Source organism: Lepisma saccharinum, chromosome 5 (assembly GCF_977018435.1).
Source record: "Lepisma saccharinum chromosome 5, izLepSacc3.1, whole genome shotgun sequence".
NCBI classification, from domain to species: Eukaryota; Metazoa; Arthropoda; class Insecta; order Zygentoma; family Lepismatidae; genus Lepisma; species Lepisma saccharinum.
In genome coordinates this window covers 4,770,935-5,028,242 of record NC_139233.1, presented here as the reverse complement: position 1 = coordinate 5,028,242, position 257,308 = coordinate 4,770,935, and the positions used below count along the sequence as shown (strand labels likewise).

The following is a 257,308-nucleotide window of genomic DNA, read 5'->3' as shown; positions in this document are numbered from 1 at the left end:
AAAATATGCTAATTCTATTCCATACTATTATTATTGCTACACAATCCACCAGATAAGTGAATATCCAGTATAACTGTTTCCCATTTCATACAGTTAGTGTACTGAAATTTATTATTGTATTTTGTTATTAACCTTTACACACTTTGTTCAAGAGAAGACTTTTAACACTAGGGAAAAATTTTATTTGTGAAATTTATGTTGTGTTACATCACATGAAACTATTATTTTTGTAATTTTGGAAATTCTGGAACAATTATTCATCAGATTAAGTGAGAGAAGGTGAAAATATAGCCTCATTCTGTATTTTACACTATTTTGTTTCAATCTAATGCAGTTTTTACTTTGGTTATTCTATTCGAATACTAGCTAAATTAACTTTATTTCTGTAAGATTTCTGCTTTCTTTCACTTGAACAATGCCGGGGGGGGGGGGGGGTCGATTGACCCATTTGACCCAACCTCTCCCGACACCCATGATGACAAATATAAGTCATTGTTAGCCAAACATATCCACACCCTTAACAAAAATCAAGATTTTGCTCAACAGTGCAATCAATCATTAGAAAGTGTGAGTAAAGTGTATTATTGGAAACTGTCAGAAAAAAGAACTAATTATTCCATCTTTCATTTACAGACCTAATAATGCAAAGAAGTGGCCTTGCCCTCACCTGAACACAATGAACATGGAAGTGGGTGAAGATACAGAAGCAAAATTGGGAAGCGATGACATATTTGCAAATAGCAGTGGCGAAACTGTTGTGGAAGATATCAGCCGTACGCAGAATGTGATTGAGGATAGCAGTCAACAGAAAAGGCAAGAGAGAGAGTTGATCCCAATAACTATGGACTGGAATCCAACAGCAACTTGCTCAGGGCCAATGGCAGTCAAAACCGTTGCAGACGTCCATGTTGGAAATGAGGAGAGTAACACAAGCAACGTCAGTGAACTTGCTGCTCAGTGCGTTTCTGAAGTGTGTACCATTCAGCGTAGAATTTATTGCCCGTTCTGCCCTCTCAGTTACGCTTTTGACTTTGTTCTGCAGACCCACATAAGGGAGAATCACAGGAAGGAACTGAAAAGTTCTTCCAAAATTAAGGATAGGAACATAGACTCGCACCCGTGCATGTTCTGCAGTGCCACGTTTTACGTAAAAGACGTGCTGCTGAAACACGTTCTCTACATCCACCAGGATGCCATTTTAAATATGCTGAAGTGTCTCGATTTTGGCAGAGCTCCTGGCCAATTGAATTGCATTTTCTGTTCATATTCTTTACTGGAAAAGTACGCCAGATTACTGATTATTCACATTGAGAAGAAGCATTTGACAGAGTTTGAATTTTTCATTACAGCAAAAGCCAGTTCATTCACATACAGTCCAGATGCAGGTACCAGTAATGAACGTGTGAGCACTTTTAAGGCAGCCAATCCACCAACACCTGGTCTAAGCGACCTCGTAAGAAATCTATCGACCAAGGATGCAGGAAAGATGCAAGAGAAATACATGCAGAAAACTTCAAAAGAAAAGCGTGTTATAAAGGGTTCCCCAATTAAGAAAGTACAGAAAAGCAAAAATTCCGGTCGAGTAAGACGAGAACTAAGGTTTAACTTACCAGATATTGAATCCACGACAGGTAGAAATAAGGAAAATGTTATAGCATGCAGCACAAATTTAATATATACTGGTATGATTAATAAGCCACATATTAATGCAGAAAAAACAGAACCACCTAAATCAGTATGGTTTAAATGGGGCAGCAAAAGAAAAAAGCCCCAAACGGCAGAATATTCTAAACCCACAATTGTGACAAGCACTCCGAAACCCTGTGCTGCAAGTAACCAAAAAGGTGCAGGCTTTGTTACAAGTACACCTATTACTGCTACCGGTAATACAGGTGAAGATTTTCCATCTAGAGTTAGCCCAGGGAAATCATTCAAATGTGGCATGTGTTCGCAGTCATACAGCAACAATAGTGATTTGGTTGTGCATGTCAAAAAGAAACACAACAGCATATTGAACATTTTAAGACCAAATTACACCTGTGGCTACTGCGAAGCCAAATTCTACAGAAACAGTTTTTTAGTGAGACACTGCGAACATCATCACACTCCTAGATGTTTGAAAACAAAATTTTGTGGCTAGTCACTTCATAGTTAAGATATACTAATTTTGTTATATTATATAGGTTAGGTTCGTTATGTGCATGCCCAGTAACTATTAAAACCAAATAATGTAGATCTATGTTAATATATATGTATACGTACATATCATATGCACATGTGTTATTTTGTACTTGTCAGAAAAGTTTTTTAACTTTTGTTCATAATATTGTTTTCAATTGTAGCAAATGATTAATATTCATTCATGTGCATATATGCAAAATGTAATACTCAAATGTTAACTGCAACAGTTAAGAAATAGTTACCAAGTTGTATTGAATGCTCATCAAAGTAGTTGTTCTTGAAAATTGCTGCGGTCTAAGGTGCTGTGCTTTGGTCTCCGACTGCGGGACAACAAGGGTTCGCCTGGGTTCAGTCTCGGGGTTCTCAGCCTGTGTATAGGGCCGGTGGCAACCCACCATGGTGAGGAAATTGGGGAGCTACGAGTGAGTAGCGTAACCCGATCTCTGAAATCTATAATGACCGAGAGTTCAACATGCTGACCCCATGTCACCCCATTATTGGTTGAAGAACTCCGCACCTCTAGGTAGGTTTGTTGGAGGGAGACTTGCAGCCAGGTCAAGGCCTTTATGGGCTGTAGAGCCACGGTTTATTATGTTATAGTTAAAAATGAAAAAAACAAAAAAACAACATATGGTTGCTATGGTTACAGGGTGGGCAAAAGTCACAATCGGAAAATGATATTATTATTGTGATAGAAAGTGTGGTAATCAATGCAGAAGTTATTGAATTGAACAATGTACAGTAAAGGGGGAAATGTAATGCACAATGTGTCTTAACTGTAGTATTCAGATGGACCCTTATCGGAAAAGAGACAAATTTATTACAACACAACGTGAGGATAAACATTCCTCTCAACTTAAGACAACTTTTTACATCAATTTTGCTTGTGAATAATACATTATTGCACTATGGATAGTATCCGATCGTGACTTTTGGCACATGGTGTATTTTTACATAAATTTTGAAACAGTTTTGCATAGCCTATTTCAAAACAATTAGTTGATTCAAAAATGCTTTTAGTGTGTTGTCTAAAATTTTACATTGTATTCAAGATTTGGTCCTAAATTTTATTTATTTGGCTACCTTATTTTGGATCCTCTTTCTTTTTTAAATTATATGTACATATTGCAACAAGCCTTAAGCACATACAAATGTGTGGAAGTAGGGGTTCCATACATGTACCATTGTGGAGGTGATTTGATCAGTCTTTACCGCCCTTCCCCACACACATCAGGTATCCATTTTATAAGAGGCTGGGTGAACCCCATAACTACTATTATTTTTTTTTCCTAGACTTTTCAAATAGATCATGTATCTTTGAAATTGAACCTACTTGGCAGTCAGACACTGTGGCTCAGAATTATCCATAGAGTGGAATTCAAGGCATTGCTTTTCAAACAGGTCACTTGTGTTATTTTATGAGAAAATTCACACCAGATGTAATGGGTTATTTTGGATTGACAACTTAAATTGGACTTAAATATGATAAAATATTTGAGAACAGAACCATTTTTGACTAACAATGAAAGGATTTTTCTCACTAAGGGTCAAAATCTAGGCAGTTATTTCAGGGTACATAACCAAATTTGAGAATTACATCTACAATGTTTTGCTGTATTGTGATAACAGTACAAGATCATAATAAATATAAATACATTATAAATTTTAAATCTTACTTTAACAATTTTCACTGCACATTTGTCCTTTTTAAATACACATCACCTGTTACCTCCACACTTTGATCTAAAAAAAAAAAAAAGAAGATTTCCCTGCCTATTAACATTGGTGGCTATAATCTTGTTTACCTCATATTTATAATTTTATGTGTATATATTTAAACATAAAATCAAATCATTTTATATGTACCAAATTTTCATTGGTATGCTCAGCATCCAAGACATAGTAACTTTTTAGTATTATTTATTTATTAATGATAATTTTGGTAGAGTTGGTTAGTATATGTAATGTAAGGAGTTAATTTTTTATATATCATGTTATTTTTATTTATATTATGGGGAAACACCAGTGATATGTAATTGATTAATGTGCCATATTTATTTTGTAGGGCTGGGAAGTTTATTTTATTTATTTATAAAAGAAGTATCAGTTAGACATAGTGTTAAAGAAAATATAAGCTTCCGTACAGTTTTTTTTTTTAGTTTTTCGAGAATCATAGAAAATACATTGCTAAGTGTCTTATTATTTAACTTATTTTTCTGAAATCTACAACATGACCTCTTTCCACACATATACATATGTTACATTTTATATAAATTTACTCTCATTCATGAATTTTTTTCTGTAACATTTTTTTGAGAGTGAAAAAAATACTGTAATAAAAGTTACTGAAAACATATTTTCTATAGATAATATAGAAATAATAAATGTGATATCAAAAGCTGAATCCTTGTAAAGAAATTTCACAATGTGCTTATAAATTAACCAATGCTCTTGTCAAGAGTATAATATAAAGTGCTTTATCATCACTCGCAAACACACACACACACACACTTGACCATGGGTGCCCATATGGGGGCGGGGGTGCTTGAACTCCCCTTCCTGGCTAATGGAATTTAGTATGCTAAAATTACTTTTTATGTTGTTGACAGGATCCATTTCAGTACACCCTACATATGGAATCTTGAAGAGACCCCCCCTGAGAAAAATCCTATGGGCACCCATGCACTTGACCAATGTGTTTTCTTGAAATATTGAAAGAAATGGAACACTTATTTATTTACTTGTAATGAGTTATTTATGTGCACACCACCTGTGTTTCATACTAAGGGTAGTATTAGAAGTACGGACTTTTTCATTATATGAAAAACAAGGCCTATGTTGAACATCTCTAGTACACGCAAGAATACACAGATTCTAATTGTTTCTTTTTTATCGTGAAGGCAAATTAATTTCCTTTATTTTGATGTATAACACATGTATAGCAAGACCAAAAATAAATAGTTTCAGATTTTTGAAAATCACATAAAATGCCCGGGTTTCTGAGATGTTGTCAATTTAAAAAACCTGGGATTCAATGTGTTATCAAAGTATAATCTGTAAGGTATTTAAAAATGTATAATGTTATATTCTTGAGCTTAGTAACAATTTTTGTCAAAGATATTTAAAACTACTCAGCTTTACACCATAGCAAAACTGCATTTTGTTATTAATTTTCAATTTTCATGCATTCGCAGTATTCGCTTGTGTATTATTTGCAATACCTTATGTTCTTTTTGTTACTACTTTTTTACATGTTTTTAAAGAAATGTAAGCTATCTATTTAACCAGTTTTATCAAGATTTCCATTATAGTATGTATGTAACTATGTTTTTCAATTTTTTTTGTTTTTATTTCATATATAATCAACTTTGGATTATTGTTAATCTTATTATAGTGGAACTTTGATTTTTACTTTTTCTGTGGATCAAGGTGAAAAAAACATGGGGAAATTTTACTCCATGAAAATTTAATGTGTAATGCAGAAAAATAAACATAAAAATTGGGGTTCCTCTGAATTCTCTCTCTAGAGGAATATTAGAAAAAACAACTTATTTTGTTAAGTTAATGCATCAAATCAAAAGATCATGGGCATGCATTCATTTGAAGAGTGTGAAGCTACATTTGTAGTTAATTTTATAAATAAGCAAATACGCTACAAATTCTTTGCAATTGCATCACTAAATTTGTTAACATAATTGTGAAACAAATCATCTGAAATATGGAGAAATAAAAGTGTAGTTAATACAGAGAGGAAATTATAAAACCAGAATACAAAACCAGACAGTGATATTTTGAATGTTAAGAAACATTAAATTGTTTTGCTATACTTTTCATGGGTTCACCTGAACAACATACAACCAAAGTACAAATAAATTACAAGTCTGCTGGAGTACCTATATAATGTCATGTGACTTTTTTTTTTTAAATGTACATTTATGTGTATGTGTGTGCATTTATCGCTAGATTGATAATTAACAACACTTTCAAGATATGCAAAATCAGTGCTTTTTTTTCTGGAAATAATGGTTCTGGTACTCTTCAAGTTGGTTTGTTATTTTGTTCATTATAAGAACTTCTCAAAATTGTGTGGTACGTTCATAAATTATCTTGCATCCATGTAGTTACACATACACCCATACACACAATTTCTTTCGTTAAAATAAATGTCAGTAGTTAGTTATATTCTCGCATATAAAAAGATGCTTGTATGCTGTACCATTGCATACTGCCAGAAAAAAAACAATACTGATTTAAATATCTGATTGAAGCAGGGGGCAGCTCAAGATAAGATTTTCACCTGGACGAGGTGTATTTTTAGCACCCCTACTGTCCACCCTCCCCCCACCCTCTTTGAACTCTGATCCTCCTGCTTTCAACCCTCCAATAAAAATAATGACAATGTTATATATTTATGGTTTTAGTGACAAAAATAATAGCCTTATTTTTAAAATACTTCAAGTGTTACTGTTCAAGAACATGTTTATTGTAGGTATGTGTTTATTTAATACCTACATAAGGACATCAAATAACTACTTAAATTGCTATGTGATTTTGCAATATACTTATTGTGTTACGCAGTAGTAACTTCAATTAATTCTTGTCAACAATATATGAAGAAATGGAAATTGAAATTAAGTTAAAAGAGCGTGAGATAAAGAGTCCAACCATATTTTCTTCCATCTAGAATGTGTTTAGCCTTTTAGGTGAAAGTACAGTTGACAAGGGAAAGCCACCTGCTAGAATATTCCAGAACAACTTTCTAATAGTCTGGAGGGGAGTAATGTTTATGTATATATATCATCCTGTTTTGTACCTTGTTACATTTGTACTTGGTGCTAGAAGGTTGAAGCATTACGTTTAGTTTATGTTTTATAATAAAATAAATTTCTGCCTTGGTCAGCATATTGAGTTTTTCATACGTTTTAAACAGTAGGTCCAGTCCCAATTAACCTTTTTGTGCATAAAGTGGACTTAAAAATAAATAAAAATAAACCCAAACAAATAGCCACTATGTTATCAGAAATAAGGTTTTGACACTAATGAAAGGGGATACCGCCAGCCTTCCTTCCCTCCCAAGGGTTGTCATCCAGTTCTGAAGTCGGCCCTGGATTGAAGTGATGGATGGATTGAAATTACCCACAAGGAACCAAAACACAAATCATGGACTAAGTTATTCCACATACAGTTTTGTAATGGCAAAATTAACATTTTCATTGAATTATATTTTACACAGTATTTAAAATTATAGGTTTTTTTTTTTTTCCAAAGCATCTGTGGTTTCAAAGTTTGAAAGGATATATGTAAGCATAGATGAACATACATACACATCTATATGTAAATGGGAAAATATATTCTTTGTAATCAAATTTTGATCACTAGATCATGTATGTCTGTTGTATTTTCATTTGAATTTTTTCTTGTGTTTTTGCCTCTACCTACAGATGTCAGGGAAGACTACAATAATTGCTGTGTGTTGCACAAAGCTGCAAATTATTCTGGTAAGTACGTATGCATACATAATACTTTGCAGTTGGTGAATGCCATCAAACCTAATATTTTTTTTCAATTCTAATCTAATTTTAGGGGTTAAGCATGTTTTTTTTTTTTTTTGTTTCACAAGGTTGTTGCTGACAATGGGCAATTCAGAAAACATAAATTGGACTTCTGATAGCAGTAAAGAATCATGTTGTCTATTGTCTAGTTGTAGTACCACAACTCCTACTACAGTATGAACACACAGAACAGTATATCCTTTTAATTTATATATATAGGATAAATACTGTTCCTTCCTACAGTATTAGACTTTGTCTACCAACTTGCAACTAAACCCATGAACTACAATAGCAAAACAACACAAGTTTCAGTGTGCATGCATTATATTCTTTTTATATTGTTTAGCATATACCTATAATATATTTTTGAAACAATATCCAGTAGTATTAGTGTACAATTGACTGCAAAGAGAAATTGTCCATTGACATTTTTAGTTTTTTCTTAACTCTCCATTAGGTGCCCTATTTTCTGTAACATGCTTAGGCATGTGGGGTACACCTGTTTCTCAACACTATCTTTAAGGTATGAAATAAATCGTGAATTATACTGTGCATACATGATGACAATCCTTTCCTTCTCTCTCTCTCGTGCCTAGATACGTAACAACCGAAGCAGTGTCATTTTCACTTCCATCACTAAGGCATACCCACGTGTCCTCCCCTTCCTCCTTATAACATCTGAATTTGCTGTGTGCTTGGTCTTTCGATGCTCTGAAATTTTTCTTACTACTTATTTACCCACGTGGATGACAACTGTCCTCCAAGCATGCAACTGGACAAAGGAAGCGCATTCATCTACACAAAAGCACTTGTATGTAGTACAGTTCACAGTGTTGCAATCTCGCAATGAATATCGATGCGTGACACTGGTACCCTACATGCCTACTGAGGGTTAAGCATGAAACAAAGGTCATGAATACACATAAATGGTAGCATTGATAGCAATTATCATTCATCCATATTGTAGACAGATGTTTTAAGTTAATGGTTATTGTTCACAATTTATTGTTCAAACTACACCAATTACTACATCATGAACCCAACACCAGAAAGGTTAACTACAATTTGAATTTGAATTTAAAATTGTGGGTGCGTCAGCACTAAGGCTATTTTGCACCCATCACATTATACGGGGTCCAGCCCCTTATTGTTACAAACAACAACTCTAACGTTGCAGAACTAAAATCATAAAATATTAAAATCTTCTGACTTTCGTTAAAAGCTGAGGCTGTAAAGGGGCACTCAGCACAAATAAGGACAAAAGAACAGGACAATACAAAGAAAATTATACTGGCCACGGGGCCAGTCGCCAGAGCCTCGTTAGTCTTCAGTCCAGGGTGTACTAACGTGGAAGTGAGGTTGACATTTGGGTGTACTATGTGGAAGGTCACACCTTACACCCCGGTTAACTACAAGATATGGAAGATAAATTTTGGTGGTTTGATTAAAGTGGATGATAAATTATTACTATCCCATGTCAAATTTTGGATGCTGGCATTTCTGAGAACTCATGGTCAATCCAGAGTAATTTCTTTACTAGTTTCGACTAATAATAATGCACTTATTTTTTATTACACTTTTATTTTTTCTTTGTAAACCATGAATTAGCTTCGTATGCATGTCATAGGCTGGAATTTATAGTACAGTACAACTAGTTTTTTTCACAGTGAGACTGAAATGTTCACCTGTTTGTTACAGATGCTGTTTAATCAATGCATAAATCGATCTTCTCAAGAAACTTGGGTACCGTGACTCTGACTGACTGACTGACTGATTTAGTTTATTTTACTTCGCGTTTTGTGCCTCTTGGCTAATTTGCGAAGATGGGGATGAGTGATGAAATGATGAAATTGATGAATGGACATTCACAAACAACCAAGCCCGACCAGGATTCGAACCCGGGACCCTTGGCGTCGCAGCGCGATGTGCTAACCACTCGGCCACAGGGTCTGGCTGGGTACCGTGACTCGTGTAGCTGGTAGAACTGAGGTGAGTTTTATTTCTTTTCTCAAATTGTGGCACTCTTACGAAGTTTGTATGATTTATTATTGTTACTCCGAAAAACTAAGCTGTCTTTTGCTTACACCCATAAATTTAGGTCTCATGTAGGGGAGCATCATTTTACATGAAGTGTCTATAAAAAATTGTTCCCTTTCAGCTTTTGCAAGTCACTGTATGTAGTGTAACCTGGTCATGTAAACCTACAACAATGTCTGACCACATGTCATCCCATAACTGGTTGGATGATCGATCTCACCTGTGGTGGGTTGGGTTGGCCTGGCGCTCGTGGGCTGTTATGCCACAGGTTTAATCATATGGTAGTGTAACTCGTAAACAAAAATCTTGATTCCACATTCAGAGGGTATTACTTTGTATGACATCCTGTACAATTGCTACTAGTACTGCTCCACCACCAAAAATTGACATAAGTTAAAACATATGGAAATATCTTAGTACATTTTGCACTACATAGCTACGTAAAGAGAAATGCTACTTGTACATGATCAAAATTAGAATAAAAACAAAAGTTACCTGGGTTCCCTCAACTGCATATATAATGTTGATAAGTTGGTCTGTCCGTGCTTGTCTGCAAGTTAATACGAGAAATTACACTATGTTGGGTAAATAAGTAATCCTAAGAGCAGGCATAAACTTTCAATTTCCGTGATGGTTGCATTAAATTTGTGGCACATTGCCTGGCAGTCAGTCCATTTGGTACTGAAGGGTGTGATGGTTCTGCTTCTAGTATAAATGTAGGGTTCATCCATGGGCATAACTTGGAAGAGGGGGGGGGGGGGCAGAATCAAAGTAGCATCCAGGATTATTTTGCCAAATAACTGTTAAATTTGTGAAATCGTAAAAATGACTACAGGTCCGAGAAAATTAACAAAAGTAACATTAACTTGGAAATTTTTAATAAACATTCAAATATTGGGGGCAGGGGCATGTTCCCCCTTGCCCCCACCAAGTTATGCTTATTGCTTCATCGATGTGTACATTTTCTTACGGAATCATCCAGAAATTAAAAAGGCATCGAGAAATATCTATTTCATAGCTAGATTCATTGGTTTATTTTTACTTCACTTTTCTGCCACTTTTTGTCTAATCACAAACATTAGAATGATTGATGAAACTGAGAAGGGTCACTTACAAAGAATATCCATGCCCAGGTTCAGATTCTACCCTTGGACCGGTTTCCCGGCTAGAGAATCACCATTTATCACCCCCAAGTTTATTAGGAACATTTTAACACTTACCTTTTATATGAGGTACTAGAGCAGTTTTCTATAACCTTCATGTGGACATCCATTTTTATACTCTTACGACTCCAAGCAAAATATAATATACCAAATCTTACGACATTCTAAGGTGGGCAATTTGTATCTTAAGATATGTGTGGTTCATGAGCTATGCTTTAAATTAAATTTTCTCTTTAAAAGATACCAAAGTCCTCACTTTTTGTAACATTCCTTGCATTTTAATGTTTGTTCAAGATAATACCCCACTCTAAGATAAGAGGGTCATATTTTGAGCCTTGGCAACACTGATTGAAGTTAGGCGCGATTTGACGTTTGCACGGAATCGTCTGGCATTATTGACCATAACGTACTTCAAATGTTTTGTCAATAGCTTCATTTGTGTTCTTTATGTTGCAACAACAATAAAATGGAATTAACTCGTGAACATTTTCGTGCGATGATTTTTTACGATTTTCGACGTGGATTATAAAGACAAGAGTGCATCGATCAACTTAATTCCACATTTGGCGATGAAGCCCCATCCTTTGCCACTGTGAAACGCTGGTATAACGAATTTAATCGTGGCCGCCATTGGCTCACCGACGAGATTCGCGAAGCTCGTCCAAAATCAGTTGTTGTTGAAGAAAACATTGATGCTGTGCAAAACCTAATACTGCAAGATCGTCATGTGACATACTGTGAGATTGAGGCAACCATAGGCATTAGTTCCACCAGCATATATAAAATATTACATGATCATTTAGCTGTGAGAAAGGTATGTTCTCGTTGGATCCCACACAATTTGACAAAAACTCAAAAAGATGCTCGCGTCAATTGGTGCAAACAAATGCTCAATAAATACAATCGTGGTGCGTCAAAAGATGTATATAAGATTGTAACAGGTGACGAATCATGGATATATGCATATGAGCCGGAACGTAAACAGCAGTCGACTGTATGGGTGTTTCAAGATGAACCCAATCCAACAAAAGTTGTTCGTGCTCGAAGCACATCGAAACAAATTGTCGCCTGTTTTTTCGGGAAAACTGGTCATGTGGCAACTGTGCCTTTAGAGGAACGTAGAACGGTCAACTCTGAATGGTACACAACAATTTGTTTGCCAGAGGTCTTCGGTCAAATACGGAAAACAAACAAACGCCGTCGGATCATTCTTCATCAAGACAATGCCAGCTGTCACACATCTCGTCTAACGACCGACTTTATGAACAGTCAAAAAATCGAATTGATGGGTCATCTGCCGTACAGTCCTAATTTGGCACCCAATGAATTCTTCTTGTTCCCGAATGTCAAGAATAAATTGCGTGGACAACGATTTTCGTCGGCGGAAGATGCCGTTGATGCGTTCAAAAACCATATTATGGAGGTGACTTAAGAAGATTGGAAAAACTGCTTTGACAAATGGTTCGAACAAATGCAAAAGTGTATTGACCATAAAGGAGAATACTTCGAAAAACAATAAAGCAGTTTTCAATGCCAAATTCCTGTTTTTTCATTGTTAGGCTCAAAATATAAATAGTGACCCTCGTATTCTTGAAAATGAACTTGAAATATTCAGTTGTGAAAACATCTCATTATCTATGAAAAATTCTTGGTCAATAGATCTTAGTTATGCGGCCTTTCAATTAAAGATGTTTTCTTACTAACGAAATATGCTACATTGAACTTAATGAAATATATTGGATATAAATTAGGTTAAAATAAAAATACAAAGTTTGAATTATAACATTATTTTTTAAAAACCATGATATATTTACACATCAGTGAAAACATTCTGTACATGTCTTTCATACCATTTGATTTATATAATATTTTCTATGTACAAGTCCATGAAGCATCACAGGTATTTACTAGTGATATGAAAAACAACACATATTTTCATATACAGACAATTTGCAAGGTTTGTTCTAGTTTTGGTATGGTCAGATTTTTATAATACAAAATACCCATTCATATCCCATTTTCACACTCAAACATGTTCCTCTTTCTTTTTTTGTGTTATAGATTTTCAGTATGTTCCACTACTATTATATTTTCACAAGTGTATTGAATTCTCTGTTGATTGAAACACAAGGTAAAAATTTAAATTCGGAAATGAATTATTTTTTGAACAGATTTTCTTGGGTAGTGGAGTGAGTTCTGGAATGGTTTTGAGATTCCGAGAGCTAACGAAAATCTGTTCATAATTAGTCGCAAGGAAAGCTTCGAGACTTACTTCAAATTACTTTTAGTTTAATCCAAAATCCAAAATATGAACTCTTGCTATGTGTGTCTCAAATTCCAATATTGTGATAAATTACGTTATAATGTAAAGAACAGTTGGACTGTTAAGATAATTTTGCTTAATTTACATTTTGTTTCAAATAATATCATGTAATTAAGCATTGTTTTGTTTCTAAGAATTTAAACATTTGGTAGACATTTTTATGTGCAGCATGACAGAGAAAGATAGATTGTTATGTATTTTATGAACTAAATTTATTTCTAATAATTTAAAGCTAATGTCATATTTTATTGTAATTATGTATGAACATGTGTTTTGTTTTTATTTGTGGCAGTTTCTTCTTTACACAATTTTAACACTGTACCAAACTGTTGTCAATAAAAACATATGTGCTGAACATATAAATAAAACATATATGTCTCCGTATATTATTACAATAAAGTTTCTTTCTCCCATGTTGCTCTTATTCATTATACATTCATAACTAAGTATCTTCCAGACAATAGAAAATAAAACTAACATCTAGACATTTACTAAACTTGTTAGTGAAACAGGACAGAAAAATAATCTTTAGAAATCTATGACTAATTTATATTCACTACAGCAGCATATATTTAATGTTAAATTATTTCAAAGAAAACTTCAAACTACTGAAGTAGGTTCCTACATGCATGCAAATAACCAAAACGTTTGAATAATAGAATAATTTTTAAACTAAGTATTCATTTTTTTCTATTTATTTATTTTTTTGCAGAATATTGGCTTCCTAGAGGATAAGACCACAATTCAGGTTTTTCACCTGTTTTCTATCCAAAAAATAATGCATGGACACGTTATGGCTCCCAAGTAATGAATCTGACATAAAGCCATCTGGTTTAATAAGATTTGTTAAATTAGCCACCAGTTTACTAATGCATAATTATCCTTTTGTTCTTACAGGATTATACCTGCCATTTCATCAAAGGTCGTTCAACATTGAGATCATTATCATCATCGTGATGAATGAAATCTTCAATACTGGAGTTCTAAGAATTTTTTAATGGGAAAAAAAAATCCGTTGGAAACAGGCATAGATAATGAAATTTGGTTTAGATGTGCTTCATGAATGGAAGAAGATTTTCACCAGAAGACTTGTGACCATGTAATTTGTATTCCTGGAAATTAGTAACATTTTCTATGCATGATCAGGTATTTCTTGCTTTTTATTGGTTTTATTTTAATGTGATATGGTGCAAAAATAAACATGTTGAATTCGAACGTAATTTGTAATTTTTTAAAAAAAATTAATATTTCAAGAAAACTGTTTTTCTCAAGAGAAAGTACTCTAGTTCAAGTCTGCGTAAGTGTTTTTTGCAATTTGTGTATCTCTATTGCACAGCCAGCTATGAGTAATTATCCGTAGGTGTGCACAATTCCCCTATGATCCCCTTAGGGAGATTTCACACCAAAGCAACAGGCGACATGTGTCACTTGAGGATCTTGATAATCCAACGCAGGGTTGTGTTGCTTGTCATGTCACTATGGTGTGAAATGTTGCTGCTCATTGCCTCGTTCCCAAGTAACATGTGTAGCATGTCGCTACGATCTCAAATCTCACTGAAAATGAGCATGTGAATCGTTTGTTCACACATATGAAGTGGTACTGCTATAAAATCTACAGATACCAATCCAATATAAAATTTCAAATGTTCCATAAAGACTTAATTTAACCTCTTCAGATTATGTAACCTGGAGAGTTCAATAGCTTTGACACTACAGGACTAGAAAATATAAATTGTGTGTTTATATTCATAAAAATAACAAAATGGCATAATTTTGCACTAAATTACATGCTATTTAGAGATGCATCATATCATTAAAATAATTACTGGCAATTTTACTGATAAACTATATCACCAAAAAAAAACACCTGCCCCATCCCTAATTTATAATGTTCAGAAACAATTTCCAGGGTATTTTGACTTCAGAAATGATGTGCGGCATTTTAAAGACTGCTCAAAAACATTTTAAAACTATCAACTGGCTTTGGTCCTAATATACCCATAATGTAATTCAGAGCAAGTTTTAATTGTCCATAGTGTGCAAAGAAGAAAATTCCCCACAAGTGCCAATTGGTAATATCATCATATCCTTGAAGCCAATTCTCCACAATTAAACTTTATAATTGACGAGATTTATTGTTAAGGCTTAGAAAAATACAATTACTATTGTCTTATTTGAAAATAATAGCTTCATAACAATTCAGTCACTAACATAGTGTTTATAAATTATTATTTTAAAAGCTACCAAACTGTTTGCAAATATAGAACATTTTCACTCCCCATTCATCCATAGCTCAAATATTTTTTTTCTAGTATGTACACAGTTTTCATAGATTTATTGTCAAAATGATATCCTTTATAATACAATCATACGTAGCCTTTAAATCTGTCTGATAGTAAAATAAGCACTTAAATGTTTGATTTGATTGATACATGACAATTATCTGATGAATATATCAACACTGGATAATAGTGTACATGTTAAGTTTCTTTGCAGTAAATAAAATACGAAAACTCACCTTGCCAATATCTTTAATGCTCTGAATTTTTCAAAGGAATTTAATGATAAAACTTATGTAACCAGAGGCTGATTTGATAGCATGTATGGTAGCATTGGCATGTAATACCAGAGCCCAAGATCTGATCCATGGCTAAGCAATAATTTCGCTGTGTCGATATGTTAATCATAAATAAATTTGAAGTAAGAATATGGGAAATTGGCAATGATTCTAGTGGTGTATTCTTCACATAACCACGTTTACCGATGTTAACGCTAGAACACTACCGTACGTAAAATTTACGTATGCTTTGCGCTCAAATCCCTCCCCTACCTCCCACCCACTCACTTCCCTGCCTAGCAGTGCCTCAAGTTGTCTGTCGGACATAAGGCAGCACTGTGGTAAGGAGGGTGCAAGCGCTGATCGTCTTGATTTGGTTTGTTATGTTGTGCACTGTACGTCAATTTTACGCAGCTGTAGTAAAACTAGAAAAATATTTCACGTAATTTTGGAATTTGTAAATTCAATTTGATACTTAGATTTTGAAAACGAAAGTTTTAGAAGCATGCACTATTTTCTTGGAAGACTTCAAAATTGCATTTGTTCCTTATTTACAGCATTATGAATATTATTATTGTTTGCTTTTGATTGTTCGAACTTTTTGCCTTCATTCTTAATGTATGAACGGGGTTGTCAAGCAAGACCTTCTCTTAAAATAATCTCTGTTTAATAAAACCATTTTAAAATGAAGAATAAAACTCCAATATAAGGAAAAATAAACAAGATAATGTTCACAATGAATAAAAATTCGTTTTCATGATGTAGAGGTTGTTTTAAAAATCGATGCCTTCATGTACGTAAAATTTACGTAGCAGCAGTTACACTGTAATATTGGAACACTAGTGTTCTAGGGTTAACCACTGGTAACTCAATTAAGCCTGGTTTCCATGACATAAAAAACACTACAGTCTATATTTCACTAAAAAAAAAGAAAACCTTAATGTGATGTTTCAACTTTCTATCAGGGTATTCCTCAGATTTGAAACCAAACAAAACAAAACAAAAAAAAAAAATCTGACAGAAGGGTGAAATGTCATGTTGTTAATTTTTTTCCCTTAGAATGTAGGCTGCCTTGGTCAGCATATGTAGTGTCTTTTCTGGTACACCACCTTTTTCCATATATTTATATACGTTTAGCTTAAATATATGTGTTAATTGCTCATTATATATAAACTATTAAAACAAACATCTAAACCAGAATTTAAGTAAATTATTTAAAGAACTTAAAGACTGGTTTATGTATGCCACTGATAGTTCTCCATCATACTATTGTGACGACCAGGTTTCCTCCCCAATTGTATGCAGGAAGGGCAAGGGAACCAAAGCGAGTGGCTATTAAAAAAACATGCAGCGTGGTGAGAGCCACAGTGCTCTAATTGGTAGGGAGTCTGACTGCCACGCAGGAGACCTGGGTTCGATTCCCAGGGTGGGAATTTTTCTGGCCTTGTCCTCGTGCTTATTCATGGGAGACTTTTGCACATGCACACCTGTATTTCGACAAGGTTGCCAACTGATATTTGTAATGGTCGGATTGACTATTACTGCTTTGTGGTATTGTATTAATTAATTGCTGGCCAGCTACAAGGTGTAGGGTTATTTAATATGTTTCCATGTGCACTTTTATATGTTATTGCTTGTAAGAACGTGTGCTTGTGCTTTTTACTGGAGATTACATTCCCGTTCTTAGCTTCCCAGTTGGCGAATCTTTCTTTCAAAAGACCGTTGCAGTGGAAAATTCCAGTGCTACGGGGTGGACGTCCACGGGCTCCCACCCCGACTATAAAAAAGGCCAGTTGGGCTTTAGGAAAAAAAAGTTTTTTACCGCCTTCGAAACAACGAGGAACCATTCCTCGAGTTTAGTCCACTTATGGTGGCTAGACTGATATAGGAATGTAGCATTTGGTGTAAGCCAACCCCTGTTTGCTGTCCCAAGTCACCTTTAGAAAAAGCTTTGCATATTCAGATATTTCTGAATTGAATAATAATGCCCAAAAGAAAAGCAGTAAAGGCGTAATGGAAACTCATTGAAATGATCGGAATATTATTTAACCTGAGAGTAGACCCGTAGAGATAGTTATGCTAACTCTGCGGTAAAGGAAGTGCCAATGGTGTAAGCCATAGGTGCGCAAATTGTTGATTTAGAGTTTTGTTGATTTGGTTAATGCATAACATGTGGAAACTGTATGTAAATATGTATATAACAAACCCATGTAATCCTCGAAGATAATGTTATGATTTGACTCCCAAGAACTAGAGTACTGATATTTAACCAGACGTTTATTCATTTTCTGTACTTGTTAAAGAACCTAAGGATGAAAAATATAAATTTTATGTGTAACCCCCCCTTTCTTAATTCCGGCGTTATAATATAATCTACTCGCGTGACACCCAGGGTAAGGTGCGGAAGGAGAGATTAGAAAGCATTAAATAAGGGAAGTATCAGAGGGCTAGATAAAAATCAGGGAAGCGGGGGACTGCTATCACATATTGGTAGATACTATGGGTGTGTTCCAAAAGTCGCACAAGTTTAATGTGTTAAACGAGTTATGGCAACTGGCTGTAAGTGCTTTCATGCGTTTCGTTATGCTGGTCCAAAAGAGAGAGAGAGAGAGAGAGAGAGAGAGACAGTTTACTTTCACATTTTAATATATCTCTGGTTAAATGTAACACAATTAGATAGCGGAGAGTGGAGATTGTGATGAGCCCCAGTTGACATTCAAAATTGAAACAACTGCCCCCGATATATAAAAATTCAAAACAATCTAAATCATTAATTAACAAAAAAGAAAATAGCAATTACCTACCCTTAAGCAATCACCCCCAGTTATAATATCTGAAATTAACAAACCTTCATAAAAGAACTGAAAAGGGACCCCATTCACTCGTGTACCAGATCCCCTAGATTATAGATATTTACCAAAAAACAAAAACTTTTCTAAATAATACAAGTATGAAATAGTTCCTATTACATTTTCCCTCTTGCTCACTTGCTACAAGATATTGGCAAGGTGCTGACCAAAATATCTAGAATAAATGTTAAAGAGTACATTATAATTTAGGCATGCTATATAGAGATATGTGATGCAGTGAAAGTTCAGGATCCAATTGCATTTTTATACCTATGCAGCCGTTGATGTCAATCAGGTGAAGTAAAACTAAAGATTAGAGAACAAGCGATTTATTACTTTAGTAACAAGCAGTGTTGCACGTAAAAAATATATTGCAGCTTTTAGGTGTTAGAGCGAGTAATATTTACAAAAATTAGTTCAAGGAATGCCAAAATTTGACTTTCTACAACACTATTTGTTCATCTACGCTGTAGCATAAAAATTAACACGTGAATGTGAACTAGTTTGCTTGAATGCCTGTCTAACAATATTACAATGAATAAAATTTCTCTACTGACTGTTTTTGATAGCCATTTTATTATTCTAGAATGTGTGGTCTCTTACTCAAAAATATAAGATAAAAGAAAAGATAGTATGGAATTAAGGTTAATAAATACTAATTCTTTGAGAATGTTGCAACATTTGTGTCGTGAAAACTTACAACCTTGTAGTAACAGACCCAAATAATTTGCCTCAGTTAAAATTAACTATTTTACTGTTTTATTATATGAAATATATCACCACAAGTAATTTTATGCCACTGCATACCATGTACTAACATGGCTGTTCTGATATTTGATTAACATACGTATATTTTGATATTTTTACCAGAAATCATGATAGTAACTTTATGTGTGAGAAATACACAGTTTCTGCATGCGTGTACAATTTGATTCTTTTTTTTTTTTTGTAGTGAATACCTTATAAAATGTATGAGGAATTTGCAAGATGGACACATGAAACTTATCACTGGCATGACAAGCACTGTTGTCATGTTTTGGGCTTGTGCAACAAATGAAATCAATGCAATTGGACCTAGATTTTCACAAGATATCACTTAATCACATTGCAACAAAGCTTTGGTTTGACAAGGAGTTGATGTTGCTTAAACAAACTATCACTGGTTTGTAATACAATTTACAAACACTAGATGACATTACAATTGTTCTTGTGCTCTGCACATACACTTTTTTACTAACATTTCATTCTACCTACTTACCACATTATCACAGCCTAGTAACTTCTGACTTATCAGATTTCCTTGCTAACGCTTTGTCAGTCTGAATAGCTTTGTCAGTTTGAACCTTGTGGCCAGAATTGGAAGTGCAAATGTTTGGATTTGAGGCACCAGATGGCCCAGGGCGCGGGAAGAAAATATTATCACTCGACTTCCTGGGGATCATGTGCGGTTTCTCGTTGACTGGCGAGGTAGCATCCAGACAATCACAGCTGAGACTCGAATCGGACAGCGTGGGATCGGAGTACTTCGGAAGTCCAAGTAAACTTTCTGTAGATTTTGGTGTTATCCTGCTCGGGTAACTGGAGACGTTGTGGGGGTTGTACAGCATGTGCGCTTGCTTCCTTATGCTCTCGCGGTAGTCGTAATGCTTCTGGGAAGAGCCCTTGTGACTTTTGTGGACGGATCTTCCTTTGGGTGTCGTAGTGTCCAGGTACCCATAACCAAATCCGTAACCTCCGAAAGCCTTCGTCGTCAAGTTGTCCCACGACTTCGGCTTGACGGAAGTGTAGCTAGAGGGAAGAGGCTGCTGGGACGTCATGTAGTGTCTCTCGGTCGATCCTTTCTGGTGCGACGATGGTGATCGCTTTGTGGATTTCGAGCGTTGCCTTCCGTGCGGAGGCCCCGTCCCGGTGTCGGAGAGAGCTGAAAAGTTCATACCACCTTCATTGTCCCAGTACAAGGTATCGGTACTGATAGAGGTAGTGTAAGAAGCGGTAGTATCTTCTAGACTACTGTCTCTACCTGCACTGAACTCGCTTGAGGTGCAAGAGTGAAGACTGCAGTGGCTAGCTGGTGCGCCAAAGTATCTACTACGATGATAGGAGGGCTGTGGAATGATCGGATGAACAGGACTTGTGGGGGGGATTCGGTACCCTTTCTCCTTCCAGGCTAAAAGAATCAAAACAGAAAAATTAATTGCAACTACAAGCATAGAAGGAAATTGCAAATTTAACCCCTTTACTAATTATTTTTGTAACATGCCCTACAAATTTGAATTATATGTATTGTTTTTTGGATAATATTTTGCAAAATTAACCAATAGGTTTTCAAAGCAATAAGCGACAAAATGTAAGGTTAACTAATAGTACATAAATGATTTTTTACAAGATTATAAAGCGTGATTCTCAGTTATATATATTTAATTTTGTTATTGTGATTACGCAAATTTCATTGTTTGCCTTATTATCTATGTAAATATTACATTCATATTTGAAACTAAAAATAAATTGCCAATAAAAAATAAATACATATCGATTGCACATTTATATTGGCAATAAGTCGGTAGTAATTGGAATCATAGAATATAGTACACGTCTTGCTATGAGAAAGTAATATGATACAATGACTTAAAAAAACTAGTTTTGATAGCTTATTGGATTGAAAAATACATTTTGGAAAAACTTGAAGAAGTAAATTTGCCTATTTTTGATGTTTGGTAGGTGTCTTGGATACCTTTATTCTTTCAGTTTGATTTAAATGAAGAAAAATTCTAATATTACATGTAGGTATTTCCCACAGGTTTTAGTCATGTTCTCTCTAATTTCAATGCCGAAAATAACATTAACCTAATGTCACATGCTTAAATTACCTTGTGCACAGTTTTAGTATTTAGTACATACACAGAGGTGAAGATGGTAAATCAAAGTTCTTCATGATTCTTCTCTAAAACTTGAGAGCGATTCACTGCATGTTCAAGTTCTTTAAAAGTTAGATGAACTTTTATTATATTTACATTAAAAAATAAACTGTATAAGAAACTAGCACAATGGAATTGATTGATTATTTTTTTTTAGTCCACTTTATCCCGTTGAAGGCTAATCGGGACTGAGTGTACAGTTTAAAGTGGAATCGAAACCACTATGTGCTCCCACCGGGAATCAAACCCAGGATCCCTTGATTACAAGCCACAATGGAATTAATTATATTGAAAAATTAATATATTCAAAAACATAATGCAATATTGTTACATAATTTATTGTTCCAAAGTTTAAAAAACACAAAATATAAGAAACGGTATTGAATTTTCATCCTGCATATGTCAAACTCAGAGTAACTGTCATAGTTATGTTTGTTTTTATGGTATTAATGCATTATATTTACATTATACTATAATTTATATTAAATTGCTAAATGTTAGATTGTGAATGTAGGCACATTTTAGACATATTAGGTCAGGGATCAAACTTTTATATATTTTATAGTTTAAAACCTAATGCAGTATTTATATATTTAAAATTGTTTACATTATGAATAATATATCGTTTTGACATTTTATATTTAATTTCAACTGTGCATACAAGGTATTTTGAACATGTCTCACCAATAAATATTAGTTTTCTAATTGTTAGCATATATCGAATGGTTTGATTTTAGTTTCTTCTTTACCTAGTGAAGGGGTTAAAAATCGAGTGAAGAAGCCAGCAAAAGCCAGGATGCCAAGCATTTCATTCAAAAGGGGGAAGGGGGGGCTGGGGAAGAAAAACTGATAAGGGATAATAATTTGTTGGTACTTATACAGAAGCATATGACAAAGCTACTTGAGAAGTAGAAGACAGTATAGAAGAAAATAAGCAAACAAACAATTACAGCACATTAATTAATACCACTGTCAGTATCTTGACTGGATCTGCTAAACATTCATTTTGTTCTTTAGCCGAGTAGATGATACAAATTTGAGATTTAGCACAGTGAGGTCTCATTTTACATAACATGAAGATGTGAAGAAACTATAAATGAAGATGTAGGTAAAGTAGTTTCTTTGTTTGAGTTTCTGTTTTAAGTCCACTTTATGCACGTATGGGCTAATCGTGATTGGGCCAGAAGTTTGGGATATGAACCACTATGTGCATCCGTTGGGTATCAGACCTGGGACCCCTTGATCACAAGGCACGATGCTAGGTAAAGTAGTATCCAAATGTGAAAATATCTGCCGAGTGACTTTTTTTGTGAAAGAAGTATTTACTCGATAGGCAAATAAAGACATTTTTTTCACAAAGTCACACAGAATTATAATACTTCAGGATGTTCTTTCATTTTGATCACTTAACATAATATTTTCTACCTCCCTGTGTTAATTGAAACAATGAGACTGAATGATAGGAGCTGGTGGAAGAGATGGTGGTACAAACAGTGACGTGTGAATGCTTTATAGAAGATTCAGAAACCAAGAATCCCTGGCGCCATATTACTTAATGCTAACCACTACATTACGGGGTTGTTCATTTGAGACTGTTGAGTTATTGTAAAGAAAAATTTTACAAAGTGCATCAGAATTGTTATTTATAGTAAAGTATGTATAAGATTTGAATTAGGTTATGTATATTTAGTATGTGTGTATAAAGTTGTTAATATTCCAAATCTTTCAACTTATTGTTCTTGTTTAAAATGTTTGTAAATTTGAAATAAGTTGGAGTGGTTATGGAGTCCTAAAAATGTATCAGGGAGGCCGCTCAAAAAAAATATTTAAAAAATGGCAATTTCTGCCAGAATGGAAACTATTAATAAAAATCCACTGTCTATATAAGGATATGTATCTTCATAGTCCTGCTATGTCATTTTTAGTTTGTACATTTTGTGAAAATGGGCTTCAATTTCTTTTAAGTTACAAATTCAGATCAAAATTAACATAACGATATGATTCATGTTCAGCAATAGATGAAAGTATTAGTTTTTAAAACTGAAATTAATATCATTATGACATCTCATACTAACAACATATTTACTGGTTGCATAGTTTTCATTACCCCTGGTAAGAATAATTATTACCTATTTGTTTGCAATTTCATAGTGCAATTAATTTCATTTATAAAAACTAATAATTGAATTTACAAGCAATGAATGCAATTTTGGAGAAGATAACTTCTAACCACATTTTGACTAGTAGTATATGATATTTTGGCATTTTCTTTTGTTTACATAGAAAAGTGCTTTCAATGTTGAAGCAACAGTTAACAGATCCAGTCATGCATGGCATTAGAAAGCATTCACTGGCTTGATAGCATACAGGTCTAAAGCAAGTATAGTGGTGTGTCTGTTTCCACTATAGCAATCAGTACTGGACTACATTTCAAATGCATTCTAAGATAATCTGTGAAGAAACTGAAAACATCTTACAAAATCTGGAACACATTCCAAATAACATCAGCTGTGAACATGGATAAAAGAGAGAGGAGAAAGGTTACTCATTATTAGAATGTGATGATTGTTTTGTCACTTGCTCAACATTGTTGTTTTTGATGCATTAAAAGTGCTTTCTTTTGAGCACAGGCATGGTTTGTCGTTACTTCACACTGATAAGAGACAAGGGCAGATTTAAGAGGAAGCTGTTGATCAATATTCAGAAAATCATGATCTTTGTGAACCCCTTTTCAACTAGAAATTTTCCTGTGCCACTGTTTAATACAAGGCTCATTCAATATATAACCAGAAATATGTTGTAACCAATATTTATTACAAGCACCAAATGAACTACAGTACTATGTTTCAACATAGTCCCCCCCCCCCCCTAGCTCAATACACCTAAGATAAGTGCACTGATTCCACAGGGAAAAATTATTTTGGACGCATGTGTAACCATTCATGCACAACTGACTGGACTTCGTCGTCATTCTGGAACCTTGATCCACTTAGTTCATCTTCCAGTCCGCCAAAGGTGTGGAAATTTGAAGGTGCAAGATCGGGTGAATATGGAGGGTGGGGTTAGCACTCAAACTTTAGGTCCTCGATGGGAGACAATGTGGCAGTGTGTGGTCTGAAATTGTCATGGAGCAAAAGCACACCAGTGGACACCAGACCAAGTCGTCTCTGCAGAATGGCTGCTTTCAGTTGTCATGACTGATATGGTGGGCTGATCCTACACTTATTTCCATCTGGGAAGCAATTTCACTGACAGTAATACACCGGTTCTCCCGTATCAAGTCCTCCACTTGAGCAATGTTGCTTTCCATGACTGCAATGACAGAGCGACCTGGATGCGGAGAATCTTCAACACTGATTATGCCCTTTTTGAACTTGTCAGCCCACTTGTACACTTGTGATCAACTCGTACAGTTGTAAACGTACTGAACTGTCATGCGGCGACGAATTTCTATCGGTTTCACACCTTCACTGCTGCTCCAGCTTGGAGCACTCCTGTAAGGGTGTAACTGTTTCCCAGCATCCCGTGCGAGAGGTTGGTGTGCCAGCCCCAGCTATGAATAGCTTACAGATGCCTTAACAAAATAAACATATAACAATCACAGTCATATTTTAGATTTGTTATGCTACTTTTCCGGTTATTTATTGAATGCACCTTGAATATTTCTGGAATTTATAAATGTTCAAGTAGAAAGATTGAAAAAACTTTATATATTTAGATTAAATTACCTGTTATGATAGAAAAATATCTAAAGGCTGGGGTAATAGAAATTCTTTAACGAATAAACATAACTTATAGCACAATGCAGTGGTTGTGTAATATTAGAAAAAAAGATCTTCACACAAATATTTGAAATAACTTGTGTACATTTACATTTCATCTCTCTCTCTCTCTCTCTCTCCCATACTTTTTCATTATTATATTTCACTGCTATAATTCCTGTTATCATAAATTGTTATGGCGCCTTGCACCGTGACCGTACATTTTAAGACTTGGGACTTGATCTAAGGGTCACATGCTGGTTTGAGTGTCCTTGGAGGTAGTGTAATAACTTTGTACTGAGATTTCAGTCAGTGTACCGGGTAGCTACAAATGAGTAACGTAACCCAGCCATGGAAAGCCCACAACAACTGGGGGTTTGTCGTACTGACCACACATCGGCCTGTAACTGGTTGGATGATCTTGCACAACCTCTGGTGAGAGAGGCTGGCAGTCTGTAGGTAGTCCTTGGCCCTCAAGGGCTGTTGCACAACAGGTTGTTATTATTAAATCATCATGATAAAACAATCATCCTGTTTTTAACATGTCAAGAATAAAAATCCACACATGCTAAGGAAATGTGGTTTCAAATTGGTCATTGGAATCAATAATTATTTGTTAGTTGTCGACAAGAACAGCGGGTGAACATGTAAATATTTCAAAAGATAGTACCTGTAATAATGCTTTCAGCTAAACATGGAACACAATGTAATTATTAGTATTTACATAGAATACAACAAAGGTATGATTCTGAAATAAAGAAAGCCAATCGTATTAATATGCAATCATATATAGCAAGAATTACTTCTATACTCTAAACAATAAATTAACATGTTCAGAAAATATAGGATGGAACCATTTTTATTCTGGAAAAAGAAATTGTGAAATCCTTCAACTGTTTTTCCGGCACCTGCTTTATTGGTGCTTCTTGTATGTGGCTGGTATTTTGTTTAAAAAATGCAAATGGAATGTATGATGTATAGTACTGTAAAAGATGGTTGTAGATATTGATTTTAAAAAGTTTGTAATTCACACCATGTGTTGTCAAGAGATGAAATCACATCACGTGATTATTTTGTTCTCCAAATTTTTGGAAAGCTTCAGTCTCTTCCTCAGGTAAAGTATAAAGGAGGGTTAAAATAGTTAAAGATTAAGAAATGTAAATCTTCAGGTTATGATCATCTCACTGCAGTGATCACAGCCATTCCTTCCAGCTATGACTGATCGCTGCAGTGAAATGATCAGATCAAGTTGTGTACTTTTTCATCCTTGTTAACTATTTTAACCTTTTCATGACTCAATCCATGATGAAGCATTGAGGCCAGTCCACATATTCGGAAGACAAAACAACTCACAGGTTTTGAATTTGTTTTGTTTTTAATATATAGAAATATTTTTTAGTTTTTCTTGTATGTACGCATTGCTTGCATTGTAGAATTATTTTCATGTAGTTTACGGTTATTACAAGCATAAGAAAACAGTTTTTCGTTGTGACGTTTCAGGAGAACACAAACACACGCTCCCTTCATCACTCGTGTGTTCTCCTGAAACGTCACAACGAAAAACTGTTTTCTTATGCTTGTAATAACCGTAAACTACAAGAAAATAAATATATAGAAGTAGATGTTCATATTTTTCTTTTTAATGAGAAAATGGGGTTTGTTGTGAAGATATAAAGACATTTTGTGTGGAGGAATAAATGATGTAGCAGAATATATCAGCTGGAAATCTTTTGGCTCCAATAGCCAATATGAGATTTTTAGATTCTGTGTTGGAATCGGAGAGTTGGAATGAACTGTGTACAATTGGAATCCGTTAGTTGAGTTAGAATTATTTCATGTAATTTTTCAGGAAATCAATACAGATCTACAATTGGATACAATTCACACAAATTGAAGTTGTGGTACAACTTCCAATCGAAACAAATTCACTCCAATCAATTTTTAATCAAGAGATTTTTATTTGAATTTAGTTCGGATCTATGCTTATTAAGATATAGGACATGAATCCACATGCTCACCCACAAATGGATAATTTGAAAAACAGTGTTGCAAGGAAAAGATGTAGAATCTAGGATCCACTACGATAAAGCAGAATACTCTAGACCAGAGTATCTTCATATATGAAGCTTGAATTCAAAGAACAATCACAATGGAAGTAAATTGAACAATATAAGATAGAATCAATAATTAAAAGGTATTATCATCCTAGAAAATACAGTTTTTAATTATAATAATTAATTCATGTCAAAATATGTGTCTAATGATATTCATTTAAACATTATATAATTTCTTAAACAATATGCACACATATTCTCATCCATCTATGATAGGATTTTAATAAACAAAGCATTAATAGTAAATGACATTTCATTCGATAATATATCTTCACCTCCAACACTTCCTGAAAGAAGAATATTTGAGATTAACAGTTCCTTAATGTGTCACATTTTATCGACTCGTCTTCCTAAGTAATTCACAATTTACAAATAGCAAAGGCATATTTTTAGAACATGCTTGAAAGTGATAGAAAAATTCTGTACACATTTAACTTCTAACACTTTCAAAATAAGGAAGAATATTTGTACACTGCTAGTTAAACATTATTACAAATATAAAATAGATAGTATTAAAGCCTGTGCATGAGGATTTCATGGATAACATTAATTGAATTTACCGAGGTTACACATTTAATATATACAATACATTCCATGTGCTCAAAACTTGAATCTGAATTTTTTTTAGGTTTGGTGTATGAAAATGGAGATGTGGAATGTAGATACAGTTTCAGAAGTAATTATCCAGGAATTTTTATGTAGAAGGGACAGTGATGGAATCATAAAAATGATGCAGGTTCAGTATTCTATTCTGGGGTTTCATAACCCTCTAAATAACATACAAAAATGCATACTTGGGCTGCAAGAACATTTTTTATCCTTGCTGGATGGGGAGAGGGGTCCAGAATAGAGCATTTGCCCCCTCTGGTGCAGTCACTGTGCTAGTTATACAACTTGTATGCTATTGCAATGGCGACATTTGAAATCTAATGAAAATCTATATTTTTTGCAAATATGACTCATTATATTGATATGCAGGGGTGGGGGAGATCCATTTATCACTGCTATTAATTTGCTGTCTGTCTCTAGGTAAATTTTGTTTTGCAACTAGTCATACAAGTTTGCCTACATGAAAATGTACGGTAACATATGAAGTTTTTGTGTGAATACATCATTGGTATGGTACATGGCAATAAAAGTAGAAGAAACGCTAATACTTTAAGAGTGTATAAGCAGACTAGGTGAATTAATCACTAAGTTATTTGAAAAAAATGTGTAAAATCTGGACTTCTAGATGAACTTAATCTGGTAATGTTCTCGCACAGGCTGTTCATTTTCTTAGTTCCTGGTTTGCTCTTGGGGAGATTTCAGACCGAAGCGGATATTTGCACCAAAGAAACAAGCAACACTGGTCCCTTCAGTCCATAAGCAAGCATGGGCCGTGCATGCGTGAACAACAGACAAGAGACTACACGATGCATGGTATTGAGAAAATGGCCCTGTCTGAGGGATACACAAGCAACAACCGACATGTGTAGCTTGTCTTGTCACTTTGGTTTGAAAGGTTGCATTGATTCCTGAGGGTTCGCTTCTAAGTGACTTATCACTTTTTGCTTCGGTCTGAAATCTTCCTTACATGTCCAATGCCCTGGACCCCACGTTGGATTGCAAAACTTACCTTTAGAATCATGATGAGAATTTGATTTGGATGATTTATGTTCTTTTGATTTGTGTTCACCGTGGCGAGATCTCCGCTTACTGGAAGGCACACATCTGGGATCACAGCAGGGGCTTGCTAGATCGTAAGCTTCTAGACTTGAACTGTCCTTGTTTTTCACGCACGGATTGCAGGAGTGCGTTTTATCATATTCTTGGTATTTGCTGGATTTCGTAGATACTGAGGAAGTGGCTGTTTGATAATAGCCCTTGACAACGCTGTGAATATCACAGGCTTTTCTGCGAGCGTGAGACCAATCAAAGTATTCAGCACCACTTGGCATGTACGCTCGATATCGTTGCTCGTGTTCGTAAGTTCGGGGCGGCCTTGCAACGTCCTCTGTTGAAAACGTCGATCTGCAGAGTTCTTGATTCCAAGCACTAACTTGCGAGTAATCTGTTGTGCTTTTCTTCCTTGCTGGCAAACTGTGGCTTTTCCATTTTCCTTGAAGTAGCTCCTGCTCTTTTCTGCACAGTCGTTCGAGTTCGTTCATCTTTCCCTGTAGCACTCTCTGCAGTTGGATGTACCTCATGTGAAGCTCCACCTAGAAAATTAACAGTTTTAAGAAACCAATTAAATATGGCTGGGCTGATACCACTTTCAACCAATGCTGCTACTCTTATCATTGATATTTGTTGATTGAACTGGCTTAATTTACATAATTTTTCTTTGGCTAAGTATGACGATGAGGATGAGTGATGAACTTGATGAAGGGATGCTCAGAAAGGACACCCATGCCCAGACCAGGATTTGAATCTGGATACCTGACATTGTAGTGTGCTGTGCTAACCACTCTGCCACGGAGATCTGTGTTTGAATATTGTAACAATTTAAAGTTGTTGAGAATGTTTCTATAGTCAACGCACTAGGTACGTTAACGACCGGCTGGCTTTGAAGTCTTCAACGGAGCGTGCCCACCAGCTGCAACAATCACATTCAACGCACAGTGTTGCCTCACATCTACTCTACGTCACCTTATTCCTCCATACACAACCACCTTCCCACGATCTCCATATTGAAGTTGCAAAGTATGGCAACAGCGTATCTGCAGTCATGTTACAGACTCCACGTGGAGTAGATGAGCAGAATGACAGCTGCGCCCATTGGCTGAAGGTTGAGTGTCATTGGACGAAAACAACTTGCCCGCTATTTATCCCCACTCACGTTTGTGGCGGCGGCTTTCTTTAGTTCTTCGACGTTAACGAAGTAAACGCATGGACTATACATTAATATGTAAGCTTTTCATTGCAATCATATCACAATCTAACCAGAGTTTTACTTTAAAATATTAAAAAAAATTACACATGTAATAATCAAAATATTAAATTAGCGATAGTTTGATTATAAAATCTACTTTTGTCACACAATATCAGTGCTAAATTAAATAAAATTAGGCATTTTTATAAATGACTGGATAATTAGACTGAAAAAAATGTTGAATGGCATTTTTGTACACCACATATGATGTCGGTGGAAAGAGGAGAGAGGTACGAGAAGAGGACAAGATTGGAACACCATGGAAAGAGAGGAACGGTGGAAGAAGACAAGAAAATGGAGAGGCTCGACTTCTATGCCGACCCAGCCAGAGGAAGGAAATTGCGAAGGATGATGATGATGATGATATGGTTTAAAGACAAAAAAAATATATGACCAGAATCAGATTTGAAATCACATGAAAGCCACAGTACGTACCTTTCTGACACAGTCTTCAAATAACACCACCATTCTCATTCTTGAATCACAATTTTTGATAAAATTGACTAGAGTTTTGTGATCTGCCTTTTCCATATCATGTCCATTGATAGACAAGATCACATCCCCTGAAATGTAAAAGGTAATATTAAGATAAGCTTATTATTTAAAACAAAATAATATTCAAGAGTAATTCAATTTACTTTATATTGATTTCAATTTTATAAATTACTGTATTACATCAAACATGCCATGAGAGCACGTACAAGTATATATTTATTTAATTAAAACAAATTTTGCACTTCATAAGGTTATATTTTCATGTATTATCTTATTTCTCTTCACATGCAGTAACGACACATGACAGGAGGGTCCACCTTTGAACAAATGAAAAGAAATATAAATAAATGCTATTTTATTCCAAACAGGCATTTTGGCGAGATATGTAAAATAGATTAAGTATGACTACTTCTCCAGAAAATACCCCTTCTCCCTCCCCACTCATTTTCCCCCAATAGTAATTTTATTCTCTTCACATTTTGCTTCATCCTACTTTTAAGATCTTTCTTCTTATCTAAAATCACCTCCCATTTTACCTTAAATTTCCAATATAGAATATGCATATCCAGTTGTCAACTTTTTGTATTTTATTTTCCTTATTTCTATATTTTCTTGGCACTACCAGTACATGTAAGTTCTTATAGGTTTCTAAATAATTACTGTATGGGTTAACTGCAACCTCATTACAGAGTTTCAACATAGGCATAACTTGGAAGGGGAAAGGAGGGCACTTGCCCCACTCCCAATTTTCAGATTATATGAAATTTACAAGTTAAGAGGATCTTTATTAACCTTCTGGGGCTTGAAAAATAAAAAGTTATTTTTATGCTTTCGCAAATGTAACAGTTATTTAGCAAAATGGTACTGGATTTTATTTTTATGTGATAGTAAACTATTCTTCCCCCCAAAAGTTAATCCCCAAATTCAATTCTACCCCCTTCCCCCAAAGTTAGGTCCAAGTTGTGCCCATGGGTTTCAACTTTATCTTAATGTTGGCAGATCAATTGAACAGCTATAACAATGAATCAAAAATATAAAATGAGATTATTTTTATTAATGCTGTGCGCAAAAAAGAAAAAGGTTAGATGTGTCTTTTCATCGTTTATATCAAAGTTATGCAGCGCTCCAATACCTTTCTCCAAGAAATATGCAACTTTACACTCAATGTGGCATACGTTTATAGGACAAAATATGTAATCATACCTTCCCTCATTCCAGCACGAAATGCAGGACCATCATAGTCTACATAATCGACATATGTTATCACTTCAATTTCCTGCTCCTTCTTATAGTGAATCCCATAACTCTGAAAGAATAAATTTACACACATTGCATACATTTCAGTAATTGATCATTAAAATAAAAAATAAATTGATACATAAACTGATGGATCATTCTACATTATTGTATAACACTGTGCCTCACCGATGGTGTAGTGTTAACATTGTTACCTTGTAATCAAGGGGGTCCCAGGTTCGATACATAGTGGTTCAGATTCCACTTTAAACTGTAAATTCACTCATTCAAAAATAGTTTTAAAAGTATTTTTCAGCTTGAATTACATAATTTGTCATTCAGATTTTGAATATTATGAGGAGGACAAGATTAATGTAAATTATATACATACATGCCCTGCCCGCCCACAAGTCATAACCTTGAAGCCAGGAATGTTGTTAAGGGGGTCGGCGGGGATTGCCTCTCTGATATGTCCACACTTTCTCCAAAGAAATTCTGTGGCTTGGAGGAAATTTTACTTGAATAATAACCTTCCAAACTATTCATTAAAAACAACTTTGCACTTAGATCACAAATCTGTTTCATATTTCTATTGTACTATTTCAGCTGTCTTACTTATTTTTTTAAAAAAACTACTATTATATTAAAAAAAATAATTTGACAAATTTTGTGTTTATTATAATGGATATTTCTTATGCACACACACACCTGTTCAAATTGGGCCACCCGGAATACATTAGTCTAGTTTTGTCTCTGCTTAAAAAATATAGACTGGGCAAAGGGGTGGAAAATGTTCAGGTGGAGTAGGGTCTTGACAGGGTCGAAATTTTCACAAATGGTATGTGAATAAATAGAAGGGATGCCAGGGATTTTCTCCCCCACTCTACAAATAGACCCAACAATCCCTGTCAATAGAGGTAAATCTTCATCCCAGTCAGGAACGATTTTACCAACCAACATCATCAAATGCGACGGCATCTGCCTATCGGCCATGAAGGAACCGGAATGGGAGGAAAAAAAAAACACGATCTTCTTTCGCAGTTGTAAGTTGCCTCTCATTGGACGACGCAGGCAGATATAAATAGTAAGGCAAGATTTCGCGTTCAAGTAGCTTAACAGTAGACGATCGATTTCAGCCGTTTCGTCGCTCCACCCCTTCTATAGCCGTTGGAGGGAGCCAAACATCATCTTTGGTGGCCGAAATTGTTGAGTGCAGTGGTGTGCCCAGGATTTTCGATGGGGACGGGGGAGTACGTATACTTTTCTCAGTCAGTAGCCAGTCCTCATTTTGCCACCTTATACTGCCTTTGAAGAATCTATTATTAGTATTATTTTTACGAATACTGAGCCAAATGGGGTTAAGACTTCGCCTTGGGCACGCCACTCGTTGAGTGCGCGACTCGTGATCTTGTCGGCCAAGAACCTGTGTCAGTGTCCGGAATACGATTACTTCGGGTGTGAAGAATTAAATTACCAAATACAAAGCTGCTCAAAATGTTTACGCAAGGGATACAATTCGTTTACTTCAGGACAGTGGTTCTCAAACTTCGTCAGCCCGTGGCCTGGTAAATTCTTTTTTTAAAAGTCGATGCCTCGATCCCAAATATTTTACTCGTAAATTTTAAAACTTTATACGTTAATTAACCCATTAGTGCCCAGCGTCCTTTTAAAAGGACGTTAGAATAAAACTGAAAATTTCTACACCGATTGTTATGTTGATTGTTTTTTGGTATGATTGCATTGTCAGAACAATGGTTTCTTTAGTCCATTGTTCGCTTTTGTTATTCATTCCAGTTTTTGTGTTTTACATGCAGTTGAAGTCTAGAATTCTGCAATATGGCAGCTATGGGGCGATATGGGTAAGTAATTTATGAATATTTAATAGTTTTAATTATTTTTCTAAAATATTTTTTACGTCTAATGACAGTAAAATGGATCATCTGTTAACTAAAATCATGAAAGTGAAAAAGTTTTTAACAGTGTCAATACAACAACAACAACAATTTAGGTGTCCCTTTAAAGGGACGCTGGGCATTGACCCAGTAAAAAAAACTTTATTTTCTCTTTTTGCAGATGAATAAAAGTGAGGGCAGAACATAGCCATAAATTCAATTCTGATTTAAATTATGACAGAAAAAGAACAATAATTTAAAGAGGCTTACTTAACAAAACGTTTAGTAGTAGCTACATATTTTGCGCATGCGCATATCTACATAATAGATGTACCTAATCTGTCAATATTTTTCTTTACTTTGTAGCTCAGTAGCAGAAATCCTGCAAATTCTGGAGGAAGAAGAACAGTGTGATGATGGTTTAGATATTTTCATGGAACCCCCAGAAGCGTCTGGTGGAGTGACAGATGCAGATTCCGATGATTCGAATGACGAGTGCAAGGAAAATCCCAACCACTTTGCTCGTCAAACACTTATTGCAAAATGTGAAGTGCGACCGATTCGTAAGGAATATTGTGACAGTGTGCAACCTGAGGAATGTGATACTGATAGTGTAAGAAATGATACTACACATAACGTATCAAAGAAAGGAAAATTTTTCCTCACCCCAAATGGATGAATTCAAAAGAGACAAATACCGGAAATAAATGTCAAAGAGTTGTCAACACCAAAGTTTTCTGAAAATCATATAAAAACTTCTGTTGAATACTTCCAGTTGCTTTTTGACAGTAAAATGATGGACCTGATTATTTCACAAACTAATTTATACTCCTCACAAAAAATGAGCAGCTGTCTGTAACAAACTTCTGTCAAAATCTATGAGGAGAAACAGATTTGACGATATAATCAAGAATTTTCATTTGGCTGATAATTGCACGCTAGATTCAAATGATCGTCTCTATAAGCTATGCCCATTCCTTACCATGCTGCAGGAACGGTTTCTGAGAAACAATACCCTGGATAAGAATATTTCTATTCACGAAAGTATGATACCATATTATGGTCGTCATTATGCTAAGCAGTTTATACGAGGAAAGCCAATAAATTTCGGACACAAGATTTGGGCTTTGTGTTCGTCAGATGGTAACATGTATGCAATTGATGTTTACATGAAGAAATCTGAAGATGCATCTCCGCAATTTGGTCTGGCAGGTGATGTTGTCTTAGGGTTGGTGGACCAAGCTTCAGTACCAAGTTATAATGGACATATATTATACTTCGATAATTACTTCACTTCGTACCACGTATTGGCACATCTTCAAGAGGGAGGATACCAAGCCATGGGAACAATACATGACAATGGGACTTCACTTTGTCCATTGACAAAGCAAGGAAAAACCAGAGGAAGCTATGAATGCATGTCCAGTGGAAGGGTGGTTATTGTCTGATGGCTAGACAATAATGTTCCTAATATAGCTGCTAACTTTGGAAAGGTAGAGGAAGGCACTGTGCCAAGGTGGTCACGTACTGAAAATAGCGCATTCAAATATCTCGCCCCAGCCCTTTCAAACTCTACAATAATGGCATGCGAGGTGTTGATCAAATGGATCAGCAAGTTGCAGCTTACAGAAAAAGACTCCGTTACAGGAAATGCCGGTGGCCAATTTTCGTGTATTTTTTTATGTAGCTGTGGTTAACTGCTGGTACCTAAAGAAGAAAGTAACTGGATCAAATGAAACTTTGTTCCAGTTTCGCCGAGAGCTGGCCTTTACTTTACTGAAACAGTATGGTTGTCCCTCTTGACAAGACAGGAGATCTGCAACACCTCAACAAAATGCTCGCTTTGATGGACTGAATCACTGGATCGTCAAAGGTGCAACTCAAAGAAGATGTCAACTGTGTGGGAAGAAATCGTACTATAAATGTGAAAATGTGATATTGGACTCCATGCTGAATGCTTCAAGAAGTATCATCACAAGTTATAAAAAAACACAAAGAAATCACAATAATCTTTGAAATGGAGTAAAATTTGATGTCATTATATAAGAATGATGAGAGTATAATTAGCCTATATCTATTCTGAGTAGCAAGGAGCAATGAAAAATACTGCATATGTCTTGTTTTTGAAAAAATGTTATTGGAAAAATGCCGAGAGTACTCTTAAAATAATTTCTTATATATAATGTATGTACGTGAATGCAGTACAAAAAGTTTTCACTTTTTTCTACATTGTGAATCTGCTTTCAAGTGTAACAAAAATACGTATGTTGATATGATATTCTGTTCAAATATATTTTATGAAAAGTTTTTATACATGTATAGAGTAGAAACAGCAGTCCATGTTGTATGTAAAACAATTATTGTGATGTTCCAAGTCTAGGAAAGAATCAAAAAATTGATGGAAAAAGGAATACAGACTTTCTTGAAAAACATGACAGTTATCTAAGGTGAGTGCCCAGCGTCCCTTTAAAGGGACGCATTATATATAGGCAATGATTGGCAACTTGGGATCAAATATCAGTTGTTGGGTCGATTTATACACAAACAAACACAAATTACTAAATAAGATTAAAATCTCATGAAAAAATCAACTTTGGGCACTAATGGGTTAATATGTGCCCTTGAAATTTAATATTAATAAATACATTATAGCATAATCAGAGAATATTAGTTCGATTGTGCCTAGGTTTGTTGACAAACAAAATTTGGTTTAAATTAGTTGACAACAACTGGATCTAATGGAATCTTTTAGTTTCATTTGGTCAATATAATTAGTGTTGCCCACGAGACGAGACTTTGGCCTGTCTCGTCCCGTGGAGTCTAGTGGAAATGCTGTCTCGTCTCGAAAATATTCGTTTGTCTTATGACACATGGTCAATCTAGTCTCGTCTCGAATTTTTAAAAGCCTGTCCCGTCTCGTCCCGTGGCAACACTAAATATAATTAAATTAATTTGGTAAGTGCTGATCTTCATTGGCATCTTCCATTTCGGACACCGATAAATTGCAATTAATCAGAACATTTCCAGTTCAATATATTTGTTAATGAAAATTTCTGCGCAAACTAATCAACCGTGGTGCCCGTCCGTCAATCTCCAATGTGGAGAAGAGAATCAAAGCGCTCCCAGTTAGATCGTTTGATCCATGACCGCCACTGTCGGAGAAAGCATTTTCTGTTATCGCAATGGAAACAGAAAGGCCCTCTTTGCAAGTGGTTGCAAGCTTGGGCTGCAATTCGCAAACTTCAAAAAACCTTTCGCGACCCGGTGGTTAAGACACACTGCTTTTGGATATTGGCTACATGGGTGCCCGCATGAATTTTGCTCAGGGGGGCAGAGTCATAGAAACTTTATTATTATTACTACTACTACTACTACTTCTTATGTTGTTTTTTTAAAGTGCATACATTTGTAATTTCCATATTCTGTATATCTATATACAATTTGCGTAATTGTATACTTAACATTAATTCATGTAGGACAGAAAGCTGTTTTCTATAGTTAGAAAGCTTAAATATAACCCTACTTCAAATAATAATAATATTTGCTGTAACTTACGGCCTGTATGTCACAGAAAACAATATTTTTTGTTATAAAATATCGCTACAATTTCACTATTCGAATTACATTAACCCGTTCCATAAATCTCCCTTGCTTATGTATGTGAAACGAAAACTTGGATGAAACGGGGATTCTATTCTATTACTGATGTAGAATGATGGATCAAAGTATCAGATATATAGTTTCAATTCCCAGGTCAAAATTTACACAGAGGAGGATCTTGTAATCAGAGAGGGCGAATACTCGTCTCCCCGGTTCAAATACAACTGGATTTATATCACGTTCACATCAACGGCAGATATTTGGTAGGGTGCGTCAATCACCATCCCTCTGAGGTGTTAGTTTTCTTTCACGGAAACAAATTTTGCGATATTTCTAAAAGTGATGTTCATACTTATAGAAATCTATAAGTTTTGTCTTCAATTGCCTTACTAGCTGACTACTACCTGTAAATGAATTGATTGATTTGGTTTATTTTACTTCGCTTTTCTGCCCTTTTTGGCTAATCACGAAGATTAGAATATATATGGATTTACATATTCATTATGTACATAGTATGTATAAAATAAATTACTAAATATTTTAAAATATATATTTAAAGGAATTAATTTTCTACTTTTATACAAAGCAGATAATTATAAAGTAGCAAACTAATTCGTTTATCAACTGGTTAAAATTGTCTGTAAATTTCCATATGGTTCAAATGTTTTTTTTTTTTAAATTATGTATCGGTTTTTGTTTTCTATTAACATGAAGCAATTGTATTTCATACTTATATTTGTTTTGTAAACTAGTTTTACTTTTATTGTACATGTAATTGTAATTGGGGTAGATCTGATAATGGTCTCTTGAAACGGAGAGAAAGTATGCAACACTCATAAACACAGAAACAAATATTATCCTTTGTTCTTTGTGTGAATTTACGATATTATCCTTGGTGAAGTATATATGAAGTCCAAGCTAATTGCTTATCTTTGTTTTTACAACAAAAAGTCTCCAACCAGGAAATTTTTGGTGGGAGGAATTTTTTACGACATTGTTGGAGGGGGGAATCCCCCCGTCTCTTCAGGATTTCGCAACCTGCTGAAGTAGATTAAATCACACTCAACAGCAGCTGTTATTAATCGCACGCATGCACTCTTCCGGTACACATTTTTCTTATCTATGCAAGCAAGGACAAACAGCAGGATTATCATGAGCTCAGAGCATCAACCGAAAAATATCTCTGATTTAACAACGCAAAAGACCAACAACACAGCAATAAAGAATAAATGTTTTATACGGTATTTCAGTCACAAAATATAGGCGGCTATTATTTGTTGGCATAAGTCGCTACGGTGCTAATCGTTACTGTCTATCTTTGGAGAGGGCGGACAATGTGATGAAGGTGGTGTGATCAGCACCACGCTCCGGCCATCTTTACCCCCAGGTACCCATTTAGTTGAGCCTGGGTGAGCCCCAGAGAAGTTTTATGCAAGGACAAGGCCGGAAAAGTTCCATCCTCAGATCAGCCAACCGGGAATCGAACTCTGGTCTCCAGCGTGGCAGTCAGACGCCCTGCCGACTAGACCGTCGCGGTAAGGCACCAACAAAATTTCTCAAGTGGAGTAGATATATAATCATTTAAGTCCAAATTCCCTCAACATTTATTTGAAATTGAAGCCACTGACGGTGCCTACATTACAGGTAAAGTGTAATGAAAGTGCAATCTTGAGACACAAATTGACCCTGCTAACACCTTCATCCATGTTTCTCTGTAGATACTTCTCTCGTTGTTTTCTTTCTCTTTCCAAATTTTATCTCTAGTCCTCTTTCTTTGTCTTACTATTTCTTTCTACCCCTATTCATGCTTCCTATCTTAATGGCTTTTTCCTTCTTATTCTAGTGCTTTCTAGCTTGAGCTCTCTCTCTTCCTCGGTTTATCTCCCTCACTTCCTTCCTTACTCCCGTCCTCAGTTTCTTGTTTGAGAACTATTGTCCACAAAATCTATTTAAGTAAATCATAAATAATGAATACAGGCTAAATTTGTTTTGTCTCTCTCAAACTAGTTTATGATTCTGGGGATGGGAATAATGAAGTGAGTGAAGAAGAAAGTGAGGACGTAATTCATGACTGAATTCAGGACGTAATTCAAGACTGTTTGATTTGCTCACTTTTAGATTTCAAATCAAAATTAGGAAAACACAGCGTTAAACAATTTAGTGAAAGGGGCAGTATCCCGTCACAAGAGGCGCCACTGTTCGTTTATTTCCGAAAAGGCGATCAACAATTCCCGTATCCCGTCCTGTCGCTGTACGTACACGAAGCTCGTCCGCACAGGAAGAGCTAAAGTTCCCAGGGGACAAGAAAGTTGTGGATGTACGCAAGAGGGCGAAGTTAGCTAAACGAAAGGATAGATTGCTAGGCGGGACAGGGAAGGGTTCAAATAGTACGTTTCAAAGTGCCATGTAGGTGGCAGACGCTTCGAGCCATTCAACTCTCGCACAAAGCTGATGAATAATTCAAAAACCCTCCACGTAGTAGCAGTCGATGAGGAAGGCAGTGCCGCCACCGGCGGTGCGAGGAAGTTGTTGCAAGATTGCATCCATAGGGAAGTGGTTGTGCAGCCCCCTTTTTTCTCAATTTCAGTAAATTTAAATAAATCACGTCTTCCTTTTAAGACGGATTCTCTGCCATTCGCTGGTAAAAAAAGAAACGATCGTCTGATGTTCTCTGCAGTCCCAATGGCGGCAGCACATGCGGGTTTTTAAAGGGAAGGTACTTGAGATGGGAATACTGTGTTCGCCAATATTTTGAAGTAAAGAGTTGCTTGTAATACAGTTATAAGTTACAACTCCTATTACTTGAAAAGCGTAACTGTAAGTAGTTCCTTTTTGAAACAAGTAACCTTATCTCAGTTTCTTTTTCAGGCAGCGAATATCGAAAGTAATTTAGTTACTTTTCTGCAAGTTTGAACAGTAAAGAACGAAAATCAGAATTTGCTAAATATAGAACTAAAATGTTAAACTTCATGTACAGTACATACATGTTACGTTATGTTTGAGCGTATTATTTTTATATGCAAATGTTTATAGAAGTATCATTATAATTTAATGAAAATTAATGTTAATTTTTGTATGACTGGGAGTAAAAAATGTGCGTTTGCAGTTCAAGCATTCAACAGATCTAAGAGTTTTAATTTATCTTGAACAAAACAACTGCAAAAGTAACAGTTGTGCGAGTTCTCTTTCAAAGTAATTAACTGTAAATGGGTTGCTTTTCGAGCAAAGTAACTAACTCCGTTACTTAAAGTAACTCTCCAAATATCGGAACTGACCGTTGTGTTCCATGATGGTGTGTTCAACACAATCAGCTTTGTGGTGAACCGATTGCGTCAAATTTATAACGTAGCCTTTACAAATGCCACAATATGCAAAATATATATAACCAGTCATATTAGTGTGCGAGAAAAGCTCTTCATGTGGAATAAATCTCTAAGTGTTTTGATTTGCTGTTTTCGAAAATTCATTCAGTCTTGTTTTACCCTACTGTGTCGGATTATTTACCAATATTGCAAAATGATCTTCTGACAATATGATATGAACATTTGCATTTAAACACAAGGGAAAACATTTGACAAGTTTACAGGTATAGAAATAAATAACAGAATGTTAGGAGAATTAAGTATTATAAAAGGAGGCAGATATTCAGAACTTATCTGTGTTTCATGAGAATGTGACTGACGACGTGGGTTTCCCTTTGTTGCATTTGAACTTATTTATACATGCAACTTTACGGCACACACACTCTCGGGAATCTGTGGAGAAAGGACGTGCATAACGTTAGAAGAAGGGAGAAAGCTACTGGGTGGGTAGCAAAGCAGGGCGCGCTGCTGCAAACTGCTGTAGTTCCCCTCTCGCGCGTTCAATGGTTCAGCCCTCTCGAGTCTCTACGTACGCAGAGACTTATTTTCGTTCGCTTGCTCCCGAGATTCCCGGGACAGTGCAGAAAAAATTAAACTTTCGCTACAACTGCACAGACTATTTTCGGTCTTTTCCTTCAGATGTAAAAAAAATATGAAGAAAATCAACTTTTTAGAGCAAGCAGCAAAGAAATAACAATAAATCCAGAAGATTTGCTTCACATTCGCAGAAAACGTTATTTTTCCCCTACATTTTTCTTTTAGTTCATGGTTATTTACTACAATCTTCAATTCTCAAATCGTTTTTAGAATCTTCGAATCGAAGCAACGGCAGCGAAGTAAGGCCTGAATAAAAGTGTCCCATCATTTTGGAGGATTCGGAATTTTCGTAATGTATTTTCTTCCTTCTTATCGGAACCGGGAAAACTCCTACGCCGAAAGAAAATCAATTTCCGCCTAGTTTGGCTTAAGATTTGCAAACTTGGCCCCGTCCTCCGTGGAAGAGGAAACGAACTGGAAGTTCTTTATTCGAAAAGAAGGAAGGAAAAAACTTTCTTGCCGATTAGCAGCACAGATAATAAATATATGACGGGGTAGCAACTTTCTGCATTCAATCTTATGATTCCAGGCAACAGATGGCACCTGTATTGAGAAGTGTTTTAAATCATGACGTGATAGCAAATATCTCGTCCGTGCATTTTTTTCTTCAGTATTGTCACTGTAGGTTAAAAGTCTGTCACTTTGAAACGCGTTGACCTATTTTTCCGAAACGCAATTACAGACCAGTCCTCAAGATTTTCTTCACAATAAGATTTAATTGTACGATAGTAGCGTGGTCAGAAGTTTGGCGTCGCCAGAAATTATTGTAAGGTGTCAGGCCATTGATAAAACTTGAATAATACAAATAATAGTATTGCTCATGGTTATGATGGTTATTATGCAATAATAACTATTCGAAACTAGTAGAAATAATCTATTTTATTCCAAATGTATGATATTATTATTACTTCCTTGTGAAGACTTGTACAGTGGGATCCATGAGAATTACCGTGCAAATTGTCCATGGCTATTTTCATTAATTTTTCTCTTACATCCTATATGTTTTTAAGCGATGGATTTTTTTGTATGTTGGTGCAGAAGTTGTCAACATCTTGTTTTGAGTTTTCGTTTAATTCTTGAAGCTCTTATTGGGACAAATAAAGTGCACGAACACGGTGGTGGACAATTTACACGGTAATACCCATTTTTTAAAAAAATCCATACAGTTGGTGTACTAAAATGTATGGTAATTCTATTTTGTTACTAACTTTGGCACACAAAAGTTACGAGAACATTTTAGCCATAAAGTTTATGTTGCGTGACCTCTCATATAAAACTAATTTTCAGAATTTTAAAAACTGAAACCATTTATTCTTTGGATTAAATGGTAGAATACGTATGAAAGCATAACCTGGTTCCTAAATATTTTCAACCTAAAGCAGTTTGTTACCATGGTTCTTGCATTCGAATGCAGTTTTTTTTTTTGTTTTTTTTTGTAACTTATGCCAATTTTGCGAGGGGTGGACCACCGCAATATTTTTATTTTCTTCCGGCGAATATTCTCACCGAAATTAACACTGGCTCTTATGGGACTTTGGCGTTTCAGGTGCCAATAATCATGGCGGACGGAGCTTCACTTTTCCTCAGCCGAGAGAGCGCTTCCGTCACTATGTATATTCTAACTCGTTGGATTGTACGGAGAAATGTAGAGATGGCAAATTGCGAGAAATGTTCTCAAAATCAAGATCGCTAAAAAATGCTCCTTCCTGGCGTAGATCGATTGATTGCTTCGGTTTTCCTTTACATCAACTTTAATGAATATTTCGCAGAAAACCCTGCCTTACGGCTACTGAATTTTCGAAGATGGTCCTCGTCAAGCTGCTCAATATTCCGTGCAGAGTTGAAGACTCAACTTTTCCGGAAAGCACTTCTCAAAGTTAACCCGTAACTTTGGCTCGTTATTATATGCTTGCAGCCCCGAAAATAAGTTCTGCACGCATTTGCAATACCAGATAAAGCGGCGGCGAAGAAAATATAAGAGTTCATTTCGGAGCCGAAACTCGAAACTGAAGGAACGTGTCTGCTGTCCACAATCGAAATTACCACCAATATTGGTGGGGACGACCTTTCGGAGATGTCCACCTGAAACACCGTAGTCGTAACTTGACGGGGGAAACTAGGGCATTTGCTCCCCAAAACATTTTCAGTTTTATTAAAATTAGCAAGTTAAGCATACTATTTTTAACTTGCTTGGCTTGAGGAGCAAAAAAGTAATAAAGAGAAATATTTATGATTTCGCAAATGTAACAGTTCTTAAGCTAATAATTCTGGACGCTATATTTATGGGATGGAAAACTTTTCGAGTCTCTCGCCCCACCAGAGTTAAGCCTTAACTTGGATTCTGCCCCCCCCCCCCTCTCCCCAATCAGGTCTCAGTTGCGCCTATGCGGGACACATCCTTGCCAGATCAATATCAGCGATACTTCTTGTTACAAACTACTATTTTCGTAAACAACCAATTATTTGATTTGATTTGGTGTTTTAAGTCCACTTTATGCACAGTAAGGCTAATGGGGACTGGACCTACAGTTTAAAGTGGGATCCAAACCACTATGTGGCTCCACCGGGTGTCGAACCCAGGACATAACAGAGTAATTAAACAAATAAGCACATTGGAAAACAATTATTCTCTCTTTTTTGATAAAAATTCTTAAATATCGCGTAATAAATACAAAATTCATTACATAAAATGTACTGTAAACATCTTTTGGTGGAACGTTTAATACATGTATCAGTTATATTCATCTATTTTTATGATTTATGGACGATGGCATCTACATTAGCTAATATGTCCAACTTGTCACTACAAGCTTGGAAATAAACTTGATGTTTGAAAAAAAAACGCTCTAATTAAAACGTTGGTGCATCAACTGGAATTCTAAACCAATTACTATTAGTAACTTCATAGCAAAATTATTTGAGCAAGTTGTGACACTGATGTTGGCAATTGGTTTTAAATCTTACATTCTTATTAGTCAACATCGTTTCATGTCTAAACGATCAACATCTTTGGGCATCCTTGAATTAGCACGTTCATATTTTGGTTTAATTCCAATAAGCGAAAGCCTTCGTAGATAAGACATTATTTTCTGACGTACGTGCTTTCGAGAAATAGGCTACACAGTTTCCAAGATCAAATGTTTCTGAGAAACTTCATTTTTATCATCTTGATGTGCCTTACGGACATGATCAGTGAACGACTTTATTTATATTTTGACTGAAATGCCTTGAAAGGAATGTACATATTTTCTAACAATGTACAATTGTGGTTCAATTTTTATTTTTATTATTTGATTCAATGGTTGGTTTGCTTTATTTTACTTCGCTTTTCTGCAACTTTTGGATAATCGTGAAGATGAAGTGGTGACACGATGAAATTGATGAAGGCGCACTCACAAAGAACAACCATGCCGGGATTCGAAACCAAGAACCCTGGCTTCGCTCCACCACGGAAGTCTGCTTATTACTTGTTTTGATTAGCAAAATAAGGTAAAATTTAGCTATATTTACGGTTATTATTATTTTATGGTTATCGTATTTTGACAAGGTGTTGCATTATCTGGCGGGCTCGCTGTTCTTGGTACAAAAACATTATTCTAATGTGCTCCTCATTTCCAAAGTTTGAGAGATGGGGAGGGGGACAAACACCCCCAACTGTCCACCTTGGTTACGCCCACGGATATAAGCGTGAAGAGATTATTAATCCGGGAACGACCCTGCTACCTGAAGTAACGTGATCGGTCGCGTGTATAGATTTTATGTAATGGACCTAATTTAAAACTGTTCCCTTGGTGCTTATTAACAGTTGGGCTGAAAAGTTCGTAGGCTAACATAGTAAAAAATATTTTTTGACAAAATTCGATTTTATTATTCAATATAGTTGATATCGAGGGCGATACAACGATTATAGCGGTCATACAATTTTTCGATGCCATTTTTATAGTACGATTTCTCTTTAGCCTCAAAATAGGCCTCAGTTTCGGCGATTACCTCTTCATCAGTGCTAAATTTCTTTCCAGCGAGCATTCTTTTAAGGTCTGCAAACAGGAAAAAGTCACTGGGGGCCAGATCTGGAGAATATGGTGGATGGGGAAGCAATTCGTAGTCTAATTCATATAATTTTTCCATCGTTTTCATTGATTTGTGACACGGTGCATTGTCGATTGTGAGCACGCGCGGCACCCATTTTGCACACAGCTTTCGCATGTTCAAATATTCATGCACAATATGTCCAACACGTTCCTTTGATATTTTAAAGTCTCAGCTATCTCGATCAACTTCACTTTACGATCATTTAAAATTATTTTGTGGACTTTTTTGATGTTTTCGTCGGTAACAGCCTCTTTGGGGCGTCCACTGCGTGCATCGTCTTCGATGCTCATTTCGCCTCGTTTAAATTTAGCAAACCACTTCTCAACGGTTGATTTTCCTGGTGCAGAGTCCGAATAATGTTTATCAAGCCAAGCCTTGGCTTCAACAGTATTTTTTTCGCCAAAAAGCAATGCTTTATTAACACACGAAATTCTTTTTTATCCATTTTTTCACAATAACAAAAGCTGCTTCACTCACAATGCTATATCTCACGAACTAATTATCCGGCAGCTGTGAAATTTATACACGTATCTTTTGAAGGTTAGTACTAAGTAAAAATCACATGGATTTAATTCTAGTAACGCCATCTATGAGTCAGCCTACGAACTTTTCAGCCCAACTGTTATTTCCATGGCTTTATGAAATCAAGGGATTCATTTTGTAAAAGCACCAGATGTGTCACACTGTTTGTCGCATCGATTTATAAACTAGGGACCTTCATTTTTCGGTGTTATTTTTCCCCAGAAGTGGTTATTTTTTACTTTTCTGTGTAATTTTCCCCAAAATTCGCGTTTTAATTTTAGCACACTTCTATGCAAGTATATTTAAAATTATATATATATATATATATATATATATATATAAAATTTAATTTGTAGGTCCTACGGCTGTTAGTGACACTTTCGCACATTGAAAACTACTTTTGAGGAATAATTTTCCATTGCGATTAATGTCGATGTTACGACTTCCGTATGGCGGTTGGTGCGCACTTTGTGTCCGATAAAAACCACGCCACTTTGCTCGGTGAAGGAAGACGTTCCGCTGGAAGGTGAAAAATCGTGGAAAACATGCATTTACAATTGTCTTCATGAAGCTGTAGAAATTATTCCATGTATAACACGCACAACTTCCTTTGGGTTAAAAGTTTGGAAAACGTGAACGTTATACTCGTATAAATATGGTACATTTTATTTTTAAGCCTAAAGCCGAAGAAATGTTGAAGTTTCGCGGTATTTTTAGTTTTTCAAGCTCAAAATGTGTTAAAATTCGAAAAAAGGGTGGCACTTCCCATTTTATGTCAAATTCGCGTCATTTGGCGATTTCAAATACATGAAAAATGTGTTTAGAACATGTCCCTACAATAAAACACATTTCTTTATTTTTTTCTTCAACAAGTGACATTCATTTACGAAAAATCATGGTCCCCAGCTAAAGAAGCATTTAGAAATATCTCAGGTCAGAATCAAAGTGTAATCAAAATGAACGACTAAGTTGTTTTTTTCTGGTTTCGGATCCCAATAACAAGTTGCAAAAGTGTCCACCAGAATTAGATAATGACAACCAGTATGAAGTTCGTAAACTTTCATTACAGCTTATCCAAGATGATAATGACCACTGCAAACTCGCCTCGTGCCACTTTAGACCCACAGGCGGCGCTGTCTATCGACTGAATGCTAGTGCTGGAAGAATTCAAATGAAGCTTCTGTTGTGTGTTCGAAAGTTGAGGAAGACTGAACACAAATGGTTGGGTTGGAGTTTTAAGTACGCTTTATGCAGATATAGGCTAACTGCGAATGGACCTTCAATTTGAAGTGGGATCAGGATCACTATGTGCTTTCACTGGGTCGAGTTTAGTCACCCTCAAATTGATTATCTACGACGCTTTTAGGAATTATGTAATATGTTCATCCGTCAGCTACCTCAGTTTTAAGGTGAAAGATACGATTATGCAGAGGAGTTTTCTAGAATGAGATCAGTTTGACAACAGTTTCAATACAGTGAAGTACGGAACGCTATCCTGTTCCGGGACAATAAGATATCTTCTCATATTTTAAGGAACATCTGGGAACCCTAATGATGGATCCACAGATAAGAGTATATACCCTTATCTGTGATAGAAGCTTGATTATATTCCACCGTGAGGGTGAACCTAAACTCAACGGGTAACATTTGCCAGAAGTAGGGCAACCAGCTGTTGTCGTTTTTCAACCTGAACGGGAGAAAGGGAAAAATTCGATCCAGCCCTCTCCACCCTGAATGGAAAATGTGTGTAATGTTCGTCCCGTAATGGGATAACGGCATTGAAGAATGCAACGCGCCAGACATTCAACCTGCACTTGCGAAACCGCTCGTGACAAGCTACAGCCCCACTCGCTTATCGATTTCACGGAGGGGGAGGTTTTTTACGATGCGTCGGGTGCATTCGTGACGTTACTGTGACGTAAGCGTTGTCAAAGTGCTGCCACCTGCATGGGAAATTATCGCCCACAAAAGGATTAAGGTTTGGTATATACAGGTGTCCCCGGTACGGTTAGCGAAGGGATATTGGTTGACGACAGATGATGTCAAGTATGTGGGGAAGGTGTAGGGTTGCGAAACGTGAGTAAAAAAAGCAAGAACGTAGTTGATTCTTAATGAAATTCGATACAGAGCTTTACATAAATAAAATCACGTTATGTCATGTAAGAAGGTGCATTTGTATAAGTCGTTCATCCTAAGACTTGTCGACATGGATCACGTTTTGTAAGCAGTCGGGTATTTCAATCAAGGCGTCCAAGTAACGAAATGACCTATTAGTGCATCCAGTCCGGCACTGATTAACATTTTAAATCAGTTTCATTCGCCGAACTGCGTGGCGTAGTAGTTATCTCAGCGTACTATGACGCCGGGAGTCCCAGATTCCAATCCCGGCCGGGTCATGAGTGTTCTTTGTCAGTGTCCCTTCATCAATTTCACTATACCATCACTCATCGTCGCGATTAGCCAAAAGTGGCAGAAAAGCGACGCTAAACAACACAAATTAAATCAAAATCAGTTTCATTCATTCTTGCTATCTAGGGCAGTTGCGTGCCGAAGGGGGGTTGGTGGGGGTCATAACTCCTTCTTCTGGCCCAGCATATAAAAAAACGTAAAAGGTAGGAAAAGATGGGAAAATGAGAGCCGTACTAAAAAAATATGTACGTACTCCCCTACCCCCGTTTGGAAAATCTTAGGCACACCACTGACCTAGGGGAATATGGATTCACGGGGAACACTGTAGATCTTACGTTATGGAGTAGTGAAGGGCAGGATTTCATAGTTATATTTACCATGGCCGTAGGCAAGAAAAATTTCGGGGGGGGGAGTTCACTGATAATTGTTTCCATGGCCGTTGCAAGAAATTTGAATAATAGGAATGATAATTATTAATTAATAATAATACTTAAAATTTCATAATAACTAATTGATTCCAAACGTATTATTATTCTTGCTGTCGTTATATCCTTGAGGAGACTTTTCTACTCAATCCATCAGAAGTGTGAATATGCAGCTCAACTATTTTTATTTGTTTATTTTTTTTACGTTTCATTCAGTGTGTACTGAAATGCAGAGCTATTCTATTTTATTATTAAATTTTAGACACCCCAAGAAAAAGCTTTAAAAGTAAGATAAATTTTAGTCAAAGTTTATGTTTGATCATTAACATAAAACTTAATTTTTGGAATTTTGGAAACTGTGGATCTAGTAATTCTTTGCATTAAATGGTAAAACATAACCTGGTGCTTGTATTGCAACGTCAATTTTTCGATCTAACGCCGTTTTTCTTTGGTAATTCTGTACGAATACTAACTAACTGGACTTATTTCCGTTATTAACAATAAAACTAACAAACGTTCTGCTACTTTGTAACTTGCAATAAAATATGCCAATTCGGGGGGGTTTCTATGAACCAATTCGATCCCACTTTCCGACGCTCATATTGTTCCTACCAAACAGAATTATATACAACCACTATGCACTATACAAGTATGTGCTTTATACGACCGCATATAGGTTAAATGTGTGTACTATATCGACCGCTGGGTGAAGGGTAGTGAATGTAATGCGCTACGAAGCTGGATATCCTAGGTTTGAACTCTTATAAAGAGGTATTTAAACTCTTATCGAACAGGGAATTTAAAAGTTGATACATGAATTTTGGGACAATCACAAGGGAATTTTCAATCTGATCCAGGAACAGGACTGAAAAGAAGACAACTGAAAAGAAGACAGCAGAAATGAAAATGAAGGGGTCGCGGGTGGGCTGTGAGATTCTGAGAATTAAACCAGTTTCGCTCAAATTTCAGAATTCAAAATGTTTGAAAATTCTAGCTCGATCATTTCAGAATTGTCTCCCTGTTGTATTTTTGTGAAACTTCGAATAATTTTTTGAAAATGTGTTACAAATTTTGGTTTATGAACTTTTATTAATCCAAATTGCCAGAAGTTTCGGGGAGGGGTTGAACCCTAACCCTCCTCCAGGGGCGCCGACTTGTCAAAATTATTGGGGGGGCTCTGATCACTGAAATAAATGAATGAATGACTCCCTCACTCCCTTTTTTTAAAAATAAAAATTACGTCCTCGTATAGCAGTTTTTAAACAGCTATTATATTCCTCATGCAAATGAAATGTAACAGGAAAAACATTTAGAAATGTTTCAAAGTCTCTTTATGTCTTTTGTGTCTGCTCATTTGTTTTTTAGATAACAATTAACATTTTTATTGAAAAGTATGTATTTACATTAAGAGACCAACCTAACAGTTTTATGCTGGCCTCGGTAGCCGAGCGTGTTGGGTGGTCGACTCAACTCGCTTTGATCCAGAGGTCTCGGGTTCGAGTCCCGGCGAGGGCATGGGTGTGTTTTAATGTCCGCAACAGACATGTGATGGGTTGCAAATAATGAATATTTAACAGTTTTATTTAATTATTTACATAAATGCTAACACAAATCGCAGGAAAATAGTTTTACTTGTTTGTTCTTGCTACAATATATTACTTTTTAAATTTAATTTTGCAATAATAAAAAAAATAGCATGTACACTAAGATATAAAGTGACATAAACAACAAAAACATATGAACATGATTTAAAAATAAAGCAAAAGTTGCTCTACGCAGTGGGTTATTTTTTATGAACTCATCAACGAGCGGTCTCAGGTCCAAATTATCAAGCACAGTTTGATGTATGTGGAGTACTCGTACCGCCAAGCTGCTTAGTCTCTTCTGCGTCATTGTAGATCTCAAATATGTCTTTAGTCGGCTAATAGCACTGAATGACCTTTCGGCTGTGGCTGTCGTCACTGGCACAGTGCGGAGGACCATCATGAATTTGGCTCCTGGAGGGTGGTATATTGCAAAAGAAACTTCCTTATGTCACGCATGATAGTTAGAACCACTTTCTTCTGTTTGGCGATAACACCAAGCATGGACATGTGTAAGGAGAGCCTATCGGCATCCAAATCTTGCCGAAAGAATTCTCGCGTTTGCTGAAAGTTTGTTGTGCAACTGTTCACAGATGAGATGCATTCTTTCTCTACGGCTGTTACTTTTTGTAGTCCTGTACATTCATGTCCTTGTTTAACACATGATTTTGCTGTGTCACACACGTCAGTGTATATTGATTTATAATGCTATTTTGGAGTGTAGAACTTGTGATGTTTGGCAGCATCAGGATTTTCAAGTCTCTTAGGGACGTGACGTTGCCGGGGCAATTCTGGCTCATCAACGAGGCTTGATTTGCCCTCTGTGCATTTCAGCCAGAACTGCTCAAAACCCATTCGCTTTTCTTGAAAGATGTCAGTCAAGTATTTTAGTTTTGATTCCACTTCTGTAGCACCAATGCGTGGAGACTGAATATTTCAGTTTACCTCTTCTATTGGACACATCACATGGCAGTAGAGGGAGAGAAAGAAAAATGTCTTGAAGTGAAGCATTGTCTCCAGGTATCCAGCACATTTTGATGCTGCGTCAGTAGAATCTTCTTCAGAAAATTTCTCAAGAACTTTGAGAAGGTTTTCATAGTTCTTTAAGATCTGTTGCATACTGGAGGCTCTCAACGTCCACCGACGAGGGCAAAGTGGACGCAGTCCAGTATGGCCAGCCTTCTCATTCACATCAATAATATTCGTAAATATTTGCATTCTTTTAGGGGATTCCCAAACAGTCTTTAACAAGTCGTTGGCTAAATTCATTATGTCTCTGATTAATATATGTAAAATAGTAAATAATAATTATATACTTAGTATATAGTAATTAAGTCATGTGTTTTGCTGTCTCCGGTCATAGCCCCCCCAAAGTTGATGGTTTAGCGGTCTCAGCCCCCCAAAGTTGATGGTCTAGAACATTTCAAATATGTATTTAAAGTTAAGTTCATGTGGCACAATTCAGAATAAACTTTACAAGAGAAGAAAAATAATACATTAGATCCTCTTATCAAAATTATTTGGGGGGCTCTGCCCTCACATCATTAACATTGGGGGGGCTTTGCCCAAACATAATTAACATTGGGGGGCTCGAGCCCCCCTAAGCCCCATGGAGTCGGCGCCTATGCCCTCCTCTAAATACGACCATGATATTTACAAGTTTGCTAATATTTCTGGTCTTTCATTTTGTACATACCTGGTTTTGACATGTTTTTTTAGTTTCTTAATATTATTAAGTTTAGTAGGATCTAAATATTATCCTGAGATGAAGCACAGATTCCTCTCTTGTCTTGTGAGTATGAGTTTTCAATGATGACCAGAGTTAGGATTTTTAGGTGCGCACCTTTTTTTCGTAGTGACAGTGAGACCTCTCTGGAAGGACTCAGTGTGTGAAACGTTGCCTCAACGTGAGAATGGAGCTAATTTTCCAGCACCTTTTTTCCCCTTCCCTCCCTTTTCTGGGACATTTATCTATTTTCCCCCTTTTTCGTGTTCTTAATCGCTTTTCCTCCCCTTTTTGTGTCCTTTTACTGGTGTTGTTAAATATATTTCCTCAGCAAATCATTGAATTTTTATTTTCTTTTTTCGCGACACTTATCTCTTTAAAATGTTTTCACATTGTTAACTGAAATTGAATGTATTTAAACTGTGCTTGATTGTTGCCTATTTGAAATCAACAATGGAAAGACGGCTACTGATATGCACCAGATCGCAGTTATTTTTTTAAGATAGAAGGAAGAAGGAAACGCAGTTTGGTCTTGGAAGCAGTGAAGCAACAATGTGTTTCTGAAGTGGTGGGTTTCACGTTTCATGCATGCGCAGTGGACAGATATTGTTTGTGGATGTAAGTACCGTACCTGCTTTTTCACTCTGTTAGATCCTGTTAGTGCATGTACTTTACCATGCCGATTTCTCAGTCTGGCTCAAGAATTTAAGCACGAGTTCATAGCAAGTGATGGAACTGTTATTCGATGCACGGTTTGTGATATGGGAATCACATTAGATGAAAAACACCAGAGAAATCGCATCCAGCAACTTATTTCCAGCTCTAAGCATCAAAAGAACAAGAATCTGCAAGGAAGTAAATCTCGGCAGCCTCTCTCACGCAATGCATTTGAGCAGTGTTCTTCCAAGAACCAAATTTAAGGAATTTAATGTTGACTTGTGTGCATCTTTTACACAGGCGGGGATTCCACTCAACAAGGTGAACCATCCAGCCTTGAAAGGGTTCCTTGAAAAGTACACACTGTTGTCAGTGCCCGATGAGAGTACGTTAAGGAAAAACTATATTGAACCTGTGTATGAAGAAACTGTTCGTAAAATTAAGGTGAAAGTGTCAGATTGCGATATAGGTGTCATTCTGGATGAGACGACAGACTCAATGCAACGATGTGTTTTGAACATTTTGATTTTTCCTCTGACAGGTGAGGACGTTAAGCCCATGTTAGTAAACATGTATGAGTTGCAGAAAACCAATGCCAGTACAGTGATGCAGTCATTTATGGATTTCTGTCAAAAACTGTGGCCCGGTGGAATTCAGTTCGAAAACGTTGTTGCTGTAGTTACTGACCAGGCTCCCTACATACTTTCGGCATTTAACCAATTGAAGCCATTGTTCCCTAAGTTAAAGCATGTAACCTGTTTGGCTCCTGCCCTTCACAGGGTTTCTGAATCTATTAGGAACGAATACAACATTGTAAATGAGTTCATATTTGACCTGAAGAAAATACTCCTTAAGGCCCCGAGTCGCATTCTTGCCTACAGAGAAACTACCTGCCTGCCCCTGCCACATTTCCCCATCATTACTCGCTGGGGATCATGGATTGAGTGTGCTGCATTTCTGTGTGAAAATTTTGAAAAAAAAATAAGGAGTTTGTGCTTTCCCTGGATTCAACCGACGCAGGTGCAATTTCCAAGGCACAGCAACTTCTCCTCCCAGACAAGATAGATGATTTACAAAAAGAACAATTTTGTGTACATTCCTACAAGTACCTGTCGAGAGCCATCAAAAGCTTACAAGAACAAGGCGTCGAAAAGGAAAAACAATGGGATATCTTTACTACTGTGAGGGGGCACTTAGATGGTTTTGCCAGAGACAAACTTGAGGCTAGTTTTGACAAGAATCCGGATGTTTTGGAATTTGCCACTTCCACAGAGTTGTCATTCCGAGTGAATACTAAGTTTGCCCCACTTGTTTCTGTGGATGTAGAGAGAAGCTTCAGCTTATATAAAGATATTTTATCTCCGAAAAGAAACAAACTCACATTTTAAATGTTTTTCCCCGACTCTGGTGAATAACTGTAACACAACATGTGTGTGTTATGTGTACACAGCTTTGAGTGAATAGCTTAGACTAATAAAATAGGAGGGAAAGTTTTAATAAGTACTATAATTATCAGCACCTTTTTTTGCCCCAATCAGCACCTTTTTTACCCCTTTTTGGGTCTTATTTTAGCACCTTTTCCCTTCCTTTTTCCCAATGAAATTTTCCCCTAAAAATCCTAACTCTGATGATGACCAATGTGCATAATTTTAACAGTTTGATGCCATTAATTCCCTACATATGAGTCCACACATGTTTGGACTATCATTGAAAATCTATAATTGGAAGAACTGACTGCAAAAAAAGTTTCTTCGTGCAAATTTCCGAGGCTCTTTCGAACTTGCATCACGAAGAAATTAGCCCAAATTATCAACCACAAAGAACCTGACGGATGCACCTCTAAAGATTCTACCTTACTCTTATATTTCTCTATTTGTCTCGCACATTTAAATATGCTAAAGTTTCCTGGTATTAAATCAAGTTACATAGAAGTTCGACATTAACGAATGCAGTCCCATTCGTATCCTTCAATAAATAAGAACCTAATTACTGCAGCTCTTTCCGTTAAAAAGCCCATGCAAATCTCTTTCTCTTCCTTCTTGTCGGAACCATTGAAATCTCCCAGAGAACTCTGGACAGTCAGAGACCTCTAGCAGCAGCGGAATTAAGTGATCGAATCCTTTTCCTTCCGTCGTTTCGGATTTACTTTTCTTAACTCGCATCGAGCTCTTCTAGCAGAGTTGCCAGGTCTCTGGACACAGGACGGAGTAGAAAGAGGGAAGCCTGCAATTAGGAACTGACGAACCGTGTGCTAAAGGGGGAGAGCAATTTACGTCACTGAAATTAAGTCTTAAGACTTTCGCATCAAAGGCAACGACAATCTTACTCAGTCGCCTAGGGACTTTCAGATACAAAAGGTAATTATATGAGCCTCTTTTTCTGTACTCATTACGTCACTGACATAGAACTTATAAAAGGGTAACGTAGACACAATTTTGACACTGATAAAGCAGTGTAGAAGCACTAAATGGGCAAAATACACCCAAGAAAATGGAAAAGAAGCTTCTCATTAGAAACCAACAAAGTACAGTCAACATTTTAGAAAAATAATGATATCCATACATGTACAAACTGAATCACCAAGGAAAAGATAGTAAGCAACTTGAAACAACTGACTATCGATATCCGGAGCTATAACAGATTACCAGAGCAATGAGTACTATCTCTAATTACTAGACGTGAATAATGTAAACTTGCTAGTCAAGTACTAAACGTCTTTATGCGTGAATCTAAACTAAATTGTTGGTGAGGATAAAGTTGCGAGTACACACAATGTCGAAATCACAACTCCAACTTGAGCTTCAGTATATCTACTGGATCGAAATTATTTTAATTGCAATAATACAGTATGGTAACAAAGTATTCATCAAGTATCGGGCGATGAAATTTCATTTTTTATCTTGCCTCGTTTTGTTGTAACTTTTGGTTAATTGTGATGATATTTTCGTCTTGACTTTCCATTCCATTCCTTGCCATTTGTCGTATTATACTTTTCTGCAAAGATTGTTATCTTCTTCACCAAGAACATTATGAACTACAGTTTCCTCGTTATGGTTGGATAACAAAGTTATTTCCATCGCATCCTTTCTGACTTCCTTCAGATATCGTTGGAAACTGGTATTGTTTTTCTCTTTGGAGTTTCCACTTCGGAGACAGAGAATTTTCAAAAAAAAATTCCTAGAACCAACGCGGCGGGTGTGCTCTTTCAACCGTTTAACCCCACGCTTCATAAATATCTATTCAAGTTCTTTCTCACTAGGAAATATCGATTGTTCATCCTTAAACATACGCTCTTGGTTGGTTGTATATTAAAACACAGTTGCAGAGACAATTTTCAAATGTATATTTCATTGTCGCTGCTATGGATGTGGTTTTGGTGTATATATGTTCAGAGCTTGGTAGAGATTTCCTGCTGACGATAGTGATAAGATTGAAATATCAACATTTTTTTAAACATCAGTTTAAAATGTCACCGCAGTAGGACGTTTCAGTTATTTGATTAGGGAAATTAAAATGAGTTTGTCGTCTCTAAGGTGATCCTTACGCATGTACACTTTGTAGAAAGAAAGAAAGAGGCGGACACGAAGAGAGAGAGATAGGGAGACAGATAATGGGAGAAAAAGATCGAGAAAGACGGAGACAGAAAGAGATCAAAGAAAATACAAAAAGATAGAAATAAGGAGGAGACACGATGAGGGATAAAGAAAGAGGAATAGAAAGAAAATCAAAAGAGAAATAAATTTAAAACAAAGAAGGGAATGAAAAGAGAAAAGAAATAAATGATAAAGAGAAAGAAATAATAAGAGAGAAGGAGAGAACAATGGAGCTCTGCATCCTAAGCCAAGCGTCATGTCAACTTTGCAACAGGTTTTCGCATATGTAGATCGAAACGTGCGCGCAGAATATAGTTCCACTGAGACGGGTTCTATTCCGACACAACTGCATACTTGCAAGAAAACAGTTATTTAATTTGTAAAATACAGACAAAATAATATATCCATTAGCAGGTATGTACTTGATCGCAGAAAGCACTTCTAAAATTTTATGTTTCAGGACACAAAAAGAAGCAGAAATACATTCCGCTTAACATGCATGCGGGTTTTGATGTGTTGTGCGGTTGGCAATACTGTGAATTTTCTCATTGTCTGCGATGTAAGCAGTTCGGCGGTTGAGGCAAGACTGGCACGGAAGATTCTGAGCTCAGTTCTCGCGCGGATTGATACACAAAACCTGCTGCAAACTTAGCTTGACGCATGGCTTAGTCAATTTTCCTTTCACATTCCCATCAAACATAACCTAAGCATTAGAATAAACGTTTTTAATTGACAAAGTAAGCATTCCGGTCGATGGCGGAGCACGTTAAGTGATCGGCTATCAATTTCGCCACCCAGGTTTCAGGGTTCGAATCTCGGCCTCCGCATGTCCATTCTTTGTAGATGTTCATTGCTTTTCCCGGGATCCGAACTTATGATCCCCGACTTCAAAGCCACTGCGTCACATTGTGGAGACAGTAGAGGAGACAAAATATATAAAAATAAAGAAAAAAGAGAATGACAAACAGAAAGGAGAATATCAAAGAAAATACAAAGAGGGAAGGACTGTCTTTCTTTCAATTTCTTCATGCTTTATTTCTTTCCCACTTTCTTTCTATTTTCTTTTTTCTATATACTTTCCATTCTCTTTTCGTCTCCGTTCTTCTTTGTTTTTATGTTATTTTCTTTCGATTTCTCTGGTTCCGTCAACGGAGCTGTAATCTTTTAACGATTCTCCCTCGCACATTTTCCTCTCCAAGAAACTTAGCGTTGTGGCCAAGCCTCCTCGATACGGTTTGACATCTTTGCAGCCTCCTTCCCCGCCCGTCGATCTCAATAAACTTCTCCGAAACTTCCCGCAGCATCCGTCGATCTGGAGCCCATTAGATCGTTCCCCCAGCCGCTCGATTCTCAAATTGCAGGGAGGATTCATGACACGACACCACCAACAACAACAAATCGCCACGAAGCGGAGCCAAAGAGTCCTCCAGAACGAGGACGGTTCCTTCTAGGAACAGTTTTATCCCGGATCGAGGAATCAGATTTACACGACTATTGAATTACTGTTAATAGTAGTACTTTCGTGTTGTGACTATGATCACACTGTTAGTGCAGTCATTATATGACAAATACTTGGAAAACCGTATGTGTTTGCCTGTAAGTATGCTATATATGTATAATCAGTGTGCGAATTAACTGGGGGATGACTGGTATCCTCCCCCAAACACCAAAAAAAAATCCTCGGCAAAAGAAAGTATTTTTATCCCTGTCAGGGATGTTTTTATTCACTTCAAAGAAAATTAGATTGAAGCCATGTAGTACACCATTCTTAATTGTGTAACGAACAAAATTGAAAAATCATTCTTGTCCATTAATGGTCCAGTCATCAAAGATTTCCCTGCTGAAAAGTAAGGAGCCTTGTGGATTAAATTACACCATTCTCCAACTGACCAACCTCACGAAGCCAGGTTGCTTTCCACTTGTTTTCATGGCATAGTGCTGGTAATTTACATGCTTTAAAGTGTTCACAAGAAATTTGTAGTTAGGTTAGATGGAAATTAATGTTGAACTTTGCAATAGAAATTTGGACGCATTGGATAGCTAGTTTTGTGTACGAGATTGGGTTTTCTTTGAATGCAAATATGATTTCTAAATTACGTGTAAATTGGTGAATGCTAGGTTAGAACCATAAGGCAATAGTTTGTATATGTTACAGTTAGTAAATTGAAGTTTCGTGCTCAAAAACTCTACCCCGGGAATGAAATCACAAATACGCCACTGGGTAGGCATACCCTCTAAAGCAAGAAGCCCAATTCGCACAGTGCTTAATAATTTCAATCTAAATTAAGCTACTTTATTATTGTGTCATACCCTTCGTTACGTTATCATGCCTTGTCATGACGGATTCACCAATTCATACTCAACGTCGCGATTATCCCAAGAGATAAAACTGCAACTTAGATTACAAAGTGCAAGTGATCAGTGGCAAAATTGAAAGTAGGAAAGAGTGTATTAACGCAGCCCGGAACTTATGCAACCCGAAATATACTAAAGCTTTGCGGGTTGCATAAGAGGAAGGATGCGAGGGATCGAGTCAAAATATCTTCGAGACGGCACCGAGAACGAAATATGAAAAAGTTATTACTTACATTACTCATTGTCATGTCACATTCTTTTCGAGGCATTTTTGTGACACTTCCTGTGCAATACGATAACCGTTATCACTACTAAAGTTGAAACATCAGACAAAAGTAGATCAGGATAATTCCAAGTGGTAAAAGTACCAACATCGAAATTTCAGACAATTCAGCCTACAGCAGCACACCCCCCTTTTTTAAACGGTTACTTGTTTGTTCTGGTAAAGTCTGACTTATTGGAAAATATCCAGTACAGCGCAGAAGGGACAACGGACCACAAATCCCGACGCTGTCTCAATAGAGCGCTGGCCACTTAGCCGAGCTACGGACAGATTCATTTCCGGAAGCAATAAAAGAGAAATATCTATCTAGCTGTGGCGGATGCCTTCGCCCATGGGGGACCAATTTGTGGCTTGCGGATCGACTGCTGAATGTTACCCACAATGGATTGCAAGACAGGAAATTGTTGGCCAATTGAAATCCTCTAACAGCGACCAGCCACTGAGAACGGGAAGGATGGGCGAGGGGGGGATGCTTCCTTCTTGTAACAAGAGAACCAAGTTTAGGAGGTCCAGCTATCAGTGGCGTACCCAAGGATGGGTTTGTGGGGTCCTAACTCGCTCTTTTGGCTTAGTATTCTTAAAAAAAACGACAAGTGAAGTAAAAGGTGGTAAAATATAGGTTGATTGATTTGGTTTATTTTAACTTTAGTTTTCTGCCACTTTTGGCTAATAGCAACGATGAGTGATGACGCAATTGACAAAGGGACACTCACAAAGATACCCATGCCCAGGGCGGGATTCGAACTCGGGATCCCGGTCGTCGTAGTGTGCTGTGCTAACCACATCGCCACTGAGGTCGACAGCACAGACAGGAAAACAATAGGCTAGTAATAACAGAAATGTTCCTTATTAATAATATTTTCATAATTATGAAGATATTGGTTCTACATCCAGTTCTAAAGCATATATTTTACGAATCGACTGCACGGCTGTTCACCGCATTGATACAGTAGTCCTATATTTGGATCACAGCGACTTACTAAGTGCGTGTGTACCCGCATTGTTATCATTCCAAAATACAGGGTGAGTCAAAAGTCCCTGACCACCCCTTATAAAATGAAAGGGAGTGTAGATTCCAGCAATTGGTCATGGATAGTAATATGTTAGGCCTAGGGGAAAACTTTTTGGTGCATGTCATTACAACGTCCGTCATCTTGGATCCAACTTCATTTCTTTAAATGGGAAGGGGGCATATGGGGTATGGTTTTGGGCTAGAATTTCACCAGGAATTCGGTGGTGAAGTCAGATTTATGAAAACTTTGCTGAACGAATCCAGATCATCAAGCTGGGCGGGGGGGCAGAAGTACCAGTGCTGTAGCTCGTGATTTCAACGAATGGAACTCTCAACGGAACCCAGTGTCGCACGTTACAGTGTCCCAATTGCTGACCAGGTTCGAAGAGAGCGGTACAGTCCAGGACAAGCCACATTCTGGTAGGCCCAGAACTGCCACTGACGAAGGAACAGCCGCGGCAGTGCTACTAGCATTGATTGCAAAGTCTCTGCAGCGCAGCACACATCGAACGTCTGTGCAATGTGGTGTCACCCAGAGTTTCATTTGCAGGGTGTTAAAGATGGTTAAGTGATACCCATACAAGCTGCAGATGCAGCACTATCTCTCTGAGGACGACCCAGATAGGAGAATGCAGTTTTGTGAGTGGCTGTGGAGCAAATTTGCCAGGACCCACACTTTGTACTGCATATTCTGCATTCTGATTAAGCAAATTTTTATGTGAATGGGGAAGTGAATAAACAGAACATGCGGTATTGGTCCTCCGAAAACCCATTGTGGAGAGATCCGAGCAATATTGTTGGTGCTGGGAAGGTTATGGTGTGGGCGGGGTCTGGGGGACACGTGTCATTGGCCTATCCTTCATTCATGACAATTTAAATGCACAGGGCTACTTTCAATTGTTACAAGAACATTTTAGTCAGTTTTGACGGAGAATGGCAGCTTCTCCTCATATTTTCAGCAGGATGGGGCACCACCTCATTATGGGTGACAAGTTAGTCACTATCTGGACCTCCAGTGGAATGGCCTCCACGATCACCAGATTTGATCCCCCACTCAATTTTTACCTGTGGGCTCATGTGAAGTCAATCGTGTATGCCGAAAATATTCGGGATGTGGGTCACTTGGAGCAACGGATACTGGATGCCTGTGCACAAATCACACCTGAGATATTTCTCCGTGTCCACAGAGCATGGGAGAACCGTCTCAACATGTGCATAGCACAAGAAGGACAGCATATTGAACACATTGTGTAACTTTCATTATGTAACTCTCATATGACCATAACTTCCTTATCATTAAAGTTTTCATAAATCTGACTTCACCACTGAATTCCTAGCGAAATTCTAGCCCAAAACCATACCCCACATGCCCCCTTCTCATTTAAAGAAATTAAGTTGGATCCAAGATGGCGGACGATGTCATGACATGCACCAAAAAGTTTCTCCCTAGGCCTAACATATTACTATCATGGCAAATTGCTGGAATCTACACTCTCTTTCATTTTATAAGATGTGGTCAGGGAGTTTTGACTCACCCTGTATTCATATGATCTGTCAACAAAATGTAGACAGAGAGCCACGGCGCCTCCGTTAACGACTCTGTCCCGGGAGTCTCTGCAGCAACGCCGATAATAACAGTAGAGAAGGGGAAAAAGCTAGTGGGCTGGTAAGTGCAGACAAGTTCCCAAACGTGCACTCACTTCTCTCACGCATTCAATAGTCGAGCCCTCACGAGAACTTGCTTTCGATCGCTTGCTCCGGAGACTACCGGGGCAAAGTATATCTAGCTAGAAGCCGACTGCCTTCTCACAGTAGTACCACCATACCTGCAGCGTGAAGCCGTAGGATCCATTCTTCTTCTCCACTATGATGGTCCTGCGTCTCCGATCTTCTTCTGGTTTAGTGACAATGACGCGGTCCGGCTTCACCCTCTCCAGGATCTGCGACTGGAAAGCAAAATACAACATCAGTAGAAGGGAATGTCTATGCTAAGATGTACACTGCACACATACACATATTTAATCTTTCAACTGTCTGACGTCTCAATATTAGAATAGTAAGATCAGGAAGACAGCCATATTACGGCTAGTTTTGGTAAACGTAATGGTAAGAGACTTGTAGGAAAACCAAGATGAATGTGGAAGGATAATCAAAACTTACCAAATAAACGTAATCATGATAGATCCAACTAATTTAAACCTAATTTTATACAAGCCTAGGCATAATAGGAGTATTACTCTTTATGACCACACCGTTATTTATTAATATTTAATTTCAATTGTACACATTAATTAATGTACAAGGCTTTCGTAAGAATTAGAAAGTATTTACTACTAAAATTGTTGCGATCAGGCATCAACATTTGAGGGAATTTATCGCGCCACGGTCTCACAAAGGTTGAAAAACACTAAACTGCAACATCTGGACTTATATTATTACATTTTCACCAGTAATGCAAATGAAAACTTAAGAGAATCGAATTAATGAGGTTGCAGATCAGAACATTCTGTACACTCCTGTTAAGATAAAGTGGCACATACTTCAACTGTTCAGTCTTATAAAATATGCCACTTTATGTGAACAGAAGTGTACAATGAACTATTAAAATAAACAGTAAAAGTTTAAGTTCACTTTATGCTAAAATAGGGTAATAGGGACTAGACCTACAGTTTAAAGTAGGATCCTAATCACTATGTGCCTCCACCGGGGATCGAACACGGGAACCCTTTGATTGCAAGCCGATGGCGTTAACAGTGTGTCATCGAGAGGCCCAACTAACTAATATAAAATGCTTATATCTCGACTTGTCCACTTGTTAATTATTTTCTATAGTTTTAACCAAATTAGTAAAAATAATTGTTTAAATTTTGCTTTCTTTGTTGAAGGTATTTGAACTATATTCATGATAGAGGTCGTAGTTTGTGCATTATAGATTGCATTTAGTTTTTTGCATTGTATATGCATTTTGTGAGCATAATAGACAAACAAATTAATTTGTAATTGCACATTAAAACAACTTTTCTCTACACTGCTGATATTATATTGTCAACACCTAGAAATAAATTATGTTCTGCTTCGTTAAATACAGACACTGATATTTGTAGATGGAAGTGTAACATAGAATATTGGTTTGAAGACAACTATTAATGAATAATAAACTGAGGTTATTGTCAGCCAATACACACCGATAGGTATTACACTGATGGCATATGTTAATGGATGTCTGGCGCCTGGGAGTATGGATAATGGGCATATGGAGCGTCGGTTTGGCATGAATATTTTATGAGCTATGTGCTACATGCGAGCATACGATATTGCTGGCAGACGCGATTCCCAATAGCTCTACCTCTTACTCTGTTGAGGAATATTCGAAAGGGAATCTTCCTCCTTTTTATAGGTAGATAGGTCACATATATTGTTTATAGTAATTGCAAAGTCAACTCCTTGATTGCTAATATGAATCCGTGCAGTGTGATTGCATACTTTCAGGATTCCGAGGGTTCGTACACTCTTATCTTGGGAATATGTAATTGCACGGCCGGGCGTAACGTTAGAGAAGGGGAGAAAGTGAGTGGCCGGACCAAAGCAGTGCGTTCTTCTGCAAACGACAGATAGCTGTAGCCGCGTTTTCCCCTCCATGCACTCATTTCCCCTATCAAACGTTCATTGCTATCGTTCGCTTGCTCCACAGACTCCCGGGAGAGAGTGTAGTACCGAAAAGAGGCTTCATTCACCTCATTTAATATCGCATTCCTGTCACTTTTGACTAATCGCGACGATGAGGATGAATGGTGATGGATGAAGGAACAATCACAAATATTTATGGACGACACAGTGCATGCCTCACGGAGGGAAAATTGCTTGAGAGTCCTAGCGCCAAAGCCTCGTTGCCCTGCAACATTGCAGGGGTGCGTCACCAGGGGAGGGGCAAGGTGGGCTCTAACTTGTGAAATAGTCTCTGCTCACGCAAATAACCTTACATGAGGAACTTTCACATTTGTTTGTAACAGAGCTACAGAGCATTCCCTGACATTCGCTACGAGACTCGGCGGCAAGCGGCCCGGCGTCAGAGATTGTCTTTCCCAGTGAACGGGTCCGCGACAGTCGCACGCTACAGTCTGTATTTTTTTGCTCTCCCTGCCTTCGCTCTTTTTCCCATTCTGTTGACGTTGCAGACTGACGCCATTATAATCCTCCCTCGGAAGTTGTGTTGTGTCGTGTCCGTGTGTTGAAGATTGTAGCTTAATATGGCACCACAAAAGTTTACATTACAACAAAGGATTTATCTTGTCGAGTGTTACTTTGGAAAGAGGAATTGCGACGACGTTTTGCAACGAAATTTCCTGGTGTTCCCGTTCCACATAGGACCACTATATTAAACCCGTAAGGAAGTTTAGAGTAACTGAGTCTGAATAAAAGTGGAAAGAAAAATGGGGAAATCTAAAAAATAAAGTGTACAAAGACAATCCGCACACCATCCGTGAGTTAAAAGAGTATTGTACGAGGAATCGGGAGAATTACGGTAGACGAACTTGCACGTGTAAATGCCAATTTCCTTCGGAAATGCCAGGAATGTGTTGCAGCAGAGGGAAATCATTTTCAACAGCTTCTGTAGTCAAGGATTAATACACAATATGAAAACTGTAATTTTAATAGCCGACTCTAGCGACTGTCGCGGACCCCGTTCACCGGGAAAGACAAGCGCTGACGCCGAGCCGCTTGCCGGCGAGTATCGTAGCGAATGTCAGAAAATGCTCTGTAGAATGTCGCACGCGCGCACATACAGACACAGAGAGAGAGAGAGAGAGAGAGAGAGAGAGAGAGAGAGAGAGAGAGAGAGAGAGAGAGAGAGAGGGAGAGAGAGAGAGAAAGGGGGAGGGAGAGAGGGGGAGAGGGGGAGGGGGAGGGAGAGAGGGAGAGGGAGGGGGAGGGAGAGAGGGAGAGGGAGGGAGAGGGAGGGAGAGAGGGAGGGAGGGAGGGGGAGGGAGGGAGAGAGAGAGGGACAGAGAGAGGGACAGAGAGAGGGAGAGAGAGAGGGACAGGGAGAGGGAGAGAGAGATGGGGAGAGAGATGGGGAGGGGGAGAGAGATGGGGAGAGAGATGGGGAGGGGAGAGAAGGAAAATATAAAGAGAATGAGAAAAGAGATGTGAAAAAGACAAGGCAGACAAATAAATTGAGAAGCAGAGTGAGAAAAGAAAAGAGAAGGAAATAAATATACAGGAAGAAAGAGAAAAGAGAATTAGCAAACATGAGCTCATAATATTTGTTGTTACAGCTTCCTTAACTTCAAGAACCCACTCTCGGCCATCCCAAAACCCGAAAATTGATACGAAGACCTTCTTACCTTTGGTAGCTTGACCATCCTTTCAGATTTCCTTCAGATCCATCTCAACATTGCTCAACTATCATTAATTTCCTTTTTTTTAAAAAAAAAAAAAAAGTTCTGATTTTCATTGTAATGTTGCATTTTGAACACACAAAAATTCCAATTGGTGAAAATGTTTCCACTACAGAATACTTGTTAATCAAAATTGCTGCGCAAACTAAATGGAATAATCCCAGAAGAATTTCTCGGGGCCCGGTGGTTGAGATACACTGCTGTAGTAGTGAAGGTGTTGAGTCTACGGTGTCCTGGGTTCGAATGCAGGTAACGTTTGGACATTTCACTGTGTTTGTTAGGTTTATTTCACTTCACTTTTTGGCCACGTTTGGCTAATCGCGAAGATGAGGATGAGTGATAATGGGACACTCACAAAGAACACTCTTGCCGGGATTCTAACACGGGACCCCTATTTCATTGCGTTTGTTTCCTCATGTATTATCACAGTCATTCATCCTCGCTGTACCGATTAAACTGAAGAGGTTAGAAAAGGAAAGTAAAGAGGCGAAATACAAAAAAATACAAACAACAACAACAACAACCCGTATGCAAAATGGAATTTCACTTACAAATGCAGAACGAGTATCATACGACAATCAAATCCAGCCCTTATTTCTCTAGCATCGTTACGTAATATACCAGCGTCACGGTACACACACTCACTCTCACTCTCTCTCTCTCTCTCTCTCTCTCTCTCTCTCTCTCTCTCGAAGTAAAACGTGGACAATTCGACCTTTTCGATTTCCTGTCGCGACAGCCATGAACGCATATCCAGGCCGGAGAGTTTAATCGTACCCGCATGCAATTTCACCATAATGGCCGTGTTACGGAAGCACACAGCTGCACACTGCCAGCCTGTGGGTTGCATATTTCGCGTCCCCTGCGACCATCTAACAATATATAATCGCATCATTATTATCATATGTAATACGTACTATAACTTATTGGAAAGAATAGGATTTCGCTCGAGTGCCAACTAGTACGCACCAAAGCCGCTAGATAACGTACAGAATTGAGAGGAGCTTCGCTTGAGCGAATGTTCGAACAGGCAAAACGAGCGGTATACACTCGAAGCCCAGAAGTCAATGGCAACAAATTTTCTTGCAGGCCATGTGTACCAGGGGTTGGGGGTTGGTAGAAAAGGAAAAAAATAGTTCTACATCAGTGGCTCTTAACCTTTTTCAGTCCGCGACCCACCTTGAAGGGTATAACACTTCATGGGACCCATAAGCATTGGCGCCGGTAGAATTACTTGTAGGGGTGTGCACCCACTTTATAATCATATTTTTGCTAACATCTAGTACATTAAGATGCCCTATTTTACCTTGCTTAAACAAATTACACATATTTCATTCTAGAAAAGTAAATATGTAACTTAAAAGACTAAATTTCTCTAGTCTAACATCTAACTAAACACACATGCTGAAATTCATTTTTTTAACTCGCCGAACTAACGTGACTAATGTGCAATGGTAGAGCCCGAATAACAGAATGTAGTTTAGACTATTGTACAACACGGGCTGAATTTAAATTGTTGAAACAATATATCTTAGTAATTTAAATGTAATAGGTAGGGACATTGAATTTTCGCGATGTGCGAAATCGCGAAATGTGAAAAACATATATGCAGTTTTGAACATTCCGAACGTAACTACACCCCCAATGATGAAATATGCATGAGTTTTATTCGCGAAGTAATGCGAAATGTGTGCTTTTCCACGAAATGAACGCTTTTTCGCGAAATAACCGTGAAATGCCATCAAATTAAGTAGAAAACACGCAAAAACCAGCAATCGACGTTGTGAGCGCAAACTGTCGATTTGTAACGAAACGTTTGCCTAAAGTTTCCTGCCACTTGCAGCTGAAGAACGTTTTATCTTGGATCACACCAGGAAGACGCTGCAAATTGGAATTTCCCATGCACATAATCTCAGTTCGAAAACTTTGCTCCCTGTCAAGCTGCATTCCTTTCTTCCCCCGAATGTCTACTCAACTTTCAGTTTCATTGAACTTGCTAGCTGTAACAGCGATAAGATTAGTCTGTTATTTTTTTTTTCCACCGCTGGTATATACCGCTCATGTAACATTTTATTTACCGCTCTCCTCAGTTTTTATTTACCATAAATTTGTCTCCCTAGTAATAGGTTTTTAAGACGCAGTAATACATTTTCGAGTCGGACTTCGCGACTCGCCAAAAGCCCCCACGGGAACCAGCAGTGGGTCGCGCCCCATAGGTTGAGAAACGATGTTCTGCATGCGTGTATTAGTCACAAAGCTACATTGACATTACAGACACACACAAAGTCATAGCAACTACAAAACGTGTTGTGCACGCTCTGGGAGGGACTACTTTGAGGGTTCGTAGGGCGCTTTATGCGCGCCTCCTTTGTTTTCGTACTGCCAGTGTAACCTTCTGACTAATACACGCATGCAGAACTATATCTTTATGATTTTTTGGCACTTCCCTACCAACCCCTGGTGCACATGAGCTGCATTGTTCAGTTCCATTCAGCGCCCTCTTCCATTCTCACGAAAAGAAAGAGTCGTTGCAATGGCTTCTGGGCTTCGAGTGTATACCGCTCGTTTTGCCTGTTCGAACCTTATTTGTTCAGGCGAAGCACCTGTCAATTCAGTACGCTAACTAGCGTTGTCAGTGAGAACTATTTGGTGCTTGAGCGATGCGCTCTTCGGGTATGCTCTTCGAAATTACCAGAGACAGACGGTAATAGACAACTTAGGGATGTTCAGCACTAATGGTTAGTGGTCTCTCCGCTAAGTGTTTGCTTCCATAACCTGACAACCCATTCTTCAGGATTTTGAGGCATGAAGGATAGCCTGGTGGGTGTTCTGCTGACCCGAGCATTGCAGCGCGACAAGAAAAAAAAATTGGGTTTTCGAGAGGGGAGATTTTCGGACATAAAAACCCTCCCAGGGAAGTAGGTCGCAGTCGGAAACCTTTCACACAAATCAACCAGCCGGGCTGGCTCCAAGACGGATTTATTGCTGAATTCATTTCCCCCCTCGATTGTTTTTTGTTTCCACGTTGGTGGGACGCCCATCCATCAGGCGTAATGTACATTCCTCCCATGCGAGAGAGAGAAGCGGCGGTAGAGATTGCCGATACGAGGAGGAGATGCAGTTGCAGAGATATTCCAGCGACGCGCAGCATCCCACAGGAGCACTGGAACATTCCTGCAGGCATCAACCGGGAGTCGAGTCTATTTAAAGGCCAAACAAGCTAGCGCCGGCAAAACCAATAACATGCTCTTAATACATGGCGTTCCGCACCAGTCCCTCCACCCTCCTCAACTCTTTCCCAAACTCCCGCCAGTGAGTGTTCGAGATGAGTCGACACAGAGATCATTTGTCACGTGGTAAACCCTTTGAGAGAGGGTTGAGGCGAGCTATTGGAAAAAAATGGCATGGGGATAATTCTATTGCAGTGTGGCCAACCACGTTTCTCGGTCTAACGTATATTGTTTCCTGGTTCAAACCTGCATGTTCGTTGAGGTCTCCGCATGGTGTACTGTCATGAAACATGAAGAACATTGGGTAGGCTGAACTCTTGGGACTTGTTTTATAATAAGTAGTTGCCCTTTTTGTTCCTTGGCGAGAAAATTAAAGCTTTTACATTTAAAAACAGTTTCAGGTTTATCTCGCAGGAATGTATCAATTTTAGCGTGGCTGTTTTTGCTTATTTTAGTCACAAGTGCCTATTTACGTCGCTTTTTTGCACCTTTGGCTAATCGTGAAGATGAGGAGGAAAAGTAATAAGATGAAATTGATGCAAGTCTAATCGCAAACACCCATGGTCAGGATAGGATTATAATGGCTAAGAATCCAGCCGCCAGAGCCTCGTTAGTCTGCAAGAATGTATTCCATGATGTACCAAGTGGATGGGAGGAAAACGTTTGGCTGCTAACGAGAAAGTCACCCATTACACTCCACGTAGTGGCGTGCCGAAGGGGAATTGGTGGGAAGCCACAACCCTTGAACTTTGGCCCAGTATATATACTTTTATATATAACAAAAAGGACGTCAAAGGCAGAATATGATGGCAAAATGAGTACTGACAAATAAAATAATACATACGTAACTATCCCTTTCACAAAACCTAGGTACGCCACTGAACCAAAGGCGCAACCACGAATTTTTGTCTGAGGGGGGCAAGTACCAGGACAAACGTACCAATAATAATATTAATTTCAATAATAATAATGTTATTATAACATTATTATTTATTATTGATTTGTTTTACTTTACTTCGTTTCTTGTTCCACTTTTGCCTAATTTGCGAAGATGGAAATGAGTGATGGCATGATGAATGGTTACTCGCAAACATCCATGTCCAATCCGGGATTCGAACCCAGGACAAACATTATTATTTCTATTAGTAATGTTTGATGAATGCATTCCAAATATATTTTTTTTTACATTAACATAACTTTCATGCACGATATACGTTTGACATATATGCAACGTGGAGTGACGTGGACACTAAATTGTGTACGTATTCAAAGTTTCTTTAATAAATATTATATACAGCATATTATTTAAATACATTACACAACCAATTCATCCTTCTCACAATTATCCAACAGCAAAAATGACAAATTGTCTCTCAAATGTGCACGCTCCCTTTCATCAAACAATTGTTCATGCAATTTTAACAAAATCAATTAAGACAAATCTTATTTCTCTGTCTCGTGATTCATTACAGCGAACGAATAGAAATTGCGAGCGAAGAGAGCAAGAAAATTTTTGGATCCAATTTGTTTGCAGGCTGAAATCAATATTGATCTAATAGGGGCAAATAATTTCACGGGACGCCAATGCATTCTCTCCTTTACAACTTTTGTGCCTCCCCGATGGTGTTGTAGTAACACCGTCGCCTTGTGATCAAGGGGTACCGGGTTCGATACCCGGTGGAGGCACATAGTGGTCCGGAACCCACTTTAAGCTATAGGCCCAGTCTCAATTAGCCGTTGTGTGCATAAAGTGGACTAAAAAAACACAAATCAGTTAATCAATTTTTCAACTTATTTTCATTTAGATCGTTCGGCGCCCAGGCCTGTCTCCCGCCGTCCCCTAGCTACGGTTCTGAACTTGATAGACTAAGTAAGAAAAGCAGGAGGGATTGCGAGCGAAGCGAGCAAGAAAATTTTACGAAAAGTATTTTATTTGCATAAAATTTGAAGCTCTGGGCGGCAATTGCCCCCTGCAGGTACACTTTGTCGTCAATGTTTGTCCCCCGTTGCTCATTTCAGACCAAGGTTGGGGGCAATGCCCCCTGCCCCCCTGTGGTTGCACCACTGCTGACTGAACACACGTAAGAACAGGATAGAGTGGTAAGCACATCGCGCTGCGACGCCAAGGGTCTCGGGTTCGAATCCCGCTCGGGCTTGGTTGTTTATGAACGTCCATCAATTTCATCATTTGATCACTCATCCCTATATTCGCAAATTAATCAAGAGGCACAAAACGCAAAGTAAAATAAACTAAATAAATCAATCCATCAATTAAGAACAGGATAGAAAAGTTTGCAGGGTCCCTGTTGGGAAACCTAGTGGTAAGATACCTACATAAAGGGCAAGGAAAATATGGACCTGAAGGAAATTGGTAAGGAGTTAAGACCATTGATATCTCTCAGGCTAGTACTTACGGAATGGAAACCTTCGGTTTAGTAATGCATTTTAAAAATATAAATCATTTTGAGTAATAACACACTACTTGGTTGCCACACTTCCAAAACAGCTCCAACGGAGCCTCAAAACGGCCCTGCCCACATTTAGCAACTTTCTTCAGAGTAGGAAACGCTTCTGTTACGCGTAAGTCTTCCACTGCCTGGGCCCATGGCCTCGCATCTGCTTCGAACAGGAAGGGCTTCGGGAAAGATTAAGTACTCTCTACTGCGGAGACTGGAGAGAGAAGCTCCGAAGACGATGTTGAAGAAAAGAAGGGATGAGAAAAAGGAAACAAATGACAAACGAAAGAAACGAGTCGGAAGAAAACAAGGAAATATTTTCGCGTCAAACTAAATGGATCCTTATCCAGGGAAGCTTACCGGGAAGACGACGTGGAGTGATGGCGCTTTCCATGTTAATTTCACGATGCTTGATATTTTGGAACATCAAAGAAGGGGGGGGTCTTCCCCTCCCCCTTGTCTCACGTGCTGCAGTGCTCACATTTCGGAATACTTTCTCGTTTTTATCCCAACCGCGTCTTCGGCACTAAAGCACTACGGCTAGATGAAAGTAACAAGTCAACAGAGATAAGAACATGGTTCCGTGGCTTTGGAAAATAGTTCTTGGTTCATAGTGAGAACAGACTACTCGAATAAGAACTCGCGCAAAATACGAACGAAAAGTACGCATACTAAATGCATATTCTACTTATCTATTACCCGATAAACCTACTCTCGAGATATCCACTTTAGAAGCTTAAGAGGTGCAACCACGAATTTTTGTCTGGTGGGGAGGCAAGTACCAGGATAAACGTACCAATATAAAATTAAAATAATAATAACTTTAATAAAATAATGTTAACAATAATGTGAATAATAATAATATTATAACTTATTATTGTTATTGTTGGTTTGATTTATTTTACTTCGCTTCTTGTGGCATTTTTGGCTAATTTGCGAAGATTGGGATGAGTGATCATATGATGAAATTGATGAAGATACACTCACAAACATCCATGTCCAAGCCGGGATTCAAACCCGGAACCAACATTATTATTAGTAGTAGTAGTAGTTGGTAGTAGTATCAAAAACGTTATTACCCTCGTAAATTATGCAAAAAAGGGGTAGAAGTTGGTGCTAAAGCATTTGTGTTCGAACAAACAATTTGAATTATTTTTTCAACACGTTCAATTTCACATTAATAATGGAAAATAAGCGCACAAACTGTTTTTCAAAGACAGAAAACGCTTGATAAATGCATTCCCAATATAATTCTTTTTACATTAACATGTATAACTTTCATGCACGATATATGTTTCACATATATGCAACATGGAGCGACGTGGACACTAAATTGTGTATGTATTCAATGTTTCCTTAATACATATTATATACAACATATATAATTTAAATACATTACACAACCAATTCATCCATCTCACAATAAACCAACAGCAAAAATTACATAAATTGTCTCAAATGTGCACGCTCCCTTTCCTCAAAATAATTGTTCATGCATTCAACATAAAATCAATTAAGACAAGTCTTATTTCTCTGTCTGGAAATTTACAATGCATTACAGAGAAGAATGAAATATTGCGAGCGAAGCGAGTAAGAACATTTTTGGATCCAATTTGTTTGCAGGCTGAAATCAATATTGATTTAATAGGGTGCAAATAATTTCACGGGACGACAATGCATTTTCTCTTTTACAACTTTTGTGCCTCCCTGATGGTGTAGTGGTAACATCGTCACCTTGTGATCAAGGGGTCCCGGGTTCGATACCTGATGGAGGCACATGGCACAGTGGTTCGGGTCCCACTCTAAACTGTTAGGTCCAGTCCCGATTAGCCTTTCTGTGCACAAAGTAGACTTAAAATCACAAATCAATCAATCAATCAATTGTACAACTTATTTTCATTTAGATCGTTCATCGCTCAGGGCCAATTGCAGCTGCCCCTAGCTACGGTTCTGAAGTTGATAAGACTAAGAAAAGTACGATGGATTGCGAGCGAAGCGAGCAAGAAAATTTTACGAAAATTATTTTTATTTGCATAAAATTTAAAGTTGTGGGCAGTAATTGGCTCCTGCAGGTACACTTGGCCGTCAATGTTTGCCCCACCTTGCCCCTCTAGAACTCATTTCCGTCCAAGGTTGGGGAGGGCAATGCCCCCTGCACCCCCTGTGGTTGCGCCGCTGAGCTTAACCAACATAAGAAAAGCCCCCGGCCAACTCACGAACTAAAGTGCTTTCCCTTAATTCGAGCCTTTCGAGAGTGCTGCGCAATTTGACAATTCAGGAACACGGGAGCAATGCAAACAGCTGATTGCATCACCCTCCGCTCGTTTACGGTTGAAAATTCGCATACAGCGTGTTACGAAAAGTGTTTGTTTTATGTTTCTTTTTTTGTGTTTTGTGTATAACTCTGTATGCTTGGGTTTCTTCCATGGTTCAGTGTAGTTTAAAAGAGCCAATAAGATTTGAACTTTCAGCCCTCCCCGTGCGACGAGGGAGGAAGTATAAATATGGCCTCTGACAGAGGACAGGACAGAGTGTGTTTATGAACCGGATAGCAGAAGGGAGAGCGATCTTCGGTCTCCAGTGGACTCCCATGAGAAAGAGCATCCCGAGGCGGTTCCTCAAGTTAGAGAAATGTAAATAATGTAAATTTGAGAATTATTGGAAGAATCCGAGCCTTGTTTTGTTGAATTGTAAATAAATGTATAAAGCCCATTTCTGCGAGTTTTCAGCAATCACCCTGCAACATTAATTTCAGTAAGTTCTTGCCTGTGATTGATTCTTTGGTTCTGAGCGCTCTGGTGAGGAACGGGATGGGAACCCAGGACTAACGAGCCTATTTAGTTGTTTATTTGGGTTTTTCCTGGCAGAGGATGCCCGATAAGGGTGGAGTGTTGCGGAACAAGCGCCACAGGAGCATTCGTATCTTGGCCAAGCTGTACACACACTCACGAAACTGTTAATAGCAGTACAAAGAAATCCTTCCCAAACATGCTAGTAAAATATACTGTCCTGGAACGAAATAAACAAGGCGAGAGAGGAAAAATAAAGAGGTAGAAAAGGAACAGCAAAGAAACAAACAAAACGCGATATACAAAATAATCCCGTTGTCTATTCAGTAGAAGAAACGGAACATAAGTAACCACGTAGCATTGACATGTCGCACCCATTAGTAAAACCTACAGTAACGCCATCTTCTAGCACCGGGGAATTGGGAAAATTATCTCAATTTCTGTTCTGTAACTCAAGCATAAATTACAACACTGGCCTCTTAACCACCAAAGCTCTTGAAAAGTTAAGTTTTCCCTTCACCTATCCCCCGTCCCCCTACTCAAAGAAAACGCCATTTTCCAAACAATTCCCCTAACACCGAGCCAGAAAGTTCAATTAGCAAGCTGTCACCTTTCCATTAGTGAGCTTAAGATTGGTTTTAAAAGGGAAAAAAGGAAAAGACTTTTCGATCCGATCTTGCTCTCGAGTCCCAACTTGAGGCGTCGCCAGCGGGTGGGTGGGGGGATGTACCTAGCCCTCTTGTAAATAGACAACCCACTCAGTCTACAGAAGAAATGTTGAGAACCATTTCGAGAAGAGCAAGAATTAGTCAAACACAGATGAAGAGACAGAGAGGAGACAAAGAAAGAGGGAAACAAAGACAAAGAAAGAGAGAAAGACAGAGAAAGGAGAGAGAGAGAAATGAGATACAAAGAGACAACGGAAGAGAGTAAATGACAAAGAAGAGAAAGAGACAGACACAAAGAAAGAGAAAGACAAAGAGGGAGAGACACAAAGAAGGAGAAAGAGGGAGGGACACAAAAAAAGAGGACAAAGAGGGCGAGATACAAAGAAAGAGACAAAGAGGGAGAGGTACAAAGAAAGAGACAAAGAGGGAGAGGTACAAAGGAAGACAAAGAGGGAGAGACAAGGAGAAATAGAAAGATAGAGGAAGAGACACAAAGAAAAAGACAAAGACAGGAAGAAAGAGAAAGGCAAAGAGGGGGAGACACGAAGAAAGAGAAAGACAAAGAGGGGGAGACACGAAGAAAGAAAGACAGAGAGGGAGACACAAAGAAAAAGAAAGCCAAAGAGGGAGACACAAAGAAAAAGAAAGCCAAAGAGGGAGACACACAGAGAGAAAGACAAAGAGGGAGAGACACAAAGAGAAAGACAAAGAGGGAGAGACACAAAGAGAAAGACAAAGACAGAAAAAGAGAAAGACAGACAAATAGATAGCGACACGAAAAAGAGGCAGAGAGAAATAAAAAGTAAGAGAAAGAGAATGACAAAGTAACAAAGAGAGGAAGTGATAGAGAAAAAGGAAGATAAAGAAACTATACAAAAGATATAGAGTGAGTCGAAGTGTATAAAATTTATATTTCTACGACATTCAACTAGTTGTGTGCTAATCGGAAGAGGTCGCTGTGGGTTTAACTCTCCGAGCCCAATTTCCTAAATAAAGTACCTACAACTGCCAACTAAAAAAATCTAAAAACTTTACGAAATTTCTGGGCACGTCACTATTTTCAGCAATTCAGAAATCTCTATACGTCTTGAATCACATGTAAAAAAAAATACCAAATGCATATATTTTTTTCACATATTTTGCACGTGGACGGCAAATGTACATTTTTGAAGTTTTTATTGCGCAGAAAGACTAAAGGGCAGGACTTAAGAACCACGCACTCTCATGGTAATCCCCTAACTTGGACACTACAAAAAACAACTCGTGCTTTTAATCAGAAGATTCTAATACTTTGTTGTGTAATGAGCCACGCGATAAAGATTTCAACACTAGTCGGGTTATCAGCAACTGTGACTGTCCTTCAAGTTAATGAACTTTCAAGTTGACTGTTTCGAAAGACAAAAGAACTACTCGCCGACAGATGTAACCTAACGTGGCAGAATTTCCTTAAGGTGTTGCTTTTCGCTGGAACATGAGAATCGCCATATGGGCGAGTTCGATATCTTATCTTCACGTACTACAACACAGCTGGTAAGCTTGCTTGATACGTGATACGCGGCCAATGTGTCTTCCGGAGTTTTGCTGGAACTTTCCACATTTGGGTTGTCGATAATTTTACACACTTCTAATTTCGTGAACATCTGGAATATCAGTCTCGTCACAAATGGCAAACGAGCGCTCTGGTTCGTTCATTTTTGAGATACTTCACTAGATTTTAATTCTTAATTCTTGCTAAGATTCTTTAATAATATATCAGGTGTGTACCGAAATAACAAATCCACAATTCTTGAATTTTTCATGATTTTTTTTTTTTTTTACCTTTCTCGTTTTTCTTAACTTTTATTTATTCGACCACGTCTTAGGTAAAGTGGGAAATTCGCAATTTAGAAAATATTATTTAGATAATGAAAAACCGCTACCAAAAAGCCAGTTAGGATTAAAATTGAAGCTGTATTCATCAAGAGGCTCTGGCGTCCGGATTCGCAGGCAGTATAATCGTATGTGGGGCTCATCTTCGCGATTAGCCAAAAGGGGCAGAAAAGTGAAATAAAACGAACAAAATCAATCAGCCATTGTGATTACGAAAGTTCTTGACCACAAGTATAATTTCTTGACCTCTTGTTGACTTCTTGACCTATTTATTGATAACACCATTAAGCCTTGTTTCCATGATATGAAAAACTCAATATGCTGACCAAGTTATTATAAAACAAAGTAAACTTAACGTTTCAACCTTCTGCTTGGTGCAGAGTCTGAAGAAGACCTTGCTAGAAGGTTGAAACGTTAAGTTTACTTTATGTTTTATAATAAAATACTGCCTTGGTCAGCATATTGAGTTTTTCTATTTATTTATTTATTTACTTTTCTGGACTTTCATGACTGGTAAACACCTATGTATTATTGCATTCATATAAGCTTCAACACATGATGGTTTCTATGCTGCCTATATCTATTTATACTTTGAGGTTCTAGTTTTTTTAATTGTTATTAATTGTCTTCGTCATGGATTCGATTGTAACAGAGCTATCCTCCTGCAAGAGATCTTTACACAAATCTGGGCTCGCTATTTATTGTAATTCTTTCTTCTTTCACACTTCAGTCTTTCATATCTTCCCTGATTAACCTAATCAAATCGTTCTTGCGGCATGCTTTTTATAATTCTGATACTATAGCTCAGCAGACGTGTTGACATCCTGAAGAAAATAGCAAAAATAACAATATGGAAATATTTTTCAGTTGCAGAAATTAATTTTATTAAGTATTATTAAGACAAAGTATTCTGGATATGTATATTTACTTCAATTTTTTCCCCCCAGTTGAGAGAGCTGACACGATTTCCGCCTGTTCAAATTTTAAAATCGTAAGACAATTCCAGAAGACTCGTCCAATGTACTTTACATTAATTTAAGTATACGTATAAGCATCGACGTCCGCAGGATTTTTTCCAGGGAGGGGCAAGGGAGGTATTTTTTTCCAGGGGGGGCCAACATGGCATATTTTCCCCAATAATAGTGTTCATCCCTCAAAAAACATTGCTTAAATTTGAATTTATCATGTTTCGTGCAATAATTAACACACATTATTGTGGCTGAAATTAAATTATATGTGTGAAATATGTATTTTTTTGTTGACTTTCATTTTCCAGGGGGGGGCCACAGCCCCCCCTTGCCCCCCCTTCCGGACGCCCATGCGTATAAGTGACAAAAGAAGATAACACCATGTTTACCGAAGTAAAGTTTCGTGAAAATGTCCATTTCGAGCCCTGCTTATAATCCCTTTCTGGCAACAATGTTTTTCAGTGTTACCACCCTTGCAAAAACTTAAGGTTCCTCATTATTAGTATTCCATGCTACTTTCAACAATAATTTTTTTTTTTTTTTTTTCGAGAGTTCGACTAGGTACAGAAGCAGCCATGCATATTTAAAGCAGCACAAAGAACGTACGCAGCTTAACGTTCCGGCAATATCCAACGGCCCGCATATGGGGAATGCTTCCGGTGTGGCGAATGGATTCACGCTCGAATGGCTAATGAGAAACCAAATAATGGGGGAAGGGGAGAGGGAGAGGAGGGAATAGACCCCACGTCGGACGCACAGCAGGCCAATTAAGTACAGCGTATGTTGCCTATGCACTCCATACGCATACAAATTAACGTGTCTTTTGCATTCGAATGGATTCGTTTGTACGGTCAAAAGCAAAAGTGTTGTGCGTTTTATTTTGGTGCAAAGGCACTGACCGCCTTTGAGGTGCGAAAGTGTGTTCCCAACTTCCCCTCCTAAAGATGGCTCGTGGTTCAACTCCATTGTGGCAGACAATTTTTTTTAAGACTGTAAGGAAACTTTTGAAAAAAAAATTGAAAGCGATTTCGGAAATTTTCTATGGAGGTTTCAACAAGTGCTTCCCAGATTGCATGGTGGTAACGTCGTCGATTAGCAATCAAAGGGTCTTGGGTTTGATACACGATGAAGGCACTTAAAGGTTCGGATCCCACTTTAAACTGCAGGTCCAGTATAGCACTTCCAAGCACTAGCGCACGCAGGATTTTTCTCGGGGAGAGGGGCTGGAAATGTAAGGATGAATATTATATAGCTGGGTTCTGGGGGCCGGTATAAAGAAATTATTTTTTTTTACCTTAGTTTTAAAATTTGTTCAGACAAAAATGCTGATATGGGGTCATATTAAAAGGGTTTTGCATTTACACTACATGACTTTTCCCGATTTCTTTACTGCATTTATTAGAAAATTTTGATTTTTTCTCAAAATCTCGGGAGGAGGCTGCAGCCTCATCAGCTTCCCCCTCCGTACGCCAGTGCTGCCAAGTGCTGCAATAGCAGTGAATCACAAAAAATTAAAGAAAACGTTCACAGCACTTTCAGATTTCAGCACCGCCAATTCGCTCTGCTACTAATGGAGAAAATCCCAAAATGAAACTCCTTTCATCCACAGGAGTTCTTTCTTCTTCTTTTATTATTGTTCCTCGCTGTCAATTATAGCATGTGGATTTATTATGCTTTGCTGCACGCAAACAGAAAATAGCTTCTTAGATCGATAATCCTGGAGCATATTGCGATTACAGCTTGTTTTTCAGTTTTGTGGCTTCGAACATAATAAATCTCCACGCCGAGTGAGAAAATAACACCCCATTATTTTCAATCTCGTCTACTTAAATCGGGTCCCCGTCGGTTAATCTCTCTTTGAGCTGCTTGATTTTCCATCGGCTGACGCGAGAGGTCTCTGCCAACCACGCCGGATGACGGGCAGCCGAGAGAACTCCAACAATTAAAATCGTTCATGCAGAACGCCGCTATTCAAATGCTGAAATCGCTCACGAAAAAAACAGCACAGAGTCGTAGAAAACGGGAAGTTGGCAGTAAAAATCGCCCTCGATTCGACCGTAATCTCGAACACAAAAGGTGAAAATCACAGTCTCGATTTACTTTGGTTTGGCTTCGGCACGACAGGATCTCGCGCCAGAACTCTGTTCTTTGTGTGCCCGGATCATTTCGGCACCTAATTTACGTCTTATCTGTTTGTTTTTTTCGTCCTATTGTTTCCCTCCTGCTGTGTGGTTTATTTCAGATAATACATCTGTCTGTGGCAGCTGTTACAATCACGTGCCCCCCTACAAGATTACTTCTGTATCTGCAGATAACTTACAAGGTCCTCGATGAATACAGTTGCTGTCAAAGTCAACTCGTGGGAATATACGAGTGTTGGACGACATATCATCCAGACGATATATCGTGATATTGAAAACATATCATCCAGGCGATATCAACTAGGCGATATATCGTCACAATATTTTGGCGATATATATATATATATATATATATATATATATATATATATATCGTGTTGGCGAAATATAGTCACAATATTTGGCGATACATATATCGTGTTGGCGATATATCGTCACGATATTTGGCGATACATATATCGTGTTGGCGATATATCGTCACGATATTTGGCGATACATATATCGTGTTGGCGATATATCGTCACGATATTTGGCGATACATATATCGTGTTGGCGATACATCTTCACGATATTTGGCAATACATATATGGTGTTGGCGATATATCGTCACGATAATTTAGCGATATATATCGTGTCAGCTATATATCGTCACGATATTTGGCGATATATATATCGTCACGATAATTTAGCAATATATATCTTGTAGGCGATAAATCGTCACGATATTTGGCGATATATATCATCAGCAATATATCGTCACGATATTTGGCGATATATATCGTGTCAGCTATATATCGTCACGATATTTGGCGATATATAGAACGTCACGATAATTTAGCGATATATATCGTGTCGGCGCTATAGCACGATGTTTGGCGATATATATCTTGTAGGCGATATATCGTCACGATATTTGGCGATATATATCATCAGCAATATATCATCACGATATTTGACGATATATATCGTGGAGACTATATATCACGGATATCACGATACGGGAAGAATATCATATCGTCTGTGACGATATTTTCTTGACGATATATCGCCATATCAAATTTTCGATATCGTCCATCCCTAATACACACACACACACACACACACACACACACACACACACACCATAGGAGGGGCAGGGGGCATTCTCCAATAAAATACATTATGTATCGGCAGTGGAGACCTTTCGGGCTCTGTGGACGGGCGGCGCTGAAATAAACCAGAAAACAGACATGCAAAGCTTCACTATTAATTTCTGGCAGTACATGAGGGTTCAATATGCGCTCAGTCAACGTGAATGACCCTTTGGAAGCGTAAGACAGTGCGATCAATGGTCTCACGAAACTTTTATCGGCCACACGAAACTGATGACCAGATTTCAGCGCCACATTTCCACCTGGTGGTGAAAATTTGAACTATTTTTTTTACGTCAGCATTCGCTTCCCAAGGTTTCCACAGCCTCTATACCAAGTTTCATCACAATCAGGGCTCCAGAGGCTCTGAGTATGGGGAACTTTATGACCACCCGGTGTATGTGCAATATTGTTGCATTATACGATTTATACACACCAATAATTGAAACATAACCATGCCTATAGTTTGTAACACACACACACACACACGAGTGAACCTTCTTTACCATACTTTGCTTCGAGCCAATCTCTAGCCCATGCTTTTTTTCTTAAACCTTTAAGTTTGGCAATTGTAAGGAGAACGGTAGCAGTAGCTATTCATACTCCTTTTAGCTTCTCTGCTCCGCGCAATGCCTTGTGGGAAAACATGTCTACCAACAAGCAGATTAGCCAGCAGCACGCAACTAGTTCAAGTCCAACTGGTAAGTCTAGCAGGAATTCTACCCTCGTGTGATTCAACCTTTACAGACTTGACAATAGAGATTTCTGCTAGCAACGTACACCTGAAAGATCAACTTTAAAAGCGATATCGTGTTACACGACACTTGTTTCCCTCTTTTTTTTCCGCGAACGTGAAACAGAGCAGTTGAGCAAAAGCTATCGATTCATTCCGCCAGCGAGGGTAACAAATGAAGCTCGTAATCGCGGAGAGCAGAATCAATTCAAGCCGTGCAATTAAGGCCAGTGTTCGCACTGCTTATGCCCAATTAAAAATGCAAACAACAATCTCCCTTTGATCCTGCCTTTCATGTTGGACTCTTGTGTGTCTCGCCGAGGTATCAATCTCTGTTTGTGCTATGAAACCTGAAGCTGTTACGAAAACAAGCGCACACGAGCGTATTGAAGTGGCCTTCGGAAAAGGCCCACATTTTAATTAAAAGGAACTCCCGTAATTCCATGTCAGTAGTGAGTGGGGGTTGTGGGACTCTGGCCCGCCGTGGTCTTAGTCCATTTCCCCTTGTTGCACACACGCACATATATTGAGAGAGGGAAAAAGAGAAATACGGGAAAAGAGGTAAGAAAGAGAGCGAAGAGCAATTGAAAAGATATAGAGAAAAAGGTAAGGAAACTAAATCGAGGAAGAGGGAAAGGGACAGATGAACCGGAAGAAACATAGACGTACGTGCGTGTGTGTGTGTGTGTGTGTGTGTGTGTGTATGAAAAAGAGAGAGAGAGAGATAGCTAGAAAGAGAGGAAACAAGGCAAGAAAGACAAAACCGAAAAGAGGAACACAGAAAACCGAAAAGGAAGAGATAAGATGGAGAAAAAGAGAAATAGAGAAAGATAAAAGAAAATCGAAAAGAGAAAGAGAAGAGAGGAAACCGAAAAAGAAGCTAGAGGAAGGGAGAAGTGAAAAGAAACCCGAAGAGAGAAACAGAGGAAAAGGAAAAGTAGAGAAAGATCGAAAAGGATAAAAAAGCAAAAAAGGGGAAAAGGAAGAGTGAAAACCGAGAAGGAAAAGAGAAATAGAGAAAAGAAAACCCGAAAAGGAAAAGATGTGAGAGGAAAAGGTAAATGAGAAAACCGAGAAAGAGGAAAGGGGAAAGAGAAAAGATAGAGAAAGAAGGAAAAGGTGAAAACCGAAAAGAAAGAAGAAATGAACAAAAATAACTGGAAATGTAAAGAAAGAGAGAAAGAAAGATAATGAGAGAAAAGGAGACAACGAGGGCTAGCAAAGCGAGTCGAAAAGAACGAGGAAAGATAGAATTGTAAATAAAGAGAGAGAAGTGAAATGGAGATAAAGAAAGGGACATACGCGTAAAGAAAGAAGAAAAGAGGAGAGATAGCAGAGGTCCACTTGAAATAGGATTTCCAGTCAGTGAGCGCGACAAGACTACATTTTCCGGCCACACCACCGATGCACTTCACCCATCGTTGGCGATTTCTATCCTGATTAATCGCATTTCCCGGGATCCCTTCATTATCGCAATAAAGCTGATGAAGAGATCCGCAGAAACCACGAAGGATGCGGTCGGCAGAAATATCGCGGCCGCTCTTCACGGAATAGCAACTTCGAAATTGGATTCGGGTCCACCGAAACACTGCACAAACTACACCCAATTACCCCCTCTGTTGATGGCGAGGTTTTTTGTTGCACGTGCGCTTCCGTGAATGGATTAGCAAGACTGGGTCGCTGCTGCAGTGTTATTGCTACGGTTAAAGTCTAATGGAAGAATGAACGAACGATATACAGGGTGATCAAAAATCATGTTAAGAGATTTCAAACTAAAATGTAGGGGATAGTCGTCCAAAATGGGAATGCTAACATATTTTGGCATACCAAAATCAAAGTTAACAATACTTTTCTCAGCAGGTCTGCAAAAAAGACAGACGAGGAAAGAAAAACATTTCTCTGGAAAATACGAGGCAACCGGTTCGGTAATAGGGGTGCTCATGCGAAACAATATAAATTCAAGGTCTAATGAAGAATTTTGTCAGCAAAACTTTTTTGAAAGAACAAAGGTTAACTTAAACATGATTTGATTAATTAACTTGGTTTATTTTACTTCGCTTCTGGCGAATCGCGAAGATGGAAACGAGTGATGAAACAACCATGAAAAAGACTAAGATTTTAAGACAGGAAGTAATTTTGTCATTTTGGTTCTTTCAAACATCTACACTAAAATATGATCATATTCAATTTATATACTTAATAAACAATCACAGATTTATCTGAGAATTAAAGCATGAGCCTAATAGGTAAAAAAAAAATATTTCAATATTGGTCGGTGGTATTCAAAAAGGGAACGACCCCGTTTTAGACGACATTGCCGGACGCTGTAGCACATAGCGTCTCTTTACACAGACGAAAAAAACAACCTATCGAGCAGTACGTCAAAATCTAACTTAAAACTGGGCCTCCCCGATGGCGCAGTGGTAGCGTCGTCGCCTTGTAATCAAGGGGTCCCGGGTTCGATACCCGGTGGAGGCACAAGTGGTTCGGATCCCACTTTGAACTGTAGGTCTAGTCCCGATTAGCCTTACTGTGCATAAAGTGGACTTAAAACCAATTCAACAACAATAATTCTAACTTAAAACTGGAAGAATAATAGCTGTACTTACCAAAATTGAAAGGAGGCTTGAAAAGACAACACAGTATAGAGGCAAAATTGAAAACGTTGTTTACGAAACTTGAAAACTCCATTCGATTCAGACTGGCATATACAGGGCCAGGAATGGTGGTAGCGTGTTGGGTCGCAGGTAACAGTATTAATCAGTGAGAAACCGAACGTCACCATTCGACCCGCCGTCTCAGTTTTGGACGAATCTCCCCTACAGTGTGTACCCCCTTCGAAACAAAGTTTTGCAGCGTGTAGGGCACAGCAAAAGAGACAATTTTCTTGGTAACATTTTCTCTTTGAAGCTTCGAATCGATGCTGAAATTTCCACGCAAAGAAAACTTTCATTAAGAAAAGTTGTTTGCCTTAATCATCTCCATGCGCTGTGAAGATTGTACGGTGGCATCCTATATATGTTTATATTTCGAGATGTAGCCGAAACTTGGCGGGGGCAAGGGGTCACTTGCCCCCCAAGTTTTCAGGTTCATTGAAATTTTCAAGTTGGTGGTACTTTTGTTAACCCCCTGGGTAATTAGTAATTTTTATTTCTCAAATGTAACAGTTACTTAGCAAGATATCCCTGTGCTTTATTTTTATGGAAAGGGATACATTTTTTGTTTTTTCCCCACCAAATTTAAGCCCCTTAGTCACGCTCTTGTTTCGAGATGAAAATGAAGCTGGTGTTTGTAAATCAAGACGAGAACGAGAGGGACATTTACAACTAGTTACCATCTCGTTACTCGGTCTCGTTCCGTTCTCACCTTGGAACGAGGGAAGACGAGAGAACATCGGTCCGTAAACCAAACCCAGCTGCATAATTTTCCTCCAAATGACCCCCTTCCTTAGGACGAAGCATTCCCCAGGATCCTCCCATAAACAGTCCCGAAAAGGGGTTCCTGAAGGAAGAAGGGAAAAGACCTGGGGGGGGGGGTGTTCCAACTCACCCTGGCGGAAAATCGCATCAACTTGCTCCCGAGATTTCCCATCTTGCAACGGTGCACATGGAGCCCTCTTTTGTTTTTCTCCTCTACTCCCCCCCCCCCTTCCTCGCCCTTCCATCCCCCAAATCATCGCGAAATTTTAGAATGTTCGCGCCAAGCATACGAAAGAGAAGGGCGAAGCAGCATCTGGACTCTCAGCCCTCTTAATCATGGGCCAGGAAGAAAGTGTTGAGATTAGAAAAGAAAAAAAATACCTAAAGGGTAAGAACACTTCTCGTCTCCTCTCCTCGATATCCAATCCTAATTACACATTTTTATTTGAAAATGACAGGATTGATTGACTGATTTTACATCACTTTACTGCCATTAGGGACGTCACTCACACAGAACACCCACGCCAGAACTATAACCCCTGGGACATTTCGGTGGGAGCTGAACTTCAACCCACGCCCTTCCAACTCCTGGCAAGCCCTTTGTTTATGCCTCCATTCTTTACAAGCCAGGCCCATATTTTGCCAACCTCATCGGTCACTAAAGGGGCATAAAATCATATTTAAGTAGCTTTTGTACGCACCTCTAGGTTAGTCACGAATAGATAGGGTTACCAGACGTCCGGATTTTCCCGGACATGTCCTACATTTTAGCCTAATGTCCGGCGTCCGGGAAGAATTTGAAAAATATCATAAATGTCCTACATTTTCAGCGTCACATAATATTAATTAGGAAAGTAGATAACAGAAAAAATCATGCAAGTTACAAATCTATGGACTGCGCTTCCAAACTCAATGGTGAAATTTATTTTGATTCAGTCATTGCCCAAAAGGAAAAAAGTTTGTCCTGCAATTAAAAATACGGAAAAACAGAAGCACTTAATGAACAAAGTTTTGGAACCACTTTCTGATAACGTAACTGTTCAATGCCTGAGCAGAATCTCTTGCCTTAGGGGTTTATACTAGGGATGGCCAAACGGATCCGGATCCGGGTCCGAAAGTTCCGGATCTGAATCCGGATCCGAGAGTTTCGTATCTCAATCCCATTATAATATTACCACACCTTAAAAGGTATTATGATCTTCGATTACAAATAAATTTTTCATTAGTTAGTCCTACAAGAATTTTTTTCAAGTGTTGTTCCTAAAATACTTTGCTACGCATCGGCTAACACACTCGTGCACAAAAATAATCTTACTTGTTTAAAATAAAATGTCAGAGGTGATTTTGTAAATGCCATTGAAACGAATATGTATTCATTCGAATGTATTGGAAATGGAAACACACATAAATGTGAGACATTCCATTCCAGGATGAAGCCCTTAACACATTTAACAAGATAGAAATGTTATACAAAAATTATACAATTGTTCTACAGTTACAGTTTTAAAAATTAAAATAAAACATTATAATATATGCAGTGTTATATAATTACAAAGTGTAAGACTAACAAGGGAGGTTATCTAAGTGACCCCCTCCGATTTCCATGAAACTTGGCAGGTGTATAGTGGGGTACAATGGAAGAAATACGTGTTCTTTTGTTTTAGCTAAAAAAACTGTTCTTGGGGGCAAAAGCTCCTCAAATGTCACGATGAGGACAAATTGAAGTGAGGATCTGAACCCTGTGTCCCCATCCGATTTCCATGATACTTGGCAGGTGTGTGTATAAACGGGCCCAAAGAAAAAAATACGTGTTTTTTTGTTTCAGCTAAAAAACTGTTTTAGGGAGCAAAACCCCCTCAAATGTCAAGATGAGGACAAATTGAAGTGAGGATATGACCCCTGTGTCCCTCCGATTTCCATGAAACTTGGCAGGTGTATAGTGGGGACCAATGGAAGAAATATTTTTTTTGTTTCAGCTAAAAAAACGGTTTTAGGGGGCAAAACCCCTCAAATGTCAAGATGAGGACAAATTGAAGTGAGGATCTGACCCCTGTGTCCCCCTCCGATTTCCATGATACTTGGCAGGTGTGTGTATAAACGGGCCCAAAGAAAGAAATACGTGTTTTTTTTGTTTCAGCTGAAAACTGTTTTAGGGAGCAAAACCTCCTCAAATGTCAAGATGACAAATTGAAGTGAGGATCTGACCCCTGTGTCCCTCCGATTTCCATGAAACTTGGCAGGTGTATAGTGGGGACCAATGGAAGAAATATCTTTTTTGTTTCAGCTAAAAAACTGTTTTAGGGGGCAAAACCCCTCAAATGTCAAGATGAGGACAAATTGAAGTGAGGATCTGACCCCTGTGTCCCTCCGATTTCCATGAAGCTTGGCAGGTGTATAGTGGGGACCAATGGAAGAAAGTCCCATTCAAGGCTTTTTAGAAGAACAACGAGTGAAAATGGTTAACTACATCAAAAATGTCCTAAAAGACGGAAGTCATCCAAGAGAAGACTACAAAGAATTATTACAACTCTCATTCCTGTACCTAGGAGGTTGGTCTCAAAACGACTTCAGTTTCAGGATCCCAGGGGCTTTGCATCAAGCAAGGTGGATGGCAAAGGCAATATATGAACTTAAAATTGTCCTCTTCACTAAACAGTTGAATATTCCTCAACGAGAATTGAAAGGAATGAAACGGGTTGCACATTTTGTCAGCCTCATATATGGTCGCTTTTGGCACGAGGCAATTGTAAGTCGATGGGCTCCACAGAATGATTTGGATATGATACAGCTTCTGAGCACTTACCCAGATGCAGACGTCAAAAAAAGTGCTCTCACAGTTGCTAAGAGACACCTTTGGTATCTGTCAGAAACAAACGTAGGATTGGCTTTTTTGGACGAACGTATTACTCAGACTGATAAGGAAAATATGACTAAAAATTTAGAAACCATACCTGCAAAGAAAAAGGAAATGAAACGATTAGAGGGTAAAAACCTAGTATATTAGCAGGTAACAATATGTTATAAGCACATTCTTAATTTCCAAAGAAGCGCATGTGGAATGGCAAGACGGATTCGGATCCGAAAATTCCGGATCCGGATCCAAAAGTACCGGATCCAGATCCGAAAGTTCTGGACCCGGATCCGAAAAAATTTAGGATCCGGATCCTTAGGATCCGGAACCAACCGGATCCTAATCTGGCCATCCCTAGTTTATACTGATGGAACAAGGTGTTGCCATCCTTATTCAATATAATTTGATTGTAAAGCAGGGGTATAGAGAACAAAGTTATTCAGGATGTCTACCAGTCAAGAAAGTCATGGAAGTCAAGAAAATTAAAGAAATCAACAAGTAGGTCAAGAAGTCAATAAAAAGGCAATAAATTATTCTCGTGGTCAAGAATTTTTGCTATCATAATGACCGATTGGTTGATTTAGTTTATTTTACTTAAATTTTTTCTGTCCCTTTGGTTAATCGCGAAAATGATAATGAATGGCGGTAAGGTAAGATGGATGAAGGGACAGTCACAAACTCATAAGGACAATCGACACAAGCCCCACATAAGATTATACTGGCTTGAGTCCAGACGCCAAAGCCTTGCTCGTCTGCCAAACACAGTTCAGGATGCATTAATACGAGAAAACAGATCTAATTCTCTTCTTAAATTCAGCTTCAGTTTTCATCTTAACTAGCCCTTTGATAGGGGTTTTCAATAAATAAATATTTATTTTCTTAATTACTAATTTCCAATTTTACCTAAGTAGGGGTCGGATAAATAAACTTTAAGAAAGACGGGAAAAAGGTCTAGAAAAAGTCAAGAATTCTCGATGTGTTATTTTGGTAGACACCCTGTTATTGAACTAAAGACTACCCAAGATGAAAGTTCTCGAACTTTAAACTTCTGGAATTTTAAATTACGGTAATTGCTGAATATTTGTTTAACATTACAGGTCATAATTAAAATGTTCAGAGGGTACTTTTATTACCATTACAGACTAACGAGATATATTATTTTTTCATAAAGTCTGTAAAATGTCTGTTACTGGTCCCTATAATTTCAATTTCAATTTTCCTTTATTAAAGGGCGAGGTTCAGCCTGTGGCTGTTCTACCACCTAACCCCGATGGATACATATACATACTAAATACATTCTACCTACTAAATGTTTGTACAATAACAAACAAGGAAGAAAGAGAGAAACATAAAGAAGACACAAAAAGAACAAATACAAAATTGAGAACAAAGGCTCGTCTACACACTAAAAACAACAATAATAATAAAAAGATTGAAAACAAATACACAAGGATACACAAATTAATTGACACAATTGTGCTTGGTGTCATATGGTTAAGAATAATACAGATTAATATTAATGTTATGTGTAAAAAACATATAAATGTTCTTAGTATGCGAGAAAGGACAAAATATTGTTAAGGGTTGGCAACATGTAAGGGGAAAAGTAAACAAGCAAAATGAAGATGAAAATACTTGTTATTAGGAAGTTGGTTCAGATATGCGAGCTATTATTCGTGAGTGCTGGAACACAGATATTGTTCATTTAACAATAGAGTTTTTAGTTTTTCTTTGAAGTTGTTGCGATTAGTGAGGGACGTCATGGAAGGAGGAAGTTCATTCCACGCTCTTGCAGCTGAATACGTAAATTATGATTCGAAAAGCACTAGTGTGTGCTTTGGAAGTTCAAGTTTCGATTTTCCCCTTGTTTTGTAATCATGTATTTCCCTTCTGAATTTTAATTTCTGGAATAGGTTTCTAGGTGTTTTGGTTTGTAAAAGATTATGAATAAAACAACACAGATGTAATTTTCGGCGTCTGGTCATGTTCAACATTTTGTTTGCGTTTAGGGTTGGGAGGATATGATCGTATTTTCTTATATGGCACACGAAACGGAAACATGAATTTTGGACTTTCTGGATTTTGGTTTTGTTTCGAACGGATAGATTTGGTCCGAAAATTACGTCGCAGTAGTCCAGTAAAGGAAAGATAAGTGATTGGATTAGTCTCATTTTAATCTCTGTTTTTAGGCATTCTTTAAAGCTGTACAGCGATCTTAGCACGGCGTAAGCCTTTTTAATTTGTTCTTGTACATGAATATCCCAGTTAAGGTGTTCGTCGAAAATGACGCCTAGATTTTTCACATTTGTTGAATAAGGGATTATAGATGTGTCTAGTTTGATGCATATCTCGTTAGGATTTATCAGAGAGAGACTATTTCGGGAACCAATAAGAGAGAAAGTTGATTTTTGTGGGTTTATTTTTAGACCGTTACTTTTACACCAGGTATTTATGTTGGATAAATCATCATTGAGCAAAGCTAATTCTGCATCTGGCGATTTCGGTGGAAAAGGAATTTGTAGTTGAGTGTCATCTGCGTAAAAATGAACTTTACTGTGATTGATTACGGTAGGTAAGTCGGCTGTAAAAATGGTATAGAGGAGAGGGGCTAGAATGGATCCCTGTGGGACACCAGTTTCCAATGGCAGGGTGCGAGAGAGAGGGGGCGTGGCAGCGTCTATGTATACTCTCTGTTGTCTGTTGTTCAGATACGATCTAAACCATTGGAGAGCGGGAGGTGAAAAATTGTAGTATTTTAATTTGCTCAAGAGCAGGTCATGATGGACACTGTCAAAGGCTTTAGTGAGATCCAGTAATACTAACGCTACTGCCATTCTCTTGTCGATTGATCGTAATAAGTCGTCAGTTACTTTAAGTAAAGCCGTTGCCGTGCTGTGAGAGGGACGGAAACCGGATTGACATTTCGGAAGCAGATCTAGGTCATTAACGTGTTTGCGAGTTTGCTTGTTAACAATTTTTTCAGTGATTTTGGAAAATATAGGTAAGAGACTTATTGGTCGAAGGTCATTCAGGGACGTTATTACTTTTTTCTTCGGTATCGGAACAACACGTGCTGTCTTCCAGCTGGTCGGGTATTGTCCAGTCCGGAATGAGAAATTTACGATGTGCGTCAGAGGACGTAAGATGTGCGGTAATAACAGTTTAATCATTTTTATAGATATTCCATCATTACCAGATGCATTGGATGATATTTCGTTTATAGCTTTCATTGTTTCGGCTTCGTTTATTTCTTGCAGGTGGAAAGTTTGAGCGCTTTCGTTAAAAGTGTTGCCGTCAAAGAACTCTCGAGTTTTGTTAACGGCATCTTCTGAGACATTCGCTTTGCTGCATACGCTAGAAAAATGCCGGTTAATTGAATCTACGTTTATCAGGTCGGAAGGTATCTCGTTCTTCATATTTTTACTATATACACCCCACGTTTTTATTTTTTTCCACAACTCTTTGCTGTTATTGTTGCATCGGAGGTGATGATTAAAATATGCTTTCTTTTCTTGCCGTTGGACCGAGGTGGTGAAGTTTCTCAGCTCTTTGTAATAGTCCCAGTTTGCCTGGGATTTTGTGCGCTTATGTTTTATTAGGGCATTGTCACGGAGTTTCATGAGCAGTTTCGTATTTTCTGATATCCACGGAGAGTTTTTTGATTTTATTAATTTAGTTTCAAGGGGCGCATGCTTGTCGAAGAGATTTATTACGTTTTGAGTAACGAAGTGAACTTTATCATCGATGTTGTCGAAGCTATCAATTTGCATCCATTCAATTGTTGCAGCATCCCTATCGAATATCTCTTTGTCGAGGGTAGAGAAGTTTCTAGATTTGATAAACTGTTTAATTAATTTTGGTTTTTCGATGGCAAGTGTCGCGTTTACTAGACAGTGGTCGGACGTTCCGACGGGAGCGGTTACGTTAAATGAGCGTACAAGATCTGGGTCATCCGTTATTACCACATCGAGGAGTGATTGGGTGGTTGCCGTTATTCTGGTTGGTCGGTTAATGATCTGGACCATGCCGAAAGAGTCTGACTGTCCACTCTAACATAAATATAATTTGACTAAACATGAAATTTTGATAAAAATTGTCTCCTCAGAGAAGTACCACTTAAACCATGTAGTAAGAGGTTCATTGATTAGTATGATTGCAAGTCTTGAAATTTTGCATTTAAAAATTCATTAAGAATTAATTTTGTTAAAACTGAAAAGTGTAATTTTCATCTACTTTCTGACGTGCTCTATAGAAATATGTTTCATTTATTAAGAATGTTTTGTGTCCTACATTTTGACTTATTGTCCTACATTTTGGGACAGCATGTCCTACATTTCCCTTACGGCGATCTGGTAACCCTACGAATAGAGGACAAAATATGTGAAGAGACAAGCGAAGTGAATCATTCATGCCTTACCGACGACTCGAACACCAGACCATTGCCGTCGTAGAATAGGCATCGGAAGAAATTTTTGTACGGGGTCAAATGTGAATTGTAGAAATAATAATATTATCATGCTGATTGTTATTAAATAATGACTATTATAAAGTAATGAAAATAAAGTGATTTTATTGCAAATTTATTACTATTTCGTTAGGGAGACTTTTCTTTTCGACCCACCATATGAGTGTCTAGCCCAACTTCTTATTTTCATTACGTTTCATGCATAGTGCACTGAAATGCATAATTATTCTACGTTGTTATTAACTTTTACACACCTCGTTCTAGAAAATGCTTTAAAAGTTTGGGAAAAATTTTAGTCATTGTGTTAATGTGTGACCTATCACATAAAACTAATTTTTGGAATTTTGAAAACTGTGAAACATTAATTGTTTGACTTAAATGGTAGAATATGGAAAAAAGCTGGTTCCTGTATTTTACACTCATTTCTTTCGATTTCGAACACAAACTAATAAACTTTCTCTGTTATTAACAATAAAAATAAAAAGCTCTCTGCTTCTATGTAACTTGAAATGAAAAATGTTAATTTCGACGGACAAGTTCGATCCTCGCTCAAACGCAACAAAGATTGGTTTGAGTTGCTCTTTCAAGTCCACTTTATGCACAGTAAGGCTAATCGGAACTGAGCCTACAGTTTAAAGTGAGATCCGAACTACTTGTGCCTCCACCGGGTATCGAACCCGGGACCCCTAAACGCAACAAAGAAAGATTCTTTTCAAAACTGAAAGGACGTGCGAGATAAAATGTATTGAATCGTGACACTCCTCCACTCAAGCCATTTTTCCTCAGTTTTGCAGAGCGCTGCCATCGGGGACATTTTCCTTTAAAGTCCGGCAACTCTGCGATGGTTTTCCCGGCGTGTTGGCTGAGGGGTTGGGGGAGGGGCAATAGGGGTGAGGGGTTAGGACGGAAGTGAACCGTTCTGCAACGATCTCCCCCCGAAAAAGCACATTGACTCGCGAACCGTAGGCAAAGCGGCAGAACGACGAGAGAGAGGATTCCGTAAATTGGACCACTTTCTCCGCAACGGTTGCCATGACGACGGCCAGCGTCACTGAAGGTCAATACCGAGCGGGGGCAAACGCCGTAATTCCCCGGCGTGTGGGAAGGAGGGGCCGCTTCCAACGGAGAACGCTAGAGACGGAGAAAGAGAGGTAAACAAACACTGTGAGAGGAAAAGAGAAACAGGAAAGCAAAAGAAAGGAAAGAAAGTATGGAAAGAAGAAAAACTGAAGAATAAAATGAACCGCGGGGGGGGGGGGGGCGCTTGAGATATACAGAGTGAGCATCAAGTCTTTCCCTGATTTTAAACATTTTATTAACAATGCCTAGAATTTTATGTGGGCAAAACATGCGAAATATGTAGACAAATATGTAGAAAAACTCGCTGAAATATGTGAAGAATATGTACATATACTGAAATACGCGGAAATATGCAAGTATATTAAAATTATCTAATATGTATATTCTTTCTCATTTATGTGCTTTTTTTAGGTTCGTGGCAGTAAAATTTTAATTATACAAAATAATTTCTCGATATTATTAAATTGAAAAGTTATATTGAAATAATGAAATTATAATGTGCTAAATTACATTGGAAATTTCGTAATCTGATAAACTGATAACAGTTTTTGAGTACAATGTGACCAGATATTTTTGGTGCGAGAGATGCATTCAAATTTCAACAATGTAGAAGAAAATGCGCATCGCATACTAGGCTTTGGTGCTTTAATCACGTGGAGGATCTCGTCCACACTCCATTCTGAACTCTCTCTGCACTGTCAGCGGTGATTTTCTTTCGTGGCACTATAGAACACACTGATCTTTCTCCTTCATGGACGCCATGTTGAAACAGATTATCGCAGTGCCAGGTGCAATGAGAAAAAAAAAAGACGCAACGCCACAACATTCGCGCCTCTGTCTGCCAGTTTTTTAAGAGCAGAGTTTTCCTAACCCGAGAAAGACTTTGGACTCACCCGGTACAAAGGAGAGAACATGCAGAAAGATTGGGAGAGCGTGGCTAGACGAGATTAAGAATGGAAATGTCGAGAGGGTGTCTCGACAGAACGTGCCAGCGACAAAACATACCACTTGGGTTTTCGCGACGAAACGTACCACTCACATAAACCCGTACCTTCAAAATATTTACTCCGCGACAAAACGTACCAATTCAAGGAAAACTAACTTTGGCCTTCTGATCAGTACATTATGCACGGGTAGCCCCACGAACCATTCACGGATAGCCCCACGAACCATTTCCGGTAAGGTTAGGTTAGGCAAGCATAGTTAAAATTTTGTTCGTAAAACAGTGCGATACAGCTTAAAAAAAATCAACTTACATCAGAGGCAATATTCTTGCTGCTAACATAACTAAAATGAAAATCTAATAAAAAGACGAAAATATAAAACAAATGAAAAAACTGAACGACAGCTTAACCACAGTTGATTTTAAACACGCCAAAATAGCTATATATACATTATATAGTAATTTTGCCAATCCAAAGCATGGATAAAGTGTGATGGAAATCAGAAAAACTAGAGAAAATCGTAATTTCGGTAAATGATTTTTGATGCCGTCCCATGAAGTGGTACGTTTTATCGCATCGCAAATATTTTAAGACTCATTAGAAGACCCTTAGCAGGTAGCCGGTCAGGTGGTAGGTACGTTTTGTCGCTGGTGCGTTCGGTCGCGTATTCGTTGAGAGGGCTGAAAAGAATGTTGAGAATAGAAATAAAAGGAAAGACATAGTAGCTAGAAATAGGTCAATGAATTGGGAGATGAGAGAGAGAAATGGGTCAAATGGAAAGGAAGAAGTACACGGAGAAAGGAAATTGAATAATAAGAAAAAAGTGGAAGGGAGAAAACGAAAGAAGTGAAAGAGATTGTGATGTGATGAAAAAGAAAGATCGCTCATGGGAGAGAGAGAGAGATGTACGATAAAAGAAAGAGAAGGCAAATAGAGGGAAAGAAAGAGAAGCGGGAAAGAAGAGAGAGAGAGAGAGAGAGAGAGAGAGAGAGAGAGAGAGAGAGAGAGAGAGAGAGAGAGGATGATAGCAAGAAGTATGTATTTTAATAAGAGCACGAGATTTGTGGTCGAAATAGCTGCAAACATGATTTGGCAGGAGCAATTAAGTGAAGAAACACGCGAAGTAGAGAAAACCGTCTATTTTAACAGCGTTGCCAACCGTACGGCTTTGTTCCTAACCTACGAAGTGTGCGGTTTTGTTTTTGACAAATGCACTTTAAAAAGACACGAGAAACAACGCCATCTGCGTTAGAAAATAAACAGCAGCCAAGGTCAAGGGCAGGAAATCTCTCAGCTGATGTCGCAACCTGCCTGAATTTCTCAGAGGTAACAATAGACAAGTAACGAAAATACGATGCTCGTGAGAAAGTGCAACCTGTTTAAAGGAGTCTTGAGAAAGAATGGAGAAATTGAGGAAACTAGCCAACTTTGATTTCGTACACATTGAAGGCTTTGTAAATAGTTAAGTATACAAAAATCACTGGTAATCCCCTGTTATATAGTATAGTGTGGAGTTTATGGCAACAGTGTTGCCGAACAGCAGAACGTCTTGCTGTTGTACACGACGAAACACAAATTAGTGAGTCGTCTCTACTGTTTAATACGAGAGCGAAAATTCCACGACAAAACAATGGCGCTAACAAACACTTATTTTAAAAGAAAATAAGTGAAGTAGTAACGTAACATAACCCGTGACGCAACAGCCCATGAGGGCTAGTGCTTCAATTCCACCTGCAGAGGTGGGAGATCATCCAACAAGTTACGGACGGACGTGTGGTGAGCACGACGAACTCCCGGTCGTTGTAGGTTTCCGTGGCCGGAAACTCATTCGTAGCTCCCCAATTTGGTGGGTGGCCACCGGTCCCATACAAAGGCCGAAATCTGAGGAGCAAAGTTGTTCCTCTTCCCTCAGGAGACTCGAACCTGCGCGCGTCCCGCAGCCGTAGCCCAAAGCATGACCCCTACGCACGGCCACGGTGTGGGACTAAAAGAAGTAGTAATATTTTCAAAAACTTGCGTAGTTACAATTCTACTAAATTCTCGTTGCTTCGTTAAGTTTTCAAGAACCACTCAAAACAGTGCATACATACAATAAACCACTTGACACTCACAGAAGCCTATTAACGAACGTGGCAACAGCCAGCACGCTGTTACACTCAGCCCCCCACCCAAATTACGAAAAAAAAAAAAAAAAAAAAAAAAAAAAAAAAAGTAACGAACTCGTATTTTCAGGATGGTCTGGATAGTAAGAGAAAGCATAGGCAATCACACATAACCTTACATTCCCTATGTTCACTGCATATTCATCCTTTTCAAATGTTACAGACTTCCCCCTCTGACAATGTAAATTATTTAATATATTTTGTAAATTTATTGAGTTGCAACGTGCCAGCACAATCGTAACTCCAGGGTATGGAGCCACGAATTGACAACACACTGCTCCTTGCTCCGGCTACAGTTGGAAGCATCAGTTCTCACCCCGGGATCGGGATTAAGACGATCTCCAAATTCACGAAGGTAACCACCGAATTGCAGCAAATCACCAAAAATAAAATTCAAATATTTTAAAATTAAAAATGTCCAAAATAACTTTAAATCAAGAATCGCGCGCGTTACATACTTTCTCGCACAAGTTAAAAATATAATGTGTTTGGTCCTTCTCGCTCGTACGCAGTGATACGAGTAAGTAACTTATTTATCACGACAGAATCCGCGCACCGTCTTCACCTTCACCAAGACCTCAACTGCTACCTCAGGCGCGAGCCACAGGTACCAACTCGTATCATAAAATAACACAAGAAAAATTGATAATTTATGTGTCCGATCAATGATAATTAGCGATAGTAAGCTTTGGTTATGGTTGGCAACAATTAAGACTGCCAACGTGGAAATTTTGACGTCGCCATATACACGTAGCGTCATTCCCCACTCCTAAAATAAGCATCCAACAGAATAACGCCATATTATTGAAAGGTAGGGAGAATTGCTGTGTTCCTTAATGCTACAATATTAAACGTTGTATAGAAATAAAAAAAACTGATTTTATAAAGTAATTCACATTTGCCCTTGCACATAAAATGATTACATTAAGATTTAGTTTACGGATTTATAACGAAGATTAAATTACTTCAATCTTGTCCATTGTTGAACAAATATCGGTATTAGGAAGAAATGTATTTAACATGTGCTTAAACAACAACATTTGCGTGAAAAGCTAGAAATAATCTTGGATTTGACAAATAATGACAACGTTGCAAATACTATTTAGGATAATTATTAGCCTATAAATCCTGAATTAATGTTGCAAAAATACGCGAATAATATAATAACAAGATAAAACTTAAATATATACATGAATTATGAAAACATTTAAGTATAAATAATTTTATGCAAGTTGTTAACTTGAAAGTATACGAATAAGATATATCACTTCACACTTTTAAAATACGATAACTATTCAACCGAGAGGAATATCGCTTCGTATTAAATGGTTTTAGGTAGAGAAGAACGGCGCTGATTAAATACATACTTTACAACGTTTACTGTACACGTATGGAAGAATAGTTTTAGCTTTTTCAATTGTAAACACTGTGCACTCACCATAGACGGTGTAACTCGACGTGCCTTTCGTGCTGTATGTATTATACATTGTAATTGCAACAGCTAACGGAAATGTTCCATGAAATGCTTTGGTGTAAAACTGTAAAGTACTATCTGTTATAAGATTTTTGGAAGTATTTTCGTAGCATGTATGCTAGCAAAAATGTTAATGGAAATGCTTTCGTCTAAAGCCGGCTTATAGGTGGTCGAGCAATTTGAAGAATGTAGGAAAATTACTGCTTTGTGCTTTTCTTTGTGCTTAAAAAAGGAAAAGTATGAACTAGAGATTGACTCGAGAAAATAATGGTAATCAATGCGTACCGAACAAGCTTTTTAACTCGGGTTTGCATTATTCATACATGAGATTCGCAGGATTCATTCACAAAAAAAGTTACATTTAATTTAATACACTTGCCATAATAAGGATTTTCATTTTCGGCTAATCATATTTGTCACGTACACATCTCATCGCTTTGCATAAGTACCTAAATGTTAATGAACTGAACACGAATGCACTGCACGTCGCTCCTTTGCAAACTCACAGATTATCTTCACATGGCCAAACTTTGCTGTGATTGGCTGTTCCATAGAATCCAGTCGAAGAAAGCAAGTAGCAATTAGAACATGTCCTATTCCTCAAAACCAGTCAAGCAGTCAGCCAGGCGGCCATGATTGCTACCTAGAAAGTCAGTTCAGCACCAACTAGGGCATTCCTACTAGAAATCCAGTTCCGTGCGATAGGGGCTTAACTTCTCGCTCCGCCACTAGAACTGTCGATGTGTCAAGTTACAATTAGTAACCACGATACCATCTCAGTAAAGCACCAAACTCAGCTCCATGTTTCATGATCAAATTCAGGTTCTATGACATCTATCTCAAGACTTTGGAATCACCCTTCTTTTATCTTCTCCTCCCAACTTCAAAAAGTCAGAAAAAAATCTGATCTCTGTTTTCTTGTCGAGATGAACGAAGAGACCTGCCCCCCAACCCTTCACTACTGAACATTCCATTAAAGGCTGTCGGGGGAGGGATGCTCCTCCTCATCTTCCCCCCAACGAGGGACACTTGTCTCCCGGGGCACGTGCTGAGCAGAACCCATCGATTTATCCCTCAGCAGGAATTAACAAGGATAGCACCCGTCCTGATTAGAAGCAGAGGACGAGACAGCTGGCTAGGGGGTGATTAATCTAAGGCAGAGACGAAGGGAGGAAATAAGGGCCAGAGAGAGAAATGGGCAGAGATAGAGAGCTAAAATAGAGAAAGAGGGAGAGAGCCACATAGGGGAGGGGCGAGAGCGAGAAAAGAGCCAACGAAATGACGAGAGAGCGAAATAGAGGAAGAGTGAGTGAGCCAAAGAGAGAAGGAGATAGAAGCAGAGCCAAAGAGAGAAGGAGAGTCAAAGAGAGAAGGAGAGAGAAGCAGAGTCAAAGAGAGAAGCAGAGTCAAAGAGAGGAGCAGAGTCAAAGAGAGAAGGAGAGAGAAGCAGAGTCAAAGAGAGAAGGAGAGAGAAGCAGAGTCAAAGAGAGAAGCAGAGTCAACGAGAGAAGGAGAGAGAAGCAGAGTCAGAGAAGGACAGAGAAGCAGAGTCAAAGAGAGAAGGAGAGAGAAGCAGAGTCAAAGAGAGAAGGAGAGAGAAGCAGAGTCAAAGAGAGAAGGAGAGAGGAGCAGAGTCAAAGAGAGAAGGAGAGAGGAGCAGAGTCAAAGAGAGAAGGAGAGAGGAGCAGAGTCAAAGAGAGAAGGAGAGAGAAGCAGAGTCAAAGAGAGAAGCAGAGAGAAGCAGAGTCAAAGAGAGAAGCAGAGAGAAGCAGAGTCAAAGAGAGAAGCAGAGTCAAAGAGAGAAGCAGAGTCAAAGAGAGAAGCAGAGTCAAAGAGAGAAGCAGAGTCAAAGAGAGAAGGAGAGAGAAGCAGAGTCAAAGAGAGAAGGAGAGAGAAGCAGAGTCAAAGAGAGAAGGAGAGAGAAGCAGAGTCAAAGAGAGAAGGAGAGAGAAGCAGAGTCAAAGAGAGAAGCAGAGTCAAAGAGAGGAGCAGAGTCAAAGAGAGGAGCAGAGTCAAAGAGAGGAGCAGAGTCAAAGAGGGGAGCAGAGTCAAAGAGAGAAGCAGAGTCAAAGAGAGGAGCAGAGTCAAAGAGAGGAGCAGAGTCAAAGAGAGGAAGAGAGAAATAGAGGAAAAATAGAGCGAGACAGCGCAGGAGAGAGAGAGTTAAAGAGAAAAAGATAGAGTTAAAGATAGAGAGAGAGAGCTGAAGAGAAACAAAAGAAAACAAAGCCAAAGCGAAAGACAAATCAGAGAAAGAGAGACAAAGTCAAACAGAAAGAGAGACAGAAACACAAAGCGAAAGAGAAAAGGAGAGAGAGAGAGAGTAAAAAAGGGTAGAGAGAGACTCATTGTCACTGACAAAGAGAGAAAGAACGTATAGAGAAAGATTCAAATAAAACTAGAGCCAGACAGACAAAACAGAGCGATGAAAAAAGATAAATATAGCGCAACAAAGGTGAAGAGGGAGAGAACAAATGTGGGCGAAGAGACCGAATAGACAGTGCAAGTGAGGAGGAAGCTATATAGAGAGAATAGCCAGAGTAAGACCTGGATACAAAGATGGGGGAATGGAAACACTAGGGCAGATACAATAACAGAGTTAGACGGGAGAGAAAAGTAGAAAGCCGAGAGAGATGGTACAGAAAGAGAGAGGGGGGATATTCATCTGATTGGTTGAAGGGGGCCTCTTTGTCACAACTTGTCAAGGCCTCTAAGCAAGAGATCCGCTCCGAAACACCTCCAACGCCAAAGGGAAAACGAGTCTGCATTAAAGATTAAAGATGAATATACCATAGACATTTTAGCGTTCTGGAGATGAAAGCGACACGGTAATTGCTAAGCTGCTGAGACTTCCAGAGCTACTATTCTCCAAAACTGAATGTTCTTTTTTTTCCTTCTCTGTGACGTATAATATGTTACATGCTTGGAGGTATAATCAAATCACCACATTCTGAAGACATTTTTGTGTGTGTGTGTGTGTGTGTTTCTTGCAATTGAGCAACAATGGCATATAGAAACAGAGTTGGTTATTCTGAGCAAATTTTACGTTAAAACCCATGTTTGCCTTCCAATTCACTCACACCCACTACAATAATGCACGGGGACAGTAATTAAACTATAACATATGTTTTTCATCTCGTGGGACTTACCTATGGTTTCCCGCTTCTGAAAGTGTCTGTGTTAGCAATTGCACTGCTTACCTGGAAAGAAAAAATTCAAACATAAAATTTTACTGTGTATGGACAGTCAAAATATTAGTTATATCTATCATTAAATTTCTACTCCTATTTGGTATTATACAACATGAATTTGAAAATATATGTTTATTGTGGGTAGAGTTGCATTATTTGAAGATGACACTTTACTAACGAGTAATGTAACAACACTCTGTTGCATTTCGTTACCATGGTAAATTCAGAAATGAAGAATTTATTTGGTATGACGAAATATGTTTTGCTGTGTTCTTTAAACTTGTGCACATGTAAGATTACACTGGAAAAACGTTAACTACAGAGAGCAAGTGTAAACAGTTAAAATGTTTTAATTGTATCACAAACTTCGGGCAAAGCTAGGTGGCCGCGGTGGCTCAGTCTGTAACGCGTCTGACTACCATGCTAAAGGTCCCGGGTTCGATCCCCGGCCGGCTCAAATCCGGCGCCCACCCAGCGTCGAATAACATGGGTACCTGGGGGAAACCCTGGGGGGTAAAGGCGGTCAGGGGCGTGATGCTGATCACATCATCCCCACTCACGACCGGATCAAGAAAGTGTGGGGCGTTACCTTCATGGCGTGGTGCTAAGCACAGGAGAGCACTTTACCTTTTTAACCTTCGGGCAAAGCTCGACTTCCGGAAGCAAAGTTCGGGAACTGTTCGACTTCCGGGATCAAAGCTCGGCCAAGGTTCGACTTCCGGCATCAAAGCTCGGCCAAGACTCGTGGCTTCCGGGAGCATAGCTCGGGCAAGGCTCGTGGCTTCCGGGAGCATAGCTCGGGCAAGGCTCGTGGCTTCCGGAAACGACGCATTACTTCCGGAATCAACATTACTGTAACGGTTACTTCCGGAAGCAAAATTACAGTAACGCGTTATTTCCGAGAGCAAAGTTACGGCGGCGTGCTACTGCTGGAAACGTTTGATGCATTTCTTCTCAATGACGCTTCCATGCGTCTGCCTTACCACTCGATGTCGCCCCAATGGGTCACAGTTTCAACCCTTTAGGATGGTTCGAAACAGATTACAGTCCTACACACATTCGGAAACTCTTTCCCATACTCCAGTTCAAAGATTATCTCTTTTTTTGTCATTTAGCACACATACTAAAGGGTTCTGTGCACTTCCATGTGTGCTCTGTCTGTTCCATCTATTCATCCAGCTTTCTCTGGTTCCTACATTATGTTTTTGTTGACCGGATGACGTTCAAACAGGCAGTTGCGTCCATTTTATGAATGTTATCTTGGAACCAAGATAGCGCTGTGTGCGCGTGTGCTGTCTGCCAAAACGTCAAAAAGTAACGTGTTATTACGTCCTAAAACAAGGCTGCGTGTTGTATGTGTGACGTAGGAGGTAAGGATAAGCAGGTGTGTGTCAAAAGCTGGTCGGCGCTAGGCGGGAATTTCTAACCAACCGGAACGCCCCACGCCACGCTTATCTCCATGCAAATCAGTATGGGGTCAGTAAAAAGCGAAAGGTTGTTTGGTTAAGTTTGTTTGCAAGTCTACTTTATGCACAGAAAGGCTAATCGGGACTGGACCACAGTAGACCAACAGTGAACGTATCACTGTGCCTCCACCGGGTATCGAACCCGGGACTCCTTGATTACAAGGCGGCTACGCTATCGTGAAGGCACATACGTGTCGTCAAATGAAAGAAACGTTTTAAAGGGAGGGGTGAGAAGAAGAAATTAAACAACAGAAATGGAACAAGGAAAAAAGAAAAGATACAAAAGGAGAAAAGAGAAAGTGAAACAAGGAGAAATATAAGGAATCAAGGCAGAGGGGGAAGAGAAAGGAAAAACGAGAAAAAGAGGCGAAGAGAAAGAAATATAACTACAAACATTAAAGCAGACAAAAAAGAAAAGAGAAATGCAGAAGCAAGAGAGTAAGGGACAAAGGGGAGGAAAGGGAAATATAAAAGAGAGAGAGAGAGAGAGAGAGAAAGAGAGAGAGGGGTGAGGGTTTAGAAGAAAATGGAACAGAAAACAGGAAGGAAAAATAGAGAAAACGAAATGATCGAGGAAAGAAGATAGAGATGGTAAGATATAGAAAGGAGGAAAGAAAGCTAGAAAGCTAACACAGGAACGTAAAACCAGAATAAAGATACAAATAAAAGGGAAAGGGAATAACAAGTGGCCAGTTTTTCCTCATTTCGAAAACAAACCGGGCATTTAGAAGTAGATTCAAATGGCACGAGGCGAGATTATGCTTCGCCATTACCACTATAAACAGGAACCAGCGGGAACCTACAATAATGTTTATTTGAGTATTTGTTTGAAGTCCACGTTATGTGCACATAGATTAATCGGGTAACAGTTTCAAAGTGGCATGCGTCCTACAATATGGTCTCACCGGATATAGAGCCCGGAATCCCTTGATATAATAAGCAATGTTTGAAAATTCGTTTTACATGTATGAGAGTATGTGCAATCGATTTAGTGATTTGCATTATCTTACTTCGCTTTTCTGCCACTTTTGAATAACCGCGAAGGACAGTGTGAGTGATGATGAAATTGATGAAGGGACACTCACAAAGAACACCTATATTGAGGCAGGGGTTCGAACCCGGGGACCCCTGACGCCGTAGCTCGCTGTGATAACCACCCCGCCACGGCGGTTACCTGATTCGGCTGACTCTTAAACAGAGAGGTATACCATAACTAACTAACTCTCTAAGCCTTCTAAACCCGAAACTTTATGGTTGCAGCAACACAAGCGTTCCATCTGTCCCTCCTGGGCAATCAATTCAATCTTTTGACTTGGGAGAGGCAAACCATAGCTGACAATATGTCCACGGATGTCGTTGATTGTATGTATTTTGTTCCTCAGAGACAGTATAGTTTTAGTTTTTGTTAAGTAATGAATGAATGAATTAATTAGTTTTAAGAAAACTGAGTAAGGAAGTTATTAACATAAATTTTATTTTCTTGTTAAGGTCCTCATTATTGTTTAAGTAAAGGGGGCTTATTCCCCATATTTCTTGACTGGCAAAAATAGCCTATGTGCTAGTGTACCAAAACTATAAAAAAATCAAAATAATCTTTATAGATCATGACCTTGCCAAGATATCAAATAGAGGATAACAGGCTAGAAGGTTCAGAATTTACCACTACTGAATTCTAAAGCTAGTCGCTGTTTCATAAGGTTTGCAACACTGCTTACGTCATCCTAAATTCGGACGCGTGTTCCTGCAGTTGTGATCCCGGAATGAACGCTTCACCTGGACTCCCCACCCCTGCGGAATCATTATGCTGAATTAGTTTGATAATGAGTGGACGCGTAGAGGGATCACGCGACCCCCAAACCCCCCAAAATGAGAGGGTTGGACAGGCAAATTACTACCCCTCTACGCTCGAGCGATCCCGAACAGACTCACCAAGCCAAAACAACGTTCAGCAATTCCAGCAGGCGGTCACGCACACACACGCCAACATTGTACGTTTCGCTGTGAATGTGAATGGGTGCGATTAATTAAGGAGAAGTCTCTCCAACCGCACGGAGAGCCCGTGTGTCAATCCCTCGTCCCTACGTTTAATGGGAGTAGGTATTAATATTCAACGCTCAGGATAATTCGATTCAGGCCCGAAATTAGTGATGGCATCGAGATGACAAGTCTCGTCTCGTTCTCGTCTCATTAACACCAGGCTCGTTCTCGACACGTACCGAGAACGTCAAGCACAGGGAATGGTGGCACACTCCTAATAGCCTGGTCCAAAATTTCCAAAAGTTCCCATTTTCTTTAGAGTGAAGCAAGTCGTCCCCGAGGGGTCTCTAAACACCCCTCACAAAGTTTGGGATCCGAGTCATATTTCCCGGCTGTGCACAACGCGTTTTTATTCGTGCCTACTCGAATGTAGGCATCTCCGCCAAAGCTGCTCTATGACTCAAAGCGTCTGTTCACTTTAGTTTTTTTACACTTGAGCTCAAAAGTATGCAGTATGCACTTGATACACACTCAATATGCTGACCAAAGGCAGAAATTTATTTTATTCTAAAACATAAACTAAACGTTTAGTTTAGGTTTTAAAATAAAATAAATTTCTGCTTGGTCAGCATATTGAATTTTTCATATCATGGAAACAAGGCTTGATGGTGTTATAATTGATACACAGAACCAAGGTTCCCCCCGGGCTTAACCTGTTAATACTATGACCAGGATAACTCCTTTACATTTCATGGGGGTGTTAACGGACTTTTGACTCACCCTGTACATAGAATAATACGTTTATGAATATGATGTTGTGACTTGTAATTACAATAACCATGGTGTAACAGTCTGTGAGGGCCAGTGTCTACCTATATCAACTGTCAGCATGAGAAGATTCAAGGGAAAATCGCAGATGTCTGTCTGATGCCTCCAATCACCCGTATGATTTCCACCTTCAGTTCCAAAAGGGTTCGTGGTTTGTTGGCGTACACCTGTGATTTCACAAACCCCCATAAGAAATCACAGGGTGTAAGATCACACTCCACCTGCCAAAACCCACACCACACAGTCGTTCTCAGCGGATGGATGGATTTCACGTTCCTGGATTATTTGAGGATTTTCGGAAGAAAACCACAACAAACGAGTCAAAACAATTGAGGCTACATTAATCGGCATGACAACGGATGCCAACATTGGTAAGAACAGCTCTTCCAACCTTGAAACAAAACAATAGCACTTGATTCAAATTCGGCGTCCTATACGGAACACCTTTATAAGAAAAAACGGCCACTACAAAATGCACGTATTCCTCTCAGAAATGTATAGGCCAAGGACAAAGGCATTTAAGAGGAAATCTTAAGCGTACTCATGACAAATATTATTCCATAAAATTATGAAACAAATCTCAGAGTTCATCCCACCCGATGTTTCTCAAAACTTGGCGCTACCGGCCTCGAAAGCCAGAAAAGAGCGCCGATGGGAGTCGATCAGGTGAGCACTCTTCACCAAATGAAAAGGGGCCTTCCTTGGCAGCTCTTGGTTGAAAGTACATGAACTCGTCCCCATTTCTGCAAGCATTATGTAAGTTCAGATTCACATCCAAGAAGTGAAACATCCTTTCTATTGTGTTTCTCCGAAGGTGGCTGCCATGTGTACGCTAGCGACGGGGTTTCCTCTTCCTGCAATGCAGGAGATGGTTTATTGATGGTCCCACTTGGCTCTCCAGTGGCGTTCGAATCAGTATTCAGCGCGGGCGACGTCCCAGGAAGAATGGGGCAGGGGGTACCACAAAGGAAAGAGTCCATAAACCCGCATGTTAGGGGCATAAACAACGGACATAAATCTCTTATGCTCCTGAGGATATGCGCTGCCCATATGAAGTCCTGAAACAACCCCCGTCCTCCCCACACGGAAGGGGAGTACGTATGATTCATTTTTGATGCTTGACAGCAGAGACACAGGAAGAAATCAACCCCGGCCTGTATCCAAGGTTGACAGTTTGTTGTCCGCAATGACGTACAGGTTAATCACTAGAATGTGAAACAATGAAACGACAGTGTCGCAATATCCACTAACACACTAGCCTTCGTAAACCCGAGGTTTGTGGCTGCAGCAACACAAGGCTTCCATCTGTCCCTATCCTGGGCAAAATCTATCCAATATTTTCCATCCTTACAGATTTCCTTTAGGTCCATCTCAACGTTATCCTAGCATCTTCGTCTTGGTCTTCCTCCAGGTCTCTTACCATCAGGGTTCCCAAAAAGAAAATCCCTCTTTCCTCTTCTATTCGTGCCACATGGCCTGCCCACTTAAAGTCTTCTTGATTTAATTATTCTAATAATATCTGGACATGAATACAAATTATGTAGTTCTAAATTATGTAATGTTTACCAAAGACTGGAAACACAACGTCAAATAGAGTAAAATATTGCGAATGTAAAGATGACTACAAAAAAAGGCACAACCCCCTATCTCCCCTTCTCCTTTTCCTTTATGCTCATGACCCCCATTATGAAAATCATTGGTACACCACTGTGTGTGTCTTCTTTCATAAGCAGTCAATCCTATATTTGCAATCATTTCCTGCATTCTTTTTGAAGGGGGTGCCTGGCCTAAGGCGGAGTGCTATGACCCACACCCCTCCCAGGGCATGCCACTGTGAAAACGGATGTTGTGTGACTAATTTACATTGAATGAAATGGAATTTTCGAAAGTTAACGAAGGGGGAAATTATGATGCGGGTCTGGTAGCATAAAATGTACATGACCAGATGGTTCCAACGGATTTGATCTTCCGTGCGTGACTAAAAAAAATTATTTGTCTAGTACCTCAGCTGTCACATCTAACCCAATGTTAAAGGATGCTTAATACTATTTGTTGTACATGACGCTGTGTTATGAGATCTCGGCACAGCGAATGTTAACCAAAATTTCTGCTCGAGATCAACGCAAATCGAACTCTGTTCTCCCGCATAACCGTCAGACACTACCCACTGGATCACCGCGGTTCTTCTCTAACCCAAAGCAACAATACAACAGGTCAAGACGTCCACACAACGTCTCATCCGCTCACTCAACTCGTAACATTATCTCAGTCAAGTAGACGTACTAAAACACACAACGTACCTGAGAAAACGACCACAAAACAAGGATCATATTAACAAACTTTGTAAACCGGATTTGTTATGGATTACCGAACAATCTCGGTACCAGATCCTGCTGATTACATTGTAACTTGCAGGAATGTATCTATATGTATTCTTTGAACCAAATAAAGCCACGAGGAAATGAAAACGAGGAACCGATATTAAGTGGAAATGACGTTCTGGTCCTTTTAGGTAACAGAACATAAGCGCATATCCTCGAATGTATGCGGGTGAGGGCGGGCATCTTCCGGGGGTTCCCCCTTTTCAGTTCTAAATTACCCTACATGCAATTTAGTGATCATGTATGTTGATTGTGAATTTCCCCTATATAATTTAGTAATCATATATTTGAGTTATAAATTACCGTACTTGCAAATTTGGATAATACAACTCAAATGACTGCGCATTGGAATTTCACAGAATTTAGATCCGAGAAGGTCCGAGAATCAGACAGTGACCAAGAACCAGCGGCCATTGTTGGTGAAGTGCAGTCATTATTCAAGCGGCGTCCGATCGCCACGGATGATTCAGCCGTTCTCTTCTCCCAACATGGTTAGCTTCCTGGTAACGGGAGACACGTGCTGCAACACTACGTGCTTCCCCTTTCCCCACAGTCTTCGTCTGGATAGCTCGTTCGTTCCTGAATCTTTTTCAATACCACAGAAGAGTTCCAAATGTAATGTGCACACTCCTCGCGCGATCTGCATTTTCAACACTTTCGTTACTTGAAGCACGTCAACCTATTTGGGATTGAATTTTAAAATAAACCAGTCGGCAGAAGAATTTATTTGCAGTGACAGTCAGCTCAAAAGCTCTCGATTTACGATAGTTATCGTTGTAACAATGTTTGGGTCTTTGGTATTTATTAAGCTTTATTGCAAAGTTGCATGTCAAATTGATACGTTCTTGCTATTACTTCACGAGTCGTATTATTTTACTATTAATATTAACTTAATAATACTCAGTGGTGAACGATGATACTCGGTGAAGTACACAGACTCCTCTCAGGTACAGGGATAGTGTTAGGCAAAGACAATATTCACAGCACAGAGAAAAAAAAACATTACTGCAGTATGTATAAACTGAAAGGGTTTATTCTTTATTTATTGCAATTATAATGCAAATGTACTTGAGACGAAGGCGAGGATTTCGCTTTGTCGAGGAATTGACTCAACTAAAACGCATAAACTCAATGCGTGGCTATCGGCAAGCCTATGATCACATAGGCCTAGCTTGCGCCCCGAACTACCATACCAAGATGTATGCACAACACCGAGGAGTTCTTTTTAATTTTTAAAAGCTTCGTCGATCCGTGGCGAAAAAAGTGTGATGATTTCTTACGCGATATCCTCGCTTTTATACTATTTTCGAGAACACAGATTAAAGTACAGATGAATCACTCATTATCTACAAAAGGATACTATCAACAAAACTGACATCTATACATCTTTAGAAATACAAATTCGTATAGTGCACTCTTGCAAACATGAAGATATATTAAACTACTCATAACAGAGCATAAAATACAATAAACATTAAACAAAAGATATATATTACAAACAGGGTACAATATTACATATAACAACAACATTTACGCGTTCTTTCATAAAAGTATAATATATCAGTGACATATTTTAAAGTTGTGACGTCACATAAAAATATGGATCATATCAAAATAATGCCCTAAAATTCTCGAGAATTTACGAGGGAGAATGAAATGAAAACCGCAAAAGTGCCATTAAAAATCTTTTTTTCTTTCTAGGCATTTGGAAATTTGCAGACACAGTCCTTGACGTCTTTCCGAGCTGGTAGTACGAAGCTGTGCCGGTAGGTGGGGTTGGATGTGAGTAACAGCCGATTCAAGATGGCGGCACCACTACGCAGTTGCACCAAGCAGGAACAGCGTGGAGTTATTCGATTTTTATGGAGTGAAGGTGTGAAACCGGTTGATATTCATCGGAGAATGCAGACGAAGTATGGGGACGCCTGTCTGTCACAGCGGCAAGTCTACGATTGGTGCAAGAAATTCGCAGAAGGTACGACTATATTGACTGATGCTCCCCGTCCGGGTCAGGCTCAGCGAGTTGTGACAGAGGAGTCCATAGCCGCAGCAGATCGGCTTATTCAGGAAAACCGGCGTGTCACCCTGGCTGAAATGGCTTCCTTGCTGAATATGAGCTTCGGTTCAGTACAACACATAGTGCATGACGAACTCCGCTACAGAAAAGTGTCCGCCAGGTGGGTTCCCCGACAGCTGACGCAGGAACTGAAAGTCCGTCGGGTTGACGCATGTCAAGAGCTGCTGAGGCGTTATGAAGAGGAGGGTGAGGATTTTCTAGCTCACATTGTCACCGGGGATGAAAGTTGGGTGCACCATTTCCAACCGGAGACGAAACGTGCAAGCAAAGAATGGCGACATTCGTCTTCGCCGAAACCAAAGAAGTTTCGCAGCCAGCCCTCTGCAGGGAAAGTCATGTTGACGTTATTCTGGGATAAGAAAGGTCCTATTCTGGAACACTACATGCCCCCACATACGACAGTGACTAGTGCCACCTATACCGACCTTCTCAAGAACCATTTGAGGCCAGCGATACGCACAAAGCGAAGGGGATTGCTGAGTGCAGGTGTTTTGCTTCAACATGATAACGCCCGTCCTCATTCTGCTCGTGCAACCATGAAAACCATCGATGACCTACGCTTCAAGTGCCTACCACATCCGCCATACTCACCAGATTTGGCACCATCTGATTTCCACATCTTTGGTCCATTAAAGGGGCACCTTGGAGGGCAGAGGTTCAAGTCTGATGAAGACGTCCAATCGGCGGTGCACGAGTGGCTACACAGTCAACCGAAAGAATTTTTCTCACGCGGTATCGAAGCGCTACCTATCCGATGGCGTAAGTGTATTGAACTGGGAGGGGACTATATAGAAAAATAATGCACAATCAAACATTATGCCTGCATTAAAATAGTGGGAAAAAATTAATTGCGGTTTTCATTTGATTCTCCCTCGTAGTTTGTTACGCTCCGGAAGTTATAGACAATATATGCGTATTCTATCCATATCACTGTGTGGATAGAATAAGTTTTCCGTCCGTCATCTTTAAAAACGCCCACTAATTTCGCTCACATACAATACCAGAGCAATAATCGAAGCAAGTATCTAGAGGGGGTTTCTGTGACGGAGTGGTTTCGCAGTGTGCCACGACGCCAGAGTCCTGGGTTCGAATCCCGACCTAAACATGGGTCTTCTTTGTGAGTGTGTCTATCAATTTCATCATATCAACACTAATCCTCATCTTCACGATTAGCCATAAGTGGAGGAAAAGGGAAGTAGAATAAGCCTAATCAATCAAACAAGAAATAATATAAATACTAATTGCATAAATTGCAGGATGAAGATAAGGAATGCATCAAGTTTCTCAACATGTGATTTAGGAGCAGAATTGGTCACGCAAGTATCTACAGCTGTATTTCATTGATTAGCTGCTATTATTATTTCAACTAAAGGACTTCAAATTTATGGAGGTTATCGTTGTTACGAAATTGGGGAATTGCGCTTCTATACTCCTGTCCTTTCTTAACTTCATAATTTAATTCAAAGTATTTATTGGAAAATTGCAGGACAAGCGATGCTCTAACATTTATGAGCTTCGTTCTTGCGCTTCCAAAACTAAGTGTAAACAGTTTTCAAATGCAAAACTTGGGCAAAGTGCCTAAAACACAAGCTCATTTTACGTAAAGTATATACATAATCCCCCATGGAGTAGTAGTGACGTTGACTGCTTGTAATTAAGGTGTACCGGATTGGATACCCGGTGCAAAGGCACATTGTGGTTCGGATCCCACTTTAAGCTGTCCCGTCTAACCTTTCTGTGCATAACGTGGACTTTAAGAAACCATGAAATCTTTGAGTGGCATATTCGTGTCCTAGATATCGAGCTTGATGCATTCAACATAATCTGTGTTCAGATTTCAACGTGAGGAACTCCACAACATTGTATTTTCGTTTGGAAAATGCAGTAAAAACTATACAATGAATCGTCCATTATGGGCAACCCCATATACGTTAAAATAGGAAAGCAAAGGAGACTGAACAAAGATTTCCCCGTCCTTTCGCCATTGTTTTTGGATAATTAGCAGGTGCGCGAAAGAATTTATGGCCGTGGAAGCGGGAGTCTCTCGTCCAACAAGCAGCTTTCAACGAGATTGTTCTCCGCTGGGCTTTCAATCTGTCAATCGATCGGGCTTCGAGGTAGGGACAATATTGACACCGGAAGAGATCCTCCTTGATAAACAAAGAGAGGGAGAGAGACATAGGGAGAGAAACAGAGAGGCATATAGAATAAAGGAGGCAGATAGAGTAAGAGAGGTAAAAAGAAATACAGCAAATAGAGAAAAAAGATAGGGATAGAGTCAGAATGACAGAGATAAAGTCTGAGAGATAGGGGTGAGAGATTACAGATAGAGGAGTAGAGAGATAGAAACAGATTAGAGAATAGAGAGAGATAGAGGCAGAAAGATAGAGGGGCGAAAGAGATAAAACAGATTGGAAAAGGATATATGTAAATAATGTATATAATTAATTAATCCTTTGCGCGACAGCCCATGAAGGGCCTTGGCATACCTACCGACTGCCGGTCTCCCTCCCACACTTTCCTTCGTCACCTCTAAGCGTGGAGATCTTCAACCAGTATTGGAATAGTCGGGGGGTCAGCCCGACGTATCCCCAGCCGTTATAGTAGGTCGTCTCGACCGGATTACGCTCACTCATTCGGAGCTCCCCAATTTCCTCACGATGGTGGGTTGCCACCGGCCCTATACGTAGGCCGAATAAATTCCGACCAGAGCCGGATTCGAACCTACGCCGTCCCGCAGCGAACGATCTCAAGACGAGTGAACGCCTTAACCCGCTCGGCTACGGAGGAGGACAAATAATGTATATACTTATATTAGAAATAAAAAGAGGGATTCGGGTAGTAATACTTTTGAATACAACAATGGAATCTTACACAATGGGCACGATATTGTAAATGCATTTGCTACCACCTATCTTTCTGTCAGTGTACAAAGATGCTTCACAGTACTCTATAGTTGAATCGGATTAGTGCGAAACCGGAGTGCTTTCCCAAGTCGATATATCGCGTATCGAATTGAATGAGATCGAGGAAGCAATTAAAAAGTTAAAACCCGAAAAAGCAGCGGGGATGGACAACATTCCTCCCTATGTGGTCAAGGGGTGCACTGAACTGCTCATAAAACCGTTAAGTATAATATTCAATAAAATCTTGGAACATCACAACTTCCCATCAAAATGGAAAATCACTAAAGTTAATCCCATCCCAAAAAAGGCAAATGCAAAGAACATTGATTGCTTTAGGCGAGTGCCAATTCTACCAGCGTTTTGCAAAGTGTTTGAACAAATACTGTACGAGATTATAATGGCCAACGTACGACCGGCTATATATCCCATGCAACATGGTTTTATATCGCAGAGGTCGACAATCACAAACCTTACCGAATTCACGCATTTTGTAGCTTATGATTTAGACGAAAGGAGACAGGTTCTATGCTGACCTGGCCAAAGCGCTCGATTCGGTAAATCATGACATTTTACTTCAGAAGCTATCGTATTTTAATATTTCTAAAAACTTAATTATGCTGCTAAAATCTTACCTAATGAACCGAAAGCAATTTGTCAATAATAGAGGATACGTATCACGGGAATACCCTATGCCTTCTGGGGTGCCGCAGGGCTCAATTTGGGCCCACTCCTTTTCTTACTCTTTAATAACGACCTCCCGAAAATTATTACGAAATATCGTTGCCTTATATTTGCTGACGATGTAAAACAATTTGCTCTGACGAAGACAGCCTTGACTTGCAGGCAGACGTAAATAGATTACTACAATGGAGCGAAATTAATACTTTCATTTAATCTTGATAAATGTTAGGTAATGTCTATAAAAACGCTCAAACAATAAGAAACTTCCAGTATCATATGGGAGGGAAACAAATAACTAGGGCCACTAAATTCACGGATCTTGGTGTCACATACGACAAGTCTATGTTTCAAAGAGCACGTGCATCATATCGCGTTAACCAAGAGTATAAGAAATTAGGATTCATAAAAAGATGTGGGGAAGATCTGAAAAGTACATCAATATTAATAACTTTGTATGTCTCCCTAGTACGCTCACTCGTAGAATATGCGTCAGTAACATGGCAGCCCTTGGACAAAAAAAACATATGAGGGAAATAGAAATGATTCAGTCCAAGTTCTTGAGGTACATAAAGTACAAAGAAGACAAGGTGTACCCTAAATTCAGTCCGTACTATGAGCTTGTATTGCAGTTTAACATCGAAATAATTGAAGGTTTAATCTAAATATGATGAGCACGCTATATAAAATTATAAATAACAAAATAGACTGTATGGGGTTAGTATCTCCATTCCAATATTGTGTGCCTCAAATGAGAACCAGGCGAAAAATCCGGGTTGTTCCATGTGCCAAAATTTTGAACAAACCATGTAAAGATATCTCCGATGTGGAAAATGTGTAAAACTTATAATGAAGTGGTAGCAAATGATCCGAGCGTTGATACTGTCACTTCAATCATTAAAAAGAGCCTTACTGGGTCAGTGGAGAAAGGAGTCAGGGGTTCATCTGTATAGTAATTAGTGAAACAATTTGTGTTATGCACAAATGTATGTAATGCACAAATATATATAATGCACAAAATGTATGTTGCCTCAATGGAACAATGTTCTGTGGCATCATTTGTTTAATAAATAAATAAATAAATTAATAAGAGAGTTAGACAAAGCGATCGAGAAGACATATCAAGAGAGAGAAAAGAGCTATTGCAAGAGAGAAAGAGATTAGGAGAGAGAAATGGGTTGAGAGGGAAAGAGAAAGAAATTGTGACAGGGAGAAAGAAAAGTATAGAAACCGAGAGGGAGAGAAAGATTAAGATGAGTTGGGTTGAGTTGGGGTTTTAAGTCCACTTTATGCACAGTATGGCTAATCGGGACTGGACCTACAGTTTAAAGTGGGATCCGAACCACTTGTGCCTCCACCGGGTATCGAACCTGGGACACCTTGATTACAAGGCAATGACGCTACCACTGCGCCATGGGGGAGGCCCTAAAGATTAAGATGAATAGCAAGGAAGAGAGAGTAAGAGAAAGACAAAAATTAGAGAGAAACGGAATCGATAGAAACAAAGTGATAGAGAGGAGGGGAGAGTGATTGGGACAATATTGAAAAAGTGATACAGGAGCACAGAGAGGGTGGGGGTCTAGACAGCAAAGGAAACTGAATGATGGAAGGGTCGAGCGAGATACGCCGGAATCTCTCGTCCAAAAACATGATCAAACAACCGATCAATCTTATCTGTCTGGTTTCTTGTTGACGCAATTTCGTCACTCCAATATGTTGCGGTCTTGTCGTGTCATCGATTTCTGATTTGTCTATCTGTATCGTCCAGTTGAACATTTTCTCCAAGCCGCGCGATACTCTTCGGCCACAGAAAGCAACCATTTCATATGGGACGATATTACAGTTTGTCTCCATTTAATATTGAAATTCGCAACTTAAGACTGTATATCATGGAAAGGCCTTTTCCGAATTCGCCTTCCTTCTGCCGATAGAGCGCGCACAGCGTTTACACCACCAGATGTTTTGTCCAAACCCGCTTCGCGAGGCCCTCAAGAACACGCCTCCTCCGTTACACGGGCAGTTAGTGATTGACAGGTCGTAAAACCCTTGGCATTTCTTTTCTCAGACATGTCCTAGGTTTTGCTGTTCGGGTCTTCATTGCCAAAAGATGATCTTACCATTTCGTGTCAAAATTCCAGACGATAATATAGAGTCCTGCAGCAACAATATGTGGCTTGTAACATACATAATTGTGGAAGCTTCTCTTCAACGAATAAGGAGTCCCAGTAGTCTATTTGACCTCCGGGGCGAGGTAGTTAGCACAGCGCGCTACGACAGCAGGGGTCCGGGTTCGAATCCCGATTAAGACATGAATGTTTATGTTCTGAATGTGATTGTTAAAAATATGGAACTGAGTAAATACTGATATATGAGAAAAGCAGAGAAAATATGACATCGGACTGCCACGTAGTAAACCCAGGTTCGATTCTCAGTGTGAATGATTTCAAGCGGAAAATTTTCCAATATTATCCTTGCATAAAACCGACTCTGTGAATGTATTTGATCTATTTTTATAAAACTTTCACCGATACACAATATATGCACTAATTTAATCAAACGTGCATATTTTAATTAATATTAGGTCTAAAGTAAAATATGGTCATTTAATACCACGTGGTCCAGAAAGATAATGATTGAGAAAATGGTCAACTTTTTCTATTTATATAGCCTATATTTTTGTTGTTGTAACCCCTATGCAAGGGTAGTATTTTCCTTTATATGACTTCGTTTAAAAATTGCGGCCCTGTTTGACTTATGATTTGCGGCATTTTTAGCCTTTGTAGACAGTTGCGGTAATTATGATAACTCATCTAAGAAAAATGATAGCTTGGGTAAAAAACATTGTTTTCAGCACATTTCAAGCTACATTGTATGTTTCTCGTATTTTTTCAACATATTGATTTTGACCAAAATTCAAAGTTTAGGATATTTTTGTTAGGGAAGTTATGTAATATCAGAGTATTTCGGCTGAATTACTGTTATAGCTCTTTGATCGTTTCTTGATTCTCTTTTTCAAAATTTTGAGCCCAGATGTCTCCGATCGGGGAGCTAAAAAAATTGATATTTACAGCGTAAAGATTACTCTATGACAGGTACCTGTGAAACAAAAAATTCCAGATTGATATTTCATGGATAACAAACCTACAACAGTGGAGGGATTGGTCAACAACAGGCATTTTAAATTATTATTTACAAAGAAATGTTTGCTTTTTAATAATCATGTAATTAGAATAATTGTGTTTATTAATTACATCATGCGAATGGCGTAATAAGTCCGTTAGTAGTGTTACGAATTAAATTTTCCTTCTTCTTTATCCCATTAGTTATGAAGAACTTCATCCCGGCTCGACAAATGTCACAAGGTCTTTCAAACTAAAAAAATAGACTGCTTTATGCCAAATTTAAGTCAGATTACGTGTCAGTAAGCAGTTTTTTACCTGTTTAGACTGCTACTTCAACTGCGACATTTGTCCGAACGGGAAGTTTACCGATTCTGGCCTATGTTAACTTATTCTTTATAGAATTACAACAAAATTGGTTGCTTTGTTATTTTGTTGTAATTTTGAAAAATCCAATTATATATAAAAAGATGTTTTGTTACTATAATTAACTACTTGTATTTGAAAGAAATTGGTAAAGCCACCAACCTGCATTATGCAATATGTTTTGAAGGCATATTGGTTGGTGGGTGGTGGTGGCTCTTTACATATTCACAGTCTCGCTTATTTATAGAGGCGATGCAAATCGTCTCTATGCTCCCACGTAGTTATATAGTAGAGTCCCTTGTACTTAGATGCACCCCATGCAGTGGGAGAGCCCACTTTCCTCACCCTCTCCTCCGGGAATCGAACGGCAGTCAAGCTCTCCTATCGATGGTCTTTATCCTCCCAAAACTAATTTCCGAAATAAATTATGACCGATTTTGAATCAGGTGCAACACAAACAACATTGGAGATATTGAATTGGTTGAATCGGTAGAGAAAACCCGATTTGCAGGTTGTAAACTTCTATTGGCTCCCGAGCGTTCGTGTATATAAATACAACCCGCCCCCCCATTTTTTATAATTCTCTAGGCATTGAATTAATAATGGAGGTTAGTATATTGAATCTTTCACCCGAAATTCATTATAAAATTTTAAAATGGATTCTTAATGATTTATTGATTTAGTGTTTTAAGTCCACTTTATGCACAGTATGGCTAATCGGGACTGAGCCAGGCATGGAACCCGGGATCCCTTGATTACAAGGCGACGACGCTACCACTGCGCCATCGAGGATGCTCAGTTTTTAATGGGGAAGTAATTCAAATTATTAATATTACAAAAGCCTCCCCGCTATTTATTCCATCCTGTTTAATGATTACGAAAGATTGTTGTTTCAATTTAGCATGTAGAAGGGTTCGAACAGGTGTACCAGCCAGATTAAATCGGCGTTATCTTCCAACGTTTCGAGCACATACATAGCAACAACATCTCTTACCTGAAGACGAGAGCAATGTATACGATGGAAGCTAACGTCGATTGACGTCGCCAGGAAAGCTACAACTCTTATGTAGAAGGGTGGAAATACAAACGAGTTGGATGAGATAATTGAGGAAATTAATGAATGATAAGTCTGATGAGATGGAGGCCAAAAAAAAATATATACATAAGAAGATAAAGTGCCTACTGGCAAGAGCTAAATATAATAAGATATTAGATTGAAAATACAAAAATTGATTTAGTAATAATTAGAGGTTATTGTAAGCGTAAAAAATTGATGAATGAAAAATATGTTTTGATATGTTTAATAAGTTATGATTAGGGTGCGGATTTATAGGCAATTTTTTCTATCTATCAATCAATCAATCAATCATATGTTTTGTCACTGCTGTTTACCTACTAACTATTCATACTGTGCTTCAAAAGCTGCTTACTTTTAGGGATATTTGATACCGAAGCAACACGCGACAAGCGACACGTGTCTCCTGGTAACTGGCTCTCAGTAATAAACGCAATCAACCATTCAGCTTGTGTTGTCTGTTGCTTGTGTGTCCCTAGGACTGAGTTCTTTTTCATACTGTCCATCGTGTCGCCCTGGCCTGTTGTTCGCGCATGCACAGTGAATATTTTGCTTTAGACGGTGTGAAATATCTGTGTCGCTTGAGGATTTCACCAATTGAACGCAGGCTTGTGTGACATGTTATCCTACACCTGTGTGAAACGTTGCTGTTGATTGGATTGTTCTCTAGAGGTATGTGTCGCTTGTCACTTCGGTCTACAGCTACATTGAGAAACGTTGCTGTTGACTGGCTCGTTCCCAAGCGACACGGAACATTCACATCAAGCAACAAGAGCCTATACAGTTTAAAGCAAAACATGCACGAACAACAAACCGAGTCGACATGATACACGATATTGAGAGAAAGTCCCAGTCCGAGCGACATGCGACACGAGTAGCTTCTTTCAGTCATGAACAAGCTATGAAGATGTAATTGAATTCATTGTCACTCGCCCTCTTAGGGAGAACTCACACCGAAGCGACAAGCAACATGTGTCGCTTGGGAACGAGCCAATCAGCAGCAACGTTTCACACCGTAGCGGCATGACAGGCCGCACATGCCTACGCTCGATTGGTGAAATTCTCAAGCGACACGTGTCGCCGGTCACTTGTCGTTCCGGTGTGTTTTCTCCCTCCATCACGATTAATGTATTCACATAATATCCAAAGTAAAATATTAATGAAACTAGAATTTAAAAAATTGCAAAATGTAGGTTACATTATTATAACATAACATTGCATATAGTATAATTGAATGTGCAGTGAATTATTTTTAAAATTTAAATATCTACCTTCAGCATAGCTGTCTTACCTCTTTATGAAATACATCGGTGTTCTCTAAATGTGAATGTATTGCCCCAGCGTGTTCTTTGTATAGACACAAATTGTATTTTTAAAATGCGTTGAAGTTAATGTGACTATAATTGAAATTATATTCAGAGATCGAGACGAAAACGAGAGAGCGTTTACATAACTTGGGACAAGAACAAGATTTAGAGTTTGAAAGAGTACCCGACTGTCTCACTTCCTTTCGCTATAATTTCTGTAGGACTTCCCAAGGCACGTATCTAGAAATACACCGAACCAATTGTGTCAGGAATAATAATAATAATATGATGTTTAAGTTAAAATTATATTATTATCACATAAATAGGTAAAAAGATCGGATAACAGCAAGTATTCATTATCTAGCTTACCTGTAGTTAAGATCGGCATAATTTGCATAAAAAACAAGTGCCCTGGCAAAGAAATTCATTTCAAATTGATGAAGAATTTAATATTTATTGAATAAAAGAGAATGTTAGATCCGGTTAGCGAAAAGTAAAGTTCCTGATTAATATTTTATGCATATTGTTATAAATAGTAGCGTGCAAGCATAAATATTTGGTAATTGGTACTGTCCTTCTGAGACCCCTACTTCCAATCTTTCTTCCAATAAGTTCAAAGAGTGGGCCTCCTCGATGGCGCAGTGGTATCGTCGTTGCCTTGTAATCAAGGAATCCCGGGTTGGATACCCGGTGGATGCAAGTAGTGGTTCGAATCTCACTTTAAGCTGTAAGTCCAGTCCCGATTAGCCTTCTGTGCAAAAAGTGGACTTAGAAACAACAAATCAATCAATAAGTTCAAAGGAAATTATAACAATCGATTATGTAATAAATGCTACACAAATATATTTTCATTATTTAATTTTTTCACTTGGTAAGTCTTTCTTGGGGAGGGGTCCGGACCACTCCCCAAATAAGTCCTTGAGTTTCCTCGATGAAATTAGTAGTAATTATCTCGCCTTGTATTCAAGGGTATCTCACGTTCGATCCCACTGTATCCTCTAGCCCCAGTCCCGATTACCCTATTTGAGCATGTAATTGACTTAAAACAAATTTAATTTTGCTATAATTTATTAATGTCTCTGTATTAATGTATTTATTATTTTGGAAAATAGAAATAAGACAAATGAAACACAATGAAAAAACAGCCGGGTGAAGGAAATCAACTTTGGATTTTCCGAAATGGTCGGAGCACGGTCAAAAGCTGCCCCCAAGGGAAAAGACAATGCCAAGGGTAGAAGAAGAAGTAATCCAAGCCACGCCCACAGTAGTAAAACCTGGTCAGAGTCATCTATCGGCAGACGGCTGAACTTGTAGGACTTGAACATAACCCCGCCAGCCGATGGCCAGCCCCGCTATGGCTCGAATAAAGCCATTCTCAAAGGTGTTTGAAAATGCATATCAATGTTTGCAATGGCGTATTGTCACAATGGGCCTCTCAATTTGAAAAATAAAAAAAATCAGTTTACTCAGGAAGGATGCAAGAAAGGCTTGCAAGGTTAAATTTTTACAGTAACTTAGAATCGGGCTCTATACGCCGATCCAAAAACTGAGATATTTGACAGCTAATATCTATTAAAATATGGAAGTGATAAAAAAAATTCGATAATCACTGTTAAGATTCATCCTTTCTGATCAATTCACCACAAAGCTCATTCAAATGCCTCAAATAGTTTTCGAGTAAAAGTGTTCTGAATGAAGGTCTGTTTTTCCGCTGCCCATGATATGGCCTCTTAAGAATTCATCGTTTCTAATTAGGAAAGATCAGTGCAGCGCCCAGAAACTGACGTAAGAGAGTGACATGACTATATTTCAGCGTCTTTGCTCGTTCCACGTTCATTTCCTGGGAAATCTGGAGGAAATAATTTAATTAGTTTTCTTCTCCATAAAGAGGAAACCGAATGAAGCTACATTACATATAAGAAGAAGCAAAAAAGGGGATGAGGATAGCATGGTTGGTTTTATTATTGTTATTAGCTACTACTTCATTTGTTCATTTTCTCGTACTCGAAAAAAGGATATGTCGAAGCGGTTTTCATAACGCGCTACGACACCAGGTTCCTCGGGTTCGATACCCGGCATGGGCGTTCTTTGCGAGTCTCCCTTCATCAATTTCAAAACATCACAGTCATCCTCATCTTCGCTATTAACCAAAAGTGGCAGAAATGTGACGTATAATAAAACAAATCAATCGACGTTGGATGTTCAGGATTAATTCACGAGGCGAGTGATTTCTAGCATGAACTTTACCTTAAAAGGAGGAAAAGACAAATAGAACAAGAGAGAAGAGAGAGAGAGAGATAATGAGAGGAAGGAGAGAGAAAGGGAGGGAGGCAAAAAGGAGGATAAAACGAGAAAGAAGGAAAGAGAAAAGGAAAATGGGAGGAAGGGAGGTAGAAATGGAGAGAAAGAAATGAGAAAAGAAAGTTAAGGAGAAAAAGAAGAGAAAAGAGAAAAATAAAGAAAGATAAAGGAAGAAAAAGAAGGAAAGAGAAATAAATAAATAAAGAGGAAAATATAAAGGAGAAAGATAAAAAGAGAAATAAAGATAAGATAAAAAGAGAAAAGGAGAAAATAAATTAAAAGTGAGAATGAGGAAAGAGGAAGACAGGAAGGAATATAGAGCGAGAAAGTGGAGAAAGGAGAGAAACCGTGATAAGAGATAGTAAGAATGAGAGAAAAAGAAGAATGGATAAAATGAAGAGGGAATAATAAGAAGACATGTATAATCCGGGATGTCTCGTCGACGTAAAGCGGCCTGGATCGAACTCAGTGAAACTTCAAGACCATGTAGTACAGGAGATATACAGTAGGTTTTTGGGTGGAACTAATTCCCACAAAGACGGGGATTGAATTTTTTAGTTCGTTGTTGGTATCTTTTTGATATACTAAAAGTCTAGAAAAATCTGAGTGTGCAAAATACGTTTTTTGACCGCCATCTTGAAAAAACATCAAAAATTAAAGAAAGTCATGTATGGTAAGAAATTACACGGTATTTCACGCTGGAAAATAATATAATAATGGTTTTTAGAAGTAAAATGTTTACAAAGATGAAGTAGGTGTGTAAAAATATTTAAATTCCAATTTTTTTCAGGTGACTTCTTCAAGTATTGACGTCTTCCAAGAAATTGAAAATGACAGAAAGAAACTGTATCTTGTGCTCTGAAAATGAAAGCGAAACTTCAAAGTGTGTTAGGTTGTCTACTAAAGGTATACAAGGTATCATCAGTGCAAGTAAAATTCGAAAAAACAATATCCATGAGTTATTTGAACCATTTCCTGGTCACCCTCTGAGTGTCCATGTCGAATGCCGCCGTCTGTACACAAATCCCAATAATATCAAGAGTGATATGAAATTGAAGTTGCATACTCAGGATGAAGCACTAGCCAACTGCAGTAGAGTATTACCGTCGGATATACCAACATTCACATTTAAAGAACACTGTTTGTTTTGTGGTCGCTTTATTACTGACAGTGAGAAAAGGGTTAAATCTGGCGTTATACAGGTCCGTACAGTAATGTTTCAAAATTCTGTTATGAAGGCGTGTAACTCCAGAAATGATTTATGGTCAGCGAATGTTCAATCACGACTGCTATCAGTTAATGATTTTCCAGCAGCAGATGCCATTTATCACTAGGCTTGCAGCATAAATTTTCAAAAAGGTGACCCGATCCCAAAGAAGTACCGAGATGATTCCCAAGACAAATTACGTTGCAAGACTCTTGGTCGTCCTGCAGAGAAAGAAAAACCTGATGCTTTTCTGGAAGTATGTAGTTGGTTTCAAGGAAATGATGAGCCAGTTTCTGTCCAGCAGCTGGCTACTAAAATGAGAGACTTCCTACCAGTTGGTAATGAACCATATAGTCATCGTCACATGCTGCAAAAGGTTAAGAACATTTTTTTGGTAACATTATCGTTTCCAAAAAAGATGGGATGCCTAATATGGTAACTATGGGTCAAACAGTGGATTACCAGAAACAAAAGATATTAGAAGATCCTGAATTAGAGAAATATCGTGTAATTGAAGCAGCAGCAAAACTGATCTAAACAGAAATCAAACTATTGTCGACTTCAATGGAGTACTACTATCCCTCGTCATCAGAAATTGCATCTGAACAGGAAAATAAAAAGTTCTTGCCATCTGTTTTGCAACATTTTTTGGATATCATCATTGGTACTAAAGCATGTGATTTAACGAAGATGTCCATTGGACAGGCTTTGGTGCAAGCTTCAAGACTCAGATCACTTATAAGTCCAATCCTCCTTGGTGTTGGTGTGCAGCTTCATCGAGACTTCGGTTCTCGTTTACTTGTAGATGAGCTTCACAGACTTGGGTTTTCCGTATCGTATGATGAAGTAAAAAAGTATGTGCAGTCTGCAATAATGGACAGGACACCAAATTTTGAAGTTCCACCAGGTCATTTCTGTCAGTGGATAGCCGATATTGTGGACCACAACATTGCTACCACCGATGGTAACAACACTTTCCATGGAATGGAAATTATAATGTGTAAATCCGGACCACTTGGTGAAAAGTCGAATTTATTGTCAGAGACGAAGGTCCTGCGTTGGAAAAACCGGCTTAATGCTGCTGATATTTCTACAGAAGGAAGAATAGAAATTAGATTCGGTCAGTCTCTTAAATCAAGCATGAACAAAATTATATTTGATGAACTGCTTTCAAATCCCATTGAAAAGAATCTAGTAGATCTTTTGTGGAACACCAGTAAGTTATTGAAGACGCCACGTCCTGGTTGGAATGGATACGTGCAGAATGTCGTAATCAGTGATGGGCACACAGGAGTGGTATCCACAACATTTCTACCTATGACTGACATGAATCCAGCAACTCACAGCTGTGTTTATACCACATTGAAGTTTATATGTTCGGAAGCAGAAAAACTCAACGTACCTTTACCAGATGTAACATTTGATCAGTGCCTGTGAATTAAGGCTATGGAAGTTGTTTGCAGTAAACCCGAAGAATTCCCAAACATATTAATTCGTCTTGGTGGCTTCCATACACTGAGTGGGGTTGAAAAAAAGTAGGAGACAAACTAGAGCCCATAACATGTGAAATGAGCCATGCACCAGAGTTATTACTACACATGATCAGCTGCACCTGCAAAACGGATACAAATGAGCCGAGTGGTACTTGTAGATGTACGTGTCGACGTTATGGTGTGGAATGTACACTGAGATGTGTTGTAACTGTTCTGGTAGCAATTGCACAAATAGTGCACTGAAAGAAAGTGATTTAGAAGAAACTGAAGAAAACTATTAGATTTAGCTTTTCTCTTATGTAAGATGTAAGATTGATGAAATACATATGCATTTGTATTATAAAACTCATTTTGATTACTAAAAATATGATTTTCAACACTGCATAAGCTTTCAGTTTTTCGCCCACTATTTTGTTATTTATTTTTATTTTTTAAAACCAATCTCAATCATTTTCAGCATGAAATTTTCCGTAATTTGATACCACACACGATTTCTTATGATTTTTTAATTTTTTTCAAGATGGCGACCAAAAAACGCATTTTGCACACTCACATTTTTCTAGACTTTTAGTATGTCAAAAAGATACCAACAACGAACTAAAAAATTCAATCCCCGTCTTTGTGGGAATTAGTTCCACCTATCACCTATTTTTTGCTTATATCTACTGTACTAATGGTAGCTCGATGTCGACCACACCATCCCAACCTTGTGCCTCAGTGACACGGTGCAATGAACATTTGCACACACACATGTCTGTGCTTCAGGTAAGGGCAAAACCAAATCACCTCCTACAACGATGGTACGAGTAGCGCAGAGGGAAATGCACGAAAACAAATTCAACACGTCCCTTCACACGCAAGGCCCGAGAGAAACATTAATCATTTATCAATCGCCGGTTTCCAAAGCTTTACAAGGCTCATCGTTAATGGCTAATGAATCCAGCCAATGGGAAATCCATCTCGCATAATCCTGTCAGATCAAGTTTTGGAGCCACCTATCGACGTATAATGAAGGTAGGTAGTTCGTGGGGAACCTTGCTTCATTCAACAGCCTTGCTACAAGAGAAAGGGGTGGGGGGAGGTACCTGTGATACGTCTCTCCCCCCCTCTCTCTCTCTCTCTCTCTCTCTCTCACACACACACACACACACACACACACACACACAGCGAAGCTGGAGTGTGTTACTCTCCTCTCATTCCATCACAAACATAAAAAAAATCAAATTTTGTTTCTGTAACAAAAAATCAACTGTAAAATCCTAAAAATGCATTACAAATGCAGTTGTGCTAGTCACTCCGCACACATGGACATCCGGAAGGGAAGCAAGCCTCCCCCCCCCCCCACCGGAAAAATGAAAGTCACCAAAAATTATATATTTCACACATCTAATTTCATTTCAGCCAGAATAATGTGTTAATTGTTGAACATAATAAATTCATATTGAAGCAATTTTTATGAAGGGACAACACTACTGTTGGGGAAAATGTGCATTGTTTACCACCCCTTGGAAGAAATAGCTTCATTACCCTCCCTGGAAGTCCATGCCCACAGAAGCTACAGGACACTTGGCGGAAAGGGAATGCAGTTTAGATGTCTGCAGGACAACTTGAGGCGCACATATCGAGTTGCATTCACCATTTTCCTAAACTCGGAGTTTCTATATCAAGAAATGTAAAAATGTGTGTTAATAAACCATTATTTCCACTTCAAATTAATTATTTCTCGATCCTTTCAAGCGAAACACGCTGTATTATTATTTTTAGTAGTCAAGGGCTGTACTTGACGATCTTCTCAAACTCATGACTTTCTTCATCGTCGGAAAAGATGTTGAGGTATTAGCCCACTAACTCCCGTTGGGCACACCACTGCGTGCACTTTCTGTTTACAATAGAAACAATAGTTCCTACATTGAATACAGAGCCCTCATTATCGACATTTTGCCTTTTGAATGAGAGAGAAAAACTATAGAAATTCTTCCTCTCCATTTTCCCGCCTTTTGTGCCTTCTCCTTTCCCTCCCTTTCACCAGGCTACGGAAACCGAAACATTGAATCCTTCCGCCTGCTGATTAGAGCCGCCTCCTCGGACAAAAGGCTTCTTTACGAACGGCTCTGGCAGCGTGTTGCTGGATTCTTGTGATGGGGAAGTCGCGGACGAATAATGAACTGGTTTTGTTCTGTGGATGCAGGACGTTGGGGAGAAAGTATGAAACAATGACCCACTTTTTGCTTTGGGTAGCCGGATAAGGGCAAACTGAAAGTTGCCGCGTTACTTTGAGTATTCCGTTCGCTCGCTCGCACCGTTTACGCCCGCCGCTCCGTTCGATCGATCGCTCGCACCGTTTACGCTAGCCGTTCCGTTCAGTCGCTCGCTCCGTTTTCGTGCGCCGTTCCGTTCAGTCGCTCGCTCCGTTTACGTGCGCCGTTCCTTTCGCTCGCTCAGTTTACGTGCGCCGTTCCTTTCGCTCGCTCAGTTTACGTGCGCCGTTCCTTTCGCTCGCTCAGTTTACGTGCGCCGTTCCGTTCCTTTCGCTCGCTCAGTTTACGTGCGCCGTTCCGTTCCTTTCGCTCGCTCAGTTTACGTGCACCGTTCCGTTCCTTTCGCTCGCTCAGTTTACGTGCGCCGTTCCGTTCCTTTCGCTCGCTCAGTTTACGTGCGCCGTTCCGTTCCTTTCGCTCGCTCAGTTTACGTGCGCCGTTCCGTTCCTTTCGCTCGCTCAGTTTACGTGCGCCGTTCCGTTCCTTTCGCTCGCTCAGTTTACGTGCGCCGTTCCGTTCCTTTCGCTCGCTCAGTTTACGTGCACCGTTCCGTTCCTTTCGCTCGCTCAGTTTACGTGCAACGTTCCGTTCCTTACGCTCGCTCAGTTTACGTGCACCGTTCCGTTCACGCTCGCTCAGTTTACGTGCACCGTTCCGTTCACGCTCGCTCAGTTTACGTGCACCGTTCCGTTCACGCTCGCTCAGTTTACGTGCACCGTTCCGTTCACGCTCGCTCAGTTTACGTGCACCGTTCCGTTCACGCTCGCTCAGTTTTCGTGCACCGTTCCGTTCACGCTGGCTCAGTTTACGTGCACCGTTCCGTTCACGCTGGCTCAGTTTACGTGCACCGTTTCGTTCACGCTGGCTCATCTTCCATAAGCATTCCAATCGCCTATTACTTCCCTCTTTATCCTCAAAGTAAAGGACACTCTAATACTGTTTTCCTCGGATGCTGGTGGTTCTCAGTATCCTCAAAATTATCTAACCTAATTGTTATTCCCCTTTCCTACGTCCTAAAATTTGTTCAAAACTCGCGTAAAAAGAGACATAAGGGGATGGGAGAGGCCGGAAAAAAAAATGCAAATACGAAGCATTTTCTGGCTGCCATGCCCACATCGTTGGACAACTGTTTCAATGTCTTGATTTCATATTGCCATTTGCTGCGATAAACGTAGCTTGAACGTGCGCAAATGAACTTGCCGCCTCAATAGTTGAATCGCATGCGCATCTAGAACGATTTCAGCATAACAATCGCAACATTTCCAGCTGGAGAGTTAACAATTGAATAAGCATCTCATTGTTAAGGTCAACGAATCAAACAATAGAGGTAAGGTCAAAGATAGGAAGCAAGGACAATGGAACATAAAAAAAGCAAGCCACGCCCGGGGAGTAAAGCATTGTTTGCTTAATATCGCGACGCGTAGGTCACGTGACGAGCTGCAGCAAATTAATTTTAATCAAGGGACGGAAGAAGTGTCGCCTGAATGGTGATTTTTTGGTGCTTCACTTGGTGTCGTTTTCAGATTGCGGTAGCACTTTGGGAGTGTGTAAAATGACACTGTTAATTGTAAATTCAGTAATTTTGTAGGCACAACATAGCCAGTCTTCACATACACGCGTTTCTCATCATTTGCATTCAGAAACCAGTTCTTCAAACGATATCTGCTATTAAGACGTCAGATAGAATCTAAAGACAACTACGGAAATTATAGTTTTCACAAAATTTAAAAATTGACAGCTTTCGATCCTCTTCTGCTCCTTGTAAACCAGTCGCTCCATTTTCAAAGACCTCATTACTACTTGGCTCAGCGAAAAAAGAAAAGAAAAAAGAAAAAGTTTGTGTGTGTTATATTGACACGATCTTTCCCATTACACTAATATTTATTGTTATTAATTATCTTTTCTCAATAAACAAATGTTTATTGTTCTTTAATCTTAATTTCTGCAATTTGCCTATCACTGATAATGTCAAGATAGTGACTAACCTGCATATACTTATCTTGTAAGGGCTGTTACCATGGGAATTACGAGTGTTGACTTGGAAGTTCGGGCTCGGTTTTTTTTAATAGAGTGATCAAGTTGAATTATAAGAAGTTTAATTTATTTGAGTGACATGGATTATATGTTAGGCATATAAGTATTTAGTTTGCAAAGAAGTAAAATAGACTTCCTTTTTCTTAGTGCAAACTTAACTTTGATTTTTATTTGGTTTGAACAACGAAGAGAGATATTACCCCATACCCTGAGAGGCATCACGTGTATGCTTTCGAGTCTTTCATGTGAACTTATTATTTGCTCTGGTAGTTAAAGCATGTTCTTTTAACCAAAGAACGTGTCAATGTACATGTATAATATCAATCAACTGCCGAAAGGTCCGAACGCTTTCCATAGAATCGGATATGGAATGTCATTTCGAAAACTCCTATGCCCCTTCTCCCCTCTTCCATTGTTCCAATGGCATGCGCATCGTTTCTCGTGCAATAAAATTTCATTCTGAGCTTTGGAATGCAAAATTATTCCATCGAGGCTCGTCGGACTCCATAACCAGGCAATCTCGCAGCCGGCGCATGCCTCCCATACAAATATATTCCCGAACGCTCGATGCTCTGGATTCCGAAATTGAAAACGAGTTTCGAAAAGCGAAGTATTTTTCAACCTCTGAAAAAAAAAGTATTTTCATATGCAGTGGCATGAGGGGACCATAGCCGCCAAGAGATAAAATTTTGCATTTGTGAATTTCATTTACTTTGTAAATCTGTTCGTAAGAGTGAAAAGCAAGCTTTATCCAGAATCAAATGATAGCCTGGTTCTCGGTCCAGTCTCGCAAAACGCCAACCTGTGTCGAAAAGCGCCAACGTTTGTCGAAAAACTCCACTTTCGATCGCAAAACGCTAGCCGGGTCCCGCCCGGGTCGCAAAATACGGGGTGCAGGGAATATCTCCTCAGTTCAGAAAACTTCCCTCACCCACCTGATGCATTGTGTCCATCTTGATCCATACAAGAATCCACCTCCTCTCCCAAAACTCGAACAACTAGGAATTTCCACTTCGAGCACTGAAGACAGCAAAACTTCAGCTAATGATAGCGTAATTTTCTTATTTGACTTCACCTTTTCTACTTCTTTGGGATAAATGAGACGATGAGCATCTATAATAATAGATGAAATTAATGAAAAGACAAGCCCTAAATAATGCCAATGCACAGGTCAGGGCTGGAACCCTAAACCCTCGACGAAGAGACCTTGAGTTTGGACCTACAGTTCTAATTTTAAAAATAGACAGATTGTTGCATATTTATAACACAAGGTATCTGTCTTCGGTAACGTACGATCGAGATTTCACTGTCTGTTGCTGACTCATCATTGTTGCCAGAGGCCATTTGTAACATAGCCTAGCCATTGCATGCAAGCCCTTCCCCTTTCCCACCCCAATAATCTGATCAGGCAATGACCACAATAATGTAATGAATCCCGTGCATCTATCACTTTTTTCCTGTTCTTTATCGAGAACCCTCCTCCCGCGCTTTCAGATCAGAGGGAAATTCCGCATCCCCCTCCCCCTCATGTCCCTTTTACTCCAGTCTATCACCATGGCAACACTGAGGAGGCTGGGCAATGTTACCAGATGGGGCTGGTTGGAAATCAATGACACCCACCGGCGTCTAGGATGCAATGAAATTCCGAGACCCCAAGTGAGTCGCGACAGTGTTGCCAGTGGAAGTGAAATTTACGTCAGAGGGATGTTTTTTTCAGTGCATGTACGGATTTTTATTTTCTCGAAACTTCAGGAAGGTTTCACTCTTTCAGCATTAATTGGACAATTTGCCTACCCTTATCTTAGGCTCCTTTGCTCTCATCTATCAGCAACCAAGCCTCCATCCCTAAGTTAAGATTGTTTCCGGTTCAAAACCAACCTGGTATTCTGGCCTGCCTGTAAAAGTACTATATAGCATCGTCAATGGTGCCATTACATATTAATGTAAAGGGTCTACCAATTTGAACGTCAGAACTTTGAGTGTTGTGGCAACACTGACTGGAATGACGAGATGGAACTGTAACATCTGTGTGCAGTAGTCTGTGGAAAGTTATCATGGGGAGATACACAATGCAACAACGCATAGAAATTATTCGAATTTATTATCAAAATTCGTGTTCAGTTCGACAGACATTTTGTGCATTGAGAGGAATTTATGGTCAACATCATCGACCGACAGAACAAACAAAACTGTAGGATTTGCGCAGATGAAAATCCGCAAGTGTATCTGGACGTACCGCTTCATCCTAAGAAAGTGACTGTGTGGTGTGGTTTTTGGGCCAATGGCGTGATTGGGACTTTTCTTTTTTGGGGACCAACATGGAAATCGCGTGACTGTCAATGGGGAGCGATAGAGGAATATGGTGGTGCAGTTTTTGTGGCCTAAACTGGCAAATCTTGACATCAACAATGTGCTTTTCCAACAGGACGGTGCAACCTGCTACACAGCTCGCCAAACCATGGAATTATTGCAGGAAAAGTTCCCCGGACGAGTTCTGTCCAGAAAGGATGACGTGAACTGGCCACCAAGATCATGTGACCTAACCCCCTGCATTATTTTCTATGGGGTTATGTCAAATCTAAGGTCTATGAGACTAAGCCACGCACAGTTCGTGACCTGAAACGGAACATCGAACGAACCATTGAGGCTATACCGCTCAATATGTGTGTGCAGATGTGCTGGAAATTTGGACATTCAGAATCCATTGCACCCACCGAAGCAGAGGAGAACATTTGAACGACATATTGTTCAAAACATAATGCCATTGTTTGCTCTTCAAAAAGATGGAGGGATAAAGAGAGAATCAGATAGAATAAATGTAAGACGGAAACAAGGAAAGCAGGTGATGGAAAGACAAAGACGGAGAGCAAAAAACAATCACAATAAGAAAGCAATAGCGGTACAGAGCCAGAAAGAATAAGAGAAAGAAAAATTGAAATAGAGAAAGTAAGAGAACGATAATAAGAGATAATGAAGGATAGAAGCAGTAAGAGAAAGAATGATAGATAAACGGAGTAAGAAATGAAAGGGAAGAGAGAATGAGAAATGAAGAAAGAAACAAAGCAGGAACAAAAGAGAACAATAGAAAGTGAAAACAGAATAAGAAAATTCAAAAGAAGGACTGAGAAACGGAGAAAGATAAAGTAAGAGAGACGGGAGTACGAAAAAAGAGAACCACAGAATCAAAGCAAGAAAGAGGGAACTATATAACAGAAACAGATAAGAAAGAAAAGGAGACACAGAAAGAAAGAGAAAGACAAACGAAGTAAGAAAAGCCAGGAGAGAAAAATATTAAGAAATGGAAATGCAGAGACAAAAAGATAAAAGTGGTAGAGAGAGAGAAACAGAAATATATACATACAGAAACCAAGGGAAAAGAAACTGAAATAGAGGTAGAATAAAAAGAGACTTTTGCAACCATGACCAACGAAACAGTACCCGCCTGAAAATGTCTTACCGCCACTGAGCTCACCCAAACGGAATCGTCTGGCGACGTCACCGGTGAGATTAGGTCAGATATTCCGGATATTAATAAACAAAACTGATTCGGGTTAGCAATTTGAAGTTCTCATTTAAACTGGGCAAATTTGGATAATCTCCATTTCAGATTCGTACCTCCATCTAGAGTTCAAAAATCCTTCCGAGAAATATAGAAGGAACCTAGAACCAAAGGGAATGTTTTCCAGTTCCACAGGGAATTTTAAATTTTCGAAAAGTGGCAACACTGAGGTGCGGTTGTTCCGCTGCATTTGAAGTGAGTGAACGCTACACGTCTCGTCCCCCCTCCTCTTCAAATGACCGCATCATTTTTATGGAGGAATATGTCAAACGATGCGAAAGGGGATAAGATGACAGAGAGATGTAAATGGATGCTCTCCCCTTCCCCTCCCTCTTACGAAGAAGGATGGTGAGTAAGAAGGTCAGATTGCCTCGTATTCGATGGAGAAAAATAGTGACTTTTTTCAAGATTTTCACATCTCATACGGATATCTTCTCAATTTTCCTTTTTGAAGAAAAGGATCTGTGAAATGGGGCACTTTGAAGTTATCTTCTCTCTCCTTTTTGTCGTCCCATATAAATGAAGAAAAAGAAAGGAACACCGAAGTAAAATAACGCTTCTCTCAGAAACTACAGAGCTTGCAAACTTCATACCTCTCAGAACACCTTTTCTTATGATTCCAGTGCTTTACAGATATTCCTGAACTAGATGAACTACAAATGTGAAATTTGAATCTTCCTTATATTTACAACAGGGGAGGATGAACTGGAAGATATGTTTCAAGGGAGAGAGTGAATAAACTGAGGATGTACAAGGAAACAAGGAAAACATTACATGTTTCAATAGGAGGGATCAAGTCAATTAAGAACAAATAGATCGGGAAGTACACGGACAAAATCAGCAGCGAGGGAAGGAAGAGTAACCAGGAGGAAGAAAGAAGCATCGAGGAAAGGAAGAGTACCAGGAGAAAGAAGGGAAATCATGAAAAAAGAAGAAGAGACGGAAGGAAACCAGGAGGAAGAAAGAAGCAGCGAGGGAAGAAGGGAAATCATGAGAGAAGAAGCAGCGAGGGAAGAAAACCACAAGAAAGAAATCAGCAGCCAGGGAAAGAAGCGTAACCAGGAGGAAGAAGGAGTAGCGAGGGAAGGAAGAGAAAGCAAGAGGAAGAAGAGCAGCGAGGGAGAAAGGGATATCATGAGAACAGAAGCAGCGAGGGAAGGAAACCAGGATGAAGAAAGAAGCAGTAAGAGAAGGAAGAGAAACCAGGAGAAAGGAAGAAGCAGCGAGGGAAGGGAAGAGAAAGGAAGAAGAAAGAAGTAATGAGCGAAGAAAAAGTAACCAGGAGAAAAGCGAGGGAAGGAGGAGAAACCAGGAGAAAAGCAAGAAGAGAAAGAGTGATATAATGTGAGTTAGGGAAGGAAAAGAATAGTTCAGGAACGAAAGATATAATATGAAATAAATCTGGAAGATAAATTAAAAGGAAAAATGAACTTGAAGACACAGAAGAAGCACAGGATATAAGAATGAAGAACCAATAGGAGATAATAAAAAAAAACATGGTGAATAGAATCCAGTAAAGACAAAAAAAAAAAAAAACTGACTCCGGACTGATGGTTCAGAATGCATGTTACGTTCATTGATCTCGGATTAGTACTTTACGTAACAACTTTTTGTCTCGGCTTCAGGATCAAAGAATAAGTGTCGCAATATGAACACATCTCTCTTCAATGGCCATTATAAACCAAAGAAAAGTAAAGAATATCGAAGCACGTGCGCAAGAACTATTCAAGAAATAACTTTCACCAATCAGTATTGCCAAGTCATACACTTTCACAAAAACAAAGGAAAAGAGAGGAATGCGGGTCGAAAACAGCATTAGTAAACTTGAACAAGCATGGCGAAACTAAGTGTCGTAAAAACTAGCTTATTGAAAAGAAAGAGCTTGCGCAAGTTCGATGCTTCCTGAAATTTCATAATAGCTATGATAATGGTTTTTACTTTGTCAATTCATTAAGATCTCCGAAGCTATTGGTTAGGAAAGACTTCGAACATGAAAGAAGTGGTAAAAAATTGTCTTCGAACTGTCTTATCCTTATAGAACAGTCGCTAGTAAATGCATATTGAAGTAACAATTTCATTTGTTATTGTTTTTTCATCATTAGGAAGAAAGGTTTCGGTACTCCTCTCACGTTGGTTTGTTGTTATTGCTGTGTGTTATTGTTCTCATCATAAGAACTACTCAAAATTTGCAGTATATTCATAAATGAACGTGCATCCATGTACTAGACACGCACACATTTCTTTCGCAAAGGTAAAATGTTTTTAGTTTTTATACTCACATGCAAAAAGATGCCGGTACGGCGTACCGTTGCGTACAATCACAGAAAAAACACTGATGATTATTACTATTGCATTCAAAGTAAATATATAAACACAAGATCTATCACGTTTGTCATTTTAGGAAATTACGTTCTCATTTAAGTCTTAAACGAATAACACTGACCGAAATATATTTTTTCTACACTGTAAATTTCCGGACCGTCCACCGACAGGATACAAATTTAGTACAATATCTTGCTCTTTTCTTCTTCATCTATTGTTTACAAGAATTAATGAAAGAAAGGATGAGACTTTTATACAGTGTATTAAGTAAATAAAATGAATGCCCAATGTCGCAGCAGCACTGTGCGAATTAAGCTTTTCACTTTGGGGGGGGGGGGTGTTCGCTCAGTGGCGTATAAGTGGAGGTAGTTTTTGGAGGTATTGAAATTTGTGTTAGCAGTTAGTAAACTAAACTAATGCCTTGCGGTTCTGAGTAGATTAGAATATTTGTTTCAACCTATAGGTCACTAAATCTTATAACATTTACATTTAATTTAGAAACACTTACTTTATTCACATCCTAAGAACACCCAAATTCATACTCAAAAAGTGACGAAATTTATATTTGCAAAGTTCAACATTAATGTTCATGTAACCTACGTACAAACTTCTTTTCAACACTTTAATGCATGTCAAATAAAAAATCCCCCCACCAAAAATTTCCGGGGGCTAGAGTTCTTGTTATAACAAACAATTTCAAATATACTTTACTAACAAGGGAGGTTATCTAAGTGTCCCCCTCCGATGTCCACGAAACTTGGCAGGTGTATAGAGGGGACCAAAGGAAGAAATACGTGTTTTTTTGTTTCAGCTGAAAAACAATTTTAGGGGACCAACCCCCCCCCCCCCTCAAATGTCAAGATGAGGAGAAATTGAAGTTGGGCTCTGACCCCGAAACCACGTAAGTATGGCATAGGAAGAACACGCACATATATATATTTTTTTTAATTTGAATTTAAAATTGTGGGTGCGTCAGCACTAAGGCTATTTTGCACCCGTCACATTATACGGGGTCCAGCCCCTTATCGTTACAAATAACAACTCTATCGTTGCAACTAAAATCATAAAATATTAAAATGTTCTGACTTTAGTTAAAAGCTGAGGCTGTAAAGGGGCACTCAGCACACATAGGGACAAAAAAACAGGACAATACAAACAAAATTATACTGACCATGGGGCCAGTCGCCAGAGCCTCGTTAGTCTTCAGTCCAGGGTGTACTAACGTGAAAGTGAGGTTGACATTTGGGTGTACTACGTGGAAGGTCACCCCTTACACCCCTTCACGCACATATAATTGGAACACACACAGCACAGAACTGTAGGATTGTCGGTACCAAACGCAAGTGCTATCGTGAAGGACGATGCCGGTTGAAGTTCTGTGCTAATAGTACTGGCAGATACACAAGTGGGACACTTGAGATATGAAGTGCATGTCACTGGAAAACACAGCTCTGTGCTCTGTGTGTTCCAATTATATGTGCGTGTTCTTCCTATGCCATATTTACATGGTTTCGGGGTCAGATCCCCACTTCAATTTCTCCTCATCTTGACATTTGAGGGGGGGTTGCCCCCTAAAACAGTTTTTTAGCTGAAACAGAAGACGCGTATTTCTTCCTTTGGGCCCCTCTATACACCTGCCAAGTTTCATGGAAATCGAAAGGGGACACTTAGATAACCTCCCTTGTAAGAATAATATCGAAAACGCACACAAATTAGTGTAGTTGTGAGTATTGAATGCTTTCTCTCTCAAGAGATCATTAAGAAATCTACAGCAATACGCACAATTAAAGTAAAACAAGAATGCAAGAAAATTATAACTATGAAATCTGATTGATTTATATTAACATAAAGCACAAACTAAACAAAAAGTTAGACATAACAAAACCACTTCAACTATTTCATAATTTATTAACATCTTTAACCAAGTTACTAAAGGAATTAGTTGGCTGCTTTACAATATCTGATATGTATAAAAGTAACAAATTAATTTACTTTTAATAATACACATATGTGGCGGAGGGGGGAATGTAGATTAAGAACTTTCTTCCCCCACCAGTTTTCAATGATTTTGCACCCTGGGTATCCACAAGGCTGCTTACTTTTCGGCAGGGAAATGTTTGATGACTGGACCATTAATGGACAAGAATGATTTTTCAATTGTTTGTTACATTGTTAAAAATGGTATTGTAAGGGAGTCCCGGCTCACTTTGAGCCCTGAGCAGATCCACTCTTTCTAACAGGGCGGTGATGAAAATGCCTTGCGATGAGACCCAACTTGGTCCCACAGCAATAACTCAGCGTACCTAACAGAAGAAGGTCTCGCATGTTAAGGGGGATTGAAGAAACACGATACAGCACGCCAAAGGATCTCCACGGACGAAGCGTGCGAGGGAGGAAAGCGGCTCGCGGATGAAGGAACATCGGTAATTTGTCTCTCCATTCTCCGGAGGACAATTCCCCCGTCTTGCGGCGTCTTCATCCGAAGGAAGGAAGAGGGGTTGGATCAAAGGGTGGAAGACTGAATAACTTTCCCCTCTCCCCATTTTCTTCATAAGCTCAAGTTACGCAAGGCCTGCCATAAATCCATTTTGAGATCAAAATGAGCCCGCGGGCTTCCCTCGTTATTTCTTTGTCGGACGGAAGGGGAAAGACGGACGCGCCTTCTTCCTCCGGTTCAGAACTTCAAGAATGCTTCAGCATTTAATGGAAGTTAGCGTAAACTTTAAACTTTTTCTCGGTGCTAAATCTCCTAAACTGTTTTTCCTTTGCAGAAATGGCTAGACGTTATCCCATATCGTACGCAACCAGTTAAGCAGAGTTGTAATGTTGGTTGCCAGAATGTTAGGATAAAGCCCAAGAATCTACGAACTGTTCTTATCTTCGACGTGATTGAACATTACTCTCTCTTCCGGAAATCTCTAGGCCAGTGAACGCGTGACAGAGGAAATGAGTACATGGAGGGGAAAAATTTTCTGCTGCAGCTACCAGCATGCACCCCTAATATCCGCCCACTAGCTTTCTCCCCTTCCTTACCGTTATGCGAGGACTTGCTCCACAGATTACCGAGACAGGGTGTAAAACGTTTTCTAAATCTTATTGGAATAATGGTACAGCCAATGGCAAGTTGTCTATCGATATTTTCGTTGTCTTATTACACATCCTGTGTTATTTTACGGAATGGGATTCTGTTGATTCCAAGCAGGCGTTGAAAACGCCAATAACCAGAGGACATTTCAATTCAAGATCATGATATTGTGGAAAACAAACTGAATGAAAATGATGAACAATTCTCCTACTATTACTTTTGCTGTTTGGTGTACATTGTAGCTATCGTATACAGTAAATGAACCGAAGAATGAGAAGATAGAAGTAAATCATGTTTGAGTCAGTTTCTTATTGTTTTACATTTTAAGATCATTTGGTACAGAGACCCAGACACGCACACACACTAATAATGAAATATTTTTCTCTAGTTTATTTATTGTGTCACACTTCTACCCATTGTTGGTTAATCGCGACGATGAGGATGAATGACGCATGATATGAAGGGACACTCGGGAAAGAAAGAACCTTTGCAACATGTTCTATTGGTTGACACGCAGTCTGTCTTTCTACTCCAATCTGCTCTAGACCTGACCTTCCCACGTTTGTTGATAGATTTATATTCACAGTCGCTTCTCTGCCACTTTTGGCTAATCGAGAACGAGTGCTGGTATGATTAAAGGAAATTCGTAAAACACCCGGAATTCCAACCTGGGACCCCTGGCGTGCTGTGCTAACCACTCCGTCGCGGGGGTTGGCTCTACCGTAATTGTCGTCGCGGTTATGGGTAAACACTGAAAACCAGCCGGCTAGAATTTATCCTACTTGCACCCAACACGCACGACGCATCAATAACCGACCTCCGTGGTCGAATCCTGGTCTGGACATGCGTGTTTATTGCGAGTGTCCCTTCATCAGTTTCATCACTCACCCTCATCTTTGTGACAAAGCCGCGGTAGCTCAATCGTTACGGCGTCTGACTACCATGCGAGAGGTTCCATGCCGGTAGGGGAGAACCGGGATTCTTCCCACCTGTTCGAGCGGCTCCGGCGCCCACCCAGTGGGTACCTGGAGGAATCTGTGGGGGGGGGGGGGGGGGTGAAGACTGGCAGGGGCGTGGTGCTGATCACATCACCCCCAGCTCTGCAGAGATCAAGAAAGTGTGGGGCCCTAACCTCACACCCCCTATAGTCCTTCATGGCGTGATACAAAGCACAAGGAAGCACTTTTTACCCTCATTTTCGTGATTAGCCAAAAATGGCAGAAAAGCGTAGTAAGACAAACCAAATGAAACATATCAATACTGGGGTGACCTTCTGGTATGAACCTCACTTCCCTGTAGTACACCCCGTTAACTACTACTAACAAGTCAACGAGGCTCTGATGCCTGGACCCTTTGCAGCCTCAGCCGTTAATAGGTAAGGAGATTTTAGCCCTCAGAGATAGACAGTTTTAGTTTTTGTTAAGTAATCAATGAATGATTTGGTTTTAAGAATTGAGTAAGGAAGTTTTTAACAGACCCATTTTATTTTCTTGTTAGGGTGTATCCTAAATTTTGTTTCAGTTAAGGGACTTCTCCTCATATTGTGTGTTATCATTAGAGCCCGGAAGTTCAGGCATTTATTTTCGTTAAAATAGGCAGGCAAAAAGGCATTTATAATGTGGTAAATAGGCACTAAAAATGAAAAAAAAAGGCAAAATAAACCGAAAAAAGGCACATTTAGAAGTCGCTTACTTTTATCTATAATTTCTGGCAAAATGTTAAAATCTAAATTGGAAAGAGCATTTCAATTATCTCCGTCTTGATTGCACATAACTACAAGGTGCTTTTTAAGTTCTAAACATTCATTGATAGTAGTCTGTCAGAGAGAATGTTTTTCATAATAGAAAACGATCTTTCTACTTCGACAGAAGTTATTGGAGTATACATATAACAAGATAATGTAGCTGGACTCATTTTGGTAACAGCATTTTCACCTTTTAGAATATCACAAATTGTTTTCAATTGTTTCAAGTCCTCATTTGCACTCACTACCCGTTAGCAGTTTTCCGCAAAAGCTCACCCCTTTTCTCCTGGCACTTCCATCATCTGCTGCATAGATTCCTCGAAGATTTTCATGGATGCTATAATTGTAATTGTCTCTGGAAATGCACCATAATGTGCAAAAGTAAACTTGAATAGCACAGGAGTTTTTTCACTTCACGAATTGAAGCCGCTTCATTTTCTGGAAGAGCATCGATCACCTCACTGATTTTTTTCAAGGTTGTTAGCATAATATATAGCTGCTGATATCCAGGTTCCCTATCTCGTCAAGACTGGTTGCTGAGGTAAACTAAGCTCAATCGCAACTTCCTTAAATTTTCGGGTTCGAGAGGGAGATTTCAGAAATATTTTCTTTGTGTTCGAAATCAACCTGTCCACTTCAGCAGTCAATCATGCACAAGAAATGTTAACCGAAAGGCAATATCCTGACTCAGCATGAAATACTTTTTTCTCACACTTTTCTCCTTCAGCAATGTTGAAACATGCGTGAATTCAATATTACTTAAATAAGGCGAAAATTATTCACATAATAAACGGAAGAAAAATAAATGCCAACAACGTTTTTTGGGAAAAAAATAATTTATATACACATTTTTTTTTAAAAAAATGTCAAATTTAATTGAAAAAGGCAAAAAAAAGGCATTATAATTAAAAATAGGCAGTGGGGTCCCAAATAGGCAAAATAGGCAAAATGAAAAGGCTTCCAAAACATTCGAAACAACATAAGAAACGTATATCCGGAAAAATTTTATCAATATATGCAGTAGATAAAAAGAGGCATTTTGCCAAACTTCCGGGCTCTAGTTATCATCAATAACGTATCACGGAGAATCTCTTTATGCACACTCTTATTTACACCGCTGCCCTTCTCCGTATATACATCTTTCCGTTACACTCCATTAACAACTGCTCCCGGTTGTCTTTTGCCCCCAAAACAGAGAAATGCACTTAACAGGACTTCCAGGACTTCAGTCTATGAGTGTACTATTTAGCATAGCGCTAACCCGACCCCGCAGAGGTATCCTACACATACGGCGCTCACTCTCTGTGCATCTCTATGCATCCATCTGGCTAAGTAAAAAACTGCCTCAATCCATCGGGCCTTTTATCGGAGTATCTGAGAGAGTTGGCAACTGTCTGAGCTTCTGAGAGACCGTAACCAAGGAATATAGAGTATTAACGTATAATAAACCTTTTCCTGCTCCCTAAAAAATAGGCAATAGTTAGGCTGGCGAGTTCAATGAACTAACCGATCTCTTAACTACGCACACCGATGCGGAACTGAATATAGAGTATTTAAACAAGCCTGAACCCGGTATTTATATCTCCCGACAAACGGCTCGCCCCCAACCACCGGGGCAAGACCCTATTGTTACCTTTCAAACAGGGAAGCCGTTGATTGAAAGCAACCGTTGGCTACTGGACAAAAGGCAACCTAGGCCAGAGCATTTACAAATATCCAAACTTTTACATATATATTTCTCATCTTCCAGCTGTGTGCGTTAAAACCTCACAGTACGTGTGACGGACAAAAATAGCCTATGTGCTGAAATGGCCACAATTTAAACATCCACGAATCAATCATATTAATACTGGTTGCATAGATTGCAGGATAAAGCTAAGGAATATATCAAGCTTCTCAACATGTAACTTAGGAGCAGAATCGATCAGTGATTTCACCCAGCCTTTAGGAATCTACCAACCCTATACTTTCAAGTCATGCACAAAGACCCAGAAGTTCAGAGAGCAGCTCTTGTAACATATGTTTCTGCAGCCTCCAGCTTGACCCAGTTTTCTCCGTTGTTATTTTATCTCCTCTCCCTCCCCTCCTCCTGGTAACAGCCTTCTACTTGGGATCGATCGGATGTTCCTCCTCCTTCATCTTCCGGGAGAACTGCCCGACCACAGAACACACTGGCAACTTTTTGAGGATGTTATTGCAACAGAGCTAATATTAGTTTATCTATTCAATGTGTTTAGAGACAATACTTCAAAGTAGCGTCGTGTACAGTAACCCGTTGGAAGCAAAAGGCGTTCGAACTGTTGCAAAACAAAATATATTAACACTGAAAAAGTAAAAGCTATGAGTATAAAAGCATAACAGATTTGATTGATTGATTTGATTCATCTCACTTCGCCCTTCTGCCACTTTTGAATAATCATGTACACCCAACGGCGAAAGAAACAGTAGGCGAATTGTCCACCACCATTTTAATTCGGTCTGTATTACACAATTGGATGACAATGAAGTGAAATAATGGCATCAATAACTAGAGAACAATGCCTGCTTTGAACCAACATAGTTTCATTCCTTAAAACAACACAGGACGTAGAATAAAAAAGTAATTCAAATAGAGGTGGACAATTTGCCTACCATTATCTTTGCCGTTGACTGTACACGAGGATGAAACTGACCTAGACACACACACAAAGAACACGTATGCCCTGGCCGGGATTCGGACGCGAGACTTCTGACGTTGCAGGGCGCTGTATAACAACTTTTTATATTTATTATTATTATTATTATTATTATTATTATTATTATTATTATTTAAGGAAAACTCCTAAGCGGAAGTTTACCCGCCTCAACATCATATAAATTTAGTTCAATTTTTCTACTTTTTAATTCAGTACTTGACACGCACCTTCTGCCTTTACGGCTTTATGTTAGTCAGTTACAACCCTTTTACCGGACTTCTCAAAGGCTTCTTAGGGTTAGTAGGACCAAGCCCTTGCGAGGTCTGTGGGGCAGGATTTATTTTGAATTATCACCTATGTAGGTTTGAAATGAAAGATCATTAAGATCTTTTACTCGAAGATTTATTTATACTTCCGATGATATAGAAACACTTTTCAAACAGACAATTCACCCGATACAACGTGTAGGCCTAAACCTATTAGTTGTACCGAAGTTTATAACCCTGGTCTTTTTGATGATGGAGGAGAACGCCTTATTCAGAGTTGGGTTTGTGGAATAGCTGCCAAATGGAGTACAAGTACACCAGCCAATCCGAAGATTGAAGCAAGATATTGCCCAACGTCCCCTGAACCATCAGCCTTTCGGCAACCAGGAGAATGTTCCGTAGGCTTACAAAAGTCTAGCTCTTTTATATCATAATTTTGTTTACAATTTACCATGGTTACTACATAGTTTTATATTTCCATAGTTTCAGCATTTTTCCTGATTTAAGTTAAACAATTCATTACCTATTGTAACATTAACAATAACACATTTTTTAAAGAAAAGATTCCAACATAGATTAATACAATACAGATTGAACAGTTTTGTGCTTAAAAAATCATGTGTTGACAGGGGCGACACATACGTAAGGACAAACATCCATGTCTCATCAGGGATTCGAACCCGGGAACTCTGGCGTTGCAGCGCGCTGTGCTAACCACTCCGCCACGGAGGTCGACACGTGACACACTTGAAGTGGTCAAAATGGTGTGGGCTGATGACTTCATACAGGAGGAAATGGGGAAGAGGGGGGCATATATGTATTTTCACATACATAGAGTTCACATTTTCTTTCCTTTGCGGTCAGTTTACATTCATTTTCTAACTCTTCGGTTATAATTAATTATATTTGTATTTTCGTTAGTGTCGCTTTTCATTCACTTTCTGGCTAATGAGTGGTGATTAGATGAAATTGATCAACCGACACTAACAAAGAACGAAGGCATGGATGGCCACGCCGAGATTTGAACCTGGGAACTTCTCTGGCGAGATCGAAAGTCGAACGCGCTCGGCTACCGGTGCCGGCGACGAATGATATTGGACACACACAAGGAGACATCCATATCTTAATCAGGGTTCGAACCTGGGGCATCGTAGCTGACCACTCCGCCACGGAGGCCAACACACATACAAATAATGGGGGGAAAAATGAATGAAAACTTTACTTTGGATTTTAAAAAAATCATATTCGTACTATCAGTATAAACCTAAGTGAAACAAAACAACTACGGAAATTGTCAGAACCAAACCAGTACGGTACGCCACTGTTCCCTAGAGACGCTAATCTCGCCAATCTTTGGTAACGAACCTTGAAGTCAAGTCATTTAGACCTCCTAGGGAGACTTTGTGCGTGAAGACAGCCTCCCAACAGCGCTCCATCTGCAGTATACCTCTTTGTGGGAAAGGAAGTGGAGTGCGTGAACTTCCATGAACTGGCCCGTTTGGCAAAAAGCCGAAACTCCGTGTTATCTGCCCCCATTGTGGTTCCATGCCAAAAAAATCCAATTCAGAAAATCCCTCTGTGGCTATTTCAAACCAGTGTGCGTTTTCCAGTTTGGTTGCGGTACGAAGATTGTCTGCTGATTATCTTCTTACGCAGAAAATCCAGGCTCGACCAGGACACGAACCAGTCACTCTTACATATCGAGTCACTGTTGTACCTGAGCTCCCAAGTCAGACCTGTTTCACATTTAATTGTGTATCAGTGCTACCGCAACTGGATCTGTTGTTGTCTATGGAACAATGAGGACGTCGACGGTACAACAATATTAAATTCTGATACTAAAAAATAAGTAATCAGAAGAAACAAGAACAGAAGAGTAAAACATAAGAATAATGCAAACTAACATAAGAAGAAAATAAGAAGCAGGAAGAAAAGAATTGATCTAGAAGATGAAGTGAAAGTAAGGAAGGAAAATTAGAAGAAACAAGAATACGAGGTAAGAGAAGTAAAATCAAGAGAAATATCTACAAGAACAAGAAAGAAGTAAAGACAAGTACAAGAATATCCATTTCAACCATCCAATTATATTTATGTCATACGTTCTACTAATCCATGTTATGTATTTATATTTGCTTATTTTATACTAATAAATGTACAACAGTAATAATCAGATAAGAGATGAACAAGAATAAATCCAAGTAAAGCCTGACAGATGATGGAAATAATGAAGTTGGGGCATCACCGCACAAGCATGAAAATCAGAAGTAATCAAAAAGTAAGATAAAAATCTACAAGGAAACAACAACATCTCGACAAGAAGGAATGGAATATGGCCTGATGTGAGATAGGAACCAGGCAAAACACACTGGCATGCTGGGAGATGATGAGCATGTGTGAGAGGTGAGTGGAGGGGGTGGAGGGTCCGGGGAACGGCTAAATTTGATGTTAAAATTTAGTTTAAAGGTTACATTGCCTAAATGTAGCCCAAGTCATGCTCTAAAACGTCGGCGAGTTTGTTCTCTACGTGTTTTTTTTCAAGTTTTGATTGACAAATATTGGCATGAACATGAAGGATTATATAGTACAACAGCATTGATAGCATTATATTACAATGAACAAAAATACTCTACCACTCCTTTGTCATATTTATTTATTGAGAAAATTCCAGATACAGCACAGGCGGCCATTTTACACTGAAATTTTCAACAATGAAAATACAATGATATTAATAATAATAATAAGCAAAAAATATTAAAAAATGATAACAGTAACAAAATAACCCAAAAGTGAATAGCAAATTAACAAAAAATAAGTAAAAGATGGCACTATTTGATATTATTTGCAAACATTTCTTCTAATGGATAACCGAAAGGCAAACTCTGAGGAAAGAATGAAACAAAGTTTAGCACAAATATATTAATGGGGACTACATTTATTAGACAATAAGTCGACACCAGAATTCCAATCTGAGGCTTGTTGATTACCAGGCAAAAACGTTGAGTGATGGACACAAAGCGAGAACATTCGAGGTCAAATATTTTCCATGTTTGTTACAGTTCCGACAGATCAAATTAATTTTCAAGCTTACTTCTTTCTTTCTGTGTGCAAATAACGTAGAACTAATTAAACAAAAAATGAAGTAATTCTATCACCGTACAATCAAAGGGTCCTGGGTTTGTTCCCTGGTGAAGATCTCTGGTCACACTTCGAAAGTTCGGTCTTGATTAGTTGATCTGACCACAAATTAGACATAAAACGAACCCTTGCAATTATCCTGATGGGAAAATACAGGGCCGACCTGTACCTTCGGACTGAGGGCGGTCATTTGCAACACCTGTTGCAGGCAACGTCTTGGACACCATTACAGTAAATAAAACTGTGCTTACTTGATCTTTTCTTTTGGAGTAATTTTGTTTGAACAACTGTAGGTATTGTTTTATTTGGACCACCCTGTATATATGTATTATATTTACAAAAATGTGCACATTATATTTCCACTGTTAGATCTATTATATGCTTACAGCATGTTCTGTGGTCCAAGAAAAAATGTAAATCCGCCTATGGTATGGATCGGGGCTCATATTCCACCATTTTTCTCGGCAGTGTCAGAGAGAGAGAGAGAGAGAGAGAGAGAGAGAGAGAGAGAGAGAGAGAGAGAGAGAGAGAGAGAGAGAGAGAGAATCCTGTCCCGCTCAATGACATGTGGTTGGTTATCTTGTTACGAAACTTACGTCCACACCCCACTTCGGTAAGTCATGTTTTCCAAACGTTGTCCTAAAGATAGATTATCGAGTGAGTCACGGTGGCGAGTTATGAGGATAGGAACCGCGGGGAGAGGTTGCACGCGATTTTCAGCTTACGTCACACGAGAGAACGACACAAAGCCAGGGTAAATGTCACAAAGCATTGTTGCAAGAGGCATTGGCCTCCCAGCGTTTTGACTAATGGCCACACGCACAAGAGCCGTAAATCACAATCTAGGGAAATAATTCTCCTATTGATTTCCATACAGTAAATGCAAATTCGAATCATGGATGTAGAAATATGTTATTATACATATTCTGTTTGTCTACATATATCTTTTCAGTCCTTGAGTCTAACCAATGGTGTAGTGGTAACGCTGTCTTGTCAAGGGCTTCCAGTCCTGATTAGTCCACCAGACTGTCACGTTGGTGGGCACAACGCGAAACGACGCCAGGGGTCCCGGGTTCGAATCCTGGCCTGGGCATGTGTGTTCTTTATAAGTGTTCTTTCATAAATTTTATCATATTACTAGCTGATTACTCGGCGTTGCCCGGGTATTTATTTATCCCAATCTTGTATTAGACAGGAAAATGATGAATTCTAACTATAGTGTAATATGTAACTAACTTTAAATGTGATCGTGAATGTCACCAATGAGAGACTCCGAAAACTATGGATTCGACACTAATCTAGGTCATTTGTGGATTTTTTAATTTTTCACCCCCCATGCCGATAGATGGGCAACTTGAAGTTGAAACGCATTGGGAGTGTCATGAAAACTATGGATTCCATTCGCAACACAGCCTGAATGTTAGACAACCCGAGAAACACTATCGTTGTGCGGATTGCATAGAGTCACGGATGTCTGTGCGGAATTTAATATCGGTGGTTCTCGATTATTTTTACATGTCACCCCCTTCCCACCCCACCCCTAAGGGTGCCAGGGGTGCCTTACCTCCACACTATTTTTTTTACAGATTGCAAGTGATACGTGTACCAAGTTTGGTTCAAATTGCTCCAGGCGTTCGAGAGTTATGCCGGAACAAACAAATACACACACCCACACATCCATTTTTATATATTATAGAAGATCACTCATTCTCATCACCGCGATTTACGCCTTCTGTCCGAGCAGAAAGTGGTCTTAAACCCTACGAAACATCTCAAACTAACAAATTACGAATTAACATAAGAATAAATACCAGTTACCCTCGCTGATGTCCAAAAACTAACGGGGGCTCTCACTCACCGCACGAAACTCAAACGCCTTCTTGGTTAAGCCCCGCTCTCAGTCTTCTGACGTAAGCGAGGAATGACTTTATTGTTAGGTTTAGTTCTCTTAGCATAAATACACTTCAATTTTTGCCTGACGTCAGAAGGCAAAAGGCGGTGCTTGAAACAGTGGTTTGAGTCTTGTCCGATAAGTGAGACCCCCGCCACAGAAGGGCAACTGATGGAGATGCAGCCCCCCTCCAAAATTGTGAGAAACTTGGCAAAAAAATATAGTGATCAATGCAACCCCCCCCCTTAAAATGATCCCCGATTGCCATTTTTGAGAGGGTACATAATATCTTATTGTGTATGCCACCCCCCATAGAAAACAGTTATGTATTATCCACCTTTACAATTCCAGTCCCTCTCGAAACAAAAATCCTGCGTACGCCAGTGACCGCTGATGTCCAAAACTAAGTGACCTCCCCCCCAGACTGTGTCTAAACAATAATAAATCTTCAATTAGCATAACGGGCGATTGCTAGGGAAGAAAATGTCACCCGATCACTCATTAGCGAAGATTGTTTATTTCACCACTGACATCCACCACATTTTACAGAGCAAGTATATTGTACGTACCATTCTGTTGAAAGCCAGAGACCGCCTTTTAACCTTCCGGGACTCGAACCCGCACAAAACAGCGAGAATTCCTGCCGGGATGGATGTAATCTTGACCCCTAGAGATTTCACGGAGCTCTTGGAAGGAGCCCAGTTCCTGAGGCAGCACAAAACGGACGACATTTTTGCCCGAGTGACAGCGAGCGACGGCCGATCGACGCTTTCCCCACAGCGCCCGTCCAGGCGCCGAAGGAAAAGTCCCTCTGACTCACGCCTCGTAATTGCGACAGAAAGGCGCCGTACCAACTGCCACCCAGCTTGCATTACAGTGTGACGTAGTGACTATGTGCATAGCTTCCTTTTACCTTTCATTTCTTGCGGGAGGACAGTGCATAATTCATAGCTGTCATGTTTGTACGTAACTCTCCTCACGCTCTATCTTTCCCTTCCCCCCCTCTCAGGAACGCAGCAAGCTGATGTATTGGGGGGGATTAATGCCTATAAAAGTTAATGTGGCTCATGAATGATACATTGCTTTCCATATATTAATGATATTCAGAACTAGGGCTCGAAGTTGATGACCTACAACATCTTTAAAAAATTGCGTATACAATGGCCTTAAAATTATTTCAAAATGACCTAAAAATATCTAAAAAAAAAATATATAGAAAATAAATTTCACTCTTTAAAAATGAAAGCTTGATTTTTTTCATAAATTACACGAGAATAGTAGAATAGAATAATTTGGTGGTTTAAAGTTTGCACGATAGTGTGGCGAAAATTTGAACTATTCTTTTATCGTCGGCATTCGCTTTCCCACGATCATATAGCCTCTCTTATCTACCAAGTTTCACCGAAATCCGTTGCTTCCAATGGACTGAGTACAGAAACATCTAACTTACTATCATGATTGGTATCCCCTCTCCACAAAAAAATTAAAAAATATAATAAAACTTTGAAATCAACTAGCAAGCCCTGGTGAGACATGTTCCAATCCCAATTTTCCATACGAAAGCAAACCAAGTGTTACGTCTTGGACATACGTACTCATGACTACCTGCGTTAGTAATTTTACATAGGTCAGTCAGTAAGTAGGTCACAAACGTTTATTTTAATAAATACTGAGTGAGATACGAACTTGAAAACCTTCCTTATCTTTCAACATAATCTCCACCAACATTAATACACTTATCCCATCGCTTTATTAGTCCTCCAAAATCTGTTGCATAAAAGTCATTGGGCTGCTGTCCCAGCCACAGTCGCACATCAACATCTTCGTCAACCGCGAAACGTTAGCCGCCACCGGGCGCACACTTTTCGGAAATTCAAACGATCAGGCATTATGCTGTAGGCTAAACCATCAGAACACCCTATCGCAGCAGCTCGCATCAACTCCTCCACCCATACCATCTCCACCTACAGCAGGGGTGCCCACAGGGGGGGGGGGGGATTATGGCGCAGGTTCCGCCATCGAGATTTATTGGGGGGATATTTCCCCTGCAAATAATATAAAATTCAACATCTAGCTATATCTTTTTCCAAAATATGTAAAAATTTTACACCTTCAATGCAAAATATTTAATCCATTAGATGAAGAAAAGAACGTGTTTAAGGGTATTATCGAAGGTGGGGGGAGGGAGAAATATCAAACTCTTACATATTAGGCCTTAATTGACACGTGGGTTCTGGAGGGATTCCCAATTAAACGTTGGGGGCACAGTATCCAACTCTAGGTTTTGTATTATGGCGGTATTTTAGTTAGAGGGGGATTGAGCATTAAATTGAGGGGTATCCAATTCTTGTGTATTACTTATTGTATAAACTGTTGCGGAAATTCTGGTATGGAGACTGAAAAATTGAGAATTAATTTTTTGGAGCAGATCCACTCTTCAATATCAACAGTAAATCAAAAATTGGCATGGAAATTTTGGTGGTAGGATTGAGTATAAAATTTAAAGGGGGAGATACAAAGCTCTTGATAAAGTGTTAAATCTTAGATTGTCAAGGGATTTCTGTAGTGGAGAGAGAGTTCGAACATTAAATTTTGGAAACTGTATTTAGCGACATGGTATCCACATGTTTTCGACCCCGAACGTGCCAAAGGAGAAGCTGGAAAAGATCTCAGGATCTTAACAAAGTACTTACTCCCCATTAAATTAATATTCTTGAAAGCCTCCAAAGAAATGGATGTAAAAATTTTCTTGCTCGCTTCGTTCGCAATGATGTGTTGCTAAGATGCGTGTTTGGCGCTTGAATGAGGTGAATGTAAAGTTTCTATACTATAGCTGCATTACAAGACAAGCGATATTCTCGATTATGATCAACGATTTTAGGGATGGTCTTAAGTGATGGGCTCCCTGTTGAGGGAGGAAGGGCAATTCAAGTATAGCGTTCAGTAAAGCTAAGAAAAAAGTTACTTTCGGTAGACACACTGTCGTAACTAAATACTTTGCGCGGATTACGATATAGTTTGAGGGCGCGAATGATATGATTTAGGGGCGACTCATGACATGATTTTGGGGGGATTAGGCCATTGGCTTTGGGAGGGATAGGCACCCCTGATGTACAGTCCAGTCGCCTTTTTAAACTGAGCTGCCCATGCGTTCGTCTGGTATCTAACGACTACTAAATCATCAAGCTGGATTGTGCTACCACCTAATGAAGCCTTTAGAAACTACTCACTACTATTTTCAGCTATCCCACATCAGTTTGCAACCTATTTACAGACTTCCCTCGTATTAACATTTCAATCCAAAGAGCGATTGCACTACTCTTTTTGACACACATTGCACACGCGAACGTTTGCAACAATATCGATATTGTTACGCGCCAGATTGAGTCCCAACTGAAACAAATGCGAAATCTGGACGATTTAATTTCGGTTGCGTTTTCATTAAGCTTCAAGAGACGAGTATATCAAGAGCAGCGATCTTCCCTCTTATTAAACAATTACACTTCGCTGTGTTGAAATTTCAATTGTAGCGTGTCAGCAATAACGTACGGTTCGGAGAGGGAACTCGTTGCCCCATAATGCATCGCAGGGAAGAATTCAATTGCGTCAATTAGCTTCACAAGAATGTCAATTAAGGAATTCCTTGCATGCGGGCAAAACCTTGGAAAGTGTGGATAGAGATGTCACTAAAGCTATCTCGTGGATACACTTTCAATAGAAAGATATCTTCTTTGTCTCCGTTTTCCTGCTTCTCTCGCTTTCTTTGCCCTCCATTCTTTCACACACACTCTCTCCATTGCTTTCCCGTTCTTTCTCCCCTATTACCTCTCCCTTTCTCTCATTGTAACTCATTCTCCTTTCCTCTCCCTCTGCATTTATTTATATTCCTTTCTCCCCTCTTTCCCTCCCTTTTTCTACTCACATTTCTCCCTTCATCTCCTTCTTCCTTTACCTCTATTTTTTCCTGTCTCATTTAACCCTTTTCCAGTTTCCTTCTGTCCCGATATATTTTCTCTTCTCTCTCTTTCTATCTATATATCTCCTCTTTCTTCATCCCCTTATTTGTATTTTCTGCTTTACCTCGTTCCTCTTCTCTCTACATCTCTCTCCGTTACCTTTCTTTCCCCTTCTTTTCTCTCTCAATTTATATTTTCCCTTGTGGCCGGCCTTCATGGCGGAATGTTTACCACATAGCGCTAGGGCTCCCGCGTTCGAATCCTGGCCTAGGCATGGATGATTGATTATCCCTTCATGAATTTCATCCTCATCGTCAAGATTAGTCAAAAGCGGCACACAAGCGATGTAAAAATAATCTAATTCAATCATTCAATTTCTCTCCAATCTCTTCCTTCGTTTTCCTTTCTCTCATTTACTTTCTTCTCACCTTTCTTCAGTCTCTATTTCCACTCTCTCTCTTCCTTCATATTTATATCCCCTTCTTTCCCTCCCTCTCACATGAAGGCACATGTTGCGTGCATCTGGTGACAAAATTTCGATCTGCTAGTGTTGCCAGCTACGGAGATATGTCCCAAAAATGGCACTTTTTCACTCAACCCATAAAATCACCAGTCGTAAATCCATCAAATGCTGTACATGATCATTATTGGTTGCAAACGACAGACTGACATGGCATCACTCCGTCTAATTATGACTCTCCGATAATTTCTTACATAGTATTCTCACTCAAAAGTGCATTTCTGGAAAAAAAAATTAAAGCTGCCTTCCGCCAGTTATTAATTTATTTAATTTTCTGTATAGAATAAATTGATAATGTTAAGCATTGAAAAATATTTCAATGAATGGGGTTTTATAATGCAGTAAACCCGGTGTAAATATCTCTTACGGTTTTCATGATATACATTGTCAAAGTTTGGGTTGCGCGACTTTTGAAACACACTGTATATCGCCTTCATCTCTTTTCACTACTCTCTATTTCCCATTCTCTCTCCTTAACTTTTTCTCTCTCCCTCATTTTCCCTTTATCTCTTGTCCTATCTTTCTCTCTCCTTGTCTCTTTCCCTTTCCATTTTCCTCTCGCTCTTTGTCCTAATCTCTGTTTCCCTTTCATTTTCCTCTCTTACCTCTTTCTCCTTTACTTATGTGTATCCTCCTTATATGCTTTGTCCCCTCTCTCCCCCTCGGTTAATTGCCACCCGGGACGAGACCGAGAATGAACGCATCTCCTAATTTACGAGAGTAGATTAGTCTCTGTACCATCACTAAACTTCATCTTTATGTACATAGTCTTTCTGCAGCATTTTCATACCATATGAATTTTCTCTGCACAAATTATTTTACATGGCCATTCCTTAACCAAAAGATACATTTCTAATTTTCAAAATTTATTCAATTCTTGAGTGTCTCAGAACAAATTCAAGCCAAATTTCGTTCAAGTTATGTCTGAACGAGAGTAAAAAAGTGCTCTTCATTACAGTGGCATCTCGACATTTACGTACTGTAAGTTGCCGGGGAAAAATGTTCATCCGTTAAATCTTTTACCTAAAAGTTTCCGAACCCCCGCCCCTTCCCCTTCTCTCGGCAGCTGCTAACGAGTCCTCCACTTTGTGGGTCTCTGTCGAAGAATTAATCAGGCCTCGGGTTCAAAGCTTATCCATTCAGCAAGCATCAAACTTCAGTGGAATTATTTATTTATATGCAAGTTGCGCTAAATGCTGCGGTCTTTGAGTAAAACTCGGTGGGAACTTTTAATGAGCGAGTGGCTGGAGGCTGCAAAGTTTCCGAATTGCCCAGAGGCAGAGGTTTTTGCAGTGAAGGCTGTTCTATCAATAGAGAACAAGGTTTTCAAACGCTTTGATGGCAGCATTTAGCTTTTTCTTTTTCAACAGATTCGTTATGTCAGTTCAGTTCGCTCCGGACAGAATACCAGATATTTTTTCTACTGGCTCCGGACAGAATACCCGATATTTTTTCTACTGGCTCCGGACAGAATACCCGATATTTTTTCTACTGGCTCCGGACAGAATACCCGATATTTTTTCTACTGGCTCCGGACAGAATACCAGATATTTTTTCTATTGGCTCCGGACAGAATACCCGATATTTTTTCTACTGGCTCCGGACAGAATACCCGATATTTTTTCTACTGGCTCCGGACAGAATACCCGATATTTTTTCTACTGGCTCCGGACAGAATACCCGATATTTTTTCTACTGGCTCCGGACAGAATACCAGATATTTTTTCTATTGGCTCCGGACAGAATACCCGATATTTTTTCTACTGGCTCCGGACAGAATACCCGATATTTTTTCTACTGGCTCCGGACAGAATACCCGATATTTTTTCTACTGGCTCCGGACAGAATACCCGATATTTTTTCTACTGGCTCCGGACAGAATACCCGATATTTTTTCTACTGGCTCCGGACAGAATACCCGATATTTTTTCTACTGGCTCCGGACAGAATACCCGATATTTTTTCTATTGGCTCCGGACAGAATACCAGATATTTTTTCTACTGGCTCCGGACAGAATACCAGATATTTTTTCTACTGGCTCCGGACAGAATACCAGATATTTTTTCTACTGGCTCTGGACAGAATACCCGATATTTTTTCTACTGGCTCTGGACAGAATACCCGATATTTTTTCTACTGGCTCCGGACAGAATACCCGATATTTTTTCTACTGGCTCCGGACAGAATACCCGATATTTTTTCTACTGGCTCCGGACAGAATACCCGATATTTTTTCTACTGGCTCCGGACAGAACACCCTATTATTCTACTAACTCCGGAGAAAATACCCGATCCTCCTACTGGCTCCGGATTTTTTTCGGAAGTGAAATATTTTGGCTATCCCTGGTGCAAAGAATGAAATTCAATTAGAGATGTTCACACACGCGTAGTGTGTGTGAGCCAAGAGGCGGCGAAACGAGATTATGCAGAGTCTCGACTTCCCTCGTTCTCGTTTGGTTCATGAAGGGCAGAGCACTGACTATACCGCGTTTGTTACAACCTGTCCCGGTTCCCGCGCTAGTTGCTCCCTAGCTTTTCTCGGTGCTGGGGAAAGTCAAAGCCAGGCAGCCAATTAAAATACGCAACGTCGCAACAGCGTCTACGTCAGCGCCTCTCTTCTGGCTTCCATTCGCTCCTCGCTGCCCAGCAGAAGATTTTTTCCTCGTTTGTCATTGGCACCGAAACCGTCGAGCGCTCCCTAGCGCGGGAAAGGGGACAGGTTGTAACAAACGTGGTATAGAAAGGGCTGGGAATCATCCCTGGCGTCAGAGCAAAGGTGGCGCCAAACAAGCATTGCAGCGCGCATCGGAAGCAAAGGTTTCCTATTAAAGTAATTTTGTTGTTAGTTTGTAAATAAACGTATCTAAATCAGTGCAATAAGTGGTAGAATATGAAAGCATTAACCTACGGCCTAGTTCCTGCATTTTACACTAATTTTCCCCAGCTAATTCGGTTTTCTCTTTGGTAATTCTTTTGACATGTTACATTAATTTTCTGTTGCTATCTAAATACAGATAATAAGATTCTTCCTATTTCTTCGGATTTGAAATAAGCGTTGCAAATTTTCAAGGCCTTTTTAAGGCCCATTGGTTTTTGTCTAACCTTGCTAGTCTTGAAAATCCGCCACTGACCTTCACGCTCGCCTTTTGCCTTGATAAACAAATGCCGACACCATTATCGGCAAAAATATTTTCAATGTGTGCCATCTGGTGGTTTACAGTTACGCAACTTTCTTGCGCCATATGGTATCTCGCATACGCATGAAGGAATGCATAGCTGATGAACGCACGTTTGAGTTTTGCTTAAAGCCCACTTTATGCTCAGATAGTCTAATCGGGATTGCACCTGCAGTTTAAAGTGGGATCCGAACCAGCATGTGCCTCCACCGGATATCGAACCCGGGACCCTTTGATTGCAAGGCGACAACGTTACCACTATGCCATCGGGAAGGCCTTTGGGTATCCTTAGTATTCATTGGAAATACATATAACACAGCCATTGGTTTCAATGCGTAGATTAGTAGAAAACAAGGACATGGAAGATCAAAACCGAAGTAAAAACAAGATACTTACAAGTTAAAGCCTCCGACAAAAAGTTGCCTGTGGAAAAAGTTGGCTTTTTTGTGCAATGTAGTTGCGCTACTTGGAGCTGCATATTAACCTCAATGACGTGCTTTCGGGAGGGTGAAAGGGAAAGCGGGCGCCAGTCGCAAGCTTCCAGGACGTTGCAATGCTTTTATCAGTTGCTGAGGAACTGCATGCTCTTCTTCTAGAACAGCAGAATCTCTCGTTCCTAACGATGGCCCAGGGGAGGGGGGGGGATAACTGAGTCGTTATGGGGTGGGCGAATTGTTTCCATGTTTCTATCTCACTCTTTTCTTCTTCACTTCTCTTTCCTATATGTCAGTTGTTTATTTTTCTCTCCTCCGGTTTCGTTCTCTTCTCCCATCTACTTTTCTCGCTCTTCCTTTTCACCCCTCCCTATTTCAACCTTTTTTCTTTCTTTATATCTCATTATTTCCATGTTTCTCCCTCCGATTCTCCTTTTAAGGTCTCGCTTATCGCACACTTCCCGATCACATTTCTTGGTGAAGCCCCGGCCTTCTTCATCTGGTGTAACTTTCGTTTTCAGGTTAGTGACCAGTGACGTGACTTACTCTAAGGCTCTGTCCGAAAGGTGCAAAGTACATGCTTGAAGTATGGTTTTGGCGGAAGTGACGTCACCTAGTACAGTTCGAAAGCGCCAAGAACAGAAGCACGCAAGTGCACAGCTTGCAGTACAGACGGGAGCTGACTAGGTCACGTGATATCCACACTCGTTGCTCATTTGTTTTGAATCGCTGGATAGAAAGCCAGCAACACGGGTTAAATATACGTTATGGGCCAGCAAGTTGTTGGTTAAAGTTGTTCTAATGTGTGGAAATGTATGTGTACGAACATTTGAAAATGCTATGTGATTTCTATGGTTATAAACAAGTGTTTAAAATGCGAGGGAAACAACGTGTCCTCAGTTCTGTCCACTGATCGTATTTGGCGCTGCAGTCCAAGTACAATTCGAAAGACTTTCGCTTCCAGTTCACAACTTGAAGACCGCACTCCAAGACCATACTCGGAGGATGCTCGCTTTAAGTACGGTCTTGCAACTTTCGGACACGGCCTGTGTCCTAAACCTGACAACGAGAACATTTATCCTGACGGTCAGGCAGACGAAGGGAGGGAATTGTTTAATAATAATAATAAAAAAAAGATGTTTGAGAAGTGTGCGATAAGTGACCTCTCTCTTTCTCTGAAGAGTTGCGACCGTAACAGAACAGTTGCCAAAACAAAGTCCGATAAGCGAGTCCCGTAGACTTTATTACCTCAGGTGGCACCAGTTTCAGCCCGCACACGTAACAATGTCATTAGATCTAAAATAAGAACTTGATGCCGCGAGTGTAACTCCAACTTATCGTGCCACTTTTTGGCTAATCGATTGAAATGAGCGACGATATGATGAAGGACACTCTCAGAGAACCACCCATGCCCAGGCCGGGATTCGAAACCCCGACGCTTGGCGTTGTAGTCCCGTAGCGCGTTGTGTTAACCATTCCGCGACAAAGGTCGGCACATGGCAATTGAATCATATGTGGACGGCTTTAGGCATACAGTATAGTGCACAATAAAATACAGTTTACGCTAACTACATGTTTTTGTTTGTCCGTTTGTTTTGGCAGGATAATTCTGGTGTCATGTTGCCAGTGGTGAGCACGGAGGCTGGCCAACTCACCGAAGCATGGAATGGGAGTCAAGGCTTCTCAAGGCGTGGGAACTCATCGTTGTAAGCGGCTAATTCCGTGAGACTGCTCCCTGCTTCGCTGGCTTCAATTATTAACAATAAACGTTCTATTTTCCAGCACGGCCTTGGAAATGTTCCGAAGCTTTGTAAATTTACAGCACTTTTGTACGCTTCGACCTTACTCATCCTCGTTTCGGTTAAGTTCCGCTTTGCTCTGTGTCAGGGCGAATCTTAGAAAATTTTCCTCTCCATTCGAAAAAGCACTCTGATATTCCAAAATATGAAAAATTACATACGCTTAGAATTCCTTCTAGAGCGTTGACGTGAATTTTCGTGTAGTTTTCTTTCACTGTTGTCTAGATATTATCAATAGTTTAATAGACTTTCGTAATCGGGAAACTATTGATAGATAACAGTGAAAGAAAACTACACGAAAATTCACGTCAATGCTCGAGAAGGAATTCTAAGCGTATGTAATTTTTCATATTTTGGAATATCAGTGCTTTTTCGAATGGAGAGGAAAATTTGAAAATATTCGCCCTGACGCCTGCCAAAGGTTCAGTCGCCCCTTTTAAAGCGAAGAAGGAGTCTTGTTCCTCTGCTAAACGACAATCATGCACGGGGGGAGGGGCAAGTGCCTCTGAAATAATAACAAATATATACCACTTCAATATATTTATTTATTGATAGAGATCAACAGGCCGAGCCCAATTATAGTGCTCTAACTTCATAATATTACTAAAATAGATTCAGTGCTCCAGTAATAGTATTTTAAAAATTGTATATACTCATTGCAAAAATATGAATTGTGTTATTTACACATGAAATTGTGTTGAAAGAGTTGCACGCTCTCCACACCGGAGAGGTAGAAAGAATTAACGTTTTCGCTCTCTGGCAATGAAAGATTTTGTGCTTGGGGCGTGTTTTGGAACTTGGAAGATTAAATGATACGGCTGACAATAAGTTGGAATCGTCTATTATACCGTTAATTACTTTATACAGGAAGAGCAGGTCATTTACTTGTCGTCGGATTGCTAGTTTGCTGGAGTTGGTCTCTGAGACTAGATTATCGTATGAATCGAATGTTGGATATTCTCCACAGGCTTTGAATTTGAGATATCTAAGAAACTTTGACTGAATACGTTCTAGTCTATGAATTGTTATTGAAAATTGATATGCAAACTAAATTGACGTGCTGCCCGTCCGTCAGCCTCCAAATGTTGAGACGGAAAGCAACGCGCCCACCGGTTCGATACTTTGATCGTTCACCGCCACTGTCGCGAATGGATTTTCGGTTATTGCAGTCGCACCCGTCTTTCCAGGTGGTTGCCAGCTCGGGCTGCAAGTCGCTTCACTCTTTCGGCCCTAACTAGAGAAATACCCAACCGTTAAAATTCAAATTTTGAGGCTGCTCGGGTGACAGTCCCTTTCCAGAGTCTGTGTATCCTCGCCAGCACTGACGAGAAACGATTTTGCCATATCGCTGCTGAACGCCCACCGAAAGGCCGTCTCTCCACGTGGTTGCCAGCTCGGGCTGCAAGCCGCAACTTCGGGAGAACCTCTCGCGGCCTGATATAATTGACGACAGGGCCCGGTATTTGAGGAGCACTGTACTAGTTAGCATGTTACCCCTTCCCCGGCCATCCAACCCGCCCTTGATCCGCTCGGTACTTGGCCCGAGGAAATGCACGGCAGTCTGAATGCACCACAAAATTCCCAGTTCAGCCGACCTCCGTGGCGGAGTGGTTAGCACAGTGCGCTACGACGACAGGGGTCCCAGGTTCGAATCCCTGCCTGGGTATTATTTGTCAGTGTCTCTCCATCAATTTAATTATATTATTCTGATGTTCGTGATTAGCAAAGATAAATCTTTCTTTTTAAAAAATGAAAATTTTAAAGAATCAAAATTTTAAAAAAATCATTTTTTTAAAAAAATCAAAATTTAAAAAAATCAAATTTTTAAAAAAAAATCATTTCATATTTCCACATCCAAAATTTCTCCCTCCCTTTCCTTGCTATGTTTCAAATTCATCGTAATTCGTAACTTTGTGGCCGAGAACGATAAGAAATCGACTTTCGTCTCGCCATTGATGTTCCCAGGATCGAATCGCGGCCTTTGTGATTTTCCCTCATCGAATCCATCTAACAATCGCTCCTCGTCGCGATCAGCCAAAAGAAACATTCTTGTGCGGAAAATTCCCTCCCAACAAAAAGGACAGCGAAAACCATTTTTTTTTATCTCCCACTTTCTTTCTTAATGACTTCGCGCCCCAGCCTTGAACTTGCTTACGTAAGACTGTTGATAGCCTTTCCTTGACGTAGCGTACCCTTAGATCCTGGTGTTAACTTAACGACCTCAAAAAACTACTGGTCTAAAGATTGCACTAACACGCCACCGTCAAACAGATTAGCTGCAGCAAAGTAATGTTCTGATGTTTTCACACTTCGTCATTCTTGTTAACGTTCCTGTTTGAGAACTCTACCTTACAAGGGTGAACCTCTTAGATCTTGCACATTGTCAGCCCTTCTTTGTACGCACTTGCCAACACTGATTTTGCTAAGTTCAAGATTGTTTATGCACTGACTAATCGAGACTTGGCCTACACTTTTAAATGGAGTCTGAACCAGCGGGACCCGTCACAGCGACCTCTTGATTACAAGGTGCCAATATAGAGGAGGGTCCGTTACGTTCTTAATAAGAATATATCTTCACCCTGTCCTCTTTTCTTTCGTTCTCTGTTCCCTCCTATCTTTCTTCTTTGTTTCACTCCATTCTTTCCCCGTTTCCCTCTTCTTTTTCTTTGTTATTTATTCATTTGTTTCATATCCATTTCTTTCATTTCTTTATTCTTCCTGTAATCCATTATTTTCTTATATTTTAATTTTGCCTGTATTTTATCCCTTTATTTTATTTATATCATCCTAGGGGTCCCGTGTTGGAATCCTGTCCTGCGCATGGGAGTTCTTTCATTTTCATATCACTCATCGTCGCGATGGGCCTAAAGTGGGAGAAGAGCGAAGTAAAATAAAGCAAATCAATAAAAGGGCTTACTATCTGTGCACATCTTGTTATTGGTGTAGACATGTTAATTGTCTTTAGGAAGAGCATGGAACACTCACACACGCGCGCGCGCGCACACACACACACACACACACGCACAGAGAGAGAGAGAGAGAGAGAAAGAGTGTTGTAGCTCTTGGTTCTTTGTGCGTGTTTTCGATTTTATCCATAGTAAAGTATATTGAAGTCAAGGCTAATGGCTTATCTTTATTGTTAGAACAAAAACTCTGCCCCCGGTAATTTTTAGGACAAGATTGTTGTTGGGGGGATCCTCCCTGTCCCACCAGGATTTCGCACCCTGGTCACATAATAAATGTTTAGCCTCGTTCCGATGCCAAGACAATTCATTCTTTCCTCCTGAACGATCGCTAAATTCCTTATCAGGAACTCTCCTCGGTTTATCGGATTCCGAGAACACGTTTGTTCCTTCTCTTTTCAAGGGGGATGGAAAACGTCGTTATGGAGTTTCCCGTCCAACTTTCCAACTCATTAGTTTCCCTTTGTTGTGTCGACCATCGACAATCCACTACTAACGAATCACGAGGAAACTAAAAATAGGATCCTTGCTTCGATCGATTTAGGACCCCCCCCCCCGCCATCCTTCCATGGCGCGCACAGAGTTAATCTTTTAGGTCCCTGCTACAAGGCTGATAGATAGAAAAGGGCCAAAATAGCGGTTTAGAGTTAAATATCTTTCCCTATTTCTCTCTCTCATATCTGTGGAGCAAAGCGGCGCATAACGGTAGAGAAAGGCAGAAAGCGAAAGAGAGAAGCAAAACAACGGGTGGTAGCCGCAGCAGCGATTTCCCGTCCATGCACTCGCTTCCCATCTCACGCGCTCATTGGCCGAGCCCTCCCGAATCGCTACTTGCGCCGAGACTTGTTCTCGCTCAATTGCTCCAGAGATTTTCCGAATAATTACAGTGATCCAAGAGTAGCACAGAGAGAGAGAGAGAAAATGAATGAAAGTGAATTAGAAGGAATGGGAGGAGTAAGAAACAGAAATACAGAAAGTGATGAACTATGAAGAATGGAGAAAGATAGGAAAACAGAAAAAAATAAGAAAAACTAATGAAGAAAACTAAAGAAAGCAAGGTAAAGAGAAGAATAGAGGAGATAGGTACCAGGGAAAGAAAGGAGTGGAAAAGAAAAAAGGGAAGGGAAAAGAGAAAGGAGGGAAAATAGAAAAGAAGGAAACAGAAAACAAGGAAAGAAAAAGAGGGGAAAGAGAAAACAGGGAAAGAAAAAGGAGGGAAAGAGCAAGGAGGGGGAAAGAAAGACAAGAAAGGGAAGAGACTCCATGACCAACTAAGCAGAGGCCAAGTGAAAATAATAATTCGTCCACTCTTGAGACGAAATAAATTATCTGGCAATGCACTGTTGTCCTTTACTTTGGACGAACTACTACCGTTAGCCTTAATCATATAGGAGTTATTACTTAACATTAGACGTTGGAGAGAATGCGTCAGTGTTTTGGACGTCAATATGGGTCGATCCCAATTTACTTGAATTAATTTGCAGCCTGTTGGAAGTTTTTTATCTCTTGCGGGGTGGGGGGCATAATATATAAACGTTTCGAGACGAGTAAGCAGAATATAGTGGGGGTTACAGGAGCATCACTCGCGACTAAACGACATCTGAAACAGTATTTATAGTTCAATTATAACTTTAAACTGGAAGCAAATTATGTGGAAATCCAAAAATATGAATTGTTCACACACACTTAAGAATATACAAAGTTAATTAATTACGAGAAGTAATGTATCACCGTGGATGTTTTTCGGTCGAAAATACAGTAGTATTACTACCCAAGATTCATGGATTGCACCTTGATATGAAAATCAAAAGTTTGGCGTTTGTTTTAGTTTAATGCGGATATTCCTCATGTCCGAATATTCAAATAATCTGTGTGTGAAGATCGCTATTCAATTTTCGAAGTTCAGAAAGTTATTCTGGCGAGAATAGTGTCTCAAATTTAAGAAATAATTTCCAAGACAAGGTTCGGGACGCCAAACTGAGAATGCTACATTCTAAACTGCATTTCATTTCACGTTCTTTTGTTACGGCGGAAAGCTTTGTGCATCTATACTGAACGTCGTAATGCAGATATCTATATTTTAGGCAAAAAAGGTAAACATTTTTAAAAAAATATGCGGAGAATCCGTAAAATGGATAAAGGGACAGATTGGATGAAGGATTTGTAGAGAATCCGTACAGTAGAAATACGAACACGAAGAATACAAGAATATGTGGATTGCCCATAAAACAGATAAACAATAAAACTGCCGGATAATGCACACATTCGGAAATTTATTTTTGGATATCCGTGTAGTGTGCGTCTCTATGAAATGGCGTCGCGGTGGTCTATTCGGTAGGGCGTCTGACGGCCACGTGGGAGACCCGGGTTCGATTCCCGGTGTGGGTGACCTAAGGTAGGACATTTTCCGGTCTTGTCCCTGCACAAATCAGCTCTGAGCTTCACCCAGCCTCGAAAAAATGGATCAAGGTGCTGATCACATCACCTCCAAAACGACCGAGATCGAGAATGTGGGCCGCTACCCCCACATCCCCTATGTGGCTTCATGGCACGAAGCTATGTGCACGGGGAACTTTACCTTATATGGATAATTTGCAGGCACGTGGCCAGGGGGAGGGCTCAGGAGGCTGAAGCCCCTTCCGAAATCCATCAAATATCTAATTTAAATAGTGTGTAATGGTAATTAATTTTACTTCATTAGCAGGATTAAACATCTAGTATAAGTTGTAGTGTACTGAGAAATTCATCTTCAGTTCTTCTACTCCCTAATGATTCGCCTTTACATGGCGGCTGCTGATTAGGGATGATTTCTGGCTACGGGCCAGATAATTCGGGTATCATAATAGCCGATATCCGAATATTTGAAATCGGATGAAATGTTATCCGGATCTGGCTATCCTGCAAAGAAGTGTATATATATTACATGCCTTAGGTCTCGCGTCCAGGTATAGGCCGGACTCTACATCCTCATTAGAATGAATGAATCGTGTCGGTACTCAACCGTGTGAAACAAGAAACAAACCGGAACACTATAATCGATTTGAATGAACGCTGGGAAAGACATTAAACCTCTGTGTTTACGGCCAGCCGTTTGCATAATTGAGAGACTCGCATCCTCGTCGTAAAAGGCAAACCGCCCGAGGGGCGCGACTGCACTTGCAAGTTGCAACCGGGTTCATCCTCCGAGGAAATCCAGAGGTGCAAGGGGAAAATCATTGCATCCATAAAGGGCTGCGGAGGATTATGGGAATCGCTTCCTTTCACGGTGCAGTACCGTGCACTGGAACAAAATCAACGCCCTATTTTCTTCCGAGATTAGCTCGTCTCGACTTACGGTGCATAGCCTGCTTTTCCTCTCACTGGAACGCAGGGTTGACCATCCCCACACCCCCTGATTATGTCATAATACCCTTAAAGTATTTAATTACAACAGCGTGCCTACTAGTATCCTATTACCGAAGGTCACTTTTTATAGCTTCACTGAACAGTTTATTTGATCTGCCTCCTAAGCTTTTCCTTTTCTTCATCTGACGGATTAAATATGGTGCACCTAGTAGCAAAAGTAACTAGGACCCAGCTAAAGTAAATGAATTACGAATGAAATCTGTTCTGGTTCCCTCATCCTACATACTGCAACATGGGGACAAGATTTAAATGTTTTTTTTTTTTACATACATAATTCTCTCACTGGGGCTGCCAGAACTTGCATATGATTCCTCAAGAGAATCTGTTATATTTAATCGCAGGAGGATTCCTGCTGTAATTAAATAACAAATTGACATGTATAAATTACAATGTAAATTAGACCTAACTAAATTTGTCTTACCTTACTTATACACAAACTCGAGCCTCCTTGTTTTCGTAGGGAAGTCGTGAATGACTTGGTTTTCCTGTATAATGTAACGCAAATAACTACTCCGTGAAGCACCTTAGAAGTCAGGAATCGTAGAAAACACACCAGTTCACTGACGTTTTGATACACAACATTACAGCGCAAGAGAAAAGCACGTTTCGCGTGGCGTGTCTGTCGACATCAGCCCAAAGGTAACTAACATAGTCGAATGCGCTCTACTCTGCGATGCCTTTGTCCGAGTAGAGAAAGGGCTTGGCACAGGGAGTATTGTTGGGCTCTAATTTCGATGCGCTAATCTTAGTGTTTGCCTTGCGTATTTCTAGCTGTTTCATGCTGTTACTTAGGGTGACCAGACATACTCTTTTTAAGAGTATTATACTCTTTTAGAGGTTCATATACTGTATACTCTTTTCAATTTGCAAAAATCCCCAAATATACTCTTTTCCTTGCTATTTACTTTCATTCATTATTTTACGCGTAAATGTGCGTTAAAATCCACAGAACGGAAAACGTCAACAAACTGAGGTATTTACTCCTTGACTCAAGAATTTCCTATGAACAATTTCAAGAGTAATTTTCATATTCCATCAACAAGCAAAACATATTTCAAATTCATTGGAATGTAATAATAATTATAGTTTTGACACTTACTGTACAATTTCAAAAGCCATTGAAAAACATCTTGAAGATTGGGGGGAAAGAAAAGAAACAATGATGGGTAAGTGGAGGTCAGTACAGGTTGGGTCAAATTTAAAAGTGATTTGTGTCTCTTGAACAAGTAATGAAAGTGAAATTCAATTTGGACATGACCAGTGAAGAGTTTGGACAGGCAATAAAGGACGAATTAAACATACACTCGAGAAAGCAAAATCATCCCAGAAGTATGAACGATCGTGCCCATTGGTGAGTAAGTATTTGTAATTAGCTAATTACATTAGACTCATAAGTAATTTGAATCTGTAGAGTGTAGGCCTATTTTATAGGGGCTATAATAGAAGCAATAACAAATAACCACCCGTATTTTCGTTCTCATTTTATGTTATGTGCATGCGCACCTTCAACCTACAGTATAGACTATCCTCTTTTTGGTCAACAAATATCTGGTCACCCTACTGTTACTTCACTGATTTTGTACAAATATGTTAATATTCAGAATTATTTTTTTAGTTCTATAAAATATTTAAAATGCATTTTTTTTTTATTATTTTGCTTCGTCTTTGTCGCTTGACTCTCCCGATGGACGGGAGCCATACCATGAAAAAGCCATACCATTCACCATGCCTGCTAGGTTAAATTTGTGGAACCTTATAGCATAAGCTGTACAGCTTTGATCAATTTACTCGTACGCAAAATAACATAGGAAAGGAACTATTTCCCCAGAAGACATTTTATTTTCCTTACAATAAACCAGTTTTTCACTGGATGGAGAAGTCTCAAGCTTCAACATCTTATTCTACGGACAATTCCAGGACGTTACATTTTGAAACAGTGTTATTGTGTATTTTTAAACTAGTCCTATAAAAGCTTTGGTTTTACATTACAAAGTAGTATTGTACACAATTTTACACAATTCTATTTTAGAGTTTTAGGCTAAAATTATTCTCCGCACATTGAAAACTCAGAAAACATACAACACAACACTTGTCACACACACAACTTTCATTTCTGTGAAATTAACAGGCAAATTAAACTTCTGATATGCAAACAATGATTAAGGATGAAGCTTGTACAAATTGCGACAGTATGTAAAAATAAATAGTTGCTCCTATTTCCTAGTTACTGTACAATTATTTTTTCAATTTAGAGTTTTTGTTTTACGTCCGTCTTACGCACAGATAGGGAAATCGAGATATAGTGGGATCCGAATCACTGTGTCCTTCCACCGGGTATCGAACTCGGGACATTTATTTTTCTACTGAGGCTGACATCATTATGTCCCATTTCAAATTTGTTAAAATGCTTTCAATATTATCGAAATAACTTAGTTCATCTTAAGATATGAGCTCTTTATTATCTCGTTAAAACAACGTGTTTTCAATTTTCTTAAATCTACAAAGAAGTTTCCATCAAAGCGATAAGAAAAAATGTACAAATTCTTACCATACAATTTCACACAAACTTTATGCAGTCAGCCATATATAACATGACTGATAAATTTGACATTTTGGCTTCACTTTTCATACTCAAATCATAGTTTCGTGATACTTTTATATTCCTCTTGAGGTTTGTCCTAGTTATTCTTCAGACGATTAGAGATAGTTATTCACATGTGAACTTCCGAGAAATACTGACGTAAACCAAATTCAACCCTCCCATATACCTACCGAGATCAGCTCTAGATACAGGCTTGGTTGAAGTGTTGTAGAATGGAGGTGTAATTTCGAAGAATTTATGTGACTACATTAAAGTTATGCAAATAGAGAAAGATTTTCCTCAATGCCTCCCTCCCTCTCCCCCTATTTCCCTCCCTGTCACCAGCCTTACAATGAAATGGGGTTGGCTGGAAATGAGCCGAGTGCTTGAGCAAGAAACCGGTTCCCATTAGCTAGAATTCCGTTGCGTAAAGCTTTACGGAAGTCGATTTCCAGCTGTTTAAGACACCGTGTGATGTGGGAAGGTCGTCCTGTAACCTTGAAAATTGTTCTTCCTTTGCCAGGTATTCCTTGCAACGTACAATAACGATTTCCTCTCAGAAAACATTGTAGAAGATGAGATTGCTTATCTTTCTCACGACCACCTGCTGACGAAACGTTAAGAAACACTCTGACATAGTTGCCAAGTACACAAGACACGAACCACTAATTTCGAAGACTCATTTCCCTGTGGCGTAAGATTTAACGTGGGTCATATAGCACTAATTGAATATATCCTGTTATTTATCCTGCCAAAAAGGTTTCTGTAACTAGTGACCTAAATTTCTCCCAAAATGAGAGTTTATAAAAAATCAAATTAAAAATGAGGTAAGACAAAAAGTTCTTAGCTGTAAAATTTCCGAATTTCTCTGTACGTTCCGTTAAAAATACGTAAGTGCTGAAATATGTGAGAAACACAAAAAAAACACATTTTTCAACGTTGTGGCATGCACAAAACTGTGTTCAGCATATCATCCACTTATAACCACTTTCTGTTATCAAGACTTTTCGGACTGAAAAAACGCTGAAATTCCAAGTTTAACTACATTAAGTATTGACCGACCTCTGTAGCCGAGTGGTTAGCACGGCGCGCTACGAAGCCAGGGGTCCCGTAGCAAAACAAGGTTTCTAGATATAAACAATATTGATCAAGGATTCAAGCGGTGCGGAAAAAAATCTGATTTGCAACATTGATAAATCTATTCAAATTTGTAATAAAGTATGTAATATTGATTTATTGATTTGGTGTTTTAAGTCCACCTTATGCACAGTAAGGCTAATCGGGACTGGACCTACAGTATAAAGTGGGATCCGAACCACTATGTGCCTCCATCGGGTATCGAACCCGGGATCACTTGATTACAAGGCGAGGACGCTACCACTGCGCCATGGGGGAGGTCCCTAAAGTATGTAATAATATAATTAATAATCATTTAATGCATAAGTTACATTTGTTTTATTATTATTTTATTTTTTAACATTGCCATTCTCCTTGTGGATTAATCGCAACGCTGAGGATGGATGAACATATTAAGTGGTGGACTGACGATTCCGTCGTTTAAGGTTCGAGTACCGCTCATGGGATGGAATTTCCTTTCTGTTTTCCCTTCATCACTTTAAATTATTGTTCATCCTCATGATCGCTATTGGCCCAAAGAAGCACAAAATCAGGAGGATAAAACTTTTTAAAAGGAAACTTTAAGACACTTTTCTAGGGAATTTCAATAACAAGAGAAGAACAAGACCACTCGCTACAATAAGAGAGTCATTTAACGAATGGCAAAATCATTGATGTGGTGATGTGTAAGTCAGTACACTACATGAAAATACATCACGTTTAGGACGTAGCGTAGTTTGATACAACTTCAAGCTTGCTTTCCCCTCGTGTTAGAAATTTCGACCAACAACGGACGAAGTAACTTAGAACAACACGCATAAACGTGCAAATTCGTTCGTTTTAATGTCCATAAAATTAATTTCATGAGTTTATATCACTGCGTGGATATGTCTTTCATAAACCCAAATAATTCCATTTTGGCATAACTTCTATTTGAATTTCTTTCTTATTTTACATAGCCTCCTCTTCTTTAGGTTAATCGCGACAATGAGAGTGAATGAGCATGAGATGAAATTAAGGAAAAAGCCTGTTTTAAGTCCACTGTGTACAGATAGGCTAATCGGGACTGAAGCTATAGTACAAAGTTGGAAATTGAGCCAACTACCGTCGGTAGGAATATCGTGAATCCAGCACTTACCGTCGACGTAATTCTTGTCAACCAATGCCCGCGCACAACCTATGTATAATTGACCCACCTGTACGTAAACCACTTTGATTTTCCCAGCCAAACTACATATGAACGCATTTCCACAGAGAAGAAAATTATCTTCTCTGTGATATTTCTATCGTACTACAAGCTGTCAAACCGTGCAACATCTTGCACTGCAAAGAACACGAAAATGTTGGTTACTGTAAAATAGGGCCCTAAGCTTGTTGTGCTCTAGATTACATAGCCAATACAATGGCAAAAAATGCAACTAAAATTCTGCAAGGCTGAGTTCATCAGCTGTGAGGGAGAATTGGCCAGTCACGTCAGATGATATTTTCCGGTTTATTTTTAGAACCCTATCCCATAGCCCAACATTTACACTTACCTGTGCTTGTTCGATGTCACTCGAACTCGACTGCTGTTGCTGTTGCTGGTGCTGTTTAGATTTCTTCCCATGGGCCCGTGGTATTTTATCACCAAGCTTTGGGGAATTCATGCCTCTTCTGAATCATGCGGACCAAATTGAGGGACGGGCACCCCTCCTCCACAAGGAAACACAGCACACACACTCACACGCATGTAAAAAAAAAAAAAAAAAAGATATATTCAGCTCCTGCGTTGATATGTTTCGAAGCACATCATAACAGCACACGACACTGCGTTGCGAATCGCGTACTTTTGCCAAGGCAACTGTGCGATCGGCGCAGGATTCGAGATCCGCAAAGCCCACTAGCGCCGGGTTTTGCTACTGCCGCCGTTCGACTTCGAAGCAGCTGATCCAACGCTGATCAGTAAAACCAGCTGGTACTACGCGAGTCAAATGAAACCTTCGTTTCTGAATTCCCATCAGCAGTAACAACGTTTAAATGTTCTCATAAAATTTATCACGAATAATCACATAACGGAATACAACTTTGGTAGTTAAAGCCATAAAAATAAAATATTCTGAAATGTTGCTTGAATGTGAAGGCGAAACTTATACAGTTGCCTGCAGGTGGCAGGAATGTCTGATCTTGCCACTACCAGTATTTCCAACGGCATGAAATTAACGCTAAGAATAGTGTTTTACGCTGTAGTCCAAAATATCATCTGCTATGTTAACCGTAATGATTGTAAGGCATAAAAGTGAAAAATAAATGAGGACTAAAAGTGGTAAACGTTGTAAGTGCCAAAATCGAAAGTGTTCCGCACAAGGGCTACCAGCCACTTTCCACGTATACCACATTATAAAGCATGGCACATTTCACAGTTTAACGTGCAAAACGGCGTTTGAATTATTTTGGCACTTACAGCGTTTACCAATTTTAGTCTTCAAATATTCCTCAAAATTGTGTCGTCCCTGCAACAGAGCTGGGAGTACGAGGTGTAGGGGACGGGGACCACAATGTTCTCTACGTGTTCCTAGAAATTTTGCAAATATCGCAAATTCAACATATAGTGTCGTTTAATGAATAAACCTCATACTTTATATAGTATACTATCTGTTGTAAACTTATAGAGGTAAATTGTCTACTGTTATGAATCTAGTAGGAAGAATAAACAAGCAACATTTTTACAATTGATTGATTGATTGATTGAGTTGGTGTTTCAAGTCCACTTTATGCACAGTAAGGCTAATCGAGACTGGACCTACAGTTTAAAGTGGGATCCGAACCGCTATGTGCCTCCATCGGGTATCGAACCCGTGACCTCTCGACTACAAGGCGACGACGACATTTTTACAATTGAAGGGCCCGGGAGGTGAAACATGGTAAGTGACCTTTTTCTGGTCATTATAGTTACAAAATAAAGAGGGTCATCTTTCAATTTTTGCATGTGTCATGCAATTTGCATTGGATTCTTTGAATGCTTCAAAAATTGCTAAAAAAAAACATGAAAACAATTAGGATACAGTATAGCTTCTAATAACCTGTTTAATAAACTCAATAATGACCAAAATGTCACTTACCATGTTTTAGGGGGGTCCCCTGAGGCCTTCAATTAATGCTCATCTTACGTGTGGACTGTGGACAGGTTTCTTCTTATTACAATTGGTAATTTTAGTGGTCTAAAACGCATCTAAAATCCAAAATCCTAGATAGACGTTATTTTCCTACTGAAGTCTAAGTCCACTGTACACATATAGGCTAATCGGGCCTGGACCTACAGTTTAAAGTGAGTCTCCACCGGGTATACGACTTGGAACCCCTTGTTATCCTGCACTGAACTTAAACAGCTACCCCACAGCTATTGATTGTCTTTATTACTGAACGTCAAACATAATATTTTCTACAACTAAAAGAATCACCTCTTCTTCCTATATCTCCCAATATATTTCTGTTCCTCTCCTTCTCTCCCTCCCCCTTCCACACACACACACACATGCATCAAAATAAATATTTTTTTATGCTTGTATGCGTATACATATTGATGAAGGAATTAGGAGCATGAAAGTAGAAATGTCAATTTTACTAAAACATCGTCCTGAAGCTCGCCAGTTGAACGCTAATTCACCCCAAATTCCACCGGATGCAGAGCCGAGCAACAAGAATTTTCAACTCGGCTCTGCACAGTCAGCAAGGCTACGGCCCTCGGCAGCGGTGAGTGCACCTCCACTGTAAATTTCCACCTGCACCAAGGGATACCCCAGGTGAACAGTTGAAGGTGCAAAGTCCACCAAGTCACGGCAAAATGTCGATGTTTAAAACCTCCTGGAGATAATCAATCTATCTCCATATTATCAGCAACTCGATCGACGAGACGACGATATCTGCCAGTTGAGAGATCGCGACATTACGAGCAGTGTTGCCACATGAAGGGAAATTTCCCTTTTTGAAGGGAAATTTGGAGCTAATTTTAAGTGAAAAGGGAAAAGGGAAATTCGATGAAAAATAGCGAATTTTCAGGGAAATTTTAAGACAGACTCAATATTAATTATATTAAACATAATAAGAGAATTTTCTAAAAAAAAAAATTGTCGTATACTTTGTTCTGAAAGGAAGGGTGGAATTTGGGTTGGTACACATCTGGCTAAAGTTTGGGGCTGGAGGTTATTGACCATTCACCCTTATGTCCCGGCTTTGGGAATGGGTGGCTAATTGCAAAGATGGGGATGAGTGATGCTATGATGAAATTTTTGAATGGGCACTCACAAACAGCCATCCCAGGCCGGGATTCGAACCCGGGACCACTGGCGTCGTAGCATTTCAAAGTTAAATTGTTTAATATTTTATACATACATCATACAAACATGGATGAACGATAATATTTATTATTATTATTATTAATTCTTTAGATGAAGGGAAAAAATGGGCGAAAAAGGGAAATTTTACCTCTTGCAAAGGGAAATTGTGCTTACAGATTGTGGCAACACTGATTACGAGGCGGCAACGAGCGAGCAATTCAAGAAGCAGTCCAGACTAAGGAGCACCATAAGCCGAAAGCCGGCACGAGTCTGGAGAATCCGCGCTATGTAAATTAAGCCGCCGAATCGCCACCCGCCTCTTATCGCCGCCAATAATCTCTCCAGCGAGCACCTTCTCCATCCGACCGTCGCCGACGCGAGAACAACAAGCTAGTGGGTGAGTAGCGTTTAAAGACTTAGGCTCCAAACAATCCTTCATCCGCACCATTCAGGGTAGAGGTGGTTCAGCGAGACCCAAACTAAAACCTAACTTATTTAATTGAGCTACGTCCCGGCGTGACTCGATCCCGTGCCATACCCGACGTCACGCTACAATTGATATTTCTACTTTCATCCTCCTAATTCCTTCATCAATATAAAATTCAATACCCAGAAAATACTATTTATTTTCTACTTTCCGTCACCCCTCTCCCTCTCCCTCTCATACACAAAAAATAAAAATCGAAGAGTAAGCAGCATATGAGACAACATTGCTGCATTTTTGTATTCAATTCTGAAATAGTGGTTAAATAGGTTGATTTTCGACATTATTGGCGTGATTGTATGTAATTTTATTTTACATGTACAGGGTGAGTCAAAAGTCCCTGATCACCCCTTATAAAATGAAAGGGAGTGTAGATTCCAGCAATTGGTCATGGTTAGTAATATGTTATATGTTAGGCCTAGGGAGAAACTCTTTGGTGCATGTCATTACAACGTCCGTCATCTTGGATCCAACTTCATTTCTTTAAATGGGAAGGGGGCATATGGGGTATGGTTTTGGGCTAGAATTTCACCAGGAATTCAGTGGTGAAGTCAGATTTATGAAAACCTTTCTGAACGAATCCAGATCATCAAGCTGGGCGGGGGGGACAGAAGTACCAGTGCTGTAGCTCGTGATTTCAACGAATGGAACCCTCAACGGAACTCGGTGTCGCACGTTACAGTGTCCCAATTGCTGACCAAGTTCGAAGAGAGCGGTACAGTCCAGGACAAGCCACGATCTGGTAGACCCAGAACTGCCACTGACGAAGGAACAGCCGTGGCAGTGCTACTAGCATTGACTGCCAAGTCTCCGCAGCGCAGCACACATCGAACGTCTGTGCAATGTGGTGTCAGCCAGAGTTTCATTTGCAGGGTGTTAAAGATAAGTAATACCCATACAAGCTGCAGATGCAGCACTATCTCTCTGAGGACGACCCAGATAGGAGAATGCAGTTTTGTGAATGGGCTGTGGAGCAAATTCGCCAGGACCCACACTTTGCACTGCATATTCTGCACTCTGATGAAGCAAATTTTTATGTGAATGGGGAAGTGAATAAACAGAACATGCGGTATTGGTCCTCCGAAAACCCGTTGTGGAGAGATCCGAGCAATATTGTTGGTGCTGGGAAGGTTATAGTGTGGGCCGAGATCTGGGGGACACGTATCATTGGCCCATGCTTCATTCATGGCAATTTAAATGCAGAGGGTTACTTGCAGTTGTTACAAGAACACATTTTACCGTCAGTTTTGACGGAGGATGGCAGCTTCCCCTCATATTTTCAGCAGGATGAGGCACCACCTCATTATGGGTGACACGTTCCTCACTATCTGGACCTCCAGTTCCCTGGTCAAAGGATTGGTCGACGTGAGCCAGTGGAATGGCCTCCCCGATCACCAGATTTGTTCCCACTCAATTTTTACCTGTGGGGACATGTGAAATCAATCGTGTATGCCGAAAATATTGGGGATGTGGGTCACTTGGAACAATGAATACTAGATGCCTGTGCACAAATCACACCTGAGATATTGCTCCGTGTCCACAGAGCATGGGAGAACAGTCTCAACATGTGCGTAGCACAAGGAGGACAGCATATTGAACACATTGTGTAACTTCCATATGCCCGTAACTTCCTTATCACTGAAGTTTTCATAAATCGGACTTCACCACTGAATTCCTGGTGAAATTCCAGCCCAAAACCATACTCCACATGTCCCCTTCCCATTTAAAGAAATTAAGTTGGATCCAAAATGGCGGACGTTGTCCCGACATGCACCAAAAAGTTTCCCCCTAGGTTTAACATATTACTACCATGAGCAATTGCTGCAATCTACACTCCCTTTCAATTTAAAAGGGGGAGGTCAGGGACTCTTGACTCACCCCGTACATTTACAGTTAACATTGTGTTTTTTGTGAATCCAAAATTTTAGAATGTTGTGATGGAAATAAATAAAATATCCTACAATCCCTCATTATTATGTGTTCCCCAGAGCATAATGGTAAAGTATGGACGTCTTGTAATCAGTGTGTCCTTTTTCCTAGTTCCAGTCAGGTCGCATAATGTTTCAAATTCCAATTTAAATGTAACCCAATTCGTGATTAGCCTGTGTGTGTGTAAAGTGGTGTCAAGACGAACTCTGGAGCTCAATAATGAAATTAGCGAATTTTCTTTCAGCTGCAGTTCCCTTTTTTCCAGAAAAATAATGAATTAGCCTAATCATTAACTCAACAAATAAAAATTCATCTCTAAATTAATTAATGAAAACTGTTATAACATCCAAACACTATTTTGTCGTAAATGTAATGAAATATTCTCTCACCTAGTGAAAACTGTTCTGAGTGATATATATTGTCAAATACATACATGAATACATATATTAATTTCGTGAACTATAATTGGGATAATTTAATACTAATTTGAAACAATTAATCGCAATGAAAGCGACAATGTGAACTTTTGCACATTATTTCTGCTGATTCATGTTATTGAAACAATATTTAACTAATGGCGACGTTATCTTATGTTTGAAAATGCTGCATTGGTTGAACTTCCTGTGAACAAGACCATGAGTCACTCCTCCTGCTCCTTCGAAGCGAACTTCACTCTGATTGGAGGATCGTATATTTCACAACACTTCCTTGTTGCAGAGCTAACAACATAATTTGGAAAGACTTAGAAAAATTTCATGTGACAATTTTATATAACAGGACTGTACCTGGTTTTTCATTTACCTGTCGCCCAGGAAATTGTTCCCTGGCTCTAACAGACAGTACACTCCCGATAGCAAGTTGTGTATTCTAAATCACTCTTCTGTCGCAAAGGGTACCGTGTTAAAAGAGTTAAATGTCACCATTATTATGGGGATTTTTGAAGTTATGTCGGCATTTCTGTGAAACCAGAACCAGATTTTGTTATGCACGTTATGAGTATTTTTATTATATTAAAAAAGCTTTGTTACATAAAAAAGTCTAAGAAATGTATGTTCAGTCGTATATATTGAAAAGAAATGGTATCGTTACACTTATGAATAATAAGATCAAGGCTTTATAACATTAAGAAGTAAATTTCGTGTGGCAACGAAACATATGGTATAGTTTATGAAAGTGTTGTAAATAAATTTTAGTGGAAATGTCCATTCAGATATTTTCAAATTATGTATCAAGATATATATCTGTGCATTCATTAAAAAAATATAAGTTACTGCAATTTTAGTTTATTTTTAATGTAATGAACAGTGACTGTTTTCAAATTTTTAGTCTGTCTTTTACAATATCTACACTAGTTATAATGAAGAGCACATGCCAAATCAGTGCCTCAAACTGATATCCAGGTTTATCAGGAATAAAACAACAGGAAGTGCAATAAAATCAAGTGATCCTCTTATATCTACAAGTTTATTGAGAAAATAAAATGTATAATCTGCCTAGTTACATTAAAGTCCATGTGCACGTCAGTGTGATTTATTTCATCAGAGAGGTGTCCTCCTTGTCCGGCAAAGAATCTTGTGTATGCATAAGTGAAAAGGTTACGATGTGTCTGTTCAGATGTTTTTGCCTTCATTTTCTCTTGAATCTGAAAGAGAAAAACTAGGATATACTTCGCTAATGAAATAAAACTTCAATTTTCTTACATTAATAAAAACTTTACTAGACTTTACAAGAATCACAAATTCTGGAAATACATTGTACTACATGAGTAGAAATTTTTAGACACTGCAGTGACATTTACAAACATCTTTTGTTTTTAACATAAAAAAAGTTATTTTCTTTGTGGAATCTGAGCTTATGAGGGTTTATTTTTTAATTATTTTTTTTTTGAATTATTAAAATTATCTACCACTAATCACTGTACATTTACCCCTTATTCAGTACTGAACAGATATTTACTACTCTATATACTTGCTTAAGACACCAATATATATATATATTGATTACTTCAATTCATAAAAGTTATCCCTGCCTACATACAAAGCATTAGTATGGTTGTTGGTAGTAATTTATTTAGAGCTGCTGTGCAGAAAATCAATCCTTCCGATTGGCAGTGATATAAAAATACCTCTATTTGCCTTTTTTGATGTTTAAAGTAAAAAATTCTGCACAGTGTTAAGAACAAAGATACAGACATAGGGTTGTGCTGTATTGTCGTTAAGAAAAAACATTGAGCACTGTTACATTTCTGTGAATTTACGATGTTCAAGAGAATAAATGTTAAGAGGCACTTTCATAAGCTGTGTTTACCTATTGTACAGTAAAAAAGTCACAGCATCCCACTTCCATTATCATTAAGTGTCTGCGTACTAGTGAATAATAAGCTTAAAAAAAATGATTGTCAAAATTTTTTTAAAGAATGTACAAAATAAATATGCGAGCACAGAAAGAGCACAGATGCAAATATAAGAGAGAATATCAGCACATCGGGTTTAGTTTATAAAATGCTTCCTCCTAGTTTCTCCCTCCCCCCCCTCTCTCTCACACATGCACACGCACGCACGCACGCACACACACACACACACTAACATTCTTGAATTGTAAAGCTGTTGATCTTTTTCAAAATCACATTCTGGTGTTGTACACTCTTTAAAACATGTTTAATACTTGTTTTTTACACGATTCTCATCACAGAATTTAACCGGGAAATATTAACAAACACAATGTCTTTTTTTTTAATTCTCACTCATTGTACCCACACAATGATTTAACAAAATCTGAGGAACTCCTCACACACCTTTGTCAAGAATATCTTACTTTGCCAATGGAAATCCAATAAACTTACAGCTGAATTGAACTAAAAATATACCAATTTATCTAACTTTACGACACTGTTAAAAGTTTAATCAGGTATACCATACAAATAAACATCAGTTTGTGAGTAACCAGTAATATTGAAACTGTTTACAAGTACATAACATGTAATTCAGGCACATACATCCTAAATATAATATTACAGTTCCGTGGTACATCTGAAGACCTCCTAATTTTAACTTTGAGAATGTGAAATTCATTTCTTTCACGTATTTGGCAATACTACAAGTTTCTACGCTCACAGAAATAGTTACAAGAAAATTACAAACTTTTGTCCAAAAAATTCTCAAAAGAGATGAGAGAAGAATATGTACACAAAAATTTAAGCATTGTATGCAAACTTTTTGGAAAGCTGTGTTGCAGAGTGCAATACTGCAAAGAAAAAAATCTTTTTACCAAAATATATGTATTTTAAGTGATGTGAGACTGTTTCATGTACAAGTGAAAAATTTGGTACTGTTCACAATATCAAAAAGATTTATATTCTCTGTGGAAATGTTGTGCTATGACATTAATTATAATTATGAAAGCAGAATTTCCGCTGCATCTGAATTCATCAAATGCTGGTTCGAGCAGTTTGCACTTATCTGGATATTCATTTGAACAGCACAGCATTCATATTAAATGAGAAGAGGAAAAAAGTCAAAAATCGTAGTAGTTATAAAAAAAATCCTTTCTATGTGTACAGTGAATATAATTTTTGTAAGCAAATCCTAAACTTTCTGTGAACAGTAAAGCCCACACTGTGTTGGAAGGCAAACTGCAATACTCAAAAGACCAAACTGAAGACTATCAGATAATGCTGAGAACATGAAGCAACATGCATGAAACTTCAATAGAATGTACGAGCACATAAGGCAGTGAATAGTCAATGCCACCTGACCACTAAAAAGTTTTGAAGGGTATTAACACTATATTCTCTCATCATTTGCTATCCAATGTGTCTTTTCCATGAAAGTTTACCACAAGGGTTGTGTAACCCCAATTACCCTCCCCCACCTCATTGTCCATCCCCAAACACCACTTAAGAGGGTAACTTGGTCCACAGGGAATGGGGCATCAAAACAATAACAAGGAAACTTTCAAATTGTGACCTACATTAAAAATAAAAAATGTCAAGGAGTACAAAATTCAGGTCTGAAACACCTTGACATTCTTTAAGGAGTGTTTCATGACTTACCAAACAAATGCTTCTTCAAAAAATGTAGCATTTTTAATTTTCAACAAATACTAACCACAAAAATATCAATTTAAACTAGATAACATTCCATTCCATTTCTGCCAAGAACATCAATTGTACATGTATATATATATACTTTTTATTAGTATTATATTAATCCCATACTAAGGGGAAGTTGACCCCAAATCATAATTAATTCGAAAAATGATCAACATGATAATGATTCAAAATTCACCCACATATGAAAGTGAACCGGAAATAATGGAAACTTTCTAACATTTGTAAATAAAAGCATACTGGTAAATAGGACAATTCTAGTGGAACAAACGAAAATACAACAAGAAACAAAGGAAATGATTGTTCTTGAATTTAGACGAGTGGCTTCACCTTCGATGTTGTATATTCCCTCATATCCTTCATGCTGGTGCCTTCCTTCTACAGTTGCTTCACCAACTTATTCGTTTGATCATCCAGTAGCATAAAAATGACATGTTAAACTATGGATTTAATAATAAGTTAAAGAATAATTTGAACAAAAGCATTACAAAGAAGAATATGCAGTGTTAAAAGACAATAAATGCAAAACTTAACAACATTGTCAATCATCATTAAATTTAAGTAAAAAAATAAACGAATTCATAAAGTTTATGAAGAAACTGTTCATTACTGGCAGTAAAAACAAGTGCTCAAATACGTACTGTATGAAAAATGCCCACCAGTCTCGTGAACTATAAGTAGAGACCTGAAGTTATAGTTTTATTAATTTCAGTGTTATTTTTTACTGCAATTTGGTGTTATATTTCACGGTTTAGGGCACAATTCGGTGTTTTAATTTTAAATCTGTTCTTTTTACATGCATTTTTACTGTTCCTTCTCTGCTCAAGATTTTCACATTGTTTTAGTTCTGGAAAATTGAGACAAATTTTAGTTTTAATGACAAAAAGAAACATGGCTATGTGATAAATGACCTAATTTCTTCCATTTGGAAAATTATTTCATCTCATCAGCCATTAAATATGAAATGTTTATTGAATGATAACAGCCAAATCTTTGAACACAATCGTACCCATCACATTTCCCTGATAATGCCAAAAAATCTCTGCGACCTCAAAACACTGGTTTGTGTACACACACACACATCACGCCACCCCTCCCTCCCGAAACACAACAGGAACTTCTCGTGGAAAACTTTCCCGTTCCTACAAAATTTCCCTTCTGGGGAGATTCCTGCAGATAATACTATTTCAGGACTAAGTTAAACACTGTCAGTCACGTCTGCGGCAAACTGCAATAAATGAAGCATGACAATCTCATTTGAATCGAACTATCACCAGTTAGACTAGAAATGACAGATCTAATAGTGCTTCAGGTAATTCTTCTTGAACAAAAGAAGTGTTATCCCCAGTTTATATTGCATATTTCGGGTTAAAGTGCAAAATTTGTTGTTATTCTGAAAAATGGCATAATTTGAGTTATTTCGCGATTACGAAACACCGAAAACTTTCATCCTTAACCTTCCCAAATACATTTTAACACTTCATTTTGATTTCCTCAACTTTTTGTTATCGTTAAATTGAAAATGTCACGTCCCTAACTATAAGACATCAATATCAAAACCAGGCACCAGACTCCAAGGCCACAAAGCTTATTACAAGGGACACTCAAATGAAAACCTTAATTTCTTTTTGTTTTTTATCAAGTAGATTTCTGCATGTAAAGTTGCACACGTTTGCTGCATTTTATCATAGACCCACTTCTGATCCACATATACTTTCAAGTCTGAGTTAATGCATACACAAGAAAAAAAAAATTTGGAATCTATGTGCAGACACTTATGAGCCACCGTGAAGGGCTGAGGCAATTGTCAACTTCCCCCACTATTTGTAAACTTGCTGGCGTGGTAAGCATGCATATAGCGACATTGAATTTTCATTTGCCCTAGAATGTCTAAGTTTTAGGTTTCCAGAAGGCAAGAAACCACTTCCCTTCAGTGGTGCATATGAATGTAGGAGGCACCATCTTTAAAATGACAAAAATGGTGGTGTGAAGCTCACTTGAACAGTGTTGCAACCTTGAGGTCATTTTGTAAATAACAGTCGATACCTCATGTAAAATTGAGGTCTATGCAGTCTGTCCTGAAATTCTTGTCTGACTTCTGAAGTTTTCTGTCGCAACTTTCAAATTAACAGTAGTGTGAATTTAAGAAGTTTCCATAATATACTTGCAATCATCAAATTAACATGGTCCTGCAGTATTTCATACAATAAAACACCTCATATCTTGGAGAATTAGAACAGAAAAGAACATTTAGAAGATAGAAACACTGTTTAGACAGATTCTTCACAACTTCATTCCAATTCACTTGCAGTTCATTTTTCCACATAAGTTTTCTTTTTGTTCATGATTGATTTCCCTACATTTCTGGTAACTTCGTCAGGTATGTACCGGACACGTGGCAAAATCGATCACGAACAAATAACTTGTGGAAAAATGAACTGCAAGTGGATTTGAATGAACTACCTCTCTCCGTGTATTCATAAAACAAATATCTTTAGATATAATGATTCTTCACAGGCCTAAGGAAAAGTGAACACATCAGAAGGATAGTGTTGTCATTAAATGGAAAGTTTGTGTTACTGTAGAGACTGAATATTTTTAAAAAATAACAAATTTCTCTGCATTCATTTCCGTGATTATGATGCATACACATGGTTCATCTCATAATTTTATTATTCATAACTTTTTAATTCCTTATTCTTAAAAATCACTTGTCAATGCTTTGAAGGATAAAATTAAGTAAAATACACAATTAACCATCCTAGTGAGAAAGAATACACATACACAGTTCAACGAGAATAAAGAAATTTACTACCGATTTACTGTTTCAATTCCAAGATGATAATTTCTGTTGCTTGTTTGGTTGCTTCCCACAATTATACATAGAGGCATGTATATTTTGTTTTTGACGAAAACATGAAATGTGAAATAACACATTCTAATGTTAATTTTTCATGTTTCTGAATGGTGTGAGGTGAATTTTCCTGCCCTGGTTTGTCACGAAACAATGTGAAATGAACTGCAATATGCAAAATAAACTCTTAAACACAAAATTTAGAGTTTATTTACCGATGCGACACTTTCGGAAGTTTGAATTATCCTGAGAGTTGTGCAATTCCCGGAAAATTGATTAATCCTGCTGTAAATATTTGAGAAGCAAAACTTGACCCTTTTATATAGGAATAAACTTAATACTATGGTAACTACATAAATGTGCTATTAGAAGGGATACATTTATTTTGTGTAAAAGTGCAATTTTTAAAACAAATTTAGGATTATATACACAATTTTGAAACCAAAATGTAATTTTAAATACCGCATTTGAACGGAAATTTTGCCCTTTTATTTACCAAAAATATGTGGCTCTAATTATATGCAATAAAACAGATATGACTCACGAGTAACTCATATGAGCACATTCCAAAAAGGTGTGCAAGTTTTATGCAGAAAAAAGGATTATGGCTGTTGGTCATATTTTAAGTCCTCACATGAAAAGTAGGATTCTTCTGTGAAAATTGTCTACTTGAAGACAATACACAAACGTGGTTGCTTCAAAACTGCAGTACTTCGAAGAATACAACATAATTTGAACAGAAAGTGGTAAGAAGGAATGTGCACAAATTAAGTGTGCATGTAACGGTTCTTAAAATATGATTACTGGTAAAATAACCGGTTTCATCAGGTTCACTAGGCCAGTTACAAATTCTTGGTATCGCTATGGCTTACGAAACATGATTGTGTGATGTTCTTAAAAAAAAAAGCAGTAGTAGTTCAGCTAGGTCACAAATGTACACTTGCGGTAGGTATATTAAATACATTTGTAACAAATGGAGTGCATGTAATTAGCCATTTAATACGTTGCAATAACTTTTGTGTTTGTTTGTAGTATCTTATGTAAAATAAGAATATCTATCAGAGATGGAACAGTTTAACCAATGTGAATCAATATAGGCATATCATAAAATTGCTGATCCGATACTTCTATAACGAGATTGTAATTTGGTGTCAAAATTCTTTCATCTTTAGTTTCTTATGCATATACAAGTATAATTCATGTATCCTGTTTGTAAAGTATGCAGTTTCTTGTTCTAAGGTAGAACCTATTACAGTCACATGGTTACACTCATTAATCAAGGAGGTGAACGAACCATTCAAGCTCCTTATGAAACATTTGCAGTTTTACATCAGACTGTTAGTACATGAGTAAATTTCATACTGATCCACTCCTAATTTATGTACAACATATCAACACTGAGCAGGAAAGACAAGAATAAATGATAGCAAATTCAGTGTGTCACAACTACGAAACCTGGCACTTTCACAAAACACAGTTTAGAAAAGAGAAAAGAGATAAGGCAAGTTCAAATGCACGATTTCAAGTCTAGCATTTTTCACCACAGAATTATCCAATTAAATCCTATACCTCACCAGTCTTTTCTTTGCACAATTCATTAACATTACTATAAAATTTCACCAGTAAGCTCATTCATGATTTTTTCAACACATGTCCAGTCCACATATTAACACTATCATGTATGCAAAGTAAAGAATGCAGGAAATTAAACTGCTTTGTGTGCTTCCATGTTACATTTCAACATGCCCCATACAACACATTATTCAAACAGTGTAAAACCAACATGGAAGTGCTTTTAATTTTAACATTACTTACTTTTTTTAAAAGATAACATTTGAGATAAGTCTGTAACCAGACAATGTACTACATAAAAATGTGTGTAAAAAGTATTAGAGCACAACTCCACAAGTCATAAACTTAAGATTTCACCATTCGTAAAAATCAAAACGTGAGAATGTACCGATTTTGTTTCCTTTGTACAACAGTTAATTATATTTCCTTGAGCACATTCACGCTTTCTATATACAAATATTTACATACACACAGATACACAAAATAACTGTCATTGTTAGAGAAAGTATCATATTTCCATCCTTGACTTCTCTTGTTAAAAAAAAAGTTCATACCAAGATAGGTCAAACACAATACAACCACATCACTTCTACCACAGACCAAAACCCATCATCAATCGCTACTTGTCCGCTTTTCACGGCAAACCCTTTGGAACAAAACACAACTTTCCAAGTACTACGACTAGTTGACACCTTTCACAAAAATATGACATTCTTTTTAAAAAACAAATGGGAATGTTTCACTCACAACAAACAAGTTGGGCTGAAGAAATTAAAATATATATAATTCATTACAAACTAACTCACAAGTATTTTCCCTTGTTGAGGTAAGTAAGTTTGGTTAATGCCTTCTACGGATAATCATTTTTATAAAAGACCAACACGCTCATGTTCTAAGTTAATGCATAAAAACATACTTGCAAATTTTTAAAAGATTCATGGTTGGATGCATAAATAATATCTATTCCAGCTATGTAATGAATAAAAAAACATGTGAATAAACATGTCCAGTAAAAACATACACATTTGCTTCATCTTTATAGCATTACATGAGCATAGGATTGTGACCAATTTTGAATGTTCGCTAATTCAGCTGTTGCCCCAACATGTTTATGCCGAAATGTTTACTTTGGCACAGAATTAAGAAAGCAGATGAATTGATATAAATGTTTGCTATCCCGTGAGGTTGAATTAGGGTTGTGATTAAAATAAAGCAAGCATAAAACTACAATGTTTCAGCACGAAACAGCATATTAAGAACATGTAAAGCATCTAGAATGTTTGAAATACTGAAATTGAGCTTGTTACTTTCTTTGTTTTCTCTTAAAAAAAAATCTCATAAAATAGTAATTACCTTTTACAAGGCTAATAAACAACCTGGTCAGCACTAGGCCATAATAATTCCATGCATGTCCCATATCGATAATTCTGTATCTCAAAAACACAGGCAACAGATCTTTCATGTATACAGGTATCGGAAATATGAAAATAAAAAAAAATAATAATAAGGTATAACACATGCTATTATTGTCCTCTGTACTTGTAGCATAAATAGCCCCCCACCACCAATAACACCCCAACCCCTACAGCTAACGGTTTCCATATTGACCTCTTCAAATCCTGCCATGCTTCCGCATCCTTCTGCTTCCTCTTTATATCCTGAACTTGCTTTGTTGTGTTTTGCATCCTTATGCGCCGCCTCAGTTCTGCTTCGCTGCAAAATGGAAAGCTACAATGAGTAAAGCCTCCTTCAGAGAGAGGATGAGAACAATATGAGGATTGCTTTATCTGGGAGAAGTGTTGACTGATTGATCTGCTTTATTTTACATTGTTTTTTGTGTCACTTTTAGCTCATTTGCAAAGATAGGAATGAGTGATGACATGATGAAATTGAAGAATGGACACTCACAAACATGAATGGCCAGGCCAGGATTCGAACCCGGGACCCCTGGCATCATAGCGCGATGTGCTAACCACTGCCACGGGAGAAGTGTTGTCATCAACTTTACATGTCAAATAAACAAATCAAGTTTATTCAACATCGTCAACAACTGTAGACTACAAGAGAAACAATTCTACAATGCAAGCAATGTGTACATACAAGGAAAACTATTGTCAGTGTATCTACAGGTTCATAAAAACAAAATTTCCTGTTTTCAACTTCCAATCATAGCAAGCAACTTTTAATCATGACACCATACATATGGTAATGTTTCCCCGCAGGACATCAGAACAAAAAATAATTCCAATGCAGTACATAAACAGGTTTCCAACTCATTTCAGCAGAACATATTACCTGATTTTTCCGTTTTTTCTACGCAATAATAAAATACATTCCCAGACCATTCTGTGGTGTTTTAACGTACTAATAACCAAGGTTTAGGTTTATTCAACATTGTACAAAATAAATTAACAAAAATACACTATAGATACATTTTTTGTAGAGAATATACCCATGAAAAAGCTGATAAAAAAAAGAAAAAAAAAGTAGAATTTATTTACATTCCCAAATCCTGGTAAATAGGAAAACAAACATTCAGTTTGGATGTACTTTCAAAGTATCGCAGACTTTCCCACGATTTCTGCATTAGTGGGAACACTAACGTTATTCAAAACATCTCCCCTCCTCTTAGCCAATATATGTTTAGGTTGGTGGTAGAATCATCCGAAATAACTGAACCTAAAGTTCTGGATTCGACTCTTCACATACACTGACCAATCGGACGGTGACATTGTGAATTTTAGTGACACATTCACAAGAAAGCACTTGCAGTTGGCGGCAAGCTCTTACCTCATTCGTTTCACTTTGTCTTCTGGCAGTAGTCCCTGCTTCTCAGATGAAGGAGACAGATCCTCATCAGAGCTGACCAACGGCTCGCTGGCATCGTCCAAAGGCAAACTGGGAAGCGGTCTGTCCGGCGGCTCAACTTCATCTGTTGTAGAATTGCCCACTGCAAAAACTTTGAACATTATAGTGCACAATAAAAGAAAGATTATTGCAAGTGAGTTGCATTAATATTAAAATTGTAATAAGAGACCCTAACATAAAATTAATAGAAAAGTATGGGTGAAACGGAATTTTATCTATATTTCTTTTGATTTGATTTGATTTAGTTTATTTTACTTTGCGTTTTGTGCCTCTTGGCTAATTTGCGAAGATGGGGATGAGTGATGAAATGATGAAATTGATGAATGGACATTCACAAACAACCAAGCCCGACCGGGATTCGAACCCGGGACCCTTGACGTCGCAGCGCGATGTGCTAACCACTCAGCCACAGGGTCGGGCTTATCTATATTTCTGTTGATGGAAAAGGAGTAAGTATATTCACATGCTTGGAGAATGGTAAAGTATATCGCCAGCCCTAATGTTACTATTAGGGCTTGGGTGGTTTGTGAATGACTTGTTTGTCAGAAATTTCTAATACGTAATATATACAAGGTGTGACTAGAAAAAAAAACAGATTGATGTTGTTGTCGACAAGCATCAAGGTCAAGAGGTGCACGAGTGTATAACGTGATATTCTGCCTATCGACTGTTTGATTGCCCAGGGTGTGCGGCGCTCAGTTACGCTGTAGCTGGGGACGAAGTGAACCGTACATCTATGCTCCGTCGAAAAAATGTTAAGTGAAAGTGGAACAGCGTATAAATGTGAAGTTTCTTATGAAAAACGGAAAATCCACCACAGAAACTTATGGTTTGTTGAAGGAAGTGTACGGAGAGGAGCATTTATCACACACACAAGTGTTTGAGTGGTTTAAAGAGGGATGAGAAGTGATCACGGACGACTCTCATTCCGGACGGCTTTGCATGTGAAAAATGGAATCAAACGTTGCAAATGTCGGTGCATTGATTCGAAAAGCTTGTCGCTTAAGTATTCGAGCTATTGCTGAATTCACAGGAATTGACAAAGAAAGTGTTCGTCACATTTTACACGAACGTTTCCACATGAACAAGTGGAACAAAGGGACACTCGAGTGAACATTTGTGGTAACAGTTTAACAAATATTGAAACATACCCTACATTCTTAGAGAGAGTGATAACCTGTGACAAATCGTGGTTTTTCACCTACGGTCCTGAAACCAAGTGCCAATCAATGCATTGGAAGAGCCAGAGTTCGCCACGACAAAAGAAAGTTCGAATGAGCAAATCAAAATTCAAAACCATGGGATTATGTTAATTGGGTACTCGAAGGTCAAACTATCAACCAACATTATTACATTACGGTGCTGATGATCCTTCGTGAGCGAGTAAGAAGAAGACAACCTGATTTGTGGAAAAGCAAGTCATGGATTCTTCATCAGGACAATGCTCCTGTCTACACTGCATTGTCAGTCAAGGCTTTTTTGGCCAAGCATGGGATCCCAGTGTTAGAACATCCACACTATTTGCTGGATCTCGCTCCACGCGACTTTTATTTTTATTCCCTAAGGTCAAATCAGCACTTAAAGGAACCAGATTTACGACCATACAATATGTGAAAACAAAAGCGACTGAGGTCATGAACATGGTTTCAGAAAATTATTTCCAGCACTGCTTCCAGCAATGGAAGATCCGTATGGAGCGGTGTATCGATAGTGCAGGAGAGTACTTTGAAGGGGATACTGTTCGTATTGTACAAAATAACCAATAAAATATTTTGTAGCAACAGTCAGTTTTTTTAACCACACCTCCTATGAAGGGGGTTCAAGTCAATCCGGGACTTTTTTTTTTACTGGTTTAAAAACAAATCCCAAGGTGGAGGGAGGTAGTGCATGCAGTAGGAACTGGCAACTTGACGCTGTGCCAGTTCATTGCGTGCTAATTGCACGTGCGAATCCAGAGACCAGTATTCAAGATGGTGGGCAACAGTGTGAACGTGTACATGGAACAGCATGTGGTGATGATATTTTTAGTGAAGGAGGGCATAAAACCAGCTGAAATTTACAGAAGACTGCAAGCACAGTACGGTGATAAAACACTCAGCCGCAGTAAGACATTTAAACGGTGCAAGCACTTCAAAGACGGCCGACGTCTGTCACCGACAATCCCGGTCGTGGCGGTTCCCAGCCCACAGCAGTCATTCCTGAAACGTTCCGCGCGTGGAGCAGCTTATAATTGACAATCGTCGATTAACCTGTCGTGAAATTGCTAAAGTGTGTAATCTTTCGGTAGAAACAGTAAACACAATAATTCATGACAATTTGCTATTCCTAAAAGTTAGTGCAAGCTGGGTACCAGAACAGCTTTCTGCTTTTGACGGTCACAAAGAAGTTGAAGTCTGTACTGAACTGAAGGACCGCTATGTGAGAAAAGGCCAGTATTTCCTGGATTGCATCATCACATGTGATGAAACATTGGTTCACCATTTCACTCCGGAATGAAAAAGAGTATCGAAGAAGTGGAAGCATGCAGACTCACCACCACCAACGAAATTTTGAACAATTGTGTCAGCAGTTAAAGTGATGGCAAGTGTTTTCTGGGACAAACATGGCATTATTCACATGGATTTTCTACCCTCTGGTGTCACTATCATCAGTGGATATTACTATCGTGTTCTGCATGTTGTGCATAAGAATCTGAGGAAGAAACGGCCTGGTTTGATTATGAAGAGTGTTTATTCTGTCTCTGCAAGAAAATGCAAGATCTCATACCGCTCAACGCACTATGCAAACATTACAGGAGATCGGCAGGGAATTATTGCCACATCCCCCTTACAGTCTGGACTTAGTGCCAAGTGAGTTCCACCTCTTTGGACCCCTAAAAGAATTCCTTGGAGGTCAACATTTCAGGACTGATGACGAAATGAAGCAGGCTGTTCAAACGTTCAAACGTACTGACAAATCTTTCTATGCTGAAGCTTTCCAGGCATTAGTAAAACAATGGAATAAGTGTGTAAATGTAGCAGGGGAGTACAATGAAAAATAAAAGCAGTTTCCACTCCTTGAAATTTGTTCTCTTGTCTTATACACACAAAAGTCCCAGATAGACTTGAATGCCCCTCGTGTGTGTGTCCAATGCACAACAGCCGTACAGAAAAGCTGGATTTCAACTCTTCTACGCAGGCAGTTGAGGGTTTCTCATGCTCATTACACTGATTAAAACTACATTTTCCTGCAGATTGATTTGAGACAAAAATAAATAAAAAGTTCAATAATAAAATTATTTAACAACAGGTTTAATGAACTCTGCCTTTTCTGCCATGCTATGATATGCAAATTTGTTTTCATAGTATACCTGCTACAAACATGTGGAATAAAAAACAAGTAACAAGATGACCAGTGCCACATTTTGGTGTGGTTGCCAACGGCAGCTGTGACGTGTGTGTCACAGAGAGCATTTTCGACTTTTTGAACATACTGTTTTGGAGATACATGTTTTGAGTACTTCATGATCCTTGAGGTATCTCATTAATAATTAGTAAAGATTAATTTCATTTCATTTTGGCTATATTTGGTGGGGGGATTTTACATTTCCCACCAAAATTAAGCATGGCATTTACATTAGAATTTTATTTTCTCTAAAAGTATCAGCAGCAAGTGTGCAATTCTTGCCATTTCAATGGAACACATATCAGGCAGTATGGAGGTACTGTTTTGAACCCTCATGTCCTGGCGTTGCCTACATGGGGGCCCAATGAAGTATAAATTTTGTATAAAAAAAAAGAATAGTTTTACTTTCATCATCTTCTACTTCACAAATGGAAACTGTTTTCTTTTTAGTCATAGGGTACTAATCTGTACTGAACAGAGCAAGGTGAAATTCGTGACTAGGATTCGTAGTTTTACATATACATTTTCATTTAAAACTGTAAGGTAAGGTAAAGTTCCCTGTGCATATAGCATATAGCCATGAAGGCACATTTAGGGGGTGTGGAGGTGGGGCATTCTCGATCTCGGCCATTTTGGAGGTGATGTGATCAGCACCATGCTCTGGCCACCTTTACCCCCCACACCCTGTGTACCCCTTGATTTGAGACTGGGCGAGGCCTAGAGCCACTTTATAAGGGGACAAGGTCAGAAAAATTCCACCCTTAGACCACCCACCCTGGGAACTGAACCTGGGTCTCCCACGAGGCAGTCTGTAGAATTTTAAACTATGCCTGATGTTGGCACTTATACAATAAAAAGCAGTCCTGGCATATAAAGGTTAATGTTTACATGTCACAGTTCTATACTGCTTTTCCGGATTCTCTGGAGTAGCGACGCACAGAGGGGAAAGCTTGTGGGCGGGGCCAGACTAGGTGGGGAAGGGTGCGGGATGAAAGCAACAAAGTGCTGCGCGGTGTAAGGGCCGTAAAGCAAAACACTTTCTGCTGCCAATTTCTTCTTTTATTCTTAACAATGGCCAGTGTATTGTTTTACACAAATAACAAATAATATTGCACGTTTATTTGTCTTTTGATGCTACGAAGAACTGAAAAAAAAATTAAAACAAATTTAAACATACATTTTGAAAAAAACATGCAAATAACCACAAAACATGAAACATCATGTATCAAAATGAGTTTTAAACAAGTATGAAAAACATGTTTCAAACACTTTGTTTTAAACATTTGTAAAAAAAAAAACAAAGCCATGTGTTTTAAACTTTTCAAACAAGTTGTTCTCGAACACATTCAACACTATGAGGTGCTCTCCTGAACGCAGAGTTCCCCTAGACTTGCGAGCTGACATGTTTACTACGGAACTACTGGACCGCGAATGAGCCCCCTCCCATGAATGCCCCTCCCCTCCGCACGTTCATTAGACGAGGCGCACACCCTTCAACATGCGCACAGAACGCGTTCACATTTTCTTACTCCAGAGAATCCGGGAAAGGAATATAGTGGTCACACTGATAAGGTAAAGCAAAGTTCCCCGTGGTCACTGCACCGTGCCACGAAGGCACGTGTAGAGGTGGGGCTCCACACATCTCAGCACCATGCTCTGAGCACATTTACCCCTTCAGGTACCCATTCCTCACAGGATAGGCAAACCCTGGAACCAAAAACCCAGATCTCCCTTGTGGCAGTCTGATGCCCTACCGACTTACCACGTGGGAACAATTTATTCTCTAGCACCGGTCTGTTTGCATAGTTAGGTTCATATTACACGAGGTTCAGAAAGAATGCTGTTAAATTTGTGCAGAGGATCAAGATCAAGTCTCACTTACCATGGTTCTGAGTGGAATCCTGAGTGTTGTTGGGGTGAGATCTTTTGGAGGCCAGAGAAGCACATCGTGGTGGAGGTAGAGGCGGAGGCTCGTCTGAATCAACTTCCTGTACTTCATCGCACAAGTATTCACTGTCAAGCAGGCCATCGCCAATCTGCAACAGCAGGTCACTGGAGTTAATTCTTCCATATACATACAAATAACTGTATTTTGTTTACTTTTACATTGCTCTTTATCTTGTACCAGGTGCTTACAATTAAATTTCCCCCACTCAATGCCCTCTGGAGCCCATTCACAGCATGGGATTGCAGTGAAACTTGGTATAGAGGCTACTGGGACAATGGAAAAGCAAATGCTGATGAAAGAAATGAGTTCAAATGAGAAAACCAAACATGCACCACCTGCAGCACTTCTGTCAGAAATATCAAACATGTCTGATCTCTGAGCTGCTGGCTAAAGTCACTTTGCAATGCTGCAGGTTAAGATTTGCAATAGAGGTTTGAGACAAAAGCAGAAATAAATTTTGGACATATGATGGATGAAAAGTAGAATAATGCCCGTGTCGTTTCTCAGCAGACTTTGGTCACTTTGCTTTGAACTGAACAGATGAAATGGGTGAAGAGGGTGCAAATCATACCTTCTTCATTTGCATAAATGGAGCAGCTAATATTTTACATGGAAATCAAATTAGACCATACATGAACATAATGAAGCAGAAAAAAGCCAGCCAATGGCGTGTCTCATTTTTTAAATTTGTTGTTAAGTCAACTTCATGCACAGAAATGCTAATCAGGACAGGACCTATAATTTAAAATGAGATCCGAAATACAATGCACCTTCACTGGATATCAAACCTGGGACCCTTTGGTTACAAGGTGACAACATTACTATTATGTCATTGGGGAGAATGGTTGGTGCCTGCGAGTAAATGCAGGAATAAACAACAGTGAATCACACTGTTCTGCTTGAATATAGTTTCATGCCTTGGTACAGGTGGCATAGGGAAAATAGGCAGTTAACCTCCATTTCAAAGATTTTAGCCACAATCTATAACCTTTGAGATACTGTATACATGGTACAACCTTAAATTAGGATATTACACATATCAGGTATCATAGGCAAGGGAAAATTGGATATGAATCATACTGTACAGCCAGGAATATACTAAAATTCCAATAATTCTTCTTTTCTTTCCCAACTCAGATAGCAGTAAAACTCAAGGGACAGCAATAACAGAACGACAGAAGATTGTTTTTCATGATAGGGTGTATGTTGTAGGAATTTAAACATGTTTTTCAAACAGTGCATACCAAATATTTTCCTGACTATATACAGAGGCTCAGAGGCGATTCCTCCATGTAGGAAGTGAGGAACTTCCTACAGTTCATTTATACTTATTTCCAGTTCTCTACTTTTTACGAGTCTCATAATAATTCACGTTATAAAATTATGAACGCAATATATGTACAATTGACTAGGTTAGCTACTGTCAAGAGTTGACTGCTGTCACTCACTCCAGCTGCAGCCCAAAGACGATGGACACACAGGCTATGCTACCCCACCTGAGGAACCTTGCTGGGAGCACTACAAAGAGATGGGTTAGGAGTGGAAGGGGCAAGGGAAGAGATTGCCTTTTTCAAAGACCCAGCGAGGAAGCACGAAGAGTTTCCTCAATCAGTGATGCTAACCCCAGCAAAATGGTACTAACCCTAGCACAGTTTGATCTTTGTTGGCACCTGGCACCCTGCATTTGGCATAATGGTAAAATCTAGCATAACCTGCAAAGTAAGTATCTGGGAGAGGGAAATCTAATTCAAAGGAATATGTTTTCAGGGGGAAAAAAATGTCCAAATCTTATTTCTACTCCACCAGCGAACATGTTTCAAATGAAAGAGAGTGTGGCTACACAGTGACAAACTTTTTACAACCATATCACAATCCATCCTCTATCTTTTCTTTATCCAGCCCAATTTTGTTTGTGAGGAAATTGTATGGCAGGAAATTGGTAGAATGTTGGGGTAAACAAACAATTTCCTCAAACCGCTTTAAGTTCTAGGCTGAACCCATTTCGTTTGTTCAGCCATTGTATAAAATTTTGTGGGAAAATTAACAATATTACATAACTGTAGCAAATAATAAGTAACACACGTTCAAACTCCCAAAGTGGATACATAAATGAAATTAAAACTGCAGTCATCCGATAAAATAATTAATAATAAATCACAGCACAATTTAGAAGCATTTACGGCATAATTTGAAGAGTTCAAGGAGCACTTTTTATCCTCAATTCACACAACAACAGGGAGGGGGACATAATCGAAATTCTTGCAAAATCTAAAATATCGTCAATGCTATTTTCGTAGGTTTTCATAGGTTCACATTAAAATATTTCATAGTTCAAGGGGGGCAAGGACCCCTTGTCCTACCTTGTGCATGAGTCTGCAGCTAACATTCTAAATGCAATGGATAGTACAAGCGATACATGTGACATTAATTGAATGCATTTTTCAAACCTTCCTCGGTTTACCATAACTTCTTCCTAGACCCCAAAAAAGCCAATAGTTGCCACTAGAGAGGCTATAACAATAGGGAAAAGCACCAGATAGAAGAGGAAATTAGAAATCGGATAGATGGTCTGGCAACATTTAGAAACTGAGATACATTGAACAACATTGAAATTGTGTAGTTTGCACCACAGATTAAACTTGAGAACGTCCATCAAAGGGAACAATTTGAGTTTGTAGTAGCTGAAATTTACAACAAAAGACAAATTCTGTACTTCACTACATGGAATGGAAAACTGTTCTACAAAAATGCTTGCAAACTTACCATATTTTGGTTGAGTAATCTTTTGGCACCTTCAATGATAGCCAAGTAAGAAAACCGAAGCTGGTCTGGTGTCTGAATGAGGCCCATGCGGAATTTCCTCATTTCCAACAGGATCTCCCTCACATTAATAGAATCAATTCCATCTTCTTCAATCTAAATAAAAAATAAATTAAAGTAACCTCTTTCTTCACAAAGAGATAAATTTTATTTTAGGTACTGCCAAAATGTATGCAGATATTGAAAATAGCTATGCAGAAATTCAAGATCATATACTTCTCCTCATTTTGTGGAGCGGTGAACATGTTTAAAATATATGTGCAAATCTATCAGGTACCAATATCTCAATCTTCAAATATACACACCCACCCATTCCTATTTCCCACTATGATGAATTAAACCTGAAACGAATTGCATGAGACAATAAACAGTGCTAAACAATTTACTGCAGGATCTCTGAACTATCAAAGAATTCATAGAATATTCATAGAAATACACAAGAGCAAAAATCTAAAATTCCGTGCAAAGTAAATGAAACCTCAAAGGTTTTTTTCAGAATCAATCATTGCACATCATATTCAAGAACATATTTCTATAATATATTTATCACACTACTAGCATGATTAAAGCAACAACACAACTTAACAATACATGCAAACAACTTACCAGAACCAAACAAGAATCAACAAGGCAAAATGTCCCTGAACGTCCAATACCGGCAGAACAATGTACAACAGGAGGCCCCACATTCTGGTCCAGAGCTCCACTCTGCCTGACAACCATGAGGAAATTGAGGAAAGCTGTGGGACTCTGAGGAACACCAAAATCAGGCCATGTGGTGTAGTGGAAGTGGAGAATGTCCCTGGAATCCCCAGACTCCAGTTCTGTCAGTCTGTTTGAAGAAACAACAAAGTCACAGTGACGGACACAATGAATGTATATTACCTTGCCAGCTTCACTTTAAACATGGGCATCAGGAGGAGGGGGAGTCGCCCCTGGAAATTGGCATCATTCATTTCAATGTGCAAAAGGGCAAAAGAGCAGAACGCTTTGTTATTGTTATTGTCAATGGACTATATTAGTAAGCCCCGCGACAGGCTAAGTTTGCAGGAACTTTTAGCATATATAGACCCAAACATGCATGCAGAATGTAGTTCCGCTGCAATATTGTCGATTTGCTCACTGTCTATGACGTGAACAGCTCGGCAGTTGAGGCAAGACTGGCACGGGAGATGCTAAGCCCTGTTCTCACGTGTATTAATACATAAAACCTGCTGCAAATTTAACCTGTCGCAGACCTTAGTGACGTCACAGCAGACAACTGAGCATGATTCGAGTGGTTTTGTAGTATACTCGAGCATAGCAATTTCCATCGCAAGGGGTAGCTTGAAGTATTGTGACAGCAGTTTTGAAACAAAATTGTGATGGGTATCGTACATGCATGTAAAGATGAGATTTCAGAGAATACGTCAATATATTACACATACCTTATAGAGCATAAGCTACAGAATGACTGGAGTAAGGAAATCATCCATTTTTAAAAAAATCAAGCCATTCCATTTCCAAACACAGCCGAAGCTCAACAGGGCCAGACTGAGCTCACCTTCAGTGATGCTGCCGATATGAATTCTGGGAGTCTAGCACTCTCACGTGACTGCAGTGCCACCGCCAATTGGCTGCGGTTTTGGATCGGAAGCCGTTAAGAGCATTCAGTTTACTCGATTTTCCTACTCCATTTATTCTTTTCATTCTCCTCTGTAGGGTATATGTAATATATTGATGTATTCTCTCAAATCTCATCTTTACATTGCTGTACAATACACATCACAATTTTGTATAATAACTGCCGTCAGAATTCTTGAAGTTACCCCTTGCAATGGAAAACTTAATGCTATATCATAGGGCAAAACCACGCGAGAAATTTGTTTCGACTCAATCTTGCAGTGTGACGTCACACTAATATGGTCCATAACAGAAATAAAGTTCAGTTTGTCAGTATTAGAAAAGAGTAACCGAAGTAAAAAATTCAGGAAGCAGATTATGTTTTCCAATACTGCCATTTAATCCAGAGAATAAATGGTTCCACAGATTTCAAAATCCAAAATTTAGAGATATATGTGAAAGGTCAAAGACTAAAATTTCCCCCTTACTTCTAAAGCTTTTTCTTTAACAAAGTATGTAAAATTCAGCAACACAATAGAATAACCATGAATGAAATGTGAAAAATAAAAAAAAACAGTTGTGCTGGATAATCACTCATCTGGTGGATCAAGTAGAAATGTCTGCCACAAGGATTTAATAATGATAATGATAATAATAATAATACAATTTGGAATAAAATTGGTTCATTCTTATTAGTTTATAATAGTTATTGTATAATAATAACAACAATCGTCATGATAAAAATAATAATTACTGTTATTCCAATTATTCACGTTTTACCTGGCTACACCATGGCCGTATTTAGAGGGGGGGTTTCTAGGGTTCAAACCCCCCCCGAAACTTCTGACATGTTGGATTAATGGAAGTTCAGAAACCAAAATCTGTAACTAATTTTCAATTTTTTTTCGAAGCATCACAAAAATACAAGGAGACAATGTTGAAACGATCGAGCTAGAATTTTCATACAATTGGAATTCTGAAACTTGAATGAAACGGAATTTATTCTCTGAATCGCAGCCCACCTGCAACCTCTCCATTTTCACTTCTGCTGTCCTCTTTCCAGTGTTGTTCCTGCGGTACTATACCGTCACAATGAATATAGACTGAAAATTCCCTTATGATTGTCCCAAAATTCCCTATCCGTAAAAGTCGTAAATCCTCCTTGATAGGAGTTCAAACCTAGAATCTCCAGTTTCGTAGCGCGTTACGTTAGCGATTGAGGTTACAATCCATGCACCAGGCAAAGTTTAAAAAAATGTAACTGGTTCCACACTTTTAAAAATTCCAAAAATTGAGTTTTTAGTTCAAACAACAAAAACTTTATGACTAAAATTTCCATCTAACTTTTACAGCTTTTTCTTGAAAGTATCTAAACTTTAATTACAAAGTATAATAATTGTGCATTTCAGTACACACTATATGAAACGTAAAGGAAGAAAACAAAAGAGAGACCTTGTGCTGGATATTCACTCATCTGCTGAATTGAGTAAACCCCCTCAAGGATATAACAATGTTAATAACAACAATAATAATAATAATAATAATAATAATTAGCATTATTATGGGATAAAATAGTTTTATTATTATTACATTTTAATTATTATTGTATATTTATTGTTATTATTTCTATTATTCAAATTTCTGGCGACGCCCATGGGAACAATTATGAATGAACCCCCCCCGAAAATGTTTCCTGCCTACGGCCATGGGCTACACTAAATTAGTTGCCTAATAATAACATTTAATAACTCTCAAATTGCAGTCGAAATTGTTAAATTATACTAATATTTAGTGTAATAGTTAAAAGAACATTCAACGTACCTTAATGTTCTTGTGGTGTAATATGATGCTTCTTTTTCTGATATGTATTGTATTTTTAGACCAACTTCTGTTAGTAGAAGTGTATCGTCTCCTGCATTTGCTGTTCCCAATGGCCAGTACTGATGGCATTTCACCTGGAAAGGTAATTTCTCTAATTTTAAAGATTATTTCATACAATCATTGTCAGATCCAAATGAATAACAATAAATGTTACTGCAATTCTTAATCAAGTTTACGGGTGCAATATAACCTTTAGATGCCAAGACTGTTGTTAGCCTTGGCAGCAGAGCTTTTTTTCAACACAAAATATGAAAATATGTACTGCTCTAAGTAAAAGTTAATCTCTCTGAAACTGTGATTATTAGGGTTAACAATCAAACCTCATTTTGCTTATCATAGAGTAATCAGAATAAAAAGAAAACTACATCCTCCGTATACACTTTAGGTTGGAAACTGTACCAAAATATTGGCCGCTACATTCTCCACTCTTGTTATTTTCCGAGGTAAAACAGTGGAAAAACAAAATATGCTTCATATATATTGAATATCATTACTCTAAATGAAATTTAATATCTTCGAAACTCTGAACAATTTTAGTCATAGATCAGACTGTAAGGTCTTACTTACAAAGGAGCCATATATTTCAGTAATTAAAAGAAACAAGTTACATAAAAAAATAACAACAACACTAATAATGGAAAGTGAATTTCTCCTCTCCCGAAACTCCAAAAACGAAAATCAAATTCTAACAAGCATACATTTTACCACATTCATCACTGCTTTATGAAAGAAGGGAGATGACTGACAAGAAAACACACCACTACAAGGCAAGATTTAAATCTACTTTTTTCACAAAACAATAACAAAAGTGAAAGAACATAGTGATGGACATTTTGCCTAATACAGGGTGGCCCAAAAAAGGTAACCAAACATATACCACTACTATACATTTTGGTTACCTTTTTTTGGGTCACCCTGTATTACCATTGCAACCAGCTATACATGAGTACAAAACAAACTAAGTGTGTGCAAGATGGGGGGAGAGGGAGGGAAGGAGAGAGAGAGATAACAATAATGTGTAAATTTATTACTGACATTAGCAGCTAATCATCATTATCAGGACACTTTCTGATTCCATCTCTAGTACATACCTGGTTCTTTTCAATTATTCGATTAAGCATTAGGACGGCTTTGCAATTCTGTTCCCAAACCATAAGCCAGAAATGGCCTGTTGTATTTGGAAGAGGACCCTGGGTTAAAATGTACTTCCGATGGGCTCTGTCCATCTAAAACAAATACAAGATGACACTTAAAATGCATGTATATTTAACAGACTATATTACGAAGAGCGCTCAAAAAGTAATGCTCCACATTTTTTTTTCTCATTACTGGTTCAAGATATCGAAGTATCCTGTTCCTCAGTCCGACTGTGATGATTCCTTAGTTTGTGTGCAGAGTTTCACGTTCAACCAATAGGCGGTAGCAGTGAGTAAAGATGGCGGGTCTGTGTGACACTCGTTACAAACACAGAGCGGTAATTGAATTCTTGGTGGCCGAGAACGAAGGTATGGTGAATATTCACAAACGGGTTGTGGCACACCATTACGAACCAGAGACAAAGAAACAATCGATGGAGTGGCACCACACACAATCACCAAGAAAGAAGTTCAAAACAACAGCCTCTGCCGGTAAAGTGATGATCACAGTGTTCTGAGACATGTTTGGGGTCGTTCTTGTTGATGTTTTCGTCCAAGGTGAAACAGTAAATTCTGACAGGTGCATCAACACGTTGGAGCAACTGAAGAAACACTACAGGAGAGTGAGACCAGACAGAAATGTGAAGGATGTGTTGCTTTTGCATGCAAAACCACACACACGAGCCTGTAAACCACCGAGGCAATCCCCACATTGGGGTTCTCTGTACTCCCCCATCCTCCTTTCAGGCCTGATCTCACTCCTTCCGATTTCTATCTCTTCGGGCCAATGAAGGATGCACTGCGCGGTGTGAAATTTGAGGACAATGAGTGTGGTTCGTGCTGCGAAAACATGGTTGAGGAAACAACCCGCAAGCTGGTACAGGGATGGCATACAAGCCCTTGTTCCAAGGAGGCGTAAGGCCGTAGCAGTGAAGGGAGAGGATGTATAGAGGATACATACAACAATATTCTGTAGCAATATCATTAATGTCAATTAAATATTAGCTGAGAAAAAAAATGTGGGGCATTAATTTTTGAGCGCTCCTCGTACTAGGAATTTTCTCTTCCTCATAGAAAAAAAATTGTAGTGCACACAGAAACTATGAATTCCACATATCTTATGACAGATAACATGAAAAAAACATGTGGAGAATTACAGAATACTCTATGGTTTCATTGTGCATTGCTAATAATCTAGCTGGCTCATTGATAAGCAAGCATATATAAATATTTTTCTCAATGTCATGTTATGTGTGTGTGCATGCATGTTCCAAAGAGTTAACTGTACTCAAGGATTGATAAGACATGAGACAGGAAAGCTGAGAGCAAATGAATACACAGACCAGCCAAAAGTAAGTGTGTAACATCAGCTGGTATTCTTCAGTGCTTGCACTGACAGGATAAAATCGCCACTGTTAGGGACTCTGTTGAAATTCGTAACACTTGCAAAGTATCCATAAAAAAATATCTTGCTTTGTGTATTATCCCTTGAGTTTTACCATTATCTGATTTTTTTTACAAAAAAAGGGAGAAGGAGGACATATTGTCAGTGAAGGGGCGAAGTGGCGTAACTCGAAAAATTGTTTTTGAGTTATCAGGGTGGCTACAAGCAAAGGAGAAATGAAATTCCCTGACTTTTCCAGGTTTTCCAAGACAAAATTTACATTTTTCCCTGACAATTATAAACTAAGGAAAATAAATTACTTCTGATTTTTTTGTTTTATTTATGCCTAATTGGTAGGGATCTTGATTTTTAGTTATTTTTTCCTTAATTGGTGCCATTACACCCCCCCCCAAAACAATTAATTTTGTTTCTATAAGCCTAAAAAATACAAGAATGTTAGATTTCAAGGCATTTCTTCGTTGCTTAAGTAGTTTTTAAAATTAGCAAAAAAATGCCAACAATTCACATTTTATGCCATATTCGTGTTATTTTTACTACTTTGAATGAGTGGAAAATGTGTCCAGACATCTCTGCACATTCATAAACACTACATCACAGCAATTAACATTTTACACTGTTATCACGTTTGCAAAAAATCAACTTACCTTCTGGATGCCCCTCATATAAATCAGTAGATGAAATGTGAAAATTTAGCAGGGCTGGCAAAGAAACGTCAATTACTGAAGAAAGTGATATGCTTTTAGGACTGAATGATTTGTGTAATTATAATATTAAAATATTTACATATTTATTATTAGTATTTTATTTCATAACATTGCACATTAACTTGACTCTGTGACAGATTAATATCCATCTCTCACGAGTTTAAACAGACAGGACAGAGGGGGGTGTTAATTGCAATATGAATGTTGCAGAAAACTTAAGGTTGGGAGCATGCACTTGTCAAATGTTTATAACGTTAACAAATGCAGATTTCTGTTTCACCTTTTTGAGATACTATTCAACATATATATTGATTTGTTGGATTCTTCTTCTAGTTCAATGTCCTTGTAAACGCATCGCAACTTGTGCAAAACCAGTATTACGCCAAGGGGAAGAAAGAAAAACCTTTGCAGGGATTGCTACATTAAATAAGGTTAAGTGAGCCAGAAGAATAATAAAATTCCAGCAGCATATTTGCAGTGGTGCAGCAGACTAAGGCTCCGTTTATACATGTGATTTTTGTTGGATGTTCCATCTGACAACCATCGTAAATGACAACAAATGTCATACTGGAACATCCAAGAAACATTGGATTCATAAGAGCGCAATGCATGCAATTTTTGTGGGATGTCGCAGAATGACAAATATCGAACTGCTACTGTACGTTCGACATAAATCACATGCTTAAACAGAGCCAAAAAGTTTGTTCAATGAAATGTGGTACCACAGCAGACAAACTCGGATGTACAAAGCTCTGTTTATGCATGCCATTTTCGTCAGATGTTGCAGTCCGAAAACACCCAAAAACAATCAATTCCATAAGTGTCCATGCAATTTTTGTCGCATATTGTAGCGAGACATTTTGTCGAAGTTCAAAGTTAGTCGGAAGGCAATATCCGACAAAAATCATATGCATCAATTGAGCCTAAAATGTTCATCTGACAAATGCTGTACCACGACATTCGACAAATTACAGGGTTGCATAGTACCCTTATTTGTTTCCACGTTCCTTCAAAATGTCCAACAAAATGCCGTACTACGACGTCCGACAACTATCAGACAGTGCCACAGTGGTATGCCCCCCTCCATCCCCTATATTTGTTGACAGTCCTGTCCCCTTACTACTCCCGTACAGACAAGAAAAAATGATAATTCAATGCATTTTCCACGTAATATTTAGAGGCTTATCATTTTTTCTGCCCCTTCGGAAATCTATCTCTCTCTCCCCCTCCCATCATTAATTTCTGGCACTGTAATTGTGTTGTGCATAAAAGAGCCCTAAAAGTTGATGATCAGACTTAGCAACAAGTCATCCTTCAAAGCAAACACCTGGCCCATTCATTCCATCGCACAAAAAAAAAGTCGATCAAGACAAAATTCCCTGACTTTTTTTGACCTCTTAAATTCCCTGACTTTTCCCGGTTTTCCAGGTCTGTCACCACGCTGGTTATGCCTGCCATTCATGTATGATTAACCTCCTCTGTTACCTGTCAAACTTTTGTGGCTGAAATCCCACTGGTTCCGGAGATTTAAGCACATTGCAATTTGCGTATCTTGAAATTTTCTGTATAAATATGCCTATTCGCCCATTTATTGTTTCTTCAGTGGCTGCTAAGAAATGAAGGCACGTACTGGCGTAAGCTTATATCGGGAAAGTCCTTTGTCGGCAATGCCGCCATCGGAAGAAATCAATGTTTATTTCAAGCTTTGTTGACAATCCTCCATGGTTTGTTTTGTTTGAAAGTGCCGCAACAATTCAGTTAAAGTAAGAATAGAATATCTACATATTTGTTTCTTTCGGTTTTCTAAACTGGTGATTGATCATATTCTAGTTTTCTCTACTTAGGATTTAGAATTAGCAGCATTGTACAGCTGGCTCTTGTTGGAAGAAGTTGCTTCCAAGATGGATGTGTTAGTGGAGTGGGATACTGGTGGACGGAATGTTGTAGCAGATGAGGAATTGGTGTGTGTTTCAGGGAAGGAAATTGCTCTTGGTTGCCGTGTTAAAGTGGTACCGGACATAAATTGGTATTTTGGAGTAGTGAAAGACAGTGTGTTCCGACGCTTCGGTGAGGAAAAGCGTAAAATCAACAAATGGTGACACTGAAAGTGACGATTCTGAAGATGATGTTCCCCTTACACAGTTAATACAAGGAAAGAAAGGACACGAAAATATGTGTTTCAATTACAGTGATATTTTACATTGTGATGGAGATGAATCTGACATTGATCCAACATATAAAGAGGACTGTGAAATACAAGGTTGTGAAAGGGAAGTGTTCAGTGCATGCCCGATGTGCAGTGTGTTATTGTGCTGGAAACACTTCGATAAACCATTCAATTGTGAAAATGGCCATGAACTGTTTGAACCTTCGTGCAATGTGAAGAAACAAGTGAAAGAAAACATGCAGACGTGATGTGAATTTGGACCCACTGACAGAAAGTTACAGAATGGAAGGATCTCCTAGAGAAGAAGAGCAATTATTGGCTGAAGAAAGAGGCTGTCAGAAGAGAAAGAAAAGTATCGCCAAAGATTTACAAAACAAGGGTGAATCATACGTTATTCCATACACAAAAAAGTTAGTTCCAGGAAGAAATCTGAAAGTAAGATGTGATGGAAAATGTGAAAAGTCTGGTAAAGAATGCTTTAAAATCACAGATGTGGGAAGACATGAAATTTTTAAGGACTTTTATGCAAGTGACGACCTTCAGCTTCAACGAGAATTCATCAACAGATATGTAAAGGTTTCCGACATTAAACACAAAACTATGCAAAATGAATAATCTCGAAGATCAAAAACAAATCATTACTTTTTACCAAAGCAGGAAACAGAAGTAGTATCCGTGTGTAAAACCATGTTTCTAAACACACTTTCAGTATCAGAGAAAACAGTGCAAACTGCTCTAGCCAAAAGAAGAGGCTCAGGTGTAATTGAGAAAGAGAAGTGAGGAGGAAGATGTCAGAGCCAAGTGGAAAAAGACAAAATAATAGAGAAAATGATAATAGAACACATAACGAGATTCCCAAGTCGAATCTCACTACTGCAGGAAAGATGCAAAAATACAATATCTTCATTCGGATTTGACAAAAAGCAAAAAGTATAGAATGTTTATTCAGGATCATAAAGACAAGATCACCCCTTTACCAACTTATCAGACATACAGAAAGATATTCAAAAGCATGAACCTTTCTTTTCATCGACCGAAAAAGGATATGTGCAGTCTGTGTAGCAACTTTCTGGAAGGAGATGAGCAGAAGAAAAGCGAACTAGCTGATAAGTATCAAAAACGTATCGCCGAGAAGGATGCTGTAAGAAAGAAGAAAATGGAAGCTAAAGATACACCAGACTTTCAATGCAAGTCTGTTGCTGTAGTGTTTGGGAACGACTTAAGATGACCGGACCCCTCTCCGATTTTCTTCATATTTGGCATACTCACTAATTGAGGCCTCCTAAAAGTTGTTGGAAACATCTAGAAAATGCAAAATAAGGCGTTAGTTTTCGGAATGGAAACAGTCTATTTTCGAAAAAAAATTTGTTTCACGAAGAAATATATATATTCCTGATACTACTACGACACCAAATTTTAACTATGTTTGCCTAACCTAACTACATGTCAATGGTTCGTGGGGCTAGTGTCAATGGTTGCAATTATTTTGCAATTTCTAGACGTTTCTGATAAATTTTAACTTCATATTCGTCATAAGCAGGCCTCAATTAGTAAGTATGTCAAATATGAAAAAAATCGGAGAGGGGTCCGGTCATCTCAAGTCATACCCAGTGTTTGATTTGCAGCAAGTCATTTATCTTCCCATTTCAAATGACAGCAAGTTATTTTATAAAGGACGGCTATCAACTTACAATTTTACAATCTATGATCTGAAGCCAAGAGAATGTCATTGTTTTGTTTGGCACGAAGGAGTGAGCCACAGAGGTGCATGTGAAATCTCCACTGCCTACACAATTTTCTTCATCAATTGGTAGTAAAAGTTAAAGAAGTTTACTTGTTCGCTGATGGTTGTACAGGGCAAAATAAAAACTCGATAGTTGCAGCCATGATGCTCTATACTGTTACTATGGCTCAGTATATCAGAGACATCACTTTAAATTTCTTTGAATTGTACCACGGACAGAATGAAGGAGAGACTATGTTCACTCAATCATTTTGACGGCACTAAAATCAGCTGGAAATGCATTCATTCCAGCTCAGCTGCTACCAAATTTTAGACTTGCAGGTTCTGCTAAACCATACACCGTGCATTCCCTTCGATATAAGAATTTCTTAGATTTCCGAGATGTCGCATCAAATCTGAGGATCCTATCTGTAGGGAATCATGATAATGGTGAAGGAATTGACTGGACAGGCATACGAGAACTAGTGGTGATCAAGGATCATCCAGATAAAATTTATTTCATGAACAGCCATTTACATGTGCTGCAAAGGAAAGTTATATTCACCACAACTCTGAAGTGTCTTCACTCACATCCCCCAAGGATTTCACTACAGATGTATGAAGATTTGATGTCTTTATGTGAATGAGATACACCTGTAGTGAGAAACCCTGAGTTTGTGTATTTCTATAAGAATCTTCCACACTGAATATCATTACAAAAAAGCTCTTAAAAATATGCTATTGTACGAGCCTTAGAGTCCCCTAGTTATTCCTAGTTAAAAGTACAAACAGAATTCATATTATCTTTGTACAGACATATGTTACTATATCTTGAATTGCATTAAAGATAAACCATTATTAAATGTCTGTCTCTAATTCATTTTTTTAACCACTATTTTCAACAGCAATGGATAAATAGATGTGACTGTATGGATCACTTATAGTTAAAGGTATGAAATCAATACTACTATTATTAAATACTTCTAAGATAAAGCTACATATTTTGAAATTAAAACATTTAGTTTATTAATTAATAGAAGACTGGATTAGAAGTAATTAATTCTTGCACCAGAGTGGCTTTCTTAAAGAAGGCTCTACTGGTAACAACATGAATAACTAAGCAATACATTCTAATATATGGATGACTCCACCATAGTAGTACAGATTTAATATTTGGCTAGCAACAGTGTAAACGTTTGTAGTGCCACATTTATGATTTAATGATACACAAGTTACAGAAAAAACAAACTGAACTTGTTATTAATAAAAAGGTGGAAATTTTCATTAGTGAACTTGAAGTATTAAAAAAAATAGAAGTGGATTTGAAAATGTAGGCACCAAGTAAAAATTTACAGGAATCCTGTATTTGTCTACCCCTGCAAAATAACATTGTTATTTCCTCCTTACTTCACAGATATTGCTTATCTATTAGCAGAATATTTGAAGCCGTCATAATTGTTGAGGGACATTATGGTAAATGGCAAGCTACTGTGTTATATTTGTGCTCACTAGCTTCAAGACAAAAGAGTTCATGGATGTTTGAACTTGGTCAAAGTCTATCACCAATTTTTACGGTAACCATACAGAAGTAGAAAATATCAATTTCACTGCACAATGCAATGAAATCACATTTTCTTAGCACATAAAATCACTAACCTTCACCAAGCTGGCATTAATATAATCACATGTTCCCTTACAGAGAACAACACGGCTGTGGTCATACGGACTGACATCTCGGTAACGATTTAAATTCTTGTTCTGAGTCTTCCTGGCTTCGCTGACTGTGAATTCATTGTTGATACACTCATTACGTATGTGCTGGGGAAAAAAGAATTAAATATTGTTAGAACATAATAAAAGTAATAAAACTATTTTCATAAAAATACATTCCTTCTCTTGCATTGCATTCAGCCTCCCTAAGCTGCTGAATGATGATTATTACATCAATTAGTTTGGTTTACTTTACCTCATTAATCGTGAAGATGAGAATGAGTGATGCTATTATGAAATTCATGAAGATACACTAACAAGCAACATCCATGCTGGGATTCGAACCTGGAACCCCTGGCATTGTAATGCTGTGCTAACCACTCTGCCAAGGTGGACAAGGACACTTGAAGGTTCCAACCTTCACTGGTGAATTAATGACTCAACCTGATTGGCTACCAAGGCAGCAGACAATTGAAATAAAGAAGGGGGGAAGAGGCTGTGTGCACTAACAAACTGTATAACCCAAAAAAATCAGTGGGCACTTGTGTCCATGAACTGAAAAATATTAATCTGCTAGTAAATTTTATACCATACGAATTTCTTAGAATTTTTTCTTAGTTTCGAATTTCTATCTTTCACCTTACTGTTACAATATTGCAGATTCTGTATTATGTACTGCTTCTTAGAATTAATAAAAACTGAGCTTGCAATCACTGAATGTCGAATTGCCCAACAACATTTCTAACCAGGTTTTTCACTGGTCCTGAGAAGTACAAATAGGATTAACCTAGAATCTATGAACTAGACGAATGTAATGTAAGCCAATATTATGAGTGCAGTTAAACAGACAAATCTTGCTGCTCACATTAATGATAATGTTTGAATCTGGGAGTGTTCCTCATCATCTAAAGTTAGAGATAGAATGAAACCATTAACCCTAGTACCTAATAAGGTTTCTAACATTCTAGGTAAAATTATTTATTGCAACCCCCCTTTGCCTCACTCCAATCATAATCAAAAAAGCTTACTAAACATCCATAAAATCATAATAGCATACTTCACAAACAGGTATGCGACAAAAAACAGTGTAATTTATGGAATAGCTTACCTAACAAGGATGGAGCGAAGATCTGCAATGTAATCACTTTCAACCAAATGGTAATCCCAATTGTCACTACATAAAAATTTATTTGGTGTAAATAAAACCACACACCACAGATAACATATTAAGATTTCCTCCTTCAAGCGATGAATACATAAGTCCGAAAATTCCCATTCTTAAATATTAAGTAGAAAACTACTATTTTTTAACATTGAATTTGTAAAATTAATTTCAAAATCTACACTAGTTTTAGCATTCTAACCATTCCATTATCTGTGGGAATTCATATCTTCAGTTTTGATCTGTATCAGACATGAAAATTAGGAAGACATTCTAATATCTAGCAATAGAAGTCCTAGTTACCATAGGAAGGGAGGGGGTATTGACTATAAGTCAATTATCAAAAGCTGAGTATATGTAGTTACACAAGACATCACAGTTACTGTTGAATTACGTCATCTTCATCAAATAGAAACTAAGCCAAGTGAAATACACAAAGTACAGAGTAATCACAAAGTCCCAATACCCCCTATGTATTGAACAATAATAAGTGTTGAATCAATATACTTTAGGTTTACAAGTTTGCACATTTCATTGCAAAAATATATCAACCTTTAAAGTTGTATATGGCACACAAAATGTGTATTAAAATTAGTATTGTGCTGAGTAGTCGAGTTGGTGTCTCACTACAAAAGGTTCCCAGCTTAGAAATGGGTGTTTCTTTGTACGAGTCCTTTTATCAGTTTCATGTAATCATCAATGTGATTTAGCTGCGTTATGTTCAGTTAATTTACCTTAAGTACAGACTTAAATTTTGCTCAAAGTTTTATCTTGTTGCAGATTCATTAGCAAACATAAGTATGTACTCAAACAAGTGCTCTCGGGTTACCAGCCAGGTTAAATCGGCATTAGTGTCCAACGTTTCGAGTGCATTTAGGAAATATTGATTAGAGACAAACGGTGATGTTAAACATGTGTATTAAGAGGCGGAGCTTAGACTGTCTTTCAATGGTTCACTCTGGATCCCAATGTTCTATTGGCAGAAGTCATGCTTGTATGAAGAAGTGGATTCTAGGCAAGGCTGAGATGGAGTTCTAGGTTCCTGTTGAGATTTGTTTTTTCTCGGGGCAATGCCTATGGCTTCCCTTACTCTTCTGTCCCAGTATTGGCTTCAATTTTGGTGCATGAAAATAAAATTCTGTAGCTCTCAGTGATGCTGTTCCACTAGTCCTGACCAAATTGGATAGTGGGGAAGGGGTAATGACTTCAAATGCATTTTTGGTGAACATCAAATTATTTTGACAAGAAATAAGGTTCCCTAGGCTACTGTCAACTGCAATTAAGTACTGGTCAAAATAGATATCTGAAAGTCATTATTGAATTTTAGAATGTACATGGTGAAAGTAACTAATTTTCATTTCTTCTCAACAAATAAAATAATAACATTTTAGCTCATCCAGTGGACACTAATGAACATCCAGTAAATTAGGCGACAAATCCATTGACAAAGTTACAAGATATATAGACATATTCTATTCTCTTAAAGACTTGTCAGCAAGACTTCAAACGATAAATTCGAAGATCATTCGTAGGAAGTATAGTCATTTGTATCGATAAACATTAAAGATTTCTTCCCTCAAATTCACATACATAAGCCTATATGAAATTTTTTTAGCTGTCTAGACACGTCCACGCTTTAGGTATCATCACAAATAAGATTTACTTGACACTGTATTTAGAATACTTTAGAACCTTTACGTGTAAAATTCATTAAAGCGTTTAGTTAACATCCTTCTTGATTGAATAAAGCTATTCCACCTACTAGAAGTTAATGACTACATGAACAATAAGATATTCAGAAAAGCTTTTCACACCTGATAAAGGAGGGGCCATCCTTCTTTTGAGTCTATTTCCGAAAATTCCGTCTCTATATTACTTCTTGAAATACCCGTGTCCATTCTTCGAAATAATGAAAACCATTCATATAATAATAAATCACAGTTCCGCTACTCGGAAGTCGGAATTTACCGTACCAACATGTCTTTCAATTGCTAAACTGTAGCCCCCTGGCGGAAAATCAAGAAATGACGAATGACAAAATCTGACAAAACCAGCATGTGTAGTAAATGTTCCACACAGAAAAAGAAAAATAACATTAGAACATTATTAGTTTTCATTATATTATAATCTCTTTATGGTTGACTAAAACAGAAAATGCATGTAATGTGTAACAAGCCGGTAATACAAAGGAATAGAAAAGTGAATGACACAGAGGGACCAGGTACTATGGCAATGGCTAATCTTACTAGAATCAAATGAATATAGTTTATTGAATGGCAGAGTCTGCTGCCACGCTCGTGTCAGCAGTAAGAATAAGCGTCAAATTTGCTCCTGCCACGTAATTCGTCTGCTAGAAGGGTGTTACAAATCTTAAGAACATAAGACAAGAGAAATGCAAGTTTATGATTAGTGGGAATGAATGTACAGGTAATTTAGAACCTTTTTCTTTAGAAAGCATTTAGCGATATTATTTTAATGCTAACAGAACCTAACCTAACTGCGAGAGCATTTAGGTTTATTATTAGAAGAATGCTAAGGGACCTAATCTTAAATCATTTTTGTGTAAGTAATCGCTAAAACTTAACAGTATGTGTTACATACGTAATTGCATACATAGCATGATGAAATCACAATAAAACAAAGACCGAGTCTGCTGCCACGCGCATCTTTTTTGAGGTTCCAGCAGAAAAAGAACGTGGCAGCAGACACTGCCTTATTGCATAGCTGGTTCATTAAACTCTCCCATATTTTGATATTTTAGTTGAAGCTATAAGATGCTACTAGAGATGCTATAAGCCTCATTTAGTCTCGAAAGAAGTGCCAGATAGATACGTGGAGTGGAACAATTTTGCCAAAATAACACAGGTCTCTCTTATCGTACAACACTAGAGCAAACTTGCGTTCTGATGTCTCTGGGAAGACGTTTTTTGTTACGCTAAATGCCTAATTTGTTAGGTTTGGCTAGCTAGGTTTAGTTCTCTTAGCATAAATAATACATTTTGAGTGTATTTATGCTAGTAGAACGAAACCTAACAACGTAGACATTCCTCGTGTGACGGCAGAACGAAAGGTTGCTCTAGTGTTGTACGATAAGAGACATGCAAATGTCACCGTAACGGTCCAGTCAATCGGTAGTAATCTGTGATTGTATGTAGGACCACAGATTATATATGCATTACACCAGTGTTGCCACATGAAGGGAAATTTCCCTTTTTGAAGGGAAATTTGGAGCTAATATTAAGATAAAAGGGAAAAGGGAAATTCGATTAAAAATAGCGAATTTTCAGGGAAATTTTAAGACGAACTCAACATTAATTATATTAAACATTATAAGATATTCCAGTTTTGAAAGTGAGAACTTATTAGGTATGTACTATATATATATTTTTATATAATAAAACATGTATACCCATGCGCCGAATTTTGATGGGGAGGCAAAAATGTGATTTTCCACACACTCTTCATATATGCGCCTTACTAGAACCATTCTATGCTTGAACCACAGACAAATTTGTCTGTGCTGTTAGAACAGCATTTTGTGTAGAATATCTTTTAATTTTCTTCTGATGGTGTGATGAAGACAAGGGGCATTGGCCTCCCTAAATTCAATCTATGTTTGTGTGTTTTGCTTTTTACTAACAATTGGCTTGGTTTAGCAATAAGATCTAAATCTTCCGAAAAAAAATAAATTATTATTCATTTTATGGTTTATTGATTTGGTTTATTTTACTTCGCTTTCCTGCCACTTTTGGCTAATTGCGAACATAGGGATGAGTGATGAAATGATGAAATTTGTGAATGGACACTCAAAAACAGCCATGTCCAGGCAGGGATTTGAACCCGGAACCCCTGGCGTCGTAGCATTTAAAAGTTAAATATTTTATACATAAGGACATGGGTCAACGTTAATATTTAATTATTATTATTATTAATATTAATAATAAAATTCCTTTAGATGAAGGGAAAAAATGGGCGAAAAAGGGAAATTTTACCCCTTGCAAAGGGAAATTGTGCTTACAGATTGTGGCAACACTGCATTACACAGACAGTTGAGTCCACAGGTCTACTGGTGATTTTCATGACATCTTAGGTTAAATCATTATGTTAAAAGTTGCAAGTTCTGTTTCTAAGGTGGCGTAAGATATCAAATTTGTGTGATAAACATGGTACTGCAAACTGCAAAAATGTTAAATTGCGCATGCAACTTCACACACAGAACGTTATGTCGCAGAGGCGGTATTTTCAAGATTGCCTTCGATTCATATACTAATGGCAAATCTAATAATTTCTTAGCTGCATGCTGGAAGGACGTTCATACAACTGTTCCAACCTTGCACATTCAGGTAAATTGTTTGCATGAAGTGCATTTTTTCAAATATCAATTTTGCTTCCACAGTTTTCTTGATACCATACAACTTCCAAATGGTGTAGAAAACTGATAGCCTAAATAATGATCATCATACGAATTCTATACCAAAGCACTAAACATTGATCCCCCCCCTTACTATGGAAATTCTGTGCCATGATCTGGATATTCCCCCTCGAGAGTCCCCCCCCAAAAAAAAAATTAATACCTAATCTTCCCACAAGAATTCACCTGACAATTTGAAAAATAGTAAGAACTGGGCACTGTCCCCCTGAAATAATACTTATTACCCGTCCCTCAGCAGAATATTACAAGTATACAAAGTGATTTTTACATGTTAACAAAGTTCTACTTCTGTCCAGTGCTGAAATTTTTGGTATAATTTAACAGTACGGGGAATTTCTCCAATTTGTTTGAAATTTCGGATACTTACTAATTTGGGTCTCCTAATCATGAATCTGCACTTAAAATTTGGCACTCACGTATAGAAATTCCTGAATTATGGCTAGCCCCACCATTGGCACGTGGTTAGGCTAGGTTAAGTTAGGAAACATAGTTAAATTTTAGGGTCGTAGTAATATCAGGAATATATATATTTCGTTCTTTAAGTATTCGAAACAGAAAATCTTGCGATAAATAATGAGCAATTGTGCATTGTCGGTTACGATGACTGATCCTCTTATTTTGCAAGTTTGACACGTGAGCGCCAAATTTTAACTTCAGATTTGTGATTTGGAGCCCTAATTTAGTGAGTATGCCGAATTTCAAACAAAATGGAGAAATTCCCGGTATTGTAAAATCGCTCCACGGTGTTCAAGTTCAGAACATTCAACAAATGCCTGTCTGCTGCTTTTAACGGTCATTTGATTAGTTAGCACGCACCACGTGACCATACATCACACATACATCGGTCCGGAAGGTAGTGCAGACACCAAATACACTGCTTGACTCCAAATCAATGAACTAGACGACTCGGTGTTGCACCATGCAACCAACTAGATGGGGCTATTGGCTAACACATGCATGTGACCCTACACCAGACTACACCACTTCCTTACAAATCATTCAGTCTTTTTGAAATTTCACAAAAATGTTAAACCACAGGGATTCTAGAGAAAAGTATGACAGCATGTTACATTCATATATTAGCCCAAAAATAAGTTAAGAAAATGTTATTAGCTGAATTTTTTTTGGCTGAAATATGGTTTACTAAAGCTTGAATTGTCATTGTAAGGGATGGGTGCAACACAAACACAAGTATGTTTAAAATGAATTTGGATACAGATCTAACTTACCCAGCACTAAAATTGATATTTTTGACATTCCTTTTGAAAATATGACCAACTTTTTTCTGAAATTTTATAAATGGCTACTGAATTTTTTATTTTTCAAATTAACTCAAAATGTAAGAGTCTGCAACAGCCTGTTGGTATACACGTGAATTAATTAACATTTTGTGTGGCTAAAGATAAAAGTATAATATGTATTACAGGTTAAAAAGGCAGGCTGAAAAAAGAATAAGGAATGGATTAGTAAGCTAATAATAGGGATGCGAAGGTTTAGTTTTATTTTTCCCTAAATTTCGATGTTACTTTTTGCTGCAATTCAGTGTTATTTTTTGCAGTTTACGGCAAAATTCAGTGTTATTGTCACGTGCATTTTTTGTGTTCCTTCTATACTATTTACTGCTTATTACTTACTATTTTCACATTTCTTTACTTCTTGAAAATTGAAACAAAATTTAGTTTTAATGACAAGAAAATAATAAATTTAGGGCTTACCTTTGGGAGGAATGACCAAATTTCTTCCAATTGGAGAACTATTTCATCTCATCAGCCAGTAAATATAAAATGATATTATTTATTGAATAATATCACCCAAATCTTTGAACACAATCATACACATAACATTTCCCTAACAATGCCAAAAAATCCCTCTGTTCCTTAAAAAATCCCATTTTGTATATACACACATTAGACCATTGCAAAAAAATTTTTTTTCGAAAGTTTCTTGTGCACCCCTGCCATATTGTTACTATTATTGAAACATAATCGCCTGCAAATTTTCAGGTCTGTAGGCCATGTTTTGACCCCCGCCCACCTCAAAAATAGTTGTCTGATCTGTTGTTTGTAATTTTATATACTTTGTTCATTTTACGGACATTAACAACATGGCAACAAGTTGTAACCTCTTATATTTTTCTTTTATAGGTTGTAACCAAGGCAGATATGAGTGTAAATATGGGAAAAGAACCACCTCATGAAGCAGTTCCTTCAATTTCATCCACACCAAACCGCCCGGTACTTAGAAAGGATGATAGAGAAGTGTCTGAATCGTGGCTCTTAATTAATTTACTGCAAGATTTGACCCCGAAAAAAAGGATCTCAACTGCCCACCAATGGGGATGTGCTTTGATACTTTGTTTTTCTCAATCGTGGACCCATGCAGGAAGATAAAAGGGATGATGTTATAAAATTCGTTATCCTGAACGCAGAAAAGTTTTGGGAGCTTTCTGGCATTCCAGTGATGCCTGTCAGAGCGGGACATTCCAAAGTAAAACTCAATAAATTAATTGTGCAATACGAAAATCTTCGGAAACATAAAACAAGGAAGAACTTCCCAGCTGATAGTGAAAGCTTTCTCAAGTCTCTTCTTCTACTCTTTGACATAGCACATGACAATGCTATTTCTATTATAGATCATGACAGATGTAGGACTAGAAAAATGATTCTGGAAGATGTGCAATTCTTAGAAGATCAAAGGTCATGTCGAAAAATGGAGTTAGGTGTTTTTGATAAGACATACTTTGCAAAAGTTATGAGGAAATTATCTCATAACGAAAAAGAAATTGAGCGTGCTCCGAGGGAGAAGCGTCGCCAAGAAGAAGCTTCAACCAAGACAAACATGAACACAAGTACTAGCCTAGAATTTGATAAAGTTGGTAGCCTTGATTCAAGTGATTCGAATGGCTTGGATGCTGAACCTGATGCAATTGAAGATCCTGAGTTTCTATTCCCTTCAACTAGCAGTGGTGCAACAGGTACAGGTACAACACTTCGTAGAAAAAGTTCGTCAATTGCTTTAAATCTACCAAGAAATCCATTTACAAGCAAAATCATATCAACCATGGGAGACAGGCTTAATCTATCAGCTGGTCAACGAACAGCATTCATGGGAGCAATTCTTACAGAAGGTGGAGTTCCACTGAAAAAAGCAACTCTTTCAATTAAAAGCACTTGGAAAGCAGGTAAGGAAGTTAGGAAATCATCAGCGCAAGCAATTAAGACTACATTCACAGCACCGAAGCACTCAACACTACATTGGGATGGTAAGCTGGTTCCAGACTTCAAAAAAGAAAACAAAGAAAGACTAGCGATGTTGGTATCTGGTATGCCAGTCTGTGAAGAAGGCAAAGTTCTTGGTATCCCTGTAATTACAAACACAACAGGTGAAGAACAAGCAAGCGCTACGTTTGCCCTAGCAAACGAGTGGGAGATTTCAGATAATGTGAGATCCCTTGTTTTTGACACTACAGCTTCAAACTCAGGATGGAAAATTGGAGCTTGTGTTAGGCTGGAAAAACTCTTTGACAAGAAGTTGTTTATGCTGGCTTGTCGGCATCACATATTTGAAAGAATTCTGAGTTCAGTTCACAAAGAATTGTTTGGTGCAACATCAGGTCCTGAAAACACCAATTTCATTCAATTCAGAGACTCTATTTGGTCAACTATTAACACAGAAGCTGGTTTTAACATCCTAGAAATCAAAGACAGGAGTTTGAAACTCACTATGGAAAATTCTATACAATCACTGAAGAGAATACTTTCTACTCCAAATAGAAAGAACTTGCTACCTCGCGCTGGCTTTCGGGAGTGTGCTGAATTGATGTTGATACTTCTGGGTGAGACACCTGAAAGAGGAATACACTGGCTGAAACCAGGAGCAGCGCATCAAGCTCGATGGATGCCATCCATTTTGTATCCTGCAAAGATGTTTGCTTTCAGTGCTCAAGCAGGATATGACAAGGACATGATCAGTAAACTGGAAGCACTATGCAAATTTAATGCACTATTATACGTTGAAAACTGGCTCTCTTCATCCATTGGTGCCGATGCAGTGTATAATGATCTCAAGCTATGGCATAACTTGAAGAAGTATTGCAAGCATGATCCTCAAGTTGCAAATGCAGCCATAAAAGCCATGGAAAGGCACTTCTGGTACTTAACCGAAGAATGTGCTGTGTTCTCTCTATTTTCAAACAGACTTTCCTCTTCAGAACGGCAGCAGATTGCTCGAACATTGCTCCGAATTTCTCGACCAAAAGAGTTTGAAAGGGCCCATCCAACTTTTCCTATTCTTAGCCACAGTACAAAACTAACATCCCTTATTGGGCCTAAATCCTGGTTCTTGTTTCACAGTATGGGAATTGGCGGCGACTGGCTAAGAAAACCTGTTAGTGAATGGCATAATGATCCCAATTACCAAGAAGCTGAGACATATGTGCGGCATGTCAAAGTGGTGAATGATCTGTCGGAACGGGCTGTGAAACTAAACCAAGACTTCTCAACTAGTGTTACCAATGATGAAACAAAAAAACAGTTCTTATTGCAAGTGGTCGAATATCACCGCAAAAAAATTCCCAACTTTCAAAAAGAGACATTAAAGAACTTAACAGCACTCTCCTCCATTAAACCATAAATCCAGTAAAGTGATTTCAAATAATTGTGTGTTCAATATTACCATACTTGTTAGTTACTATATATGGAGTTTGTCTTCTCTGTATAATAAACTGTCTAACATTGCAAACATTTTTGTCATGATTTTAGTGAAGGAAAGCGATGATTAATAAACTAAATCAGTTAATCGTGTTGGGCGGGGGTCAAAACATCACCAAATGACCTAAAATTTGGTATGCATTCATATTTTACCAGTAGAAACAACATAGGAGGGGTGCACCATATAATTTTAAAAATATTTTTTTCCCCATACCTACATGCAATGCCCTAACACACATACAAGCTACCTAACAGAACACAACAGGTGCTTCTCCCTGAAAATTTTTTCGTTCCTCCCAAACGAATTCTATTTCAGGACGAGGTTAAACACTGTTAGTCATGTCTACACCAAAATGCAATAAATCTTTTGAATCTAACTTTCACCAGCTAAACTAGAAACGACAGATGTAATAGCACTTCAGGTAGTTTCTTTTTGAACAGAAGACATGTTATCCCCAGTTTATATTGGCATATTTCACAGCGGTTTTTTGCGTTAAAGTGCAAAATTTGACGTTATTCTGAAATATGGCATAATTCGCGTTATTTTGCAATTCCGAAACACCGAATACTTGCCTCCTTAACCTACCCAAATACATTTTAAACCATTTTTTATGCGTTCCTCAACTTTTCGGTGTTATCGTTAAAACAAAAACTTCACATCCCTAGCTAATAATATAAAACACATTAGTTGTAACAAGAAGTGTTAGAAATATCAAAAATTGAATTGTATTACCATCTCCCCAGCAAAAGCAAATTATTGTTATCCCTGTCAGGGATGTTTTTATCCCCCCCTCAAGGAAAATGGAATACATTTCTTAACTACGTTAGAAATACAATTGTAACATCATTCGTGTCCATTAACGGTGCAGCATCAAAAGATTTTCCCTGCTGAAGAGTATGCAACCTTGTGGACTACAAGACACCAGGCTGTTTTCCACTTAAGTTTTCATGGCGCAGTGCTGATATTTTACACATATTAAAGTATTCACAAGAAACTTGTAGGTAGATTAGATGAACTTGGCAATAGAAATTTGTTCAAGTTTTCAATGTTACTAATTCCATAGCTCTTTTTGCATGTGAGTTCTGGTTTTCTTAGAATGTAAATACACACACTAAGTGTTTCTAAATTACATGTAAATCTTGCATAAGATTTAATGACCTAGGTTAGAACCAATGTTCTGAGGTACTTACAAATGTGAGGCAATAGTTTAATTTATTGACTGCTAACATACACAAATTTGCATACCCAAAAGAAACCCTACCTCCCAAAATGAAATCACAAATACGTCACTGAGAGGGCATCCCTCCCACGCCAAAAGGTTTCGCACAGTGCATAATAAAATATAGCACACACATGTCAAGGAGTGTAAAAACAATGAATTCATACCAGTAAGGGAGAAGAAAAAAAAGCAGGAATGAATTAAAGAGGGTGGCAGAGTTTTACTCATCTTCGAGAAAGGGGAATTTAAATAATTAAAATTATAAACCTAGTTTTAAGTGCACATTTGAACCACAGCACCATACATGTTCAACCCAGAATTGCAATTGCCTGTAGCATTAATTTTAAAAAGTAAGGCATTCTTGAACATCACACTAATTTATAGTAGCATGTAACGTAGCCTGCACAAAGCTTTTTTCTTCTGTGTATGTACTATTTTATTTTTTCCAGCCTAAATGTAACAACAATCATAATGTGAATAAGGAAACGTCATGGACTTTGAGACGATATAGCAGTGGTGTTTCCGAGGATGAGCAAGTGTACTATGGTACTCTCACACCACGAATTTACACTATCAAGTTCTTTTCACTCTCAACAAGCAGTATGGGATTTTTTGCCCAACCTTTTCTCATTCAAAAGTCTGAAGAATTGGCAGCATTTCCACTTGTAGTGGCTACAGGAGGATTTGTCATCTTTATCACATATGTAACACCATTTCTTCTACATTATATTACAAAAAAGTACGTTACAACTCTCCACTACAACCCGAAGACCAATCTGTACACAGCAACAGTTTTGTCATTTTTTATGATGAAAAAGAAGGTAAGTGTAGCTTGTTTTAAGTGAGACATATTTCTGAATTTGTTACATTTTTAGTTTCAATATGTTGTTGAATAACAAATTGAGAAGTTTTGTATGCTAGTGAATTAATGTATCCTGGTAGAGAATCCTAAGGCAGAACACTTGAAATGGTAAATTAATAACATGATCACAATGTAAGAATTCAGTGTGAAATAAGAAACCTTAGAATTTAAAATTTTCCAAATCGCTAATTGTTTAGTTGCTGTACATTCCAAACATTGTAGCATATTTTTGGTCTGCAGCAATAAATTTGTTTTTCTTTTTACTAATTTGATATGTTGTAAAGGTGACTGAGCATAGTTGTAATGTTGCCTTGTAATGAAGGGGTCCCAGGTTTGATTTCCAGTGGAGGCATATAGTTGTTCGGATCCCACTTTACTTTAAACTGTAGGTCCAGTATCAATTAGACTATCTGTGCAGTGGACTTAAACTGAAACTCCATAATCATCGAGGAGGGGGGTAGGGCAAGCAAAGTGTGTGATTAAGTCTGACTATAAAAAGACTATTCCCCCCCCTCTCGATGATGAGTTTCGATGTCCCTGACTTTGTGAGTGTTTCTTCAGCATTCATCATCCAGATAAACAAAAGTGGTGGAAAGTAATGATACAAAAATACAGAGGTGGAAAAGAAACACTCGTAACTTAAAAATTCAACCCAGTGTCTGTTCCAAGTGGATAGGGTAATTCTTCTTTGGGTTAAAGGGGTGACCCTTTGTGAAGACACCTTGGACTGCATTTTGCAGATTAACGAGACTGACATGTGGACTCAAAAGAGCCAGTATAATCTTCTGTGGGGCTTTTATTGTATTTTTATATGTGCTTGTGATTCTACCTAATCCATCTCACATTACCAGCATTCATCATCTTTGCGGTTAGCCAAACGTGGTAGAAAAGCAAAGTGAAATAACCAAATCAATCGCCAAGTAATATCCCTAATCCTCAGTTCGGTAATACAATCCCCCCACAAAAAGAGAACTAATGGTTATGTGTAGTAATTTTTTATGATTGTACCTTTCCTGTGTTGCTTGTGATTAGCACAGCATGCTAGACACCAGGTGCAAAGTTCGAATCCCACGTGGGCATGGGTGTTCTTTGTAAGTGTCCCTTCATCAGTTTCATCATATCATTCATCCTCCCAAGTAGCCAAAAGTGGCAGAAAAAGTCAAATAAACCAAATCAATAATCAAATCCAGGACCTCTGGCATTGTAGCATGTTGTGCTAATTATTCTGCCACAGAGGTCAGCTACCTTGTCCTGAAGAATCACTTCTTGGGTGTTTTAAGACTTACCTTTCACTGTTTAGATATTTGCAATATTTAAGTACCTAGTCTTACCATCAATGCTGTCACAAAGTTTTAAGTAAATTGACACAAAATGCTGAGAGATATTGTAATATCCTAATAACATTACTGAAATGGATGCATGACAAATCACAATCACAAATCATTATTCAAAATGGCCACGCGTAGGATGCACACATTCCGTAAGTATTTGAGGCCACTAATCAATTGAATTATGCAACACATCGACTGGAAAATGAGCAACTGCCTTCAGAAGAGACTAACCACTTTAAACTTTCAATATTGGGATGTCTCTTCTTGCAAGCCATCTCCTGAAGCTTGAACCACAATTTGTAGTCCAAAGGGTATAGGTCCTTACTTGCAGAAGGCCAATCCGAAGTGGAAATTAAGTCTGGTACATTTGACTCCAGCCACTGCTGTGTTGTTCGGGCCCCATATGTTGGGGCTGAATCCTGCTAGAAGCTCCAGTTCTGTCCATGGAAGAACTAGCACTGCAGGAATTTAGTGATACAGAAAAACACATACGTACTATTGTTTTTATTTTTTAAAAAGTCATGGAAATTTCCATTCTGTCCATGGAAGAGAGTGTTGTTAAGATTCTTGACTATTCTCTCAAACACTTCTTGCTGGTACACTTTGGCTGATGTTTTTACCCCTTTGTCACAGAAATGGAGCGTGCCCTCATAGCAAATGTTCCAGACTTCATTTCCACTTCAGATTGGTCTTCTGCAAGTCCGGACCTATACCCTTTGGACTAAAATTGTGGTCCAAGCTTCAGGAGATGGCTTGTAAGAAGAGACATCCCAATATTGAAAGTTTAAAACGGTCTCTTCTGAAGGCAGTTGCTCATTTTCCAGTCGATGTGTTGCGTAATTCAATGATGCGTGGCCACAAAGACTTACGGAATGTGTGCATGCTAAGGGTGGTGGGCATTTTGAATATTGATTTGTGATTTTGATTTGTCATGCATCAATTTCAGTAATGTTATTAGGATATTACAATATCTCTCAGCATTTTGTGTCAATTTACTTAAAACTTTGTGACAGTATTTATGGTAAGACTAGGTATATTAAATTCTGTATCAAAAAGCCATTTCAGAGATAGGCTCACTGTCCGGGGGGAAAGTTTACTAGTTACAGGTTTCCTTTATATTAGACATATCTTGAATAACATTTCCTTCATTACCAGGTTACCTTCTCTGCTGATGATGTCGTCGTTCCAGATGCCCCAGGCATGTTCACATCATTTTTGGTCAAAGGTGTTCCCTTATTTGTGGATCCACGAAACTTTGAAAATCCAATGCATTATGGAAAAATAATGGGATACGACAAACCACTTGACTTCAAGTTAGGGACTGATACCAGTACTCCAGACCCCACCGTAAAGAATAGTGAAGAAAGTGAGAAAAAATCTATATGAAAGTTTCACACTTCGTAATTGTTAGAAAGATTTTAACATTCTGTTGTTCCTTTAGAATTTAAAGATATTCAAATTGCATTGTTGGCATGTGTGTTTTGTATTAAACATGTTTAATAAAAAAATGTTTGTTGATTAAAATTCCGTTGCAAGGTTACCTAAAATGGTGTTATTTGTACTTTCAATTTTGTTAAAATTAGTAACTTTAAGATGTCTGAGAATAATTTTCCTCCAAGTGAGGAAGGCATTTATGGTGTTCAGTCTTCAGTTTCTTGAAATATACACAGGGCGAGGCAAAGGTTGGTTACAGAGGAAAACAAATATATGCGTACAATCGTACACAATTGATATGCAATGATTACACTTACAGTACGGTACAGTCATGGACACTTCTGGGTTGTAACGATCACATTAAAAATGAAAGGGATTGTTGCAACCCAGAAGTGTCCATGACTACATGTTCAATATGCTTCAATTAGTAACTCCCAGTTGTGCAAGACATCTGCTAGTGTGGTGAAGGCAGGGGTAAACAAAATTAAAAATAATTTAGGCACCAGCCCTTTTTTCTCAGGAACCAGGATTATATATATGGGCAAACACAAAACATTCAATTTATGAATTAATGCAAGATTAGATTAAAAGTAATTAATTCTTGCATCCGAGTGGCCTCCTAAAGAAAGCTCTATTGGTAACAGCATGAATAACTATGAAACGCATTCTAATACATGGCCAACTCTACTATATTGCTGCAGATTTTACAATGCGGCTAGCACTGCAGGAATTTAGTGATACAGAAAAACACATACGTACTATTGTTTTTATTTTTTAAAAAGTCATGGAAATTTCCATTCGTGAATTCGAAATATATATATATATATATATATAAAAAATAGAACAATTTGAAAATAAAAGTATCACGGTAATTTTTTTTAGACACCATAGAGTCTGGTACTTTTCTACCCCTGTAGCCTATTCATCCTGTAATCACTTCATTTGCTCAAATTGTATTCGCTAATTTATTCAATGTTATTTTTCGTAAGTAAAAAAGTATGTTAAGTTGTTAAAAATATGCATCAAAGTTTTTGAACCGCATGCCAGCATTTCACTGATCATTCTGTACTTTTCACATGTGGGGAATCATCAAATATAATAAATATCCAATATTGATGTCATTTAAGATTTTTAATTACGTGCAAAATAAATCGGCGACTTCGGAAAGTTATAACTATGACAGAGGCTGACTAATTTTAAAACATGTTTACACAAAAAAGCAAATTCCACGCTAAGAAAAGTTGTGTGCATGAGTCACCACACTTAGTTACTCATATTAAGTACAAGGGCAAAAAAAATATATATTACCTCTAACAGCATAAAACTTAACAAGCCTAACCTAATGAAAAGAGAAGAACACAACAGAAATGTAAAACTAATTTCTAAACTATGCAAATTATGCATTTTCTCTCGGGGAGTGTATAGCCACCAACACCCAAAATGCTACTTGTTTGGAACAATTTATTTTTAAGATAATCAATTTCGTGGAAGGCATTATTTTAGCCCTGTACATAACAGTGTTGCAATTTGAAATTGGGACATTTTTTCCTTGGTAGATGGCACCACAGTGCAGGCATTCTGTGGTGCAAACATGTGAGTATCATCTCACGAATAATCTATGCAGAGCTTGTTGATCTTGAGCGACATTGTTGTGTGTGGCACTGTTGAGAGTTGGCACGTGTCGTGATTTCAGTATGGAACAAAAGACAAACATGTTTTGTGCATACTTGGGTAAAACTGCTACAGAAACATTCCCCATACACTTAGAGCATTTCAGTGAAGGATGGGAGACAATTGAAGACGACAAGCATCCAGGTGCAGCAAGGACGGTGAGAACACCAAAATTGGTTGAGAAAGTGAGGACAGTCATTACTGAAGATCAAAATTACAGACAGACTCTTACTGCTACATTTTATCTTGCAGTACTGAAATGTTTGTGCAAAGAATAACACATGAGAGCCTCGAGTATCGGGTTGACGACAGCTGCCGGCTGCTTCATGACAATTCCCTAAGTTACAAGGTTCTGACTGTGAAGGACTTTCTGACCTGAAAGGCAATCTGTGTGTTGTCACACCTGGCCTATTCACTGGATCTGGCTGTGTGATTACTTTTTATTTCCTAAACTAAAAGCTGCACTGAAAGGTTCCTATTATGATGATGTACTAACAATCAAGAAGGCTATGACAATGATTTTAAACAGCATTACATAAAACAAATTCTAGCAATCCTTCCATGCACTGGTAGGCAGGGTGCAATGATGTGTGGATGCAGAAGGGTCCTCCTTCGAATTACCCCAGGTTAGCAACTTTCTATGAACACTTAGTTTATTTTTTTACAGCACCAGTCCCAATTTCAAATTGTCACACTGTGTATATATATATATACACACAAAACAAATATTTGCACGCACATCGTAATTACAACATATTGTCTGTTGAATAAAATCTTGGCAAATTATGTCAGACTGCTAAAATGAAGATGCTGTACAGAAATATGTACACAAGATAAATTTTGGACTGTAATACTCACCCATGCTGGTTTATTGCATCCAGAACTACTTTTTTCATTTTAAAACTTTAATGCCAGTGTGTTAAGATCTTCCATCACTTAAATATTTAGTTTGTAACGTCATTCAGACATTCTAGGAAATAAAATAGGGTCCAACTACTATACACATTATTGGAACACATGCTGCATATGATATGTAAAGTTGGCCTTGCATTTTCTGTTTATTTCCAGTTATGTAACGATAAATTTCCATTTCTATTGTTAATGTATATTTTCCACTTATATCGTAATGTCATTCTTCTGTCCAGATTTGGAAAAATACAAACATTTTACACAGATTCCCTTGTTTCCCTCGTCCATGATTTGTAGCTTGATTTTTAAGCCAGTGAGACAGTGTTGCCAAATTTCAGGAGTCTGGCATTAATAAATCTGGCCCTGGACCACCTCCAAACAATGAGGAATGGCCCAGCAGCTGCTTTCATTACATGACCACCCTGACCGGAAGTATCGTGGTGAATGTATACACACAACGCTGCATGTTAGTCAAACAGCACACATTAAAATGGTGGGGGGGTCAGGATTTAAATTAACATCGTTCCAAAAGCCTATAATTGTGGGTGCCCGAGCATCAGTTGCATCAATAACCCAGACAAGAGACACTGGTCGGATGCACTTGTTCCAGTTTGTGGCAAGGAAATGGGACAACAACCACCAAGAGGCAGAATTACAAGGCACACAGAATGTGACACCGCGGGGAAAGCATAGTGTCAAACGGCTTGTGACAGCTGAACACACCATCAGCGTCCAGGAATTGCAGAACCAATACAACAGTGGATGTACAACACCAATATCCCTTGCAACTGTGCGGTGCACACTGGCATGCATGAAGTTCCATAGCAGATGACCCACTCCTCATGAAGGATTACCGCAGACTTTGTCTTGCTTGGACCGTGGACGATTGGAAAAGGGTGTGTTGGTCCGATGAATCATGGTTTTTGCTACACCACTGTAACGGGTGTGTGTGGTGCCAACAGCACAATGCTATGGACCCTTCCTGCATGGTGAGTGCTGTACAGGCAAGTGGGGTTGCTTCTGTTACCAAATTACACAAATCGATCATTAATTGTAATAAAATATTTTGTGAAGACTAACATGTATTTAACTTATGAGTCATTCCATGCGAAATCAACACAGCCCCCAACCTGACCATCTCCGATTTTCATGAAATTTGGGGAGTTGAAACTATGCATGGAACTTAGTAACTATGAAAATTTTTAGTCTCGTGCGTCTTGTAATTGTTAAATTATTCAAGGTCAAAGTTAGCAGAAATTGCCCTTTTTGAGCCCGATTAGCTATACTAAATGTGATGTAACTCCGCCACTATTTCGCCTAGAAATCTCAAATAAAGCTTATTGTACAGCGAATTGAACAAGCTTTCCAGTGATATATAACAAGCCCACCTTTCGATAACAATATACTTTTGTCACGTGACCTTGACTTTTGACCTTGAATATCTCAAAACATGTCATCACCAAAAATCGTGAAAAAAATATATTTGGTCTCTCATGCCATACTCTAAAACATATCAAAAAATCATTCTGGGACTGCTATGGGATCAGAAGATACAAAACAATATGTTTAACTATGTGACTGATAAAAGCCTCATTACATGAACTATGACGAGTCAAAAGTCCTTTAACACCCCCTACAAAATGTAAAGGAGTTATCCTGGTCATGAAAGAAATATGTTAGGCACAGGAAGATCTCTAGCTGTGTGTGTCAAGTGCAGGTCCGGCATATTGTTGACCGCCATATTAAATTCAACGCAAACATTTCAAAGGAAAGTGGGTGATGTGAAATATCAAATCAGGTTAGAATTCCACGAGAAATGAAGCGGCGAAGGTTTTTCCAAAGTATATTTAACCAGCAAAAAATTATTAGTGAATGCTTGTAATCATTTTCTCCTTTTCGAGGTGTTAAAAAAAAGTATTAAGAATGCTCCTAACGTGTCAGGAACTCGGCAAGATCACACTGACATCTTGGGACAGAAAGAAGTATACGCACCATTGCATATGACTTTAATCAGCAACTTGAATATTGGGAAAAGTATCTCGAACAATTACGTGACACTTCCTTTGGAATGAAAAATCCTTCAGTGACGATGCTAATTTTTATGTTCCTGGTAAAGTTAATAAAAATTATATGCAATACCTGTGATTTGATATCTACAGTAGACAGATCCCAGCCGAATGGATATTGCTGGTAAGCTAATGATGTGGTATAGTGTATGGAGAACTGGAATGGTTGGTCCATATTCAACAATGGAACCTTAAATGGTGAGGGCTTCTTGGATGTGTTATGTTAAGTGAACAGGTTTTTCATCCTTGCTTACGGGGTATGGCACTTTTCCAGAGTTTTGAAACAGGACAGTGTGTGACCACACTATGTGAACATTCTTCATGGTAAATTTCTAGGTAGATTGATGGGCAGATGGGATCTATTAAAAGGCCTGCACATTCCCCAGATCTAACATCTTAGGAGGACTTTCACCTAAAGAAACATTTGAAGAGAATGGTGAATGCACTAAAAGTCCCTGATATTGACCATCTGAGAGAAGGCATAGTTGCTGCTTGCGATGTTGTTGCACCTGCTACATTGCCAAATGTTCTATGTGAGTGTGACAGACGTCAATGAGTGTGCTCACAGGAATATTGACAACACTATAATGTGCATATATCGTAAGTGAAAGATATGCGTATAACGTTTTGCTGCCAAAAAATAAGTTGGGAAAATCTTCGCTGCTTCATTTCTCGTGAAATTCTAGCCTGATTTGATATTTCACATCACCCACTTTCCTTTGAAATGTTTGCGTTGAATTCAATATGGTGGTCAACAATATGCCGGACCTGCGCTTGACACACACAGCTAGAGATCTCCCTGTGCCTAACATATTTCTTTCATGACCAGGATAACTCCTTTACATTTTGTAGGGGGTGTTAAAGGACTTTTGACTCGTCGTAGTTCATGTAATGAGGCTTTTATCAGTCACATAGTTAAACATATTGTTTTGTATCTTCTGATCCCATGGCAGTGCCAGAATGATTTTTTGATATGTTTTAGAGTATGGCATGAGGGACCAAATATATTTTTTTCACGATTTTTGGTGATGACATGTTTTGAGATATTCAAGGTCAAAAGTCAAGGTCACGTGTCAAAAGTATATTGTTATCGAAAGGTGGGCTTGTTATATATCACTGGAAAGCTTGTTCAATTCCCTGTACAATAAGCTTTATTTGAGCTTCCTAGGCGAAATAGTGGCGGAGTTACAGCACATTTAGTATAGCTAAGCGGGCTCAAAAAGGGCAATTTCTGCTAACTTTGACCTTGAATAATTTAACAATTACAAGACAAACGAGACTCAAAATTTTCAAAGTTACTAAGTTCCATGCATAGTTTCAACTCCCGAAATTTCATGAAAATCGGAGATGGTTAGGTTGGAAATTGCACATATCTGTGTTGATTTGGCATGGAATGACTCTTTATGTTACTGGTACATAAGTCTTCGTATATTTATTACAAAATAAAGTGCTCTCCTGTGCTTTGTGCAACGCCATGAAGGTGTATGGGGGAAGGGGTGGAGTTAGGACCTCACATTTTTTTGATCACGGCCGAAGGTGGGGGGGGATGTGATCAGTACCACACCCATGGCCACCATTACCCCCCCCCCCCCCCAGTTTCCTTCAGGTACCCACTTTATAAGATGCTGGGTGGGTGCCAAACCTGCTTCAACAGATGGAAAAATTCCTGGTTCTCCCCCACTGAGTATTGAATACTGGTCTCTCACATGGTAGTCAGGCACCATAACTACTATTTTTTTTTATATATATATATATATAAAGAATACCGCTATGCGGTAGTTTCCCCCGTTATTCACATTTTCTCAATTTTTATGTTTTTCTGCATTCTCATTGGGACAAACCCAAACATCCATGTCTAAATCGAACTAAAATGCGGGACCCTGGCATAGTGTGTGTTGTGCTAACCACTCTGCCACGAAGGTCGACTGATCTACCGTGACTCATACATTTATATTTAAATAAAATTTATATTTATTATCGTCGTTGTGCTTAAGGAATGTCCATTGGAGAAGAGGGGGGGGGATTCTAAAAACTCTAGAAATAGCATGATTTTATACCATTTAACATACGGATTCCTTTCATTCGCTGCTCACGTAGGTGTGTCTGTGTCCGGTAAAGGGATGCAGAGTAGCTATCTCGACAATTTACGGGGGTTGAACCACATGTCAGTTTTACTAGTGATTTAACTTCAAAATAAGCTATGTACAGAACATTTTTTAAAATATGGGACATCATTTTTTTATTAGTTGACGAAAAATTGCTGATTCAAGTTTGTATCCTGACCAAAAAAGTTCAAGGCCACTTTACGAGCAGAACAGCTGCTGTGACTAGGCCTACAGGTTAAAGTGAGATTTCACACTCCCACCAGAAAACATATTGAATACAAGGCTATAACAATAAAAACAACAATATATCTGAGGCTCATTACTGTGTACATAATTTCATAATTCATTCTTGTTTTGGACGTGATCAAGAGAATGAATTCAAAATAGATTCTTCTGTATTTTAGTAATTATATTTGTTCGCTAATGCTACTTGGGAACGTATGCTGAAACCGAAAATTATTTCTAACAAAAAATACCACCTTCCAAGTGGTCTCGTGGTTAATTCAGGAGTGTTGAAAGATTATGTATAAGCTTCAAAACATTATCCACTTACAAACACACAGAGTTCCACTGTATAGGCTGGTATGTGTTTGTGTGTTTAGAGAGATATACAGGGGATGGACAAAAATATGGAAACACCTGCAGAAATGCACATTACCTTTGTTAATATCGAGTAGGACCACCTTTGGCACACAGAACGGCCTGCAGTCGACGTGGAATGGACAAATACAGGTCACGTATGGTTGTCAAAGGGATGTTGTACCATTATTCCTCCAAAGCAGCTGCAAGTTGTTGTAGAGACGATGGTGGTGAGTAGCGGGCTCGCACCTTGGTCTCCAAAACTGACCACAGGGGCTCAATAATATTGAGGTCTGGCGATTGTGGAGGCCATGGCAGGTGAGACACTTCATCTTCGTGCTCATCAAACCAGTCCTGGAGGATGTGAGCTGTATGAACAGGAGCTTTGTCATCTTGAAACACGGCATCACCATCTGGGAACAAAGTTTGCACCATGGGATGCAGCTGGTCACTCAAAATGGTTACGTAGTCCCTGGCAGTGACATGTCCATGCAGAGTGATGATGGGTCCGGCAGAATACCAGGAGATGGCTGCCCAAATCATCACTGAACCACCGCCATGCTTCACTCTCGATAACAGTCAGTCTGCATCATACGCTTGTGCTGGCATTCTCCACACGTACACTCGGCCCGCAGTTGGAAACAATGTAAAGGATGACTCATCCGCCCAGATTAGTCTTCCACTGGTCCATTGTCCAGTTTTTATGGGCGTTGCACCACTGTCTCCTAGCAGCATGGTCAACAGTCACTAGTGGTTTAGGAATTGCAGATTTGCCATGAATACCCTGCTTGTGGAGTTCTCTTCTGACTGTTTTGACGCTAACAGGGTTTGTAAGCACTGTATTCAGCTCAGCAGTGACTTTTGGAGCCGTGGTGATCTTCTGCTTGGTCACAATCCTACCCAATGTGCATCTGTCTGTCACACAACACACACTTGCGTCCACGCTGGTGCTTCGCTTTTGCGGTTTTTCAGGAAGTCTCGTACGCAGTCATGATCTTCGAGACTGTGCCTCTTGATACACCAAACATTTCCGCTACTTTCGTCACGGAAGCACCCACAATTTGCCCTCTTTGAAACTGTCAGCTCAGACATGATTCACGATAACCTGCAGGGACCGGTCGCTGAACTGTAACTGGCCCATCTGTCAAGTGGACAGGGTGTATACCTCGCAGGAAGTGGCAGTGACCACAGCGCCACCTACCATTCAGATGCAAATCGTGTTTGAAATGGCTATCTGTTTTATACCAGGTGTTTCCCTATTTTTGTCCAACCCCTGTATACATGTTATACGAGAGAGAGAGAGAGAGAGAGATATTGATTGATTTAGTTTATTTTACTTCACGGTTTGTGCCTCTTGGCTAATTTGCGAAAATGGGGATGACTGATGAATGGACATCAACAAACAAGCCCAAGCGGGATTCAAATCCGGGACCCTTGGCATCGCAGAGAGGGTGTCTCGGAGAAATAAATTTGTTGTGCAATTTTAAATGTTTATGAACAAGAAAATGATAAAAATGATAATGTAGTAGCCTATAATTGTGCTTTATCAAGGAAGGTGAAAATGGCATTTTGAACTTTCCCCTTCAGTTCTCTCCGAGATGATTACATAAACAAGCGAGAGTGATGGCTAGGGTCTTCCTGATTCGTTCCATTTGCCACTTGAGTGTTAATTCACTGTTGTATCGATAATAGGGATGGGCCGATACCGATATAAAATTAAAAATGGTCCTTGAAGAACCTGAAAGGTTCATTGACTTCCTTAATAAATGTGTGTTTCAAGGTGAATGCAGTGCAAAAGAAATTGCATATTTAAACATTTACTTTTTTAGAAAGTAGGGCATGGAGATTTTCTATTAAAATTACAACAAAATGGCAGAATTTTGCACTAAATTATCAGATATTTATTGATATATCGGATCGGTAAAATAATCGGTAATTTTACCGATACACCAATATGCCTATATCGGCTGATACCGATAGAGTACCGATTAATCGGTCCCATCCCTAATCGATAATAATGGTGAGATCTGTCATTCAAGAAAATGGGTTCTCATTTATATCTTGATCGAATAGCACTTGCCATTTTTTTTTTCCCAAAATTTCCAGAAATGCTGAATAATCGTAAATAAGCTAATTCTAACGGGAAATATTTTTGTTTCCATTTTTAAATTATCAGGAACTGAGATAAATGAAATCACGTGGAAACAATCACATTCTTTTCCATTCATATGCGCACTTGCTAGCTCTAGTCTTTTCCAGTTTCGTTCATAGTACCAGTACTGTTGAATTCTTTCGTAAAAACACTGAAATATTGCAGTACGTCCCTTTTCTGTTTAATCCAATATTATAGCAAAGCAAAAAAATGGATGCTGCTTACAGAAGCGGGAATACCACAGAGAAACAAAGTACAGAAACAAGACACACTTCACATCACAAAGACTGACAATGGCAAACTGTCAGCAATAGGAAGGAATTCTACCCCTCTTCAGAGGTGCCTATATCGCTTTGGAATTCAGATCTTCCAAACGAAAGATGAAACATACGATAAACCTTGAAATTCCTGGAACCTGGCTGGAGTCTACCAACTGCCCACCAACAGGAGGCAAATTTAGTACAACTTTCTCTTTTCCTCTTCATCTATTGTTTGCAAGAATCAAAGGATAGGCAGAAACTGAATTCTGGTGCACTTTAAGTCCTAAATAGCCAATAATTTATGACACTTACATAGCAATTTAAGTGTCGCAAAGTAACTGTAAAAGTAACTTAAAATGTTACTTCTATTGTAAAAAGTAACCCTGTTAGTTACTTACTTTCAAAAATAACTAGTTACAATTAAGTTCTCAAAAAAAGTAACTGTTACTTGTTACGGAGTTACTTCCAAACACTGGTGTGTATGGACCATTCACACCCCACAATGCAACACTTCTAACCACACAGGGACAACGTTTTCCAGGATGACAATGCATGGTGTCAATGCGGGATTGAACTTGCTTCGCTGAAGGAACATTCCACAAAGATGCAGCGTATGAATTGTCCCCTAACTCCCCCAATCTTAACGCCATGGATCAAGGAAACGACTTTGCCACCCTTACGTCTGAGACATCTGGTGGTGAAACTTCCGAATTACTAGCAACCACCGACGATAGTTTCGCGAGCGGGTCCAACGCAAGAGTGTGGCTTATTCCGCGACTGAATATAGTTCCCTGTTTGATTTGAATTTTCCTCCGTCGCTGCAGTTCTTCTTCTACAATTTACCTGTACTTAGTGCAACACACGAAACGTAGATGTACTTTGGCTGTATGTAATGCATTAGAATAGACAAGATGAGAAAGGGTGTTTTATATTTCGATTTAATTTAGCTAAAAAAAATAAAAGCTGTAGTTGAATGTTTGCAAACTACTGCAAGGAAGTGTTATGGTATTCTCTGTGTACAATGTTACCATTTGATTCCTTTCCTACAATATAAGTTCATCTCTCTGTATTTTACTTACAAATAGCGAAAAATAGTATACGCTAAAATAAAACTTTCACACACAAAATACGAAACACGTGCCGACCCTCGTTCAAGCTCCCCTCCCCAAACTTCCGGTACTGTAAATTCCTTCCTCGCAGAACATTCAACCAACACCCTCCGACTGCTTTTGTTTTGATTTTGTCTGTCCCCGAGGCAAGGTTGACCACTGAACTGAATGTCTGTAGTGCTAGCCCTTAGCCAGCGACTCAGGTTGGGTTGGAATTTCCTATGTGCGATGTTTTGGTTTTGGTGATAGCAGGGGTGGAAACTATTCAAGTTGTCAAAATTACTGATTTAACTGAATAAAGTAACAAAAAAGACCTGACCAAATACTGACAAATTACTGACTACTTACTGACTTATTTATTGTAACGAACCAGTCTCGTTATAAATTTATATGAATAAGCTTTCTTAGAATCTAAGGTATTGAAAATTTAATTTTTATATTATAGTTAATATTCAGGATTGAATACACTCTTTATAGTTCTTATTTCCTCCACTCGTCTACGCCACTTTTCAGGCCGCCTCGATAGCGTAGGGGATAACGTTGTGGGATTGTGATCAAGGGGACCGGGTTCGATTTCCGGTGGGAACACTTTACGCAGTGGCTCGGAAACTCCAATGTACTCCAGTTCCGATTTGCCTATCTGAGCAACTAGTGAATCAAAAACTTCGTCACTTTCCACGGCAAGGATAAATGGTGATCCGATGAAAAAGGGAATAGAACAAATGCACTAAAATATGCAAACCATGGCCATAATTTGAACCTAGAGCCTTTAGAACAGAAGTCAGTTAGTTCTGCGCCACCGAGGTAGCAGCTTTGGAATAATAAACTCCATGGTGAAAATGTCGTCTGAGGTTCAATACCTACCGAATGGCTTATTTTTGGCGTTGTTCAGCGCAACGAGTCCAATTGTTTTTATCGTGCCGACCTTCGTCGCCGAATGGTTGGCACAGCACGCTACGACGACTGGGTTCCCGGGTTCGAATTCAGGCTTGGGTATGGGTGTTCCATGTGAGCGTCGTTTCATCAATTTCATAATATCATATCACTCGCTCTCATCTTCGAGATTAGCCGAAAGTGGCAGAAAAACGAAGAAATATAAACCAAATAAATAAATCAATCAAACCAATTGTTGCTGTTATTTGGCTTTCCAGGCGAAGCTTATTTGGCTTTCCTTTTGAATGAAATCGCCAATATCCTCACGATGCTTGGCCAACACCGACATATCGAAGGCCAGACAGTTCACACCGAAAGCAACATTTGGCTACCTGGGACTGGATGTGAATTAATAATTCATTTCGTAATATTGGTATGAATATTATAAATTCGCTCACACTTAAAAGATCGCTATTAAAAATCGTAATTAAAATTATGTTTCAATCTGAAAAAAATTGACATAAATTAAAGGCCCACATAAATACAACGTCAAGGCAAAAACAAAATATCTCACCAGGAAATACTGTTCTTTTTGCGAACAACAGGATAAATTATAGTATTTCATGAACCAAGAACAGTAAAATAATATTAATAGTATTAAATAATACAACCTCAGAAAGTGGAATATATCTGACTTCACTGTTTCACTCATTCTGTCGTTTATGTAACGAGTAGCTACTTTCCTACTTTTTGTTTACAAGACGGTTCGCGAATAGGAAGTCGGATCTTTCCAGTGTTTCTGATAGTTTCGCCTGAGAGTCAACGTCCGTGGTGGAGTGGTTATCACTGCGCCCTATGGCGACAGGGGTTCAGTGACGACGCCAGGGGGGAGGGGGGCAGGTGCTCCCTAGTCAGACACCTCGCCCCCTAACCCCCAACTGAAGTTAATGAAATATCGAATAATAAGAGAGTTCATTTCTAAGAGTATGACAATTTTCACAGTCTTCTAAGTGGTGTATTCTGTAGGCTATGCTATCACTTTTCCTGCTTATAATACCAACACGACTATAACAAAAAGTAATTTTGTTTTAGTATATATATATATGTGTGTGAATTTCGTTCAATTCCAGCGCCGACCTGGGTATAGGTGATATCTCATTCATTTATGTCCTGTAATCTTTGCAATTAATTTCAGTTTTAACCAGTTTTAACAACTGGAAAAATTGTTGAATTGTTGCAATCTACACTCCCTTCCATTTCATAAAGGATGGTCACGGACTTTTGACTCACCCTGTATATTGCAATATGTATACTTTATATATGTTTCTTCATTGAAATTCGTCGTGCAGGACAACTTCAGTTAGCCAACTTAACGTATAGGGTGTGTCTTACTGAGTTTATGTTTGCGTAGCGCAACTGTAAGTGTTGCAAAACTTACCTCAAGTTCTCCAAAAATTAACATTTCCCCAAATTTTCTTATTTTCTTCTTCTTCTTCTTCTACAAATTGGGCGTGATGGAACCTAAATGTACTTTGTTGGAATGTGAGTTCTATAAGCTTTCCAACGAGGCATCATTTGTGATTCTGGGATGATAGCCCCGTCTAGATGGCGGCACTTTTTGATTGTCTCTGCAGTCGCGCGTCTAGTTGGTTACATGCGAGTGCACAAAATAAAACAACCAACGAAAAGAGGGTGGTACAACGGAAAATGCAGGGAAACAAAAAATACTTTGCAAAAAGCACTGAGAGATTTTAGGATATTAAACAGTGAAAATAAAAGACAGCTGTATGTAGAACTCAGAAGAAAATATAAGCAAATCATAGAACAGGCGAAGCAGGATTGGAAAGTAAAAAATACGGAGATGCTAGAAGCAGCAATGGAGACAAAAGACAGTAGAGCGATATGGGGGGTGATAAAGAATCTAAGGGGAAGTAAAGGGACCAACAGTACCATAGAGCCAAAAACATGGGATATATATTTTGCAGAACTATACAAAATACCAGAGGAGGAAGAGGGAAACAATGGCGTAAATGGAATTTTCCAACCAATCCTGGGGACACATATTCCTGTCCTAGACAATGAAATAACGGAGACGGATGTCAGACGGGCAATACAAAACTTGAAAAGCGGGAAGGCTGCAGGGGCGGATGGAATTTTGGGGGAAATGGTAAAAACAGGACTACAAAGGCCCAATATGGTGGGAGTAGCTACACGTTTGTTTAATAGTATGTACAACAGGGGATTATTCCCCGAGTGCTGGAGCCAGTCTATCATCTGTCCCATTTACAAAGGAAAGGGGGATATGGACAATCCAAACAACTATAGGGGGGTCTCATTACTTCCAGTATTAAGTAAAGTCTACACGAGCATACTGTACTGGAAAATTAAAAAATGGACTGACATATTCGACAAAATAACGCCATTACAAACCGGATTTAGAGATAAGAGCACCACGTTGGACAATATATTTGCACTCCAAACATTGATGGAAGAAAAACTAAAGAAAAAGAGAGGGAAGCTATATACCTGTTTTGTCGACTTCCAAAAGGCGTTCGATACTGTAAATAGAGAAAAACTTTGGGACAAATTGTGGGAAATGGGAATGTCGGCCATGATGATAAACGCAATAAAGGCAATATATTCAAAAGTAGAATTCTGTGTACGGTGTCAAGTGGATACCGTGACAGAGAAACGAAAATCGGAAGCGGGGGTAAAGCAAGGATGTGTTCTGTCACCCCTGCAATTCACTCTCTATATAAATGATATAGTGGCGTATGTAGAGGGTGAAGAAGCCGACACCCCCAAGGTCGGGACGACAAGGGTACCGGCGCTCTTGTTCGCAGATGATGTGGTTCTGATCTCGGAGACAAATGCCGGCCTACAAAGGGCTCTGGACGGGTTGGAAAGATACAGCAGAGAAACTGCAAGTAAATCTTACAAAAACAAAAGTTATGGTGTTCAAGAACGGATATGTATATGGAAAAGACGAAAGGTGGACTTTCAGAGGGCAAGAATTAGAAAGGGTAAAAAGAATAAAATACTTGGGATTAGTTCTCACTATGGCAGGGACGTGGACAAGACATATGCAAACGGTACAAGGAAAGGCTGGGGCAATAACAAACGAAATAATGCGGACAGTATGGAAATTGGAGAAATACGATATACATTTTGTGGGAAAACTGTATCGTACATTATTAATAGGGTCAATAGGGTACGGGAGGGAGATATGGGGAGCAAAGGGGGGCGATGCACTAAACAGAATCCAATGCACATTTTACAAGAGGGCTTTGCATATCAGCATGGGCACTGCAAACTGCGGCGTACTACGGGAACTTGGATTGGTAAGGGAGAATACGTGGGGTATGTTGAGAAGGGTTAAATTAAATACTGGGCGACATTAATATCGAGAAGGGAGAACTCGGTAAAAGGGCAAGCGCTGATGCAACAGGTGCAAGGGGAGGAAATGGGAACATGGGCGAAAGAGATCAGAGGTAAACTATACGAAATTGGACTGGGATGGATCTGGGAGGGGGAACACGTCGACCAGGGGACATTGCAATTAGTGAAACAAAGATTAGAGGATATAGATAGGCAGGAAACAATAGCGGAATGTGAAACCAAGAGATCGCTCGAACTCCAAAGAAGGGGACCACGGGAATGGGGACAGGTACCGTACATCAAGAAGGTGAGCATGGTGGCAAGAAAGGGGTTGGCATGGATCAGGCTAGGGGGATGGAGACACAACACAGTAAAAAATGAGGAAGGGATATATAAATGCGTATTATGCAATGGTGAGGATGGGACAGAACATTTATTCTTATGTCAGGACACGCGCGTTCTGCAGGAGGAGAAGCTACGCAACATCAGCTTGGAAACTGTGTTCAAATCAATCGTAGTGCAAAGGAACATGGAACTATTGGAAAAAGTGGGGGGTTATTTACAAACAGTTAGGGGAAAAAGAAGTGTTGCACAGAGACGGGATAAGGAAGAGGAATAAGTGTTAGTTTAAGTGAGAACAGTTAAAACAACCAGAACTGCTATTTTACACCTATACGAAATGTAATGGAAAGTGTAGTGTGTAAGAAAAATCATAGTTGTGTAATACGAATAGATGTAGTGCGCACAGCCGATGGCTCGCACATGAGATGAGCAATAAATACTCAAATACTTATAGTTGGTTACACGGTGCAACACCGAGTCATCTAGTTCGTTGATTTGGAGTCAAGTAGTGTATTTGGTGTCTGCACTACCTTCCGGATTGGTGTATATGTGGTGTATGATCACGTGGTGCATGCTAACTAATCAAATGAACATTTAAAGCAGCAGACGGGCATTTGTTGAATCTTTTGAAGAACACCGCTTTCCGTCTAGTTGGTTGAACGTCATTTCCTTGCATCACTCTTGCACCACCCTGACACTGGATGCACCTGCACTGCACCGAGTGTTAAAAAGTGCACCCAAGTAGACGGGGCTAATTAGTAGAGGGGTACAAGGGCCGCCAACATGATGCTCTGCAATTTCCTTCAAATTTTGGCCGGGGTATAAAGGTTGATACTATAACTGGCATTAATTCTAAATCTGAGGGTGCAGGACAAAAACCAAGTTCAGATTCGTCTTCAGCAGCTCGAAAAAAAATTCACTGTCGACCAGTGTTATCATTCATTCTCGTTGTCGCAATTAGTCAAAAGTGGCCTAAAAGCGACGATAAATAAGAAAAAATGAAGTTTCGTCTGAATACGAAAATTCTCAAAAGTATTTCTTTTTTAATCACTGTCAATATAAGTAATTGTGGAACAACTTCTACTTCATCAAATGCTTCTAACGCTGGCGCCTTTCCGGTATAATCAACGGGTTCCGGGTTCGGATTTGGTGATATGTAAAAGAAAAAACAGGTGTTTCATCCTTGCAATTGTCTGGGAATCATGTGTCTGCTCATAATCTTCTCAATATTATATCCTGTCGTATCTTTACGGCATATTTTATGACCCTCCCAAGAAAATTTTTATGCATCCAGTCTATTTCGTATCTCCTTTGTCTACAATTATTTTTGTAGGATACCGTACATAAGCAGTACGGATTTCGTGAGAATACGTAAACTATCATTTGTGAAATTATTCAAGGGAAGCATCTAGGTGAAAGAAAATACTGTTACACAAGAATAGAATATGCAGATTATCGTGCAATCAAAACAATAAGGATTCGCACCTTTTGTAGAAACCCTTTCCCAATGGAAAGACGTAACGGTTTCTAAAAAGAGGAAATGTTTCTGGTTGTATCGCCTAATCACTGGGATCTGTTGGATCGTAAATAAACACACCGTTGTGCCATTCCGAAAAGTTGACCTTGACCACTCTCAAGTGAAGTGACAAACATTTGGAGCTCGCTGCTACCGAGGGACGGAAGAACCATAGCGGTATCTCTCCCTCAGGCAATTTCTAGGCTTCAGACCAGCAAGGTTTTCGGCGACCCATGAATTTGCGGACAAAATTGTTCGCGTGACGACTGCGCAGTTTTAAATTATCTGCATTACAGGAAGTAATATAAATACATATTTACATTTATCTATATTGTTTTTGTTATTCTCGCCAAATGTTCAAGTTAATTGCTCGCCTCGTCTTTCTTTTCCCTGACCTGATAGAGACAATCTTCTCTATTTTTTGGCGATTGTGTTGGTTGACAGCACTCGACGAACGTTTAGCTAGCAGAAGCTGCCCAACTCAAATATCCCTCCACCTCCTGGAAGTTCCAGGAGTAATGGTAGGTGGCAGCACAATATGCTGCGATAAAAATACGTTGCAGACTTCGAATATTATAGTAATTGCATAATAATACGCAAAGTTCCCAGTGACAAGTATACATCAATCGCAGCATAAATGTTTCCTCTAGTGAACTATTATGTTGAATTTATAATATTCTTCTTGTGAAATAAGAAAATTAAGTGGAAAGGCATGTCAGCTGCATTTTGTCAGTTTTTATTATTTTGCTCTCGATATAATTATAAAATTTATGCTTCGAAGTATTAGAACACAGGGGACGGTTACGAAGAACAAAGCCCTACAAGCAGATGGTCGAAGTTCCATTTCAGAGCAACGCAATTATGGTAACAATTTACCATGTAAATGAATGGGACGAATTTTCAAGATGGCGGCCGTAGTCCATCCCGTTAATCCCATGGAGCATTTGAGGGATGTGGAACGAGTTCTTCAAACCGATGTCAGTTGGCTCGTTATGGGATGCCATCAGGGACATATGGTGTCAGATCCCCGTGGAGACATATCAGCACCTTGTGGAATCCATGCCACGTCCACAGAGCCAAAGGTGGACCAACGAAGTATTAGGTAGGTGGTTGCAATTCAGTGAGCACTCACCCGGTATATAAGTATTTTACCTGAACATGGTTGAAAAGCATGAACATAGTTTTAAAAAATGTACATTCAATCCAAAAGAGCATCACAATTAAAAATATCTCTGAGTTTGGACAGTCATTTATTCATTGGCTGTAATGTACAATTTACATTTTCTTGAAAGAACATGTACAAACATAATGACTGATAATTCCTGGCACTGAACACATTGTGTTTACAATTAGGCCTACAGAGCCTCATATTAGCCATCTTAATACACATGCTGTAAACCTAAATTAAAATGCTAAGATTTTAGGACATTTTTCTTTTCAAACAAGATATCTGCAAGTTTTTCTGTTGGCAAATAAATATACTTTAAGAAAAGAGTACATATCAGTAATATTAAAAAATAATAATAATGTATTTCATTGGAATTTATTAAAGAAAAGTTCTTTGAAATTAGTTCTCTAAAGAAAACATACAGACAGAAATATGTTTTAAATCTAAGCAAATCATTAATCAACCTGGGTGGTGTATCAGCAATGTAAGAAGCAACTTGGATGCAGACATCATCTGTGGACATTTAACCCTATGACTAGTAGTCGAGACTAAGATAAAGAGATCAAGACCCTGATTTTTTTTTCTCTTGTTAAACGTTGCTTTACACATAATTACTTTGTAACCTACTCCAAATGTATGGAAGCATAATCACATCCGACAGCCTTTCTGGTACATACCAGATTTAACATTATACGAAGTATCACAATTAATCTGAGCAAATATTTTTTTAGGGGAAACTGCCACTGAAACGACCTTTTACAAATGACAATTCCATCTTTCCATCTGTTAATGAGCTAATCAGTTTTTTTTAATGAAATGCCAAGCCCACATTCCCCTGCCATTTGGTGGTCTCATCCACCTAGTGGCCCGTGTTAAAAAAATGAAGCGAACATATCCCTGCTATGTCGAAGTCTTCAAGCTGGCAGCAAATCAAAATCATCGCTTACGTGCACCATCGGGACATGTAGTTCATCTATGACTGGCTTCGCTTTGAATTCGCACAGTGCAAGTTCTTTCATTTTCCACTCCCAATCCATTTTTTGAACTGCATGAAGCGACTGGGCTTCATTATGGTGACGCAGCAACATTGTTTCCTGCAATGCACAGAGGAAAATGCAAATTGGAGAAAATTGTTTTCATGCAGATTCAGAATGGTGGTACAGATTAACTGGTATATCAACAGGCAAAATATAGAACTGACTGCTACAACAATATTACTTTTTCAAATACTAAGGTAGAAAAACTTGCCCTAGTATGTTTTTGTGCATATTTTACATCAAAAATCTAGCATCTCATGCAAGAGCACATTTATTCTTGAAATGAAATTATATTTAACAATAATAAAGTTTGTACATCTGGTAATATTAGTGAATTGGGATAAATGCAGGTTTTCTCAATCTGCTCTGACCAAGGTTTTTTTTTTTATTTAAATCAAGGTTTTGCCTAGTGTGATTAAAAAAAATGAATGATTTAAATCACTTTCAGATTAAAGAAATAATTTATAGATTCATGCACGAAAATAATTTGTGTATTTCAGGATGACTTTTTGTGAAAGTACATTGATCTCAATAATTCACTGATGCTTATTAGGCCCCCTAGATACTAACATTTTCAAAAGCATGGGAACAAGTTTTACGTAGTGATAGGTGTAGCCTATAAATTAACATTATATTGTATGTGTTTCAAATGCAATCAGTGAGGCAAATTGTGCATCAAAGTTCTTCTGTGTTGCTCAAATTACTATGGGTGCTAATAAAATTACTCTCAAATTTAATATTTTGCTGAGAGCGCAGACACAATACAAATTCATATTGTCTACAACAAAAAGGAATTAATTCACTTTAATATGTTTTGGACACACGTCTTTATGTATTAGTTACATGTGAAGCATGAAATTTGCAGATTTTGATGTTCTCACTGATACTTTTTTGAACTGATTCAAATTTATATAATTCTTTAATAGATATTCTCAATGATTTCACACTGGTGTTTATGTTCTTTTGTTATTTTATATGGCTTTTCTATCTCTCCAAGTGAAATATGATGATGATTGATTGATCATTTTTGTCCTTATTTTACTTCACACTTCTGCAAGGTTTGGCTAATCGTGAAGATGAGGATGAATTGCGATAAGATGAAGTGATTGGACAATCACAAACACAAGAACAGCACACAACACAAGCCCCACGGTGGATTATATTGGCCCTGAATTCCGATGCCAGAGCATGTGTTGTGTTGCAAAATTATGATGAACATCAGGAGATGCTAGTCTGGTTTCTCGCACCACAGCAAGCATTGCCTGTAGCTTCTGCTATGCAAGTCACATAAAAGCAAGCAAAAGCATAGGAGTTTATTGCCCAGCAGAGCCAATAACCACTTTTCAGAAGCAATATTTACATAACTTATATAGTTTCCCTTGCTTTTCCGTCTCCTCAAGTTATTGTCATCTTTGTTAACAGGAATAGATCGAAACTGAAGAAATTCATGATAGATTAACAAAATATTAACATGTTGTTGCATTTAGTTATTAAAGGTAAGGTAAAGTTCAACTTGCATATAGCACATATAAGGCCACTCTTCTGTAACTTTTTTAAAAGTTAATCAAACAATGAAGATGGATGATGATTGAATGAAACAGAATATGATAGAATACAAAAATCATAAAATTGCACAACCTAAAGGGTTCTCATGTGAGATGCCAAATTGCTAAAATTAATTAGCAAATGGAAGTGCTTAAGTATCGATGAAATAACAAATGTGCAGATTTTGATATACCAATCTCACCTGATACTTATCCATGGAAATCAGCTTTATCACATCCCTACTTTGTAATGAATATAATTTAACTTTTCCTACCTTGATCTTTTCCCATTTGTCATCAACGTCTTGCAGCCAACTGAGGAACAATCTACCATTGTACCGTGAACGAGCATTCCTGTCCTTTTCTTCTTGCTCCGGAGTTATGACATTGTACACTTCTTCATCTTTCAATATCGTACATACAGAAAATGGAAGAGCCTGGTTTGCTAGGGCTCGTGCTGCCCGTCCATGCACCCTAAGGATCTCCTGCTCCACAGAGAGAACCAGCTTCTCTTTCTCTATTACATGCTGCAAAAAAAAACAATACAAAGACTCTATTAGCTTTCTGCAACCCACAGAAAAATTAATAAAACTTGCAATAAGTGAGAAATTTTGATTTGAGCTTAGGATTCACTATGACCTGTAAATGCTGAAAAATTGTCTTTTTCCCCCTTTACTGACAGGATTTGGGAATAAACATACAGTTTGTGCGACCCAGCTTCCTGGTGGGACCTAACCGATTGATTTAATTTATTTCGCTTTTCTGCCACTTTTAGCCAGTCATCAAGATGAGGATGAGTGGTATGATTAAACTGTTGAAGGAACACTCACAAAAAACATCAATTTCAAGAGGATTCGAACCCAGTCAGTTGTGGAATGTAACTGCCACCTACTGGATAAATTAACGTTTTTGTAAGTTGATTCTGAACAACGCTGAATAAACCAGCACTTGTAGTGGAAATTATCTAGGTGGATGCTTTGTGATTTTTTTTTCCCCCTAGTTGTGGAATACATTCCCCTGCATCACTTCAAGCAATGCGAGATGAATTCTTGAATAGCAAGTGTAATTTAACAAACTGGTTTTTGGAATGTTGAAGTACCCCCAGAATAGCAAGGAATTTTATATTAAAAGTGAATGGAAAATTCAGAAAATTTATCTTGCAAACAAAACAAGTGGTAATGCTTAGCTAGATGAAATAGCTTATGGAATCAAAATAACTCAAGGGCTGAGCTAGTGATATCCAGAAGAACACGTTGCCATTAATGAAGCCACAGAAGATCTTTGCACATCCACATGATCACAGCATGGGTTGATGTCTGGAAGGCAGTATTCTTTAATCATCTGTCACAATGTTATAATTAAATTTATTCACGATTAAAACACTCCACTTTGTAGAACACCCTCCCTTCTAAGAGAGAACTAAGAATTACTGGGGTTCTGCAAGTGCTTCCACACCAGCTGTCACCTTGATGGCCGATTTGTAGAGGCACATATTTTCGGTAAATAAAAAAGCAAAATTTCGATACAAAAACAGCCAATTTTGGGTTCAAAGGTGGTAAATAAAATAAAATTTCGCTGTTACAGCGGTGAAAAAGCAGTATTTAGAATGACATTTTGGTTTCATAACACTAAATTTGATTTAAAAACTGCACTTATTACACAAAATAAACATATCCCTTCTAATTATTATTATTAAAGTAGCACATTATTAATAGCACATTTACACTGTTACCAGAATATTAAGTTTATTCCTGTATAAAGGGGTCCATTTTTGCTTCTCAAATATTTACAGGAATTAATCAATAGAGGCATGCATATTTAGTTTTTGACAAAAACACGAAATGTGAAATAGCACATTGTAATGTTAATTTTTCATGTTCCTGAAAGGTGTGAGGTGCATTTTCCTGCCGTTTTGTCACAAAATAATGCGAAATGAACTGCAAAATGTGAAATAAGACTCTGAAACACGAAATTTGCGACACTTTCTGTAAGTTATGCAATTCCTGGAAAATTGATTAATTCTGCTGTAAATATCTTAGAAGCTAAAATTGACTTCTTTACATAAGGCTAAATTTAATACTGATAACTGCATAAATATGCTGTTAAAAGGGAAATGTTTATTTTCTGTAATAAGTGTAGTTTTTAAATCAAGTTAGTGTTATATTCACAATTTCAAAACCAAAATGTCATTTTCTATACCGCTTTTGATTGATTTTTCACTGCTATAACACCTAAATTTTATTTCATTTACAGCTTTTGAACCCAAAATTGACAGTTTTTTAAACTGAAATTTTGCTCTTTTATTTACCAAATATATGTTAATCAATTTTCCATGAATTACGTAACTCAGGATAATTCTGACTTCAGAAAGTGTGGTGTCGGTAAATAAACTCTGAATTTCGTGTTTAAGAGCCTATTTCACATTATGCAGCAGTGTCAATATTCTCACAGATTTCCAGCACTGACAATATTGGGGAATATGCAAATACTCTTAATTGTCCGAATACTCTATCATCTCAATATACTCCATTAAATATAAACAATTAACATGGTGTAAGATTGTTTTGCATCACTACACAAGAAATCCTTTGTGAACTATAATTTCTTCTGTATCCTTGATTAATTTTAAGTGGGGGTGCACGGAGAGACTTGGTAAGGCTCCCAAGAGTCAGCATCATTTCCCAAACACCCTGGTAATTGTAATGTTGCAGGCCTTAAATATTCTGGTGCTGACCCATGGCCAGTACAATCCTCTGTAAGGCTGTGGGTTGTCCTTGTGTGTGATAAGTGCACCTTTGCAACCTCAACTTCTACCTAGGGTATGGAGATTTTAACCTCAGACCATGTAGTTATCAATTAATTAATTAATTAATGCATTGGTTTTAAGAATTGAGTTACGAAGTTTTTAACACATTATTTTTTTTGTTCAGGCCCTGCTCCCAATCTTGTTTCAGTTAAGAATATTTTCCCCGTATTGCATAACAAGCAAATATAGCCTGTATGCTGCTGTGCCCATAATATAAAAATTAATCTATTATTTTTAAGCAAATGCTTCCGAGGGTATAAATAAAAAACAAAATAATCTAGTTGAAATTGGTTTGTTGAGAGCTCAACAAATTAGGATCAATTATGAAAGATTAACAATTATCTGTATTGGATTAGATAGCATTTTATCCATGTGAAGAAATAATGAGGCTGATAAAGTTAAATTTGTAATAAACTACAATCTCACTACTTCCAGTAACAGTAACTGTTACGAGACAATATATTCATTTAATCTTTTACTACAGCACATAGGCAAGTGAGAACACACTAAAAAAAAACATTATTTTAAGGTACATAAGGGCGAGCACAAGTGGCACAACTACATTCAAAACAGTTTTCACAAAAGGCACATTTAAATAACTTGGTACTATGTTTAGCTGTTGGAGCATGGGCATAGTGGTGCCTCTATGAGCAAGAATTTGAAACTTAGGAGATACTTCTAGCACTGAAATGTTGATACTTTGCTGTTCTAAGTTATATGTAACTCAATTTCCATGAAAAGTGGAGATATGCCACTTGTGTTCTGACATTTGTTTTGTATGGCACAACGGAGCCTTTGAAGTGTTTGACAGCAGGCCTCAGCATTAATTATTGCTCCGCGTGGCATAATATCAACGAGTAAGATGCCTCTCCTGTCTCAAAAGACAGTTGCCAGAACCTTTCGCATGCAGTGTGTTTGTTAGGCCTTTTTTGACCTGGAAAGTGTTCCAGTAGGTGCCACTCCATTGACTAGTGCTTGGTTTTGCATGTTGAATAGGTGACCCATGTCTCATCGCTCGTCACAATCTGATTGAACATTTTTTGGAAAGAACTTTGCTACGATTGATGCACTCAAAGATGCTGTCACTACACGGTTGAATACATTGGCAGCAACGTACAATGACTGTATCAACAAACTGCTACGGTAAGAGCTTGAATGGGTATGACGAATGTGTGGAAAAATAGTAAAGTACATAGTTTCTGTACCATAAATGTTTTGTAATCATTTGTCGTTTATGTTTTACACCAAAACATTCCTTTTTTCTGGATGACCCTTGTAGTTGGAAAATTCCCATCGAATATCACCCACACTTCTACATAGTAGCCAGGTGTCTGATCAATATGATCACAATGTTTGCAGATACTGATAATTACAGGTTAATTTGTCCCATGTCTAACAGATATAGGCAACCACAGGGTAAAAAGACATATTTCTCGACAAAAAATGCAAACTTTTATTTGAATATAGAAGCATATGAAGATGCATGAAAGACAGTTTAAAAGATTTATTTTCTTATATAAAACTCCTTACGAGCACCAACCTGCATCCTTAACCTGTATCTTTCCTTCTCCTGGTCAGTGAAAAGATCTTTCATTTGGCCTTGAAGAGACTGAGGTGGTGAGATCATAGGAACAGATAACCTTGAGGTTGAATTTCCTGCAAGGACGTAGGTGCACCGGTTCATCAGGTAATCTTTAAATCCTTGAGGTGGTTTTGGCTGCACAGGAAACAACCCTTTCCTTCTCCTTTCGATCTGGAAGAAACATCAGGGTACTTTTCTTCAGAAATGTTCAACATCTAGTGGCAGTATATTGCCACTTCTCTGCCCTCTACACAGATTTGAAAACAATTGGAAGAAAGGCATGAACACAAGGACTATGATTCAATAATGCTATCGCTTTTATATATAAAATGCGTTTTGCCTAAATTCTATGGAAGGATACAAAATATCTGGAAGATAATAAAATGACTGGAAAACAATGTAATAAACCAGGACTAAAAAAAAAGGATTAAAATAGGGAAAACAGCCTTTAAAATTGCAGGCTGGAAACCTACACACGACAATCATGAAAACTTGTGGCATGGTTACACAAAAGACTCAAATTAGTTGCCAATATCAAGTTTGACGAAAGGCAACTACACTGCTTAAAACTAACAAACCACTGTGTTAGCAAAGCAGCACATTCTTACTTACATTAACATGTTTACATGATTACATTTTTTTTCACTAAAAGTTATAAATTTAAAAAAAAATACGTCAGGATACTTATGTAGATTGAAGTTTCCAAATTCGCAATGATGTCCAACTTATTTTTCTGACTTCTAAGTTTCATTCTTTAACTTCTCTCTACTTCATTTTTTTGTACCAGCAATGGACAACAATAGTGGTGAAATCACCAGCAGACAATTAAGACAGATTGAGTACAAACACCTGTCATAGAATATCTTTGGAAATTCCATCACAAGAGGCAACTTTTAAAATTGTGACAGCAGTCATAAAACAAATTTTGGGAATCAATTACATCTCCGAACAACACCTCTCATTCATTTACTTAGTCATGTTTTTTTACATTCGTACTTAACGATTGTGCATTGCGGAACATTGTGTAGTGTGTCATTTTGCTTTTCTCACGAAAAAAATGTCCATAACAGTAACTACTGTTAGTCCTTTTCTTCGCTTCTGTAACACACAATATGGCGGGCACAGCATCATGGATCAGTGGGTGTACAGTGTTTCCAAACTTCTTAACAAAAAAATGCCCCACACACCATTGACGATAGCCCCAAAAACCATTTCCGGCAAGGTTAGGTTCGGTTAGGCAAACAGTTAAAATTTTGGGTCGTAGTGATATCAGGAATGTATATTTTCGTTTTTCATCTTCTTGCAACACAACGGCATGGTTGGAAACGCTGACAGGAGGTTATGTCATAAAACGTGTGCAACATCCGGCTATTGTACAGGAAGGAAAGAACAGCAACGGCAATTGTGCGTCGGAGAGATATTTTTGTGAAAAAAATATGAATTCCCACTCAAGCACATTCAACGATGAAAGAAAATACCTCCAGGAAAAACTCATTTCGGTAAGTACTTTCTTGTGTAAAAATGAAGAAACCTGTTGTTTGGAGATGCAATTGTTACCCAAAATTCTGATGTTTTGGATTGAGTTGCTGTTGTAAGTCCACTTTATGCACAGTAAGGCTAATCGGGACTCGACCTACAGGTTCAAGTGGGATCCGAACCACTTGTGCCTCCACCGGGTATTGAACCGGGACCCCTTGCAAAATTCTGATGTGTATCATGTCAATATAAAGATGAAATTTCAGAGAACAGATTTATGTGTTACACATACCTTAAAGAGGATAACTAAAGTAAGGAAACAATGCAGTTTTTTTTTTTTAAAGAAAATCAATCAATTCTGGCTCAAAAGTTCAACTACAGGAACAGTGCCGGAATGGCATTTGGAAGTCTCTCATGATCATTGCAGTTCCCGGATTGGATGCTGGATAACAGCATTTGATTTCTTACTCCAGTTATTCTTAACCTAATCCTCTGTCAGGTATGTGTAATGTACAGATGCATTCTACGAAATCTCATCTTTGCATTGGTGTACAATAACATTTCACAATTTTAAAAGTTGCCCCTGGCAATGGATTTTCCAATGCTATCGCACAGAGAAACATACTGGAATTGATATGTTTGGACTAGTCTTGCTCAGTGATGTCACACTAATATGGTTCATCAATTTAATTTGGTCTGGTGTAGCTGCAGGTTGCATTCCTAATACATGCCCAACAAAACCAGAACTTGTTTACGTCTTTCCAACATTTACAAGCATGTGAAAAGGTTTTCTTTTGAACGTGCTCGACTTACATTTGCAGATACACTGTGCAAGATTTACCCAGAATTTACCAGATTTTAATAGCTTTTGCATTTTTTAGGTTTGAATGAATACCTTCCAATCAAAGTTAGCTTTTTCTAAAATTATGTAATTTTTGGCTTAAACTAATTCCTTCCCCCCTCATCTTATTACTTTGTTGCAGGACTGAATTACATGTTAGGTGAACATCCATTGCATGTGGTATTGAATTCATGTTTTGCTGGGAGGGCATTAGAATCACATCAGCTAAACCCCAAGCTACACTGAACCTTAGTACTAAGAATAAGGCAGGGACAAATGTGAAGCACTATTGTAAGTCAAATGAAGACAAAATGGAAGACCTTGCAATGCATGTCTTTTCAATGAGTCCATGTTTAAACAATGCGGTTCACTTACTTGTTTCCTTATGTTGAGGAAAAGTTCGTAACAGTTCATGATTGGTTGTTCATGAGGATGCACTTCAATCGTCGAAGGATTTTCCGTAGGTTCTTCTTTTGGCTTTAACTTCCTCTTACGTGGATGCAGATCGACCGGATGCTGCTCCTCCACCTTCTCCTCAGTCTTTACCACGGCAGTCGTTTCGACAACAGGTTCCGAAGGAAGCGCAGAAGGATGCACCGAAGTTGTGTGCATGGATGCACGATGAGAGCTCCTCGTCACCCTTTGAGACGACCGCTCCTCCTGCGTCAAGCCATCCTTCTTGTCGTCCAACTTCCCACCATTTCCGTTTGTACTGCTATCTTTGCTTTCACTGTTCGAACTAGAAGTGTCCTTGTCGGAGTCGTTACTCGAACTGACCACATACGGAAGTGCTTGATGTCTGGCATTGCCATTCTTACCGTTCCTGTTCCCCTGTTCCTGTTCCGAGGAGTTCTGTTGGGGGATCACGATTTTCAAGGGAGGCACCTTCGGTCCGCCTGCGGTGCCTCCCGAATCTGCACTTTTCTTGTTTTCTTCATTTTCACTGTCACTATCACAATTGCCACTAGACTTAGGTACACTCATTGACTTGGGACTGTTGCCGGCAGAACTCGTGGCACCTGGGCTTTTCCTGTCAATCGAACTGTTTCCCCCGGTCGAGCTCTTGTTACCGTTTCCGCCATTTTTGTTACTTCCGTTCTTTGGACATTTGTCCATGCTCCCGTTTCTACCCATGTTTCTAACAGAACCACCATTGTTCTTGGTGTTCTCCTTCCCCTCACTTTTGTCCTCTTTTCTCTTTTTCTTCTTGGTTTCCTCGTCGCCTTCGTCACCATCGTTCATGTCCGTAAAATTTCTTTTCGAAGCACTCTCGCCATCTTTCTTCTCATCCCGTGACACTACATCTCCTTTCTGTTTATCTTGACTAGCACCGGAGTTGTGTGTGACATCCTTGGAATCGTTTTCCTTCCCTCCAGGTCTTCCGTTAGTTTGGACTTCAGGGTCTGGGGATGTGCTCGACCCTCGGACTGAAGATACTGGAGTAGCCTCCTTGCTGCTTTTGAACTCGTATACATCATCTCCCTTCCCACCTTCCATCGTCACACAGAACTGAAGCCTGTAAAGAAATATTTATATTTTAAAACACAATGGTATCTGATGGCTAGTCACATATTTATGGTGAATAAAGGAGCAAGATTTCAGTACAAAAACTGGGCACATTTTGGGATCAAAAGCAGTATATAAAATTGAATGTGTGTTCAGTGCTGAAAAAACTTTTTTGATTTAAAAATTACACTTATTATACAAAATCAAATATTCCCTTCTAATAGCACACAATTATGTAGTTGCCAGAATAGTGTAGTTTTGCTTCGCTATTTACAGCAGAATTACTCAATTTTACATTTGAGGAACTCAGAATGATTCAGACTTCAGAAAGTGTTGTGTCGGTATTTTCGTGCCTAAGAATTTATTTGCATTTTGCAGTTCATTTCACATCATTTTGTCAGAAAATGAACCTCACACCTTTTAAAAAATAATAATAATAAAAATAAATATTACAGCTTGTTTTTCACATTTAGTGTTTAAACCAAAAACTAAATATGCATGAAGGAAGAGACATGAAGGAAATTTTCAATGAAACCTACGACACTAAAACTACATAAACACTTGCTTGCCTACAGGGGCTACTAAAGTATAACATGTAGTCAAATATACATTATACGGTTTATGATTTTAAAGGAACATGAGTTCAGCCAATACGCAGCCAGTACTATTGAGCTGTTGCCAAACCAACTGCTAGCAGAAGGGAAAGACAGAATTTGTTGTGTCCAACATTGTTTTTTTTTTTTTTTCTTTTGTACACAGTATATGAGTCCAGTGAAAATATTTAATATTTCTACACCGGATTATAATATCATATCACTGCAGCATATAAGAACTCAAACTTGACTCTTGACTTGCAATGTTGGAGAACGGCCATGACAATGTAGGGGCACTGTGTATATTGAGATGAATTTAACACCCATTGTTTTCCTGACACAACTACTCAGCTGTCAACACAGTAGCAATAAAAAAAACACACACAGAGAGAAGGAAAATGAAAGGCCATTACATGTGTGTTGGGACATGTAGTTTCCCAGTGTTTCTTCAAGAAACCATAATTGTAAGCGATTGAAGTTTATGGGACTTTGACACTCCGATTCAAAATGTGTTGCCTCACCTTATGAAGAACTTTAAAAGTGACAATAAAACTTCTTGCAAGGAAAGTACAGAACAGAATGTTTAACTTGTGCACTGCAGTTTCCTAACTGCACAACGTTAGTAGACTACATGTCTACTAACACCATTTTATTCTTGAACAGTTACAGCTTTCTCTAACTTTCTTGGGAGAAGACCCATTTCTGGCTATTCTAGTTTGTTCTGTAAGCAGTTGCACTCTTGATCAGTGTACCCTTCCATCATGTAGTGCAGAGCATTCCCTGACATTCGCGATGAGATTTGGCGGCAAGCAGCCCAGCATCAGCGATTGTCTTTCCCAGTGAACGGGGTCCGCGACAGTTGCATGCTACAGTCGGTTTTTTTTTCCGCTCTCCCTTACTTTGTTGACATTGCAGACTGACGCCAGTACCCTTTTCTCTCTCTCTCTCTCTCTCTCTCTCTCTCTCTCTCTCTCTCTCTCTCTCTCTCTCTCTCTCCCCCCTCTCTCTCGTGATGTCCCTCTTTCCATGTTCCCCCTTTTCTCTTTTACCTTTTTGTCTCCGAAGGAAGAAAGCTGTGTTTTGTAGTTCGATAATTGTAAACTCTACCCCCTTCCTTCCCTGTAAAAAAAACACATGGGGTGAAGTATGCTTCTCCTCTTTCATTTTTTTGGGGGAAAAGGGTGGAAACTTTTCTTCTACTAAAATGGAGGAAGAACAAAAGGAAAAAAAGGTGGTGAAAGGGGAAGGACCAAGGAACAAAAATGAGCGAGAGGAGGAGAAAAGAAGAAAGAGGGAGAAAGAAAAAGAGGTTGTGTCGTGTCTGTGCATTGAAGATTGTGGCTTAATATGGTACCCCAAAAGTTTACATTACAACAAAGGATTTATCTTGTCGAGTGTTACTTCGGAAAGAGGAATTATGGAGAAGTGCGACGACGTTTTGCAACGAAATTTCCTGGTGTTCCCGTTCCACATAGGACCACTATATTAAACCTCGTAAAAAAGTTTAGAGTAACAGGCTCAGTTCTGAATAAAAGTGGAAAGAAAATGGGGAAATGTAAAAAATAAAGTATACAAAGACAATCCGCACACCATCCGTGAGTTAAAAGAGAGTATTGTACGAGAAATCGGGAGAATTACAGTAGACGAGATTGCACGTGTAAATGCCAATTTCCTTCGGAGATGCCAGGAATGTGTTGCAGCAGAGGGACATCATTTTTACACCTTCTGTAGTCAAGGTTAGTATACAATATGAAAACTGTAATTTTAATAGCCGACTATAGCGACCCCATTCACCGCAAAAAGACTAGCGCTGACGCCAGACCGCTTGCCGCCGAGTCTCGTAGCGAATGTCAGGGAATGCTCTGTAGATGGAAAAATGGCACAAATTTATGGGGGCAAAAATAATGAACTCAAACTCAAATGTGTCATTTTACATTGCTTGTCCACTACTTTTCGATAATCGTGATGAGATGAAATGGATGTAGGTACACTCGCAAAGACCCCTCATACCCAGGCCAGGGAACTCCGGAACTTTGGTGGCAAAAACTAAAATTGCCCATCGAACTGACCCAGTGTGTTTGTGTCAGGTGAACTTTGATGTCACCTTGTATTCGAGGAACATATCCAATTTGTTCAGACCTTACATCAAACTTCATGTTGTAAATACAGTGGAACCTCAATTTTATGTTTTTCAGGGGACAAAGTTGAAAAAATTTAAAACTCCAGACTGTAAGATCAGGGTTCCACTGTATTTGCCAAGCTGTGAATTTAAAAATATTGAATCAAATGAATAAATTTTAAACTTACAGGTGTGTATTTAATTTAACCACTATTCAACACAGAAGTCAGCAAAGATAAATGAAATTTGTCAAAATAGCACTTATACGTGAATGTTATCAGTGAGCAAGAGCTTCATATTATCTAACAGTACAAAGGAACACATCTCTCAAGACAACACAAAGCATATCAACATTTAGTAAAGAATCCTTAGGAAAACAACACTCTCCTTAAAACAATTAATAGAATCCAATTGAAGCACACCTGTTAATAAAATATTTTGTAATGCAAATCACTATTAGTTTATGAATACGAATATAGTACATATCCACAGAGTGTGGTTCAACAGAGCTGCTAATGTGGATTTAGAAATAATATGGCCACATAATATGAAGGACATGCACAAAGTACCTAAAATACAGTCAAAAAGGGTTTAGTTCGTTGAAGAACATGAAAATAATGTCTTTCTTAAAAAAAGGAAGAGCGAGAGAGAGGAAAAATAGGACTTCCAAAAATTAAGTTCCTACTTTTCTGATGGCACAAGTGTGTCAGTCATGTTAACTTCAGCATGCTGTTTATAAGTCTTTGCTTAGTCGCTGTACCTTGAATCCTGACAGGATTAACAGACTAAGATTTGAAAAAAAATCTTCAGTACAGGATCTTTATAATTATAGCTTTATATTTTACTATTTCTGTTGAGCATAGCAACTCTTACACTGAAAACGTTTCAAGACCCAAAAAATAAAGAAAGAAATGTGATACCAGTTATTAAATTGGGTTATTTAATGTAATGGGAGGATAAGGAATGGATTTAGAATACTAGAAATGATTGTGGATTATATAAAAAGAGACCACAATAAGAGGATGCTGTTTGGTAGTTTATTTCCATCATGAAAAACATTGTGTATACATACATACACACACACACACACACACACACGATCAAGAAAATCAAACCTAAGAGCACAGTAATGCTAGGTATGTACAGCAGTCAGCTCACGAGAGGATCCCAAACCGAGGGGAAACGGGGTACAGGGGTAAAGGAAAGGACTGGTCCATTTGCAGAATTTAGGGATAGCAGAAAGTCTTCCCCTGCAGTCGGTGTTGACTTTGTGTCAATCACATGTGTGTCTGCGGCAACAGGTTCCGGCTTTTTTTTTTCCAGTGTCCAGGATAGTTTTATATTGCTTTTTCCTGTACATTATTTTGCTGTATATCAAAGTAGTTCAAAAAGAATACATGGCAACGACTTGCATCGCTGCACCTGTTACAGCGAGGCCAGCATGACTCAGGGTTCACTCCCGCAACCCTAATAGTGGAGTCGCCTGTTACTTCACTTCCATCAGGGATCTTCTCCTGGGTGGTCAGATGTAGGAACATGATTACACGATGGTACACTTAACTATGCTCACACTCAGCAAGTATTTTGATTGTGAGATGAATGTACTGAATCAAGTTGCGAACACAAAATATATTTTTCTGGGGGGTGGGAATAGGGGATTTCCCCTCACATAACATTATTTTGTGATGCTACTAAGAAAGTTCCAAGTGCACTTGATATTAACATTCAAAAATAAATTAACTAAAATAGAATACACTCAGGCTGAGTCAATACTGATTGGTATCAGAAAGCACTGGTTGTCTTCTATTTACAATACTTTTCTAGCCTTTTAATAGAATACAGGGTCCACAAAATGCCACGTGACAATTTTGCAGAGCCTAATTACTCTGGAAGTTATGCAAAATTCCCAGTTTCCCTTGATTTTGTACCCATATTGTGTGGAAAAACTATTTGAAAAAACTGATTTGAGAAACATTGAATCTTCATTCCCAAATTCTAGCAAGTACTAAAAAACAGATTTCCCCCGACTTTCCCAAATCAGTGGGAACACTAGTTTTGCAATGAGTGTTAAGTGTTCTTATGCGTGACCTATAATCTGTGGCAGCCGATGGTTCATATTTTTGAAATATTTTATGCAGATTCTGCAACTGGGACCACAGACTATTACATGCAGATTCTGCAACTGGGACCACCGACTATTACATGTACATTCTGCAACTGGGACCACAGACTATTAAATAATTAAAATATATTTCCTCAACCTTTGATCACACACAAAATGACTTACTTTGATTCACAAGATGTAACATCAGCATTCTTCTGTTGAGAAGCGGATTTCTTTTCATCCCTTCCTTTCACTTGATGCAGCCTCAGAGTAAGACGGGGGGAACCTGGCTTGTCCACTGAAAAAAAGAACTTTAATGAGTAACTTGGATAACAGAAGCTACACAAGACACTTGAGACCAACAGTTATGGAGCACGTTTATGTGAAAAAGGACATTATAATTATTCATATCAGTACTTTCATTTCTGAGGATGCGATTCCATCTTCACAGTAGACCTTCTTCTACACTTATTACTTCTTACCACTGCCATTTATATTGGGCTTGACCACTTCTTTTCTTAACATTCCCGCCACTTTTGGCTAATTGCATGAGTGATGATTACATGAAACATACTTGGTCACCTAACCGGCTTGACCAATGGCATCAAGTCTATTCTTTTCAGCTGCAGTGAAAGGTTAGGTTCTTCAATGAATATTGATTCATTGATTTGATATTTGCAAACAATACTACAAAATTATGATTTTTACACGAGTATTCATGCTAACGGTCCACATACTGCTCAATGCAATAGTCATTATGGTGCAAGTGCTCATGACTGTACATGTCAACACACACTATAAAACTATCTACAAGGCTAAATAGTGTTATCTTCAGGTACAGTAATTCAACAGGAGTGCATGCATAATATAATACAACAGATTTTACAATTTGTGCACTTCACACCAAGAAAATATAGGGTCTACCAATTTGATCGTCAGATCATTAAAATTCGATAGAATGAAAACCACAAGTGATAATGACATATACAGTGCACGAAAAATTTTCTTCAAAGCTAGGTGTCAGCTCTGAAAATCAGGTGCCAGGAAACTACCTACTAGCAATTGTGCATACTACAGAGTGTTTCAAAAGTCACACAACCCAAACTTTGAAAATTTATATCATGAAAACTGTAAGAGGAATTTACACCAGGTTTTCTGAACTAATCATGTAGGCTATCACTGGGTTAATAAATTTATGTTAGCATGTATCCAAATAAAATTAATTACATTATTTTAAAAAATATTGTTAATTTGCTGAAAACATCTGAGAATTGATTTTCAACAATATATACCAACGTAGAAATTTTCAGCGAAAAATGCAGGTTCGACCAGGACTCGAACACACATCTCTGATATACCGTGCCACTGCTCTAACCACTGAGCCTGCCTGATTTTTCGTTGTCGCACCTGTGTGGAATCTTCTCTGCCAGGGCTACTGAAACAGGATCTGTTGCCTTTGAAATACAGAAGACTTTGAAGTTGCCTGGTTCTTCCCAGCGTAGATATGTTAATTATTGAAGATTAGGCACACAGGAAATGTACTACGTTACATTAACATCTCTACGCTGCGAGGAACCAGGCAATGTAAAAGTCGACTGTGTTTCATAGGCAACAGATCCCGTTGCGGTAGCACTAGCAGAGACGATTTCACACAGGTAAAACAGCGACAGCAAGAAATCAGGGGAGGCCAGGCCGGCTCAGTGGTTAGAGAAATCGCACAGTATGCCAGAGACCCAGGTTCAAGTCCTGGTCGAGCATTTTTCGCTGAAAATTTCTATGTAGTACATCTTCTGTGTGTGCCTAATCTTCAATAATAATACCAACTCTTAACAATTTGTGGGATCATTTGTTGGTGTTTGACTAGTCGTAAAACAGTTGCTTTGTGAGATACAGCAGAAGCAGGGGATTTTTCTTGGAAAACCTCTTGCACATGAGTGTAAGAATGAGTAGTAAAATACTCTTCATGAATGAAAATGTGCTGCTCCAAAGAATATGCCATGCTGAATCAATTAAAAGAACAGGCATATTAGTTTCGAAAGTGAGCAGAGAATTCAGTGTAACCAGGGGCAGATTAGGATTCTCTCAAGAGTCAAATTCCGGCACAAAATCTTGGTTTATGATTTTTCACGTAAATGTATAGCCAATACTTAGGCACATGTGGCGTGTGTCTGTTGACAATATTTTGACCTGCTAGGATTGCCATATATGTCCCAAAAATGGCACTTTTCACCCAACCCATAAAATCGCCAATAAAAAATCCATCAAATGTTGCACATGACCAATATTGGTCGCAAATGACAGATTGACATGGCATCAGTCATCTAATTATGACCCTTCGATAATTTCTTACATATTTTTCTCATTGAAAAGTGCATTTCTGGAAATATTTTAACGCTGCCTTCTGCCAGTTATTAATTTATCTAAGTTTTCTGTACGGAGAAAACTGATAATTTTAAGCATTGAAAAATATCTCAATGGATGAGACTTTATAATGCAGAAAACCCAGTGTAAATATCTCTTACGGTTTTCATGATATACA

At 38.6% G+C, this 257,308-nt stretch overlaps 5 protein-coding genes across 9 annotated transcripts in view; 2 read left to right on the top strand and 3 right to left on the bottom strand.

Moving 5' to 3' along the window:
* Positions 1–642: 642 nt before the first annotated feature.
* Positions 643–2,421, top strand: LOC145988178 (uncharacterized). Its single transcript, XM_083123006.1, has one exon. It carries the CDS (start codon positions 677–679, stop codon positions 2,138–2,140), a length of 1,464 nt encoding a protein of 487 aa, XP_082979132.1. The 5' UTR covers positions 643–676; the 3' UTR covers positions 2,141–2,421.
* Positions 2,422–19,600: 17,179 nt separating this feature from the next.
* On the bottom strand, positions 19,601–169,175 carry ssp6 (PDZ domain-containing short spindle 6). Of its 2 annotated transcripts, none has more exons than XM_083122039.1 (6): positions 168,811–169,175; positions 62,032–62,151; positions 32,065–32,167; positions 30,802–30,929; positions 29,071–29,653; positions 19,601–20,829 (listed from the first exon to the last, which is right to left on the bottom strand). In XM_083122039.1, the coding sequence occupies exons 1-6, from the start codon at positions 168,919–168,921 to the stop codon at positions 19,928–19,930; spliced, it is 1,947 nt and encodes a 648-aa protein (XP_082978165.1). In that variant the 5' UTR covers positions 168,922–169,175; the 3' UTR covers positions 19,601–19,927. The 2 variants fall into 2 exon arrangements, with proteins under 2 accessions (XP_082978165.1, XP_082978166.1); XM_083122040.1 differs by having other exon boundaries at positions 19,601–20,583.
* Positions 169,176–175,446: 6,271 nt separating this feature from the next.
* On the bottom strand, positions 175,447–209,169 carry LOC145987624 (tyrosine-protein phosphatase non-receptor type 1-like). 3 transcript variants are annotated; one of them, XM_083122037.1, is made up of 10 exons: positions 208,860–209,166; positions 205,830–205,991; positions 198,130–198,264; positions 196,979–197,112; positions 194,162–194,387; positions 193,499–193,651; positions 190,670–190,823; positions 185,326–185,485; positions 184,144–184,248; positions 175,447–175,643 (listed from the first exon to the last, which is right to left on the bottom strand). In XM_083122037.1, exons 1-10 carry the CDS (start codon positions 208,941–208,943, stop codon positions 175,628–175,630), a joined length of 1,329 nt encoding a protein of 442 aa, XP_082978163.1. In that variant the 5' UTR covers positions 208,944–209,166; the 3' UTR covers positions 175,447–175,627. The 3 variants fall into 3 exon arrangements, with proteins under 3 accessions (XP_082978163.1, XP_082978162.1, XP_082978164.1); XM_083122036.1 differs by lacking the exon at positions 175,447–175,643 and having other exon boundaries at positions 181,813–184,248; positions 208,860–209,169; XM_083122038.1 differs by lacking the exons at positions 175,447–175,643; positions 208,860–209,166 and adding an exon at positions 206,992–207,058 and having other exon boundaries at positions 181,813–184,248.
* Positions 209,170–211,105: 1,936 nt separating this feature from the next.
* On the top strand, positions 211,106–221,099 carry LOC145988177 (transmembrane protein 70 homolog, mitochondrial). Its single transcript, XM_083123005.1, has 3 exons — positions 211,106–211,388; positions 217,856–218,227; positions 220,755–221,099. The coding sequence occupies exons 1-3, from the start codon at positions 211,209–211,211 to the stop codon at positions 220,983–220,985; spliced, it is 783 nt and encodes a 260-aa protein (XP_082979131.1). The 5' UTR covers positions 211,106–211,208; the 3' UTR covers positions 220,986–221,099.
* An 18,127-nt stretch (positions 221,100–239,226) lies between these two features.
* The window catches only part of LOC145987621 (uncharacterized), a 321,334-nt gene continuing 303,252 nt past the window's right edge, over positions 239,227–257,308 (bottom strand). For both annotated transcript variants that reach the window (XM_083122025.1, XM_083122026.1), the window contains 5 exons: positions 254,953–255,067; positions 248,823–249,963; positions 246,089–246,301; positions 242,018–242,269; positions 239,227–240,255 (listed from right to left, as the gene is read on the bottom strand). In XM_083122025.1, the coding sequence (XP_082978151.1) occupies positions 240,076–240,255; positions 242,018–242,269; positions 246,089–246,301; positions 248,823–249,963; positions 254,953–255,067 (1,901 nt within the window). In that variant the 3' untranslated portion in view covers positions 239,227–240,075. The remainder of the gene's footprint in view (positions 240,256–242,017; positions 242,270–246,088; positions 246,302–248,822; positions 249,964–254,952; positions 255,068–257,308) is intronic.

What these genes read in the sequence shown, in the direction of transcription:
- LOC145988178 (XM_083123006.1), top strand. Translation starts at nt 677, where the DNA reads ATGAACATGGAAGTGGGTGAAGATACAGAAGCAAAATTGGGAAGCGAT.
- ssp6 (XM_083122039.1), bottom strand. Translation starts at nt 168,921, where the DNA reads ATGAATTCCCCAAAGCTTGGTGATAAAATACCACGGGCCCATGGGAAG. An exon ending in CCTACGGCTTCACGCTGCAG is followed by an intron (nt 32,168 to 62,031) that starts GTATGGTGGTAC and finishes TTATTCTTTCAG; the next exon opens with AGTTATGGGATTCACTATAA. An exon ending in TTCTCATCATGATTCTAAAG is followed by an intron (nt 20,830 to 29,070) that starts GTAAGTTTTGCA and finishes TGATTCTTTTAG; the next exon opens with CCTGGAAGGAGAAAGGGTAC.
- LOC145987624 (XM_083122036.1), bottom strand. Translation starts at nt 208,943, where the DNA reads ATGGACACGGGTATTTCAAGAAGTAATATAGAGACGGAATTTTCGGAA. An exon ending in GATGGCCCCTCCTTTATCAG is followed by an intron (nt 205,992 to 208,859) that starts GTGTGAAAAGCT and finishes TTTTTTCCCCAG; the next exon opens with CACATACGTAATGAGTGTAT. An exon ending in TACACCACAAGAACATTAAG is followed by an intron (nt 194,388 to 196,978) that starts GTACGTTGAATG and finishes TTCTTCAAACAG; the next exon opens with ACTGACAGAACTGGAGTCTG.
- LOC145988177 (XM_083123005.1), top strand. Translation starts at nt 211,209, where the DNA reads ATGGTACTGCAAACTGCAAAAATGTTAAATTGCGCATGCAACTTCACA. An exon ending in TTCCAACCTTGCACATTCAG is followed by an intron (nt 211,389 to 217,855) that starts GTAAATTGTTTG and finishes TATTTTTTCCAG; the next exon opens with CCTAAATGTAACAACAATCA. An exon ending in TTTTTATGATGAAAAAGAAG is followed by an intron (nt 218,228 to 220,754) that starts GTAAGTGTAGCT and finishes CTTCATTACCAG; the next exon opens with GTTACCTTCTCTGCTGATGA.